We start from the raw sequence: 249288 nt of genomic DNA, 5'->3' as shown, positions 1-249288 counted from the left end.
CTCTTTTAAGACCCTGTTTCCACAGTCATATTCTGAGGTCCTGGGGGTTAGGACTTTATCATCAGTTTTCAGGGGCCACAGTCCAGCCCATAACACAGTCCACTTATGCTAAGCTCTAAAGATTTACTGAAGATTTTTAGATGAATGTTTTGTTTGGGTTAAGGACTAAAACACTGTTGAATGAGAGTCCCTATATTTTCTCCAACTTGAACATGTCTTCCCATTTATATATTTTTTCTTTTTTTTTTTAAATTGAAGTGTATTTGACATATTAGTTTTCAGGATTGTTTGTTCTATTTCTGTGAAAAATGCCTTTGGAATTTTGAGAGTGATTGCATTGAATCTGTAGATTTCGTTGGATAGTATGGACATTTTAACAATATTCTTCCAATCCATGAGCACAGGATATCTTCACGTCTGTTTGTGTATTCTTCACTTTTTTTCATCAGTGTCATAGTTTTCACTTTACAATTTTTTCACCTCCTTGGCTCAATTCATTCCTAAGCATTTTTTCTTTTCAATGCAATTGTAAATGGAAATTTTTCTTCATTTTCATTCTGATTGTTATTAGAGTATATAAATGCAATAATATTTTGTATGTTGATTTTGTATCCTGTGACTGGAATTTTGGTGGAGTTTTTGGGTTTGCTATATATAGTATGTCATCTTAAATAGTGACAGTTTTACTTCTTTCTTTCCAATTTGGGTGGCGTTTATCTGTATTTCTTGCCTACTTGCTGTGGCTAGGACTTCCAGTACTGTACTGAGTAAAAGTGGGGACAGTGGGCATCCTTGTCTTACTGCTAATCTTAGAGGAAAAGCCTTCGGCTTTCCATCATCAAGTTTAATGTTAGCTATGGGCTTGTCATATGTAATCTTTGTTATGCTGAGGTCCATTTCCTCTGTACCCATTTTGCTGAGTTTTTAAAATCATCAATGGATGGTATTCACCATCTATTTTTATCTGTCAAAATTCTACTTACTTTTGAATGCTTTGTTCATTATTACTTGTTCGTTCAAATTTCATTGCTCCAACTGAATTTTTTTTCCTTTTTTGACACACTAGAGTACTTGGATTTTTCTTGTGGTGTCTTTATTATGTTAAAAATGCCTTGTGGTAAAGGACTGTTTCTCTTATTTGAAGTGCCTAGCAGAGTGACTCACATTAGATTAACACTCAGTTGCATTATTGAATACATTGAGGTACTGGATATATATTTTAGGAATTAAGAAACTTACATATTTATTTTAAAAAGCCATTTCTCTCCAGGAATAGTTTAATTCCCCTTCCCTACCCCAATAGCAACTTGAGTGTGGGCAGTGTTCAGTGACACTTTCAGAGAATAGGCTAAGGTATAACTTTACAGAGGAAAAATCTAGCAAACACTGCCAAAGCTAGGTGACTAATGTTAACATCAGTAATAAGACATGTAGATGTATACTCTGATAAGATGTGATGAAAAGAAGATTTCACCTTTCTCTGTGTCATATTCTGTAAGGCCCTAACCCCAGTCTATCCGTGAGAAAAACATCAGACAAAGTCAAATTGATGAACATTATACATTATTACCTGATCAGTACTAAAAATTATGGTCACAAAAAACAAACATTTGTGAAACTGTCACACCAGAGGAGATGATGCACTGTGACTAAATGTAATGTGCCATCCTGTCTGAGATCCTCAAGCATGAAAAGAGCCTTAATGGAAGACTAGTGAAATATGAGTAAAGTGTGGAATTTAGTTGATGAAAAATGTGCCAGTTTTGGTGTCCTAGTTGTGACAACTGTACATGGTATTGTAAGATGTGAACAAGAGGGGAAATTGGGTGAGGGTTGTATGGGCACTTCCTGTATCATTTTTGTGATCTTTCTGTAAATCTAAAATATTTTAAATGAAAACTAAATTAAAAAGCAACCAACATTCTTGAAGAGCATTCTTCAACTACGTTACTTATCTCTATTTTCTTTTTCCTTTTGTGGTTTCAGTATAAATTCTGACAGTCATCAGAAAACAAAATTAACATAATTGCACATTTCTCAAGAATGTTAAGACGAGTGGGAGAAAATATAATCAGGAAATGGCCTGTGGGCTTGTTTGCACCTTCAAAGACTTAGGGCGCTTCAATCTGCAGTTGCTGTGTACTAGCAATGTGATGCTGCTGCTAAGAAAATTGTGGTACTAATAATACAGTGTACAGAAGAGAGGAGTGGAGAGTTCTCTATGTGTGCTGGAATAGTCTTTTCAGTTCTGAACATTTTGTTCAGTTTTAAACATTTACAAGACTCCAGCAATTGTTTATTGAGCAGATGGCCCTTGCTTTGAAACTAAAATGGAACTGAGTTACTTATAGTCAGTGATACCATGATTTTTCCAAATTATTCAAAGTTCAGAGATTAGGAATTAGCTTTGATTTCTCTATCCTCCTTTTTCAATTTTTAGTTATTTCTGTATTAGTCCATGTATTAGTTATCTATTCAAATTAGCCTAAACATAATTAATTAAAACAGTAGGCATTTATTATTACATAGTCTCTGTGGATTAGGAATTCAAGAGCAGCTTAACTATCTCTGTATCTCATGAAGTTGTTGTCAGGATGTTGACTGGTGCTTTCAGGGTCCTCTTCCAAAGCAGCTCACTAGTGAGCTTGGCAAGTTAATGCTTACTGTTGGCAGGAGGCCTCAATTCCTCAGCATGCATGTCTGTGTAGGACTGTTTCAGTGTCATGGTGTGGCAGCTGGCTTCCCCCAAAGTGACTGATCCAAGAAAAAAAGTTCCAGTGATTTTATGACTGAGAAGTTGACACATCATTGCTTGTAGAAGTGAGTTATTAATTCCATCTCACACAGATAAGGAGGGAAATTAAGCTCCATCTCTTAAAGAGGGGAATATAAAAATTTGTCAATGGAAGTTAAAACCATTAGAGTCAGAATGAGTGAGGTGGTGTTGCAGGTACAAACCATTCAAAATCTTTGTGGCTTAAAATAACACAGGTTGTTTCTTGTCATGCCCTTGTCCATTTTAGAGACTTAGGCTAGTGAGGCCTTCACTATTAGTAATACTTCTAGGAAATGAGAAGGGAGAAAGCAAGGTAGAGAATCACTTGTTCTTAAAGGTTTCAATTCTAAAGTGACCCTTGTCACATCACCTTATATTACATGGACCAAAGCAAATTGCATGGCCACACCTAACTTCAAAAGGGTGCAGAAATGGAACCCGACTATGTGCTTAGAAGGAGAATCAGAAATAGCAAAGGATAACATAATTACATATATACAGACATAGATAAACACACACACATACATTTAGTGTAAGGTCAAATAGGGTTGTCAAGTGGAAGAAGCAAGGAAAACAGGAACTGTAAGGATGAACTGGAATCCATTGAGAATGGACTGCAACCTGCTTTGATTTCTCCCTGGTTCCAAGGGTTCAACTTTGGTAGTGGAAGTGGTTTTTAGGAGGAGTCTTTCTTTGGTCACAGATTCAAGAGCTGCTGAAGTTGAAAGAGAAGATCTGAAAGGAATTGAACAGACTGCCCCAAACCTAAAGATGAGCTAGTAGTTAAGTAACAACTTGCATAAGGTACAACATCGCCTCATGCCTTGAACTGACATTCCACGTGTAAAAAGTATATGACTGCTGCTTCAATTCCATCTACCAAATCTCATGCAAAATGTCTCTTTGTGGCCCATGTTCACCTGAAACTATTCAGAGAAGTGGAAATGTAGTATTAGCTTAGGTAAACTGACAAAATATGGATCAACCACAATAAGTAAATTACTGGTATGTTAAAGTAAGTGATAAGGAGAAAAGGCAAGGAAGGGGAGGAGAAGTGTTTGAGGGTAGAATTGTCATTTTAGAGGTATTCAGAAAAGTGTCACTGAGAAGGTGCTATTAGGGGAAAGACTTGAAGAAGTTGAGGAAGTGAAATGTTCTGATAAATGGAAGGACATTCTAAGCACCCAGTGTTTCCTGAGTGACAACCACCTGGTGTGACAGACAGGGCCCCCAATGATTCTCCACCTCATGTTATTCCCTTACTTACATGATCCCCTTCCCTTGAAAGGCAAAGTGATGAGATGTCACTTCTGAGATTAGGTTATAAGAGACTGACTTGTGTCTTGCTACCATCCTTTCTCTTGCCATTTTGAGTTGCTTGCTTTGAAGCAAGCTGTTGTATTGGAGAGGCCGACATGGCAAAGAACAGTGAGTGGCCTTTGGCCCACATACAGTGAGGAACTGAGGCTGTCAGACCAGTAGCCCGTGAAGGACTGAATCCTGTCAACAACCAGATAAGTGAGCTTGGAAGTACACCTTTAACTAGTTGAACCTTGAGATGACTGTAGTCCTGACTTGATTGCAGTCTGTGCGAGACCCTGAAGCAGAGAGTCCAGCTAAGCCATACCTGGATTCCTGACCTACAGAAAGTGTGTGGGCTAAGTTTATTTTAAGTCAGTCAATTTTGAGATAATTTATTATTCAGCAATTGATAACGCACATACTTGGCATATTCAAGGAAACAAAATGAGACCAGTTTGGATGGGGTGGAGTAAGCAAGTAGGAAGTAAAGTTAGATAATAAGCTCCCTAGGGCCTTATAAGGCATTGTATAATTTTTCGGTTTTAAGTGTTTTTTTTTTTTTGGAATAAGCTTGGTAGCCATTGAAGAGTTTAGAGGAGAGAAATGATCTGATTTAGGATTTATATGTTTTCTCAAAACTCTGTTGAGAGGAGACACAGAGGAGTGGTGGGGATAGGGGGTTGGAGCAGGGGTACCAGTTACGTTAGTAGAATAATACAGGTGACAGAATGGTGTTGGCTTACTGATACTAGTGGAGAAAAATGATCCAATTCTGTGTATATTTTTATGGTGGAGCTGACAGTATATGATAACAGATTAGAAATAGGTTATAAGAGAAAGGGATAAAGGTGATGAGAAAAATAGCTTCAAGGTTTTTTGATTATTGCTGAGATGGGATGGCTGTGGCAATACTACATTTTGGGGGAGGAGTACTCGGGAGCATAGTTTTGAAAATATTGACTATGAAATACCTTTTAGACATCCAAATTGAATTGTTGAGAAGGGAGTTCAATATATGGTTATGGAGTTCTGGGGAGAGGTCTGGGCTGGAAAAACAAATATGGGAGCTGTCAAAATATGGATGGCACTTAAAGTCATGAGATTAGATGCTAATTACAAGGGACAAAGCATAGATAGAAAATACGATCAAAGACTGAGCCCTTGGGCATATCAACATTTACCAGGAAAAATAGCTGGTACCAGCAAAGGAGATTGAGAGGTGAGGTAAGGATGAAAGCCAGTGGAGTGTGGTATCCTGAAAGTCAAGAAGAAAAGTTTTTCAAATAAAAAAGATGGTCAAGTGTTCATTACACAAGTAAGATGGGAGTTGAGAAGTGACAGTTGCATTTAGCCATGTGGGGGTCATATTAATTTGAGGAGTTGTGCTATAAATGGGAAAAGAAATGGTATGGTATCTGGAGAGGGATGTGGGATCAAGAGTGGAGTATTTTTTAAGCATGGGAGAATGGCAAGCATGTTTGTATTCTAATGGAAAATATCTAGTAGAAATAGAAAAACTGACGATGCAGGAGAGAGTTGGTGAACTGCTTCATTGATGAGGGGGGATCTTGTGCACAAAGCAGAAAGTAGCCTAAGATTGAAGTTAAAGCAGTTCACCTATAGAAACAGGAGGAGAGAGAAAGAGGAATAGTTAAAAGATAGTGTGAAATACATCAACAAAAAGAAAGATAAAAACCACATGATCACCTCCATAGATGCTGAAAAAGCATTTGACAAAGTTCAACATCCATTCATGATAAAAACTCTCAGCAAAATGGGAATAGAGGGCAAGTACCTCAACATAATAAAGGCCATCTATGATAAACCCACAGCCAACATTATATTGAACAGCAAGAAGCTGAAAGCATTTCCTCTGAGATCGGGAACTAGACAGGGATGCCCACCCTCCCCACTGTTATTTAACATAGTACTGGAGGTCCTAGCCACGGCAATCAGACAAAACAAAAAAATACAAGGAATCCAGATTGGTAAAGAAGAAATTAAACTGTCACTATTTGCAGATGACATGATACTGTACATAAAAATCCCTACAGACTCCACCCCAAAACTACTAGAACTGATATCGGAATACAGCAAAGTTGCAGGATACAAAATCAACACACAGAAATCTGTGGCTTTCCTATACACTAACAATGAACCAACAGAAAGAGAAATCAGGAAAACAACTCCATTGACAATTGCATCAAAAAAAATAAAATACCTAGGAATAAACATAACCAAAGAAGTGAAAGACTTATACTCTGAAAACTACAAGTCACTCTTAAGAGAAATTAAAGGGGAAACTAACAGATGGAAACTCATCCCATGCTCGTAGCTAGGAAGAATTACTATCATCAAAATGGCCATCCTGCCCAAAGCAATATAGAGATTTGATGCAATCCCTATGAAACTACCAGCAACATTCTTCAATGAACTGGAACAAATAATTCAAAAATTCATATGGAAACACCAAAGACCCTGAATAGCCAAAGCAATCCTGAGAAAGAAGAATAAAGTAGGGGGGATCTCACTCCCCAACTTCAAGCTCTACTATAAAGCCATAGTAATCAAGACAATTTGTTACTGGCACAAGAACAGAGCCACAGACCAATGAAACAGCCTAGAGAATCCAGACATTAACCCAAACATATATAGTCAATTAATATTTGATAAAGGAGCCATGGACATACAATGGCAAAATGACAGTCTCTTCAACAGATGGTGCTGGCAAAACTGGACAGCTACATGTAGGAGAATGAAACTGGACCATTGTCTAACCCCATATACAAAAGTAAACTCAAAGTGGATCAAAGACCTGAATGTAAGCCATGAAACCATTAAACTCTTGGAAAAAAACATAGGCAAAAACTTCTTAGACATAAACATTAGTGACCTCTTCTTGAACATATCTCCCTGGGCAAGGAAAACAACAGCAAAAATGAAAAAGTGGGACTATATTAAGCTGAAAAGCTTCTGTACAGCAAAAGACACCATCAATAGAACAAAAAGGAACCCTACAGTATGGGAGAATATATTTGAAAATGACACATCCGATAAAGGCTTGACGTCCAGAATATATAAAGAGCTCACACGCCTCAACAAACAAAAAACAAATAACCCGATTAAAAAATGGGCAGAGGAACTGAACAGATGGTTCTCCAAAAAAGAAATACAGATGGCCAACAGACACATGAAAAGATGCTCCACATCGCTAATTATCAGAGAAATGCAAATTAAAACTACAATGAGGTATCACCTCACACCAGCAAGGATGACTGCCATCCAAAAGACAAACAACAACAAATGTTGGCGAGGCTGTGGAGAAAGGGGAACCCTCCTACACTGCTGGTGGGAATGTAAATTAGTTCAACCATTGTGGAAAGCAGTATGGAGGTACATCAAAATGCTCAAAACAGACATACCATTTCACCCAGGAATTGCACTTCTAGGAATTTACCCTAAGAATGCAGCAATCAAGTATGAGAAAGACCAATGCACCCCTATGTTTATCGCAGCACTATTTACAATAGCCAAGAATTGGAAGCAACCTAAATGTCCATGGATAGATGAATGTATAAGGAAGACGTGGTACATATACACAATGGAATACTACTCAGCCATAAGAAAAGGGCAAATCCTACCATTTGCAGCAACATGGGTGGAGCTGGAGGGTATTATGCTCAGTGAAACAAGCCAAGTGGAGAAAGAGAAATAGCAAATAATTTCACTCATCTGTGGAGTATAAGAACAAAGGAAAAACTGAAGGAATAAAACAGCAGCAGAATCACAGAACTCAAGAATGGACTAACAGGTACCAAAGGGAAAGGGACTGGGGAGGATGGGTGGGTAGGGGGGGATAAGGGGGAGGAAGAAGTAGGGGGGTATTAAGATTAGCATGCATGGGGGCGTGGGAGAAAGGGGAGGGCTGTACAACACAGAGAAGACAAGTAATGATTCTACAACATTTTGCTACGCTGATGGACAGTGACTGTAAAGGGGTATATAGGGGGGACCTGGTATAGGGGAGAGCCTAGTAAACAAAATATTCATCATGTAAGTGTAGATTAATGATAAAAAAAAGCAGTTCCTGTGTGGTGACCTCCAATGAGTTCTACACAATGATATAAAGGGCATATAAAAGTGTAGGCAAAGGGTCTGTTTGTGTTTATACAGAGGATCAAAGCCTAATTTGGCTACCCCGAAAATGAACTAAGATACGATATGAAAAAGAACTTCCAACATCAGCACTCTCGGGAAGACTCATGCCAGAAGATGATCAGCAAAAATTACCCCAACAAAGATCCATGCACTGCCACAGGTGAAAATGCACTCATCCCACCAATTCCTGGACTTGCCATGGGAATGAGGAAGGAGATATCTAAGCTGGCCTGTGCATACAGTAAAACAACAAATTTGACTGGATCTATACTGTTGGAACTCAACCAAGAATTAGGAGAAGTGCAAATTGTAGCACTCCAAAATCTTACAACTACAGACTATTTACTGTTAAAAGAACATATGGGATGTGAACAGTCCCCAGGAATGGGTTGTTTTAATTTATCTGAATTCTCTGAGACTGTTCAAGTTCAGTTGGACAATATCCACCATATCATAGATAAGTTTTCACAAATGCCTAAGGTGCCTAACTGGTTTTCTTGGTTTCACTGGAGAAGGCTGGTAATTACAGGTATGCTTTGGTTACATAACTGTACTCCTATTATGTTAATGTGTGTGTGCAATTTAATTAGTAGTTTAAAACCTATCCATGCTGAAGTTACTCTACAAGAAGATATGTCAAAGAAATAATCAATCTTCCCATGTTTTCTTCCGCCTGCTACTTCTATAGCTTTTCTTCTTCCTACCTAATTACAAACCTTAAATAGAATTCGTGCCACATGTCGAATTTACCGAGTATCATAATTCTTCCAAGTGGTAAAGACACCTCAAAACAAATGCTGGGCATAGAAGCCACAGGGCATAAATATGCAAAGAAGTAAAAAGCTAACCTTTTCAAACAATAAGGCTTCTCTCTCACTTACCAACAACATTTCCCTGTATGGCCCCAGAAGATGACTGGTTAGCCAGAGACGGGTAAGATTCCTCAAGGGAGGAACAACCTAAGACAGGCATAGTCGTGGGGGGCCATCTGGTGAGAAAATGGGGATCAACAGTGGTGAGGCTTAGAACCTCACCCCCCCTGTTCTGAGAGAAATCTTCTGCATACGTGGATGTTTTATTGCCCTTGTCTAGCTCGGACTAACACATAGTCTACAGGCACACAGCTGATCATCTACATTTGCTCTCTTACAACACTAAACTATGTTTTCTACCTTTATCTTGTATCTACCTACGACTTCAGCATTTTATTAAAAATAATAATAATAAAGAGAGAAATGTGGTATCCACATATAAATCAAGTATAAAAATCAAATGAGTACTCATATTTGAACTGACTGTTTATAGTTCATAATGCATGAGCAAAACCGAAAGTTTCTGTGATGACTGCCCTTGTAATGTTCACCATGTAACTTATTCACTATGTAAGAATTTGTACTCCATGTAAGAACTTGTTCATTATGCATCAGAAGATTGCAGACTGACAAAAATTAGGCTTGGGGTGGATTAATGATTGTGCATTGAGCATTGACCCCCCTATACAGAATTTTATTGTTGTTAACAACCATTTGATCAATAAATATGAGAGATGCCCTCACAAAAAAAAAATATATATATATATATACATATATATTTATATATGTATATATATATATATAAACACACTTCCAATTATAAAATAAATAAGTAACCGGGATGTAATGTATAGCATAAGGAATATAGTCAAAATATTGTAACAACTTGGCATGGTGATAGCTGGTACCTAGAATTATCATATATATAAATGTTGAATCACTGTGTTGTACAGCTGAAACTAATGTAATACTGTGTGTCAACTACCCTTCAATAAAAAATAATTATCCTGGAAAAAAAAAAAGTGTAGGCAAAGGGACTGTTTGTGTTTATACAGAGGATCAAAGCCTAATTTGGCTACCCCGAAAATGAACTGAGATACAATATGAAAAAGGACTTCCAACGTCAGCACTCTCTGGAAGACTCATGCCAGAAGATGATCATCAAAAAACCCCAACAAAGATCCACGCACTGCTGCAGGTGTAGATGCACTCATCCCACCAGCTCCTGGACTTGCCATGGGAATGAAGGAGATATCTAAGCTGGTCTGCGCATACAGTAAAACAACAAATTTGACTGTTGGAACTCAACCAAGAATTAGGAGAAGTGCAAATTGTAGCACTTCAAAATCTTACAACTATGCACTCTTTACTGTTAAAAGAACATAAGGGATGTGAGCATTCCCCAGGAATGGATTGTTTTAATTTGTCTGATTTCTCTCAGACTGTTCAAGTTCAGTTGGACAATAGCCACCATATCATAGATAAGTTTTCACAAATGCCTAAGGTGCCTAACTGGTTTTCTTGGTTTCACTGGAGATGGCTGGTAATTACAGATATGCTTTGGTTATGTAACTGTACTCCTATTATGTTAATGTGTGTGCGCAATTTAAGTAGTAGCTTAAAACCTATACATGCTGAAGTTACTGTACAAGAAGATATGTCAAAGAAATAATCAATCTTCCCATGTTTCCTTCCGCCTGCTACTTCTATAGCTTTTCTTCCTCCTTCCTAATTACAACCCTTAAATAGAATTCGTGCCTCATATCGAATTTACCGAGTATCATAATTCTTCCAAGTGGTAAAGACTCTTCAAGACAAATGCTGGTCATAGAAGCCACAGGGCATAATTTTGCAAAGAAGTAAAAAGCTAACCTTTTCAAACAGCAAGGCTTCTCTCTCACTTACCAACTTTACATTTCCCTGTATGGCCCCGGAAGATGACTGGTTAGCCAGAGACGGGTAAGATTCCTCAAGGGAGGAACAACCTAAGACAGGCACAGTCGCAGGGGGGCCATCAGGTGAGAAAATGGGGATCAACAGAGGTGCGGCTTAGAACCTCCTCCCCACTGTTCTGAGAGAAATCTTCTGCATACGTGGATGTTTTATTGCCCTTGTCTAGCTCGGACTAACACATAGTCTACAGGCACACAGCTGATCATCTACATTTGCTCTCTTACAACACTAAACTATGTTTTCTACCTTTATCTTGTATCTACCTACGACTTCAGCATTTTATTAAAAATAATAATAATAAAGAGAGAAATGTGGTATCCACATATAAATCAAGTATAAAAATCAAATGAGTACTCATATTTGAACTGACTGTTTATAGTTCATAATGCATGAGCAAAACCGAAAGCTTCTGTGATGACTGCCCTTCTAATGTTCACCATGTAACTTATTCACTATGTAAGAGCTTGTTCTCCATGTAAGAACTTGTTCGTTATGCTTCAGAAGATTGGAGACTGATGAAAATTAGGCTTGGGGTGGATTAATGATTGTGCATTGAGCATTGACCCCCCAATACAGAATTTTATTGTCGTTAACAACCATTTGATCAATAAATATGAGAGATGCCCTCACAAAAAAAAAAAAATGCACACTTCCAATTGTAAAATAAATAAGTAACCGGGATGTAATGTATAGCATAAGAAATACAGTCAAAATATTGTAACAACTTGGTATGGTGATAGCTGGTACCTAGAATTATCATGTATATAAATGTTGAATCACTGTGTTGTGCACCTGAAACTAATGTAATACTGTGCGTCAACTACCCTTCAATAAAAATAATTATCTAAAAAAAATAAAATAAAATAAGGTAGTGTGAAATAGACTAGTAAATGTAATGGAATTGCTGGGCCACATTAGCGGCCCACTTGAGTTCTTGTAATGAATTTAAATTCATTTAAATAAAAACATTTAGCATTAGATCTTTCTCCATCCACACTAAGCTCAGCTGCATAGGTGTAGGTGTAAAGTTGACAGAAATTTACTAATTTTGGGGTTTGCCAAGAGAGTAAAAATGAGGGAAGGGAAATAATGTTGCAAGGGAGTGGTTTTATTGATTTGCCTTTGATTATAAACTAGATAAAGAGGGATGATAACACATGAGAGTGAGGGACATTGAAAGTGTAAGTAGAATTAATAAATTTTGAGGTGATGGTGGGTCAAAGGAATTTTGGAACTGGGGTAGTAAAGAAGTCCATGAAATATCTATAACATATATATTTATTGGGAAGTTTAGCAAATAATATACTGAGCATTTTATGGGTTAGCATGACAAACTAGAGTTGCCCAGGTGCTCTATGGTCTTAAATTGGTCTCTAGTATCTCAAGAGAGGTTGCTTGAAGTGGCTATAGAACTGCACATATCAGTGAAATATTACACTCATATTTAATTAAATATTTAAAATCTCAAAAGCTTAGTTCTTTCTTCCCTTCTCAGATGGCTTATAACTCTGTTTACTAATGAGGTCTTCTTTTTTGGCCTGTGTCTTTATGCAAAAGAAGATTGTTCATTTAATACTTAATATAGTACCTTAAAATTGAAAATATTACTACTGTTTTAGAGTATTTATAAATTAATATCTGTAAAATATATAATGCTTTTATACTAGGCATAGTAAGATAATTTGAAAATTTGATAATCACTTACTAAGATTCTTTTTTTCTTTATTCACCCCTATAATATACTTTATAGATGTTTCAAGATGTGAAACAATTACTCTAGTACTAGGATCAAAAATTCCTTTGATGCACCATCCATAAGGCTGATAGATATCTGTATTATTGAATAGACAAGCTTATGTTTATGTAAAACTCAATGGAACGAAAATTACAAGAAGCATCCAATTTTAATGCAGCCACTAGGTGACGCTGTTACCCTGTTATTTAAGTCTGTTTAAAACCCTAGAAAGCTTTAAGTTAAATACGTTTGTAATTGTGTCTGAATGTATACATGAATGTGTAGGTGATAACATGAAAATGCCAGCATACATAATATTTCTACCAACCTACTCTCTGGACATCAGTTTTATGTAATAAATATGCACAGTGAATATTGAAAACCTTAAGCTTCTATGATAAAGTAACAACTTTCCCCAGATGTGGATTCTAAGAATACAGTAGAAATCATAGAACTTTTTAATATTTGAACTTGATGTTTAGGTTTTTAAAAAACTAAATCAAGAAATTTAATTAATTTCTTATTGTCTGAAGAATTTAAGTTGATACATATATAATGTGGAGTATATCAAAATAGACAATAATTCTGTTGGGAGAAATATGTTGCTCAATCAACCAGAGGGCAAGGATGAAAATCATATTCATTTTACCTGTTGCAGTACTTGGCACATGGTAGATGTTCAATGAATGTTAAATAAGGAAGTTGGGATGATGAAAGAGGAAAAAAAGATACTGGGGATTTATACAATGTTCACAAAGAAAAGCAAATTGCATGTTAATATACTAAAGCAAAAATGACAGGTGTTTTTTGGCCTTGGGAATATCTTACCTCTGTCTTTGCCAAAAGTTTTAAATTGAGGGTGTTTTTTTCCTCCTGTAGGGATAGATTACAAATGTTATAATGCAAATTATTTCATAGAGAAAATTTTATAATAAACTTTGGAACTGATCCCTATATTGGCATAGATCTTCACTGTCTTTAATCTCAATATTAGAGATTTATAGTCTTAATGAGACAGTAAGCACTATATTGATGAATTTCTATTTGATCCTCAAAGAACTGACAGGACAAACAACGCCCTCTGAAAAATTTTAGCTTGAGCTGAATCTAGAAAAATCTTAACATTCTTTTTTTTTAAAAGTAAAATAAAAAGATTTCAGATGATATATGAGAATACTCCAAATTACCGTATAAGATGTTTTAGTGGTTATTTAATTCATTCTAGCTAAGTAAATTTATAGAAACCAAGTTGAATTAGAACCAGAGAAATGACTCATATTTCTTAATTTAAAATCCCTTTCTTTGTATGGTAATTTATGTAAATTGCACTATGTCTTAGAAATCAGAAGAGTCCTAAAAGAAATCCCTGGAATTCATAAGTTTGATAAAAGTAATAAGAATTTTTGAACACTCAGTTATTTTTTAGGCACTGGACTGTAAAGGCTGAGAAGGTCTAAGGGGAGATTATATGAAAGGAACAGACACAAAAGTGGTTCTGAAAACAACATTTATTAGTATTACCTTGTAATAATAATAGCTAATATTTATTGAGTACTTATATGCTCATTCAATAACTCATTTTATCCTCACAACAATTGCATGTAGATATACTATGACTATATTTAACAAGTGATTAAACTGAGGCATAGAGAAATAATATAATTAGCTTAAGGTTAGATTTGGGATTTGAGTATAGTCTGACTTGTTCAGAGACCACATTCTTAACTGGTGTTGGGTTGTAAAGGAAGAATGACATTAGGCATAAGGAAAATATAAATCTGGGTTCAAATCTTAAATCTTTGACTTGGTTCTAACATTGGGAAAGTTATTTATCCTTTCCTAACCTGTATCTTCACCTATAAAAGGAAGCTAGCCATATTTCCCTTTTAGTGTTATTGTTAGGATAATTTTTAAGAATAGTCTGGTAAATAGAAAGTACTATTTAAAGATAAGGGATTTTTTTTTTTTGCCTTACACTTAAAAATTATTTTGCTAATTTTAATTCTTTATTAGGAATTCGTTGTTATTTAAAGTCCAAATTTATTTCTTGTTATTTAGAAGATAGTGTTGTCTTTGTATGATTGACAAAATATTTATCTTTGTTAATCAAATTTATTGATATGTAAAAAGTTATACTTTCTCTAACACAAATATAAGAAAATATGCAGTGTTAAAACTGTCATCCTTTGCCTTTTTTCCCCAGTTATTTATTGCTAAATTAATTCATTTAACAAATATTTTTGGAGCACCTATCATGTGTTAAAAGTACACACATAAATGTGGGGATACGTTGATGAAAGAAAACAAATATATCTGCCCTCAAGAAGTTCATTTGAGTAGAAGAGAACAGGTGTAATAAAATCAGTTATTATACAGTTAGTTATAAGATTATAGGTGCTATGGTAAAAACAATTAGATCAGGGTAATGGGAATCAGGAGTGCAGAGGGAAAGAGATGTTGGTATTGGCCTTTAAGAAAGATGACATTTGAGCAGAAACCCATAAATTACAGGAGTTATCCATGTGGGCATATAAAGGAATGTCAGCACAAAGACTTTAAGATAGTCAGCAAGGAAGTCAGTGCAACTGTTGCAGAATGCGAGAGGGGTAGGAAGAGGAACTGAGGTGTGGATGGAACTGGATGTCAGATATGTAAGGCCTTGTACTCTGACTGAAAAGGAGGCCTATTGCAGGATTTTTAATAGCAGATTCCTCTGACTTAATTTGTAAAAAGGTTACTTTGGGTGTATTGCTGACAATAGATTATAGGGGACAGAGATGGAAGCAGGGAAGATACCTAAGATAAAAATGATGTTATCTCAAAACAGAGTGGCAGCAGTGGAGTTGGCAGGAAGTGGGTTGGTTTTGGATAGAACTGAAGATGGAGCCAAGAGGATTTCTTGGCAGATTGAACGTGGAGTGTGTTAATCAAAAGAGTGACTGTACTAAAATATTTACAGATTCTTCCCACACTCAAGGCAATATTATACAAGGACATGACTCGTAGGCTATGTCCACCAAGGATGGAACAGATTACTTTGGAGAAAGATCAGAATTTGCAGTTGTGCTCCATCTGAAGATCAAGCCTATTAGATTACTGTGCCTACCTCTGGCTTTTCTTGACTGAGGCAGCCTATCAATAGTCTCAACCCTGGTTTGGTCTTTTTCCATGAGTCTCCATTGTGGCTAACTGAACCTGGGATATAATGCTTATAGAGAGGGTATGAATTCCATAACCTATAACCTGTGCAGAAATGCAGTTTTCTCTAGTTTTTAATAACTTCCTTAATAAAGATATATTTCATCACTTAAGGGAGTTTAATATCTATTTTAGGAAAACACAGTCAAATTCAAGATTCTTCTCTCCCTTTCTTCTCAAGGTGGTCGTGACAATGGCCACAAGGTGAGTGGGTGACACCTGGGCTTCAGCCATCATCTGCCCTCTGCTGGACTTGGATGAACGTCATCAGGTTCCATCTTTGGTAAGTGGCCTCTAACTTCCATGGGCTGGGCTCCTCCCGTGCCCTGAAGTCATGAGTCTGGGCACGCAGGTCATTAGGTGTCCTCGTGGGCCCAGCTGCCTGAGCCTTTGGATCTGAAGGCCTGTTCTTAGTGGTTTCTGCAGCTTCCATGGAGAAGGGGAGCTTTTACGTGTTCTCCTGTGCCACTGTGGAAGCTGTGCAGCCTTTGGCCACATATGCCTAGAACACCATGTGCTATTTTTGCTATTTTGCTCCCACACCATTAGTGGGCAGAGCACAGAGGAGGTTGCTGTTTGGCAGAGTGTTATATGGAAGTAGGAGACAGCTTTGATTAGTCTTAGATCCTCAGTCTTAAAGAAGATCTCTATCCTATCATTTACAGGACTAATCCTCATGTTTACCTCTCTTCTCACTTCCCAGTCAGGAGTAGAATGGGGAGGTGAGAGGAGGTGCAGTCTGACTCTCCATCTGTTTTCTTTCTAGTCTATTGTTAATGTGTAAGTCTTCTTGGTACTCAAACTATTTCCATGTCCTATGCCAGCAGCTCTCACACTTTTTGGTCTGAGGATCCTATTACATTAAAAAAAATTATTGAGGGCTTTGATTTATGAGAGTTATATCTGTCAATATTTACTGTATCTGAAATTTAAATTGAGGAATTAAGAAATATTAACTAATTTAAAAGTAACAGGTAAAAACCCATAAGATCACTGTTCTAATGAAAAAATGTTTTTCCAAAAAAAAAAATTAGTGAGAAGAGTGACATTATGTAACATTTTTGTAAGTCTCTTTGATGTTTGGCTTAGTAGAAGACACCTGGATTCTGGTATTTACTTTTGTATTCAGTCTATTTTGATATGTTGTTTGTTGAAGTATATGAAGAAACTCTGACCTCATAATGTGTATTTAGGAAAGGAATGTGTATATTTATAGCATTTTCAGATGATAGCGGATTTTTTTTGATAATACAGTAACACTTGACAAGTGATATTTTCTTAAAGGATACTTAAAATGTGGAATCTGAAACCAAATCAATGAGCTTTTCATTCTATGCTACATGAAAAACTGTTAGTTTATCTTGTCCTATGAATGGATCCTTTACTATTCTAATGATTGTGTCTATAGGGATTTGGTAACCTTATGCACTCAACATTTGGAAAGTATTTGTCCACTGAATTACTAAGATCTCCAACTGTTCATGTTTTTTATGTAATATTGGAAAACCATGTTTGTTAATATCACCATCATATTTCAACAGAAAAAGTATTTAAATGTTAAGCTCTTTCTACAAAATTCTAATTTTCACTTGAAAGCTCAAATTTTATTATTGGCCCCAAATACTGTCAGTTGTTTTTCTTGAAGTGACAGGCTCACTTTATTCATTTTCAAAAAAATGTCTGACAGTTACTCAGGTCTGAATAACCATAGTTCTGTACCAGTCATTCTTTCAAGTAAAAATGATGTTTGATGAGTAGCTGGCTTTTTTTTTTTGTTTAAATAAACTGAATTAAAATTTAAAAACTCAAGTTACTCATTCAATTTGCAACTGAACAATTGCCTAAGTGCTTTTCCTTGAGATATCTATCTACTTCAGTATGTAGCAGAAATACATTTACTGCTTAAATTTGGCAAACCAAGAAATAAATATAAAAGGTAATTGGAATTATGGAGGTAATCAACACAACTCAAAATGGCCCTTTTACTTCACATTTTGTCACAGAGAATACTAAAAAGACAGGTACTCCAAGGATGACATTTAATAATATTAAGATTTCTTACTGCTTTATCAAGGACATTCTTAAGTGAAACCAGCTTTTTAAAAATGAGTGTGGAGTGTGTGATGGTGAAGAACACAAGGACTGCTAGTACAGATTGATGTGACTGCCTTGATTTAAGTTAAAGCACAGAAGCTTTACCCACTATTGCTATTGCAAAATTGGTGAAAATATCAACACAATGACAAAGGAATAAATAAATTACTATCATTTTGACCTTGCAGACCCCCTGAAGGGGACTTGGGTTTGCAAGGGTCCACAGACTGCACTTTGAGAACCATGCACATAGTACTTCACTGCAGCGCTAAGTAAGGCTCTGCACCATGACAGAGGTCTTACCTGCTAGGTAATCTCCTGGGTAACATACAATATCTGATGCTACAGTCAGCTGCTACTTAGATTTCTTATGTTATCTCCTCACCAGCTTGGACACTGTTGATGCCGGGGGTTTTTGTTTGCGGAGCCGAAGAATGAGCTTCACAAACAGTCAAGGTAGGAGAGCAAGATACAAGCTTTTATTTAGAAATACAGTGAAAGGACAGAGCTCCTGGCTCACGCCAAGAGGGGACAAGAGAGTCCGTAGTGGTGCATTGTCTAGGGGGTTTTATAGGCAGCTGAGGATTTTTCGAGAACATGAAAAAAACTTAGGGTTGTGGACTTGTTAAGTGGTCTCTGAATATTTAGAATTAACTCAACACAAACAACTTCCTGCTCTGATGATTTCCCCCTGAGACACCAGCATGTTGGTCTGGGGGCATATGAAACAAGGCCACCTGCTCAGCCCCCAAGGTGGGCTGAGGCATAGTTTGCTAAAGAGTAAGTGAAGAATTTCTAACATCTTAACTTCTTGGGTATTAAAATGCAATCTTATCTTTAAGGTGGAATCCTTCCTGCCTTTTACTGTGTTGTTTATGCCTGGGCTTACTTGCTAAATTAGTTGCCCAGCTTGCAAAATCACTTCATCAGATCTGAAGGGGGAAAGACAGCACATAGGCCTGGGTCTTTTAGTATGCTAGAGTGAACCTTACACATGATTATAAATGGTTAGCATAATAAAACATGTGCTACTCTTCTTTATCTGGGGAACATTAACTGGTTTCACTGAAGAATGATTCTAGAGCTCAATGTTTTACCTAGAGTTTTAGCAGGGGGGTTTTCCTTGCATGTAGTTACATGGCTCTGACTGCAAATATCCCGCCCTGCACCCTCTGGAGGCCGTCACCCTACTCTGACTACATCCACGGTCCCTGTCTCACTGTTAGTCCTGAATATTTAGACTTATCTTTTAAAAATAATAGATTATTGCTATTGTGATAATGGTAGTACATGTGCTTGGAAATAAACATTCAAATATTTCTTCCTGGTCTCACATTTCTTGTAATTACAATCCCTGAAATTACTTGACACTAGTCACATTTATCAAAGAACTCCCTTTTACCATTTTGAGTTGTGTTGATTACCTCTATAACTCCAATTACCCTTTATCTTTATTTCTTGGTTTGCCAAATTTAAGCAGTATCTGTTGGCTTCCCACATGAAGGATGAGACATTTAGCTTATTTTTATTATTGTTCCTCATTTTCATTCTTGCTCATCTTCCTAATTTTTGAAAATACACTTATATTTTTATTTTTGTTTCTAGTTCTTTTTTTTATCATGTTTGTGGCTTTAAATAATGTACTTAAACATAGGTCCATTTCTGCTGAACTTATCACGGGCCAAAAGCAGGCCAGAGTGTTCTCCAAAGAACTAAGGAAGGAGAGGTTGAGCTACTCAGCCCAATTTCTGCTTCTAGTTTTACCATCTAGGTAATTCATGGCTCCTACCCTGTGGCAGAATGTGTGAGAGACAAAGAGAGTCAAATATTACAATTAACTGATAAAATAAAGCAAGGGGAAAAGTGGCTACCAATGATCATATTTGACTTTTGTTGACAGATGGGGAAATTGAGGCCCCAAAAGGAAAAGTGACCTACCCAGTGCTATTAGTTAAGAACAGGTATTAGACTATAGTCCACTCTATCCTCTCTGTTATTCCCATGTACTGAGAACATTCCTGTAATTACTTGGGAAGAGAAACAGTGTGGTTTTATCAAGTTGACTATAGGTGGGAATGAGCATTGTTTAATGTTATATTTTCACAACAACTTTTCTTTTTATAATTACAATATTTAACTTTTTATAAGTATGTCAATTTATTCATTTGTATAATAAATAAACTTTATTTTTTGATAGTTTATGTTTCATGGGCCTTTGAAAGTTTTGGTTGCTTTGAAGGACTTAAGTTTTGAAAAGATACACTAAAGCCCTAAAAGCATATAGAATTTTGAACTTGCATTTCTGTTTAAAGTGTTTTAGACTGAAAAAATTCAGATTCAGAATATTATTCACCAAATAGAGAAAAGAAGACCAATCTCCTCTGGTCCAACTGTTTAAATTATGAAAAATAATTTAAGAGCAAGATCTGGTTTCCATTTCAGTTATTGATTTGAAATACAGCATTTTGGCATCAGAAATGTAGACAGCAGGCATTTCCTGCACTTAATTTATTCCCTCATAACCAAGAAGCAGCTTGATGTAGACAGTTTTATATAAAACTTGTCACAGATCCTGTGCATTTTGGAAATGTTTCACATTTCAGTCAGTTTTCTGTATGGTAAAATGTGGGTAAATAAATTCTTCCTAACAATATCTTGGTGACTTTATGTTGTGAGTATTTAATTTGTAAAATTTGCTTCGACTTCCTTGAAAGGGATTGCTAAGAAAATATTTGTCCTGAATCTGGCAAGTGAATGTCTTTCTTAAGTGCTTATTGACACTAGTCATGATTCCTCTTTCTTTAAGAGATGTTCCAAAGGAGATGGTAAAAATATAGCTGGTTCCAATTTTAGTCATTTATTAATCTTTGTATTTATAACTTTTGGGAATAGACTGAGAAATGATAGAAACTCTTAATCAAAATAGATTAAGACAGTTGTAAGATTAATGAAAGAAGGTGCAGGAGAAAGTTAAAAAATACATTTCATTGTATTAATAAATGAATAAATTCTTTGTGACATTTGTTAAGAGCACTGACTATCTAGAGAACTCATAAACAACACACTGAGGGTGATAAATGGCAAGAACTAGCAGTAGCACTGGATGGGGCAAGTGTCCCTGAAATTCTGTTAAGTACCCTTTGCCACAGGTGAGAGGTTTATTCAAAGTAGATTCTAGATTTTCTTGGCAATGGAATCAGTGTCACACTGTGTCTTTAGCTTTCAGTCTCAAAGGTAAAACTCATTCTTAAACTTACAAAATTTAGTCTACTCTAGGAGGTAAATATTTCAAGTCAACACAAATAATTTTATTTTGAGGATTCTTTGCTCTTTGCATGACTGCCAACTGTTTGGGGATGGGTGTGTGCATGTGCATGTGACAGGGTGGGCAGGAAGAAGGCCGCAACTGTATTCTAGGTGGTGACCAAGCAGAGTCAGCTTTGGCAGAATAGAACTCAGCTATAGAGCATAATTTGAATTCTTACTAAAATAATCTGAACAGTGCTGGCCATTTCTTCTAGAAATTGCAGTGCTCATATCTCTGGGAAGCATAATAATGTAAGTAATTAGAAGCCACTAACATTGATAGGGTTGGTTCATTAACTAGTCATCAGCTGGTCCTGGAGGAGATAGAGTAAGAATAACATATTTAGATAGAAAATAGGGCATCAAATGCATTCCAGATTGGAGAACTTGAAAGTTTTCCATGCATGTCTCCATTTTGAATTATATTAGTGGTATCTATGTTCTATAACCACCTCCCACTCTGTTCTCAGACAAACACAAACAGCCAGAGACCTACTTATTACCTAAAACCACAAGGCCCAAACTCTTGGTTTTCTTATCACAGTTTATTGTTGTTCATTTGAGGTACCATGCTACTATCAGAATTATATCCAGGTTTTTTATTTAAAAAAAACTCAGAGAAAAAAATGTTCCCAGTAATTTTCATTCAATGTGAATGACAAGAATATTATAGCTTATAAACATTGAAATAATCATTTCATTTCTTCCTGAGGAAGTTTCATATTTTAAGTAATGAAAAAGGAATTCTACACAAAGCTAGTTTTAATCACTTTCTCACTCAGTCTTTTCTCATGTGTATTTATGTTACTTTCAGAATAGCATAATAACCTGCTGGAGTGTAAATATAAAAAGCATTCATGTCCTCTAGAAGTTGATGTTGTCTCCAAGGTACACTGAGTGGTCAAAATCCTTTCAACGGTTTGCTGCTATAGCTGGCATAATAGCTGTACTGTGAATGAGTAAATTTTGGTATCATACCCTTTCATTAGACAAAGATGCAGTATGTTTTCATCATAATCTTAAGGTCTGAGTTGTTCAGCTGACTCAGCTTACCTAGACAAAATTATGCCATTAACAGCATTGTTTAGAATTTTAAATATACATCTCATCATTAAAACATAAGTGTATCAGTTTTTCTTTGTGTTTTTTTTTTTATCAGTAATGTTGTCAAAATGAAACATGATACTGTATGTAGCTACTAGGGTCCATTCTCACTACGTTTGACCCTATATGGCAGTTTTCTTAAATTAGTGGAAAGACTATCTTCATTTTCCTAGCGTGTTGTACATGTGCTGTTTCAAAACAGGCAGCAGTAAACACTGGAGACTGAATTTGCCATGTTGTCCAAGGGACTGTTTTTTTCTCCAATTCTTTCTGCTAATAGCTGGTTTAAAAATTAGTATATCATTTGGGTATATAAAACTTATAAAAATTATAACTACAATGTCATTTTAAAACTTTATAGTAAATGGACAGATCTCAAAATTTGTTTTCTAATTACCAAATGACTGATAGAGTTAATATACTCACATTATAGTGACAATGAAAATATTTGGGCTATAGATTTTTCTTGTATATCTTTTTTTATCTAATCACAGTTTTGAAAATACTTTCTAAAGGCTTATGTAATCATAGCAGGGAATTTACTTACTACTTAAAGTTTTATGTCTACAGTACATTTAAAAATTAAGTAAATGTAAGCACAGAAAATAAGTATGGCATTCATTTTTTTAAATACTTTACTAATCATATAATCATTTAAAAATATAACTGTAAATATATTTTAAGAACCATCCCTGGCTTATCTTTGTACTCCCTTTATTTAATTAGTAGATAAGCCATAAATATAACTATGTTCTGCTGTCTTCCACGAGAGTGATGTATGAAGTATTCTAAAAAAATGGAACTTGGCCCTGCTTATTATTTTCTGCCTTGTATTAAAAATATCATTGCAAATGTAAGATTCAGAATCATATATTAATTTGTTTTTGTTGTAAATCTCTACATTACACAATTCCATTTTGAACTATCTGGTAGTTTTCTATAATTTAAAAGTAAATAACATAACATACTACCTAGAGAAACTGTCAGTTTTTATTTAATAGATTTTGTTCTGGGGAACATAAAAAAAAGTTGTTCACATTTAAAAGTCAGTCTGTTTCTGAACATGACACGTACCTCAGATTCTATGCAAGTGTGTCTGTAAAACCTGTGAGGAAGACAAGAGTAGATATGTAGCTCACAGAAAGGGGATGTAAGTTTTCAATGACGTACCTTCAGACCCTACAATTTCTCCCCTTTACAGGATTAAGTCTGTATACTTTACATTATTATTAACTGTATTTCTATACTCAGTGCCTTTCTATTTACCATCCAATGGCTTTACAACATATCTTTCCGTATAATGATTACATAATGATTACAGAAGAATTAGTAACTTTTACATAAATGCACTGAACTATGTTATGGAAAGTCACTTTTTCTGCTATAGCACTTAATTGTATTTGATGCAGAGAAAGCTCATATGTAACTTTTCCACTCTGACCTAGCACAAATTATAATTTATAATTCTTTCTAAATACTTCTGTGGATTTATATTTTGGCAAGCATTTTTCATGGGTGCTATGCCTTTGACATTTTATGCTACATTGTGATGTTTATTTTGCTTCTTGTTTTGTAGGACACTTTATAGAATAAATAAGAAAACATTGTACAGGCAAACAGTGTTCTAAAAATCTACAGAGACACAATCTTAGTTGATATATATAAAGTGTAATATTACTATGAAATGGAACAGTTCTGCATTGTGTTTGATATTTATATTGGTTGCAATTGACTTCCACATGAGTGCACAGTAGTCTACAATCCCACAGGCTCCGATGTGGGTAAGAGAAAGGCCATAGGCCTCAAGACTAGTAACAGATATTTTTCTTTTTTCATTTTTTTCCTCATCATCCACATGCCAGCACATGGAAGGAACTGTATTCTCTTTTCTCATTTGAAGAGGTATATATATATATATATTATTATTATTTTTTTTTTTTTATTGAAGGGTAGTTGACAACAGTATTGCATTACATTAGTTTCAGGTGTACAACACAGTGATTCAACATTTATATACATGATAATTCTAGGTACCAGGTATCACCATACCAAGTTGTTACAATATTTTGACTATATTCCTTATGCTATACATTACATCCCGGTTACTTATTTATTTTACAATTGGAAGTGTGTTTATATATATATATATATATATATATATATATATATATATATATATATATATATAGTGAGGGCATCTCTCATATTTATTGATCAAATAGTTGTTAACCACAATAAATTTCTGTATAGGGGGGTCAATACTCAATGCACAATCACTAATCCACCCCAAGCCTAATTTTCGTCAGTCTCCAATCTTCTGATGCATAACGAACAAATTCTTACATGGAGAACAAATTCTTACATAGTGAATAAGTTACATGGTGAACAGTGCAAGGGCAGTCATCACAGAAGCTTTCGGTTTTGTTCATGCATTATGAACTATACACAGTCAGTTCAAATATGAATATTCATTTGATTTTTAAACTTGATTTATATGTGGATACCACATTTCTCTATTATTATTATTTTTAATAAAATGCTGAAGTGGTAGGTAGATATGAGATAAAGGTAGAAAACAGAGTTTAGTGTTGTAAGAGAGCAAATGTAGATGATCAGGTGTGTGTCTGTAGACTATGTGTTAATCCGAGCTAGATGAGGGCAATAAACATCCATGTATGCAGAAGATTTTGAAGAGGTATATTTTTAAACAGCCTTTTGGTAGCTTCCAGAAGTTTTGGGAGAGGAGAGTGTTACATGGAAGATGGATACTCAAGAAGTCCTTTCTCTGTGCTATCTCACCTTCTGCAGCTCCTGTCTCAGCCAGGATGGCAGAGGCTGCCGCAGTTTGTGCAGCAGCTTTGAGAGTTCCACGTTGTGATCTCGATAGTAGCTTGATAGAAATGCTCTGCTCTGAAGTGTGAGGAGATAAAAGTACATTTTATTTTGTTTATTAAAGTACATTTCATATACTTTGATGATGTTTAAATCTGTATCAAGTATATTGTACCTGGATTAAAATTTATGTTAAGCATATGGACTATTTATTTATCACAGCATAAATACTGTGTCTCTGTTGTTCAAAATACACACTCTACATACATACATACTAGGGAAAGAACTTTCATATTAAACATGACTTACTGTGCAGAATTAAATGTTAAAATAACTAGGTTGTTTTGCTAGAAATATAGCTGTAACAACTGATTGGGTCCAATACTATGTGCTATTAAAATCACTCAAACTTTGGAGAGTTAGTTTAGTAAATTTGTAATATAAAATACTCCTGTCATCATTAATTTATATTAGATTTTGAAGGTTGAGAAATCTTTTAAGGAATATACAAAACACTCAGGGCTAAAGCAGTACTGGGTTAAGCCTTAAAAATTTAGTAGGTAAACCAGCTAAACATAACCTGATATATTTGCACTCTTTGACCCAAGGAAGGAAAAGAATACATTGTAAACTATTTTGACTTGGAGGGAGGTTGATTTCTCTTCAATAAGGTACAATACTTCAATAATTCAAACTGTTGAAAATGGAAAGGGCTGTGTTATGAGATGGCATGTAGTGGGTTTGTGTATACTTTCAATGACTATTGGTAGGAATGCTGTGAAGGGGGGATTTCTGCCTCTGTATCTATACCTCCCTGCTTTAGAGTATTCTTAGATTTTTAGTTGGGTTGAACCTTCAAAAGTCTTTAATTTCTTCTGCTATTTTTTTTTAAGTGTCATATCTGGTACTCCATTTAAAATGTTATAAAAAAGTATCTGTTATTATATTGAAAATTTCAATGTAAGCTAGTGATTTTTGCAGTAATCATAATCATTGGAGCTAGACTGGACATTTGAGCTATAGTCTACCCACGACTGTGACTGAGGGAGAACCAAACCTTTGTGTGATTCAGTTGCCAGTGGGTCTCATTTCTCTATTTTTGGTCTTCCTCAGTCATTATTTCTAAACCACCTATAGGCCCAGCTGGCATACTCAGGCCAGAAAGGGGCAGATAAATTGTATTTCTCAGATACCACATCTGGAGCCTGATCATTGTGCACTTCCATGCTGCCAGCCAGACCTGGAATCCAGTGAGGAGCCTAGGTCTGTGTGTAGAGTCTCAGTTCCTGAACTTCCCATTTTATTCTCTCTTAATGTCTCACTTCACATTGTTCCTTTATGACTGAAGCCCTGCTTGGTGTAACACAAGCCTGGGGCTGCCCAGCTCCTGTTAGCCTGCTCCTTAGGGATTTCCACAGGGTAAGTGATAGTCCAGTACCTTAATGAACTTCAGAATCGAACCTCCTGAAATCCATTTCTACTTTCTATCCTTTTGGAGCTTGTATTGAACCTTCTGATAACTGAGGATTATTTCTACCATACCTCAATTTATTGGCTTTTTGGGCATCATTTTCAAACCTGGCTGCCTGTGTCAGTTCTGCCTTTGTAGACAAACTCTTATCATGTGTCCTTTTATGTGTGTATGTGTGTCCACATAATCATTGCCCCTTAATCAAGTGCCCCTCTCCCTTATTATTCTGCTCCCTCATTATGGCAAGATAACTGATAGGAGGTTTGCAAAGTACAATATGTTGAGAGTTTAATATGTTCAGATCAAAAGTTACTAGGACAAGAACTAGGTGATACGCAGGATTTGGTGTACACATATTGTTATCTGACAATAATTCAGAAGACAATATTTTAGATGGTAAGATCACAGATATGATATTTGCTAATGTATGCCAATGTAGTCTGACTATATAAGCAAACTCATACAAAATAATGTAATGAGAGGGAATAATAATGCATACTTTTATAACATGTAATGAGAAATATATATATTTGGTTTTCATCTCTGGTTCCTGGTACATAACTCCTAAAATCCTTGTTATTTCCTGAGTGATAGGGGTGAGAGAAATGCCTTTTGTTTTTCATAATGATCTCCTTTAAACCATACCTTAGTTTATGCTGATGAAATGTCTCTTAGGGGAGCCCTGGATAACTTCACGTGGGGGCCTGGCTGCCAGAAGAACCAAACCCCAAAATATGATTAGGGGGTTGGAACTTTCAGCCCCACTCTGCCTCTGGAGAATGGAAAAAGGGATTGGAGGTTGATTCAATAATCATGGCTAATGCTTTAATGAATCATGGCTAGTAATGGAACCTCCATCAAAAGCCTAAATGGAGGGATTTGGAGAACTTCAGGGTTGGTAAGTGTATCCACATGCTGAGAAGGTGGCACATTGCAAACTCTACAGGGACAGAAGCTTCTGTGCTCAGGACCCTTGCAGACCCTGTGCTATATACCTCCTCGTCTGGTTATTCATTTCTATCCTTTCTAATAATAGGAAGTAAAGTGTTTCCCTGGTAATAATAAAGTGTTTCCCTGAGTCCTGTGAACTGCTACAAATTATAAAACCTGGGGAAGGGGTGATGGAGGGATTTGTAGCCAAGTTGGATAGAAGTGTGAGTAATCTGGAACCCACTACTTGCTATTCGAGTCTGAAGGGGATGGGGAACAGTCTTATGGGACTGAGTCCTTATCCTGTGGAGTTTGAGCTAACTCTGGGTAGCTGGCATCAGAATTGAATTAAATTGTAGGACATCTAGTTGGTGTCTGCAGAAAATTGGAGAATTGCTTGGTATGGAAACCCCACACATTAGTGTCAGAAGTATTTGAATAAAAGCAGATTTTATGACTACACAGTAACCTTGTTGAGAGATGTAGGAGTACTGATATCCTGAGGTTGTATTTTTTCTTATTTTCCTCTGCCACCAAATTTTAAGTCAGTTTGATAGGAGTAAGATAAAAAGTTAAGAAAAATGTTCTGTAGTGTCTTTTAAACATTTTAGTTTTAATAAACATAAATAACTGACATAAATGAAAAGGATATTTTTTATATTGCTTGCTTGAAACACTATGGAAATAGCTTTTAAATTTCTTTCAATGTATGAGGATTGTTTTCACAGTGCTCTGAAGGTCTATTTTAATAGCCAAAGAAAACTATGGTTTTGAGAATACAGTTTATCAAAACAACAGGAAGAACCCCCACAATGCCTTTTAGATAGAATTTAATTATGGGTTTAATGAGGATAGGCCCTGTCTCTATCAGGTTGTATTAAAAAAAAAGGTCCTCATAGTCTTGAAGTATTCAAAAAGTATTCAGGTAACTTTAGACCATCTTAGTATTCTCAGTCCTCTGTAGAACTCTTAGTTAACATGATGTGTTAAATATTGTGAGGAAAAAAAACCAAATAATATTTTAGTTTCTGAGTTAAAAATTTTTTTTTAACCAAATCAATCTACTTGCACTCATAAGTCCAAACCACACATTAACTGGATTGATTATGAAATCAAAATAATATTAATAAATTTTAATATATGTGAAAGAAACATTAAGGTAAAAGTACAAGGTCTACAAACTAATAGCACTGATTTTCATCACTATTCTGAACAAAATAAACATGAAGTGCTAGCTACAGACCACAGTTTGGGTGTTTCTCTTCTCCTAAACCTAAATTATCAGCAAGTATGTTAAATACTTAGGAAATAAATTAATTTGTCTTATTAGCATACTAATCATTTAAAGCTTAGTATAACAGTAGTCAATATTCTTATGCAGGCCATACTTAACCACTGTACAGTGACACAATGAAAAAAAATAAAAATATTTTGGTTCTATTTTCAATTTCCAGTTGTCAAAGTTTGTGTCTTGATTTCAGTTAATACTTTTGGTGCTAAAATTTCTATGAACATATTATTTTCTTGGAATGAGATTTGCCTTCTCTGTTCTCATTCCAAATGGCAACTTCTATTGTCTTCTTTTATTCTTGCATGATAGGCATTGGAAAAATCAAAACAAGCATCCTGCATGCATTGAAATTTAAATGTCACTTTCACATTTTAGAAAGGTTCAATTTTTATTTTAACCACTTTTCTAAGAAAATGGATATATTATTATTAATAATTTTGCTTATTTAGTTTGTATTTTAAATCTCTGTACTTACATCAGGATCCATTGGAGAGTATTTTCTTCCTTTGCTCCTTCCAAGGCATTTTGTTTTACTTTCTTCCAGTAACTGACACCAGAAACCTTTACGAGAATCAAACCTAAAAAAATAAAAAATACAAAACACAAAAAAAGTATTTCTCAAGGGATTTATAAGATATGATGACCAAAAACATGAATATTTTTATGTGGCTATTAATCTATAACCAGGGAAACTGGCATGTTTTTTGACTTATATCACTTTGCATAAAATGTTTGGCATACTTGTGAATTCTCAGTCCATCTGTCATATTTGTGAGTTTGCCAGATTCCTAATAGAAAAATTGTCAGCAGAAGTTCTCATACAAATAGATATTAAGACTATCTCCTTCATCTGGAAGAAAATTTTTTTATAAATTTTAAGCCCATTCTTTCCCTTTGTAGAGTTTAAAAATGACAAGTCAAGCTTCATCCATATCTATGGATTTACATAGTCCTTGTACCATATGATTACAAAGTAATAGAAGAGAAAAGGTTTTAGTGTGCCATGGAGAGATTAATTTTAGGATTCTCTAGCTATAACCCATTCAGATTTTTTTTACAGCTATGTTCTTATTTTTGGTATAATCTCTGTATTAAAGTAAAAGCAGCTATAAATGTGGATTTTCATGGCATAATTATAGTCAACATAATAGTAGCACATTAAATTTATATTTTAATTTACCAAAATATTTCATGTAAGTCTTTGTCATTTGAGCTTTCATTATAATCCTTTAAGGATATGGAGTATAGGATTCTTCCTAGTTTATGACACTTAGCATAGTGTTTGTCTCTTTGTGAACACTCACCAAATGTAAGTTGAATAAAAAATGAAAAAGAAGGAAGTGTTTTGAAGGTTTATTTATCTTGAATTATATACTTTTTCAGTATGCAGGTAATGATTCACATCTAGGCCTCCTGACTGTAGGTCAAGGGCCTTTTCTTATTCACTTTTTTCTGGGCATGTGTTCTACTATCATTCATTATGAAGAAATAGTAATTTCCACCCTTGAATATGAAAGTGAAAGTAATAGTCATGAATGACAATTTTTTCACATTGCTTTTGTTATTCAGCAATTTTATTGCTGTTTTTTCTTCTTCATTAAAAGAACGATCATTTAGTATTAGTTCCTTTTGTCTTAATCCATACTACTCAGAATACTGCTTATAATTTTTCTTAAAATCATAGTGTGAACAATGAACAAATGGAAACTGAAATAAAAATACATCTTACGCAAAAATAAACTTAAAGTGGATTAAAAGCCTAAATATAAAACCTGAAACCATAAAACGCTTAAAAGAAAACATAAGCAGTAAACTCTTGAACACTGGCAGTAGTAATTTGTTTCTGGATAAGTTTTCCCAGGAAAGAGAAACAAAAACAAATGTAAACAAGAGGGACTACATCAAACTGAAAGGCTTCTGCACAGCCTAAGAAAACGTCAACAAAATGAAACCTCACCCTACCGCATTGGAAAATATATTTGCAAATTATATATCTGATAAGGGGTTAGTAACCAAAATTTATAAAAAATCATACAGCTCGGGAGAGGATTAAAGATGGCAGCATGAGAGGTGAGACAGAAAATCTGAACAAACCAATTAGAAGTAACAAAATCACACTGGTAATCAAAATACTACCTAAGAACAAAACTCCTGGACCAGATGCCTTCACCACTGAATTTTATCAAACATTTAGTGAAGACCTAATAACCATCCTCCTTAAAGTTTTCCAAAAAGTAGAAGAGGGAATACTTCCAAACTCATTCTATGAGGCCAGCATCACTCTGATACCAAAACCATGAAAAGACACCACAAAAAGAGAAAATTACAGACCAATGTACTTGATGAACACAGATGCAAAAATACTGAACAAAATATTAGCAAAACAAATTCAAAAATACATCAAAAAGATCATCCATCATCAAGTGTGATTCATCCCAGGGATGCAAGGATGGTATGACATTCAAAAATCCATCAGTATCATCCACCACATCAACAAAAAGAAGGACAAAAACCACATGATCATCTCCATAAATGCTGAAAAAGCATTAGACAAAATTCAACATCCATTCATGATAAAAACTCTCAGCAAAATGGGTATAGAGGGCAAGTACCTCAACATAATAAGGGCCATATATGACAAACCCACAGCCAACATCATACTTAACAGAGAGAAGCTGAAAGCTTTTCCTTTAAGTTTGGGAACAAGACAAGGATGCCCACTTTCCCCACTTCTATTCAACATAGTACTGGAGGTCCTAGCCATGGCAATCAGACAACTCAAAGAAATAAAAGGAATCCAGATTGGCAAGGAAGAAGTTAAACTGTCCCTGTTTGGAGATGACATGATATTGTACATAAAAAACCCTAAAGAAGCCACTCCAAAACTACTAGATCTAATATCTGAATTCAGCAAAGTTGCAGGGTACAAAATTAATACACAGAAATCTGTTGCATTCCTATACACTAACAATGAACTATCAGAGAAATCAGGAAAACAATTCCATTCACACTTGCATCAAAAAGAATAAAATATATAGGAATAAACCTAACCAAGGAAGTGAAAGACCTATACCCTGAAAACTACAAGATACTCTTAAGAGAAATTAAAGAAGATACCAGTAAATGGGAACTCATCCCTTGCTCAGGGCTAGGAAGAACTAATATTGACAAAATGACCATCCTGCCTAAAGCAATCTATAGATTCAATGCAATTCCTATCAAAATACCAACAGCATTCTTCAATGAACTAGAGAAAATCATTCTAAAATTCATATGGAACCACAAAATACCTCAAATAGCCAAAGCAATTCTGAGAAAGAAGAGTAAAGCTGGGGGCATTATGCTCCCCAACTTCAAGCTCTGCTACAAAGCCACAGTAATCAAGACAATTTGGTTCTGGCACAAGAACAGACCCATAGACCAATAGAACAGACTAGAGAGTCCAGATATAAACCCAGCCATATATGGTCAGTTAATATACAATAAAGGAGACATGGATATACAATGGGGAAATGACAGCCTCTTCAACAGCTGGTGTTGGCAAAACTGGACAGCTACATGCAAGAGAATGAAACTGGATTATTGTTTAACCCCATACATAAAAGTAAACTGGAAAGGGATCAAAGACCTGAATGTAAGTCATGAAACCATAAAACTCTTAGAAGACACCATAGGCAAACATCTCCTGAATATAAGCATGAGCAACTTCTTCCTGAACGCATCTCCTCGAGCAAGGGAAACAAAAGCAAAAATGAACTTATGGGACTACATCAAACTAAAAAGTTTCTGTGTGGCAAAGGACACCATCAGCAGAACAAAAAGGCATCCTACAGTATGGGAGAATATATTTGTAAATGACATATCCGACAAGGGGTTAACATCCAAAATATATAAAGAACTTACATGCTTCAACACCGAAAAAGCAAATAAACTGATTAACAAATGGGCAGAGGATATGAGGACACAGTTCCCCAAAGAAGAAATTCAGATGGCCAACAGACACATGAAAAGATGCTCCACATCACTAATCATCAGGGAAATGCAAATTACAACCACAATGAGATAACACCTCACACCAGTAAGGATGGCCAGCATCAAAAAGACTAAGAACAACAAATGCTGGTGAGGATGTGGAGAAAGGGGAACCCTCCTATATTGCTGGTGGGAATGTAAGCTAGTTCAACCATTGTGGAAAGCAATGTGGAGGTTCCTCAAAAAGTAAAAATAGAAATACCATTTGACCCAGGAATCCCACTCCTTGGAATTTACCCAAAGAATACAACTTCTCAGATTCAAAAAGACATATGCATCCCTATGTTTATCGCAGCACTTTTTACAATAGCCAAGATATGGAAGCAACCTAAGTGTCCATCAGTGGATGAATGGATAAAGAAAAGGTGGTACATATACACAATGGAATACTATTTGGCCATTAGAAAGAAACACATCCTACCATTTGCAACAACACGGATGGAGCTGAAGGACATTATGCTCTGTGAAATAAGCCAGGCAGAGAAAGACAAATGCCAAATGATTTCCCTCATTTGTGGAGTGTAACAATGAAGCAAAACTTAAGGACCAAAATAGCAGCAGACTCAGAGCCTCTAAGAATGAACTAGTAGTTACCAAAGGTGAGGGATGTGGGAGGGTGGGTGGAGAGGGAGGGAGAAGGGAATTGAGGGGTATTATGTTTAGTACACATGGTGTGGGGGATCACAGGGAGAACAGTGTAGCACAGAGAAGGCACATAGTGAATCTGTGGCACCTTGCTGCACTGATGGACAGTGACTGCATTGGGGCATGTGTGGGACTTGATAATATGGGTAAATGTAGTAACCATATTGTTTTTTCATGTGAAACCCTCATAAGAGTGTATAGCAATCGTACCTTAATTACTTTAAAAAAAAAAGAATTCATACAACTCAACACCAAATAAACAAATAATCTGATTAAAAAATGGGTAGAGGACCCAAACAGACATTTCCTAAAGAAGACATTAAGATGGTCAACAGACACATGAAAAGATACTCAACATCACAAAGAATCAGGGAAATGCAAATCAAAACCTCAATGAGATAACACCTAACACCTGTCAGAGTGGCTAATATCAACACGTTAGAAAATAACAAGTGTTGATGAGAATGTGGAGGAAAGGGAACACTTGTATACTGCTGGTGCGACTGAAGATAGTGCAGTCAGTATGGAAACAGTAAGGAAGTTTCTCAAAAACCAAGAAATAGAAACACCTAATGACACAGGGATTCCACTTCTTGGAATTTACCTGAAGGAAACAAAATCACTAATTTGGAAAAGATGCATGCACTCCTATTGCAGTGTTATTTATAACAGACAAGTATGGAAGAAACCTAAATGCCCATTTGTAGATGAATAGATAAAAAAATGGAATGAATATATAATGAATATATACAAAGGAGTATTAACCATAAAAAAGAAAGAAATACTGCCACTTGTGACATCATGGGTGGACCTAGAGGGTATTATGCTAGGTGAAAGTCAGAAAAGAAAATGCCATGTGATTTCACTTATATGTGGAATCTAAAAAACAAACGAAATGAACAAACAAAAAAACCATAAATAGACTTACAGACATAAAGAATAGACTGGTGGTTGCCATAGGGCAGAGGGTCAGGAAATGGGTAAAATAAGTGAAGGGGGGAAAATTTAGTGAGGATGTTTGATATCTTGATCTGGGTGATGGTTAAGTAAGTGTCAAAATATACATGTCAAAAATTCATGGAATTGTATTTTAAGATTTATGCATTTTATTGTATGTACCTCAATTAAAAAAATAAAAGACATTTAAATTAGCATAAAAGCTAATCATTGAAATAGCTAGCGATAAATTTAAGACAAAACATGTACAAGCCTGCACACTAAAAATTATAAAACATTTTTTAAGAAAAATTATAGAAGACAAAAAATTATAGAAGACATAAATATAAAAAATGTATTCTATAAATGAAATTATAGAAGACAAAAAACAGTAAAGGTCTCTTCATGAATCAGAAGATTAAATATTTAAAAAATATTACACTCTCCAAATTTATTTATAGATTTCAGTGTGATTTTAATCAAAAGTGTAGTACTTTTTTTTAAATGAATGAAATAAAATGATTCTAAAATATATATGGAAATAAAAAGAAACTGAGCAAGCGAAAACAATTTGAAAAAGGAGAGTGAAGTTGGAAATCTTATACTATTTAATTTCAAGGTTTACAATAATGCTACAGTAATCAAAGCTGCATGATATTGGTATCCATGAAACAAAATAGAGCACAGAAAGAGGCCAACACATCTATGGTCAACTGATTTTCAAAAACAGATGCCAAAATAATTTGATGGGAAAAGACAGTCTTTTAAACAAATTGAACTGGAAAAATTGTATATGTGTATGGGAAATAGGAACATTGAGCCTTACCTCATACTGTATATAAAAATTAACTTGAAATGGATCATAGAATTAAACCTGTAAGTGCAACAAACTGTAAAATTCTGGAAGTAAACAGGAAAAAACACATAGAAAGTTTTTACAATCTTGGGTTAGGCAAAGTATCTTAGGATGACTGATAAAAGAAAAATAATGTTAATTTTGAATACATCAAAATTTAAAACTTTTGCTTTTCTAAAACACTTAAAAAATGAAAAGCCGTCACTGGTTGGGTGAAAATATTTGTAAAACATATATCTATTAAAGGACTTACTATTCAGAATATATAACTCAACTAAATAAAAAAGATGACAATACTAATAAAAATTGGGTAAAAGTTTGGAACAAATACTTCATTAAAACATTAATTAAAACAATAAAAAAAGACATTTAAATAATCTGCACATAAGCCTGGAGGGTCTAATGCAATATTTCTGGAAGTCTGTTATGATGTAACATAGTTCAATAACATTTTGTAATTAGCAATTTCCACATTTGAATTCTGACTCATTTCAGATATTTACATGATCAAAATTCAGAATTCAGACTAGCTATTATTTTTATTATTATTCACTTATACATCTAACTGTAGATACATGTCTGGAACACACATATACCTTATCATAAAATGAGCAGCCTTCTCAAAATGTTTTTTTAAGAAATACTGAACTTCACACATGTTAAAACTCAGAATCAAGAGAAAAATAGGGTTTTCTTGCATCTCTGCTAATTGATCACATCTTGCAGCAGGATGTCATGCTGGGCTTTATTGAGAAATATATGTGTGTCTGTGTGCCTGGCACCTAGTCCAGGCATCTACGCATAAGGCAGTGGTTGTAAGTGTGTTATAGTGGAAATGAAAAGGAGAGGAAAGCAGTGGGGAGATCATATTTATTTTCCAGGTGACCTGAGGTTGAAAGTGAAGGGACTGGTGTTGGTGAGGGACCTTGTGAATTTGAGGACATATGCAATGCTCTTTCAGAGCCTAAGGGAAGAATCCTGACAGCAGATGGAGTAAGATCTTGCCATATCTGTTCAGAATATTAGCAATGTCCCTCTGCAGATTGTAAGATAAATTGTAGCCGAAATAAGCAGGCAAAGATAGGCAACAAAGGGCTAGGTAATTTATTTGAATGCCCCTGGGCGAGGTTCTGTGACCCCTCCCCCAGTGCCTTCAACCTTACATTTCAGCCTTTTGGTCATAATGGTCAACGACTTGATCTGGCTAGTTTTGGCTGACAAGGGGCATCATGGTGGGGGTGGGGGGGTTCGTAGCATGTAGCTACATTGCTCTGACTGCAAACATCTCACTCTGCTTTCTCTAGAGGCTTTCACTTCACTCTGTCTAAGCTTATGGTTTTTGTCTTATTTTTTGCTTCTACAGATAGAGACTCTAGCTGCTGCCAGGGAAAAGGGGCAACGACCACTCTGGCTGCTTCATGCTGAGAAGGGGCACAGTAAAGGGTGCAGCTAGGTCTCTATCACTGGTCAGTTGAGGGGGCTTCAGAAAGTTGGCGCTTTTATTCTGGAAGGACAAATTTGATGAGATTAAGAATGCATGGCTGAGTATGAGAACTAGAAATATGAAGAGTTTAATTGAGAATTATAGCCAGGTATTATGGGGAAACTAAAATTTTGGATTGTTTACATTTTAATAACTAGTATTAGGATTTAGTATAGATAAGACTGCATTATTGAAACAATACTTTTCTCTAAAATCACTCTTATTTTTATTAGAAGTAGCTAGATTAAGAAAATAATTAACACTTGGCTTTATTATTTGCATAAGTGCAGCAAGAAGAGCAATTGATTACACAGGCTCTTTTAAATGTGCTTTGCTGGAACTTTTTGTAAGGAATTTTGAACTTTTAAAGGCCTCTCAAGGCCAGAAAGCCAAGTAAGACTTGCTTTTAGGTTGTGCCTGCAGTACCTGTACATTTGGGTGAATTCTTATCTTCTTGAGGTTCTCAAGACATTCCTGAGGTTCCTGCACTTGCTAGGAAGTGACCTTCCTTACTCACCTGGTAAGGCTGCTAGGAACTCTGTAAGCAAGGAACTAGGTCAATTCTTCTAAGGGGCTTTGTTGGCTGTATAAAGTCAATCTTAGCTCCTTAAAGCTCTCTGTTCATATCTGAGTTTACACATGTGTCTCTCAGGTATGACGTTCCAGTCAAAGCTTTGGTAATATAACTAGTGTTTTTAATTGGTCTTCTTACCAGGAAAGCAGATTCTTATTGAACTTGTGCAAATAAATATACTGCTATGAAATATAAAAATAGTTACTAAGAGTTTTTAAATTCTGGAGGGATCAGGTAGAGAGAAAGACAAAGTTTCAATTCTGCTTATAAAGGCAGTCATTTACTAAACTGTTGTCAGCTTAAGAGAAAAAGCTTAAAATACTTTATCAACAACATTTGAAACAAAAAGTCACAAAATCATTTTTTATAGTTTACTTAATTTTATGTAACTAATACTTGTTCTGCTGAAATCTAGTTTTTTACTAGTTTAGGAGTAATAAAACAGTGAGTATAGATGACAAAAGACTTACAAATGACAATGGTTAAAGATCTGATGAGAGCTTACTGTAAGACAGTTGTCATAAGGAAATTTGGATATTTCTGTAACAGAACATTCAGTAACAAAGTTTAGCATCATTCCCTGTGACAGTGCTTTCTAGGTAATTAAGCAGGTAAATAAGCAAAATTAGCCAAATATTTTCCTCAATGAGAAAAAATTCTTCTGACATGTTCTAGGGGCCCTTTGGAAAATATCAGAGTGAACTAGAGGTAAAAAGCACTTTTTTCAATTTGATTTTGGGAAGCTGTTAAAAGTTTTAAGGCACTTGCTTAAATAGGATTATAGGTTGCTATGAAGCAATATTTATCTATTTAACCAGAATGACAACAAAATACCTCAAAGGCAAATAAAGAAGGTTACATAGTTGTTAGCAAACTTTAGCTTTTAGTTCTTTTAATATTAAGATTTCATTTTCTTAAATATTCTGACAACTCATTGAGACTTTAAGCTTGAGAAACTGCTTTGATAAAACAATTAGAGAACTCATTGCAATTTTTAAATATTAAGAGCAGATTAACAGTTAAGAAAACTATCTTTTTAACTGAAAACAAAATTTTAATTTTGCTGTGTACTTGATACTGAGATTTATTTGCTACACTTATTTAGTTTACTTATTTTTAACTATGCTAGGTTATTTACAAGACCTTTACTGAATATTAGAACAAAGCCAAGCTTTTAGGCATTTATTCTTAAAAGATTTAGCAGATAACATCAACTTAAATGACATTAGGTAAACTTAGGCAGCTTATAACAAGGACATGTGTGCCTCAGCTAAATTCAAATTAGCATTAATGCTTAACATTTTTTATCAGATTTCTTGGAAGTTTTAGAATGCCTATTTTCACAAGCACTTGTTTTTAAATCAATTTTTATTAATACCATCTGGAGGTAGGAAAATATTTCTCATTTACACACCTAGACACACAAACATACAAATTGAGATACGACAACTATAGTCAGCAACACTTTTTACACAAAAACATACACAGATAGACAAACTGATATAAAGACTTGAGTTACTGATATCTAATTGCTTTGTTTTTCTTCAGCTTCTTGTTTGTGGCTTCTGGAAGTAGAGGGTGGGAGGAGTGTGTTCTGGTGGGGGAAGAGGGCAGTGAAGGTGGAAGGTGAGGGGGAGGGGTTGGTGCAGCCACTGGAAGAGGAGAGCAGGACAATGGCATTGTTGAGAATGTAGGACTTTAAGATGGCGGCGACACGTGTGAAGACTAAGGACTTAAAGATGGTGGTGGGGAGAGGGGGAGGGGATTGCGAGCTGAGGGAGGTGGGCAACTGAGGTTTTCTGGTGGATCTGAAAAGGAAGGACTGGGCAGAGTAAGAGGCTGACAATATTTAACTGGAGATCGGGCCAGGAGAACTTGAGAAAGTCTGGGCAGGAACGCAGAGTCCAAAAAGCCTGCACATATGGGATTTCACTCTATTCTCCGCTCCAGTGGCAATAATTAGTTAAGTTGGTGAGGGGGCCAAAGTCAAAAATTCTCTCAGGGTGCCAGTGAGATTGATTGTCCAAGGGATACTGAGGCCCGGCCTGAGAGCAAAGGAAGACCAGCTTCCATTTGCGAACTTCCCAGGACAAACATAGAGTAGCCAAATTAGAAATGAGACACCGCAGTGGGGTCTGAACCTCCACTTTTTTTTTTTTTTTAGATAATTATTTTTTATTGAAGGGTAGTTGACACACAGAATTACATTAGTTTCAGGTGTACAACACAGTGATTCAACATTTATATACATGATAATTCTAGGTACCAGCTATCACCATGCCAAGTTGTTACAATATTTTGACTATATTCCTTATGCTATACATTACATCCCGGTTACTTATTTATTTTACAATTGCAAGTGTGTACTTTTTTTGTGTGAGGGCATCTCTCATATTTATTGATCAAATGGTTGTTAACAACAATGAAATTCTGTGTAGGGGGGTCAATGCTCAATGCACAATCATTAATCCACCCCAAGCCTAATTTTCATCAGTCTCCAATCTTCTGAAGCATAACGAACAAGTTCTTACATGGAGAACAAATTCTTACATAGTGAATAAGTTACATGGTGAACAGTACAAGGGCAGTCATCACAGAAACTTTGAACCCCTGCTTTTGAGGGCTGGTTCCCCATGTCTGCACCACTTCTCAACTAATCCCGCTGAGAGGAGCGCCTAGTGTCTCAAGCGCACCAAGTCAGGGGAGATGGCCTGGAAGCCTGGGTGAGGGACATCTCCCCCACCACAGGGCCAGGGGCAGGCCAGATGCCTGCAGATGTCCTGGGGCCTCGGGTAGGGACGTCTCCCACACCACAGGACCAGGGGCAAGTATCCCGGATACTTGCAATGGATGGGCTGAATGCCCAGACCTGGACGTACGCACGATTTCTAACGGACCAGGTGAAACGGAGTTAGGAAGGGAAGCAGACTGGGGGAAACTGAGGGACTCACCAGAAAATAGTCCACACAGCGGAGAGCAGGCCAAGGTCCCGGGTCGGGGAAGGAGGGGGCGGGGCTGCCGGTGGCTGGTAGGGCCCCGCGCTCACGCTCCTTCCTGGGATTTCAGCACCAAATGTAAGATAAATTCTAGCCGAAATAAGCAGGCAAAGATAGGCAACAAAGGGCCAGGTAATTTATTTGAATACCCCCGGGCAAGGTTCTGCGGTCTGGTTGTCACAGGCTAGGGAAGTCATGCAAAAGTAGACAGGCAGAGAGTTTTTAAAGAAGGTAGGGGGATGCAGAGCTTAGATTTACAGCGGCGCGAGGATTGGCTAGACTAAGGCACATTTTTCAGGTTGGGAGGGGGCAGCAGCCGGGGACTTTGGCATGTCATCAGTGTCTGACGTGCTACCCCCTCCCCCCAGTGCCTTCAACCTTACACAGATTAGCCTCTGTACTGCTGATATCTGATGGAACAGTAAAAAAACAATTTTTTCATATAGGCACTGGTAGCTAGTCATTTCATGTAGGCACTAGTCATGGCTAGGACCTTCCTTTAAAGGATTTAAGGAAGTGAGCATTTGGAGGAAATTTATGTGTTGTTTTGTATCTCTCTATGGTTACTCCTTCCTGGAGGTATGCATAATTTGTTTATCATTGTGTCCCCAGAGTCATGCAAGTAATAGTCATTCAATAAAACTTTGTTGAATTAAAGACTAAAATAAGAATGGACTGGTTAAGTTTGTGTGGAATACTACCTGAGAACATCTAGAAATGAAAGGGAGATAATTGAGGGTAGGGACAATCAAGATTCTCCAATTATTCAACCTCTAACAGATAACATTTCTCCAACTACATTTCTCCAACTAGTAACATATATATACTAATGAAAATGTGAATTTAATTTTACCCTTGGGCAGATGAATCCTAGAAAATATTTGGATTACACTTAGAAATTCAACTATGTTTTAAATGCCTTTAAATTGAAATAACATTTCCATGTGAAAAACTGTGCAAGAAAGTTTCAAAACTAAAACACCATCATTTAGGTATTACTAAAATGGAACAAGCACAATGTTTTTAAATCAGTTCCTTCTCCACAACGTGGTTTTTTAACTTAATGAACCATTTTAGTGGTACACATTTTATTTTTAACAGCTTTTTTGAAATATAATTTACATATCAAACACTCACCCATTTAAAATGTATAATTAAGTGATCTGCAGCAAATTTATAGTTATACAACAATCACCACAATTCTGTTTTAGAACATTTCCACCACCCCAAAAAGTCCTTTAGAGCCCACTGCAGTCAATCCTTGCTGTCACCCCCAGCTCCAGGCAAGCTCTGAACTTTCTGCCTCAAAATTTGACTTTTCTGGACATTTCCCTTTTGTTATTGGTGTGGATATGACAAATTTTGTTAATCCCTTTATGAACTGATGCACATTTGGATTGGTTCCAGGGTTTGGCTATTATGAACATTGCTACTCTGAATAGGTCTTTGTGGACATAGGTTTTCATTTCTCTTGGCATAGATTCCTAGGAGTGGAAATGGATTGTTGGTAAGCTTCTCTTTAATTTTTGAGAGATTACAAAACTGCTTTTCCAAAATAACCATATATTATACATTACCATCAGCAATATATGAGGATTCAAATCTCTCCATTCTTGCCAACATTTGGTATTATTTTTTGGAATATAGCCATTCTAGTGGTTTTTCAATGTGGTTTTAATTTGCATATCACTATGATTACACATTTATTATTCAAAATGACAGTATTTTTGGAGACATTCATTTTATAATAAAAGTTGGACACAACTTAAAAAGCTCACTTGATCATCAGGTGAGAAATTGGGGATCAACAGAGGTGAGGCTTAGAACCTCACCCCCACTGTTCTGAGAGAAATCTTCTGCATACGTGGATGTTTTATTGCCCTTGTCTAGCTTGGATTAACACATAGTCTACAGGCACACACCTGATCATCTACATTTGCTCTCTTACAACACTAAACTATGTTTTCTACCTTTATCTTGTATCTACCCACCACTTCAGCATTTTATTAAAAATAATAATAATAAAGAGAGAAATGTGGTATCCACATATAAATCAAGTATAAAAATCAAATGAGTATTCATATTTGAACTGACTGTTTATAGTTCATAATGCATGAGCAAAACCGAAAGTTTCTGTGATGACTGCCCTTTTACTGTTCACCATGTAACTTATTCACTATGTAAGAATTTGTTCTCCATGTAAGAACTTGTTTGTTATGCTTCTGAAGATTGGAGACTGATGAAAATTAGGCTTGGGGTGGATTAATGATTGTGCATTGAGCATTGACTGCCCTACACAGAATTTTATTGTTGTTAACAACCATTTGATCAATAAATATGAGAGATGCCCTCACAAAAAACAAAAACAAACAAACAAACAAAAAATCAAAAAAAAAAAGTACACACTTCCAATTGTAAAATAAATAAGTAACCGGGATGTAATGTATAGCATAAGGAATATAGTCAAAATATTGTAACAACTTGGTATGGTGATAGCTGGTACCTAGAATTATCATGTATATAAATGTTGATTCACTGTGTTGTACACCTGAAACTAATGTAATGTAATACTGTGTGTCAACTACCCTTCAATAAAAAATAATTATCTACAAAAAAAAAAAAAAGCTCACTTGATTCTTTCAGGCTTATAAAGGAAGTACTTCCTGTTGATATACTATTCATTAGTAAAAATTCACAATATTATTTTTCTCTGGTTGTAACATCTAATGCCAATTTGAAGAGCTTAATAGATTGGCAGTGTAGGCTTCAGAGGACTGAGTTTCAATCCTGCCTTCTCAATTTACTTGCTGAATGACAGCTTAGCTTTTCTGTGCCCCAGCTTTTTTAGCTTAAAAATGGAGCTAATAGTACCCATCACAAAGTGTTGTTATGAAGCAATATACATAAATACTTAGAACATATAAATATTTATGGATTTTCAAACATTACAACCACTTTTAAAAACAAATTCATCATAAGAAATTGTCATTTTCTTCTCTTTAGCATTTCTAAGTGCTCTTTCACAGGTCATCTAGAGAACTAGCAGATTTTAGCAACTACGGCTAGTATTGTTTGCTACTAAAAAATGTTTAATGTGGCATGTTTTTACTCAAACTCCTATAAAATGGCATGGGATGTAAAGAAGTGCAAAGAGCAGCAAAAGTCAGGAAAAAGAACTAATAAAACCTAGCTAAACCCTAGAGCAAGAGCCACCCAGTTTTCGTAGAAACTGCCTGAAGCTAACACGCCTGCCCTAAGTTAGATAACCAGAGGTGGGCAGTAGCCTCGGGACATAACCCATGATAAGTCCCGTAGACACGCTTGTGTGAGCTAGAGATTATGGGAAGCGGTTAGGTAACCGGGGCGTTCTCGTTTCAACACCATTGGTTAAAATATAGAATATATAGAATATGTTTTTAAATTATTGGTTGTAGAAATGCATGGGCTTAGGTGCAACGGCTGTGAAAACCCTATATAATCCCTACCTAAAGTTGCCTAGGGATTGGCAGCTCGGACTCGGCCTGCGTGTCAGGAGAGGTGCTGTCGGCCCCAGCTAGCTGGCTGAATAAAGATTTTGCTTGGATTTACATCTCCGTGTCCATGTGGTTTGCTCTCTGGGGAAACCCCGGAGTCCTGGACCCTAACATTTTGGGGGCTCATCCAGGATCTGAACAGCTTCCCTGAGAACAAAGGACGGCTGGAGGAGGTGAGGTCTAATTGTCCGGACGGGGCAGTGTAATTCGAGGGTTGCCCCCACATGTCTGCATAAACCCATTATAAAGCGGGAGTCACCATCCCATGTATGGTCTCGGGTTAGTGACCCCAAGTGAGGAAGTCCAGGTTGGTAGTCCCGGCCCCCAGGTTAGTGACCCTGGGTGAAGTCCAGGTAACCAATCCTGGCCCTGGGGTCCGAGTGACTCGGCCTTGGGAAGGCAAGTCCGATCGGCAGGAACCTGGCGCCTGAGGAGGAAAAGATCGAGCTCGTCACCCTGCGGCAGTCCGAGTGGATGCCTTTCGGGAGAATCACGAGAGTTTTTGAGGATCCTGAAAGTGGTGACTGTGGTGCGCACCAGAGTGAGAGAAGGACTGGTCCGAGCGAGTGCGATCAGATGTGGTGTGTGTGTTTAGTGTTATTGTTGCTTGTTTTATTGTGTTTTGGTTTATATTTCTTTCTGCGCTTTTCATTTTAAGTTTCCCCTATTCTGAGGTTCTCCTGTTCTTTCTGTTCCTCCTTTCTGCCACTAAATCATTCCCCGCGGGCACGGGTCAGGCAATTAAGAGCCATTAGGGTGCCCGCCACTAGAAGACTCCCATGACAGGATAAGGGGGTCGCAGCCACGAATCCCAGATAAATTCGCGTACCCCACAGAAGAAAAAACTGTGCAACGACAGGCACCCGCTCACAAGCACATACACCAGTCATCTTGTTTTAAGTGGCATCTCTATCCTTCGCCTTTGTCTTTCTCACTATGGGCCAAACTCAGGCTACTCCTAAAGGTCTGATCCTTTCCCATTTTCTGACGGTCAAGGAACAGGCCTTAAATATGGGTCTTAGCATCAAGAAAGGTAAGCTCGACACCCTTTGCTCGGCCGAGTGGCCTTCCTTTGGAGAAAGGCTGGCCGATGCAGGGGTCTCTTTCCTTGGACCTTATTGGCAAAGTCAAAGCCATTATCTCCCGGCCAGACCCTAAGGGCCACCCCGACCAACTTCCCTATATTCTTGTCTGGGAAAATTTGGCCGAGAATCCCCCTTCCTGGCTGAGGCCCTTTTTGGTGGGGAAACCTCACACCGACCCACTAAAGATCTCTGTCCTAGTTGCCCGGGAAGATTTAAAGCCCTCTGATCACAGGGCCAGAACCCCGAGTGCACTGCCTGTTCTCCCGGACAGTTCTCCCCTCTACCCCCCTCTGCCAATTGAGCGGCCACCCCCATATGCGGCTCCGAGGGAGGAATGGGGTGAAGCCGCCGGGGGGGTAGAAAACGAGGTTGGGGAGCCCAGCAGGGACCAGGCGGCCACAGCTTCTCCAGATTCTTCAGCAAGAGAAGACAGGAGGCCAGGGAGAGTGGGAGGAATGGCTGCAGCTTTTCCAGGCTCTCCAGCAAGAGAGGGCAGGAGGCCAGGGATAGCGGGAGGAATGCAGTTAAGGCCTCGGGGGGCCAGGGAACAAGAAGGGGAGGCTCCCTCCTCCACCTCAGAAGGAGCAGTGCCGGTCCTGCCTGTGCGTGCCATCGGTGCAGGCAGTCCAGACGGAGCTCAACAATATCAGTACTGGCCTTTCTCATCAAGTGACCTCTATAATTGGATGACTCAGAACCCTCCCTTCTCGGAGGACCCCAAGTGTCTTATAGGTCTGGTGGAGTCCATTATGTTTACCCATTGTCCCACATGGGACGACTGCCAGCAATTGCTCTGCACCCTCTTCACAATGGAAGAGTGAGAGCGTATCCTCAATGAGGCCAGGAAAAATGTCCTTGGAGAAAATGGAAGACCCACTACCCTCCAGCCCATCATCGACGAGGTGTTCCCACTGTGCGCCCGAATTGGGACTTTGGGACTGCAGAAGGTAGGGAGCGTCTCCGGGTCTACCGCCAGACTCTGATGATTGGTTTCCAGGCGGCCGCCAGGCGGCCCACTAACCTGACTAAGGTAAAAACTATTGTTCAGGGGGAAATGGAAAGCCCGGCCGCATATCTGGAAAGGCTGTTTGATGCTTACAGGCAATATACCCCCATAAACCCAGAAGTAGAGGAACATAGGTCAGCTGTAGTCCTTTCATTCATCAACCAGGCAGCCTCCGATATCCGGAGGAAACTCCACAAATGGGATGACCTGGGGGAAATATCTATTAGAGAAATGCTGCAGCAAGCGGAGAAGGTCTTCAATGCTAGGGAAACTCCAGAAGACAGAGAGGAAAGGCTGAGGAAAGAGAAATGGGTAATGCAGGAGAAAAATAGGAAAGAAGACAGAGAATTTCAGAGGAGGGAGAATAAGAAGCAGAGGGAGGAGATGGCCAGGATATTCCTGGCCAGGGTGAAGGAGAGCCCTAGATCACCTCAAAGAACGGGGCCCCACCAATCCCGACTAGGAAGAGATCAATGCGCCCTGTGTAAGAGATATGGGCATTGGAAGAGGGAGTGCCCCAAAAGGAGGGAACAAGGCGGAGGGAACCCCGTTAAGACCCTACATCTAGGAGAGGAGAATTGACGGGGACGGGGCTCGGCACCCCTCCCCAAGTCCTGGGTAACCCTGTGCATGGAGGGGACTCCCATTGGGTTCATGGTAGATACTGGGGCACAGTATTCAGTTCTCAACCAAGCCCATGGTCCCCTAAACCCAGGACGCACAAGTATAGTCCAAGGAGCGACAGGGTCCAAGAGATGTGACTGGACTACTAACAGACAAGTGGACCTAGGAAGGCATCAGGTCGCTCACTCATTTCTGGTTGTACCTGAGAGCCCCGCACCATTGCTGGGCAGAGACTTACTAACCAAGGTCACGGCACGCATCCATTTTGAACCAGAGGGGATAAAGATCATGGACAAAGAAGGGCAGCCCTTACAACCATTACATGTGTTGACTCTATCCCTGGCCGATGAACATCACCTGTTTCAGGCAGATCAAGAAGAGGGGGGGCCAGGGAGAACAGGGCAAAATTGACTTTTGGTTGCAGAGTTTCCCTTCCACACGGGCCAAAACCGGAGAAATCGGTCTCGCCAAACATCTGCCCCCGGTTGTTGTTCAACTCAAAGCCGCGGCCCTACCCGCCCGGGTCCGGCAGTATCCAATACCGGAAGAGGCTAGGAAAGGGATAACAGCCCATATCCACAGGCTGTTGGAGACAGGAATCCTTAAACCCTGCCAATCCACATGGAATATGCCCCTGCTTCCAGTAAGGAAGCCTGGCAGTGGGGATTACAGACTGGTGCAGGACTTGCGAAAGGTCAATGAGAGAATAGAAGACATCCACCCTACAGTGCCCAACCCTTACACCCTACTCAGCCACCTGCCACCCTCACATGTGTGGTATACTACTCTAGACCTGAAAGATGCCTTCTTCAGTATCCCACTCTCTGAAGTTAGTCAGCCTTTGTTTGCCTTTGAGTGGCAGGAGCCAGGGGGAGGAAGAAATGGGCAACTTACCTGGACTAGACTGCCACAGGGCTTCAAGAACTCTCCCACCTTATTCAATGAAGCCCTAAGCCAGGACCTGGAGCCCTTTCGCAGGAGCCACCCCCGCATGACACTGCTGCAGTATGTGGATGACCTGTTGCTGGCCACAGAAACCCGTGAGAAGTGCGAAGAAGCCACAGGGAACTTGCTGGCTGAACTAGGTGCACTGGGATATCAAGCCAGTGCCAAGAAAGCCCACATCTGTCAGAGGTCAGTGGTCTACCTGGGGTATAAAATATCTAATGGAGCCAGGTGGCTAACGCAGGCCATGAAACAAACTATCCTGACTATCCCCATCCCTTCCTCACCCCGGGGAGTGAGGGAATTTCTTGGCTGAGCCGGGTTCTGCAGGCTCTGGATTCCAGGATACGCAGAAATATCCCAATCACTATATGAGGCGACCAAAGAAGGGCCGGGCTGGCAATGGAATCAGGAACAACAAGAGGCTTTTGACAGACTGAAAGAAGCTCTCCTCTGGGCCCCCACCCTATCTCTGCCAGACCCAGAAAAACCCTTCATCCTGTTTGTAGATGAAAAGAAGGGAGTGGCTAAAGGAGTCCTGGCTCAGCAGCTGGGCCCGTGGAAGAGACCTGTGGCCTATTTGTCCAAGCGGCTGTACCCAGTGGCCTCTGGGTGGCCACCTTGTCTGCATATCCTAGCAGCCATCGCTCTACTAGTAAAAGAGGCAGACAAGCTGACTTTTGGCCAGAACCTGAGGGTAACAACCCCACATACTGTAGAGGGGATCCTCAGGCATCTTCCAGGAAAATGGATGATGAATACAAGACTCACCCACTACCAAGGGCTCCTACTAGATTCTCCACGAATTGTCTTCTCTGACTCGGTGACCCTAAATCCTGCCACCCTTCTGCTGGACCCAGATCTGTCGACCCCCATCCATGACTGTAGAGACATCCTTTCCGAAATTATACAGGTGCGAGCAGACCTGAAAGGCACACCGTTACTGAACTATGAGCTAAATTGGTACACAGATGGGAGCAGCTTTGTGCAGGAAGGGGTCAGGAGACCAGGGGCAGCGGTAGTGACTCTCGAAGGGGAAGTTGTCTGGAGCGCAGCTCTGCCCCCTGGCACCTCAGCACAGAAGGCGGAACTTATTGCTCTCGCTGAGGCCCTGGAAAGAGCCGAAGGCAAGCGGGCCAACATCTACACAGATAGCAGGTATGCTTTTGGCACTGTCCACGTCCACAGTGCCATCTACCAAGAAAGAGGATTCCGTTCCATGGAAGGAAAGGAACTGAGGAATCTACAAGAAGTCCAAAGACTACTAGCCGCTATCGAAAAACCAAAGGCGGTAGCAGTTATACATGTACCGGGCCACCAACCAAAGAAGACACCTGAGGCCATCGGCAACAACCATGCTGATGCAGAAGCTAGGAGGGCGGCCCTCTCGGACTCCCTTACACTTGCAGCCCTCGAGATACCCATACCTGAACTGCCGGCCCTGCCACCCAAACCTAAGTATTCCCCTCAGGACCTCGAGTGGATTAGGGAACAAGTCTCAGGGAAAGTGTTTGGGGAAGGAAATTGGGGTAGGGACCAAGAAGGTAGATTGATTCTGCCAGAAGCATTAGGACAGTATATGCTTGCTAATCTGCATAAGTCCACCCATCTAGGCTGGAAAAAGCTGCTCAGCCTTTTCCAGTCTGCACAGTTGGTGTTTCCCCACCAGAATGAGGCAGCTTGTCAGATCACGAAAGAATGTAGTACCTGTGCGATGCTAAGACCAGCCCCAAGAGAGCTGCACCCGGCAGGTACTTGGGAAAGGGGGAGGGCTGCAGGGAGGAATTGGGAAATAGACTTCACCGAAGTAAAACCAGGGAAGTATGGATATAAGTATTTGCTGGTTGTGGTGGATACCTTCTCAGGGTGGGTGGAGGCTTTCCCAACCAAGCATGAGACCAGCCAGGTGGTAGCAAAAAAAATAATTGAAGAGATCGTCCCCAGATATGGGGTCCCTGAAGCCATAGGTTCTGATAACGGCCCGTCTTTCATTAGCAAAGTCCTGCAGGGACTAGCCCTGGCTTTGGGGGTGGATTGGAAGTTACATTGTGATTACAACCCACAAAGCTCTGGGCAGGTAGAGAGAATGAATCGGACCTTGAAGGAGACCCTTTCTAAATTGGTATTGGAGACTGGCGGGGACTGGGTGACCCTCCTTCCCTTAGCCATCTTCTGTGCTCGGAACTCCCCCTATGTACATGGTTTAACTCCATTTGAGGTAATGTATGGGGCCCCTCCACCCATAACTCAGCGAGTGCAGCTTCCCGGTGCAGAGGAACCAGCCCCTGACTATCTGAATGTGTTGCAAGCTCTTGCTAAAGTGCAGCAGGGAATCTGGCCCCTGATCAGAGCATATTACGAGGGCGGGAAAATTCCGAGACCGGAACATGGCATAGTCCCAGGGGATATGGTATGGGTCAAGAGACACCAAGTGAGGACTCTTGAGCCCAGGTGGAAGGGACCTTATGTTGTATTGTTTACCACCCACACTGCTCTCAAGGTTGATGGTATCGCTCCCTGAGTGCATCACACCCACGTTCGGAAGGTCCTGCCTCATAAAGATCCAGGGGCCCGCAAGGAAGAGTGGAAGGTGCAGCAGCATCCTGCGAATCCCCTAAAACTACACCTAAGCCGAAGATGAAGGGGATCCTGCTGATAAGCACCTTAATATGGACCTTCAAGGGAACCACGCTCGAAGGCACCAAACCCCCTCAGCCATGGGACCTGACCTGGATGCTGGTTAACGGCGCAACTGGGGAGGTCGTCAGTACCACAGAACACACTGTGCCACTCGGAACCTGGTGGCCTGACCTGTTTTTCTGCCTTCAATGGATCAACCAAGGTTACCGAACCCTTTGGGGGCAGCCCAAAGTCCCTCAAAACTTGGCTCGCTCCCATGTATTTTATGCTTGCCCAGAAGCAGGTTAAGGAGAGTCATGTGGGTGGGGGCCCTTCTGGTGTGCCAACATAGGGGACTGTGTGACCTCGAATGATGGGGATCAGAGATGGCCAGTTACAAAAAAAGATGCTGTCAAATTTTCTTATGTCAACCAGGGCATCCCTCGTCACGTGCCTATGGACAAAGCTTGTGACCGAAGGGACCAGGATTGGGTACGAATTCAATTCACCAAGAGACGGGTAAAAAGACTGAGGTATCGCGTTGGATAAAAGGACTAAAATGGGGGATAAAGTACTATAAATATGGGGGACATGGGGAACATGAAGGCTCAATCCTCACCATCAAATTAGCTGTGTCAACTCCCAGCACCGCCGTAGGTCCCAACCCGGTTATACATCCCCAGACACCTTCGATCCAGGACAAGGGCCTGGGCCAAAGGGACGAGAAAATGTCGACTGGACGTATGCCTGCACCTCACGCCCAGCTCAGCTCCCCGAGGGGCGCCCTGGCGGGCACTGACAGTCACATCCACTGGCCAACTGCCAGAACACATGCCCCAGACCCACCTGTAGTTGTAGCCGGGGCCGTAGCCGTAATAGCCTTGGGGTGAGTCATCGGAGCCACCATAGCCTGGCCCGTAACACTGCGGGTAGCTGTAGCCCTGGTTCCAGAGCCCACAAGAGGACTGGGTCTGGGTCCCTCCAGGTCAGATAACCCCATGTGGGAAATGGTGCAGGCAGTAGCAGAGACTTTTAACCACACCACTCCCTCCCTCACCGATCCCTGTTGGCTATGCTACCCAGGTTCACCCCCCTTCTATGAGGCAATCGGGATAAATGGCTCCTACACTATCAGCAACTCCCATCCCACTTACTGGGACGGGAAACTGTGGGGACTTACGATGGCTCAGGTTTCAGTCGCTGGTACTTGTGTAGGCACAGTCTCGACGGCCCAGGGCCAGGTATGCTCTTCCTACGCTTACACCACGTGGGAGCAGGAAAAGTGGATTATACCCTCCTCGGGCTGGTGGCTCTGCTCAAAGACAGGCCTCACTCTGGCCCTATCCACCTCTGTGTTCAATGCTAACAGTGAGTTTTGTGTGCTGGTGGTCATTCTACCTCGCCTAATGTATCATTCTCATGAATCACTCCTTTCTTATTGGGAAGAAAGGCCGAGCCCCCACCGGAGCAAGAGGGAGGTTGTTACCGCCCTGGCCATTGGGTCCCTCTTCTCCCTAGGGATAGCAGGGGCAGGCACTGGGTTTGCAGTCCTTGTAACTCGGGAAAAAGGGCTCACAGCCCTGAGGCTGGCAGTCGACAGGGTCCTAGAACAACTCTGACAGTCAATATCAGACCTGGAGCAATCCCTCACCTCCTTGTCAGAGGTGGTCCTACAAAACTGAAGGGGCCTGGACCTCTTGTTTTTAAAGGAAGGTGGACTGTGTGCAGCCCTAAAGGAAGAGTGCTGTTTCTATGTAGATAAGACAGGTGCAGTCAGAGATTCCTTAGCCAAACTTAAAACGGATCTAGAGAAGAGGCATAAAGAATATGAAAGTAACAAAAGCTGGTTTGAGTCTTGGTTCAAATACAAGCCTTGGTTTGCTACTCTCCTCTCGGCCATTGTGGGGCCATTAGTCATCCTGTTGTTGTTGCTTACAATTGGTCCGTGCATAATAAACAGGCTGCTTAGGTTTGTATGGGCGAGGGTTAACACCGTCCAACTTCTGGTCCTTCATCAAAAGTATCAGGCCCTAGGTGCTGCTCTGGAAGATTCCTCAGTCTGATCAAGAAAAGGGGTAATGTAAAGAAGTGCAAAGAGCAGCAAAAGTCAGGAAAAAGAACTAATAAAACCTAGCTAAACCCTAGAGCAAGAGCCACCCAGTTTTCGTAGAAACTTCCCGAAGCTAACATGCCTGCCCTAAGTTAGATAACCAGAGGTGGGCAGTAGCCTCGGGACATAACCCATGATAAGTCACGTAGACATGCTTGTGTGAGCTAGAGATTACGGGAAGCGGTTAGGTAACCGGGGCATTCTCATTTCAACTCCATTGGTTAAAATATAGAATATATAGAATATGTTTTAAAATTATTGGTTGTAGAAATGCGTGGGCTTCGGTGCAACGGCTGTGAAAACCCTATATAATCCCTACCTAAAGTTGCCTAGGGGTCGGCAGCTCGGACTCGGCCTGCGTGTCAGGGGAGGTGCTGTCAGCCCCAGCTAGCTGGCTGAATAAAGACTTTGCTTGGATTTACATCTCCGTGCCCGTGTGGTTTGCTTTCTGGGGAAATCCCAGAGTCCTCAACCCTAACATGCCTTTTCAGTCACCTATGTACTATTTCTTGCTCTATGACATTGTGTTTGAAAATTGCACTAAAGAGAAGGGAGTGAGTTCATAAGACATTGTAAGAATAGAAATGTTAGCGTAAGAGTAGCCATCTTAAGGGCGTAAAAGCCATTTCCTGAGTGTGTGTGAACTGGAACTGGGTAAGGCTGAGAAAAACAAGATAATCAATCATGAACACCGGAATAAGGCAGCGGTGACCCTTGGTCAGCTAACCTTGGTCAGTTAATCCTACATACCAAGCTTATCGTGCAGAACCTCCCTGACAATTGAAGAATAGTCTTAGCTTGCTCTTGCCTAACCCCAGGATGTATGTCTTGCAAGAATAATGTATAGCTGTGGAAAATTACTATGAGTTAAGTGCTTTGAAAATGCTATATGAACCCTTGGCTCTGAGTGCTCGGGGTCCTTGTTGAAACCCGCTGTGTTGGGCAGACACTTGGACCCCAGCTAGCTGGAATAACAATAAACCTCTTGCTTGTTGCATTGATCTGCCATGGCCTTTGTCTCCTCACTGGGGGGGAAGCACAGACCAGAATAAGGCTGTTGGGTCTTACATTTGGGGGCTCGTCCAGGATCACGTGCCCCCCACCGGAGGAACGACAAGCCAAGGATTGGAGGCTTGCCCTGGCCAGGTATTACTGTGTTTGTATCCGTGTGTGTCTTTTGTCAAACCTGTAAGAACGTTCTGTGTTTAATCAGAAAGTGCCTTGCCAGCTGGTGAGCACACTCACTGTTTTTGTTCGTGAACAAACCTGAAACCTGTATAAGCCTGTAGGAGCTCCAATCTGTTTCTGGGTCAGCATAGACTTAGGCGGACGCGCTGGCAGGTTGCTGACCAGGGGTCTTGGGAGACATCCCTTGCCCCTGTCTGGAGGACGAGTTCCTCATCTGTGAGGAAAGTCGGCTGCCGCTGCAGTCCGACAGGCCCTCAACCTGTGGAGCACCAATCTGTTTCTGGGTCAGCATTGACTTAGGCGGACGCGCTGTCAGGTTGCTGACCAGGGGTCTTGGGAGACGTTCCTTGCCCCCATCTGGAGGACGAGGTCCTCATCTGTGAGGAAAGTCAGCTGCCGCTGCAGTCCGACAGGCCCTCAACTTACTTTCAGGTTTGTCTCCACGGCCGCGGCAGATTCTTCTCTGTAGGCACCTGGTTGTTGTTTGTCGTGTTTGTTTGTCTTAGTCTTTTTGACAGAAGAAATGGGACAGACGCAGACACACCCTTGTCTCTCATGACAGACCATTTTTCTCAGATGTTAGGGAGAGAGCTCACAATTTGAGCACGGACATCAGGAAGAGAAAATTTCATGTTTTCTGCACCTCAAGTGGCCATCCTTAAACGTTGGCTGGCTGCCGGAGGGAACCTTATCATTATGTCTCAGTCTGTATGTTTGTGTGTCTAAGTATGTAAATGAAAATATCTTTCTATCTCCGGATGGTATTAATGAAATTGATTTAAAGACAAGCACTTGTGAAAATTGGGCATTCTAAAACTTCCAGAAAATCTGATAAAAAATGTTAAGCATTAATGCTAATTTAGGATTGGCTGACGCATGCATGTCCTTATAGTTATCAGCTGCCAAAGTTTACTTAAAAGTCATTTAAGTTGATGTTAGCTGTTAAACATTTCAAGAAGATGCTTGGAGAGGGGCGGAAGATGGCGGCGTGAGTAGAGAAGCGGAAATCTCCTCCCTAAACAACATATATTTATGAAAATATAACAAAGACAACCCTTCCTAGAATAAAGACCAGAGGACACAGGACAATATTCAGACCACATCCGCACCTGAGAGAACCCAGCGCCTCGCGAAGGGGGTAAGATACAAGCCCCGGCCTGGCGGGAGCCGAGCGCCCCTCCCCCCAGCTCCCGGCAGGAGAAGAATAGGCAGAGTGGGAGGAAGACGGAGCACAGGGCTGATGAACACCCAGCCCCAGCCATCCGGGCCAGAGTGCAGGGCCCTCGATACTAGGAAAACAGGGCAGCAAGAACAGTGAGCGGGCAGTGGTGGCCTGGCGCAGGAGGACACCAGAAAAGTGAGAGCCCTTTTTTTTTTTTTTTTGGCAAGCGCATTTTGGTAGTCTTAAAGGGATAGGGACCCCAATACTAGGGAAACAGGGCAGCAAGACCGGTGAGCAGAGGCCTGAGGCTGGCACCGGAGAATAAAGAAAAACGAGCGACCACTTTATTTTTTAAATTAAAATTTATTTTATTTTATTTTTTTTGGTGGTCCTTGTTTTGTTTTGGCGGGTGCTTTTTGGAAGTCTTAAAGGGGCAGGGCGGGACACTTAATCCAGAGGTAGGGAATCCAGGGATCTCTGGGCACCCTAAACCCTGGGCTGCAGGGAGCAGGGAGGCCCCTTATGGAGATAAATAGCCTATCAGCTGCTCCTGCTCCAACGCGACTCCACCACTTTGGAGTAGCTGCCCGAGCCAGGCCACGCCCACAGCAACAGTGGAGATTAACTCCATAGCAGCCGGGCAGGAAGCAGAAACCCTGCCTGCACGCAGCTGCGCAGCACAAGCTACTAGAGGTCGCTGTTCTCCCAGGAGAGGAGGGCCACAAACCAACAAGAAAGGAAGTCCTTCCAGCCGTCACTCGTCCCAGCTCTGCAAACTATTCCTATCGACATGAAAACGCAAAGCTACAGGCAGACAAAGATCACAGAGACAACACCAGAGAAGGAGACAGACCTAACCAGTCTTCCTGAAAAAGAATTCAAAATAAGAATAATAAACATGCTGACAGAGATGCAGAGAAATACGCAAGAGAAAAGGGATGAAGTCCGGAGGGAGATCACAGATGCCAGAAAGGAGATCGCAGAAATGAAACAAACTCTGGAAGGGTTTATAAGCAGAATGGATAGAATGCAAGAGGCCATTGATGGAACTGAAATCAGAGAACAGGAATGCATAGAAGCTGACATAGAGAGAGAAAAAAGGATCTTCAGGAATGAAACAATATTAAGAGAACTGTGTGACCAATCCAAAAGGAACAATATCCGTATTATAGGGGTCCCAGAAGAAGAAGAGAGAGGAAAAGAGATGGAAAGTATCTTAGAAGAAATAATTGGTGAAAACTTCCCCAAACTGGGGGAGGAAATAATCAAACAGACCACGGAAATACACAGAACCCCCAACAGAAAGGATCCAAGAAGGACAACACCAAGACACATAATAATTAAAATGGCAAAGATCAAGGACAAGGAAAGAGTGATAAAGGCAGCTAGAGAGAAAAAGGTCACCTATAAAGGGAAACCCATCAGGCTAACATCAGATTTCTCAACAGAAACCCTACAGGCCAGAAGAGAATGGCATGATATATTTAATACAATGAAACAGAAGGGCCTTGAACCCAGGATACTGTATCCAGCACGACTATCATTCAAATATGATGGTGGGATTAAACAATTCCCAGACAAACAAAAGCTGAGGGAATTTGCTTTCCACAAACCACCTCTACAGAACATCTTACAGGGACTGCTCTAGATGGGAGCACTCCTAGAAAGAGCACAGCACAAAACACACAACATATGAAGAATAGAGGAGAAGGAACAAGAAGGGAGAGAAGAAAAGAATCTCCAGACAGTGTATATAACAGCTCAATAAGTGAGCTAAGTTAGGCAGTAATATAAAAAGAGGCTAACCTTGAAACTTTCGTAACCACGAATTTAAAGCCTGCAATGGCAATAAGTACATATCTTTCAATAGTCACCCTAAATGTTAATGGGTTGAATGCATCAATCAAAAGACACAGAGTAACAGAATGGATAAAAAAGCAAGACCCATCTATATGCTGCTTACAAGAAACTCACCTCAAACCCAAAGACATGTACAGACTAAAAGTCAAGGGATGGAAAAACATATTGCAAGCAAACAACAGTGAGAAGAAAGCAGGGGTTGCAGTACTAATATCAGACAAAATAGACTTCAAAACAAAGAAAGTAACAAGAGATAAAGAAGGACACTACATAATGATAAAGGACTCAGTCAAACAAGAGGATATAACCATTCTAAATATATATGCACCCAACACAGGAGCCCCAGCATATGTGAAACAAATACTAACAGAACTAAAGGGAGATATAGACTGCAAGGCATTCATTCTAGGAGACTTCAACACACCACTTACCCCAAAGGATAGATCCACTGGGCAGAAAATAAGTAAGGACACGGAAGCACTGAACAGCACAGTAGAGCAGATGGACCAAATAGACATCTATAGAAATCTACATCCAAAAGCAACAGGATATACATTCTTCTCAAGTGCACATGGAACATTCTCCAGAATAGACCACATACTAGGCCACAAAAAGAGCCTCAGAAAATTCCAAAAGATTGAAATCCTACCAACCAACTTTTCAGACCACAAAGGCATAAAACTAGAAATAAACTGTACAAAGAAAGCAAAGAGACTCACAAACACATGGAGGCTTAACAACACGCTCCTAAATAATCAATGGATCAATGACCAAATCAAAATGGAGATCCAGCAATATATGGAAACAAATGACAACAACAACACTAAGCCCCAAATTCTGTGGGACACAGCAAAAGTAGTCTTAAGAGGAAAGTATATAGCAATCCAAGCATATTTATAAAAGGAAGAGCAATCCCAAATGAATGGTCTAATGTCACAATTAACGAAATTGGAAAAAGAAAAACAGATGAGGCCTAAAGTCAGCAGAAGGAGGGACATAATAAAGATCAGAGAAGAAATAAATAAAATTAAGAAGAATAAAACAATAGCAAAAATCAATGAAACCAAGAGCTGGTTCTTTGAGAAAATAAACAAAATAGATAAGACTCTAGCCAGACTTATTAAGAAGAAAAGAGAATCAACACAAATCAACAGTATCAGAAACGAGAAAGGAAAAATCACAACGGACCCCACAGAAATACAAAGAATTATTAGAGAATACTATGAAAACCTATATGCTAACAAGCTGGGAAACCTAGGAGAAATGGACAACTTCCTAGAAAAATACAACCTTCCAAGATTGACCCAGAAGAAACAGAAAATCTAAACAGACCAATTACCAGCAACGAAATTGAAGCAGTAATCAAAAAACTACCAAAGAACAAAACCCCCGGGCCAGATGGATTTACCTCGGAATTTTATCAGACATACAGGGAAGACATAATACCCATTCTCCTTACAGTTTTCCAAAAAATAGAGGAGGACGGGATACTCCCAAACTCATTCTATGAAGCTAACATCACCCTAATACGAAAACAAGGTAAAGACCCCACCAAAAAAGAAAACTACAGACCAATATCCCTGATGAACGTAGATGCAAAAATACTCAACAAAATATTAGCAAACCGAATTCAAAAATACATCAAAAGGATCATACACCATGACCAAGTGGGATTCATCCCAGGGATGCAAGGATGGTACAACATTCGAAAGTCCATCAACATCATCCACCACATCAACAAAAAGAAGGACAAAAACCACATGATCATCTCTATAGATGCTGAAAAAGCATTTGACAAAGTTCAACATCCATTCATGATAAAAACTCTCAGCAAAATGGGAATAGAGGGCAAGTACCTTGACATAATAAAGGCCATTTATGATAAACCCACAGCCAACATTATATTGAACAGCGAGAAGCTGAAAGCATTTCCGCTGAGATCGGGAACTAGACAGGGATGCCCACTCTCTCCACTGTTATTTAACGTAGTACTGGAGGTCCTAGCCACGGCAATCAGACAAAACAAAGAAATACAAGGAATCCAGATTGGTAAAGAAGAAGTTAAACTGTCACTATTTGCAGATGGCATGATGCTGTACATAAAAAACCCTAAAGACTCCACCCCAAAACTACTAGAACTGATATCGGAACACAGCAAAGTTGCAGGATACAAAATCAACACACAGAAATCTGTGGCTTTCCTATATACTAACAATGAACCAACAGAAAGAGAAATCAGGAAAACAACTCCATTCACAATTGCATCAAAAAAAATAAAATACCTAGGAATAAACCTAACCAAAGAAGTGAAAGACTTATACTCTGAAAACTACAAGTCACTCTTAAGAGAAATTAAAGGGGACACTAACAGATGGAAACTCATCCCATGCTCGTGGCTAGGAAGAATTAATATCGTCAAAATGGCCATCCTGCCCAAAGCAATATAGAGATTTGATGCAATCCCTATGAAACTACCAGCAACATTCTTCAATGAACTGGAACAAATAATTCAAAAATTCATATGGAAACATCAAAGACCCCGAATAGCCAAAGCAATCCTGAGAAAGAAGAATAAAGTAAGGGGGATCTCACTCCCCAACTTTAAGCTCTACTATAAAGCCTTAGTAATCAAGACAATTTGCTACTGGCCCAAGAGCAGAGCCACAGACCAATGGAACAGACTAGAGAATCCGGACATTAACCCAGACATATTTGGTCAATTAATATTTGATAAAGGAGCCATGGACATACAATGGCGAAATGACAGTCTCTTCAACAGGTGGTCCTGGCAAAACTGGACAGCTACATGTAGGAGAATGAAACTGGACCATTGTCTAACCCCATATACAAAAGTAAACTCAAAATGGATCAAAGACCTGAATGTAAGTCATGAAACCATTAAACTCTTGGAAGATAACATAGGCAAAAACCTCTTAGACATAAACATGAGTGACCTCTTCTTGAACATATCTCCCTGGGCAAGGAAAACAACAGCAAAAATGAACAAGTGGGACTATATTAAGCTGAGAAGCTTCTGTACAGCAAAAGACACCATCAGTAAAACAAAAAGGATCACTACAGTATGGGAGAATATATTTGAAAATGACACATCTGATAAAGGCTTGACGTCCATAATATATAAAGAGCTCACACACCTCAACAAACAAATACCAAATAACCCAATTAAAAAATGGGCAGAGGAACTGAACAGACAGTTCTCCAAAAAAGAAATACAGATGGCCAACACACACATGAAAAGATGCTCTACATAGCTAATTATCAGAGAAATGCAGATTAAAACTACAATGAAGTACCACCTCACACCAGTAAGGATGGCTGCCATCCAAAAGACAAACAACAACAAATGTTGGCGAGGCTGTGGAGAAAGGGGAACCCTCCTACACTGCTGGTGGGAATGTAAGTTAGTTCAACCATTGTGGAAAGCAGTATGGAGGTACATCGAAAAGCTCAAATCAGACTTACCATTTCACCCAGCAATTGCACTCCTAGGAATTTACCCTAAGAATGCAGCAATCAAGTATGAGAAAGATCAGTGCACCCCTATGTTTATCACAGCACTATTTACAATAGCCAAGAATTGGAAGCAACCTAAATGTCCATCGATAGATGAATGGATAAAGAAGATGTGGTATTTATACACAATGGAATACTACTCAGCCATAAGAAAAGGGCAAATCCAATCATTTGCAGCAACATGAATGGAGCTGGAGGGTATTATGCTCAGTGAAACAAGCCAAGCGGAAAAAGAGAAATATCAAATAATTTCACTTATCTGTGGAATATAAGAACAAAGGAAAAACTGAAGGCACAAAACAGCACCTGAATAACAGAACTCAAGAATGGACTAACAGGTACCAAAGGGAAAGGGACTGGGGAGGATGGGTGGGTAGGGAGGGATAAGGGGGTGGAGAAGTAGGGGAGTATTAAGATTAACATGCATGAGGGGGTAGGAGAAAAGGGAGCGCTGTACAACACAGAGAAGTCAAGTAGTGATTCTACAACATTTTGCTATGCTGATGGTCAGTAACTGTAAAGGGGTTTATAGGGGAGACCTGGTATTGGGGAGAGCCTAGTAAACATAATATTAGTCATGTAAGTGTAGATTACTGATATCAAAAACAAAACAATACAAAACAAAATAAAACAAAAAGGACAGTTCCTGTGTGGTAACCTCCAATGAGTTCTACACAAGGGTATAAAGGGCATATAAAAGTGTAGGCAAAGGGTCTGTTTGTGTTTATACAGAAGATCAAAGCCTAATTGGGCTACCCCGAAAATGAACTAAGATACGATATGAAAGAGAACTTCCAACATCAGCACCCTCTGGAAGACTCATGCCAGAAGATGATCATCAAAAAACCCCAACAAAGATCCACGCACTGCTGCAGCTGTAGATGCACTCATCCCACCAGCTCCTGGACTTGCCATGGGAATGAAGGAGATATCTAAGCTGGTCTGCGCATACAGTAAAACAACAAATTTGACTGTTGGAACTCAACCAAGAATTAGGAGAAGTGCAAATTGTAGCACTTCAAAATCTTACAACTATGCACTCTTTACTGTTAAAAGAACATAAGGGATGTGAGCATTCCCCAGGAATGGATTGTTTTAATTTGTCTGATTTCTCTCAGACTGTTCAAGTTCAGTTGGACAATATCCACCATATCATAGATAAGTTTTCACAAATGCCTAAGGTGCCTAACTGGTTTTCTTGGTTTCACTGGAGATGGCTGGTAATTACAGATATGCTTTGGTTATGTAACTATACTCCTATTATGTTAATGTGTGTGCGCAATTTAAGTAGTAGCTTAAAACCTATACATGCTGAAGTTACTGTACAAGAAGATATGTCAAAGAAATAATCAATCTTCCCATGTTTTCTTCCGCCTGCTACTTCTATAGCTTTTCTTCCTCCTTTTTAATTACAACCCTTAAATAGAATTCGTGCCACATATCAAATTTACCGAGTATCATAATTCTTCCAAGTGGTAAAGATACCTCAAGACAAATGCTGGGCATAGAAGCTACAGGGCATAAATATGCAAAGAAATAAAAAGCTAACCATTTCAAACAATAAGGCTTCTCTCTCACTTACCAACTTTACATTTCCCTGTATGGCCCCGGAAGATGACTGGTTACCAGAGACGGGTAGATTCCTCAAGGGAGGAACAACCTAAGACAGGCACAGTCACAGAGGGGTCATCAGGTGAGAAATTGGGGATCAACAGAGGTGAGGCTTAGAACCTCACCCCCCCTGTTCTGAGAGAAATCTTCTGCATACATGGATGTTTTATTGCCCTTGTCTAGCTTGGATTAACACATAGTCTACAGGCACACACCTGATCATCTACATTTGCTCTCTTACAATACTAAACTATGTTTTCTACCTTTATCTTGTATCTACCTACCACTTCAGCATTTTATTAAAAATAATAATAATAAAGAGAGAAATGTGATATCCACATATAAATCAAGTATAAAACCCAAATGTGTATTCATATTTGAACTGACTGTTTATAGTCCGTAATGCATGAGCAAAACAGAAAGTTTCTGTGTTGACTGCCCTTGTACTGTTAACTATGTAACTTATTCATTATGTAAGAATTTTTTCTCTATGTAAGAACTTGTTTGTTATGCCTCAGAAGATTGGAGACTGACGAAAATTAGGCTTGGGGTGGATTAATGATTGTGCATTGAGCATTGACTCCCCTATACAGAATTTTATTGTCGTTAACAACCATTTGATCAATAAATATGAGAGATGCCCTCACAAAAAAAAAAAAAAAAAAAGACAGACTTCCAATGGTAAAATAAATAAGTAACCGGGATGTAATGTATAGCATAAGGAATATAGTCAAGATATTGTAACAGCTTGGTAGGGTGATAGCTGGAACCTAGAATTATGTATATAAATGTTTTATCACTGTGTTGTACACTTGAAACTAATGTAATGTAATACTGTGCATCAACTACCCTTCAATAAAAAATAATTATCTAAAAAAAAAAAGAAGATGCTTGAAGAAAAGCTTGCCTTTGTCTAATGTTTAGTAAAAGTTTTCTAAGTAATCTGGCATGGTTGCTAAAAATAAGTAAACAAGTGTAGCAAATAAAGATCTTAATAATAATACTGTATTAATGTATAATAGTATATATATATCTGCAAACAGCCTGAGAATTTTTGTGGTAACCAAAAATTTTCAAGTTTGCTAAGTTATATAGACATATTTTGTGCCTAATGAGAAATTGTGTTGTAAAACTCATTTCCAAAAATGATAATATATGTTCATAGATGAAGAATGCTAGTGTAACAGTTTACGGTGGCCTGTTTTTCAGTGTTCACTGAAAGTTAAAGTATCAAATAATTTTAAGTTCTAATGAAAACTGCTTAAATAAAGAAAACATTTCTCTATGCTAAAAGATGTATGTTTTAATAAGAGAAAGTATAAAGAATGAAAGCTCGTCTGCATGCTAAAGAATGTGTTTTTTGATAAAAGAAAGTGGCTTTGTTCTAAAGTGCAGCTGTTTGTTTAGAGAGAGACAGAGAGACAGAGACAAAGAGAGAGAGCAGTGTGGTGCAGCAGCGTGGTTTCTTTTCTTGTAGCGGATTTGCTCAGCCTGTTGCTTTGGGGGAGTGTCAGGATGTTTAGAGATAAGGCGAGATAAACCCAGTCAAGCCCCAGGCAAGCCCAGGCATAATTCTCACCCATTTATGTGCTTGAGACCATGGGGCAAATGAAGAATAAATTACTATATTCTTACAGATATAGTCGTGCTATGTGAAATTAAAGCAAGTGAGTCTTGATATCAAGTGCACAGCAAAATTAGAATTTTGTTTCCAGTTAAAAGAACAGTTTTCTTTAACTGTTAGTCTGCTCTTAATGTCGAAAGATTGCAAAAGGTTCTCTAATTGTTTTATCAAAGCAGTTTCTCATGCTTAAAGTCTCAGTGAGTTGCCAGAATATTTTTTAAAAAATGAAATCTTAATATTAAAAAGACTAAAAGCTAAAGTTTGTTAACAACTGTGTAACCTTTATTTGCCTTTGAAATATTTTGTTATTGAAAATGATTGCATGGCATGAGAAATTGAATTTATTCCTTATATTTTTATCAGTAAAAAAATCTCTCTAACCAAGAAATGATTAAAGTTGTTACTGATTATTTGTTTTCTTAATTTAACCTCCTAAGCAGAATGGTAACAAAGCTTTTTTTTAGCTGATTAAATGCACTTAGTGAACAAACCAAAATTTATTCTTAAAAATTAAACTGTGTAGAATCTGGACAAGATTATGTTTATCCCAGAAAAACAGGTTTCACTATAAAAGGTTTAGATGGACAAACGTGTGACCACTTTTGAGAAAGGTTGTAATCGATTTTTTTTTAGAACCACCAGGTCTTCTTGTTTAATTTATATGCTGTGGATATGTTTGTATGTTTTAAAAAAACATGGAGGACTCTCCATATTTTTTAATGCAAATGATCTTATAAGCTGCTATGCAAATTCTGTTAAAAGCTCTATCTACTATTAAAGAGTAAAACATTCTTGAAGCTTTCAGGGAAGACCTGTAGACTTAAGTACTTTCTCTGCTTTTTTGTATCTGGTCTTGGACACTTATGCTGAGTTATGTTCTTATTATTTTCACTGTTTGTAAGCTATTGATTGTATATAATATTTAAACCATCCAAATATCCAGCATACATTTCCATGTCACCACAACCCACTATTGACGCCATGAATGAAATAGCTGGTTAGAAAGCCAAAGGTCATCATTTCTCAATCCTTAAATGAAGAAGTAAAATGCCTGATCTCTTTCATCTCAAAGCATATTTCTGGTCAGATCTGAATATCTGTGTAAAGGAAAGAGACATTTAAATTTGAGATTCTGCTTAAACTTCTAAGTTGAATTTGACTATAGCCATATTCATTCTTTGTATGTATCTCTAACAGGTCTTTTGTATGCCTGGTGATATTATACTCTGCCTTGAGTTTGGACAGTTCTTTCAGCTAAATGTGAATTCTTATTGTAGCTTTTTTTCCTCTCCTGAAGATAAAAGCAGAAGAATCTACCATCTGCTACCATTCTCTCAAGAATGCTTGGTAACCTAGAATTATTTTGACTTTCTATATATTGTATTTAAAAACTGACAGCAGCAATCTCCCCTGCTGCCCCACCTTTTAAAGATACCTCGTTTACTGTGCTGGGTATATAGACAATAAATGTGTAATGATAGACAGTTCTAAAAGAATTAAATGCAAAAAAAGTGCTTTTACCTCTAGTTAACTCTGATATTTTCCAGAGGGCCCCTGGAACATGTCAGAGGAATTTTTTCTCATTAGAGAAAGTACTTGACTAATTTGGCTTATTTATCTGATATATATATATATATTTACCAGGAAGGCACTGTCAAAGAGAATGATGCTAAACTTTATTACTGACTGTTTTGTGTTACAGAAATATCAGAATTTCCTTATGTCAACTGTCTTACAGTAACCATTGTCATTTGTAAGTCTTTTGTCATTTATAGTCACTGTTTTATTATTCCTAAACTAGTAAAGAACTGGATTTCAGCAGAACAGGTATTAGTTACATAAGATTACATAAACTAAAGAAAATGATTTTGTGTCTTTTTGTTTCAAATGTTGCTGATAAAGTGTTTTAAGCTTGTTCTCTTAAGCTGACAACAGTTTGGTAAATGACTATCTTTATAAGCAGAATTGAAACATCCTTCTCTCTACCTGATCCCTACAGAGTTTAAAAACTTTCAGTGACTATTTTTGTATTCCATGGCAATATGTTTATTTGCACGAGTTCAATAAGAATCTGCTTTCCTTGTGAGAAGACTAATTAAGAGCACTGGTTATACTGCCAGGGTTTTGACTGGAATGTCATACCTGAGAGACATGTGCATGGACTCAGATGTGAACAACTTTAAGGAACTAAGACTGACTTTATAAAGCCAACAAAGCCCCTTGGAAGAACTGGCCTGGTACCTTGCTTACAGAGTTCCCAGCAGCCTTACCAGGTGAATAAGGAAGGTCACTTCCTGGCAGGTGCAGAGACCTCAAGAAGAGAGGAATTCATCCAAATCTACAGGTATTGCAGGCAAAGCCTGATGGCAAGTCTGGCTTGGCTGTCTGGCCTCAAGAGGCCTTTAAAAGTTCAATCTGAAATTCCTTACAAAAAGTTCCAGCAAAGCATATTTAAAAGAGCCTGTGTAATCAATTGCTCTTCTTGCTGCACTTGTGCAAATAATCAAGCCAGCTGTTAATTATTTTCTTAACTTGGTTACTTCTAATAAAAATGACGGTGATTTTAGAGAAAAGTATTGTTTCAATAACGCAGCCTCCTTCCAGAATAGAAAACCCAACTCCAGATGTTGCTACATAACCTAATAACACAATTTGTTTTATCTTGCCTAGAAGCCACAAAACTGCAAATAGTAATAGAAACGAAACCCAGAATAGAAGCGCCAGCCTTCTGAGGCCCTCTCAACTGACCAGTGATGGAGACCTAGCTGCACCCTTTACTGCGCCCCCTTCTCAGCACGAGGCAGCCAGAGCGGTCATCACCCCCTTTCCCTAGCAGCAGCTAGAGTCTCTATCTGTAGAGAGAATGAAATAGGGACCATAAGCTTAGACAGAATAAAGCGAGAGCCTCTGAAGAAAGCAAGGCAAGATATTTGCAATCAGAGCAATGTAACTACATGCTAGAAACCTCCCTCCTACTAAAACTATGTTGAACATTAAACTCTAGAATCATTCTTCAGTGAGATCAGTTAATGTTCCCCAGATAAAGAAGAGTAGCGCATGCTTTATTATGCTAATCATTTGTAATTGTGTATAAGATTCACTTTAGCATACTAAAAGCCCAGGCTTATGTGCTGTCTTTCTTCCTGACCTAAATAATTTTGCAAGCTGAGAAACTGACTTAGCATGCAGACCCAGCTGTAGATAGCATAGTAAAAGGCAGGATTCTTTAGCAAATATACAATATCTCAGCCCACCTTAGAGGCTGGGCACGCAGTCTTTTAATGTGCGCCTGGACCAAAGCGCCAGTGTCCCAGAGAGAAATCAAGGCAGGAGATTATCTTTAATCAAGGACCCCTTGCCATCCATCCCGAGCTAACTCGCTCCTGCTGGTTATGCTATGATGTTGCTCCCCCTTACTACGAAGGTATAGCATTTGTTAATGCTCTCAACCAGTCATCTGACCCCTCCCACTGTAGGTGGCAGCAGAAAAGACCAAGACTCACTTTATCCTCTGTAAGTGGGCAAGGAACCTGCATTGGGAAAGTTGCTAAAACTTACACCTCCCTCTGCAACAGGACAGAAGTAATAAACACACCCCAGCTTATTATATTCCCCCATCTAATGGGTAGTGGGCCTGCCAAACCGGAGTCACTCCATGTGTTCATTCCCAGAAGTTAAGTAGTCCTACAAAATAGAAGAAGTTTAGACATGTTATTCCTCCAACAAGGCAGACCATGCGCTGCCCTTAAAGAAGAATGTTCCTTCTATGTAGATCATTGAGGAGTAGTAAAAGACTCCATGGCCAAAGTTAGAGAAAAGTTAGCTAAAAGAAAAAGAAAAAGAGAACAAAACCAAGGGTGGTTTGAGTCCTGGTTCAACTCCTCGCCATGGTTCACTACCCTCATCTTTACTCTAGTAGGGCCTCTAATGATCTTAATATTAATTCTAACCTTTGGCCCCTGCATCCTAAACTGCCTAGTTACCTTTATCAAAGAACGCATTAGCACCGTGCAAATCATGGTGTTGAGACAGAACTATCAGAGTGTTGACCAAACGGATGACCCCTAGTTTCATGATTGAAATAGATACAAGAAGAAGAGGGGAATGTAAGAATAGAAATAAGTTAGCATAAGAGTAGCCATCTTAAGGGCGTAAAAGCCATTTCCTGAGTGTGTGTGAACTGGAACTGGGTAAGGCTGAGAAAAACAAGATAATCAATCATGAACACCGGAATAAGGCAGCGGTGACCCTTGGACAGCTAACCTTGGTCAGTTAATCCTACATACCAAGCTTATCGTGCAGAACCTCCCTGACAATTGAAGAATAGTCTTAGCTTGCTCTTGCCTAACCCCAGGATGTATGTCTTGCAAGAATAATGTGTAGCTGTGGAAAATTACTATGAGTTAAGTGCTTTGAAAATGCTATATAAACCCTTGGCTCTGAGTGCTCGGGGTCCTTGTTGAAACCCGCTGTGTTGGGCAGACACTTGGACCCCAGCTAGCTGGAATAACAATAAACCTCTTGCTTGTTGCATCGATCTGCCTTGGCCTTTGTCTCCTCACTGGGGGGGAAGCACAGACCAGAATAAGGCCGTTGGGTCTTACAACATCTAGTTAATTACCTGTTTATGCTTCCAAGAGGTCCCAATATTGCCTGTTAAATAGGCTCACTGCTTACCAACTTATTTTATGTAATGTCTTTTAAGGTTAGTTGCTGGTTTTAAGATTTGCAGCTGTTTTGTTTCTCTACTTTTTTTCTAGAGGAAATCTTTCATATCTAGAAATCAACAGAGGATTTAGGATATTTCTTTGCCACTGCTGAAACGTTCTTTCCCAAGTGGCTAATGTCAAACTGGAAAATTATCAGTATATAAGGAACAGCTAACTCAGCAATTGCAACATCAGAGTAGAATTTCTTTGAAACCTGTACTCTGATGAAAGTTCAATAAATTAATTAGAGTATAAACTTACGTTAAAGCTTCTGAGTAATTTTAATGGGAAGAGACTCCTAGAAACTTCTGTACTTCATCCATCACTCTAGCAGGATCAGTTCTTAGCGGTTGCCCATCGATAATTAGCAACTAAATTACCAAAGAAATAAATAAGACAGTGCATATTGAAAAAAGACATGTATTGTATAACAAAAAATTTCTGCACTATGAATTTATTCAATAAGAGACACTCTACTGAGAGGATTTGCATGTGATGTTGTTAGACTTAACCAGGCCATTCTTATTAATGACCTCCAACAAGAATAAATCACACTAATTAAATGCACTCATGTTTTGTAACCTGCAAAGTCCTGCAAACACCAGGTAAACAAAAAGGCCAAGAGAGCCTAAGAATGTAATTATGAAATCACAAATGGAAACCAAGTTTAAAAATAGGCATAACAACGATTCCCTCATTCAAGCTGGGAAAGAGCAGTGTAGAAAAGAAGAAAGATTACAATAAGACTAGGTGTAAAGAGACAGAGGGCTGTCATTCTCCACAAATCTGTTCTAAAGAGTAGCACTGCAAAGTTTTAAGAAATACATTGAAAATCCACTTGAAGGAAAAGGTACAACTCCCAGAGAACCTGAGTGTGGACGGAAGTTCCTTAATAAAGGGGAAGAATTTGCTTGTTACTCTAGTGGGGGTGGGGGAGAGCACGAACCCAGAAAGATGAAATGGCAGGGTCCATGATAGAGAGCCACAGAACAATGCAACTCTTGCTCACACGTCTTCTTTAAAATATGTGTTTAGTCTAGACCAGCATTGTTCAATAGAACTTTCTCTGCTGTTGGACATGTTCTACAGCTCTGGTATCTAAAAGGTGGCTACTAATTATTTGAAATGTGACTAATGTGATTGAGGAACTGAATTTTTAATTTTATATACTTTTAATACAAATTTAAGTAGCTATATATAGTAGTGGGTATCATATTGGACAGCATAGTTCTAAGCATCCAAACATGTATTATGTCTGATATGACTGGACTGCTTTATGCCATTCAATGTAGGAGCTGATTAGTAATCTAGGTTGATGCTAGGCAAAAGAGAGAAGGAAGGAAGCCAAGAAAAGCATAGAATTTATTGAAAATTCAGTAATGTGGCTTAAAGCAAAATAATGGCACTTAATTAAGCAAAGCAATATTTGCCTTGTTTAGTTAAGAGTTTCTCAAGCTTTATTCTCAGAATAAGAATCAGGGATATGAAGCCTTCAAGGCTCTTTATAATCGGGAAAAGTATGCAGTAGAAAATAGAGCAGGGAGTATTATCCTGACATACTTTTAGAAAGAAAATTAAACAACTTCTATCTCTGCCTATCTATTACTCTGCTATAGTCTCATTATTTACATTACAAAGCTAGTAATGTTCTAATGAGTAAAATTTCCTCTATCCTAAAGGCAAAGACATTAATTTAATAAGATTGTAACATGATGTATATTTTTATTGCTCAATACCTGAAATGGGGGGAGATAAACAAGCCATCTTTCAATGTGGCTGGCATACCACCCTGGGATCAAACATCTCTTCTGTAAGGCTCTAAGCTCAGAGGGTGCATAGGGTCCCGCTGTGATCACTTCCTAGAAGTTAAGCTTCAGAGCGGCGGGGTCTCTATGTGATCGCTGATGCTATGACGAAAAGGTGGATAATTAAACTAACTTGTAACATAGGCATAAATAATTAAAACCAATCTCTGTGATAAGTCTCAAAGCTAAAGGAAGAAATGCCTTCCTTCTGGAGAGTTATATGTTTTGCAATTAATAAAGGATGAAAATGTTTGCTTGGAGCACCAGGACTTAAAGTTATGACACTGATGAAAGTGTATTTTTGAGAACATATTTGGTAGTGGCTGAACTCTTATTGACAGGATTCCTTAACCAACTTTACTGGTTGTTTTTTTAGTGTATATATTTTATTCTGAAAGCAAACTTTTGAAAGTTGCTTTAATGACCTCTTTTCAGCCCATAAGCAAACCATTTATCATATCCAGTGAATAATGCACAAGCACTCTACTAGTTCTGCTACATAGTTTTACTCCCTCCATTTAGTAATGCAGTTTTAGCTTAGAAAAGTCCTATTGGTTATTTTAAATGGGAAAATTACTGAAAATCTGACATGTACATTCAGCCTTTTTAATACACTACCTAGCATCTAAAAGCTGAGATTATTTTAGGTAATGGTAACCTTTGTAATAAATCAGAATCACTTATTGTACAAAAATTCAGAAAGCAGCAATCCAGATAGGAAAGCATTTCATAATGGCTCATACTCAGGCCCATGGGTTTGAGGAAATCACCTTTTCACTAAATTGACTAATAAATATTCAGGTTTCTGGATGTTTACCACATCTAGCTGAGTAGCAAGTTTGCTGCAATCGAGATTCAAATTACTACACTACAATCTATTGACTTTGTCAAGGCCTTCATTTTTCCACTCTGGAGTGATTTATGTGTAATATTTAGGACATTTTGCTAGTTTTCAGCATTGAAATCTCCTTTTTTAGTAAATTCTCAATTTTTCAGGAACTAAGTGGTTGCCAAACTTCAGTTTTCTTCTTTCTTTGAGTCAATTAAGGCTTGTTTCTTTTCTTTCCAGATACCTGGCGAAAAAGGTAAGAGGCACAATGGCTCTAGGAGTTTGGCATGAATGATTAACGTGCAATTGTGGATTTCAGTTTTCCAGGATGTTCATTCTCTATTAGCCGATTGTTATCAATATGCCTATTTAAGTTCCCACCTGCTTTATATAAACTTTTCCCACTCTGTCCCAGTCACAAAACCTTTCCTGATAATTGAAAAAACTGTTTCTGTTAAATAAAAAGACCCAGTGCTAAGAAATTTTGTTCTCTAATTTCATAGATTGTCAGGAATTTAAGACTTTGAAATCCTGTCAATGAGAATGCAACATTCTTGCCTGGAGAATTGAAGTTATGTGGACACTTTAATACAGAGAAGCAGACTTATTTTCAACCCAGGTGCAGAGTTTCAGATAAGGGATTTTTGGACCAAAATTCCACATTTATCTTAACTTTATAGTTTCCAAGGAAATTGGACCCTTAGTCTACTTTTCAACCCTGTCCTGCTAATAACCCCCTTACACATAGCCCTGCTTTGCACCTATCAAAATAGTCCATTTTAATTTTACCTACATTGCTGCCCTTATAAATCCTTCCCTTTAGGGGAATGCCTAATAGTTTCTCTGGTGTTCAGGCTCCTCTGCTGCAGCCAATTATACCTAACTTGTTGTTCCCTGTAGTGTTTATCAGATGGACTTTACCACTCTGTAGGAGTCTGTCATTTTACACTTTCTGATTTATACACTGGTTATTTATACATATTTTTCTGATTAGATTGAAATCATTCTTGAGTGTAGCATCCATATTTATTAATTTGTCTTCAAATCGCACTTAAAATAATACTTTACATATGATAGTCATTAAAATTATTTAATGAATGGATGAACACATGAACATTAGGAAAGTGTTCTTTAAGTTTTTAAATTTAAGGATCCTAGAGACTAAAGATGCTGAATCTTTATTTTGTATGTTATATTTAATTTGTACTGCTTTTTTTATTAAAGAATCATGGATATACAATCTTATGATGGTTTCACATACACAACACTATGGATTCAACATTCACCCATATTATCAAGTCCTCACCCCACATCATAGTCACTGTCCATCAGCAAGTAAGATGCTGTAGCATCATTACTTGTCTTATCCATGCTGTCACCTGTACTTCTTAAAAAAAAAAATTTAAGGTGCACAGCATGTTACTTTGATGCATGTGTATAGTAATATATGACTGCTATTGAAGCAATATTTCTCACATCATATCATTTCGGTATAGTATTATTGATTGTATTCATTATATTTTGCATTAGATGTCTATGGCTTATTTACTACTTGTTACATTTGTACCCTTACATGCCACCAATGATTTTTTAAAATTTAGGCATCATTGATATACAATCTTATGGAGGTTTCACATGAGCAACATTGTGGTTACTACATTCACCAATATTATCAAGTTCTCCCCACTACCCAGTGCAGTCACTGTCCATCAGCATAGCAAGATGGTACAGAGTCACTACTTGTCTTGTCTGTGCTACACTGTCTTTCCCTTGACTCTCCCTACACCATGTGTGACAGTCATAAAGCCCCACAATTCTCTTCTCCCTCCCTCCACACCCACCCTCCCCCACTCCTCCCCTTTGGTAACTGCTAGTCCCTTCATGGAGTCTGTGAGTCTACTGCTGTTTTGTTCCTTCATATTTGCTTTGTTGTTATACTCCAGAGGTGAGGGAAATCATTTGGTACCTGTCTTTCTCTGCCTGGCTGATTTAACTGAGCATGACACCCCCCAGCTCCATCCATGTTGTTGCAAATGGTAGGATTTGTTTTCTTCTTATGGCTGAATAATATTCCTTGTGTATATGTACCACCTCTTTATCCATTCATCTACTGATGGATACTTAGGTTGCTTCCATATCTTGGCTATTGTAAGTAGTACTGTGATAAACATAGGAATACATATGTCTTTTTGAATCTGGGATCTTGTTTTCTTTGGGTAAATTCCTAGGAGTGGAATTCCTGGGTCAAATGGTTGTTATATTTTTAGTTTTTTGAGGAACCTCCATACTGCTTTCCACATTGGTTGAATTAGTTTACATTCTCACCAGCAATGTAGGAGGGTTCCCCTTTCTCCACATCCTCACTAACATTTGTTGTTGTTCATCTGTTGGATGGTGTCCATACTAACTGGTGTGAGGTGATATCTCATTGTGGTTTTAATTTGCATTTCCCTGATAATTAGCGATGTGGAGCATCTTTTCATGTGCCTGTTGGCCATCTGAATTTCTTTGGAGAAGTGTCTGCTCATATACTCTGCCCATTTTTTATTTATTTATTTTATATTTTGTTATCAGTAATCTATAATTACATGAAGAACAGTATGTTTACTAGGTTCGCCTCTTCACCAAGTCTCCCCACAAACCCCATTAAAGTCACTGTCCATCAGTGTAGTAAGATGCTGTAGAAACACTACTTGTCTTTGTGTTATACAGCCCTCCCCATGCCCCCCCATATTATACATGCTAATCAAAATGCCCTCTTTCTTTTTCTCCACCCTTATCCCTCTCTTCCCACCCATCCTCCCCAGTCCCTTTCCCTTTGGTAACTGTTAGTCCATTCTTGGGTTCTGTGATTCTGCTGCTGTTTTGTTCCTTCAGTTTTTCTTTGTTCTTATACTCCACATATGAGTTAAATCATTTGGTACTTGTCTTTCTCCACCTGGCTTATTTCACTGAGCATAATACCCTCTAGCTCCATCCATGTTGTTGCAGATGGTAGGATTTGTTTTCTTCTTATGGCTGAATAATATTCCATTGTGTATTTGTACCATGTGTTCTTTATCCATTCATCTACTGATGGACACTTAGGTTGCTTCCATTTATTGGCTATTGTAAATAGTGCTGCAATAAACATAGGGATGCATCTGTCTTTTTCAAACTGGGCTGCTGCATTCTTAGGGTAAATTCCTAGGAGTAGAATTCCTGGGTCAAATGGTATTTCTATTTTGAGCTTTCTGAGGAACTTCCATACTCCTTTCCACAATGGTTAAACTAATTTACATTCCCACTGTCCATTTTTTAACTGGATTATTTGCTTTTTGGGTGTTGAGGAGTGTGAGTTATTTACATATTTTAGATGTTAAACCCTTATCACATATGTCATTTATGAATATGTTCTCCCATGCTGTAGGATGCCTTTTGTTTCTACTGATGGTGTCCTTTGCTCTACAGAAGCTTTTTTTTCAATGTAGTCCCATTTATTCATTTTTGCTTTTGTTTCCCTTGCCTGAGGAGATGTGATCAGAAAAAAGTTGCTCATGTTTATATTCAAGAGATTTTTGCCTATGTTTTCTTCTAAGAGTTTTATGGTTTCACGACTTACATTCAGGTCTTTGATCAATTTCGAGTTTACTTTTGTGTATGGAGTTAGACAATAATCCAGTTTCATTCTCTTACATGTAGCTGTCCAGTTTTGCCAAAACCAGTGTTGAAGAGGCTGTCATTTCCCTATTGTATATCCATAGCTCCTTTAACATATATTAATTGACCATATATGCTTCAGTTTATTTCTGGGTTCTCTATTCTTTTCCACTGACCTGTAGGTCTGTTCTTGAAGCAGTACCAAATTGTCTTAATTACTGTGGCTTTGTAGTCGAGCTTGAAGTTGAGGCACGTAATTCCCCCAGGTTTATTCTTCTTTCTCAGGATTGTTTTGGCTATTCAGGGTCTTTTGTGGTTCCATATGAATTTTAGAACTATTCTAGTTCATTCAAGAATGCTGTTAGTATTTTAATAGGGATTGCATTGAATCTGTAGATTGCTTTAGGCAGGATGGCCATTTTGACAACATTAGTTCTTCCTACCCATGAGCACAGGATGTATTTCCATTTATTGGTGTCTTCTCTAATTTATCTCATTAGTGTCTTGTAGTTTTCAGGGTATAGGTCTTTCTCTTCCTTGGTTAGGTTTATTCCTAGTTATTTTTTTCTTTCTGGTGCAATTGTGAATGGAATTGTTTTCCTGATTTCTCTTTCTGCTAGTTCATCATCTTCTGCTAGTATATAGGAATGCAACAGATTTCTGTATATTTATTTTGTGTCCTGCAATGTTGCTGAATTCAGTTATTAGTTCTAGTAGTTTTGGGGTGGATTCTTTAGGGTTTTTTATGTACAATATCATGTCATCTGCAAACAGTGGCAATTTAACTTCTTCTTACTAATCTGGATGCCTTTTATTTCTTTGTGATGTCTGATTGCCATGGCTAGGATCTCCAGTACTATGTTGAACAAAAGTGGGGAGAGTGGGCTTGTCTTGTTCCTGAACTTAAAGGAAAAGCTTTCAGCTTCTCCCTGTTACGTATGATATTGGCTGTGGGTTTGTCATATATGGCCTTTATTATGTTAAGGTACTTGCCCTCTATACCTATTTTGTTGAGAGTTTTTGTCATGAATGGGAGTTGAATTTTGCTGAAAGCTTTTTCAGCATCTATGGAGATGATCAAGTGATTTTTGTTCTTTCTTTTGTTGATGTGGTGGATGATGTTGATGGGTTTTGATATTGTACCATCCTTGCATCCCTGGAATAATTCTTACTTGATCATGTTGGATGATCTTTTTGATGTATTTTTGAATTTGGTTTGCTATTATTTTGTTGAGTATTTTTGTATGTGTGTTCATCAGGGATATCAGCCTGTACTTTCCCTTTTTTTATGGTGTCTTTGCCTGGTTTTGGTATTAGGGTGATGCTGGCCTCATAGAATGAGTTTGGAAGTAGTCCCTCTTCTACTCTTTGGAAAACTTTAAGGAGGATGGGTATTAGGTCTTCACTAAATGTTTGATAAAATGCAGTGGTGAAGCCATCTGGCCCAGGTGTTTTGTTCTTAGGTAGTTTTTAGATTACCAATTCAACTTCAATGCTAGTTTGGTCTTTTCAGATTTTCTATTTCTTGCTGGGTCAGTCTTGGAAGGCTTTATTTTTCTAGAAAGGTGTCCATTTTGTTCTAGGTTATCCAATTTGTTAGCATATACTTTTTCATCATTGTATTCTCTAATAATTCTTTGTATTTTCATGGTGTCCTTAGTGATTTTTCCTTTCGCATTTCTGATTCTGTTTATGTGTGTAGACTCTCTTTTTTTCTTGGTAAGTCTGGCTAAGGCTTTATTTATTTTGTTTGTTTTCTCAAAGAACCAGCTCCTGGTTTCATTGATTCTTTCTATTGTTTTATTCTTCTTGATTTTATTTATTTCTGCTCTGATCTTTTTTATGTCCCTCCTTCTACTGACTTTGGGGCTTTTATTCTTCTTGATTTTATTTATTTATGCTCTAATCTTTTTTATGTTGCTCCTTCTACTGACTTTAGGCCTCACTTCTTCTTTGTGACTTTAGGCAGTTCATTTGGAATTGTTCTTCTTTCTTGAGGTAGGTCTGTATTGCAATATACTTCCCTGTTAGCATGGCCTTTGCTGTGTCCCACAGAGTTGTTGTTGTCATTTGTTTCCATATATTGCTTGATCTCTGTTTTTATTTGGTCACCAATCCATTGATTATTTAGGTTCATGTTGTTAAACCTCCAGGCATTTATGGTAATTTTGTTTTCTTTGCATAATTTATTTCTAGTTTCATCCCTTTGTGGTCTGGGAAGCTGGTTGGTACAATTTCAGTCCTTCTGAATTTACTGAGACTCTTTTTGTGGCCTAGTATATGATCTCTTCTTGAAAATGTTCCGTGTGCACTTGAGAAGAATGTGTATCCTGCTGCTTTTGGGTGATGTGTTCTGTAGATGTCTGTTAGTTCTATCTGTTGTAATGTGTTGTTATGTGCCTCTGTCTCATTATTTTCTGTCTGGTTGTTCTGCCTTTGTTGTGTGTGGTGTGTTGAAGTCTCCTAAAATGAATGCATTGCATTCTATTTCTCCCTTTAATTCTGTTAGTATTTGTTTCACATATGTAGGTGATCCTGTGTTGAGTGCATAGATATTTATAATGGTAATTCCTCTTGTTGGACTGACCCCTTTATCATTATGTAATGTCCTTCTTTGTCTCTTGTTACTTTCTTTGTTTTAAAGTCTATTTTGTCTGATAGAAGTACTGAAACTCCTGCTTTTTTTCTCTCTATTATCTGCATGAAATATCTTTTTCCACCTATTCACTTTTAGTCTGTATATGTCTTTGGGTTTGAAATGAGTCTCTTTTAGGCAGTATATAGATGGATCTTGCTTTTTTATCCATTCTATATCTTTTGATTGGTGCATTTAGTCCATTTACATTTAGAGTGATTATTGATAGATATTTACTTATTGCCATTCCATGTTTTAGATTTGTGGTCCCAAAATATTCAAGGGCAGGTTGTTTACTCTCTAACAATCTAACTGAACTCAGTTAGTGCGTTATTTCTAACACAATATAAGGTTCTTTTTTTTTTCTTCCTCCTCTACTCTTTATGTATAAGGTGTCATATTGTGTACACTTTTGTATCCCTTGACTGAATTTGTGGGTATAAGATTTAATTTTTCATTTATCTAGTAATTAATTGGTCTACTTTCTTTACTGCGGTTTTATTTTCTCTGGTGACAGGTATTTAGCCTTAGGAGTATTTCCATCCATAGCAGTCCCTCCAAAATATACTGTAGAGATGGTTTGTGGGAGGTAAATTTCTTCAACTTTTGTTTATCTGGAAATTGTTTAATCTCCCCTTCAAATTTAAATAATAATCTTACTGGTTATAGTATTTTTGGTTCTAGGCCCTTCTGTTTCATTGCATTGAAGATATCATGCCACTCCTTTCTGGCCTGTAAGGTTTCTGTTGAGATGTCTGTTGACAGCTTGAGGGTTTTCCTTTGTATGTGATCTTTTTCTCTCCCTCTGGCTGCTTTTAATTCTCTGTTATTGTCTTTGATTTTTGCCATTTAAATTATTATATGTGTTGGTGTTGTCTTCCTTGTGTCCCTTGTGTTGGGAGATCTGTGCACTTCCATGGCCTCAGAGACCATCTCCTTCCCCAGATTGGGGAAGTTTTCAGCAATTATTTCCTCAAGGACACTTTCTATCCACTTTTCTTTCTCTTCTTCTTCTGGTACCCCTATAATGCAAATATTGCTCCGTTTGGAGTGTTCACAGAGTTGTCTTATTATCCTTTCATTCCTAGAGACCCTTTTTTTCTCTGTGCCTCAGCTTCTTTGTATTCCTGTTCTTTAATTTCTATTTCATTTACCATCTCCTCTACCTTATCTAAGGTGCTTTTACATCCCTCCATTTTGTGTTTCATTTCAGATAATGTATTTTTCAAAGTTACTATCTCTTTCTGAAGTCCTCCCTGAAGTCTTGAATACTTTTCTTTATTTTGGTGAGAATGTTTATGATTTTTATTTTGAAATCCTTATCAGAAAGATTAGTGATTTTAGTTTCACTTAGTCCTCTTTCTTTTGTTTGTGGGATTTTGGTTCATATTAGATTCTCTTGCTGTTTCATATCTGTAATGATTACTATGGAATAATAAGTTTGTGTTGGTGGCACCCTCTAGTGCCCAGAAGCTGTACTCTCTGGAGCTGCCCAGCACCTTTAGAGATGGCAGGGGCTGCAGGTGAGCGGCACCAGGGCCTGCTGGGAGGAAAGAGCTCTTTCCTGCTTCCTGGCTATAGTGCTTGCCTCTGCTCCCTGGGACTGTGGGATGTGTGTGCAAGGAGGAGCCTCTGTGTTATGCTCCTGTAGCTGCTGTAGTCGGGGCCGCCATCTGGCTGGCCTGGCACAATGGAGGGGGCAGCAGGTTTGTGAACCGATGCCAGCTGGGAAGGAGTGGTGGGTGTATATTGCAGTGGAGCATCTCAGTGTGTGTTGCCAGCTAGGGGCATGGAGCACCTGAAGCCTTTGAAATTTCCCAACCTGCTGGGTTGAGTGTGATTTTGTCCACCTGTCCTTTCCCCTTTAGCAGCCCTCCCACTGTTGGGAAGTCTTTCAAAGTTGCCTGCCTTTCTTTTGTCCCAGAATGGCCAGTTGTGGTACCTGGTCTCCACAAGTGGCTGGAATCTGTCTCTCCAAGTAGTCTGCCTGTCTTTACTTTTAAACCCCACTAATCTCCAAAGCACCATGTAATGTAGGTTCATGGTCCTGGAGCACATATCTAGGTCTGGGTGTCCAGCAGTCCTAGGCCTCCACCCCCTTCCCGCTATATTTCTCTTCCTCCCGCCTATGAGCTTGGGTGGGGAAAGGGCTTGGGTCCCGATGGATGGCGGTTTTGTTACTTTACCCTTTTCTGCAAGGTCTTCTCTTTTCCCCAGATGTAGGCAGCCTGTCATAGTCTTTTTTTCAGTCTCTCTTTCGGGATTACTTGTATTTGCTGTACTTTTGTATTATATGTGGTTTTGGAGGAGGTTTCTGTCTCACTTCTCACACCGACATCTTTAAGCCTCTCTTGTACTGCTTTTCATTAACCTTTTTCCATTTGGTGATTAAAATACCACTGGGACAAGGTTTCTTTTTTCCCATTATATACTTTAGATTTATTAAAGTAATGTCTTAGATGTGTATTATTACAGTCTGTTAAATTATTTCAAAGTGATCAGTTCTGTGCTAGGTCCAACGAACATTGAATATACGGCAGTGAGTTATGTGAGAAAGAGGCTTAGAACTGGTTTTAGATGAACTGGGCTCTCCAGGGTGAAGAATTCTTACATTTAGTTTTGCTATTAAGTTATTTCTTCAATAGAAGCAGTTATTTAAGCTCTTTTATTGTCAAGGTCATCAAGCTATAGCCCACGGGCTGACTTCGGCTTGCGTCTTGTTTTGAAAATAAAGCTTTACTGGAACACAGCTAAGCTCATAAAGTTACTTGTTGTCTATATCTGCTTTCACAGTACAGAGGTAGAGTTGCAACCCAGACCAACAATATGGCCTATAAGGCCTGAAATATTTGCTGTTTGCCCCATTACAGATAAAACCTGTGACTTCTGTTTTGGGGAATCAATTATATTCCTCACCTGTAAAATTGAGATAATAATAGTACTATACATGTATTAGATGAAAAATAATGACTTTAAGCTATTATAACATTTTACTTTTAAAATGCAGATGTATAGAAGTACATACATACATACAAGAACATATTTTAATTTCATTGTGTTTCTACATTTTACTTAATAAATTAATTAAATGTGTACAAAATCAATACAATTTTAAAATAAAGTTTCTCCAAGTAAACAAAGAAAAGTTTTTCTACTTTTCTATAGATATAAAAGTACTAAATCTCTTTTGTTAAAACATGAGGTGGTGGCTATTGCTGAAAACCATCCTCTATTCTCCATACTCCTTTTCTACCTGCTGGATTCTGTCTGTACTTTTCTTACCTAGTACCAAGAATATGCTTGGTCTGATGGGTCAATGAGAATGCTGATGATCTTGGCTTTGGGGAGCAGGGAAGCCACTCTTCTAGGAGCTTCCTCTGAGTGGAAGTAATTGGTACTCTTCTCAAACAGAAAGTCAGTGGTGACATTAGATGGGACTGGGAAGAAATCCATATATCTAGAAAAGGAATATTTCTCAAAATAAGTTTCTGGTTTATACTTATACTCTGGTGACTGAAGATGTTTAAAGGTGACTCAGAAATTTGTTTCCTAAACAAAAGCCTTTTTCTGTAGGACATCTGTCCCACACAGTGAGCAAGGCCAAATGTGCAACATAGTAACAATGTATTTTGAAAATGCTTTTCTAAATATGTTTTATTTTGCTTAATATCAGAAACAAAGGTCTCAGTGATACAAAAGTGTAGACACAGAGTGATCAAATGTAACAATAATCAACTTAATTATATAAGCTGTATCTAAATGCAGAAATATTTTACAGAGAAAAATGTGAGTGTTCAACCAAAAAAAAAATTTGATGAAAACAGATTTTATGTTTGGATCAAAGCCATTTTACAAGGGCTTAGAAAACATTTTTTACTTCATTACAAATAAAATTATTTCATTACCCCCAATGTGTTTGTGCTGCTGTTACGCTTAACTATCAAGTGTCAAAGTGCAGAACAGATCTTGTGTAAATATTGCCTATTTGCTTAATTTTTTCCCACACAGAGCCATTTATATTCTTTAGCATAATTGCAAAAGTTTTTAAAAAGTATGTACATATTTCCAAATCTTAAATTTCCTAAGGTCAGGTCCTATATTCTTAAGTGATGTGAGAATTCAAATTCCTAGCAGAGTGAACACAGGAATACCCAGCGCCTCAAGCACAGAACTGTAAGACATAATGGATTTTGCATGATGTTCCTTCTATACAGAAGTTGGTAAATATAAACTAAGTGTATGATAATAGATATATCTGAAGCGCTAAGGGATGCCTTTTAGAGGAAAAAGAACCTTTTTTAGAGAGAATATGTAAGTTTACCTTCTAATGTTTCTTACATTTGATAATAATGGCCTTCTCTTCCCTGACCCTCTTTAATTTACAAGCCATCAAGCATTTGGGCTACCAAGACAAAGTAGCTGAATAATTACCAAACAGGGGAGTCATTAACATATTTGTGATGACTTCTTTTTGTAGTGTGTTGCTCTCTTTTACTCATCTCACATGACAAAGTTTCTGGCAGGATTCCAGTTAACATACTGCAGAGTTCGGCTGGTGCCTCCCCTGGTGATGTCTTAGGACTCTAGGCAGTAAGTAAAGAAATCCTTCTGTGTTCTCTGGAAATCACCTTGTTGGTAATGTGTCATTCTGGCACCCTTTTAGGATGAGGAGATATACAAACTTTTCCGGGAAGTTTGATGTGCTGTCTGTTCTGGCATATATTTTATTTACAGAAAGCACCAGATTTCAGGATATTTCTTAATTTAGATGGTCACACTGGTTCCCAGGGTGCTAAGGTTATGCCAAGTATCTAGTTGTATCTTTTGTAGTCCAAGCTTGTCTCAAGCTTGCTTATTCTGAGAAAGGCTCCAAAAATCACAAAAGAAGGACAGAAGGTACTGAATTCAGACAGCTTCTAAAAACTGTCCCATCTTCCCAGCAGTCATGTATACCTGGAACAGTTTAGGCCTAGGAAACCTCCTCAAGCAGTTCCAGATCTTGGACCTATAATGTGTTGATTCTGCCTGGTGTCAGAGGCTGATAGAGAACAGAAGGTCTAGTTTTTGTTTGCCTATATGCCCACATTGTTTAGTGTAGTGGCTGAAATTGTTTGATGAGTAAACAAGTAAGTAAAAAGAACTCAGCTTCATATTTCCAGGGCAGAAATAGGTCCACATTTGGAGAATGTGAATACTGGTTTATATCCAAGGAATTGGTGAGCAAATTAGAGTGGCTTAACAATTTGAGGGTTAAAAATGAATGCCTACTTCATTTAACCTTTGCTGCTTCCATGACACCTCAGCAATTTTTTTAAACTGAAGGACGTAATTTTTTTAAGAATCCACATTTATTTGTTACTTGGGTTCACCCTGAGTATTTCTAAGAGATTCTTCTCAAAGCCACATTAAGATATTTAGAGATTCTAAATGCCAACAGGATTTTATGGCTCTCTATGTAACACTCCAAACCTCCATTGCATCCCCATGCAATTATAAAAAATAATACCAAGCCATAAAATATAAAACTTGACTGTATACATAAACCAAACATTTTTCTTAGATGTTTTAATTGCAAATCTTGGCTTATATCAGACATGGAGTTTTCTCATTTTCATCTGCCCTGCTTTGCTTGTGCCCTAAGCCTGTGTTTGGGCTGCCTGTCAGTTAAGGCAGCCCTGGTGCTACTCAGTTCTTCAAGAAAAGCAGACCCAAACATCCAGATTAATTAACTAAGCCTTGCTTAATTCTGTAAGTGACTTTGCATTCTGAGATACGTGATCTCCAGCCTTGTGGCTTTGTGGTCCCAAAGGGATTGTTGAGGTGCTGATGCTTCGAGTGGCAAGGCCAGCTTTAGGACTATAACTATATTTGATGTCGTTGAGAGCAAAGCTATAGTTGTGCAAATAGATTGACATCTGCAGTTACTATTTATTATTTATGTTAGTTGTCCTTTATAAATATATAATTTTTCATAGAAAACATATAAACATATAATTGAAAGTCTTTACAATTGGAATGTTTTTAGTGAATTATAATTAAAATCTCTAATTGCTCTTCAGCTTTCTACTTTTTTTTGCCATTTCTCTGTAAACTGCTTAGGGGATTTTTTGTTTGTGTTACAGTGGCTATATACATTACTGGCTTATGAACAGCTTTAAAAAAAAAACCATTATTCTCACAGGTATTTTTGAGTCCCAAGGTATCCAAATATTTCATTCCTTTCCACTTCTAAATGAATTTTTAATCACTCCCTTCAGTCCTAATGTTAATATCGTTTCATTCTACTCTACACAGGTATATATTTTTGAGTCAGTGGTCAAATAACAGTTAGAGTAGTTGATGGTTTCTTGATTCTCACAGATGTTATTTAACACTATACAATTAATACAAATACTGCACTGAAGAATTGGCAGTGAAATATATAACAATTAGAATATATGTAAACCCCACTATGTGTTCAAATTATACTCAATCCATATCTTTAACTTTCCATTCAGGACTGCCCATAAGCAACTCTTGAGGGAGTTGATACTTCTAAAATTGAGATCATGTAATTTGACATAGCAGTTAATATAAAACAGTCCTTATGCTAAAATGTACGCACAGTGTATATGTTCTTACTCTAGAATTATTGTAAGAAGTTCACTCTTTTATACCACTTTCTGTCCAGAATTTGTACTTTAACAAGACTTCTAGGTATATTCCATGATTAACATGTTCATTTGTAACATCTATGCCTACTATATTCCTATATTTTATGTACAGTTGACATTTTAAATTTTTATTTAGCCATTTTTCACAGAGGGTTGATATAATTTCAATTCAAGATTAAATTTTGTATATTGTTGATAGCTTTTTTATAGCTTTTATTACATATGAAATATGTATTACATGTACATTTCTAGTTCTATTTATTTATTTAACTTTTGTGCCCAAGCAAAATAGAAAATTATATATGTGTATTATAGCATCACTTCAAAGCAACATTCACAAGAAGAGAAAGCTATGAAAGTGTTTTCTTGAGAATAGAGAGCAATGAAATTCCTGAGTATTACAGTACATCATCAAAGATAATGCAAATTGAAATTATACGTGGGCCCTTGAGGTGACAAGTCCTTTCGCAAACTCAGAAAGGTTTGTTATGAATAATTCCTGTGCTTCTTCATGTTACTCAGTCAGTTTCTAAGGCACAGAGGATAACTTTTATTTGTGGCTACAAACATATGTTTATAAATATTACTGCTACTTTTATACTGTGCACAGTACGTATACTTTCAGATTTATACTAATAATCCATCTTACCAATCAATCCCCCTGTGGTAGTTATTTCTATTAAAGAACTGTACCTCCTCAAAGTTTTTGGGCTGGGAGAGTTACTAAGGATGGAAGGATGCATAACCAGGAACAAATACAAAGCAGTGGTTCCTGAAAAGACAATAGAGGTTTAGAGATTAATTAAATAAAAACAGCTTCCTACTATCACATTTCAAACTCATTAATAAACCAGCTATTACAATGATACAAACAGATACATATAACTACTACTTGAGTTAAATTAGATAGCCAGTATTTTAAAAGAAGCAAATTTTAAAACATGGAGGCAATGGGATGTGAGGTTCATGAAGTGGCTTGTTGCGGGGATTGGGAGAACTGGTTTGGACCTCAGCTCACTCACTGATTTGGTCTGTGACTTAGACTTTTAGCTTTTTGTCTTGGCTTTATTAGAGGAAAATCACCAGCTTTGCTTATTTCATAGGCTTTTTCTCTAAGGATGAAAAGACATTGTACCTGAAGATATTTTGATATTAATAATGTACTATATAAATGAAAAATATCACTATTTAATACATTACATTACCAAATCTATGCTTGGGTTTTCCTATGAAGTTCTCCCTATGCCCATAGATGCTTATTAAATCTGAGACAGAACTTATTTTCAACAAGTTTAACTTTGTATGTACTTACATACTTAGGAGAAGTAGTGTCACATATTATTTAAATTGCTAAATTTGAAAAAAATGGCACCCTTTCTTAGTGACATTATAAAATTGTTATTTTTTTTGGAAAGGGCATGCATATCATAGGTATCCATATTGATTTGTGACTATTGGGAATCAAGGGTGCTATTCTTTTTTTTAAAGTGAGCCATGTCCTAAACTATAAAATTAGTGTTTTAGAGCCTAAATTATGAGCCAAAGTATATATCTTAGACTGCTTCAAGAGAAAAGGCAATCTGAGTTCAGTATGCCTAAGATTTAACTAGGTGCTTGCAACTGTAACTATGTTTATAAGATCATAATATAAAAAATATAACTGGTCTATGTATTCAGTATTCTTAAGAGAGAAATATACTTGTCTCTACTTCTCTACTGTAATGTGACTTACGTTATTATACAATCTGATGGAACAGGACCTGTCAACTGTATTTGAAGTAAATAGCTAGCAATGGTAATCAGATATGCCTTACAATATTTCTTTCACTTGGAGAAATTACTATTCTAGTTTTGCTTAATATTAATGTCATGTTGCTATCTGTATCAACTTTTGAGTTTTCTTATCTCTCTAGCATATTTCCCTTAATATCATACTTAAATCTACGATGTCAATACAACAAAATAATTGTTAAAATAACTCTGTCAACAGCAATATCTAAAACAATGAATTGAAAGAGGCCATATTCCTAGATTATACCTGAGCCAAACAATGAACATTTTATCTACATCACAGATAACCTTAGGGAATGAACCATAGTAATCTATGACATACAAAGTAAAAATGTTCTTCACAAGCTTTATTTAGAACAGTGATTCGCAGACTTCAGCATGCATCAGATTCACGTGACAGGCTTGTTAAAACCGGAGAGTTGGGCCGGATCCCATAGTTCCTGATTCAGCACACTCTGGGAAAAACCACTTTAGAAGAAATGTGTAACAAAACCCTAAAACTCCCTAGAAAAACAATGTTCCATTACTTGAAATCCATAGTAGAGTAAAGCTTTATAGAGGATACTCTTTAGAGTCAGGTAGATTCTAGGATCAGTTTTGTTTCTAACACTTACTAGCTGTGTGAACTTGAACAAAAGATATCTAACCTAAGTTTCAGTTTTCTTATTTGCATGGTGGGGAAGAAGTACTTTGCTATCAGGGTTTTATGGGAGTCAAGTAAGATAACCTGTGTGAAAGTACCTAAATAGCTCCATATCTGAATATTAGTAAGGTATTTGAAAAAATAACTATTGTGATAAAATTCAGTAACACATTTTTTTAAATTGAAAAGAACAAAATCTTTGTGATGGAGTATGGCTATTACAATGTGAAAAAAAATTAATTCCTTTCTTAGATCAACTGAAAACATTCTTTCTTGAATTTTGTTTTTAAGAATTGTATTAAATTATGTTATTTGATTTTAACAGCATGACCAACAGTAATAAGACAAACAAGAAATGATATGGTCTAATTGTATCAACAGTAAACACATAATATAATTTATCAGTGGTCAAAAATGTTAAGTTGTGGTTTCTGAATTCTATCTTACACATATTCTTGGGTCTGAATAAATTGTCATGTGTGTGTCTGGGTATAAAAACAACATTATCATAGACACATACCCTCAACCATCCATCCATAAAGCTTCAGTTTATATATACTTTTGTCAGTTTCAACACTAAAAATATTTGAATATTCACATAACTATACATCTATGCAAAATTATTCAGAAATATGCTTTGATAGAACTAAAGTTAATAATAAAGCTATATTAATTTTTATGGAACTAATAGCATTTATTTTTTTGTCCATTGAAAAAATTGATTTGACAAAATTGCCATATACACAACATGGATGAATCTGAGAATTATTAATTGAAGTGAAAGAAGTGAAAGACAAAAGATTACATACTTTATGCTTCCATTTATGTAAAATTCCAGAAAAGGCAAACCTATAGTGGCAGAAAGTGGTTGCCTGTGGCTGAGGATGGGGGAGGGGGAATTGACTGCAAAATGATGTGGGGGAGAAAAGTGTTCTACATCTTGAATGGTTTGGTAGTTACACAATTGTGTACAATTTCCAAAATTCATCAAACTCTGCACTTAAAATGGGTGAAATTTATTGCATGTACGTTATACCTCAACAATGCTGGGGAAAATTCAATTTTTATAAAAAGGAGATAAATTCCCATTCAAAGGAAGTGTCATATACAACTTATAACATAAACGTTTGGAAACCCAGTTGAGTTTAAGATGACAAGTAATAATTCTGCCATCAAACCATGATATTGAATGTCTGCAGATCTAACACAAAACAAGAGGAAGCATATCCTGCAGCGCTTTCTGAAGCAAACTTGATATGCCAAGCTTCAGAGAGAAGATGTGATCAGTAATGACAAAGCTATGTGGTGACACTGGGAGTTCGCTGAAGAGACTTTAGTTTAAACATTTTTCTAGTTGCCTCTTGACTTTTAAATAGATAAAGACAAATAAAATAAATAAGGGCTAGAAGTTTTTATCATATTTATTATTTTCAGATTGATATTTGCAAGTGGGACTACAAGAAAATGAATAGGCTAAACTTTCTGTGTACATTACATAGAATTCTCTCTAGTTATTACTAGAGAAATGAGGAGAGGGAATGTATTCCCTTAGGAAGGGATATGGTTGAAATGGCTGTTTCCTTTGAAGGCAGAATCCAAGGTTCCCAAATAATTTATCATGCAGTATAGAACATGAATGTCTGGCATTTTAAAGCTCCCACTGGGCTTCATCTGAATACAGATTCTCACAGAACAAGCAGCTTATGGAAAAAAAATTGCATGCCAATTACAGAAAAGGTGCAAAAGATTTCTCCTCGGATGAATAAAGCCTTTCTTAATAAAAAGTTTATTTTTTTTGTCTTGGAATTCTGGTTGTCAAACATCCTTTAGACTTTTAAAAAATAGTCATCTTTGCAAGAAATAGTTTAGAAATATACGATATAAGGAAGATGGCAGGAAGGGGCTCTTTTTCAGGAAAGAATTTATTATAAAGAGTTATAAGTACTTCTATGCATCCATCTCAACTTTTGATGAAATTCTGTCAGTCACTCTTTAAGCACATCATTTTTTTTTTCTTTTTTTTTTTTCACATCATTTTGATTTAAGAAATGTTAAGCAACACTTTTTAATTAAGATCTTTGGAAAATTTGACATTTGCCATCAAATTGCTGGATATTCAAACTGTATCACAACTATTTTTATCCTTTTCTTTTTAAAAAACACTTTGACAAGCATTTAAAGACCTTATTGAATTAAACAAAGATTATGTCAGAGAATAAAATGTACTACTCATTCATCAGTATTTAAAGGAAGTTTGAGAACTTATTGTGACAAGAACTCGTTGTCTAGTCATGAGCATTTTTCTACTGACTGGTTAATCATAACATTGAAAGTTCTCACCAGTTTTCTGGGGTCCTATTACCAAAAATTTTGGTAAGCAATCATAGGTTTTTTCTTTAGACCAAATGTCTCTGTGGCATTTGTCATCACAAGGATTCTAAATAGGAGAAAGAATATAGAGATATATTTTTTGTTATTGTCCATTGTATACTAGGGTTTTCCAACTTCTGTACTTAAAAAGTTATCCAGGAAACAGCTATGTGGCTCCTTCTTTTAAATTAAAGCCTTGAAGTGTCATTATGGAAGCTTTCAAATAATTCCTTTCCATCCTAAAAACAAAAATATATCTCTATATTCTTTCTCCTATTTAGTTGAATGTCTACTGAACAGGTGTGGGAGGGGAGACATTTCTGTTTCCATGGGTAAGCAGCCTCATAGTACTGGGGGTTTACTATTTTTTTGCTATTGGCAGTTCTACATCGTGTGTGTTTGTGTGTTAAAACAATGAGCTAGATGGGCAGAGAATGTGCTTCTTGCTAGCCTGAAAGAAGATACATTCTCAGCATCCAATAAGTAACTGAAATACAAAGTGTCAGATTTTTATTATAAGTAACTTTGAGTTTTCTTTCTGTGTTTCAAAGGGATGTGGGTCTGGCCCTAATGTTACTGTTTAAGGAGACAGCAGATTTCTTTCAGCTGACATTAGAGGTTGGTAAATTTATATCTAAAACTACAACTTAGACTATGATGCTAAAAAGCACTAAATTTCAGCAAAAGGGTGAAATGAGTGTGAGTTACTACCTTAGGAATCTGCTTTTGGTCTATAGCACTTAAAACAAACCCACTGTGCAAGATGTATCTAGAATATTCTTAATTTTAACGGCAAAGTGCATATTATGTGAAGAATTAACAATATCCTTTAATACTATTTCAGAAATGGGCAAACAGGACAACACTCTATTTCTATTCAAGTAATAGTGTACATACTTGTAGTTAAACAAACCTTCTGCTTATTTATAATCAGCAGATATTAAGACTAAGAGAGGGTATTCTTTCTGGCTGCTGTTTTGGAAAAAAACTGGCTTCAAACCTGTCACCTGAAATAATATTTCAGTTTAAAATTAAAGTGTTAAATTAGCAGGAAAATTGCATATCTTTGAGTGGCTAACATTTGGTGGTGTTTTGCAGATGTTAAGATAAAAAAAGATGCTATTTGCAGTGTTATTAATAGTAGACTGTTTTTAATATAAAAATGTCATGACTAAAAAAAAAGAGAGAGATGTGTGTTATGGCAACTGCAAAATAATATGCAGTGAAAATTCCACAACCACCAATTTCTACCTACGAAAATATGTAGTTCTGCCTCTTCTTGGGTTTATCTGTGATCAGGAGATAATCAGCTCAAGTTCAAAGCTGACTGATTGACTATAGAAGTCAGAGCTTACTGATTATAGAGTTCAGAGCTTCTGAAGATCTTCATTATTGTACCATCACCTTTATCAGTAATTGTGTAGTAGCTCAGTAACTCACATTTAGAACAGTGATTGAGAGTACAGCTTCTGGAGCAAAATGGCCTGGGACTGATTTCCACCCTGCCACACACTAGCTATCTTACCTTGTTTAATTAAGTGTCTCAGCTTCTTCATCTGTAAAATGGGGATAATAATTGTACGTACCACAGAGGGCAGTTGTAAGGATTAAATGAGTTAACATATTTAAAGAACCCAGTCTGACACAGAGTAAGCACTATGTGATTATTTGCTAAGATTATTACCTTCCTCAGATCATGGAGTAGGCAATGCAAGTTCAAAATATGTTTCTGGAATTCCAGGACAAAGGAGAGGGTGTACTTTGAAATCTGGGTGACACCTAGAACAGTTTGAATATGCCACATTTTTGTGATATTTTTCTCTTAGGAAGCTCAATAATTTTGCCACTTAACACTTTTCCCATGTCCAAAGTAATTCCCGACTAATACTTTTGAAAGCTCCCATGTTCTGCAGCTGCTGAACCCCATAGTTCAGAAGTTATATGTCAGTTTTGAACTCTTTTAACCTATTCCTCTTATGTCATTTAGTCAAGATATGGGCAAGTGCCAAGGTTTACCAGCTGGATACCTGCCTAACACACCCATGTACCATCTTCCACTCTTTTAGCCTATTCCAAATCAGTCCCCCATTCCTGACTGAAAACATTACATTCACTGAACCACTCAGTGAGCTTTCAGGATTCCATAATTTCTAATGAGCATGGGAAGAAGAATTTGGCTCACTATTAAGCAATAATATAAGAATACAACTCAGAAAGAAGTAGGTCCTTAAATCTAACATTACCAAAATGTAGCTTTTTTCACCCCAATGCCTACACTTTTCAGATCTGGATTATCTTAAGGCACTCCAACATATGTTGTGGGGTTAATTAATTATACCAATTATTGAACCAATCTTACCTGCCAGAGAGGGTCTTTTTGATCAGGGAAGAGCTCAAAATACTTATAAGCCAGCTGCATTGGAGGCAGAGTCTAAAGTCGCAAATTGGTCCAGCTCTGCATGAAGCTGGCCAGGTTAACAAATGTGTATAATCCCAGTTGGTCATTCCCATAGTTGGACAAATGGGTCATGAGAATGCTGATCTGGAAAAGGCAAATGAATTCCATTATTTCAGTTATAAACACAAGTTACTTTAACCTTAGGGGACAGTGAAATCAGTGCCAGTTTTTTCTTAAGTAGTTTAAGCACAGGGTTTCAATTCATGATATGTTTTGAATTTTACACATATTCCAAATACTTTCATTATATTAATGCATACTGGATGGTATTTTTTAGCAAGTCCTAATGAGCATTTTTTTCTGAGATTTTAATATATTTCATAACAAAAATGAGTCCAACTGTCTTATAGTTTTTGCAGTTAGATTGATGCTAAATAACTTATCCTAGATCTTTATACATAATAGACTCATGATATGTGAACTATTTCTAATTTGAGGCAATAGAATCCCAGGAGTTTGGGGTTTTGTAATTCAATCTGCTTAATTTGGCTTGTAAGGTGACACTTCAAGTTAAGGGGTATAAGTAATCAATGAATTAATCATTATTAGCATTAACTGAATATCTTCTGGTTGGTTAGAGGTCATAATGACAGAAGACTAGTGACTGAATTTTTAATAAAATAACTCTAACTATTCTCCATCAATAACATTCTGAACCCCTTTCCCATAGTCATTAGGTCTACTATTCCCACTATCAAATACCTCCCTTAAGAAAAGTTTTCAATACTTGGCTAGATAAAATGAACTCTTCCTATGGAAGCAGCTAAGCTGAATCCATGCATTGAAAAAAAAAATTTGAATTCTGTTGATTTGATTAAATTGGTCTAAAATGTAGAATAGGCATTTTCAAGCTACTGTTTAAGTGAATATACATAAAGCTTTTGTTGATTATTCTTGACAAATGGAAATAATGCTGCATGACTTTTTCAGTGGCAAAGAAAACCATTGTGGCATTTATGTTGCTGTAGAAAAGATCATAAAAATAATTCATGTGATACTTTCCTAAAATATATAATGTCATGTGAATGAATAGTAATAATGGGTATTATAATCATAATAATGAATAAAATAGTTTTATTCATTAAGAGACTGAAAGAAATATTCAAGAAAATATATTGAAGTAAAGTGGCAGAGATGAAAGGTTATATTAAGATTTGATATAATGAATCAGAAAAAAATGTAGTTACAACTATGAAGAAGAGGAAACAGTGATATTCTTTATTCTAAAGAACAAATCCTGCTGGCCTTCACACTAAAAGCTTCAACTGTGATCAGGCATATTTAACTGTGTTTCTATTCACCTTGTCTGAACATATATTAAATCTTAGTACTTTCACAAATATAATACTTTGAGGGTGATTTCAAAAGCTGCCATCAGATTGACGCAGTCATGGACTGATAAGAATTTTATCATGTTGGGTATTTCTGAAAAATGAGCCTTAAATTTTTCTTTTTCTTTTTATCCTCCAAAACTTACTACAACAGTAGTATTGAGAGACTTCAGAAAATCATACTTAAATTTGAAAGTTCTTTTCTAACATCTGTTAGAGGCAGTCTTTCATCATTTGTTTTATATGACACATTGTTTAGTGTAGCTCAGCAACAGTATCAAAATGTTATTTCAAGTTGCCTTTTTATTAAGAGAAAATCTTAGTACAATCTAAAAAAGATATTAACCCAGTTACCCAGTAGCCACTCCTTAGAATTTCTTATATTTATGAAAGACATCAATAAACATATGTGTCTGTATTTCACTTGAATAACATCTGCATTGGACAGAAAATGGGAAAGTTAGAGATACTATGTGACTGTGATACTGGAATATTTGACTTCCTTTTGAATTTACTTTTCAACCTCAGAGAACAGTTTATGCTGTGACAGTTAAAGTAGAGTGTCACTTTTTTATTTGCATGAGTATACAAAGTAAAAAATGCTCCTTTAGTAAAGATAGAGGCAACCCATAGTGAGTTAGGAACTAATTAATGACATTGCTTTTTCTGAAACTTAAGCTGATTGGCAAGAATTAAGGTAATACTTAGCAGGTATGGAACTTAACCCTGTAAAAGAAAAGCTACTTAGCCTCCAGCCATGGAATCTTTCCCAGGTTTTCAATTCTATTTTTGTGTATCTACTTTAATATAATGCAAAGTGTACCATAAGCAAAAGTACGGTTTCAGAGTGATGGTTTTGTAACACAGGTTACCTCATGACATTTTTTAGACTTTGGACTCAAGTCTGGGATTTGTTTTGTGCTTCTAAAGAAATATAATATAATTGATCAGGACATAAAATATTTCAATTTCTTTTTAAACTTTGTCTTTTTTTTGCTGAATCATGATATTCTCTCTACATATGGAATTTTGTATATATTTTGCTGAATATGTAACCTCTTCAAGTTTTCTTTATTACTTTTTAGTTAGGAGAGTTTGCACAACAGGCAACAGGACTGGTGAGAAGAGATATATGAAATTGGTCAAAAATCAGCTTGCTTTACAGACAGTATTTCTTCTTTACTCTTGTTATGACCTGACAACTATAGTGTCACGTTACTTCTTGGCAATTCCTCACCTGACAACAATTTCTGCATGGAATAGGAAGAAACAAAGAAGCTTGAAAAGGTTACCAGTTCAGGGAAATAGACAGATTGACCTTTGAATGATGCAGGGGTTATGCAAGGGTTAGGAGTGCCATTCCCTGCACAGTCAAAAGTCTGCATACAACTTATCCCCAAAACATAACCTAATAGCTTACTGTTGATTTTATGATAATAAATGATAAAACAGGCTAGTATGTACATATATTTTATGCATCCCTGACATACCTTTTCCTTAAATTTCTTTGGTTTTTCTAGGCTACATAGTTCATTTGCAAATTTTTTCAAATTGTCTCCAATATCCAAAAAATTTCCCAATGTTGTTACTGAAAAAAATATGCTTGTAAGTAGACCCATGCAGCTTGAATCCATATTGTTAAGGGGTCACCTGTATTAGTCTTTCCCTAAAGATGATACCTTATAATTTTAAGAGTAGCACAAAACTGCAGGTTTTTTTAAATAGAGAATGGAATGTATCAAAATGAATTCTCTTTATTATATATGCAGAATCCAATGAGAAGGAAAATGTCAAAAGAAGTTACAATTCCATTTTTCCTATATGTACACTATGAATAATTAGTTGTTACTAAGTGATGCTTAAAACTCAAATACTGGAGATTGCGCCAAAGGCATGGTTTATCTAACAAGTGAGAAAAAAAGTCTTTCAAGCTTGATCCACATAGATATGTATAATAACAAGATACTTTTCTATGATTTTTTTTGGTAAAATGTCTTTTTTGTAAAAAAAGATTATATTTTGTAAAAAATATAATACTAATCATTATATTCACTGGTATTTATGAGTCAGTAAATGAGATATCATTCATAAAAGAGCGGCTGAGAGAAGAATATGGAATCTTTACATTTTCAGCCTCAGCGTTGTGAATCTAGTCCATTCCATGTATTGGAGATACATGAATCACTACCAAGAAGAATAAGGAGTAAATCATGGGTCCTATTGCAAAAGCAGTTGACAATACAGTAATTATTCTGTTTCTTTTGAGAAGGCCAGGAGCAGGGGAGAGGAAATGGGGTATAAAAAAGTGTATTACTTATAATATTCTTTACATTCTATGCCATTTTTGACAATGCTGTTCAGTTCAAAACCACAAACGTTTTTTTTCAGCCTATCTGCTATTTTCTCTACCTGGTTCTGGGGGTGCATATATGAAAATGATGCTCATTCTTTTAATTTTGCTTGTGAAAAAATTCAGAATTCAAAAGGCATAAAAGAGTTTACAGTTAATAAAAAGTCTCCCTCCCACCTCTATCCTTCAGTCAATCAGTTTGTTTTGTTTTGGTATCCTTCCAGGAGACCAAAGATTCAAAAGCTTCGACATATATACAAACCACCTAGGAAATTTTAAAAGTTCATGTCACTAGACCTTATACTCAGAGATTCTGATTTTCTGCATCTGGAGGGTGCCCTGGTACATATTTTAGGGAATCATCCCTAGTTGTCCTGATGCAGGTACTATTGAAATACAATTTGAGGAAAACTGGCCAGACCCATTGTTTGTGCCCACAGAAAAGATTCTATTTACCAAAAGCAGTTAGCTTTTCTTCAGTGGTTCTCTGAATTTATTTTAAATTCATAAATAGACTCTGATGTTCTAGACTTAGCCTATCTCTAGCACAAAGAACAATTTGGTAAGTACCTTTGGCCATGGCTTTTGAAGGCTTCTGTACTCCTGTCACATGTATGAGGACATACAGAAATTGCTAAAAAAAGAACTTTACCACATAGACATGTGCAATTGATTTCTAATTCCCCTTCAACCTAATTTTTTTTTACCAAAGCAAAATTCTTCTCAATTTCCACATGTACATCTCAAGTCCATATTACTTTATGACTTCTCTATTTGAAAGTCTACTTTTTGTGTTCATTTTTACTTTATTTCATAGCATTTAAAAGGTTGTGTAGCAGAGGACAAGCATACTGTAATTAATTTCTTTTGGGGGAAAAATAAAGAAAACAGTTACTTTTATGGGGTAGTGATCAAACTGAAAGTTTTCTTTTTATTATCATGAATAGTATATAAGTCCAACTGCTGTCAGGATTGTACTCCATTACATCAGCATGTCTACTGGAAAATAAAAAATTTTGAGCAGAAGGCTATTCTAACGATGTTCTCAGTCTGAACCTCCTATTATTTCTCAGTTCAAAACCACTTTTAGTTCTCTAATAGTTCCTCATTGCCTTCTGAATTAAATAAAATTCAGGATGTCATCCTAAATTACAACATGGTCCCAGGTTACCTTTCCAATCTTACCTTCTACACCCATCCTCTGCTCAGGGGACCATTCAGTTTACGTTGCTTACTGCTCCCTGATGTTCCCTGGGCTCCCCGACCTGCATGGTTTTGCTTATGCAGTTTCTTCTCTCTAGAATACACTGTCTCACTCTTTATCTCAATACTATGTATCCGGTGTTAAGTCTACCTTTCACATTTCTCTAGGCAAATGCAATATTTTAAAATGTGAGCCCCAGAGCACTGTAATTTATTCTTTCTAACATTTTCTTACTCTGGATTGCATTATGCTTTTTAAAAATACTTGTTTTATTTTTATTTAGACTGTGAGTTACTTGGGGATTGGCATGGGCCTTTCAGCTTTATTTTCTGAACTGCCTCTGGCATACGGAATGTGCCTTCAGGCAGCACCAGTAATCTTATCTGTAAAGTTGGGAAATCTAGGGTCAGTTATTTTTCAGTGTCATTCTTTCTGGTCAGCCCTTAGCACCATTCAAATTATGGGCCCCCTCGATGATTTAGTCTTGTCTCCTTTAACTTTATCCCCATTTGTTCTACACAGCTCTCTTTGAACTCTGACTCTCAAATCTCCATTTATTTTTTTTTATTGTCCATCTCCTACTGTTTATTGTGAAACTTCCTTCCTTTGAAAGTAAACTTTATCTTTAGGTCTTTCACGTTCAGCTATACAGTAGTTAAGAAAGTGGGTTCTGCCATCTACTGGCTCTTTGATCTGAGCAAGTTATTTAAATTCTCAATACTTTAATATAGTTATCTAAAAGGAAAAAAAAGAGGTGTAATGGTATTAACTACCTCACAGGATTGTTGTGATGGTTAAACGTAATAAAACAAAACATTAAAGCACTCCTTGGCACATAGTAATGCTTAATAAATAATAGCTATTTATTGTTGCTGTTGATATATTATTATTTTGGAGGAATATGTTTTCTCATTTAAATCTTCCTTCCAGAAGCTTATCAACCTTATCTATACTTCTAGTCTCTTAATCCTCTCAGTTTTTCTGCATCTGTCAATGTTCATCTGATAATTTCCTCTACCAGGCAAAATTCTGTGGTCTACAATTTGAACTTCTCTCCCACTATTATCCTCAGATTCCCAAGTCATTTTCTGGTTTTGATTGTCTGCAAATCTGAGACTTTGGATTAATATTCCATTCAGTTTCTTTATTCCTACCTATGGACTGTTTATCACACTAGACAAAAAACATACAGTGGGAGCCATTCATGTCACATAAGCACATGTTCCCCAATTTCAATTGAATCCTCTAATCTACAGGATATTTATATTCATTCCTAATCACCTCACTTTTCAGTTCCCTTCAGTTCCACTATTTCAAATTTCATCCTTTTCTTAAGGCCTTCTGCTCAGTCTCCATTCTCCCTAATCTCCCTAGCTAATCATCCCAGAATTGACAGTGAATAATGATCATCAGACAGGGACTCTTCTTATCCTTCTCCATATACATTTGACTTTTTTTCCCCCTTTTACTGAGAAATAATTAACATACGTCACTGTATAAGGTTAAGGCATATAGCATGATGGTTTGATTTATATATATTGTGAAATGATTAGCGCAGCAGGTTCAACTAACATCCATCTCCTCATATGGATACAATGAAAAGAAAAAGAAAAGGAGGGAAAAATTTTTTTCTCCTTTTGATGAGAACTCTTAGGATTTACTTTCTTAACAACTTTCCTATGCATCATACCGCAGTGTTAGCTATAGTCTTCATGTTGAACATTACATCCCTAATGCTTATTTATCTAATAACTAGAAGTTTGTATCTGTTGACAACCTTCTTCCAATTCCTCATCCTCCAACCCCCAGCCTCTGGCAACCACAAGGCTGATCTCTTTTTCTTTGAGTTTGGGTTTTTTTTCCTTATAATTCCACATATAAGTAAGATCACACAGTCTTTGTTTTTCTCTAATTTATTTCACTTAGGATAATGCTGTCAAGGTCCGTCCATGTTGTTGCAAATGATAGGATTTCCGTGTTCATGGATGAATAATATTCCATTGTATATATTGTGGTATATATATACACACCACATCTTCTTTATCCATTCTTCCATCAAAGGACACTTAGCTTGTTTCCATGTTTTGGCTATTGTAAATAATGCTGCTATGAACATGAGGTGCAGATACCTTTTTGAGTTAGTGTTTTTGCTTCCTTTGGATGTATTCCCAGAGGTGGAATTGCTGGATCATGTGATAGTTCTAGTTTTAATACTTTGATGATATTCCATACTGTTTTCCATAGGCTACACCAGTACAGTCCTACCAAGACTGCACAAGGGTTCCCTTTTCTCCACATCTATGCCAGCATTTGTTATCTTATGCCTTTTTGTTGATGGCCATTCTAACAGGCATGAGGTGAGATCTCATTGTGGTTTTAATTTGCATTTCCCTAATGACTAGTAATGTTGAGCATGTTTTCATGTATCTATTGGCTTTTTGTATATCTTCTTTGGGGAAATGACTAATCAGAACCTTTGTCCATTTTTAATTGGATTGTTTTTCTGCTGTTGAGTTGTATGAGTTCTTTATATGTTTTGTATATCAACCCCTTTTTAGATATGGTTTACAAATATTTTTTACCATTTTGTAGGTTGTCTTTTCACATAGTTTATGTTTCGCTGTACAGAATGTAGTCTAACTGGTTTAGTTTTTATTTTGCTTTTTGTGCTTTAGGTGTCAGATTTAAAAAGTCATTACCGAGACCCACGTCAAGGAGCTTTGTTCTCATATTTTCTTCTAGGAGTTTCATGGTTTCAGTCCAATTTGAGTTAATTTTTGTGAGTGGTGTGAGATAGTTCAGTTTCATTCTTTTACATGTGAATATCCAATTATGCTAGCACCATTTATTGAAAAGACTGTCTTTTCTCTATTGAATATTCTTGTTTACCTTGTCAAATATTAATTGCCTGTATATGCTTGGCTTTATTTCTGGGCTATTTTGTTCCATTGGTCTACTTGTCTGTTTTATGCCATCACCATACTCTTTTGATGACTATGGCTTTATAGTGCAGCTTGCAATCAGGAAGCGTAATACCTCCTGCTTTATTCTGCTTTCTTGGGATTTCTTTAGGTATTCAGGGTCTTTTGTGGTTCCATATAAATTTTAGGTGTTTTTTCAACTTTTGTAAAAAGTGCCACTGGGAACTGATAGGGATTGTATTGAATCTATAGATGGTATTTGGTAGCATTGGCATTTTTAACAATATTAATTCTTCCAATCTATGAACATGCATACCTTTCCATTCATTTGTATCTTTTTTGCTATCTCTCAACAGTGTCTTGTAGTTTTCAGAATAGTGATCTTACACTTCTTTAGTAAAATTTATTTCTAAGTATTTTATTGTTTTTGATGCTCTTGTAAATGGGATCAATCCCTTTATTTCTTTCCTCAGAAATTTTTTGTTAGTGTATAGAAATGCTAATGATTTTTATGTGTTCATTTGTATCCTGCAACTCTAATTCATTGATTAGATCCAACATTTTGGTTGAGTCTTGGATTTTCAATATATAAAAATCATGTTGTCTGCAAATAGAGACAATTTTATTTATTCTTTTCCAATTCTAGTATCTTTTATTTAATTATCTTGCATGATTGCTTTAGCTAGAACTTCCAGTACTATATTGAATAGCAGTGGTGAGAGTGGGCACCTGTGCCTGGTTCTTAATCTTAAAGAAAAAGCTTTCATGCTTTTGCCATTGAGTATGATCTTAGCTGTAGGCCTGAAATTTATGGCTTTTATGTTGAGACATGTTCTTTCTATGTCTAATTGGTGAAGGATTTTTATAAAAAATGGATGTTGAATTTTTTTCTGCATCTATTTAGATGATCATTTGATTCTTTTATTTCATTCTATTAATGTCATGCATTGATTGATTGATGTATGTTGATCATCAGGGATAAATCCCACTTAATCATGGTGAATGACCCCTTTAATGTGCTACTGAATTGGTTTGATAGTATTGTACTGAGAAGTTTTGCATCTATACTAATCAGGTATATTGGCCTGTCATTTTCTTTTCTAGTAGTATCCTTTTCTGCTTTTAGTATCAGGATACTGCTGGCCTTACAAAGTAGGTTTTGTAGTCCTCTTAGACTTTTTAAAGGGATTTCAGAAGGTTTGGTGTTTATTTTTCTTAAATATTTGGTAAAATTCTCCAGTGAAGTCATCTGTTCTTTGACATTTCTTTTTTGGGAAATTTTTGATCACTGACTCATTCTCCTTACTAGTAATTGGTCTATTCAGGTTTTCTATTTCTTCCTTATTCAGTCTGTAAGTTGTTGTACAAAGAATTTTTTTCTATTTTTTCTAGATTATCTAATTTGTTGGTATATAGTTTTCATAGGAGCCTCTTATAATCCTTTGAATTCAGTGGTATCAGTTGTAATGTCTCATTTTTCATTTATGATTTTGTTCATTTGGGTCCTTTCTCTTTTTTCCTTGTTCAGTCTAGCTAAGGGTTTGTCAATTTTGTTTATCTTTTCAAAGAACCAACAAGAGAATTAGTTATTCTTTTCTATTGTTTTCCTGTTCCCTATTTATCTCTGCTCTAATCCTTATTATTTCTTTCCTTCTACTAACTTTGGGCTCAGTTTTTACTTTTCTAGATCCTTAAGGCATAGAGTTAGGTTGTTTTATCTTCTTAATGTAGGCATTTATTATGAACTTCCTGCCTAGAACTGCTTTTGCTACATCCCGTAAGTTCTTATATGTTGTGTTTCCATTTCACTTGTTTCAAGAAACTTTTTATTTCCTCTTTAATTTCTTCTTTGATACATTGGTTGTTCAGGAGAATACTGTTTAATTTCTATGTGATCATGAATTTTATAGTTTCATGACACTGTGGTCAGAGAATTGCTATTTGCTAAGACTTGTTTCGTGGGCTAATATATGACCTATCCTAGACATGTTCCATGTCTGCTTGAGAAGAATGTATATTTTGCTGTTATTGGATATAGTGTTCTGTATATGTCTGTTAGGTTTTTTGGTCTGTAGTGTTGTTCAAATCTGCTGTTCCCTTATTGATTGTCTGGAATGATCTATGTTGAAATATTTAAGTCCTCAGCTATTATTGGAAAACTATTCATTTTGTCTTTTAGATCTGGTAGTTTTTGCTTTACGTATTTAGGTGCTTTGATGTTGGATGCAAAAATATCACAATTATTATAACTGCCTGATGTGTTGACTGCTTTATCATTTATGTGACCTTCTTTGCCTCTTTTTACCATTTTTATTTTAAACTCAGTTTAATGTAAGTATAGCTATTCATTTTTTTGGTTGCCATTTGCTTGAAATGTCTTTTCTTATCCCTTCACCATCAGGCTATGAGTGTCTTTAAAACTAAAGTGAGTCTCTTGAAGGGAGCATAATGTTGGATCTTCTTAATTGTCTTCTGGTTGTTTTGTAGATTCATTTTTTTTTTCATATGCTGCTGGCTTCTATTGGTGTGTTTTACTGTCCTTTGATATCAGCATGCTTTGATTTGCTTTTTTTTAAATTACTTTTATTTAAGGTATCATTGATATACAATCTTATGAAGGTTTCACATGAGCAACATTGTGGTTTCAACATTCACCCATATTATCAAGTCCCACCCACCCCATTGCAACCACTGTCTATCAGCGTATTAAGATGCTATAGTGAAACACAGTCTTTGTACAATTATTACAATAATTTCCCTTGTAGTTGCCATGAAGCTTACATACAATATCTTAAACTTGTAACACACTATTTTAAATGGATAGCAACTTGATATCAATAACATTCATATACATATATATATTACTTTAACTTCTCCCTCATATTTTCAGTTATTGCTGTTATATCTTACACGTTTCTTATATTGTGCAACTAATAACAGATTATTGTATTTAAGGTTATTTTTCCTACATTCATTTTTTTAAACTTTTAAAATAAAGTTGTGAGTTATGTACCACTATTGCCATTTTGCAGAATTGAATTATATATATTACCATTACCAGTGGGATTTGTGCTTTTTTTTATGGCTATGATGTTTGTTAGAGTTCTTTTACTTCCACTCAAATAACTCCCTGTAGCATTTGTTGTTAGGGATGTCTGGTGGTAATGATCTCCCTTGGGTTTTATTTGTTCAAGAAAGTCTTTATCCCTCCTTTGTTTTTGAAGGACAGCTTCACTGGGTATAAAATTCTTGGTTGACAGTTATTTTCTTCCAATTTTTGAATATGTCATCTGTTCTTACCTGGCCTGAAATGTTTCTCTTGAGAAATATGCAAGTTTTCTTACATCCATTGGTTTTAACTTCTCTGTTTTCTCTGGCTGCTCTTAAAATTCTTTCTTTGTTTTTGACATTTGACACAATTATAATGTGTCTTGGTATAGCCCTATTCAGATTCAACCTATTTGGGGTCCTTTGGACCTCATGGGTCTGGATATTTTTCCAGGTTTTGGACATTTTTCAGCCATTATTGCTTTAAATATACTTTTGAACCTTTCCCTTTCCCTTTGTCTGGAATTCCCAAAATGTGAATATTATTTTCTTTCATTGGGTCCCATAACTCCTATCAGCCTCCTTCACACTTTTTCATTCTTTTTTTCTTTTTTCTTTTTGGGCATTTCCAATGTCCTATCTTAGAGTTTACCGATTCTTTCTTCTGCATGACTGAGTCTACTTTTGAAATTCTCTACTGAATTTTTCAGTTCAGTTATTGTATTCTCAATTCTAGGATTTGGGGTTTTTAAAAAATAATTAATTAATTAATTTTTATATTTTTGAATAACATTATGTTTACTAGGCTCTCCCCTACTCCAAGTCCCACCCACAAACCCCATTACAGTCACTGTCCATCAGCATAGTAAGATGTTGTAGAATCACTACTTGTCTTCTCTGTGTTGCAAAGCCCTCCCCTTTCCCCCACCCCCCGCATTATACATGCTAATCAAAATACCTTCTTTCTTCTTCCCCACCCTTATCCCTCACTACCCTCCCATTCTCCCCAGTCTCATTCCCTTTGGTAACTGTTAGTCCATTCTTGGGTTCTGTGATTCTGCTGCTGTTTTGTTCCTTCAGTTTTTCTTTTGTTCTTATACTCCACAGATGAGTGAAATCATTGGATATTTGTTTTTCTCCGCTTGGCTTATTTCACTCAGCATAATACCCTCTAGCTCCATCCATGTTGTTGCAAATGGTAGGATTTGTTTTCTGCTTAAGGCTGAATAATATTTCATTGTGTATATGTACCACATCTTCTTTATCCATTCATCTACTGATGGACACTTAGGTTGCTTCCATTTCTTGGCTATTATAAATAGTGCTGCGATAAACATAGGAGTGCATCTGTCTTTTTCAAACTGGAGTGCTGCATCCTTAGGGTAAATTCCTAGAAGTGGAATTCCTGGGTCAAATGGTAAGTCTATTTTGAGCATTTTGAGGAACCTCCATACTGCTTTCCACAATGGTTGAACTAATTTACATTCCCACCAACAGTGTAGGAGGGTTTCCGTTTCTCCACAACCTCACCAACATTTGTTGTTGTTTGTCTTTTGGATGGTGGCCATCCTTATTGGTGTGAGGTGATATCTCATTGTGGTTTTAATTTGCATTTCTCTGATAACTAGCGATGTGGAGCATCTTATCATGTTTCTGTTGGCCATCTGAATTTCTTTGCAGAACTGCCTGTTCAGCTCCTCTGCCCATTTTTTAATTGGATTATTTGCTTTTTGATGGTTGAGGAGCGTCCTCTTTATATATTTTGGATGTCAAGCCTTTATTGGATCTGTCATTTACAAAAATATTCTCCCATACTGTAGGCCACCTTTTTGTTCTGTTGATGGTGTTCTTTGCTGTACAGAAGCTTTTCACCTTGATATAGTCCCATTTGTTCATTTTTGCTTTTGTTATCCTTGCCTGGGGAGATATATTCATGAAGAAGTCGCTAATGTTCACATCCAAGAAATTTTTGCCTACGTTCTTTTCTAAAAGTTTTATGGTTTCATGACTTACATTCAGGTCTTTGATCCATTTTGAATTTACTTTTGTGTATGGAGTTAGACAGTGATCCAGTTTCATTCTCTTACATGTAGCTGTCCAGTTCTGCCAGCACCATCTGTTGAAGAGATGGTCATTTCCCCATTGTATGTCCATGGCTCCTTTATTGAATATTAATTGACCATATATGTTTGGGTTAATGTCTGGAGTCTCTAATCTGTTCCACTAGTCTGTGGCTCTGTTCTTGTGCCAGTACCAAATTGTCTTGATTACTATGGCTTTGTAGTAGAGCTTGAAGTTGGGGAGTGAGATCCCCACCACTTTATTCTTCTTTCTCAGGATTGCTTTGGCTCTTCGGGGTCTTTGGTGTTTCCATATGAATTTTTGAACTATTTGTTCCAGTTCATTGAAGAATGTTGCTGGTAATTTGAAAGGGATTACATCAAATCTTTATATTGCTTTGGGCAGGATGGCCATTTTGACGATATTAATTCTTCCTAACCAAGAGCATAGGATGAGTTTCCATTTGTTAGTGTCCTCTTAAACTTCTCTTAAGAGTGTCTTATAGTTTTCAGGATATAGGTCTTTCACTTCTTTGGTTAGGTTTATTCCTAGGTATTTTATTCTTTTTGATGCAGTTGTGAATGGAATTGTTTTCCTGATTTCTCTTTCTATTGGTTCATTGTCAGTGTATAGGAAAGCTACAGATTTCTGTGTGTTAATTTTGTATCCTGCAACTTTGCTGTATTCTGATATCAGTTCTAGTAGTTTTGGAGTGGAGTCTTTAGGGTTTTTTATGTACAATATCATGTCATCTACAAATAGTGACAGTTTAACTTCTTTACCAATCTTGATTCCTTGTAATTCTTTGTTTTGTCTAATTGCTGTGGCTAGGACCTCCAGTACTATGTTAAATAACAGTAGAGAGAGTGGGCTTCCCTGTCTCATTCCCAATCTCAGAGGAAAAGCTTTCAGCTTCTTGCTGTTCAGTATGATGTTGGCTGTGGGTTTATCATATATGGCCTTTATTATGTTGAGGTACTTGCCCTCTATAACCATTTTGCTGAGAGTTTTTATCATGAATGGATGTTGAATTTTGTCGAATGCTTTTTCAGCATCTATGGAGATGATCATGTGGTTTTTGTCCTTCTTTTTGTTGATGTGGTGGATGATGTTGATGGATTTTCGAATGTTGTACCATCCTTGCATCCCTGGGATGAATCCCACTTGGTCATGGTGTATGATCCTTTTCATGTATTTTTGAATTCGGTTTGCTAATATTTTGTTGAGTATTTTTGCATCTACGTTCATCAGGGATATTGGTCTGTAATTTTCTTTTTTTATGGGGTCTTTGCCTGAGTTTGGTATTAGGGTGATGTTGGCTTCATAGAATGAGTTTGGGAGTATTCCCTCCTCTTCTATTTTTTGGAAAACTTTAAGGAGAATGGGTATTATATCTTCTCTGTATGTCTGATAAAATTCCGAGGTAAATACATCTGGCCCAGGGGTTTTGTTCTTGGGTAGATTTTTGATTACCGCTTCAATTTCTTTGCTGGTAATTGTTTTGTTTAGATTTTGTGTTTCTTCCTTGGTCAGTCTTGGAAGGTTGTATTTTTCTAGGAAGTTGTCCATTTCTTCTAGGTTTTCCAGCTTGTTAGCATATAGGTTTTCATAGTAGTCTCTAATAATTCTTTGTATTTCTGTTGGGTCCATCCTGATGTTTCCTTTCTCATTTCTGATTCTGTTGATGTGTGTTGATTCTCTTTTTCTCTTAATAAGTCTCGATAGAGGCCTATCTATTTTGTTTATTTTCTCAAAGAATCAGCTCTTGGTTTCATTGATTTTTTTCTATTGTCTTATTCTTCTCAATTTTGTTTATTTCTTCTCTGATCTTTATTATGTCCCTCCTTCTGCTGAATTTGGCCTCATTTATTCTTTTTCCAATTTTGATAACTGTGATGTTAGACTATTCATTTGGGTTTGTTCTTCCTTCTTTAAATATGCCTGGATTGCTATATACTTTCCTCTTAAGACTGCTTTCTCTGTGTCCCACAGAAGTTGGGGCTTTGTGTTGTTGTTGTTATTTATTTCCATATATTGCTGGATCTTCATTTTAATTTGGTCATTGATCCATTGACTATTTAGAAGCATGTTGTTAAGCCTCCATGTGTTTGTGAGCCTTTTTGCTTTCTTGGTACAATTTATTTCTAGTTTTATACCTTTGTGGTCTGAAAAGTTAGTTGGTAGGATTTCAATCTTTTTGAATTTACTGAGGCTTTTTGTGGCCTAGTATGTGGTCTATTCTGGAGAAAGTTCCATGTGCACTTGAGAAGAATGTGTATCCTGTTGCTTTTGGATGTATAGTTCAATAGATGTCTATTAGGTCCATCTGTTCTAGCATGTTGTTCAGTGCCTCTGTGTCCTTACTTATTTTCTGTCTGGTGGATCTGTCCTTTGGAGTGAATGGTGTGTTGAAGTCTCCTAAAATGAATGCATTGCAGTCTATTTCCTCCTTTAGTTCTGTTAGTATTTGTTTCACATATGCTGCTGCTCCTGTGTTGGGTGCATATATATTTATAATGGTTATATACTCTTGTTGGACTGAGCCCTTTATCATTATGTAATGTCCTTTATCTCTTGTTACTTTCTTCATTTTGAAGTCTATTTTGTCTGATACATGTACTGCAACTCCTGCTTTTTTCTCCCTATTGTTTGCACGAAATATGTTTTTCCATCCCTTGACTTTTAGTCTGTACATGTCTTTGGGTTTGAGGTGAGTCTCTTGTAAGCAGCATATAAATGGGTCTTGTTTTTTTATCCATTCATTGACTCTAAGTCTTTTGATTGGTGCATTCAGTCCATTTACATTTAGGGTGATTATTGATAGGTATGTACTTATTGCCATTTCAGGCTTTAGATTCATGGTTACCAAAGGTTCTGGGTTAGTTTCCTTACTATCTAAGAGTCTAACTTAACTCACTTAGTATGCTGTTACAAACACAATCTAAAGGTTCTTTTCTATTTCTTCTCCTTTTTCTTCCTCCTTCATTCTTTATATATTAGTATCAGATTCTATACATTTCCTCTATCCCTTGATTGGCTTTGGGGATAGTCAATTTAATTTTGCATTTGCCTTGCAACCAGCTGCTCCACCCTCCGTACCATGATTTTACTTCCTCTGGTGACAGCTAAACCAACCCTCAGAACACTTCCATCTATAGCAGTCCCTCCAAAATAGACTGCAGAGATGGTTTGTGGGAGGTAAGCTCTGTCAGCTTTTGCTTATCTGGAAATTATTTAATCCCTCCTTCAAATTTAGATTATAATCTCACCAGATAAAATAATCTTGGTTCCAGGCCCTTCTGCTTCATGGCATTAAGTACATAATCCCACTCCCTTCTGGCCTGTAAGGTTTCTGCTGAGAAGTCTGTTGTTAGTCTGATGGGCTTTCCTTTGTATGTGATCTTATTTCTGCCTCTGGCTGCTTTTAACAGTCTGTTCTTATCCTTGATCTTTCCCATTTTAATTACTATGTGTCTTGCTGTTGTCTTCCCTTGTGTAGGGACATCTGTGGATCTCCATGGCCTGAGAGACTATCTCCTTCGCCAGATTGGGGAAGTTTTCAGCGACTACCTCCTCAAAGACACTTTCTATCCCTTTGTCTCTCTCTTCTTCTTCTGGTATCCCTATAATGTGAATATTGTTCCTCTTGGATTGGTCACACAGTTCTCTCAATATTCTTTCATTTTTAGAGATCCTTTTTTCTCTCTGTGCCTCAGCTTCTTTGTATTCCTCTTCTCTAGTTTCTATTTCATTTATTGTCTCCTCCACCATATCCAACCTGCTTTTAATACTGTCCATCGTGTTCTTTAATGATTGGATCTCTGACCTAAATTCATTCCTGAGTTCTTGGATGTCTTTTCGTACATCCATTAGAATGTTAATTATTTTTATTTTGAACTCCCTTTCAGGAAGAGTCATGAGGTCCATATCATTTAAATCTTTCTCGGGAGTTGTATTAACAATTTTACTCTGGACAAGGTTCCTTTGGCGTTTCATGTTTGTATATGGTGCCATCTAGTGTCCAGAAGCTCTATTCTGGAGCTGCTGAGCCCCTGAAGCAATGTCGGGGGTCACAGGGGAGCAATACTCGGGGTAGGAAAGAGCTGTTCCCTGCCTCCTGGCTCCTGTGCCTGTCTCCATTGCCTGAGTTAGTGGGCTGGGCACACAGGTATAACTTTTTGTCCCAGAGCAGCCGGATGTGGATCCATGCTTTCCACAAGCAGCCGGAATCCCAGTCTCCCCAGGAACTCTGCCTGTATTAACTTTCCAACCCTGTAGTCATGCGAGTCTCACAAAAGCACCATGAAATGTAGGTTTGTGCTCGTAGCCCAGATTTCCGGAGCTAGGTATTCAGCAGTCCCAAGCCTTCCACTCCCTCCCTGCTCCATTTCTCTTCCTCCCGCCAGTGAGCTGGGGTGGGGGAGGGTCTCGGGTCCTGCAGAGCCACAGCTCTGGTACGTTACCCCTTTTGCTGAAGTCTGCTCTTTTCTCCAGGTGTGTGCAGTCTGACGCGTCCTCTTTCCTGTTGCTCTCTCAGGATTAGTTGTGCCAATTAAATTTTCTAATTGTATCCAGTTTTATGAGGAACCCTCTGTCTCTCCTCTCACGCCACCATCTTTTTCAGGATTTGGTTTTTATTTCATTTTATTTTTCATGAGTTGCTATTTCCTTGTCAAACTTCTCTTTTTCATTCATTATTTTCCTAATTTCATTTAATTGTCTGTGTTTGCTTGCAATTCACTAAGCTTCCTTAAGATAATTATTTGAATTCTTTGTCATTTCTTTAAGGTCAGTTATTGGAGCTTTACTAGTTTCCTTTGGTGGTGTCATGTTTAACTGAAATTTTGTGATACTTGATTCCTTACATTTCTAGCCACTATCCATCCCAGCCATGTTCTTTAAAGGACCAGTCTATTGGTGCTGTCTTTACTCCTCACTTTATTTACTATTTAAGCCTTTGTAATCTGGCTTTTGTTCCCACCACTCCACTGAAAATTCATTTCAAAGGTGATCAATTGCCTCCAAGTTACCTAATCCTATTGACACTTGGTAGTTTATCAATTGGCTCCATTTGACACTGCTCCATTTGACCAAATTTAAGATTTTGTTCTTCCCTGGCCTTTTCAAAACTAGTTACCCCTATATCCTTCCCTGTTTCCTCTTTCTCCATGTTCCCCCTTAAATATCTAGTATTTTTTAGGGTGTTACTTAGTTTCCTAGGTAGTATCACATCATGATTCCCAAATCTCTAACTACTATCCATATCTTTCTCCTAAATGTCTGAGTGTCTAGTTAACACTTCTACTTGAATATCCCACAACTACCTCACTTTAGGCATGGCTAGACTGAACTTGTTATATATTCACAGTAAAGGGTAAGTAGGCTGTAGGAAAGCAGGGAGAGTATTCATACACTTAACAGCTCCTCATTTGTTATTCAGCTGATCCAGTATTGTCAATATATTCTCTTTTATAAATATGTCTCTTCCTCTCTATCTGTATTTGTATTTGCCTAGTTCAACCTCTCTTTGCATCTTTTCTGGATTCTTTAAAAGCTTTTTAACTGGTTTTTCTCCTTCCAGTGTTGTGCTTTTGTAATCTGCCCTCTACAGCAGTGCTAATAGGTATATAATGAGAACCACAAATATAATTAGAAATTTTTTGTAGTCATATTGCAAAAAATAAAACAAGTGAAGTTCATTTTAATAATATATTTCATTTAATCCAGTATATGAAAATATTATCATTTCAGCTATATTTCAAAATATATAATTCTAATATAAAAATGATGAATAAGATAACTTGCATTTTTTTAATACTAAGTCTTCAAAATCTGGTGTGGTATTCTATTCTTAAAATCCTTCTCATTTTAGAATAGTCACATTTTAAGTGTAGATTTGTCACATGTTGCTAGTGGATACCATACTGTATTGTGCAGCTCTATAGTCCATCTTGATATAGCCTTCTTCTTTTTCCACTTGTCTTCTTTTATTTTTCATTCCAACAAATGCCTCCAAGCATTTTTAGATGTTGTTTCTTCTACCTAGAATAACTTCCTGTCTTTTTCCAAAGAATGACTCTCGCAGTCTTAGGTGACCACTCCCTCTTTTGTATCTCTACTGTATCTTATGCCGTCTTGTAACAACCATTGAGGTAAGTTGCCTCGATTTGTTTATATTTCTCTTACTGAGCTCAAGAGCAGGGACCACATTATAATCGTTGTGTCTATAGTTATGTGTAGAGTTCATTAAAGAACTGTTTACTGAACTTAATTTAATTGCATAATTGTCTACCAATAAGCATTTGTTGAATTGAATTGAAATATACTGCATTATGGGTAGTCTTTCTGCTTTTAGTTCAATGTAAAAAACTTGGAAATTAAAACACACACACACATACATACACAAAAAGGAAAAAGCTAAAATTGCCCCAAGTTCCATTACCTACCCAGAGGGCATTCTTTCTATGAGTATGTGTGTATGTGTCTATGTATATATGAGATTTTCTTCTCATACACACACACACACACACACACATATCTGTAAAAGTTTGCTTGTACATTTAAAAATATAACTTGATACACATTATTTCCACTTTTATATACTTAGCAATATATCTTTAGCATTTTAGGACATCATTAAAAATGCTTCTAAAACAATGTTATTTTAATGGCTACATAGCAATCTGTTTTATTAATCATCACTATTTAATCAACTTTCTGATATTGGCCTTTTAGGTTTTTTATAACTTTTTACTGCTGTAAATAGCCCGGTATTGGCTATAATTATTGATACATCTTGCTTTGTATCCTTGACTATGTTACCAAGATTTTTGGCGTGGGTAGAATTACTGAATCAAACACAATATTATTTTAAAGGCTGGTTTCTTATGTGTTGCCTGGCTTTGATTCAGAACTGTGGTCCAATTCCCCGGCTTCTCTTCACCAGGGACATGAATAAGGAGAAACATGAAAGAAGCAGTAGTTTAGAGGAGTTCATGAATGGTGACACTTTATGATTGAGCTCTGAGGGATACTGCTCTCTTTAGTTCAAATCACTGCTTTTCATTCTGCATGATTTTCAGTTCCTGGAAAGTACTATTTACATGTTGAATTAGCTCTTACTATCTAGCTTTAAATAGATAATGTGTTTCAGGTGAAAGAGAAACTGATTGTGAATGAGGAGTAACAAGGGATGTGGAAAAATGGTCTTTCATCAGATTATAGAGGGTAGAAATAATAGTTTTAATAGCTCCAGATGAAGTACTTGTGAGGATTCAATGAGATAATACATATAAAGTGCTCAGTATGGTGTTTGATAACATTGTAGGCACCCCAAAATACATGTTACTTGAAAAAACATTCAGAAAATAATTCATTGGGTAAAATAAAATATTTAGATCTGTCTTCAAATTCTTGTCCCCAAGACAAAATTTATTATTATTAGATCTATTTCGAAGAAGGAATGTGAATATACTTTGGAGTTCTTTTGGTTCTTGCCTCCTTGTATAGGAAAAAATAAGTCAGTCACTCAGAACACACTTAAATTTTTTCAAAAAATCGATGTGGACTTTGAAGCTGTAGGATTGTTCTGCTATAAATGGTCATTGTCTACTCTAAATGCTATATATTATCAAATATTGTATTGGATGTAAAAATTTCTTTTATCTTCTTTTAATCTCAGAGTCTAATTGCCTCCATCTGCTCTATTCATAAAAAGCAATTAATACAATTCACCTTATGGCACATTTCTTCATCTGTTCATCCCTCAAACTCCAAATATAATATCTGAATTCTTAAAAACCATTGTTTAACTCATACTTTAAACATGTAGGATTCATAGGATATAAACACTAAAGTAACCTTATTACTTTTTGCACTGTCCCTTTAAAATTTATTCAGTGTGGGTGGTTGTCACCTTATCTTTGGATAAAGCCTAGGGAAGACAGTATGGCCTCCCTAGTCTCTTAGATAACAGTTCTCATGTAGCCTTCAGTTGCAAACAAAGTCTTGATTTAGTATTTTAAGTCTCCTGGTCCAGAAAATAAAAACGAAACTCCAAATTTGTTGCAATATTAAATAGTTTCCTCTCTCCCAGTTGTGACCTGGTGCAGAAGAGAATCTGCAAAAGAGACTGGGAAGAGAGTTTGATTGATTCTTCCCCAGTGGGTGACTTTATTCATCTTCTTGTGTATGGAGGCTTCTGATCCCTTAGTGTTTGGGACATGGAGATGAAGGAGGGAATTATAACTTGACTGATGTTGTCATAAGATGGCATATATTTAAAGCCATCTGAGACCTTTGGAGACATTCCTTCTAGGCCCACTAATGCAATTTCCTTTTCTAGGTGAGTATATCCCCCAGGCTTTTGTCAGGAGTCCTTTTGAGCAGGATCCTATTCAAAGGAGTTACAGGATAACATCCTACTAATTTTCCATATCTGGCCTCTTTGACTTAGGGGTCTTTGGCCTCACTTTGGAAAAGAGGGCGCATCCTTCCCAGATAACCATTTTAACCAATCTCTCTCATGTTTTAGTTTTGCCAGTCATGAGGCAGGCCCTTGCCTAACATGTCCCTCTTCTGCACAGAACACATACTGAGCCCTCTGATGGTTCCACCCTCACACCACAGTGGAGCTGGGCAGCAAGGCAGTCATTCAGCCCTCTGTTCTTCCATGGGTAGACGGTGGTGGAGATCATGCTCACTATACAACATAACTCCTTCCAAAAATCTTCCTCATAAAATTTCCAAGGAAGTTGACTGTTTTATTCTGGATGTGGGTGAGACATTTGAAATTTTTGCATTGTGGTTACACTCACACCTCACTTTGGTGCCTCATATCTTTCATATTTTTGTGCTATTACAACTGTTTTCTGCTTAAAATTACTTTTATTTTATGACCTTTTCCAATGGGAGAAAAAAGATGTCACTTTCATTTCTAAGGCTTATGTTCATTGAGTACAGTTCTCCCTGGCTTATGCTTTAGTCATCATTTAAGAATCTCAAAGGAAAGCTCAACTGCAAAATAATTTGGCAAAGGTCTTTTAGCCTTTTGAATTTTGGATTTGATAGGCTTTAAAGGAAAGCTGGAAGGGTAAATCAATTGCTCTCAATTAGGGACAGGTTTCAAAGGTACAGTGGTGAGGTCAATGCAATTTAAAACAATTTAGCTTGGAGCATTTGTCTTTTTTATAACATTTATTCCTCTCATTTAATTTTTTCTGGCTATACAATCAGAACTTCAAGTTCAGCCCTTTTATCACAAGCTAATGGCTGATGATCAAGTAATATTTCTGTTAGGTGCCGGGAAAAGGAATTCTCTTGGTGTGATGTGTTGTCATTACTTCAGCTGCTGGCCAAATATTTACATGCCACAAGAGTGTCTCCAACTCTCACACCACCAATTTTTGATTAATTTTGCATTGTGTACCTTGGGCATGCTGTTCAGATATTGTTTCTAAATTCTAAAAGACCCTGTTGCAGTTATTTAGAGACCAGACAACAGCTGTTCCTGTTCTATTAGACAAAAAGTGACAGGCTAATGAATACAGTTGCAGTTCATGACAGATTTAAAATTGACTAATTGAGATAAATCCTTATTTAAGTAGCATGTAGCACAGAGGTTATATTCAATTTTGCGATGAAAACATATTGTTTGTCTAGCAGAAAACATTTTGCTTCTAAGTTTTAAAACACTGCCTCCAGTGCACAAAGAAGACATAGGAAATGAAACTAAACCTCCCTAATGGTGCTTAATTTAACTGAGAAAACTTGAGAGACTTAAAAAAACCTTCAAGTAAATGGACTCACATGAAAATCTGATTTTAGCTTATATGTGAATGAATTAAATTAGGTAATCACAGAGATCAGTTTCATCATCAAGAGGTTTCAGTTAATTGTATTTGCTCATAAAGCTGAATTCACCCTGGTAGGGGGAAAAATCAGTATACCAAACAAGTGTATTTATTTTGTGAAAAAATAAAAGCTAGGTTTTGAAAAGCTAGTGACTAATTTTTTTCAAGTTTCTATAATTCACAACCATTTAAAATTTTATTTAAGGTAGCCCTTCTAAAAAGTGACTTTTAAATTATTAAAAGATGTTGGAAGATCAATTTTGTACACAATTTCATTTAGGGAGTTTCTTTATGTAGAGAGTAAAGACTCAAAGGACAAGAAGGAACAATACTAAAGAACAAACACTCACTAGATGTTCACAAAGTCACTCAGGTATATACATTCAAATAGAGGAAAAATATGAGGGCTTGAATGTACCTGCACAAGGCACATCTTACTGTTTTGATTGAAAAAAGACATTTTAAGAAATAAAGTTTGGCACAAGATAACGTACGTGAAGTATTTCAGGACTTTGAAGGGACAAGGAGAAGACTAACTCAGATGTAAGAGTCAGCTAAGGTACTGTACAAAACATCATGAAAGGCAAAAAACCTCGAAGGGCATTTCTGAAGAGATGGGGAAATATCAGAAATATAAGAATTCCAAACCTATATGAGTCAGCACAGCTAGAGGCCACCTACTGGCAAAGCTGCAGATGGAGGGGCGATTTCAGCTGGAGTGAGAAGGATACCATGACGGAGGTTTTTAACTCTAAGGATACAAGGGGATCAGGTCACAATGATTGTAACCAAACCAGACAACTCATCTATTTAAGAAAACATGTAGTAGAAGACCGCATCTGGCCTGTAATTTATTTTTCTTGCTTTAAGTTGTAAGTCCTTTAATATAACATTTATAATCCAGTCTATAAGTAATATCATTGTGTAATGAGGAGCTACACTTTCTAAAAGTGAGTTATCGTAGGAACTAGGTACGCCAGCTTGTTAAAAGAATCAGTTTATAAATGTTTCCTTTCTAAGACTGTCAGCCCTTTCATACAGTGGCAACTACCCACAACTGCACACAACAGGTACTAGGAGACTTCATGAGGTTATGAAATCTGAAGTGCAGATTCAGTCTTCTACTGAAGGTCAACATTTTCTTAGTGAATTAAAGGGAAATTCTAAAAGAGATTTGTTTGGATATTATTATTATGAATATTTTCACAATCAGGGTTTTTATAAATGGTTTCATTAAACACCAGTGTCTAGGGAATACTGCCAGTTGAATAAGTAAATTCACCCTATTAGGGAGGGTACATGGGTAACTGGGTAGGGGGGAAGAGGTTAGGATTCTCCTGTCCCATCCAGATGTGAAGACAATTTTCTATACTTTTCTAAATATCTTTTCCATTTGAAGGTGTACATAGAACTCTTTACCAAGACACTCACTTTACTTTGGGTGAAGCAATAAGCCTCCAGGTGTTTTGGGGCCTTATATGTAAAGGTGGCATGATAATTATATTACCCACAGGCTCAGGCCATAACACACAGTTTCTTAAATTCTCTTTCTGCTTAAAGCACACAGACCTATGGTCTTCTTCACACTATGTTTTAACATGGTGCAGCACGTTTCACTAGTAGGCTTTCCACAAATTTCTGTTCCTGAATGTCTAAACTCTTTCTTTATATGAGTTTGTCCTTCACTACCAACTTCTGATAAGTTATCTTTCCAACCCTATAGCTACCACTCTAACTCTAGGCCTCACTGCTTTTAAAACTTACTTTGGATAGGTAATATATTGCATCACAGAAAATTCTCAGGGTGCAAGGATGTATACAGTAAAAAATGTTCTTCTTATTCTTGTCCTTCAGACAGTCAGTTCTTTTACCAAGAAGTGACAGATATCATTGGCATGTGTGCATGTTTTTCCAGAAATATTCTGTGTATACAAAAGCAGGTATATATGTATTACTTTTTCATTTTTAAAACAAAATGGAAACAAACCATGCACACATTTTATGCCTGATTTTTTAAAAAACTTAAATATTGGAAGTTGTTCAATTTAGTACATAAAGGACTTCCTCATTCTTTATGTATACATGTATATAATTATGTTATGTGAATTACTGTAATTTATCTAATGGCTCCTTGTAATTCTATCCTATTATGAATGACCTTGTGTATGTATCATCTCACTCATTTGCAAGTATCTAAGGATAAATTCTTGGAAGTGAGGAAGATGATATGTCCATTTGTACTGTTGATAGATATTGCCAAGTTGTCTTTCATGGAGTTGTACTAATTTACACTTAATACTAGCAACGCCTAAGAGTTTAGGCCTTGTTACTTTTTGCCTGAACCAAATCCCTAAATGATCTCCTCACTTTAATTTCTCCCAACTCTATTATATTCCAAATGCTACCACCAGAGAAATCCTCTTAAAGACTCCATTGCTTAGAAAACTACCTGTAACTCCTTATATTTCATTAAATTAAGTTCTTTAACCTGGTACCCGGAATCCTTGACAAAACAGATCCACATTCATTCTTGAGTTCTATATTTTACCAAATACACTCTCTAAGGAGTAAGTTGAACTATTCTTTATTCCTCAAATGCTCCTCATGCGCTACGCCTGATATCCATTTCCTCTGTAATGAATGCTTCTTTATCTCTGTCTTTTAGGCTAAATTCTATCCATCTTTAAAGGATTATCTCAAATATCACCTACTCAAAGGTCAAAACAGATCATCTCTTAGACTTCTGTTCTTTACTCTGCTAATAGTGTACATTTAGAATAAATAAATACTCTCTGCTGTAATCACTGATTTTTGGTTTAGATGGAATTCAAACCTTTTTGATTGCATAGTTCCCTAGTTCACAGATGACAGGAAGGAAGAGGGCAGAAGAAGCAGGATGGGTACAAGTTTTCTAGTGTGTTGTAGAGTGTAGTGGCAAGGAACACAGATATGTTGAAGCCCACATGGAGCAGTATTATATATTTGTATTCTTATCACTCATAAGAAGAACCTTATGGATGTGGACATTATGATCCCCATTTTACAGTCAGACAATAGCTAGCAAACAGCTGAGTTAGGATCTGAGCTTATTGCACTATACTGACGTATCTGGCAGAGAACAGCAGCAGGATATGGCTAATATCTTGAGCTGTATCTCCAAAGATGGAGAAAGAAAACTCTACAAACTGCTGATGTAAGAACATCAGCATCACTGACTGGAGCCATCTAATATAGAGGCAGGTGCCCTACACTCTGTGGATATCAGTGTATTACAGCACAATGAGATAAGCAAATCATGTGCAGAGTAGTCTAATTTAGAAGGCAGGGAAAGGTTTACTATATCTAGCAAGACCTCTATTCTATTTTTTAAATGACATGTAAATTCATTAACTCCATCCAGAAAGAACTCACTTATGTTGTCTGTCATGTAAACAGAGGATAAAATAGGTAGGTGTATTTGTCTTTCTCTTTGAGTTCTGTTCGCAGATGTCTGTCTGCATAAATGAAAACTTTCCTATTTATAAATGCACTGATATCACTATAAAGTGGGATGTAAGGCCTGCTCAACTCTTGAGAAATGTTAAGCACATAGAAAATAGGTGCAATGATGCATTTACAGTATTATTATTAAATTAAAAAGAAACTGAACAAAATAAGAAAACATTTCCAGAGTTAACAGTTTTTGGGAGTTAACACAGTGAACCTAAAAGGTATATTAATATAATAAGCAAGTCAATTAATTGTACACAGCTATAAAATGAGTGAATACTCAAAAACCATTAAGTTTTTGTTAACTCTAATTTCAGATTAAATGTAACATAAATAGCTGTAGTCATGTAAGAGTTAGTTCTGCTAATTTTTCCTGCCTTTCAAACGTATGATACCCATTGCTCTTAGGCTCTAAATGTTATGCAAAAACCACTTACAAGAAGGGACAATATCTTGGAAGGTTTTTGTACATATCTATACATATATGTACATTTATACACATGCATAACCACATATATATGCACATTATAAAATTATTATAATAAACATATAATAAAATTATTTACCATTTTAATTTTGTATTTATTGGCTTTAATTAACAGGGATTTAACATTTTTTAATAGTTAATTTGATGTTTTGATTATTTAAAGCAAGTGTTTATGGGTCTCATTTGAATTTTTTATTTCCCTCTGCTGCCCACATCAGGCAGGTCTCCCTCCTTACTGGATCTGTCATCTGACTCGCTTATTATCATCTGTATGGCTTCCATCTTCCCTGTCTTGAATCCCCTCCTTACTTTCTCACCATTCAGGGACTTCATTGTCTATTCAACTTTTTCATTTTTCATGTTCAACTTAAACACACCTTTTCTGGAAGACTTCCAAACTGTTCACAATGTAATGTTCACTCCATTAAAGTTCACAATGATTTTTTTCCCTTTCCAAACTGCAAGTTGATAGTAATTCACTCCCAAATTACATATTATTTTGATTAGTTTCCATTTTTTCAGGTGTTTATTTCATATCTTCTAAGGTAAAATGTAAATTTTTTAAGGGAAGGGTCATGGCTTTATAAAGCTTTATAGTTCTATGTAGTTCTTCCTAGTGGGTATCTCATACTAGAGACTTAATAAATGTTTCTTAAGGCGGCTTTTCTCAACCAGTTTCTTGGGAGACTTCACCCTAGAGAAAATTATTTGACTGCCAATTTTATTAATTCTCAAAAGAAGGGTACATGGCTAGTACCAAACTAGATGTATTAGAGAGAAGTGAGCTCATCACATGCCATGGATTCCTTAGGGTATTAGAGCTTAATAATCCCAGGATGAGAAGCATGGTTTGATGAATTGACCATCATGAACACCAAAATGAAAAGTTAGATAATAAGTGACCTTTGCCATGATCATGATCTTACAATAATATGCAGTTCTCTGTACATAGTGCTATTAGTGCTTCATATAAGGAATTATGCAAAGTAATTTAAGAAGAAATACAATAATTTAAAACGTTAATATATGAGCAGAGAATGACAAAGTATGTACGGACTAGGTTTGCTCACAGGTTTTTTTCTTTTCAAAACTTAAATTCAACAATAATATTAGAATAATTAAATAAAAGCGGCAATATTTCAGAGGTACATCACAAAAGATTGTCAAAAGCTAAACCTTTTATGTGACAAAATTTTACCAGAGGTGATAAGACAACATACACTTGCAATTTCTGCCTCACATTGAGGGTAAAAATTTGCAATATGTTGGCTAAACGGGAGTTGAGGAAAGCACAAGACAACTAATCAGACTGACCACCTGAGAGCCACAGAAGAAAAGACTCGCAGAAACTTGTAAACATGGAATAACAGTTTCACACTGACAATATACATTCATACGAGTCCTTCCCGAGAGGCTTTCTAACTCACTGGAAATGCTGATTTAACAGCTGTCAAGCTCCCTTCCCCCACAGGTCCAGGCTGAGAGAGAAGGTTAGTATGTGCATACATCTTCAGGAACAGGCAGAGGGCAAATCCACAATTCAGGTTGTTATCAGTTGCCATAGCAACTGATAGTTGTTGTTAGCTTCCCCCTTTATGAAGCAGGGCCCTCAGCTTATGCCTCCCAGTGTGCAGGGTAAGAGGGGCTAGGTACAATTTTATTTAGGAGAACCATTTTGATAAGATAGAGGGATTAAAGGTATTACCACAAAGCTTTGTCTAGTAAGGAAAAGAACAAAGAAGAGACAGCAACTTTTAAACCAGAGAAAGTAATAAATAAAGGCAATATTTGGTAATGGAGAGGTAATAATTATTAATATGCGATATTAATATGATATTGGAAAAAATAATGGAAGTAAATGGAATTGTGAGCAAGAGGAGCCTTATGTTACTACAAGAATGAACAATGACTGAAAACTAGGCAAGATAAGAAGGAAAAAGAAAATATTGGAAGGAAAAATTCATGGTTTCATGGTTAAAGGGACTTCAGTTGGTAATGCTGGTATGCATAGGCTATTAGATATTTTTTAAAAGGCAGACTCTGGTAGGAGGGTTTGTGAGGACTCTGTGAAGCAAGAAAACAAAGAAATTAAGGCTAAATGTTGGAGCACTGAATTGATGAAATAATGCAAAGAGTTTATAGTCAAGTCTGAGAGAGGGCTGCTGGTAAAATATGGGATATTTTAAAGGTAGCATGAAGTCCACTGTAGCCTCTGATGAATGATCAAGGTTCTGGTCATGGATTTTACCTGTTAATCTTATGACAGACATAGAACTAACTGTGTGAAAGGAAGAGATGGCTTTTATCATAGCAAACTGGTTCAGAGGAAAAGAAATGATAAATTTGCAGGTGACAATGGGGAGGCAGGATGGAAGGAAGTCACAGAAAAGGATTCTTAAAAAGGCTACTGAAGATGAACTCAAGGGTAGTTGCACTTGGTTGGCTGACTCTGGAGAGAAATTTTCTGAGGCTGAGGGAATCAAGGAGGAGTGAAACATTAGAATGAAAATTGTGCCGAACATTTTGTGAATGCCATTGAGTGTTCCTGAGCTGGAAACAGTGGTGGGAGCATGTAAACACAAAAATTACATCTGATAGAATTATTTAAGTTAGCAGCACGCTGTCAAAATATTCCGTCTCCTTTCACTTGAAAACAGAAATGCTTAGGAGCTTGCTGGGCAGCACTGTTGAGAGCTCTGTACAGTGATGGTTAGCTCACAGTCCAATCAGCCATTATGAATACATGTTTTTAAAACTTTCAACAAAATGGTGCGTTACTTCTTATATGGTTCATCAGATCTGATTTCTCTTGTAAATATAAGTAGGGATCATTTACAAAATAACAGAGTAGAATTTCCTGTGCAGACAGATGCTTTTTATATTTATAAAGTTTGAGTTCCTTTTTTTCTTTTTAATGCTCTGAGAAACTGGAAGCTGATAAGATTTTTTCATATCAAGTTTAGTTTAACATATGGCAAAGAGCTCGTTGAGACCGTCTCCAAACTTTACAGTTAACAGTTTCCAGCCTACACAGGAAATGAAGATGTGCTTCTGACGCATTCCCATTATATGGGAAGACCGCAGAGAACAGCCTAAAGTTAAACCACAGAAATTGTGTTTATACAAAACGCAGCATTCAGTTTAAACCACAGTAGCACAGAAAGCTTCAGTTGGTGCTTCAGTTCCATTTTTAAGTTGAAAATATTTCAAGACTTATCAATAACCACGTAGCTAGCTGTTAAGTCTACTTCTTCAGCTTGCAATTAGCTGGATAAGCAGTGAACAAGTTCTGAATCTGGATATTGCCTATGCTGAGGGAATCCGGTTAAGTAATCACCTTGTATCTGTAAGTCTTCTATTAGATTCTGAAGTATAACAAAAATAAATCCTTCACCTATCCAGAACCTTTGGAGGAGAGAGCTAGGATGACCTTTGTGCTAAATAATTTTCAGGTGTGATATTTCTGCAGAATGTAGGGTATCTGGAATAAAATATTGAATACAATAATTAACTCAGCATTGCAAAATGTTGTGTGCCTTGTCACAGAATAGTTCCATACCACCACACAGTTATGCTTTTTGAGTTCTTGGGCGCTTTGCTTTTTCTGTTGGGGGGCGGAGGTCTACTCTTTTGCCAGCTTTCAGTTCCCATTGCTATTAACATTCTGCTCTCCTTCCTTTCATGTTCTAATGTTTGTGTATAACATATCCTTAGGATGAGAAACTGGACTAGATTTGTGGCATAATCCTGTTTAAAAATGAACCTATTCAAGGGCATGACTATGGACCACAGATATTCTATCAATAAAGCACAATGACAGTGCAAAGAATGCGGACATTTCTCTATTTGTTTCCCTTTGGTCAAATTATGGAATCTCTCCTTGAATGCCATTTTCCTCATCTATAAAATGTTTCCTGGAATCACTGTTTAGGTCAAATAAGAAAATATATACAAAGCCTCCCAGAGTTGTTGCTAGAATTAAATAAGGTCACATATAAAAAGCACGGTAGCACATCGCTTAGGACAAACTGGGTTCCCTTAGCCTCCTTCCCTCCCTTCTCAAGGAGCCTTTCTTGTTGTGTCCTTGTCCTTGCTGCGGTCCACACGGTTGTTAAAGGGGAAAACTGGAATTACAGATAATTGGAATGTCATTATTAGTGTTCTACCTCTTATCCTATGGAATTTTAGAAGGTATTAATTTGACATTTGAAAGAAAAGATACTTTAGGTTCTCACAAAGTATTGCTAAGCTGAATCTCTTAATACTTCATCTTAAAACAATTTGTATAGATATTAATTAACAATTAGACTGGTTTGATCATTCTTTGCTCTTGTGCTAACATTTAAAAAATCATTGTTTACCCTTCTTGTCAAAACAAATAATGGCAATTCATTTTTAAAAATTATAAAATACAGAAAAGCAGAAAGAAAAAAATACCCAATTCTGAACATCCAAAGATGCATTTTTTTCAGTAGTTTTACATATAGTTTTCCTTTTTTCTTTTTTTTTTTTTTTGGTGAGGGCATCTCTAATATTTGTTGATCAAATGGTTGTTAACAACAATAAAATTCTGTATAGGGGAGTCAATGCTCAATGCACAATCATTAATCCACCCCAAGCCTAATTTTAGTCAGTCTCCAATCTTATGAAGCATAACGAACAAGTTCTTACATGGAGAACAAATTCTTACATAGTGAATAAGTTACATGGTGAACAATACAAGGGCAGTCATCACAGAAACTTTCACTTTGCTCATGCACTATGAACTATAAACAGTTCAAATATGAATACTCATTTGATTTTTATACTTGATTTATATGTGGATACCACATTTCTCTCTTTATAATTATTATTTTTAATAAAATGCTGAAGTGGTAGGTAGATACAAGATATAGGTAGAAAACATAGTTTAGTGTTGTAAGAGAGCAAATGTAGATGATCAGGTGTGTGCCTGTAGACTATGTGTTAATCCAAGCTAGACAAGGGCAATAAAACATCCACATATGCAGAAGATTTCTCTCAGAACGGGGGGTTGAGGTTCTAAGCCTCACCTCTGTTGATCCCCAATTTCTCACCTGAAGGCCCCACTGCGACTGTGCTTGCCTAAGGTTGTTCCTCCTTTGAGGAATCTTACCCGTCTCTGGCTAACCAGTCATCTTCTGGAGCCATACAGGGAAATGTAAAGTTGGTAAGTGAGAGAGAAGCCTTATTGTTTGAAAAGGTTAGCTTTTTACTTCTTTGCATATTTATGCCCTGTGGCTTCTATGCCCAGCATTTGTCTTGAGGTATCTTTACCACTTGGAAGAATTATGATACTCGGTAAATTTGATATGAGGCACGAATTCTATTTAAGGGTTGTAATTAGGAAGGAAGAAGAAAAGCTATAGAAGTAGCAGACGGAAGAAAGCATGGGAAGATTGATTATTTCTTTGACTTATCTTCTTGTAGAGTAACTTCAGCATGTATAGGTTTTAAACTACTAATTAAATTGCGCACACACATTAACATAATAGGAGTACAGTTATGTAACCAAAGCATACCTGTAATTACCAGCCATCTCCAGTGAAACCAAGAAAACCAGTTAGGCACCTTAGGCATTTGTGAAAACTTATCTATGATATGGTGGATATTGTCCAACTGAACTTGAACAGTCTGAGAGAAATCAGACAAATTAAAACAACCCATTCCTGGGGACTGTTCACATCCCTTATGTTCTTTTAACAGTAAATAGTCTGTAGTTGTAAGATTTTGGAGCGCTACAATTTGCACTTCTCCTAATTCTTGGTTGAGTTCCAACAGTATAGATCCAGTCAAATTTGTTGTTTTACTGTATGCACAGGCCAGCTTAGATATCTCCTTCTTCATTCCCATGGCAAGTCCAGGAACTGGTGGGATGAGTGCATCTACAGCTATAGCAGTGCGTGGATCTTTGTTGGGGTTTTTTTTTTTTTTTTTTTTTTTTATTTAATAATTATTTTTTATTGAAGGGTAGTTGACACACAGTATTACATTACATGAGTTTCAAGTGTACAACACAGTGGTAGAACATTTACATACATAATTCTAGGTTCCAGCTATCACCCTACCAGGCTGTTACAATATCTTGACTATATTCCTTATGCTATACCTTACATCCCGGTTACTAATTTATTTTACCATTGGAAGTCTGTCCTTTTTTTTTTTTTTTTTTTTTTTTTTTTGTGAGGGCATCTCTCATATTTATTGATCAAATGGTTGTTAACGACAATAAAATTCTGTATAGGGGAGTCAATGCTCAATGCACAATCATTATTCCACCCCAAGCCTAATTTTTGTCAGTCTCCAATCTTCTGAGGCATAACAAACAAGTTTTTACATGTAGAACAAATTCTTACATAATGAATAAGTTACATAGTGAACAGTACAAGGGCAGTCATCACAGAAACTTTCGGTTTTGCTCATGCATTATGAACTATAAACAGTCAGTTCAAATATGAATACTCATTTGGTTTTTATACTTGATTTATATGTGGATACCACATTTCTCTCTTTATTATTATTATTTTTAATAAAATGCTGAAGTGGTAGGTAGATACAAGATAAAGGTAGAAAACATAGTTTAGTGTTGTAAGAGAGCACATGTAGATGATCAGGTGTGTGCCTGTAGACTATGTGTTAATCCAAGCTAGACAAGGGCAATAAAACATCCACGTATGCAGAAGATTTCTCTCAGAACGGGGGGGTGAGGTTCTAAGCCTCACCTCTGTTGATCCCCAATTTCTCACCTGATGGCCCCCCTGCGACTGTGCCTGTCTTAGGTTGTTCCTCCCTTGAGGAATCTTACCCGTCTCTGGCTAACCAGTCATCTTCCGGGGCCATACAGGGAAATGTGAAGTTGGTAAGTGAGAGAGAAGCCTTATTGTTTGAAAAAGTTAGCTTTTTACTTCTTTGCATATTTATGCCCTGTGGCTTCTATGCCCAGCATTTGTCTTGAGGTATCTTTACCACTTGGAAGAATTATGATACTCGGTAAATTTGATATGAGGCACGAATTCTATTTAAGGGTTGTAATTAGGAAGGAAGAAGAAAAGCTATAGAAGTAGCAGGCGGAAGAAAACATGGGAAGATTGATTATTTCTTTGATATATCTTCTTGTAGAGTAACTTCAGCATGTATAGGTTTTAAGCTACTACTTAAATTGCACACACACATTAACATAATAGGAGTATAGTTACATAACCAAAGCATATCTGTAATTACCAGCCATCTGCAGTGAAACCAAGAAAACCAGTTAGGCACCTTAGGCATTTGTGAAAACTTATCTATGATATGGTGGATATTGTCCAAATGAACTTGAACAGTCTGAGAGAAATCAGACAAATTAAAACAACCCATTCCTGGGGACTGTTCACATGCCATATGTTCTTTTAACAATAAATAGTTTGTAGTTGTAAGACTTTGGAGCGCTACAATTTGCACTTCTCCAAATTCTTGGTTGAGTTCCAACAGTATAGATCCAGCCCAATTTTGTTGTTTTACTGTATGCACAGGCCAGCTTAGATATCTCCTTCCTCATTCCCATGGCAGGTCCAAGAACTGGTGGGATGAGTGCATCTACAGCTGTAGCAGTGCGTGGATCTTTGTTGGGGTTTTTTGATGATCATCTTCTGGCATGAGTCTTAAAGAGGGTGCAGATGTTGGAAGTTCTTTTTCATATCGTATCTTAGTTCATTTTCGGGGTAGCCAAATTAGGCTTTGATCCTCTGTATAAACACAAACAGAGCCTTTGCCTACACTTTTATATGCCCTTTATACCCTTGTGTAGAATTCATTGGAGGTCACCACACAGGAACTGCCTTTTTTTTTTATATCATTAATCTACACTTACATGATGAATATTATGTTTACTAGGCTCTTCCCTATACCAGGTCCCCCCTATAAACGACTTTACAGTCACTGTCCATCAGCATAGCAAAATGTTGTAGAATCACTACTTGCCTTCTCTGTGTTGTACAGCCCTCCCCTTTCTCCCACACCTCCAATGCATGCTAATCTTAATACCCCACTTCTTCTTCCACCCCTTATCCCTCCCTAACCACCCATCCTCCCCAGTCCCTTTCCCTTTGGTACCTGTTAGTCCGTTCTTGAGTTCTGTGATTCTGCTGCTGTTTTGTTCCTTCAGTTTTTCCTTTGTTCTTATATTCCACAGATGATTGAAATCATTTGGTATTTCTCTTTCTCCGCTTGGCTTGTTTCACTGAGCATAATACCCTCCAGCTTCATCCGTGTTGCTGCAAATGGTAGGATTTGCCCTTTTCTTATGGCTGAGTAGTATTCCATTGTGTATATGTACCACATCTTCTTTATCCATTCATCTCTCGATGGACATTTAGGTTGCTTCCAATTCTTGGCTATTGTAAATAGTGCTGCGATAAACATAGGGGTGCACCTGTCTTTCTCAAACTTGATTGCTGCATCCTTAGGGTAAATTCCCAGGAGTGGAATTCCTGGGTCAAATGGTAAGTCTGTTTTGAGCATTTTGATGTACCTCCATACTGCTTTCCACAATGGTTGAACTAATTTACATTCCCACCAGCAGTGTAGGACGTTTCCCCTTTCTCCACAGTCTCACCAACATTTGTTGTTGTTTGTCTTTTGGATGGCAGCCATCCTTATTGGTGTGAGGTGATACCTCATTGTAGTTTTAATTTGCATTTCTCTGATAATTAGCGATGTGGAGCATCTTTTCATGTGTCTGTTGGTCATCTGTATTTCTGTTTTGGAGAACTGTCTGTTCAGTTCCTCTGCCCATTTTTTAATTGGGTTATTTGTTTTTTGTTTATTGAGGTGTGTGAGCTCTTTATATATTCTGGACGTCAAGCCTTTATCGGATGTGTCATTTTCAAAGATATTCTCCCATACTGTAGGGTTCCTTTTTGTTCTATTGATGGTGTCTTTTGCTGTACAGAAGCTTTTCAGCTTAATATAGTCCCACTTGTTCATTTTTGCTGTTGTGTTCCTTGCCCACGGAGATATGTTCAAGAAGAGGTCACTCATGTTTATGTCTAAGAGGTTTTTGCCTATGTTTTCTTCCAAGAGTTTAATGATTTCATGACTTACATTCAGGTCTTTGATCCACTTTGAGTTTACTTTTGTATATGGGGTTAGACAATGGTCCAGTTTCATTCTCCTACATGTAGCTGTCCAGTTTTGCCTGCATTATCTGTTGAAGGGACTGTCATTTCGCCATGGTATGTCCACGGATCCTTTATCAAATATTAATTGACCATATATGTCTGGGTTAATGTACAGATCCTCTAGTCTGTTCCATTGGTCTGTGGCTCTGTTCTTGTGCCAGTACCAAATTGTGCTGATTACTATGGCTTTATAGTACAGCTTGAAGTCGGGGAGTGAGATCCCCCCTACTTTATTCTTCTTTCTCAGGATTGCTTTGTCTATTCGGGGTCTTTGGTGTTTCCATATGAATTTTTGAATTATTTGTTCCAGTTCATTGAAGAATGTTGCTGGTAGTTTCATAGGGATTGCATCAAATCTCTATATTGCTTTGGGCCAGATGGTCCTTTTGACGATATTAATTCTTCCTAGCCACGAGCATGGGATGAGTTTCCATCTGTTAGTGTCCCCTTTAATTTCTCTTAAGAGTGACTTGTAGTTTTCAGAGTATAAGTCTTTCACTTCTTTGGTTTGGTTTATTCCTAAGTATTTTATTTTTTTTGATGCAATTGTGAATGGAGTTGTTTTCCTGATTTCTCTTTCTGTTGGTTTATTGTTAGTATATAGGAAAGTCACAGATTTCTGTGTGTTGATTTTGTGTCCTGCAACTTTGCTGTATTCCAATATCAGTTCTAGTAGTTTTGGGGTGGAGTCTTTAGGGTTTTTTATGTACAGTATCATGTCATCTGCAAATAGTGACAGTTTCACTTCTTCTTTACCAATCTGGATTCCTTGTATTTCTTTGTTTTGTCTGATTGCCGTGGCTAGGGCCTCCAGTACTATGTTAAATAACAGTGGAGAGAGTGGGCATCCCAGTCTAGTTCCCGATCTCAGAGGAAATGCTTTCAGCTTCTCGCTGTTCAATATAATGTTGGCTGTGGGTTTATCATAGATGGCCTTTATTATGTTGAGGTACTTGCCCTCTATTCCCATTTTGCTGAGAGTTTTTATCATGAATGGATGTTGAATTTTGTCGAATGCTTTTTCAGCATCTATGGAGATGATCATGTGGTTTTTGTCTTTCTTTTTGTTGATGTGGTGGATGATGTTGATGGACTTTCGAATGTTGTACCATCCTTGCATCCCTGGGATGAATCCCACTTGGTCATGGTGTATGATCCTTTTGATGTATTTTTGAATTTGGTTTGCTAATATTTTGTTGAGTATTTTTGCATCTACGTTCATCAGGGATATTGGTTTGTAGTTTTCTTTTTTGGTGGGGTCTTTGCCTGGTTTTGTTATTAGGGTGATGTTAGCTTCATAGAATGAGTTTGGGAGTATCCACTCCTCCTCTACTTTTTGGAAAATTGTAAGGAGAATGGGTATTATGTCTTCCCTGTATGTCTGATAAAATTCCAAGGTAAATCCATCTGGCTCGGGGGTTTTGTTCTTTGGTAGTTGTTTGATTACTGCTTCAATTTCGTTGCTGGTAATTGGTCTGTTTAGATTTTCTGTTTCTTTCTGGGTCAATCTTGGAAGGTTGTATTTTTCTAGGAAGTTGTCCATTTCTTCTAGGTTTTCCAGCTTGTTAGCATATAGGTTTTCATAGTAGGCTCTAATAATTCTTTGTATTTCTGTTGGGTCCATCCTGATGTTTCCTTTCTCATTTCTGATTCTGTTGATGTGTGTTGACTCTCTTTTCCTCTTAATAAGTCTGGCTAGAGGCTTATCTATTTTGTTTATTTTCTCGAAGAAGCAACTCTTGGTTTCATTGATTATTGCTATTGTTTTATTCTTCTCAATTTTATTTATTTCTTCTCTGATCTTTATTATGTCCCTCCTTCTGCTGACCCTAGGCCTCATGTGTTCTTCTTTTTCCAATTTTGATAATTGTGACATTAGACCATTCATTTGGGATTTTTCTTCCTTTTTAAAATATGCTTGGATTACTATATACTTTCCTCTTAAGACTGCTTTTGCTGTGTCCCACAGAAGTTGGGGCTTAGTGTTGTTGTTGTCATTTGTTTCCATATATTGCTGGATCTCCATTTTGATTTGGTCATTGATCCATTGATTATTTAGGAGCGTGTTGTTAAGCCTCCATGTGTTTGTGAGCCTTTTTGCTTTCTTTGTACAGTTTATTTCTAGTTTTATGCCTTTGTGGTCTGAAAAGTTGGTTGGTAGGATTTCAATCTTTTGGAATTTACGGAGGCTCTTTTTGTGGCCTAGTATGTGGTCTATTCTGGAGAATGTTCCATGTGCACTTGAGAAGAATGTGTATCCTGTTGCTTTTGGATGTAGAGTTCTGTAGATGTCTATTAGGTCCATCTGCTCTACTGTGTTGTTCAGTGCTTTTGTGTCCTTACTTATTTTCTGCCTGATGGATCTATCCTTTGTGGTGAATGGTGTGTTGAAGTCTCCTAGAATGAATGCACTGCAGTCTATTTCCCCCTTTAGTTCTATTAGTATTTGTTTCACATATGCTGGTGCTCCTGTGTTGGGTGCATATATATTTAGAATGGTTATATCCTCTTGTTTGACTGAGCCCTTTATCATTATGTAGTGTCCTTCTGTATCTCTTGTTACTTTCTTTGTTTTGAAGTCTATTTTGTCTGATATTAGTACTGCAACCCCTGCTTTCTTCTCGCTGTTGTTTGCATGAAATATGTTTCTCCATCCCTTGACTTTTAGTCTGTACATGTCTTTGAGTTTGAGGTGAGTTTCTTGTAAGCAGCATATAGATAGGTCTTGCTTTTTTATCAATTCTATTACTCTGTGTCTTTTGATTGGTGAATTTAGTCCATTAACATTTAGGGTGACTATTGAAAGATATGTACTTATTGCCATTGCAGGCTTTAAATTCGTGGTTACCAAAGTTTCAAGGTTAGCCTCTTTAGTATCTTACTCCCTAACTTAGCTCACTTACTGAGCTGTTATATACACTGTCTGGAGATTCTTTTCTTCTCTCCCTTCTTATTCCTCCTCCTCCATTCTTCATATGTTGGGTGTTTTGTTCTGTGCTCTTTCTAGGAGTGCTCCCATCTAGAGCAGTCCCTGTAAGATGTCCTGTAGAGGTGGTTTGTGGGAAGCAAATTCCCTCAGCTTTTGTTTGTCTGAGAATTGTTTAATCCCACCATCATATTTAAACGATAGTCGTGCTGGATACAGTATCCTTGGTTCAAGGCCCTTCTGTTTCATTGTATTAAATATATCATGCCATTCTCTTCTGGCCTGTAGGGTTTCTGTTGAGAAATCTGATGTTAGCCTGATGGGTTTCCCTTTATAGGTGACCTTTTTCTCTCTAGCTGCCTTTATCACTCTTTCCTTGTCCTTGATCTTTGCCATTTTAATTATTATGTGTCTTGGTGTTGTCCTTCTTGGATCCTTTCTGTTGGGGGTTCTGTGTATTTCCATGGTTGGTTCGATTATTTCCTCCCCCAGTTTGGGGAAGTTTTCACCAATTATTTCTTCCAAGATACTTTCCATCCCTTTTCCTCTCTCTTCTTCTTCTGATACCCCTATAATATGGATATTGTTCCTTTTTAATTGGTCACACAGTTCTCTTAATATTGTTTCATTCCTGTAAATCCTTTTATCTCTATGTCAGCTTCTATGCATTCCTGTTCTCTTCTTTCAATTCCATCAATGGTCTCTTGCATCCTATCCATTCTGCTTATAAACCCTTCCAGAGTTTGTTTCATTTCTGTAATCTCCTTTCTGGCATCTGTGATCTCCCTCTGGACTTCATCCCATATCTCTTGCGTATTTCTCTGCATCTCTGTCAGCATGTTCATGATTCTTATTTTGAATTCTTTGTTAAGAAGACCGGTTAGGTCTGTCTCCTTCACTGGTGTTGTCTCTGTGATCTTTGTCTGCCTGTAGCTTTGCCTTTTCATGGTGATAGGAATAGTTTGCAGAGCTGGTGCGAGTGACGGCTGGAAGAACTTCCCTTCTTGTTGGTTTGTGTCCTTCCTCTCCTGGGAGAACAGCGACCTCTAGTGGCTTGTTCTGGGTAGCTGTCCACAGACAGGGCTTCTGCTTCCTGCCCGGCTGCTATGGAGTTTACCTCTGCTGTTGCTGTGGGCGTGGCCTGGCTCGGGCTGCCGCTCCAAAGTGGTGGAGTCGTATTGGAGAGGGAGTGGCTGGGAGGCTATTTATCTCCTTAAGGGGCCTCCCTGCTCCCTGCAGCCCAGGGGATTAGGGTGCCCAGAGATCCCCGGATTCCCTACCTCTGGATTAAGTGTCCCACCCTGCCCCTTTAAGACTTCCAAAAATAAATAAATAAATAAATAAATAATGGTCTCTCATTTTTCTTTATTCTCCGGCACCAGCCTCAGGTATCTGCTCACCGTTCTTGCTGCCCTGTTTCCCTAGTATCCAGGGCCGCGCGCACACACTGTGTCTGCGCTCTGGTCCGGATGGCTGGGGCCGGGTGTTCAGCAGTCCTGGGCTCCCTCTCCCTCCGCTCTACCTACTCTTCTCCCCCCAGGAGATGGGGGGGGCGCTCGGGTCCTGCCGGGCCGGGGCTTGTATCTTACCCCCTTTACGAGGCACTGGGTTCTCGCAGGTGTGGATGTGGTCTGGAGGTTGTCCTGTGTCCTCTGGTCTTTATTCTAGGAAGGGTTGTCTTTGTTATATTTTCATAGATATATGTGGTTTTGGGAGGAGATTTCCGCTGCTCTACTCATGCCGCCATCTTGGCTCCACCTCTACATATAGTTTTCTTTAACAAAATTCTGCTATCTTATTTATAATTTTGTATCTTATTTATACACATATATCTTTTCCTTATGTTATTGCCAATTTATTCATAGGCATAAAATTTTGAATCTACATAACAATCTAAATGGACATAATTTATTTAAACATTTCCCTTCAGTTGGACATCATTTTTTCCATTCTCTTTCCCCATTAATACTTTTTCTGTATTTAGTACTCTTTCCTTAGGGTAGATTCCTAGAAGTAGAATACAGTATTAAAGGCTATAAGGATTTTTTAAGGCTTTGCTAAGTGGGAAAATGGCAATCTCAGAATCATGATTTTACTGCGGAGGACACCTAGCCAATCCTCCCCAGCATTTAACTGTCTTGTTTCCTCCAAATAAATGTGTCAGCTTCCTTTTTCACTATGCATAGAGAATCTCACTTGGGAGTTGCTCACTTTACTGATGCCGATGCAACAAACATGCAGATGGCCAGAAGATACTTTTTGAACCTTGATTTATGTCTATTAAGTATTTAATATCTAATAAGAGGGACCTGTGTTATTTTTATTATTATAACCAGTATTACTGACATTTTACAGAAGAGCACATGCAAGCAAGAGTGAATTTTGTGGGAGAACCAAGCTGAGCATATCCTTCGTTTTTTGTCCCAGAACCTACATTGCTCATTGGCTCCATATCTGGTTGTGAGCTCCTGATACACCAAATTTACCAACAAGTCCTACTTAACACAAGCTTCCCTGGTTTGGAAGGAAAGACATCACAAACCCATTCATCTTGGAAACCAGAAGACCCAGTTATCTCTGTGACTAATGCCTCTCTTGAAGGCAGTATCACATGACCTTTACAAAACCACAACTCTGCTGAGACTCAAGACCAGAAGATCAGGAGAAAATATATCCAAATGGAAATATGGCTTCTGTGAGGGCCTCCATCCAAGACAGGAAGTTTCTAATGTCTGGGATAGGGAGCACCACTCTGTAGGGCTACATGCAAGTGAGGTCCTACAGAACACCTGAGCATTAGTCAAAGGCAGCCAGGCAAGGAAGCCAGGGGATTAAATCCTGCAAAACAAAATCTTGTTAAGAACCTACTAGGTATCACAGGCCATGCTTAGGCAATCTAAACCTCAAATATAATACAATATGCTGGAGGTCAGATTGAAACTGAGTATCAAGTATCCTGAGGGGAATACCAAAGTGGTAAAATTCAAATTTGAATAACACCTTCTTAAATTTTCCTTGCTGGCCCTGATGTCCCTTTTCTAAACTATTCTTAGGACTCTGGGGTTAGTGAGAAATCATCTGGTTTTGAATGAGTCCTTCTAGGGCTGTAGTTCCTCAAGGAACTGAGGTTTCACATCAAATCAGATGTGAAGGGTACGCAATGATTTACGCATAAGATGTTTAGAGGCATCCATTAACACAGAATGCTGTAAACTAACTTGCTGTTTCTAAAACATGCCAAGTACACTCATGTGGGCTTTTGTATTTGCTGTTCCCTCTGCCTGGATATGAAATCAGGGAGATAAGAGTCAGGGATCACATGGTGTTTTGTCAGTCACATTAAGAAGTCTAGCTTCTACTCTCAAGAGGGAGGTTTGGAGGATGTGAGCAGAGCAATAATGTAATATATTTTATTTTTCCCTCAGTTATTTGAGAAACATATTGTAAATCTATAGCAAAGCAAAAAACCGGGACATTGAACATCTGTTTATCCACCTCTTCTCCAATTGCTTACATTTCATTACATTTGCTTCATATTTTTTCTCTCTTTGTATCTTTTATTTTGCTAAATCATTTGAAATAAGTTGCAGATATCAAGACATTACCATTAAATCCTTCAACATGTATCATCTAAGAACACATACATTTTGCTATTAAGTCAAATATCATTATCACACCTAGGAAAATATTATTAATAACATCTATTGTATAGTCGATATTTAAATTTCCCCAATTGTCCCATAAATGTCTGTGTCAAATGATATTTTCCAACAATGGCCACCATAGGTTCTTTCTCTTCTAGAGCTTGTCATTCCCCTATAAAGAAGTGGAATCTAATTCTTCTCCCTTTGAATGTTGTCAGGCTTTTGTGAAGCAGAAAAGATGTTGTGACTTTTAAATTGAAGGCATTTCTGCTTCTGCCTTGCCTGATGTGACATTTAGTGGGGACCCAAAGCTGTATGATTGTCCTGATGCTATCCTGCTAGGAGGAAGCCTCTAGAAGCCCATGGGGAGAAAGCATATGAAAAAGCCCTGGGACCGTATGTGGGGATGCCTTGCCAGCTTGCAGCTGTTCCAGCTGCCTTGTTTTCCAGCTTTAGTCACTGTCTGCCTGCCGCCTCAGGAGGCCCTCAGGGCCAGAGCCACCTAGTCCAGCCCTCGCCAAATTCTGACTTACAGAATCCATAAGAGATAATAAAATGATTAACTTAAGCCATTGTGTTTTGGGGTATTTTGTTACTCAGCAATATTAACTAGAAAAATGACTTATATATATATATTTTTTTTTTAATTCAGGATCCAATAAAGGCTTAAGATTTAAAAATTGCATTAGATTATTATGTCATTTAGTTTCTTTTAAATGGAAATAATCCCCTCCCTTTTTAAACAAAATACATGATACTGTCTTTTGGAAAAGTCCATGACATTTGTTTTACAGTCTGTACCAATGCTTGGATTTGTGAGACTGTTTCTTCATGATTAGATTAATGTTAAAAATGTACTGTGTCGAGCAAACAGAAAGTTATTTTCTAAGTTCTATCCATCTTTTCTTTTTACTGTGGTAAAGACATATAACATGAAATCTACCCTCTTAGTACATTTTTAAGTATACAGTACACTATTGTTAACTATATACACAGTGTTGTAGAGCAGATCTCTACAACTTTTTCATCTTGTGTGACTGGAACTTGGAGGAGCAACTCCCCGTTTCCCCCTCCCCCTAGCCTCTGGCACTCACCATTATAATTTGTCACTAAATTTGATTACTTTAGTTATCTCAAACAAGTTGAATTATGCATTATTTATCTTTTTGTGATTGGCTTATTTCTCTTAGCATAATGTTCTCAAACTTCATCCATGTTGTAGTATGTGTCAGAATTTCTTTCTCTTTTCAGGATGCATAAATATTGCATTGTACGTATATGACACATTTTCTTTTTCCATCTCATCTATTGATGGACATTTAAGTTGTTTCTACCTCTTAGCTATTGTGAATAATGCTGCAGTGAACATAGGACAGCTATATCTCTTTGAGATCCTGTTTTCAATTATTTTGGAGAAATATCCAGAAGTAGGACGGCTTTATCATATGGTAGTAGTTTTCTTTTTAATTTTTGAGGACATGCCATACAGTTTTCCCTAGCAGCTGCACCATTTTATCTTCTCTCATTAGGGGTTGCAACACTTTGCATATCCACTAGGATGTAGGAGAATACCTGTTTCTCCATAGCCTTGTTAGTAGAATATTTTATCAATCTTCTGAATTTTTGTCAATATGCTAAGAAATGGTATCTTAGTATACTTAACCTTGCATTTCTCTTCCTGTGAGTGAAACTGAGCATCTTTTCATAAATTTAATGACTGTCAAAAGGATCTCTCTGGATGCCATGTTGGGAGAAAATGGAAGCTCAGTATTGCATATTGTATACCCTCCGAATTAAGTGAATTCTGTGAGTCAGTACTTCCAAAGCAACCAGATTTTCCATCAGATTCAAAGCTCTGTACTTAGGCATAATAATATAGCATGCCATCATATATTGGGGATCTACCAGGTGCTCCAAATTTTGCAATATATTGTGATTATAAAATAGAATAAGACATGAAGCTTTCTATCAAGGAATGCACAACCTACTGGATGAGAAAGACAGCTGATCATAGCACCATGTGCAAGTTAGGTTAGGGTTATGCCTGGGTGCTGAGAACATAGAGGAACAACTGGAGAGTTGGACGAAGTCTTCTATAAAAAGATGATGAATGAGCTCAGATTTGCTGGAAGGCATTCCAGCCTGAGGCACAGAATGAGATAATAGATCCTGGTTAGGGAACTACAAATTTTTCTATATGGGTGGAGTGAAAGGTGCATGTATGAGATTAGTGAAAGATGAGATCATAAAAGTAGGTAGAAGCCACATTTAATTTTTTTCTAAGTGAAGGAATTTTGTTTTATCCTTAAAGCATATGGGAAACTATCAAAAGATGAAACAAGAAATAAAATAATATTAATTTATTTAACTTTATTTTCTTAATGTTCATTCCAAAGACTTGAGAGTTTATCATACTCCTATTTTTCTTAACTGGGGAGATCAAAAAGACTTAATTGTGCTTAATTGTGGTATATACAATATATATTGTTTTAGATTTATATGTAGAGATAGATATATATACAATATATATTTATAATTCAACATCTGCATACAGCACAAACTGATGATCACCACAGGTCTAGTTACCATCCATCACTATACAGTTGACCCCCTTCATTAATTTTCCACCTTCCCCTCTCCATTTGACTTATTTTGCTTAGCATAATCCCCTCAAGGTCTGTCCATATTGTTGCAAATGGCAGGTTTATTCATTTCATTCATTTTTATGGTTGACTAGTATTCTATTGTATAAATGTAATTTATAACACATTTTTTGTACTACTATTGTCTATTGATGGACTCTTAGATTGTTTCAATATCTTGGCTATTCTAAATAATGCTGCAGTGGACATAGGAGTGCATATGTCTTTTCAAGTTAGTGTTTTGTTTTCTTCAGATAAATACTCAGAAGGGGAATAGCTGGGTCATATGCTAATTTTATTCTTAATTTTTTGAGGAATCTCCATACTGTTTTCCATAGTGGCTGCAGCAATTTTTAATCCCACCAATAGTGTATGACGGTTCCTTTTTCTTCACATCCACTCTAACACTTGTTACTTCTTATCTTTTTTATAATAGCCATTCTAACAGGTGTTAGGTGATGTATCATTGTGGTTTTGATGCATTTCTCTAGTTATGTTGAGCATCTTTCTGTCTGTCTGTTGGTCATAGAAATGTCTATTGAGATCCTCTACTCATTTTTTTTTTTTGTTGGGTGATTTGTTTTTTTGTTGTTGAGTTGTATGGATTCTTTATACATTTTGGGTATTCAACTTAATGAATATATGCTTTGCAAATATCTTCTCCCATTCAGTAGGTGGTGCTTTCATTCTGATGATTTCCTTTGCTGTGCAGAAGCTTTGTGATTTGATATAGTCCCATTTGATTTTTTTGTTTTTTGCTTTTGTTTCCTTTGACTTTGGAGTCACATCCACAAAGACATCATTAAGACTGATGTCCAAGAGTTTACCACCTATGTTTTCTTCCAGGAATTTTATGGTTTCAGGTCCCACACTGAAGTCTTTAATCCTTTTTGAATTAACTTTTGTATGTGGTGTAAGATAGTGGTCTAGTTTCATTCTTTTACACGTGGCTCTCCATTTTCCCCAGTACCATTTATTGAGGAGACTGTTCTTCATTGTATGTTCTTGTCTCCTTTGTCATATATTAATTGTCCAGTAGGTGTGGGTTTATTTCTGGGCTCTCTATTATGTTCCATTGATCTGAGTGCCTGAATCTATACCAATAGCATACTTTACAAAAGCTACAATTACAGCTTTGTAGTATAGTTTGAAATCTGGTAATATGATACCTCCAGCTTTGTTCTCCTTTCACAAGATTGCTTTGACTACTCAGGATCTTTTGTGGTTCAATGCAAATTTTGGAACTATTTGCTTTAGTTCCATGAAGTATGACATTGGAATTTTGATAGGTATTGCTTTGAATCTGTAGGTTACTTCAGGTAATAGGGACATTTTAACAGTAGTGGTCTTTCAGTCCACAAGTATGGGATATCTTTCCATTTATTTGCATGTCCTTCCATTTCTTTCATCACTGTTTTACAGTTTTCAATGTACAGGTTTTTCACCTTCTAAGTTAAATTTATTCCTAGATATTTTGCTTTTGATGTAATTATAAATGGTATTTTTTCCTTAATTTCTCCTCTGCGAGTGTCACCTGAAAATAGTAATGCTTCTTCCTCTCCAGTTTGGATGGGCTTTCTCTTTTTTTTTTATTTTTGCATAATAGCCATGGCTAGGACTTCCAATACCATGTTGAGTAAAAGTGTTGAGAGTGGGTATCCTCATCTTGTTCCTGATCTTAGTGGAAAAGCTTTTCATTTTTCACCATTAAATATGATGTTTGCTTCAAGACTGCCATTTTTGGCCTTTATTCTGTCGAAGAATGTTCTCTCTGTACCCACCTTGGGAGTTTTCATAATTAGATGTTGAATTTTGTCAATTTTTTTGTATCTATTGTGATGGTTATATGATTTCCATCTTTTACTTTTTAATAATGTATCATAATGCTTGAGTTGTGCATTCCTGGAATAAATCCCACTTGATCATGGTGTACGATCCTTTTAATGTGTTTTTAGATTCAGTTTACTACTGTTCTGTTGAGGACTTTTGTATGTTGATACAGCAGGGATATTGGTCTTTCTTTTTTTATGGTATCTTTGTGTGGTTTTGGTATCAGAATAATTAGTGCTGTCCTCATAAAATGTGTTTGGAAGCTTTTCCTCCTCAATTTTTTTTGGAGGACTTTGACAAGGATAGGTATTACATCTTTGAAATGTGGTAGAATTAACCATTGAAGTGATCTGGACTTTTGTTTGTTTGGAGGTTTTTATTACTGTTTCAATCTTCTTACTAGTAATAAATCTATTCAATTTTCTATTTCTCTAAGATTCAGTCTTGGAAGGTTTTATGTTTCCAGGAATTTATTTCTATGGTATTAGCTATAACTTCTATTTCATTTATGATTTTGTATATATGAGTCCCTTTTTTTTCTTGGTTAGTCTGGCCCTGTTGATTTCATTTGTCTTTTGAAAAAAATCAGCTTTTACTTTTGTTGATCCTTACTATAATCTTTTTAGTCTCAATTTTTTTTTTTCCCCCTCGGATCTTTATTTCCTTCAAAGTTGGGGCTTATTTATTTTGTCTCTAGATGTTTTTTGAGTTCTCCTTTGATTTCTTCAAAGACCATTGGTTCTTCAGTAGCAGGTTGTTTAATCCATGTTTTTGTGGTTTTCCTCACTTTAATCTTATAATTAATTTCTAATTCATACTATTGTGGTCAAAAACAATTCTTGATATGATTTTGATTTTCTTGATTTTATTAAGACTTTTCTTTGGCGCAACATATGATTTATCCTGGAGAATGTTCCATGTGTATTCTGCTGCTTTTAGATGAAAGGGCTGAATATATCTATTATTAAGTCCATCTGGCCTAATGTGTTGTTTAAGGATGATGTTTCATTATTTCCTGGATGATCTAGCCTTGTTGAAAGTGGGATATTAAGGTATCCTACTATTAATGTATTGCTTTCAACTTATCTCTTTAGGTCTCTTAATATTTGCTTTGTATATTTTGGTGCTCCTATGCTGTATGAATATATACTTATAAATGTTATATCTTCTTCTTATCTTGACCCCAATATCATTATGTAATGTCATCCTTTGGTTTTCATTACTGTCTTTGTCTTAAAGTCTATTTTGTTTGATATGAGTATGGTTACTCTAGTTTTCTATCTTTTTCCATTCCTTCACTTTGGTCTGTGTATGGTCTGTGTATGTTCTTACTTCTGAAGTGAGTTTCTTTTAAGCAGCATATAGATGAATCTTGATTTTTTTATCCATTCAGCCACTCTATATCTCTTGATTGGTGAATTCAGTCACTTACACTTAAATTATTAATAAGTATATACTTTTTGCCATTTTGTTAATTGTTTTCTGTTTTTTTTGTAGTCCTTCTCTGTTCCTTTCTTCTTCTCTTGTGGTTTACTTACTTTCCTTAGGGTCATGTTTAGATTCCTTTTGTGTCTTCTTTGTATTTACTGTGAGTTTTTCCTTGTGTTTACCATTAGGTTCACAAAATTTCCTATGTATATAGCAGTCTTTTTTAAGTTGATAACAACTTAATTTTTAACACATTCCAATGCTTTATATCTTTTTACTCCCCCCCACATTTTATATTTTTGATGACATTTTATATCTTTTGATTTTATGCTAATAATTGAAATTTTAGTTATTTTATTACTTATATCTTTTAACCTTCATGCTTGCTTTATAAATGATTAATCCACTACCTCTGTTACACATTTTCCGTTTTCCACTTTATTTCGAATTATTTTAAAGCATTTTCATCTTATTAATTAGTGCATCTTTTGGTTTGTTTTGGCTTAAAGAGGTTCCTTTAACATTTCTTCTAGGGCTGGTTTAGTGATGAGCAACTTTAGCTTTTGCTTATATAGGAAGCTTTTAATCTCTCCTTCAATTTGGATGATAACATTGGTGGATAGAGAATTCATGATTCTTTTTCCTTTCAGCACTTTGAGTATGTCGTGCCACTCCCTTTTGGCCTATAACATTGCTGCTGCAAACTCTGCTGATATCTTATGGGGTTTTCCCTGTATATAACAAGTTGTTCATCTCTCATTGCTTTCAGGATGCTCTCTTTATCTTTTACCATTATAATTATAATGTGTCTTGGTGTGGATCCTCATAGGTTCATCTTATTTGGAACTCCCTGGGTTTCCTGGTTTTGGATGTCTGATTGCTTCCCTGCATTAGGGAAGTTTTCAGACATTATTTCTTCAAATAATTTTTCTGGCCCTTTCTCTCTCTCTTTCTCCTCCCTCCGGGATCCCTATAATGTGAATGCTGTCCCACTTGATTTTTCCTATAGGTCTCACAAGATACCTGCATCTCTCTCAATTCTTTTATCATTTTGTTGCTCTGAGTTCCATTGCTTTGCCTTCCAGCTTGCTAATTCTTTCTTCTACTTCATCCATTCTGCTGTTGAACCCCTCTAGTATATTTCAGTTCAGTTATAACTTTGGTTTGGTATTTTCTTTTATTTTCTATCCCTTTGTTGACATTCTCATTGTGTTCATCCATTTTTTTTCTGAGTTTAGTGAGTATCTTTGATCATTACTTTGAACTCCTTATCAGGTAGATTGCTTATCTCCATTTCATTTAGTTATTTTTCCTAGGTTTTATCTTGTGCTTTCATTTTGAACATATTCTATCTCCTCATTTTGCCTAACTCTCTGTGATTGTTCTATGTAGAAGGCAAGTCAGCTACCTGTCAGTGTTGAAGGGGTGGCCTTATGTAGGAGGGATCCTGTGGGTCCCAGAAGCACAGTCTCCTCTGGCTCATCAGATCCAGCCACTGAAGGGGTGCTCCCTGTGTGGGCTGTGTGCACACTCATATTGTGGTAAGGCAGTAGATGTGGCATGTTGGTGGTGGGGCTCTCAGTGGTTGCACCCATTGGTGCTAACAAGTCCGAAGGAGAATTCTAAAATGGAGCCTGCCAGCACCAATATCAGTAAGGTAGACTGAGACTTGAAAAATTGCTCCTGCCAGTGTCTCACTCATTGGGGAGAGTCCTTGATGTTTCTTACCTCTAAGGCAGAAGATTTAAGGTTTGTAAATGGGTTTCCTTTACCTATGTGATTTTCAAATTGGTGTTTTTGTGCTAGTTTCTGGGTCAAGTGAGTCTGCACCTGAACCCTTTAAGAGTAGATTTTCCATTCCCCACAGTTTTATAGTTGTACTGAATGTAATCCCAATTGATTTTCAAAGACCAGTGTTTTGCGGTTTGTCTCTCCTGTGCATAATCTAAGGGTTATGGTGCCTGATGTGGAGCTCAAATCCCTTATGCCTCAGGGAAAGTTCCATACCTTTGATATCCCATCTTGTTGTGATTCACTGCAGCTGGGGTGTGGCTTTCCCCCTGCCAATCCATGTCTCTGTTTCTCTTTCCCATCTGGATGCTGTCCGTTTATTTGTTCAAGATGCTCTGCTCATCAATTTTCAGGTCCTTTTCAGAGAGAACTATTTCATATATTGTTGAAGAATTCTCATGTCCGTGGGAAAAGGTGAATTCATGCTCTTGCTATGCTGCCATCATGAACTCAACTCCCAAAGCACTTACTTTTTGTTTTTACTCAGCATGGAGATCAATGGCTATTTCCTAGGTAATGGCCAGAAATTTTAAACCATTCATGTATTTGCCAAGTACTGGGTAACTGAGTCACATTAAGAGGTAATGTGATTCACATTAAGACAATGTAACCAGGAGTGCAGAAGCAGCATGTTATAGTGGAAGAAGCACTGAAGTGAGTTAAGAAGGCTGGGATTCTGGACAGAATTCTACAGGAATGACCTTGTTCTTAGAATTAGGAGATTAAGCAGGTGAACTTTGTGGTTCTTTCAGCTTTAACTGTCCATTGTTCCATGTCAGGCTACTTCATCCCTTATGAAAACCTGCCAAACATTTAGGGCCACTTAAAAATTTCTTGCATCCAGTTTCACTTATTTGCAAGCAGAGAATCTGCCAGCATATAGTTTTATTAAAACAAGGTTTATTATTATGCACATTTGGATATAAGTGTGATGCTGTAAGTCAAGTGATGCCTCGAAACATAACTATGCATTTAGTCAATCAATTTAAAAACATTTTGTGACCTCTTATTAGACTCTAGACACAATGGGAAACACAAAAATGAAACACACAGATCACTTGTGCAAAAAATGCCCCCTCTTACAGAAAAAAGGACATATAAAAAATAACCATGCAGTGAAGTAGGTGATAGGCTACTTATAAGACTTACATACAGGGAACAGCTGGAACTGAATAAATATTAATTTTACTTCTGATCTATCATTAACATAAATAATTCCATCTTGCATCCTTCATAATAATTATTTATTATTATATTAATGTGGAATTTAGTGTTTATGTGTGTTTGTATGTGTGTCTTCTGGTTGTAATAGATGTTCAAAGTAGACATTTTATAAAAATCAGATGAACAAAAGAACACAATGACAATATTCAATCCTGTAATCTAGCATTACCGTTGCTAACATTCTGATGAATTCCTTCTAGCTTATTTCCATGCTCACCTAATTTTCTTATAACTTACTCTCTTTTCACTGAGCATACCATGAATTTTCCCATGTCATTAAAATAATTATACAATGTGTTTTTAAATGGCTGACTGTATTCCACTATATGGGGAATACAATTTGCTTGGTCAGTACCCCACTCCACTTTTTTGGACATTTCATTTCATTCATTCACTTATGAATTATTTTTCACTACCTGCTACATTGAAGGAACTGTTCTTAGTCTTAGGAAATAGAGAAAACAAAACATAAGATGTACTTGCTGTCTTGGAACTTGCATTTTAGAAGCAAGATAATAATATCATAAATGAAATTAATTGGTTCTACCTAAGAAAGTCACTTATTTACACTTTACAAGCTGAAGTATTAATCTTTAGGCCCTCTCCAAAGAGGTTCAGATAATGCCCAAATCTTCTAGAATTGATTGGAGACCATGACTATTCCCACAGGGTTCAGATTCAGGCTAGATGGTACCCACAGTGCTCACACCTTGCAAGCCTTTGCTGAAAGGAGAGCTTTCAGGCAGGCATTGCCCAGTCATAGTTTTGAATGGAGGTTGGCAGCAACTGGTAGGGTAGGGCCCACATGAACCAAGAGTAGCTGTTTCACAGTAGGCCAGTACTGACATTAGCTTACTTTAAAAAGTGATTAGACCCAATAGATTCCCTTGCTTGGGAATTTGACCTGAGCTACTGAAGAGTATGAAGCAGTCAGAAAGTTAGAATTGAAGATGACTCTTACATGGAAAATGCTTGATGCAGTTGCAATGGACCATTGTAAGATTAATTAGTGAGGGTGCAAAAGCCTTAAATAAGCAGCACATTTGAATCAGAGAAGAAAACATATCATCAATAGTGGAAAAAAAGAAACAGACACATGAAAAGCATCTGTTGTGTTCATATAAATGTACTAAGATCAAAATCAGGAATTCTCATTTCTTATGGACCCCAGAACAGTCTTGGACTCAGAAGAGCCCTCTAAGTCCAAAAGACCCTGATTTCTCAGTTTTCTGGAGTCTCTTACATCCATTACTGAGGTAACTCTCTAGTCCTTACGACCAAAGGAACTCAACAAAAAGAAGTCTTTATACAGAAGGAACAACATATATATAAAGAACAATACACAATAACACATAATTCAGTCCCATCCAACTCATAAAACAAACTTTACTGATGTTTTTGATTTGGGAACTGTTTTATATAGACCCAAATTTCCTTTCTTTTACATTTTTTTTTTGGAGTAGGTCATTAGAAAAGTCAGTTTCTTTTCCTTAATATATGTTATACAAAAACTAGGTACAAGGCATTATGTTTAGGCACTGGGATGGTTTTAGAGATGAAAGACACATTCTTTACCACAAGAAGCAAACATCCTAATAGCAAACCTGACTCTACAATGCAGGGTAATAAGTCCTTTGATTTGCAGAGGATGCTAAGGGGAACACAAGGAGGGGCACCTAAACCCAAGTAGAGAAGGTTTCCTGAGGAAGATGACTCTTAAGCTAAGCTTTAAAGGATGAACAGGAGTTAGCCTGTTTCAAACTGCAGTTCAAGCTAGAGTTCTCTGATCACTAAGAAAAACATTTATTCTCATTGTGTTTTTAAAAAACTACTGAAGATTTGTGCTCATTTTCAGTTCTGACACCTTGACTGTAGGTATGCAGTATCTGTAACAGTTTTTGGGTAATCTTTAGTTACCAAAATTATCTCTCCATATTCTTTCTCTACAGTACCTCCCAAATTTGCTGGATTATGAGGATCACCTAAAGCTCCTAATTATGCATGTACCCCAAAACTGTTCCGTGGAGATTCTAATGCATTAATTCTGGATTTTTTTTCAAGTATCCAGCTAGTACTCATTATTAGGCATGTTCAGGAATTATGTTTCTGCTAATTTTTCAATAAGGGGTTTTCTGTTATCACAATGTTTTCCAGGATTAGTAAATAAGAAAAGAAACATAAAATTTCATGTTAAGCCAAAAACTTTCCTTTTAGTTGAATTTTATAGGTAAACACCCCCCCACACACATGTATATTATTGTCTTAAAAATTTTCAATGAGTGAATTTCTATTTATTCAGGCCATCATCTTGTGTGAATTTCATTGTAATCTACTCATGGATTACTCCTAGTTCAAGATATTCATTCTATTCACATCCATGTTTATGATTTTTCTTTAGAGAAATACAGCTTAGATTTAGCTTTCAGGAGTTTGGGTAGGATGGTATGAAGAGTATAGTGGATGGCTGCTATATCAAATTGAGAAACAGATATGAAAAATATTTAATAAAATATGGGCATAAAGGGGTTAGTTACTGTTTGGAAGGGATGTTCGGTGAAGGAAGTATGATGCTGCTATGCTGTCAGGGATTTGCTCCACTTGATTCCAAGAAGTGTTGCAAGAGCATGAATCTCATGACAATCTACAACTCTTCTGGATTAATAAGTAAAGCAAGCACTGACTTTATTATCAAGTTGGAGGGAGGCAAATCATTCCACAAATATCAATTGTTATTGACTCAAAGTCTGAAGTCTGTTTACTGAACAATAGCATAAGCAAAGACTCAGAATAATTTATCAATGTAACAGAAAGGTGGTCTTTTTTCAGAGGAATAGGAGATAATATGACTCCCACGAAAGGAACAATCATATATAATCTAGAACTATTCCATTTGCCACACTAGTTAAGTATTAGAACATCTTCCTAAGATAGGTGGAACTGGAAACTCGTTAAAAGGGACAGTGTGTACTTACTAGTGCCTTTGTGTAATTATATGTTACAAATTTATAGGATCTGTTTGAGGGCAGGTGCAGCCATTGTCAATGCATCTTTGTCGTCTTCATAAGTTTCAGTTCTTAGTACCTCTCTATGTATAATTTTATATAAGTATGTGAAGTAAGTAGACTATTTCTCACTCTTTTAAAAGGTGTATATGAGAGTACTTGTAGCCCTATGAACTGATCAAGAATATTTGTGTTTGGGTGTTATTACATGTTTGTATAGAAATTCTGTGCTTGTGTGCCTGCAGCTGGCAGTAACTCTGGGATAATCCAGTGGCACTCTCCCCCTGGAATATCCATAAGTAACTCTTACTACCCTGAGGTAATCAACAAACACATCAGGGTCTGAAAGATTCCAGCCTGATTCAGTACACTGACAGAGAGCATACATTTCTCAGAGGCAGAATCAAATTAACAAAGACTATGAGACTGATAAATAAAAACAGAATGCCATCTACTAGTTTAAAATGGGGAATTATAAATCATAGAGGAATGGAAGTATTAGACTTTGTACCACCAGAGGATCCTCTCCTGGTAGTCAGGTTATATGGAATGTATTTACCAATTGAAAGATTCATAAAATTGCTTTTCAAATTACTGTCCCAGAAAGCATAAGTGCTTATGATCAACATATTATTTTCCTATAGTAGTTCTGTATAGAAAAATGAACTATAAACAGGGAGTTGCTGGCTGAGTTTAGAATCAGAAAAAAAAATAGAAGAATTAAATTCTTAATGGTCCGGCTCTGACTGACTGATGGCCCACCTCCCAGCTGCACCTGAACCTTAAAGTCTGTTAATCAAAATCTTAGCATCCAACTCACGTCAGAGGTGTGTAAGCCTGTAACATTAGAAATACGCATTTGGAGAAGACCAAGGTTTCCTCTTTCTAGATAGTGATAACATTTATCATTGTAACTCTTTATTTGTATTAAATTTACTTGGTTGATTCTTTCTTTCAACAGCAATGAAAAATACTTTGGTAAGAGCAAAACATTTTAGGCCAGAAATCTAGTTATCTTTGTTGTGATCTATTCTGGTTTAACTCTGAGAGGCACTTTGTTATAGCCACCTCTCATCCCAGTGACCTACTGCTAGAACTTATTGTAGCATCTTTATATCATATTGACAGATGGAAAAAAAAACCACTTTAATTAAAGTCCTGCTCGTATTTTCATTTTCAACTCAAACGTGTATTTTGCTATACTTAAGAGCCACATGTATGTTTCCAAGATACATCTACTTTTTTTGTAGTAAATAACAAATCATTAAGCCTTTCCAGAAAATGGCACTTCTTATTGAGGCCTGGGTATTACTTTGGATATCAATGGCTACCTTTCAAATCCACTATAATTAAAAGTCCTATCTTTCCTGAATCAAATATCTACTTTGATTCCATCAAGGTTTTCTCATTCTCATTCTGAGCTAAAAAGAGTGTCACTTGCTAAATTACTAGCATGCCTTGCAGTATATCCATACTGAATATTCTGTGTTATCCTGTAGCATGGCCATCTCCTCTGGATCTGAGAAGCCTGTCCATCTGGGAATACACCACCATATACCATGCCTTGCTATATCTTGACCTGCCTTAATTTTAACACAGACTTTATCCAAATATTTAATTTGGGGATGGAGATTTCATGGGAAACACGCTACCACTCCACACCCAGTTCTGCAACTTAAATATCATCCACTAATGACAGGATTCTCCCCTCGGGCAAAACTTGGCCTGAGTCTGGAATTGGGTTTCTCAACCATAAACCTCCAGGGAATGACTGCTTCTAGAAATCAGGGTTGGCATGCTAGAAGTTAATTTGGATTTTTTGCCTGTTTTATAGTGTCTGATAAGATCTGTCATTTATTTTGAATCTCAGCATTTATCTGAAAGCAATTATCTAACAAAGTTTTCTGAATCCACCAAAGAACAAGTTTTGAGAAGATGCTTTCTTCATTTTATTCCCTTTGGGTCTCCTTATCAAGACAAACAAAACTGCCAAGTGTTATTGACAAAGGCCTGAAAAGTAGTAAGGTTTCCTAAACATTTACGGAGTTTTCTTAGATAGTTTAGTCCAAATTAGTACCCAAGAGTAATAAAAGCTTTACTACAAGATTTATTTTTAATTAAGAAAATAATTTGGGTTTTAATTAGTGAAAAATATTTCTTATAAATCTGTTGTACATGAATAATCTATTTTGAATTTATTCCAAGTTATATGAAGCTAATTTGGTCTAGAAAGTTCTGAAATTACAATACCACAAGGAATTTCTTATGCACCAAAGCAACTATTGGTTAAAAGAATCAATGGATAATTAGATGCTCATAGTCCTACTGCTCTATGATGAAAAAAAGTGCAAAACGTTAGAGTTTTATAGATTACAGATGAAAGCATTCTTAAAATTATTGATAAAAATGTTAGCATATTAAGAACATTTTAATCAAGACTTCAGTTCATAATCAGGCATTGGTTTAACTTTTTTGCCTGTGTATTACTGGCTGAATTGAGAAAAAAAGAGAAGAAGAAAGTCATATGAGATGATTGCAAAGATGTTTTCATTTGTAAAGAATAGATAGGTCAGAGGACTCAGATTATTCCTGATGTATAAATCAGAATTATTTATATTTTGGGGTATGAAAGTTGATAATGCCACACTACTTCAAACTATCCTGATTTTCAGATACACATGCTGATTGTGCCCAAAGATGAGCTATTCTTATTTCCAGCTCATATTCTAGGAGCTGAGAAATAGAGTTCTTGAATATAAGAAGATGATGAAAAATACCTGAAATTTTATTTGTACAACTTGTAAAATTATGGTCAAGACAAGGGCCTTTAACACTTTATTCTCTTCACCCCTATCTTATCTGACTTTTATGTGGATAAAATTTTTTTCACATTTGAAAAATTACATTTTTTTCTATCTTGAATATTGCTAGTGTCATGAGAAATCCATACATCTCCTGATAAGTAGAACTAGCTTTACTTTTTATGTTAGTGATTTTCAGAAGGGAAATAAAATCCCTTCTTTTCCTTATACACCTTACTTCAATTAGTTCTCCAACTTTATAATGCCTGCCTCAAGTAGAAATATGTGCAAATGGTTCCCTGTTGAGCTGGCACACGAATTTTAAGAAGTGAAAGAAGAAGAAGTAGCTCCTTAAACAGGCTGCTCTGCCCCCAACCTGAGACCCAGTGGGACGAGATCTCCCAAGAATGTACCAAAATGGCTATATTTGCTTATTTAATTCCTCTCTCATTTTGCTTACACTTTTACTCCAAATAGGAAAAACGAATAACAGAGGTAATGACCTAAATGAGAAACTGGTCTGCAGAGGGAATAAGAGAGTTTTATAGGTGAAATTCTAATTCGCTATAAAAGCAACAATCTCTGAATTCTGATTGCTTTCCAATGCAGAGGAGGGTCTCCTGAATCACTTTCCTGGCTCTTCCATAAGTTCCTCATGTTATTTCTACTTGTAGAATGGGTTTGCCACCATTTCTAGATGTGGTTCCATTTAGTTCTTACTGATGCCGGGGTTCTTGTTTGCGGAGCCGAAGAATGAGCTTCACAAGCAGTCAAGGTAGGAGAGCAAGGTACAGGCTTTTATTTAGAAATAAAGTGAAAGGACAGAGCTTCTGGAACAAGAGAGTCGGTAGTGGTGCGTTGTCTAGGGGGTTTTATAGGCAGTTGAGGATTTCTCGAGAACATGAAGAAACTTATGGGTGGGGACTTGTTAAGTGGTCTCTGAATATTAAAAATTAACTTAACTGTAAGGAATTTCCTGCCTTGATTTCTCTCTGGGACACCAGAGCCTTGTTCTGGGAGCATATCAAAAGGCTGCCTACCCAGCTCCCAAGGTGGGCTGAGGTATTGTCTACTTGCTAAAGAATCCTGCCTCTTGAATTTCCTGGGTGTTACAATGCAATCTTATCTTCAAGATGGAATTCTTCCTGCCTTTAACTATGCTGTTTACAGCTGGGTCTGCATGCTAAGTTAGTTGCTCAGTTTGCAGAATTATCATGTCAGATCTGAAGGAGGAAAGGCAGACATAGGCCTGGGCCTTTTAGCGTGCTAAAGTGAATCTTACACATGGCTACAAATGATTAGCATAATAAAACATGTGCTACCCTTCTTTATCTAGGAAACATTAACTGATCTCACTGAAGAATGATTCTAGAGCTCAATGTTTACCATAGAGTTTTAGCAGGGGGGGTTTCGTTGCATATAGTCACATTGTTCTGACTGCAAATATCCCGCTCTGCCCCCTCCGGAGGCTCTCACCCTACTCTGACTACATCCATGGTCCCTGTCTCATTCCCCCCTCTACAGATAGAGACCCTAGCTGCTGCTAGGGAAATGGGGCGATGACCGCTCTGGCTGCTTCATGCTGAGAGGGGGCGCAGTAAGGGGTGCAGCTAGGTCTCCATCAGTGGACAGCTGAGAGGGCCTTGGAAGATGGGCACCTCTATTCCAGGTTCCATTTCTATTACTATTTGCAGTTTTGTGGCTTCTTGGCAAGATAGAACAAATCATGTTATTAAGTTAAGTAGCAATATCTGGAGTTGGATTTTCCATTCTGAAAGGACAAACTTGATGAGATTAAGAATGCATGGCTGAATATGAGTACTAGAAATAGTAAAACTTTAATTGAAATGATAGGAGAAAACTAAAACCTCTGGGAAATCATAGCCAGATATTTTGAAGAAGCTAGAATTCTGGATCTAGTTTATGTCTCAATGACTAGTACGAGGGTTTAGTATGGACAAGGCTGCATTATGGAAACAATACTTTTCTCCAAAATCACCCTCATTTTTATTAGAAGTAGCCAGATTAAGAAAATAATCAACACTTGGCTTTATTATTTGCATAAGTGCAGCAAGAAGAGCAATTGATTACATAGGCTCTTTTAAATGTGCTTTGCTGGAACTTTTTGTAAGGAATTTCAGATTGAACTTTTAAAGGCCTCGAGGCCAGAAAGCCAAGTAAGACTTGCCATCAGGTTGTGCCTGCAGTACCTGTACATTTGGGTGAATTCTTCTCTTCTTGAGGTTCCCAAGACATCCTGGGGTTCCTGCACCTGCCAGGAAGTGACCTTCCTTACTCACCTGGTAAGGCTGCTGGGAACTCTGTAAGCAAGGTACCAGGCCAGTTCTTCCAAGGGGCATTGTTGGCTTTATGAAGTCAACCCTAGTTCCTTAAAGCTGTTCATATCTGAGTTTTATGCATGTGTCTCTCAGGCATGACATTCCAGTCAAAGCCTTGGTAGTGTAATCTGTGTTTTTAATTGGTCCTCTTCCAAGGAAAGCAGGTTCTTATTGAACTTATGCAAATAAACATACTGTGAAATATAAAAATAGTCAATGAAAGTTTTTAAATTCTGGAGGAATCAGGTAGAGAGAAAGATAAAGTTTCAATTCTGCTTATAAAGATAGTCATTTACTAAACTGTTGTCAGTTTAAGAGAAAAAGCTTAAAACACTTTATCAGCAACATTTGAAACAAAAAGCCACAAAATCATCTTCCTTAGTTTACTTAATCTTATGTAACCAATACCTGTTCTCCTGAAATCTAGTTCTTTACTAGTTTAGGAGTAATAAAACAGTGACTATAAAATGACAAAAGACTTACAAATGATAATGGTTAAAGATCTAATGAGAGCTTACTGTAAGACAGTTGACATAAGGAAATTCGGATATTTCTGTAACACAAAACATTAAGTTACAAAGTTTAGCATTATTCCCTTTGACAGTGCTTTCCAGGAAATTAAGCAGGTAATTATATATCAAATAAATAAGCCAAATTAGCCAAATACTTTCTCCAATGAGAAAAAATTCCTCTGATATGTTCCAGTGGCCCTCTGGAAAATATCAGAGTTAACTATTAGAACTTAAAACTATTAGGTACTTTAATGTTTAGTAAACACTGAGAAGCAGGCTACTGTAAACTGTTACACTAGCATTCTTTAGATTGACAAATTTATGAGCATTTTATAATTTCTGTAACCATGAGCTTTACAACACAATTTCTCACTAAGCACAAAGTATATCTTCTTAACTTAGCAAAACTTTAAGGTTTTAGGTTACCACAAAAATTCTCAGGCTGTAGGTAGGTATACACACTGTAACACACAATTATTAAGGTGTTCACTTGTCACACTTATTTAGTTCACTCATTTCTAACTATGCTAGATTACTTACAAGACCTTTACTGAATATTAGACAAAGTCAAGCTTTTAAGCATTTTATTCTTGAAAGATTTAGCAGATAACATCAACTTAAATGACTTTAGGTAAATTTAGGCAGCTGATAACCATAAGGACATGTCCATTTCAGTTCAACTTAAATTAGCATTAATGCTTAATATTTTCCATTAGAATTTTCTGGAAGTTTTAGAATGCCCAATTTTTACAAGCGCTTGTCTTTAAATCAATTTCATTAATACCATCCAGAGGTAGAAATATCTTTTATCTACATGCTTAGGCACACAAAGATACAGACTGAGACATAATGACTACACTTAGCAACACTCTTCATAAAAAGAACATATACACAGACAGATAAACTGACACAGAGACTTGAGTTACTGATATCCAATTGCCTTTCCTTTTAGCTTATTTGACTAAAAGTATCTCAGTTTTCAAGAATACACTCTACCGGTGAGCAGTTTATATAACTGGGTTAAGGTCTAGATGGCCCCAGACTAACAGGGCTGATGAAGACTTTGAACTGATAGGGACTGTGTGTGTCCTGGGGGTTGGAAATGAAATGCAAGGACAATTCTAGCTCCAGTCATTTAAAGCCAGGCTGTATTACAGAAGATGTATTTCTTCTGTTTCAGGGAGTCTAGTTTAAAAACCTCTCAATTTTTGAAGATAATGAACCCAATAAGCAGAATAGATTTCTACCAAAATAATTTACAAAACTAGTTCCACATTATAGTCTACGGGACTTTTGACTATTTTCTTTCCTTGCATTAAAATAAATTTAGCTTAATAACTTTATTATATTGTATACTTCTCTCAGGGGCCAAGCCTCTCCATCAGAGAGTTTGTATTGAGGCCAGGCTTGTGTGCAGAAGATAAAGCACTTTTTCCTTTTCAGAGTCTGGGGATCAAAATTGCTCACAGTTCCTCAGAATGCATGCCAGAGGCGTGTCTGGCTTTAAACTTGAAGAGGAAGCTCCCACCTGGAAGAGAGAAAGATAGGTGTGCGACACTGCAACACTTGGTCGGCCTTTCTCTGTGAGGGCGTCCCCTCTCCTTGGAGCCTGGGTGACAGTGGTCAATCACCTCCTCTGCCAGGCTTACTGGATTTAACCACTCCTAACCAGCGTGGCCTGCACCTTGCCTTGATTCCCCTCTTGCCTTCCCACTAAGCAAGAGTCGCCTTGGAGCTCTGGATTTAGTGGGACCTTACCAGTGTGCTCCTACTCAGGCCTTTTGGGAGTTTCCCTAGTTTTCTCTGCATGAGCTTTCCTTGAGAGCCCCCTGCCTGTCTGATAAGTGCAGGGACTGTGTGACTTCTTGTTGCCAGAGCCCTGATCTAAGTCACAAGCTTGTTTTGCTTTCCCGGGGCTGCAGAAAAGGAAATGCCTAACCTCCGGACGACTGCCTCTAAGAAAAGGAGATCAACAGAATAGAGCCATTTACATGTTGGTCTCAGGTTTCAGCTTGATTACTTTACAGACTTCATTTACATTACACAGGAGAAAGTGGCGCAGGCCTAAGAGGACTGCTTTGAATGGGGAGCAAGGGAATTTTTTGCTAAGGCCAGAAATAAAATTCAAGGGCTGCCATGGACATTTATGGGAGGGGGGGGCCTATACTCTCAAACACCAGTTTCTGCTACTGCCTGGAAATTATCTTGCCAGTCACCCACTATAACAAATCTGATCACTGAGACAAGAGGTCAAGGGTCATCTGCAACTCTCGCATAGGCAGCAGCCTAGCTGGAGGTTCACTTAGCGCCCGTCAGATCAATCAGCCAGAGCCGAGATCCAAGGACCACTGTCTACTAGTCCGGTCGGCCCTCGGAGTCTGCGGATTAGGATAGGAAAGTAGGAAATCGGCTCAGCCACTCCCCGACAGTCCCGTCTGTCCAGAGCCGGGGGATCAAGGAGCGGCAGACACCGGGAAACCTTTCACCCAAGACTTAAGACTGGTAGCCGACGCTAATCATCTTTTAAGTGGCTAATGGGTGCCTAGACACATTTTTATGAGAAAAAGTACAGCATTTAGTTAGGAATAAGAGTGAAGCGTGGATCTCCTACCTTGCGGTGGTGAGCATCGGGTTCCATGAAATTGATGAAGTTAGAAGGGAGTTAGGAACACCTCCTGCCTCACTGAGGCCAGGGCGGCCTGAAGAAGCAGGTTGGAAGTCAGAGGCAGAGACAGAGAGTCACTCCTCACAGACACCCAGTTGGGCTGTTGGGGTCTGATTCCAGACACGCGGGACTTTGAGAAGCCGCTGAAGTGTAGTCTCAGCCTAGACTCTTGCAGTTGCCCATGGCTTTCCTCAGTCCTTCGTATCCGAGGAGATGCCTCTGAAAGGGAATACTGGCCTCCACTCAGCTGACATTCCCGGCTCCCAATGGAGACGGAGGATCCACTGAGGGAGATGCAGGGGAACCAGTCGCTTGAGACTTTTGAGATCGGCAGCCAGGCGAGTCCCATTTAAGTGGCTGACAAGCGCCCGATTTTGTGTGCCACAGACGGCTTCCTTCTAAAAGGACAGCAAAAGAAAAGGCAGGCTTGGATGCTGGTACTCACCTCCGAAGTTATCCTGGACGAGCCCCCAAAAATGATGCCGGGGGTTTTTGTGTGCGGAGCCACAGAATGAGCTTCACAAACAGTCAAGGTAGGAGAGTGCAGGAGAGACTTTTATTTAGAGATAAAGTGAAAGGACAGAGCTCCCAGCTCACACCAGGAGGGGACAAGAGAGTCGGTAGTGGTGTGTTGTCTAGGGGGTTTTATAGGCAGTTGAGGATTTCTTGAGAACATGAAGAAACTTATGGGTGGGGACTTGTTAAGTGGTTCCTGAATATTAAAAATTAACTTAACTGTAAGGAATTTTCTGCCTTGATTTCTCTCTGGGACACCAGAGCCTTGGTCTGGGAGCATATCAAAAGGCTGCCTGCAAAGCCCCCAAGGTGGGCTGAGGTATTGTCTACTTGCTAAAGAATCCTGCCTCTTGAACTTCCTGGGTGTTAAAATGCAATCTTATCTTCAAGATGGAATTCTTCCTGCCTTTTACTATGCTGTTTACAGCTGGGTCTGCATGCTAAGTTAGTTGCTCAGTTTGCAAAATCACCTAGTCAGATCTGAAGGAGGAAAGACAGCACATAGGCCTGGGCCTTTTAGCATGCTAAAGTGAATCTTACACATGGCTACAAATGATTAGCATAATAAAACATGTGCTACTCTTCTTTATCTGGGGAACATTAACTGATCTCACTGAAGAATGATTCTAGAGCTTAATGTTTAACATAGAGTTTTAGTAGGGGGGTTTCCTTGTATGTGTTACATTGCTCTGACTGCAAATATCCTGCCCTGCCCCTTCCGGAGGCTCTCGCCCTACTCTGACTACATCCATGGTCCCTGTCTTATTACTACTGTTTTAGAACTAGAACTGTGTATTGATTCGGCTGATAACTACCCAAACCCTGGCCTCTTTGTCAGGGTAATTTTCATTCACACTGTCATTTTTTATTATTTATTTGAAGAGTAACTCAAAGTACTTACTGGGTTGAGGACTACAGTGAAGAAAAGTTCACCTCCTTGAATACTCTTGACCAGCTCTTTAGGACCTCCTGTATATTCTTTCTAGAAGATTGTGTGGGTGAAAAGCCCACAGGTTTGTCTTGGAAGAATCTGAAAAAAGAATGAACAAGTAAGGAAAAAGTTTCTTTCAACCAATTAATTTCTTGAAACTTACATTTTTTTCTTCATGAAAAATGATGCACAAGTTGATGTCATTATTCAACTCTTAACTAAGGTCCAGAAAGTGAGGATGATGTCAGTACAGAAGGAATACTGAAGAAAGCTAAAGAAACCTTCTAAAACTAGGATAGACCCTGGATTATTTTAGCTACTTATCTATTTTAAATCTTCAAGTCAGTACTTCTGTTATGAAGCCTAGTATGTTCTAGCATCTTAAAAATAAAACAGAAAAGAAGTAAAAGGAAACTTTAAAAAATTTTTAATATTGGAATTGTTCATGCTACATTGTAAATCTAGCAGGCAGAAATTTTAAGGATAACACTTCCTGCCAGATTCTACACATAAATTAGAAAATGAAGTCAATTATTAATGTGATTTTTAGGAAATGACATTTTAAATTAGAGAAAGAATTTGGGACACAAATCATAGTATCTGCTCTAGTCTGAAAGGATGACTGCAGGTTATAGTAGGCTCCAAATTCTAAGTCTGAAGCTTGACAGTTCCAAAAAAAAAAAGAGATTATGTGTTTTGTTAGTAATTTTTATCAAGTGTTACAAACAAAATCATAAAAGATCTCTTAGTATAGTCTTTTCAGCTTTTGTATATAAGAGGCATTATTTGCTTCAATTATATACATTTGTGATAAAGACAAGTGTTTCTCAAATTCTTACAGCTTTTCTGGTAAAATATCAGTGCAATTATAAAAGAAAGTGTGAGTTAAAGCCCTATAAAATAGCACAATCTTTTGCTAAATTTTATATAATGACTTCTTCATGACCTGTGTCTATCACACTACATGTAAAGTAGAAAATTAATGAATATACTTTGGAGAGCTACAGTATACAGAATCACAAACAGATCTTCTGCTTATAGTCCTCAGCAAATTGATCTTTACATTTTCTGTTTTTATTCTTAAAGCACATTTGAGTCAGTAAGTGCTTTTAAAATAATACCTGTAAAGGATATCCCATGCTTTACAACTCTCTACAAATATACTAGCTCTTTTTCTTTAGTTTGAATGTGTGTTATAATACATTTCAATCTAGCACTTGGAAAGTTTTTCTTAGAAAATATAATTCTCAGCTCAATCAGCACATCATATATTACTGTATAAATAAAAACTTTGTTACTTATTTTGATAAATTAGTGAAAGTTATATCTTTAAAAGCTATTTTATCTTAATGAAATAGTTAATAGAACTTCAGTTTACTGCTGAGTATTAGCTCTAGTGGTGTCTATGTTTAAAAACATACATTCTCGTAATGTTATATACAAAATCAAAGATAGGATTCTTCCCTGGGAGAGGGAAGAAAATAAAAAAATTATTAAAGGAATTATTGATGAAATGTAGACACTGATTGGAAGTTGAGGGTGGTGACGTGATATTCAAATTACAGAACTGAATTAGGGACAGCAGGATCAATAGCTGGCTCAAAGGGAAAATTGTGAGTTTCATTTAAGGCCTTTTAATTTTGATTTATGAATGGATCAACTTTAATGACAATAAAGTTTCCTCTCATTTCATACAAGAAAATATGTTTGATCTAAGTAAGGTCTACCCCTCCCTTCCCTGATCTTTTCTCTGTAGTCTCTGCCCAACAGGACATGTTGGCTCTTGTATTCTAACTGGCAGCTCTATTCGGGTGACTCCAGGCCCTGTCCTCTCTCTCTTAACTCCATAAACAGCTGCCTGCCAAACAATTCCCATTTGTACATTCTCATCCAAGAGCCTACAAAGCAATTCTATAGGGTTTCCATGGATTGCTGCAAAAGTGGAAGGAACCACGGGACAGTTTCGTCAGAACAGGAAATCTGTTAGAGCCTTTATCACCTGCAAGATTCATGCATTTCTGATACAGGTAAAATATGTTTTCATGAGAAATGAAAATGAGTGTATCTCATGTGACATATCCAAGCAGGTTTGGATAACAGAAACAAGAGAGAATAACATTGAATAAAGTCCTTAGAGACTTACATTCACTATTCTACTAAGACTGCATATGATTTAAAAATGACAGGAGGTATTGAATGCTTTTAAATTATAATATAATCCAAGCTTTCTAAACTCTCTGGTCAGAAGGCTGGCAGCTTGAGGCACAGTGAGTTCATTTTCAATAAAGAGGAAGGGCAGTTTGGGATAAAATATGGCCATTATGGCCCCATCTAGCATTTATAACCGTTTTTATTGAGGGAAAAGTCAAGATGGGAGTTAATCCAAGTTAAATGTCATTACCCATTCTGTAATTTTTGCAGACATTGGAAAACTGAAAAGCAATCAGTTACACATAATTCTGGAGGGTAGACATCTGTTCAAACATGGTTTGACAGACAGTTACAGTGCCAGTGTTCTTCATACTTGGTGTTCCTTCCCAGTGTTTGTCTAAAGCGGGAGACCCATTCCTAACTTCAATAGTACTCTTTGGATTTTCTGATTTGGTAAAAAATTAGAATTTAATTACTTACTTTGGGAGGTCCCACAAAGTACTAGGTAATAACATATCCTGATAATATGTATTTGTCACCAGCGTAAAAAGACAAAACAAAACAAAATAGAGAAGCTTTGGAGAGAATTTGACAGTGGATAATTAAATGATTTAATTAACATATCTCTAATTTGTACTCTTATTATGACCTGTTAATGATTATGCAGGACTTCACATGAAGCTTCACGCTGTAAATAGTTGAAATTTTTTTTTAGTCTGACATGGTAAAGAGAACAGAGTTTGGCTTGTAAAAGAGCAGTATGGTTAATATATTAAACTAAAAAAGTTAGTTTTACACACTAACTTTTTGAAGAAATAGTGGCTTCTCTAAATTATCTGCAGTTTAGGTTTAATGTTTCCTTAGTATTTTAATGTCATGCCTGCTTAATAGCGGTAGTGTCAGTAAAAATCATTTTAAAGTTCTATTCGAAGAACTGAGAAGAAGTAACTTTTATTAAGACATCATTGGCTTAGATATGACAAATATGTTTCCTGCAACATGGAGCTTTTCCTACAGTTAAGCTTTTAACATTTCTGCTCTTCTCTCTCATTCTTCTAATGAGGAATGTAAATCTGGCAGAATTAGTTGTACCCTATGCATACCGGAGGCAGCTCACCATGATGTTTTTGTGGCTGAAGCCCTTCCTGTATCTAGCTGGTTTCAGATGTGGATATTCTTCAGTGCTGGTGATTCTAATATTCCAAACCTTCTTCCAGGCCTCATAAAGCTGAACATGTACAGGGTAGACGCCCGAGTGGTGAGGGGCTACAGCGTAGCCCATGCCGGTAGGAATGCCATGCTCCTAAGATCAAGCAAATGTTAATTAGCATGTGGGAAGTTGTATCATCATCCTATTTTTATGCCAGGATTTTTCAAATGTAATGTAAATACATTTGCTTAAATCCATCTTTACTTAATTGTGTTGTAAAATTAAAGTGATAAATAATATATCTAGACTTCAGGAAGCCTGGTAGCCATTCCACCAGTCTTGATGTTGACACATTGTGTTTAAGTGTTGGTGGGACAGGACTAGTGATTTTAATGAATACTTTGAAAGAGTCTGCATTCAGTGCTCTGTCATAGCCACCTGTCCTGTTTCACAGTTTCAGTAAGTTAAATGACAAACACTTGCTATAAACAACATTCAGCATTTCCCACCAAATAAAACCAACATTTATTAGAGGGAAAGAACATATTCTGAGTTCACTAGACCTGTTAACAGGATTTTGTTTTGCCTGCTGCCCAGTTTCCACAAAGTTTGCACATTTTTGTTGGTACCTTGGCATGTGGTCCAGTAACAGATCATGTCCCCTGCCTTGGTAGAAGCACACACTTTCAATTAGAAAATGTGGCAAAATTTTATAGAGCAATTTTCTTTAAAGTTGGAGGTTGTATGCATAAAATGTATACATTTGAAGTTAAGCTTGTATACATAAAATGAGTCCAGTTCAAAAATTATAATTTTAAAATTACACACAACACACACACACACACACACACACACACACACACACACACTCACACACACCACACACTACTTTCTTCTCTTCAGTTGATCCTGACCAGGTCTGTAAATTCTAAAAATAAATCTATGTGACATCTGGATTATTTTGGACAGGTCTTGGGATAACCTTGGTATAATTGTGATTGTTCTTCATTTGAGCTGGTCCATTAATCCTGATACAGTCTCTCTGGCATAGCGAAAAATTTAACAGACATAAAAGATGACACGTGTCTTTTATAAAAAGAACTCCTATGGCTTCAGTAGTAGATGTGTATTTTTCTCCTGAATGATATTTTACTTTTCTATCTGTATTTTTTTTTTTAAGAAATAAAAGGGCTTCTTAACTTTATTTATCCCTTTGACTGATTTTGGTATTAGAGGTATTTTTATTTATTTATTTGTTTATTTTTGAGAGGGCACCTCTCATTTATTGATCAAATGGTTGTTTACAACAATAAAATTCTGTATAAAAAATATGAAACGCTTCATGAATTTGCATGTCATCCTTGTGCAGGCACCATGCTAATCTTCTCTGTATCGTTCCAATTTTAGTATATGTGCTGCCGAAGCGAGCACTCTATCTGTATTTTTAAATTGCTTTATAGTCTTCAAAAACTTCTACCCAAATAAGCTTCCTTTGAACTAATGGCTTTTCTTCATGTTAGAGATCAGTTTCACATACAGAGAACCATTTCATCAGATTACTAAGTGCATTGAATTGTAGAAATATGCTATGAATGAATTTTAAAAAAGGGGCAGGTATGGATATAGCTTTGTTTTTAAACCTAAATAATACAGGAGGTGAAGGAAGCATATGAAGCACCTGAACACAGGGAAAATGGATGGCCAGTGGGTTGTCATTACCTAACTATCTGTCAGACTCCTTCACATAAGGCTTAAAAGGCTCTCAAAATTTGGTCCCAGTCTACCTACACAGCTTCAAATCCTATCAGCATTCATTCTCCCCTCGAGCCTGATTTCTGATGATTCCCTTCATATCTCTGCTGTACACTGTACACATTGTCCACCCCAATTGGAACGCCTCCTTCCTCTCATCAACTCCATTCATCATTTAAAACTCAGTTTAGTCAGCAGTAGTGGAGGACGAAAGTGCTACCACATCACTGCTGTGAGTAAGAGAATTTATTTAAATTATTTCTTTAATTAAGAATTGTACTTTACTTAAAGAATTTTCTTGATTTTAATCTTTCTAAATAGAAGAAACTTTTACATTTCCATTAATCACTAGATTTGTTATCTATTTTATGCTTCTCAGATTAACAAGTATACAAACTGATATTATTAGAAAAATCCCACAATGATTCGAAATCAGACATTCTGCTCTCTACCATGAAAAAACGAAAATTTTATTACAACTTCACTTGAAAAAACTTAAGCTTTTCTGCAGTTTATTTTCCTTAGAATGTCTCACTTTACCAGTATATAGATAGAAGTTCTTGCTTTGGTTAACTATCTCACAATATTGAGAATTTATGTTTATAATTTAAATGGGTTTGTGATAAAATTTCCTTATGTTGGCATTTGGTGGTACGTGAAGTTGCTTCTAGAAAAAATCCCTTTGCTTTGCTTTTTAAAGTGTCTTCTTTAATAGCTATGTCTATTTAAGAGATTATTTCACAAAGAAAAGAAAATGTTTTCCCAGATGATAGGAGCATGTTTGGAAAATGGAATTGGAACTTTTTAATATAAAGGACGTGAGTGTGTGTATTCATGCACACACACCACACATACCATATATATATATATTATTCATATATATATATGAGTAGAAAAAGTTATAAAACTATTCCTTCGAATAAAATGAGCATTTTAAAGCTTTTAAAGACAAACCATTTTCCTATGGTGACACTAATGGGCCACCCACAAAATTTAGCTGATGAGAACCCATGGGGCCTCTGACAGTTGAAGGCGTCCTGTAGTAGCAGTGATTGGAGGAAGTAAGAAATGGCAGTGATGGTGGCCCAATATATGTAAAGTTACTTTTCAAAAGGAGCTGAATTCCTTCTTTACCTAGAACAAAACCAGCCAAATCAGAATTATCTCTAGGTTAGAGAATTAAGGTTTGGTACTGAATGCTAATTTTGCAAATATTAGAATGTTCCTGGATAAATTATGGCATCTAGTATGATTTGAAATAAAAGAACTGGAAAGAAATAATTACCTTAGTATAGGAATCTTATTTTTCATTTCTTTCATTGTGAAATAAAGGGGTTGTACAACTAGACACAAAGGTTCAGATTTAAAATTCTATGTTTCTTTAACATAATCTCTGTGGTTTTAGAAATGATCTTATATTCAGATGCTAAGTGTAAATGTACTAGTTTAAATCCATGATCTAATCTTAAACTAACATGTGTAATTTTCCTCCTGTACATTTAAGGAAGTCACCTCCTAAAATGTGACTGGAATATTTATATAAAGTTGGTTAATGTTTATAGATTTGTCCACTAGATTTCTTTCTAATATTTTTATGTGATTTTTAATGTATCATATAAATTTCTGTAAACTGTAAATCCTTAGAACTTCTAGAATGATAGAAATGTCTTTATTATTTATGGTGGGCTCTAAGGACCATATCTGAGTTTATGCAAACAAGGTAACTCAGGATAGGGTTTCGCCATGCCAGAAAGACCAACTCTGTAATTAGAGAGTGGGGGCTCTGAGCCTGGTGATATCAGCCTGACCTCAGGTAGGGGAGGAGAGCTGGAGATTGAGTTCAATCACATGGCCAGTGATTCAATCTTGCCTATGAAATGAAACCCCAATAAAAACTCTGGGCACCAAGGCTTAGGTGAGCTTCCCAGGTTGGTGTCATACATATGAGTCCAGAACTCCCGGGAATGTGATTTTGTTTGTCTCACAGTTTGGATCCGAAGGAAGCATGCTTACAGTAATGAAAGTAACAAGTCTTTGGATAAAGGTCTTAAAGGTGTTTATAATGAGATCTTGTGAAACAGAATGGCATTATAGTAACTCATAAAATAAAAGTCTGACTTTATCACTCCAAAATTACTCAGCTCTGGAAAAGAATATAGTGTTTCACTAACTATATAGTGAAAAAAGAATCTCATTTTTCCCATATCTAAAGATTGCCAAATCCACCACAATGAAGTGATCAGTGTCTACAGGGGAATCTTGAGGGGAGAGAGCAGCATAGTCTCAAGGAGAAAGCACAGATTTAGGAGCCCTGAGCTAAATGTCATTGCTGGTCCTAATGAGTTGGAAAACCTCTAGCAATTTCACCAAGCCTCAATTCTGTTGATTACCAATTAGGGGTAATAAAATAAATTATCTCACAGAATTGTAAAGAATTAAAGATATAAGTAACATTATTGGTCAGATGCCATTTAACTTCCTTTCATTTTGTTAACATTATTCTCTTTCCTTTTGAAACAACAAACAAAAAGAGGAAACAAAGGTAAACTAAGAATCCTTCCACATCACTTCTGCTCTCCAAAAAAATTCAGAATTCTTATTTAAGAGCAAAAATTAATAAAAGAAGATTATTATCAATCTTATCTAAAAAGTTTTACCAACAGTATATACTCTTTTCTGAAAAAAAAGTAAAAGATATATTGTATAAAATGCAAGGTTAAAATACTCCTGATGAGCTGTAAATATGATAAGGCTATAATAATGACATCAGTGAAAATCCTTCCTTGACACCACACATTCCTCTTCAAGTACTAACCCAAGTGAACCTGAAATAGTTGAAGAACTTAAATGAAATTTAGTAAGCCAAATGCATTAAGAAATTCCAGAAACAAAAGTTAAGCTAATAATTCAGTACCAATACTAAAAAGAATTACAAAAGGTGTGCATACTCAGCTTTAAACTTCATTTTCACTGGTAACCTCTAAGAAATAATTATTTGGGATAGAGTGACATATTTTCTTCTAGTCTTACCTAATAATGATGTAATTTATTTCAGGTAAGTTTCCATTTAACAGAGCACATGCTACTTTCCTCTCTTACTGTTTCCTTCCAAATTATTAAAGTATAGTCATAACATTGTTGAGTGTTTCACCATAAGTAAACACACCATTAAAAGATGCACTTTATAAGAATATTCAAAAGAATGATGCAAATACTTGTACTTTTTTTTTTTTTTAATAATTATTTTTTATTGAAGGGTAGTTGACGCACAGTATTACATTACATTAGTTTCAAGTGTACAACACAGTTGTAGAACATTTATATACATAATTCTAGGTTCCAGCTATCACCCTACCAAGCTGTTACAATATCTTGACTATATTCCTTATGCTATACATTACATCCCGGTTACTTATTTATTTTACCATTGGAAGTCTGTCCTTTTTTTTTTTTTTTTTTTTTTTGTGAGGGCATCTCTCATATTTATTGATCAAATGGTTGTTAACGACAATAAAATTCTGTATAGGGGAGTCAGTGCTCAATGCACAATCATTAATCCACCCCAAGCCTAATTTTCGTCAGTCTCCAATCTTCTGAGGCATAACAAACAAGTTCTTACATGTAGAACAAATTCTTACATAATGAATAAGTTACATGGTGAACATTAGAAGGGCAGTCATCACAGAAGCTTTCGGTTTTGCTCATGCATTATGAACTCTAAACAGTCAGTTCAAATATGAATACTCATTTGGTTTTTATACTTGATTTATATGTGGATACCACATTTCTCTCTTTATTATTATTATTTTTAATAAAATGCTGAAGTGGTAGGTAGATACAAGATAAAGGTAGAAAACATAGTTTAGTGTTGTAAGAGAGAAATACTTGTACTTTTTACAGGCAAGGCTGATTTTTTTTGAATCGCTAAAATTTCTTTAAGTAAATACATGAAGACAATAGAAATATTAAAAATGTTGTTTTTTATATTTTTGTATTTTTATATTTCAGTTATTTTTAAATTCTGTAGCATAATAACTGAAAGTAAAATTATCTGGAGGGACCATTGAGGAACTGGAGTGTTTAGTTTAATCCTGCTTTCTCAGAGTTTGAAATGATGAATTTGATGTGAATCTTCAGGGTCCTTAAGTGGTCATAAAGCTATAAACAATTCAGGGACAGGCTAAAATTCCCAAAGTACTTGCAACCACATTTAATCTTTCTTTATATCCACAGGGTTGGGATTAACTGTGCATACTACTAATTTTAATTATAGCTGAATAAATTCAATTATTCCTGAAAGATAGAAAAGTTGATATTTGTTACAACTACTGTGTTCTCTATTATAGCCTATGGTATTTATAATAGACACCAGGACAGTTAAGGCATAATGCTGTTGCCAAACACAAGAAGCTACATAAATCATATAAACAGATATTTAAAAGAAAAAATTATAAAAATCCAGATTTTAATATTCTTCATGGAAGTAATAAAAAGTTGATTATAAGGTTTTGTTAATAGCAATCAATAACAGAATCAATGGCATGGCAATTTTCAATTATACAAGCCTTGCTGATTACATGGGCATTAGAGATTGATAGACTTGGGTTCAAGTCCTTTCTCCAGCTTTCACTGGCTGTGTGATATTAGGGAAATTATATAAGCTCTCTAGGGCCTCACTTTATGCATTTTCAATATGAGAATTACCAGCCTCACAGGTGATTGTGAAGATTAATTGAGAATGCATGGAAGGTACTAAGCACAATGTCTGGTAAGTATTTTGAGCTCAAAAATTTCTTTTCCAAGAAGAACATCACTGGGGGTATTGCTTCCTGACTTCCAGCTATGCTTCAAAGCCAAGGTAATCAAAACAATACGGTACTGGCACAAGAACAGACCCGTAGATCAATGGAACAGAATAGAGAGCCAAGAAATAAACCCACACATATATGGTCAATTAATATATAACAAAGGAGAAAAGAATATACAATGGAGAAAGACAGTCTCTTAAACAAACAGTGTGGGGAAACTAGACAACTACACGCAAGAGAATGAAACTGGATTACTGTCTAACACCATACTTAAAAGTAAACTTGAACTGGATTAAAGAACTGAATATAAGACATGAAACTATAAAACTCTTAGAAGAAACATAGGCAAAAATCTCTTGGACAAACACATGTGCAATGTTTTCCTAGACACATCTCCGATGGCAATAAAAATGAACAAGTGGGGCTACCTCAAACTAAAATGCCTCCATATAAAAAAGGACACCATTAACAAAACAAAAAGTCATCCAACAGTATGAGAGAATATGTCCATAAAGTAGTTATCTTATAAGGGCTTAACATCCAAAATATGTAAAGGTCTCATATGTCTCAACACCAAAAACCAAACAACCTGATTAAAAAAATAGGTGGAGGGCCTAATAGACATTTCTCTAAAGAAGATGGCAACAGGCACATGAAGAGATGCTCCAAATTGCTAATCAGCAGGGCAATGCAAATCCAAACAACAATGAGATATCACCTCACACCAGTTAGAATGACCCTTATCCAAAAGACAAGAAATAACAGGCATTGCCAAGGATGTGGAGAAAAGGGAATCTTCCTATACTGTTGGTGGGAATGTAAATTGGTACAACTGCTATGGAAACCAGTATGGAGATTCTGAAAAAAACTGAAAAAGAAATACCATCTGACCCAGTAAGTCTACTTCTAGGAATTTACCCAAAGAAAACAAAATCCCTGATAAAAAAATATTTTCACACCTATGTTTATTCCTGCATTACTTACAATAGCCAAGATATGAAAGCAAGATGTGGTACCTATAGATGATCAAGTATTATTCAGCCATAAAAGGAAAGAAATCCTATCATTTGCAACAACATGGATGGACCTGGAGGGATTATGCTAATGAAATAAACCAGAGAAAGACAAATACCATATGATTTCATGTATTTGTGGAATCTAGAAACAAACAAAACAAAACAAAATGAATAAAAGCAGTAGACCCATAGACACCGAGAAGTGACTGGTAGTTACCTTGAAGGAGGGGTTGTGGTGGATGGTGAGGAGGGTGAGGGAGATAAATGGGCATAAAATATCAATCATAATATAAGTTGGTCATGGAGATGGAAATGCGGCAGGGAGACCAAGGTCAATGATTCAGTAACAACTTTATGTTGACAGATAGTAACTGTACTAATTGGGGTAAGGATTTTACAATGTGTGTAACTGCTGAACTACTGTGTTTTATGTTTATTTTTTATTTTTTGAACCATAAAGTGTTTTATACTTGAAACCAGTTACTATTGTGTATCAACCGTACTTCAATTAAAAAAAAAACAGAGGTGGTATATATATATATACAATGGAATATTATTCAGCCATAAAAAAGAAAGAAATCTTGCCATTTACAACAACATGGATGGACCTGGAGGGTATTATGCTAAGTGTAATAAGCCAAGCAGAGAAAGACAAATACCATATGATTTCACTTATATGTAGAATATAATAACAAAGGAAAACAAAATGAACAAAATTGCAATAGACTCAGAGACACAGAGAAGAGACTGGTGTGGAGGAGGGGTTGCGGTGGACAGGTGAAACAGGTGAAGGGGATAAATGGCACAAAATCTCAATGATAATATAAATTAGACATGGGAATGAAAGTACAGCAAATAGAATATAGTCAATAGTTCTGTAACAAATTTCTGTGTTGACAGATAGTAACTACACTAGTTGGAGCGAACATGTAATAATGTAGATTAACTGTCAAATTACAATGCTGTGTACTTGAAACCAATATAATGTATATCAACTACACTTAAAAATAAATAAATAAATAATTTAAACTATAAAAAGAAATTTCTCTTCCATTTCCTGTGGAGAGTCAAGAATCTTTCTAACTGAAATGCAAGGTTCTGTTTTTTTTTTTTTCATTTGATTTTTATACTTGATTTATATGTGAATCCCACATTTCTCCCTTATTTTTGATTTTTTTAAATAAAATGCTGAAGTGGTAGGTAGATGCAAGATAAAGATAGAAAGTATAAGTTAGTGCTGTAAGAAGGCAAGTGTAGATGATCAGGTCTGTGCCTATAGACTAAGTATTAATCCAAGCTAGACAAGAGCAACAAAACATCCACAGATAAAAAAGATTTCTCTCAAAACAGGGGGGTTAAGGTTCTAAGCCTCACCTCTGTTGACCCCCAATTTCTCACCTGATGGCCCCCCTGCGACTGTGCCTGTCTTAGGTTGTTCCTTCCTTGAGGAATCTTACCCATCTCTGGCTAACCAGTCATCTTCCGGGGCCATACAGGGAAATGTAAATTTGGTAAGTGAGAGAGAAGCAATATTCTTTGAAAAGGTTAGCTTTTTACTTTTTTGCAGATTTATGCTCTGTGGCTTCTATGCCCAGCACTTGTCTTGAGGTATCTTTACCGCTTGGAAGAATTATGATACTCAGTTCTGTTTTATGTAGGGGAACAGAAAAATAGAATTTCAAGTTTCACAGCATTCCCTGATCTGAGTGTAAAGTAATGGAAAGGAATGGTGAGCTGGGAAGACTAATTAGATGCTGCTACAATTATCCAGGTTTGGGATGAAAAATTTGGAAGTGGAAAGGGGACAGAAAGTTTTGAAATGGAGCAGTATATGGTAAAAAGAGAAGAATTAACAGAAATTCTTGAATTACTGGGAACATGGGGTGAAAATGCCAATGAGGTGCAAGGTTAGCATTCATGTGGTCTTATTCTCATTTCTTCCCTGTCATCACTTCCAACTCTTCCATGTTTTTAACTTCCTCTCTGAAAACAAGTGCCACCTCCATTTTGACTAAATGTATAAGGCTGTCAAAAAGCAAGTAGTGATCAAAATTCAGGAGCAGCATGCATGGATCTGGAAATAGACCTCCTCCCAACTCCTTCTCTACATCCGACTCAAGCCCACCACTAATAGTTTCTCGGAGAATTTGCAAAGGCTTTTAGTTCATGTATGTCCAAGTAAATCTGGGAAGCAAGGAACTGTTTTCATGTAGGACATGAACTAAATTTATCTTTCTCTTTACAAAAACAGTTTGAATCACCCTATATATGCTAGAGATACCATGGAGAATTTTTGTTAGAAGTAAAAAGGAAAGGAATGGAGAATACTTTTCTTCTATACTCTCTAGCTTGTCACAGATCATGAAGTCTTCCTATAGAATGGAAATGAAAAAGTAATCTGGAAAGGAATTTACAAAGGAAAGGATTCTAAGTCCTTGAGGTAATCAAAACCACTTTCAAAATTTAATGATACATCTAATTGAGAAAAATTTCTGCACTACTATAGATGTGGGTAACAACAGGTATCCTCATGTTGGTAAAGCACAGAGCTTCTAAAGAAAAAGCAGTTCATACTTGCATAACTTTAAATAAGTATACACAGATAGAAAATTGGGAGGCTCAAATCTTGATGTTATTGCTGACCTGTTATTACCTTTTGCTTCCTCATCACCCAGCCAATTAAAAGCCCTATTGATTTTATTTCAGAAATAGTTTTCACATCTCTCTCCTCTGTAATCTCACTTCCACAGGTTTAGTTAAAGCTGGACTTCATTTTCTCTCCCTTGATTACTTCAGTAGTGATCTGATTTGTCAACTAACCTCCAGTCTCTCCCTGCTTTTCTCCACCCTCAACACTCCCACTCTACTGTTCTTTGATTCCAGTCTATGTGGGAATAATAGATCTCTCAGAAGGGGATAACAGTGTATCTTGGAATTCAAGATACTTAAAATATGTAATTCTGAAAAATAATTAGATATGAAATTTCAATTTAGCAAAGCAGATTTAAAAACATTTTCATTTTTAAAAAAAGGTTGTGAAACAACTGCTAGGAATACACCAAGGTGGTGTAGCTAAAGAAGGATAAGGTACTCAAAAAAAGTAATTATTTGTGAAGAATTATAATAATTCAAAACAAGAAAATATCTGTTTAACATAGTGGTTAAGTGTGAGAAAGCTCTGAATTTGAGTATCAGATCTATTGCTTAGCTGTGCTTTGGGGCAATTACTAAACCCCTCCAATATCAGCTTTGTCATATATATAATAGAGATGACATCAGGAGGGTTGTGATGAGAATTAAAAAGATAAATAAAATAATTAAATGGTCATCAAATAATGAGTTCCAGCCACCTAGTGAAGGGTCAATACTATTAGCTATTATCTAAATAAATTGACTACTTACTGGGCTCTCTCTCCTATACACCAGGGTTTAAAACATGTACAAGAGATGAAAGTAAGTGCATATAATCGAGGACAAAAACCAATTAGCAAAACAAAAAAGGTAAAAAGTAATGTGAGGAAGGCTAAAGTTCAGAATGAGATTATTTTCCATAAATTGCTAATTGAAAGCAACTCTAATCAGCAATATTAATCCTGATAATATATTTCCTAGTCTCCTCTCCTATCTCTTGCCCTCTGCAAGTCCCTGGAGCCATTCTGTTTATGGAGTAAATTATAGACTTTACCATATTGGTCATCATCCTCTGAATAATGGCTAGTGTCTTTCTTTGTTTTTTCTTTTTTCTTTTGACTAGTGTCTTTTTAAAACTGTGCTGCTTGAATTACTCCAGAAGTAGTGGTCTACTAGCTCGAAGTAGACTTTTTGCATCCTGATTTTACTCTATTCCTATTAGGACCACTAGAATTATACTTTTTTTCAGTATCAATAAAATGAAAATCTAATGTGCCTTTTTATAAAGTGCTTCACAGAGGTAAAAATGATAGAATTCATTCCTTCTCTAGCTGGCAAGCAAACTAATTAGAAGATGATCATATACTCCTTAAGCTAGCAAGTCTTTCAATATATTTTAAATTATATTTTGATACTATAATCTTCATTTCCATATTAGAAAAGTTAATGTGTGCACTAATCTAAAAAGTTGCATACTTGGTAATAGATATTAATAATAAATTAGCAGTTTCTGCTGAAGTGGGAAAAGATGGGGGAAGGGCACTATTTGAAAGAATAATGACAATGCAATCAAAAAGTACAGTCCTCAGCAAGATTTGTTTTCAGGATCAGAAACATTGTTCTACTACTACTAATTTTAGTAGTATTGTCTATAGCATTGTTAATTATCTTCTGATATTGGCAATGAGTTCTATGATAAAAATTTCTACTAATTATTTTATCATTAGAAATTAAATTAACATAATTCACCAAAATTTAGATCCAATTCTTCAATTAAGAGTATATTTATTGATGACTTTTAAAGCTTAAATGCAATAAGTTATTTTACTTTTCTAATGCAATTTTCCAACTTTTAAAGATATATAATAGATATTTTAAACTGTGTTGTAATCAGTAATTAATTTACAGTTAATCTTTGCTTCAGAAATGTTGCTTTTCAAAAAAAACCCTTGTTAAAATTTCATTTTAATATCTGAATTAGCTCCTATTTGTTAACTAAAAATATTTTCTAATTAACCTCTAAACTGCATTTCCTGATGGCTGTAATCATCAAATGCACACTTGCTGACAGGATTTATCTGACCTTCCTTAATAAGCTATTGGACAGAGCTTTCAAAGCTAAATTAAAATGGACATCAAATTCCCTATGAGACAGAAGTGTCCACATTGTGCAAAGGTTTAATAGATCACATGTGTTTGCTAAAACTCAATGAAAATAACAGGTGTTTGTTGGTAGATGGTGACAGAGAAGTCTGAAATAAAAGAGTTTTACACCATACTCTCAGATTCTCTAAGCTGAAAAGGTACTTTAAATGTCTTCAAACTTTATCACTTATTTGATATTGAATTTTATCCCTAACCTCCAATCTTGTTTGAACACCCAGTTGCTCACAAGACAGCCCATTGCTTCTTTGTATGTTTTCTCAGTCCCTTCACTGGGAAACATTTTTGCCCATTTTTGAATTCAGAGCCTCCAAACTGGCAGAGAAAAGCAGGATGTAACCCGATTTAGAAATGCAATATTAGCACTGGTTAAGCTTTTGCTTATTCTGTCTAGTGAGCTCACAGTTGAGGCAGAATTTTCTTCAGAAAAGTTTCCACTGAATTGAAGTAGCCTCTATGTTTCTACATGATAAATGATATTCATTCAGGTGGAAAGTTCCTTGGATTCAGTTGTTTGTCTCCTCTCCAAGTATTTTAGAAACTGCCTATCTTAGGGAACCTTTGGGAACCTCAGGGAAAAGTTGCCCTATGGGTGCCATCTCTAGTTCTCAATTACCCTTATGTTACCAGGATTGCCAGATATTCCTTTGGATTAACAGGCAGAAGAGAAATCTAAATTTATACCTGCTAATTAGGTTGGGATGCTACTGAGGAAGCCTGGGGTGGGGGTTGGGGAGTCACAATTTATGCAGTTTTAGAAGACCTGGATTTCTGGTCTTAAGTCTTCTGCTTGTGAGTTTTATAATCCTAGGCAAGTCACCCACTTTATTCCACTGATTTTCAGTTTCTTTATCTATAAAGGAAAAATAAATATACCTACAATTTAGGGTTGTTCTAAGAATTAAAGGAATAATACAGAATATATAAAAAATGAAATGTACAATCTTTCCTCATTACATCTTTAAATTCAGTAGCAAAGCAGCTTTTAATCCTAATGCCTTAATGGAAAGAAAGTAAAAGAGCTAACACATATTTAGAAAATGTGGAGTACTCCCATTCACCAAATGTTATCCCAATACAAAATAAGCTTTTAAATTTGGCTGTTTTTTTGTCCCTCTTACTTGTTGCTCTAAACACCTCAGGAACCTAGGCAAGAATTGAAGATAGCAGTTTTCTGATAGTGAATACAATGGTAATAAAACAAGTCACCATCTCCTGAGTGTTTATTATGTGCTAGTCACTATTCCCAAATACTTTACGTATCTATTTTCTTTCATGTTGATATGGCTAGGGAGGGACTGGTCACGGATTCATTTTTTTTTCTTGTCTGTCCTTTCTTGACAAAAAGTCAGGAAATTTGATTGAAGATTAAAGAATACATTTGGTCTTATTTCTGAAGACCCTTCATGACTATTTTTATTGCCTCTAGGACCATAACTTTGGCTCTCAACCTATAGTTAGGAAGGGCACTTCTAAGAAAGGTTCTTTTGTTGGCACTTGAATGAGGAGGTTAAGAGTGACCAAATTTCAGTTTTGAATTATTCTTTCAATTGATGATGCTTTCTTTTCAGTTGATAACTGTAAAAAATGTGCATTTCTGTTCTTGCTGTATATACTTTCAAGTATGTGGACATAAGTATAAATATAATATTGGCACTGATTCATTCATCCAAGTAAAAATAGAATACCTCATATCCTAGATACCAATCTAGTTGCAGGGGAATGTAACAGTGTATGTCAAGTGTTCCATCAAATCTGCATCAGGAAATGATTGCTTTAAAGGTTACCAAAACAATAACAAAAAACAAAAACTTCTCTCCTCATTTCTCAGTTTCTCATCTTTAACAGGTGCATCCTTTTACTCCATTTACATATTTTCTTCTTTCACAAATTCCTTTTTCTCTTTCTCCACAGATTTAAGAAGAATTTTTGAGAAGTAATTTTCTTTTCCACATCCCCTCTTGTTGATTAATGTTGCTAGCAACAGTCTTAGACTTCTGAAAATGACAGAATTAATGTTTGCTACATTGCGAGAGGATTTTTAGTGCTCTCCATTACAAATTGTGGCAATGTTTACACACTTTTACATGCTGTTTACTATTCCTTATTATTCTGGGGGAAAAAAGGTGGCTCGCCATCTCAGGAATTTGCAAATCCTGTCAGGTCATTTTCACAAGATCAGCATGGAGGGCACTATTCTTTTCTTGACAAAATATTAATGCATGTCACACTTGCATTTAAAGCTGTGTATCTATTTTGGGAAGTTGACTGATATTCAAGGACAGTTACGTGCTCCTGATGCTACCGTTAAAGTTTTTGTTTTTCTACATCCTAAAGAAAACAAAACATTTTATAAATTCTAACTTAATAAGTTTCAGTAAGGTACCATGCCGATCAACAGCCCAAATACCTTGGCTCTAACAGTTTTTGTAGAATAGCAGTCCATGATAGGTGGACATTAGTACTCTTTGATATTCTGATTTACCATTAAGCTAATAGTTACACAGCCAGGTAGCCAGTCAAGGGAGATGTAACATTTGCTCTGATTTCTGCAGATTGACAACTATAATCTCATTATTGTCATTTAGAGTGACAATATGTTAAGGGTAGACATGTGAGGAACTGGTACATTTTCAGGGTTTGAAAATTTTAATATTGCGAAAGGCAAATGGGTGTGGGGGAAACCTCAAAATTGAGCAGATTATACTTCAAATCATTTCTAGTAATGGAGTTAGGACTTTAAATCTCTGGTGAATCATTTTCTGTTTGTCAAGGAGTAATTATAGTTCAGAATTTTTCAAAATAATACTCAAATTAACTAGTGGAGTATATTTTAATTTACATTCCACACTGGGCAATCTACAATTAGTAGGATTTTCATAGAAACATGATGTGATGGTCTTAGATTTATTCACAACACAAAAAAATCTATGAACATTATAATATCAGTTTTGGGGGTTACAAATGAGAAAAAATGCTATAATAATAAATAAAGACATAGTACATTTCAAATCCTTTTTGCGTGGTAATTTCTGCTGCCTTGAGGATTTGTGCTACAAATATTTGTTAAGTACCTTCATGAGCTAGGAACTGCAATACCATGATGGACAGAATACAGTTCTTGCCACCAAGGCACGTCCTGCCCAGCAAGGGAGGATGCTGGATAAGTAAACAACTGCCTGTGTGGACTTCCTCTGTGTTTTGTGTGCCTATTAGTATAATTCATGGAAATAATATACGATACTTTCTCCCTTCCAACACAAGCCCTGTTGTCTTATTAATCACTATATACCATCCCTGCTGATCACAAACACATTTTCTCACATACTATACAAAAACAGACCCATAGATCATTGGAACAGAATAGAGGGCCCAGAAATAAATCCAACCTTATAGTCAATTTGGACAAATCAGGCTAGAATATACAATGATTTTAAAGACATTCTCTTCAATAAGTGGTGTTGGAAAAACTGGATAGCTACATGCAAGAGAATGAAATTGGACCACTTTCTTACACCACACACAAAAATAAACTGAAAATGGATCAAAGAACTAAATGTAAGACCTGAAGCCATAAAACTCCTAAAACACAGTCAATAAACACTTGGATATCAGACTTAGCAATTTTTTTCTGGATACGTCTCCCCTGGTAAGGGAAACAGAAACAAAAATAAGTGTGATTTTTTTCAAATAAGTAACAAAGGGAAATATGTTATTTGGGGAACAACCAGAGACTGTGACAAACTAAAAAGCTTTTGAACAGTGAAGGAAACCATCAATAAAATGAAAAGGCAATCTATTGAATGGGAGAAGATATTTGCAAATGATATATCCAATAAGAGTTTAATATCCAAAATACATAAAGAACTCATACATCTCAACATCCTCCCCCAAAACCCCAAATAATCCAATTAAAAATGGGGAGAAGACGTGAATAGTCATTTTCCAAAGAACACATTCAGATGGACAACAAACACATGCAAAGATAATTACCATCACTAGTCATAAGGGAGATGCAAATCAAAACCACTGAGATATCACCTCATACCTGTCAGAATGGCTATTATCAAAACAAGAAATAAGAAATATTGGTGATGATGTGGAGAAAAGTGAACCCTTGTACACTTTTGGTGGGAATGTAAATTGTTGCAGCCACTATGGAAAACAGTATGAAGATTCCTCACAAAATTAAAACTAGAACCATCATCCAGTTCAGCAATTTCACTTCCGGATGTTTATCTGAAGAAAATGAAAACACTATTACTCAGTCCTTGAAAAGAATGAAATCTTGGCCTTTGCAACAACATGGATGGGCAAGAGGGTATTATGCTAAATGAAATAAGTCAAACAGAGAAAGACAGTTATCATTTGATTTCACTTATTTGTGGAATCTGAAAAACAAAACAAATAAGCAAAGAAACAAACAAAAAATTGGAACAGACCATAAATACAGAGAACAAACCAGTGGTCACCAGAAGGGAGGGGACTGGGGGCTAAGTGAAATAGGTGAAGGGGATTAAGGGGTATAAACTCCCAGTTATAAAATAAGTCACAGGTAAAAAGTTCAGCACAAGGAATATAGTCAATAATACTGTAATCACTTTGCATTGCGGCAGATGCTAACTATACTTACTATGGTGAACTTTTTATAATGTATATAACTGTTTAATTACTATGTACATACACCTGACACTAATGTAATATTATATGTCAAATATACTTCAATTAAAAAAAAATTTTACTGCAAATTTCCCTGCCCTGAAACTATTCAGTGTAATACAGTTTATCTTCCTTCAGTCAAGAGAATGTTCCATCCTTATAACATGTACATTTGCAATGTGTTTAATGTATTTCTTCCCATTTCCATTGCATTCCTGGCTTGTCTTCATTACCTAGTCCCACATTATGGTCTCCTACATAGTGTTTTCTGTCAGCTTGATTTCACTCCAACTCTTCCTGACACCTAAATCTTATCCTTATTTCAAGGTGTACCTAAAATCCTATTTCCAAAAGAACATTTCCCTAGCCACTCCCAGTGACACTTCTCTGGACTGTGTGTTTTCGCACTTGGCCATGAAGTATCTCATTTTGTTGGAAAAGAGTTTTATGTGCATACTTTGCCCTCCTCAGGCAGCAGGAAGCTCCTGGACAGGAACTGTCTTAAAAGCTCTGATCAAAATGTCCTATAGCTGAGTTTTGTGAGTGTGTTGTGCAGTTACTCCTGAAATAGACCCATCCAAGCACTAAGCATAGAACTGAACATCCAATACATACTCAAATTGACATACTGAAAGGCTGCAATACCAAGTTGTTCTAATGTCAGTGTACACGAGTTCAGTGTAATACTCAAAGGAGTTACTTACTAAGGCAAATTTTTTGTTGAGAATCATCTGCTCCACCAAAGATGACTCATTATGGAAAAGGTGGGGCTGCATGTGGCTCCACATGTGAGGAAACCACCAGAACTCATCCACAGACCCCAAAAGATGGTCATCCCCTTCATCTTCCTCCTTAGTTCCTTCAGGGGGAAGAAAGAGGTATTCAGTTAATTCCAGTTACACTGACTATCTATCAATTATCTATTTATCTTCTACCTCATTATATATTCCTATATATATATATAATGTATATATATATAATGTATATAAAGTATATATATTCCTATATACTTGGAAGACACTATAAGACTATCTTAGATATACATAAGGCTTTGAACATGAAAAGTAGCAAAGGGAAATATTTTACTTGGGGAACAGCCAGAGACTGTGACAAAACTAGATCTTAAACATGAGACACAGGCATAAAATCTTTGCAACATGGAAATGCACAACTATTCCCAATGTCATAAGAACTCTTAACTTTTAGCAGCTTTGTATAATAATTTGTAATTTGGAGAGAATGGGGGGTAAGTAGGAAATGTGGGAAAACAGTCCAGACTTCTCCTTGGTGGTACTCATGTTCCTTATCCTTGTCCCTTCTCTCAAGCTCTCCAGCAAAAAACTCCGGTTTTCTTGAAGGTCAGCCCTGTTGCTTTTCCAATGATTTTTTCATATTTGTGCTTGTTTTATTTTCTTCATTTTCCCTGACATGCAGTTTAGTTGAGGTGGGGGAAATTCTAAATTTTTCTTGGCTTGATGGGGGTAGAAGTCTCTCTGTTTCCTCATTAAAGCATGAAATGAGAGCAGTGTAAGAGGCCTCACTACTGTTATGTCATATCACAAGATGATATTAATTACCACAAACTTATGCAGCCACACTTAAATTTCGGCCCCAATACTGAATCCAGCAAGATCCTACAGCAGTAGGTTCTTCAAACCTTGCATGGAGAAAAGATCCTCTCATATTTCCAACAGCAGCTCTAAAGTGACTGTTTCCCACAGGGCCAACAGGATAAAGAGGGAGGATGGGCCCTGGCCCCGGCCCAGCGCCTGTTACCACTGTCCTTACATTCGGTTTCCCAGGAGAAGGAAGGCAGAGTCCACTGGCAGGAAAAAACATCAGATTGTGTGATTTAGTGGACAGTGAAGGTGATTTACCAAAGATAAAGATATAGTATGAGGCTGCATGGTTATTCTAATTTACACAGGAAGAACAGCATGAGTGATGTAGGGTGAGTACACCACCGTAATTCTTCAAGGAGGACAGTCTTCAGTTTCACGTATAGATGCTTAAGTACTCTGCTGAGCTGAACTCTTATCTCCCTCTATAAATGCCACCTTTAGTCTGCTTTATTTCACCTATCTTTTCCTTTCCATCATACATTCATGTTATCGTACTATAGTGGACAAGTATAGTCTTTGGAGTCAGAAATTTTTTATTTATTTGTAGGTTCTAACACATCTGAGGTGTGATTGTGGGCAAGTCACATAGCACCTTTAATGTCTGTACTTATGCAGGTAAAAAGATGGATAGAAATACCTATTTTATTTCTTTTTGGGAAGAAGTGTCTATATAGTCCTGGCACATATTGGTGATCTAAAATACCCTTTTCCTTTCCTTCTATGTTTCCTTCTCCTGTTCTCCTGTGTCTCTTGATTTCCTTGAGCTTGTTGTTCACTAGACTATGGCATGGGGCTCATGGTGAGGTCTCACCTGTGTGTTAGATGGCAGAGGCGACATTGTGTTCAAAGGTGACCTCAGCCATTATACTAAAAGACTGGTCTGATTAATACACCACTGAGCATTCTTAGAGCTTCTGAGTGATTTTCTTACAGTTCAGGGAAGCCTTCTAGAAAGGAATGCAAAGGAAGAGGAATATGGAGTCAGGGATTTCAAATCTCTGGTGACCCCAATCACGGTAGGATCTGGGGTTCTGCTACCTTTTAGGTAATAAATAAGGTGGCCCTGGTAAGGAAGCATTTGGTATGTGTAACTGGTGGTGCTTGAATACATGTTTTTTTGGACATAACATGATCTTATTTGGTTTAAACATCTGTACTTATATACAAGATACTCTCCTCTTGTTCAACATTTTAAAAAACATTTATTTATTTTTTATTGATATACAATCTTTTGTTAGTTTCAAGTATACAACACAGTGGTTCAACAGTTACCCATATTATCAAATCCCCTCCCCAACTCGTGCAGTTACTATCTTTCAACATAGGAAGATGTTACAGGAACATTGACTGTGTTCTCCAGGCTGTCTTGTTCAACCTTTTGTATGTTCTCAGGACTTCATAATTAGTTACTTACGCAGTTTTACTTTCCCACAACGAAAAGAGGGAGAAATCTTGGGGTTTCCCACTGATGAGTTCATTCCTGACTTCCACTTCCCCTGGGCAAAGTGAGTGCGGGTAAAAGTGAGATGAGATTTCCTAATTTATGAAAAGTCACCCCTCCCTCTTACTGCTTTTAAGCATCTCTATTTCCTCTCCCCTATAACTCTTGTATTTCCCTTTACCTTTTTTCTCATCTCTCTTTTACTCACTTTTCTAGTTGGCCTTTACCCAGAGTTTATTTATCAGGGCAGTACAACAGATCTCAGGGTTCTTTGGAAAGATGGCTCAGGCATTTGTTGTCCTTTCCTGACTGTAATGGTGAAACCTACTATTTAAATACACATTTGAACGATGCAGGAGTTAGACAAATGATGTCCGCTCTCTGACAGATTTATGTAAATTCACAGTAGGTGTAATTATATGCCTTTTCTTTTTGTAATTCTTTCTTGTCTGGTTTCTTTTAATCCTTCTTTATGGATATTTTACCTCAGAATTAATTATATTGAGAAGAAATGTCTATTGCTTATTACTTTAAACATTATGGTAACAACCAGTCTAAACATAGCTGTTTGTGGTTGAACAGTCCTGGACCCTTGCCATCCATTTTGCCCGACTTTGTCAGAATTGGAGGAAGAAAGAACTACAAGTCAAATTCTCAATTTTAAGTGTCATTTCCTAAATGTCACAAAACTGTGCTGAAATCTTTGAGGTTATTGTAAATTATTATTTATTTTATTATGTATCTATTTAAATAACATGTCTTTTCAGTACTTTATCTGCAGTATTTCCTATATCCTGATATATTAAAAACCATTGCAATTGAGACTTTACTTTTTGTCAAGCATTATGTTAAGTGTTTCATCAGCATTGTCTTGTTTAATTCTCAATACAGCCTTATAAGGAAGGGCCACTGCTATCTCCATTTTACAGATAAGGAATTTGATATTTGGAGAGGTGAACCAATTTGTCCCAAGTCACCGGGAAGGCTGGGACAGAACCTGAATTCTAATCTAGATTTAGTAACTCAAAATTCAAGGTCCATAACTATCATTTAATGATCAAATGTGGAATTTAGAAATAAGGTCAGCATATATTAACCCAATATTATATTGCTCTTCACATTGTATTAATTTTATGACATAATGAGAATTTACAAATTATATTGGTTCTCAGTGCTTTGGGGAAATATACAAACCTAAACAACCTAGAGAAAAGGGGAAGGAACCTTTTGCCATTCAGCTTCCTTAGTAAGGATTGCCAATTAAACAATAAGAATCCAATTTTTTAATCCATAAGAATTGGGCTCTGACTGACCTAAAGTTAAGACTATTTTTTGATACATAACTAGCTATATAAGGTAACATTAACTCTTAGGATTCAATGAAAGGGTACATGAACAGAGCTTAGCCATATACCTTGAATATGGTGTTGCTCACTAAAAGGGACATGTGATTTTCATTTCCTTCATCTCTTTATTTCTCAAGCAATGCACAAACCCTTCAAAAACTAAAATAAATCAAAGATGAAACCTTTTCCTGAAATAAGATCTTACTATTATGTCAGTGCTGTTTTCCTCCTTTCCTTCAAGACTGAATGAAATAGTATTTTTAATAGAAAAATGAATTACTCATTTAGGAAGAAAGGGAATGTAATTCAGTTAAATTTCACAATGTCTAATTTTTGAAAGATACAAATTTTATATCTGTATAAATAAATATACTGCTGAAAAATAATTTTACTGATTTTAGACAACCCTAGCTAAGTTAAGCTTTCATGTTGTATATAGGTAACAAGACCCCTTCAAGCCCTAGCCTCCTCCTGTGTTGTAGTTACCTTGCTTAGAGAGAAGATATTCTTACTGTGAGCTATGGAATTAACCAAGCAAGGAAAAAGGATAAATCCTTCAGAAATAAAAAGGAAGGAGAGCAACTGGTTAGAGTCATTCTTTAACACTCAGCGTTGGGCAAAAAAGGGAGTTGCCAGGAGTGTTTTCATGTATTTCTGTTGTGTTTGGGAAAGAAAGTCTTTAATTCTTAATATTTAGAGTGATTTTCTTTCACAACACAACACGGTCAAATTTTATTCTCTGACCTTGTTCCATATAAATACTAATAGTTAAAGTAAAGGTGGTTTTATTTTTACTCAATCATTTGTCCATTAATTCATTTTTCAATGAGCACTATTCTAGTTGCTGATGTTACAGCAGTAAAGCCTTCATGGAGTATCGTTTTAGTTAAGGAAAAGAGATAACAGATAAACAGTTTTAAAACAAAGTGCATTTAACTCCTATATATGATAAAACCCTCAGTAATCTAGGAATAAAAGAGAGCTTCCTCAAGCTAATATAAAGTGTATACCAAATGGTATATGAAAGGATTCCCTTTGCGAACAGGTACCAATCTACTGAAAGATTTCCCTCAATGTCAGGTACAAGACATGAGTGTCACCATGACCACTTTAATAATGTCCTGGAGATTCAAGGTAGTGCAATAGGCAAGGAAAAGAAACAAAATTCTTAAGACTTAGCAAGGAAGAAGTAAAAATTTTACTATTCAAAAATTACATGATTGAACAGGTAGAAAAATCCAAAACAATCTACAAACTATTGAATTAATAACAATACAGCAAGGTTACTGGATACAAAATCAGAGCACCAAACCAACTGTATTTTTACATACTACCAACAAAGAAATGGAAAATGAAATAAAAAACAAGATGCCCTTTACTGTTGCATCAAAACACCCCACCAAAGAATAAATCTAAAAACAACAGTTTTATCAAGTGTGATTAAAGAGGACCTAAATATGTTCAAGGCTTTGAAGACTCAATATTTAGGATGACAATCCTCCCTCAGTTAATTAACAGATTTAATGTAATCTCAATAAAAATTTGAGCAAGTTTCTCTGTAGATATTGGTAAGATGAATCTAATATTTATATGAAATGACAAAGGGCCAAGAATTACCAAGACAATCTTGAAGAACAACAAACTTGGACCTCTTACACTAAGAGATAGTAATATTAATTATAAAATTATAGTAAATAAGATAGTATGACAGAGACAAATCAATCCAGTGAACAGTGGAGTCTGGAAACAGAGCACACACACATATATATGTGTTAGGTTGGAGAAAGGAAAAACAAGGACATGCAAACAGAACAGAGAGATGCCATAGGGGGAGAACAGACCAGACCCCAAAGTCCGTGCCGTATATGGAAAGGGGACAGCTCTCCCTGAATTCCATCCTGATGTGCCAAGACCCGGATGTCAGCCTTCTCCCTCTTGGAAGGAAAAAAGTTTCTAGTTGACTATTATGTCACCTTTAGCCAATCATACCTCTCAACACCCCTTAGGATAGCTTGCCCACTCCTCCCCCTCCTAATCCCTTATAAGCGCCCCACCTCCCTAACTGGGCGTGACTCCTCCGGCTTGTAGTACACAGGCCGAGAACATCACCCGGGGGTATTTAAATAAAGTACCTGGCCCTTTGTTGCCTCTCTTTGCCTGCTTATTCCGGCTAGAATTTATCTTACAATATGGTCATCTAATTTATGACAATGATGACACTGTGGTGCAGTGGGAAAAGGATGGTCATTTCAACACTTGATACTAATTATATTCCTTTATGGAAAAAAGAAGGTATCTTGACCCCCCTTCTTACATATACACAAAAATCAATTCCAAATTGATCTCAGATTTATACATTTTAAGAATATAAGAACATATTTTCATGATCTTGTGGTATGCAAAGATATCTTTTAAAAATCACAGAAGTTTGACCATAAAGGAAAAAAAAAAAGATACCTGGGCTACATTGAAACTAAATATTTTTGTTAATCAAAAAACATCATTAGGGGTATGAAAGGACAACCCCACAGACAAAGGGCATTAAGAATATATAAAGAATTTCTACAAATCAATAAAGTAAAGCAGACAACCCAAAAGAAAAATTAAAAAGTGTTTCACAAAAGAGGATATACAAATGGCCAATCTATATACGAAAGAAGCTCAATTTCACTGCTCATCAGAGAAATGTACATTAAACCCATAATATATCTCTATATGCCCACAAGATAGGCTAATATTAAAGACAAGCAATATCAAATATCAGTGAGAATGCAGAGTAACAGGAACATTCACATACTGTTGGGAATGTAAATTGGTATAACCACTTTGAAAACTGGCTTTTTCTACTAACTATGATCATAAGTGTGCGACATAATTGGCAATTCTATTTCTGGCTAATAACCAACAGAAAAGAATAGTGTATTTTCTGAAAGACAGATACAAAAATGTTCTAAACATTAATATTCTAAAAAGGCAATGACTGGAAGCAACCCAACCACCTGCATTGGAAAGGACTGGAATAAAGATATTTTGGTATATTTAAGTAATAGAATACTATAAAACAATGAAATTGAAATAATTATAACTATACCCAATAATACCTGAGAAACCAAAATAATATTGAACAAAACAAGCTGGCTATAGAAAAGTCCATTCTATATGATTCCTTTTACATACATCTCAAAACCAGGCAAATTAATTATGATATTAGAAGTGAAGATAGTGGTTTTCTTTGAAGAAAGTTAGTGACTTAAGAAATACAAGGTTGGGGGAGAGATTCTGGTAGCATTCTCTCTCTTTATCTGCATGCTGGTCACAATGCTGTGTACGCTTTGTCAAAATTCATCGAGCATTACACTTATTACTAATGTATTTTCATGTATGTGAATTATAGTTTAATAGAAAAGGAAGGCTATTAGATAATAATATGGTGAATAAACTTTCAAACCATTAACATTTTGTAAAGTTAAAAAATAATACGTTAAATGGAATTGAATAATATGAAGAAAATAAAGTAAGGGAGAGACACAGGGAATGTAGGAAGGTGTGAAGAGGAGGGGTCACAATTTTAAACAGAGCAGTTGAAGAGGCCTTAATGAATACAGTTCATCTCCTTTTGCTTACCTGTATGGTAAAATTTCCCTGAAAATCCCAGGTTGAATGTAAAATTTGTGATTTGTGCACTCAAAAGATTCTAAGTATCGAGTAGTGCCTGAAATATATAATTTAAAAAAATGTATCAGGTAGAGAAGGCATTGAGAAGTTTTAGAAGACATCTCCCTTTTACATTCAAATGACAAAACTACTCCTTTATACACGAGAGAATTAAATGGAAAGTAGGTTCTTTACCACTTTACAGCTGGAGAGATGCTTTCAAGATTGTATGAACACATACATATATTTATTCTTTAGCTTGCAATAAATCAGCAAAACATGTCAGTTAGAAAAAGCGAGTTAAATGAGAAGTTTATTCTGCAGGTATCAAAGGAACTAGCATCCACATAAAATATGTCTCTTTTTACCCCTCAGAACATAGATCACCACTTGAGTGATCAAAAGAAGTCCTTCAAAGAAGGACACTCTCTTTAAGTGAACCTATGGAAGAACATATATTGAAAGAAACATTGTTAATTTCTGGTATGTCTTTGGTATTCAAAAGGTAAGAATTTTCAATTTTTAAGTCTTAGATTCCCAAAAGATAGTGATTATTCTTCAAAAGGGTAAATCTCTAATTTGGCCTTCTGTTAAAAACCAGACAAACAAAACCTCTACTTCTGACACAAAGCTATTTTGAATCAGTTTTAATTGTTATACCTATAAAGTATTTACCATGCTGTGATTATTTAATAGACTTCTTTTCCTTCACGTTCTTATTTGAATTCCTATTCTTATACCCCTTCTCCCACTCCCGCGACACAGACTATTGTAGTTGAGGACCAACCTCAACTAGGCAGAAAGTAATACTAAATGGTAGATTTGCAAAGGACCTTAGTTCACACTTCTTTGACACATGAGGAACTGAGGAGAAATGACGTGCTCATTTTCACAGAAACATCAGTGTTAGATCCTAGATGAAGACTATAGATCCAAATTAGGTGCTCTTTTTACTCAAGCACACCAAAATTCATTCTACTCCTTCCCACAGTATGGCTGGACCCACAACAAAATCTTCATTCCTTAAGAGTATAGATGACACCTGCAAGCCCCATCCCATCCTGTTCATGGTCTCCAAATCTTTCTCAGGGGATAAACAGATATACATTTTACTCAGAGACTATCCATGATTGTATGTGTGCCTTATCTGCGGAGCAAGTGACCCTCCCTGTTGTGTAAAAGGAGAGGAAGAGAACTTCTGAATCTCAAATTTCAATTCATCTGACCAACAGTAAGTTTTTGAAAATTAGGCATCTAAGTCTTTCTGTCACTGCTCTGATTACATGAACAACTTCCTTTGACTGTGCAACGGAACCATGTGGCATATGGGTATTGAGGGCTCTCAAAGATGGAAGACAGGCTTGTTTGTGGATTTCCACACCTAACTGTAGAAGCAAAAGGGTTAACTAATGGCATGTCATTGAGGACAGTTAGATTCTGTCCCCACATGGGCTTGGGCAGAGGAAGGAGAATTTGGTCAGTCCAGCAGTGATAAAGAGATGAGTGGGATACAGGTTCCTGGTGTGTGGCAGTGTGAGGAGGGGTGCTACTGACATGGAAGGTGTGAACCCTTCTCTTTCTGTCCTCATGAAAGGCACTGGAAGGTAGGGAACTGGAAGTATTGTTTGACATGTCAGCTCTGGGACTTGCAGTGTAGTCACTACAAGTGACTTGGAAGATGGTCTCAGCTGGAATTCTGAATCTGCCCCTATTCAGCACTGGGCATGTTATTAAGCTTTCCAAGCTTCAGACTGTTTGTAAAGTAAGGGAAATAATTACCTCAAAGCACTGTTGTGAGGAAGAGATAACTCATTTATGCTCTTGGTATAGTAACTGACACAAAGTATGTTCCCAACAATTACTAGGTATTGTATACTCCTTTATTTTTGCTGCTGATACTATTGCTACTACTACTGTTATTGCTATTGTTAGTGATGTCAGACAACTCACAGAATCTCTCTCAGCTTTTCCCTTCATTTGTTAAATTGGAGACAATTATCTAACTCATAGAATTTTTATAAGGATTATAAAAGAGATAATATGTAGGAGTGCTTGATAAACTTTCAAAAAATGGCATAAAATATTAGGTGCTATTTTAATCATCAGCAACATATACAATTATATATACATACATGTATTATTGCTGATAATCATATACATATTTATATCTATATAATTTATTCCTTAAGGTTTTTGCTTTCTCATTTTATCTATCTTCACTCTCCTCCAACACTTCCATCTCCTTTTATTTTTAATTGAAGTATAGTTGATATATAAACTTATATTAGTTGCAAGTATACAACACAGTGGTTCAACAGTTACACACATTATTAAATCCTTACCCAAACTAGTGGTGATATCTGTCAACATAGAAAGATGTTACAGAATCATTGGCTATATTCTTCATGCTGTGCTACCATCCCTGTGACCAACTTATACTATAATTAAGAATTTTTGTGTCCTTTTATCTCCTTCCCTCTCTCTACCTAGCGACCCCAAACCCTCCCTCATGGTAATCACTAGTCAATTCTCAGTGTCTATGAGTCTACCACTCTTTCATTCATTTTGTTTTGTTTTTAGATTCCACATAAGTGAAATCATATATTTGTCTTTCTCCACCTGGCTTATTTCACTTAACATAATACCCTCAAGGTCCATCCATATTGTTGCAAATGGCAGGATTTCTTTTTTTTTAATGACTGATAATATTCCCTTGTGTATAGGATGGATAATCCTATCCTTGGATGGTACCCCTTTAACGGAATGGATATCTTCTTTATCCATTCATCTATTGACAGATATTTTGGTTTATCCATATCTTGGCTAGTGTAAATAAATAATGTGACAAGAAACACAGGGGAGCATATATCTTTTTGATCAGATATTTTGTTTTCTTTGGGTAAATTCCTAGAAGTCAAATTCCTGGTTATGGTATTTCTATTTTTAGTTTTTTGAAGAACCACCATACTGCTTTACACAGTGACTACACCAATTTACATTTCCACCAACAGTGTAGGAGGGTTCCCTTTTCTCCACATCCTTGCCAACACTTTTTATTTCTTGTTATTTCTAGTGGTCATTCTAACTGGTGTGAGGTGGTGCCTCACTGAGGTTTTGATTTGCATTTCCCTGATGATTAGCAATCTGGAGCATCTTTTCATGTGTATTTCTTCTTTGGAGAAATGTCTTTTCAGGTTCCCTGCCAATTTTTAATTGGGTTATTTGTTTCTTGGTGTGGAAGCATATGAGTTGTTTATATACTTTGGGTGTTAATCCTTATCAGAGAAATAATTTATAAATATACTTTCCCATTCTGTAAGGTGCCTTTTTGTTCTGCTGATGGTGTCCTTTGCTGTACAGAAGCTTTTTAGTTTGATGTAGTTCCACTTGTTCATTTTTTGTATTCTTTTCCTTGCCCAGGGAGACGTGTCCAGGAGAAAACTGCTAATGCTTATGTTCACAGATCCCTGCCTATGTTTTCTTTTAAGGTTTTTATAGATTCCTGTCTTACATTCAGGTCTTTGATCCATTTTGAGTTTACTTTTGTGTAAGGGGTAAGACAGTAATCCAGTTTCATTTCCTTGCATGTAGCTGTTCAGTTTTTCCACCAGTTACTGAAGAGACTGTCTTTTCCCCATTGTATATTCATGCATCCTTTATCACATATTAATTGAACATATATGAATGGTCATATATGCATAGGTTTGTATCTGGGCACTCTATTCTGTTCTATTGATCTATGGGTCTGTTCTTGTGCCAGTACCATACTGTTTTGGTTATCATAGCTTTGTAGTATAGCTTAAAGCCAGGGAGCCTAATTCCCCCAGCTTTGTTCTTCCTTCTCAGGATTCTTTTGGCTGTTCAGAGTCTTTTGTGGTTCCATATGTATTTTAAAACTATTTGTTCTAGTTCCTGAAGAATGCTGTTGATAAGGGTTGCATTGAATCTGTAGATGGCTTTAGGCAGGATGGCCATTTTGACAATATTAATTCTTCATATTCATGAACATGGGTTCCATTTGGTGTCTTCTTTAATTTCTCTCATGAGTGTCTTGTAGTTTTCAGGGTAAAGGTCTTTCCCCTCGATTAGGTTCATTCTTATATATTTTATTCTTTTTGATGCAGTTGTAAATTTGATGGAATTGTTTGTCTGATTTCCCCTTTTGTTAGTTCATTGTAAATATATAGGAATGCAATAAAATCTGTGTATTAAATTTTGTATCTTGCAACTTTGCAGAAACCAGTTATTAGTTCTAGTTTTTTGGTGGAGTATTTAGGGTTTTCTACATATAACATCATGTCATTTGCAAATAGTGACAGTTTAACTTCTTCCTTACCATTTGGATGCCTTTTATCTTTTCATCTTGTCTAAGTGATGTGCTTAGAACCCCCAGTACTATTTTGAATAAAAGTGGTGAGAGGAGAAGGGAGTAGCCAAGATGGTGGTGTGAGCAGGCCAGTGGAAATCTCCTTCCAAAATCATACATATTTTTGAAAATACAACAAATACTAGTCCTAAAAGAAAGGCCAGAAGATACAGTACAACAGCCAGGCTACATCCACATCTGTGAGAACTCAGCACCTCATGAAGTGGATAAGATACAAGCCACAGCCCGGCGGGACCTGAGCATGCCCCCAACACCAGCTCCCTGGCAGGAGGAGAGTAGTAGGAGCAGGGAGGGAGTGGAAGCCCAGGACTGCTAAATACCCAGCCCTAGTCATCCACACCAAGAGTGCAGACACATATTGCATGGTGTGCAGGACATTAGGGAAATGGAACAGTAAAACCTGTGAACAGGTCCCTGCAGCCGGCACCCTTGGGAAAAAAGAAAAGCGAGCACTTTTTGAAAGTCTTAAAGGGACAGGGGTCTCACAGTTAGATTGAATCATCCTGGCACACTCAGCCCAGCAGCTGGGAATCCAGGGAAAATTCAGATGTTCCAGCCCCCTGGGAGGCAGGGCAGCTCTGAGGCTCCTCACAGCAATAAACAGCTTCCCATCCATTCCACCTCTGGCACAGCCCCGCCATAGCAGGGGAGCAGCCTGAGAGTGGCCACACCCACAGTAATAGCACAGAGCCACCACCACAGCTGCCCAGGTGAGACTCAGAGGCCCCGTTGGAGTGCAGGTGTCCAGCACAAGCTGCAAGTGGTCGATGTTCTCACAGGAGAGGAAGGTGACCAACAAGCAAGTAGGGACTTTGTTCTCCCAGCTGTCACACATGCCAACTGCCCCACAACTACCTCTATTGCCATGAAAAGGCAGAAGAATTTCATATAGTCCAAAATACTCCAGACAACCCCTGAGAAGGAATCTGGGAAGATAGATTTAACCAATATTCCAGAATAAGAATTCAAAATAAAGGTTATACCCATGCTAATAGAGCTGCAGAGAAATATGCAAGAGCTAACAGATAAAGTTGGGAGGGAGAATACAGAAATAAAACAATCTCTGGAAGGACTTAAGAGCAGACTGGATGAGGTGCAAGAGGCCGTTAATGGAATAGACATCAGAGAACAGGAACGCAGAGAAGCTGATGCATACAGAGATGAAAGGATCTCCAGGAATGAAAGAATGTTAGGAGAACTGTGTGACCAATCCAAATGTAACAATATTCGCATTATAGGGGTACTAGAAGAAGAAGAAGAGAGAAAAGGGATAGAAAGTGTCTGAACAAATATTTGCTGAAAACTTCCCCAAACTGTGGGAGGAAACAGTCTCTCGGACCACAGAAGCACACAGAACTCCCAACAGAAGGAACGCAAGGAAGACAACACAAAGACACATAATAATTAAAATGGCAAAGAACAAAGACAAGGACAGAGTATTAAAGGCAGCCAGAGAGAGAAAAAAGGCCACCTACAAAGGAAAACCCATCAGGCGATCATCAGACTTCTCAACAGAAACTTACTGGCCAGAAGAGGATGGCATGATATATTTAATGCAATGAAACAGAAGGGCCATGAGCCAAGGACACTATATCCAGCATGATTATCATTTAAGTATGAAGGAGGGATTAAACAATTCCCAGACAAGCAAAAGTTGAGGGAATTTGCCTTGCACAAACCACCTCTACAGGGTATTTTAGAGGGACTGCTTTAGATGGAAGGTCTCCTAAGGCTAAATAGATGTCACCAGAGAAAATAAAATCACAGCAAAGAAAGCAGACCAACCAAATACTAACTAAAGGTAAAAAATAAAATCAACTACTCACGAAAGCAGTCAAAGGAAACACAGAAGAGCACAATACAATACAAAATGCCTAACATATAAAGAATGGAGGAGGAGGAATAAGGAGGGAGAGAAATAAAGAATCATCAGACTGTGTTTATAATAGCTCAATAAGTGAATTAAGTTAGACAGTAAGATAGTAAAGAAGCTAACTTTGAACCTTTGGTAACCACAAACCTAAAGCCTGCAATGGCAATAAGTACATACTTTCAATAATCACCCTAAATGTAAATGCACCAATCAAAAGACACAGAGTAATAGAATGGATAAAAAAGCAAGACCCATCTACATACCGCCTACAAGAGACTCACCTCAAACACAAAGACATGCACAGACTAAAAGTCAAAGGATGGAAAAAGATATTTCATGCAAACAGGGAGAAAAAAGCAGGTGTTGCAGTACTAGTATCAGACAAAATAGACTTCAAAACAAAGAAAGTAAAAAGAGGTAAAGAAGGACATTACATAATGATAAAGGGGTCATTCCAACAAGAAGACATAACCATTATAAATATATATGCAACCAATACAGGAACACCAACATGTGTGAAACAAATACTAACAGAATTAAAGGATGAAATAGAACACAATGCATTCATTTGGGGACTTCAACAAATCAATCACTCAAAAGGACAGATCCACCAGACAGAAAATAAGTAAGGACACACAGGCACTGAACAACACACTAGAACTGATGGACCTAATAGATATCTACAGAACTCTACACCCAAAAGCAGCAGGATACACATTCTTCTCAAGTGCACATGGAACATTTTCCAGAAAATACCACATACCAGGCCACAAAAAGAGCCTCAGTAAATTCAAAAAGATTGAAATTCTACCAGCCAACTTCTCAGACCACAAAGATATAAAACTAGAGTTAGATTGAACAAGGAAAGCAAAATGGCTCACAAACACATGGAGGCTTAACAACATGCTTCTAAATAATCAATGGATAAATGATCAAATTAAAATAGACATCAAGCAATATATGGAAACAAATGAAAACAACAACAACACAAAGCCCCAACTTCTATGAGACACAGTGAAAGCAGTTCTAAGACGAAAGTATATAGCAATCTAGGCATATCTAAAGAAAGAAGAACAATCCCAAATGAATACTCTAAAGACACAATTATTGAAGTTGGAAAAAGAAGAACAAATGAGGCCTAAAGTCAGCAGAAGGAGGGACATAATAATGATCAGAGAAGAAATAAATAAAATTGAGAAGAATAAAATAATAGAAAAAATCAATGAAACCAAGAGCTGGTTCTTTGAGAAAATAAACAAAATACATAAGCCTCTAGCCAGACTTATTGAGAGAAAAAGAGAATCAAGACACATCAACAGAATCAGAAACAAGAAAAGAAAAATCACGATGGACCCCATGGAAATACAAAGAATTATCATAGAATACTATGAAAACCTACATGCTAACAAGCTGAAAAACTTAGAAGAAACGGACAACTTCCTAAAAAACACAACCTTCCCAGACTGACCAAGGAAGAAACAGAAAATCTAAACAGACCAATTACCAGCAACGCAATTGAAGCAGTAATCAAAAAACTACCCAAGAGCAAAACCCCCAGGCCAGATGGATTTACTGCAGAATTTTATCAGACATACAGCGAAGACATGATACCCATTCTCCTTAAAGTTTTAGAAAAAATAGAAGAGGAGGGAATACCCCCAAACTCATTCTATGAAGCCAGCATCACTCTAATACTAAAACCAGGCAAAGACCCCACCAAAAAAGGAAATTACAGACCAATATCCCTGAAGAACAAAGATGCATAAATACTCAACAAAATATTAGCAAACCAAATTCAAAAATACATCAAGAGGATCATACATCATGACCAAGTGGGATTCATCTCAGGGATGCAAGGAAGCTACAACATTTGAAAGTCCATCAATATCATCCACCACATAAACAAAAAGAAGGACAAAAATCACATGATCATTTCCATAGATGCTGAAAAAGCATTCTATAAAATTCAACATCTGTTCATAATAAAAACTCTCAAAAAAAAGGGTATAGAGTGCAAGTTCCTCAACATAATAAAGGCCATATATGATAAACCCACAGCCAACATCATACTTAACAGCAAGAAGCTGAAAGTTTTTCCTCTAAGATATGGAAAAAGACAGGGATGCCCACTTTCCCCACTGTTATTTAATGTAGTACTGGAGGTCCTAGCCATGGCAATTAGACAAAACAAAGAAATAAAAGGAATTCAGATAGATAAAGAAGAAGTCAAACTGTCACTATTTGCAGATGACATGATATCGTACATAAAAAACCCTAAAGACTCCACTCCAAAACTACTACAACTAATATTGGAATTCAGCAAAGTTGCAGGATACAAAATTAACACACAGAAGTCTGTGGCTTTCCTATACACTAACAATGAACTAACAGAAAAAGAAATCAGGAAAATAACTCCATTCACAATAGCATCAAAAAGAATAAAATACCTAGGAATAAACCTAACCAAGGAAGTGAATGACTTATACCCTGAAAACTACAAGACACTCTTGAGAAATTAAAGAGGACACTAACAAATGGAAACTCATCCCATGCTCTTGGCTAGGAAGAATTAATAAAGTCAAAATGGCCATCCTGCCCAAAGCAATATACAGATTCAATGCAATCCCTACCAATTTACCTAGAGCATTCTTCAACAAACTGGAAGAAATAGTTCTAAAATTCATATGGAACCAACAAAGACACCAAATAGCTAAAGCAATCCTGAGAAGGAAGAATAAAGTGGGGGGGGATCTCACTCTCCAAGTTCAAGCTCTACTACAAAGCCACAGTAATCAAGACAATTTGGTACTGGCACAAGAACAGAGCCACAGACCAGTGGAACAGATTAGAGACTCCAGACATTAACCCAAACATATATGGTCAATTAATATACGATAAAGGAGCCATGGACATACAAAAGGGAAATGACAGCCCCTTCAACAGCTGGTGTTGGCAAAACTGGACAGCTACATGTAAGAGAATGAAACTGGATCATTGTCTAACCCCATACACAAAATTCAATTCAAAATGGATTAAAGACAAGAATGTAAGTCATGAAACCATAAAACTCTTACAAAAAAATAGGCAAAAATCTCTTAGACATAAACATGAGCGACTTCTTCATGAACGTATCTCCCAGTGCAAGGGAAATAAAAGCAAAAATGAACAAGTGGGACTATATCAAGCTGAAAAGCTTCTGTACAACAAAGGACACCAACAGAACAAAAAGGCATCCTACAGTATGGGAGAATATATTCAAATGACAGATCTGATAAAGGCTTGACATCCAAAATATATAAAGAGCTCATGCACCTCAACAAACAAAAAGCAAATAATCCAATTAAAAAATGGGCAGAGGAGCTGAACAGACAGTTCTCCAAAGAAGGAATTCAGATGGCCAACAGGCACATGAAAAGATGCTCCACATCGCTAATCATCAGAGAAATGCAAATTAAAACCACAATGAGATATCACCTCACACCAGTAAGGATGGCTACCATCCAAAAGACAAACAACAACAAATGTTGGCACGGTTGTGGAGAAAGGGATCCCTCCTACACTGCTGGTGGGAATGTAAATTAGTTCAACCTTTGTGGAAAGCAGTATGGAGGTTCCTCAAAAAAATCAAAATAGAAGTACTATTTGACCCAGGAATTCCACTTCTAGGAATTTACCCTAAGAATGCAGCAGCCCAGTTTGAAAAAGATGTATGCACCCCTTTGTTCATTGCAGCACTGTGTACAATAGCCAAGAAATGGAAGCAACTTAAGTGTCCATCAGTAGATGAATGACTAAAGAAGATGTGGTACATATGCACAATGGAATATTATTTAGCCATAAGAAGAAAACAAATCCTACCATTTGCAACAACATGGATGTAGCTAGAAGGTATTATGCTCAGTGAAATAAGCCAAGTGGAGAAAGTCAAATACCAAATAATTTCACTCATATGTGGAGTATAAGAACAAAGAAAAAACTGAAGGAACAAAACAGCGGCAGAATCACAGAACCCAAGAATGGACTAACAGTTACCAAAGGGAAAGGGACTGGGGAGGATGGGTGGGAAGGAAGGGATAAGGGGGGAGTAAAAGAAAGGGGGCATTACAATTAGCATGTGTAATGTGTGTGTGGGGCACGGGGAGGGCTGTGCAACACAGGGAAGACAAGTAGTGATTCTACAGCATCTTACTCTGTTGATGGATAGTGACTGAAATGGGATTTGTGGGGGGGACTTGGTGAAGAGGGAATTCTAGTAAACATAATGTTCCTCATGTAATTGTAGATTAATGATAACAAAATAAAAAGAAATTTAAAAATCAGAATGTAGGACAGCGAGTATTATCAGAGATAAAAAAGAGGATTTCTAATAATAAAATAACAGATTCATTCATAACAATCCCAAACATGTATAAACCTAAGATGTAGTTTTGAAATGTGAGGCAAAAATTTAAATATGCAGAAATATGCAAATTTACAAATAGAAATGGAAATATTAATGTACTTCTTTCAGTAATTGATAGCATAAAGAAAAAAATCAAGATCTTGAAATTTGAAAAACAAAACTAACCAGTTTGAACCTAAATGCTATTTATAGACCTCTATAACTAGCAACTGCAGACTTCACATTCTTTTCAAGTGCACATGAAACTTGCTAAAATAGACCATATCTGAGCTGTTTGGCAAATGTCAATTAACTTCAAAGAACTGATATCAAAATGTAAGTTTTATGATCATAGTGCAATCATACTACTAATAAATATGGCAGCTTACAAAGCTTCTTGACATTCAGAAATAAGTACACTTCTGAATAACTCATGACTCAAAGCGATCACCATGGAATGTAGAAATGTTTTGGACTGAATGGTAGTAAAGTATCAAATCACAGCAGCTAAGCAGCATTGAAGGGCAAGTTCTAACTACATGAATTGGAAAAGAAGAAAGTGTTTAAGTCAGTGACCTAAATTTCCATGTTCAGAAGCTAGGAAATAATAAGAAAATTAACCTAAAAAAAGAAAAACAAAATAAATAATAAAGAAGAGAATGGAAAAAATGGATGACTGAATGGATCCAAGTGAATAATGAATACGGCCCTCCTCTCCAAGAGAGCTCAGCTCAAAACCAGACTCACATCGGGAGGCGGCAGGATGGGGCTTCTTTCTGGTCTGCTGGTGATGGCTTATTTCTTGACCTCTGTGCTAACACCACAGGTGTGATCACTTTATGATATTTAATTTAGCTGTACATTTATTTTATGTGCACTTTTCTATATGTGACTATTATACTTCAGTAAAATGTTTTTTTTAAACAGATGTTATTATTCACAATAGTCAAGATATGAAAACAAACTGAATGTCTAAGTGTTCATCAGAGGATGAATGGATAAATAAGACTTCACACACATATATACACCATAGAATATTATTCAGCCATGAGAAAGAAGGAAATCCTACCATTTGAAACAACTTGGATGAATCTTGAGGGCATTATGCTAAATGAAATGTCAACAAAGAAAGAAAAATACTGCATACTATCACTTACATGTAGAATCTTAAAAAGCCAAACTCAGAGAAACAGAGCAGACTGGTGGTTACTGGGGGGGATGAAATGGGGAAAATAGGGAGACATTGGTCAAAGGGTACAAACTTTCAGTTATAAGATTAATAAGTTCTGGGGGCCTAATATACAGCCTGGTGATTATAGCTAATAATACTGCATGATATGCATGAAAGTTATGAAGAGATCTTCGATGTTCCACCCTCAGCCTCACCCTGAACCTTTCTGCACAGGTCCTGGAAATGCAAGGAAACACCAAACAGCACGTCACAGAACTCCTCGTCTCCCTTGCCACTCCCTCCCATCCTTCATTTCCCTCGTTCTCCACGTGGGGTGTACTCTTGACCAAAGGGCAATCCACAGGAACCTAACTCTATAAATGTGATAATCATTATTAAGGACGGAATAAAGATATTTTCTTTGCAGTCTTGAAAAGCAGATAGAAAAGGCAGCATTATGCATGCACACTATTGACTCACTGACACTGAGAAAACCATCTGCAGAAAACAGAGAAAGACATCAAGGAAGGAAGCTACAGGGCATGCTTTGGATTAATTTATTACCTGAATCGTTAAAATCAATGTCACCGAGCTACCTGAAGCCTCATTTCACGTGTAGTGTCAGAGATAAGCAGGCATGCACTTGAGCTGGTAAAGAATTTTACTATTTGTCAACTCACATTTCTTCCGAGGAGAGACTAAAACAATAATTGACACACACAGTAGGAGAATTCTCTACAAAACTAATAAACACATTAAGAGTCAAATCCAGAAAAAAAGATCTTATCGTATCCCAAAGTGACAATATTGGCAAAATGAATTTTATTTGAAGCAAAAGATTAGTATCTTTATTATCCTAAAACTGGAGGATGAGGAATAAAACAGTTATCTTCGTAGCTTTTAAGAAATAAACTTTGCATAGTTTGAGGGCTTGGCACTTGGTTTTTCTTCATTCTTTTTTCTCTGATTAGCTTCTTGCTCACTGCAGAATAAAAAAGCATAGGGTATATTTTTCTAGGGTTACGATTGAATTTGTTTAACCAAGTATTTCTTCAATGCTAAACATTAGCAAATCTAACACAGTTTTCTCATATCCAAAAATTACCTAAAATGCTCTTTATACTAATGAGTACTGACTGTTGGAATTTTCATAATACTTTTCTGGCAATGCTATCAACTTTCATAAATTCAGTCACTATACTGTCATCCAAAATTATATGCTATAAAACCGATTGCTTTTTTCCTTGATCAAACTTATGGCTCTCATATAGAGAGTTGCTTCATTTCTTTTTATTTTTCCTATTAAATTATAACTAAACTCTCCAGTATTGATTGTTTTGTATATAGTTATAGGACGTGAATGCTTGGAAACATTTTAAAAAATGCTATCTCCTTGCATCCCTACAAAAACTGTCCTATATAGCTATCATGTCCTTTATATATACAGGAGGAGCTGAGACACTGTGAAGTGAACTGGCCTGTCCCATGCTACTTAGTTCATAAGCTTCCCCTTTGAAAGTCCTGATTCTATCACTGTACAATAGCTTGTGATCTCTTTCCCAGATGCTCCAACCATCATTATGTTTTTCATCATCAAAATAAAAATTTCTTTTGAAAGTGCTTTGGAAAGTGACTGCCAACTTGTAAAGTGAAGAGCAATTATTCTATTTTTAATGTGTGATGCCAAGTGCCTAAGTTTTCAATTAAGAGAAACTGCTTTTTTTGCAAACAGGCACAACATATCAAACTAAGCCATAAACCTCTTCATGTAAAACATGCTCTGACACATGGCACACTTGTTGGGGTGCATCTTGCCATATGGACCTTGGACAGGATCATAGTCTGCAGTGCACACCAGCTTTCAGTTTCTCACCATGTCCCGGAATTCATGGAACTGATTCTGCAGGTAGGAGTAAAAAAAAAATGTTACTATGATAATCTGATCTTTACAACTAAATATAAAATTGCTTGGTTAGATACAAACTCATACACTTGAGGGGAAAATAAAAACCTAGGGAAAATTACATCTTAGAGATTGAATACATTTTAAAGGCACCGTAATTCAATATCTGCTTAGGAAGTGAGAATCCTCTGCATAGCATCGAAGGCAAATAATTGTCTTGTCCCCATAGAATTTTACTTCCATCTAAGGCAGTCTGCACAATTATTAGAAAATTTTCACTAAGCTGAGCCCCAAATCTGTCTCCCTACAATTCCTATCATTGCTCCATACATAAAAAGCTCTGAAATCAGACCAGAGCGCAGACACAGTGCATGCGTGGGATCCTGGATACTAGGGAAACAGGACAGCAAGACCTGTGTGCAGGTCCCTGAGGCCGGCGCTCAGGGATAAAAAAAAGCGAGCGGCTTTTTAAAAAATTAATTAATTAATTAATTATTTTTTTTGCGAGTGCTATTTTGAAGTCTTAAAGGGACAGGGACCCCAAAACCGGATGGAAACGTCCTGGGACACTTAGTACAGCAGCAGGGAATCTGGGGATCCCTGGGCACTCTAACCCCCTGGGCAGCAGGGAGCACCGAGGCCCCTTACAGAGATAAATAGCATCCCGGCCGTTTCCCCTCCAACGCGGCTCCACCATTTCGGAGCAGCAGCCTGAGGCAGGCCACGCCCACAGCAACAGCGGAGATAAACTCCATAGCAGCCGGGCAGGAAGCAGAAGCCCTGTCTGCGCGCAGCTGCGCAGCACAAGCCACTAGAGGTCGCTGTTCTCCCAGGAAAGGAAAGCCACAAACCAACAGGAAGGGAATTTCTTCCAGCCGTCACTCGTGCCAGCTCTGCAAACTATCTCTACCACCATGAAAAGGCAAAATTACAGGCAGACAAAGATCACAGAGACAACACCAGAGAAGGAGACAGACCTAACCAGTCTCCCTGAAAAAGAATTCAAAATAAAAATCATAAACATGCTGATGGAGATGAAGAGAAATATACAAGAGCTAAGGGATGAAGTCCGGAGGGACATTACAGATGCCCAGAAAGAGATTACAGAAATGAAACAAAATCTGGAAGGATTTATGAGCAGAATGGATAAGACACAAGAGGCATTGATGGAATAGAAACCAGAGAACAGGAATGCATAGAAGCTGACATAGAGAGAGATAAAAGTATCTCCAGGAATGAAACAATATTAAGAGAACTGTGTGACCAATCTAAAAGGAACAATATCCATATTATAGGGGGACCAGAAGAAGAAGAGAGAGAAAAAGGGATAGAAAGTGTCTTTGAAGAAATAATTGCTGAAAACTTCCCCAAACTGGGGGAGAAAATAATTGAACAGACCAGGGAAATACACAGAACTCCCAACAGAAAGGACCCAAGGAGGACAACACCAAGACACATAATAATTAAAATGGCAAAGATCAAGGACAAGGAAAGAGTTTTAAAGGCAGCTAGAGAGAAAAAGGACACCTATAAAGGAAAACCCATCAGGCTATCATCAGACTTCTTGACAAAAACCTTACAGGCCAGAAGATAATGGCATGATATATTTAATGCAATGAAACAGAAGGGCCTTGAACCAAGGATACTGTATCCAGCACGATTATCATTTAAATATGATGGAAGGATTAAACAGTTCCCAGACAAGCAAAAGTTGAGGGAATTTGCCTCCCACAAACCACCTCTACAGGGTATTTTAGAGGGACTATTCTAGACGGGAGCACTCCTAAAACTAAACAGATGTCACCAGAGAAAATAAAATCACAGCAAAGAAAGCAGACCAACCAAATACTAACTAAAGGCAAAAAAATAAAAAGCAGCTAAAGGAAACACAAAAGAGCACAGAATAAAACAACCAATGTATAAAGAATGGAGGAGGAGGAATAAGAAGGGAGAGAAGAGAAGAATCTCCAGACAGTGTATATAACAGCTCAATAAGGAAGATAAGTTAGGCAGTAAGATAATAAAGAGACTAACCTTGAACCTTTGGTAACCATGAATCTAAAGCCTGCAATGGCAAAAAGTACATATCTTTCAATAGTCCCCCTAAATGTAAATGGACTGAATGCACCAATCAAAAGACACAGAGTAATAGAATGAATAAAAAAGCAAGACCCATATATATGCTGCTTACAAGAAACTCACCTCAAACCCAAAGACATGCACAGACTAAAAGTCAAGGGATGGAAAAACATATTTCAGGCAAACAACAGAGAGAAGAAAGCAGGGGTTGCAGAACTAATATCAGACAAAATAGACTTCAAAACAAAGAAAGTAACAACAGATAAAGAAGGACATTACCTAATGATAAAGGGCTCAGTCCAACAAGAGGATATAACCATTCTAAATATATATGCACCCAACACAGGAGCACCAGCATATGTGAAACAAATACTAACAGAACTAAAGGGGGAAATAGACTGCAATGCATTCATTTTAGGAGACTCCAAAACGCCACACACCCCAAAGGATAGATCCACCGGGCAGAAAATAAGTAAGGACACAGAGGCACTGAACAACATGCTAGAACAGATGGACCTAATAGACATCTATAGAACTCTACATCCAAAAGCAACAGGATATACATTCTTCTCAAGTGCACATGGAACATTCTCCAGAATAGACCACATACTAGCTCACAAAAAGAGCCTCAGTAAATTCTAAAATATTGAAATTCTACCAACCAACTTTTAAGACCACAAAGGTATAAAACTAGAAAGAAATTCTACAAAGAAAACAAAAAGGCTCACAAACACCTGGAGGCTTAACAACATGCTCCTAAATAATCAATGGAGCAACAAACAAATTAAAATAGAGATCAAGGAATATATGGAAACAAATGACAACAACAACAAAAAGGCCCAAATTCCGTGGGACGCAGCGAAAGCAGTCTTAAGAGGAAAGTATATAGCGATCCAGGCACACTTGAAGAAGGAAAAACAATCCCAAATGAAGATTCTAACATCACAATTATCGAAACTGGAAAAAAGAAGAACAAATGAGGCCTAAAGTCAGCAGAAGGAGGCATATTATAAAGATCAGAGAAGAAATAAACAAAATTGAGAAGAATAAAACCATAGCAAAAATCAATGAAACCAAGAGCTGGTTCTTTGAGAAAATAAACAAAATAGATAAACCTCTAGCCAAACTTATTAAGACAAAAAGAGAATCAACACAAATCAACAGAATCAGAAATGAGAATGGAAAAATCACGACAGACTCCACAGAAATACAAAGAATTATTAAAGACTACTATGAAATCCTATATGCAAACAAGCTGGAAAACCTAGAAGAAATGGACAACTTCCTAGAAAAATAAACCTTCCAAGACTGACCAAGGAAGAAACACAAAAGTTAAACAAACCAATTACGAGCAAAGAAACTGAAACGGTAATCAAAAAACTACCCAAGAACAAAACCCCCAGGCTGGACGGATTTACCTCGGAATTTTATCAGACACACAGAGAAGACATAATACCCATTCTCTTTAAAGTTTTCCAAAAAATAGAAGAGGAGGGAATACTCCCAAACTCATTCTATGAAGCCAGCATCACCCTAATACCAAAACCAGGCAAAGACCCCACCAAAAAAGAAAAATTACAGACCAATATCCCTGATGAACGTAGATGCAAAAATACTCAATAAAATATTAGCAAACTGAATTCAAAAATATATCAAAAGGATCATACACCATGACCAAGTGGGATTTATCCCAGGGATGCAAGGATGGTACAACATTCGAAAGTCCATCAACAGCATCCACCACATCAACAAAAAGAAAGATAAAAACCACATGATCATCTCCATAGATGCCAAAAAAGCATTCTACAAAATTCAACATCCATTCATAATAAAAACTCTCAGCAAAATGGGTATAGAGGGCAAATACTTCAACATAATAAAGGCCATATATGATAAACCCACAGCCAACATTATACTGAAAAGCGAGAAGCTGAAAGCTTTTCCTCTGAGATCAGGAACAAGACAGGGATGCCCAGTCTCCCCACTGTTATTTAACTTAGTACTGGAGGTCCTAGCCATGGCAATCAGACAAAACAAAGAAATACAAGGAATCCAGATTGGTAAAGAAGAAGTTAAACTGTCACTATTTGCAGATGACATGATATTGTACATAAAAAACCCTAAAGACTCCACTCCAAAACTACTAGAACTGATATCAAAATACAGCAAAGTTGCAGGATACAAAATTAACACACAGGAATCTGTGGCTTTCCTATACACTAACAATGAACCAATAGAAAGAGAAATCAGGAAAACAACTCCATTCACAATTGCATCAAAAAGAATAAAATATCTAGGAATAAACCTAACCAAAGAAGTGAAAGACCTATACCTTGAAAACTGCAAGTCACTCTTAAGAGAAATTAAAGGGGACAATAACAAATGGAAACTCATCCCATGCTCTTGGCTAGGAAGAATTAATATCGTCAAAATGGTCATCCTGCCCAAAGCAATATACATATTTGATGCAATCACTATCAAATTACCAGCAACATTCTTCAACGAACTGGAACAAATAGTTCAAAAATTCATATGGAAACACCAAAGACCCCAAATAGACAAAGCAATCCTGAGAAAGAAGAATAAAGTAGGGGGGATCTCACTCCCCAACTTCAAGCTCTACTACAAAGCCATAGTAATCAAGACAATTTGGTACTGGCACAAGAACAGAGCCACCGACTGGTGGAACAGATTAAAGACTCCAGACATTAATCCAAACATATATGGTCAATTAATATTTGATAAAGGAGCCATGGACATACAATGGGGAAATGACGGTCTCTTCAGCAGATGGTGCTGGCAAAACTGGACAGCTACATGTAGGAGAAATAAACTGGACCATTGTCTAACCCCATACACAAAAGTAAATTCAAAATGGATCAAAGACCTGAATTTAAGTCACAAAACCATAAAACTCTTAGAAAAAAACATAGGCAAAAACCTCTTAGACATAAACATGAGTGACCTCTTCTTGAACATATCTCCCTGGGAAAGGAAAACAACAGGACAAATGAACAAGTGGGACTATATTAAGCTGAAAATCTTCTGTACAGCAAAAGACACCATCAATAGAACAAAAAGGAACCCTAGAGTATGGGAGAATATATTTGTAAATGACAAATCCGATAAAGGCTTTACGTCCAAAATATATAAAGAGCTCACCCACCTCAACAAACAAAAAACAAATAATCCAATTAAAAAATGGGCAGAGGAACTGAACAGACAGTTTTCCAAAAAAGAAATACAGATGGCCAACAGACATATGAAAAGATGCCAAGCGGAGAAAGAGAAATACCAAATGATTTCACTCATCTGTGGAGTATAAGAACAAAGGAAAAACTGAAGGAACAAAACAGCAGCAGAATCACAGAGCCCAAGATTGGACTAACAGGTACCAAAGGGAAAGGGACTGGGGAGGATGGGTGGGTAGGGTGGGTAGAGAGGGATAAGGGGGGGAAGAAGAAAGGAGGTATTATGATTAGCATGCATAATGGGGGGGTGGGAGAAAGGGGAGGGCAGTACAACACAGAGAAGACAAGTAGTGATTCTACCACATTTTGCTATGCTGATGGACAGTGACTGTAAGGGGGGTTGTGGGGGGGGGACCTGGTATAGGGGATAGCGTAGTAAACATAATGCTCTTCAAATAATTGTAGATTAATGATAAAAAAAAAAAGAAAGAAAAGGGGGATTACTCCCTGTAAGATAAAACTAACTGCAAATCACCGATTAATGCATGCTTTAAATATCCTTAATTTTGATCATTTAAAGGGTGTCAGATGATCAGCTGTAGAAGTACATTTTTCTGATAATATTCCTTTCTCTTAAAAAAAAAAAGCTGTTCCTGTGTGGTGATCTCCAATAAGTTCTTCACAATGGTATAAAGGGCATATCAAAGTGTGGGCAAAAGATTTGTTTCTGTTTATACAGAGGATCAAAGCCTAATTTGGCTACCCAGAAAATGAATTAAGATACAATATGAAGAAGAACTTCCAACATCAACATTCTCTGGAAGAGTCATTCCAGAAGATGATCATCAAAAAACTTCAACAAAGATCCTGGTGCTGTTGCAGTTGTAGCTGCATTCATGCCACCGGTTCCTAGACTTGCCATTGGAATGAAGAAGGAGATATCTAAGCTGGCCTGTGCATACAGTAAAACAACAAATTTGACTGGATCTATACTGTCGGAACTCAACCAAGAATTAGGAGAAGTGCAAGTTGCAGTGCTCCAAAATCGTGCGACTATAGACTATCTACAGTTAAAAGAACATATGGGATGTGAACAGTTCCCAGGAATGTGTTGTTTTAATTTGTCTGATTTTTCTCAAAATATTCAAATTCAGTTAGATAATATCCATCATATCATTGATAATTTTTCACAAATTCCTAGGGTGCCTAACTGGTTTTCTTGATTTCACTGGATATGGCTGGTAATTGTGGGTCTGCTTTGGTTATGTAGCTGTATTCCTATTATGTTAATGTGTGTACGCAATTTAATTAGTAATTTAAAACCTATACACGCTTATGTTACACTACAAGAAGATATGTCAAAGTAATAATCAATCTTCCCATGTCTTCTTCCGTCTGCTACTTCTATAGCTTCTCTTCTTCCTTCAAAATTACAACCCCTAAGTAGAATTCGTGCCTCATATCGAAATTACCGAGTACCATAATTCTTCCAAGTGGTAAAGATACCTCAGGACAAATGCTGGGCATAGAAGCCACAGGGCATAAATCTGCAAAAAAGAAAAAAGCTAACCTTTTCAAACAATATTGCTTCTCTCTCACTTACCAAATTTACATTTCCCTGTATGGCCCCGGAAGATGACTGGTTAGCCAGAGACGGGTAAGATTCCTCAAGGGAGGAACAACCTAAGACAGGCACAGTCACAGGGGGGCCATCAGGTGAGAAATTGGGGGTCAACAGAGGTGAGGCTTAGAACCTCACCCCCCCTGTTTTGAGAGAAATCTTCTGCATGCGTGGATGCTTTGTTGCCCTTTTCTAGCTTGGATTAATACTTAGTCTATAGGCACACACCCGATCATCCACATTTGCTCTCTTACAGCACTAAACTATGTTTTCTACCTTTATCTTTCATCTACCTACCACTTCAACATTTTATTTTAAAAAAAAAATAATAATAATAATAAGGGAGAAATGTGGGATTCACATATAAATCAAGTATAAAAATGAAACGAATAATCATAATTGACCTGATTGTTTACAGTTCATGATGCATGATCAAAACCGAAAGTTTCTGTGATGACTGCCCTTGCACTGTTCACCGTGTAAGAACTTATTCACTCTGTAAGAACTTGTTCACCTTGTAAAAACTAGTTCGTTATGCTTCAAAAGATTGGAGACTGTTGAGAATTAGGCTTGGGGTTGATTAATGATTGTGCATTGAGTCCCCTATACAGAATTTTATTGTTGTTAACAACCATATGATCAATAAATATGAGAGATGCCCTCTGAATAAAAAAAAAAAGCTCTGGAATGTACTAAAAGATGCTCTTTTGGCAAGACACAAACATGTCAACCCACTTTTAGCTTTGTTCCTCAAGAATAAAAATTTAAAAATTTTTTTATCAAGTCTGTCTTTTCACAATCACTGTGTTGTGTCTTTAATGGATTTACTTTGGTTGTTACTAAAAAAACCTCTAAGATAAACACTCATTATCCCCTTTTGCAAATGAGAAAAAAGTCTCAGAGAGATTAAGCAATTAACATCAATGCTGGATTGTGATCAGAAATCTGCTACCAGGCTATCCCCTTGTCTTCTTTGCTTTTACCTGGCAGAGAATAAAATTCCTATACATTTGAAAGAAGATAGAGCTGCCTTTTTGTTCCCTGAAAAATAAGAAAACTTTAAAAAGAAGACAGTATAACTGGAGTCCACAGGTTCTGGCCTCTGTTAAAATTTTAGGACGTCTATAGAAATTTGTTTTAAACTTCCTTTAATCTCAAAGAGTCAAAGTAGAAATACAGAAAGATTGCCTTAAAAAATACTGCTAGTAACTTAGATGGTAGTTACCCTTCTTTCTTTAAATTGTGATACCCATGTACAACTCCAGACCTACTTTTACATGCAGCAGTTAAAGAAATTCTCAGAAATTGAATACCTAACCAACATACAAAATCTCTGTCATCATTTTTAGAGGTTATGAAAATTAGTTCCTTTTCCAGATACCCCAAATGCCACATACATATATGTCTATGAGAGCATCCACCTGCCTGTATTGCAACCTCTTCTTTTTTCTTTATGGGTACAATCCCTGGCTTTTCTCTTTACTACATATGTGTAATTAACCTCTCTGAGGTTTTCTTAACTGTAGTATTGGAATGATACTGCCTACTGCATCGGTTTTGGCCAGGTTTTATTTATGTTTTATTGAGGTATAACTGACATACAATATTATATTAGTTTCAAGGGTACAATGTGGTGATTTGACATTTGTATGCATTGTGAAATGGTCACTACAATAACTCTAGTTACCATCTGTCACCAAAGTTAATACAATGTTATTGGCTATGTTTCCCATACTGTGTGTATATCCCCATGGCTTATTTATTTTATAACTGGAAGTTTTTACAGGGCAAATGTAAATATGAAGATATATATGCTGTAAGAATTTTTACATTGTATGTGTAGGTAAAGCTCTCTTTTTGCCACAGATGCACGCACACGCACATATACACAATAGCTGGCTGGATATTTTCTACTTACATATAGAGAGAGTATTTTTTTTTGTTTGAAATTTCTAAAAACAGATTTTTTTAAGTGAAAAACCATGATCCAGATTAGCCTGGAGAGATAATTTAGAGTTGTACAATAAAGTCTTTTCTCAAAACTGTTCACCTACCAAAGTGCTTACCGGATTCATTTTTTAAAATTATAATAATTATTAATTTTTCATCTATTCTGGTCAGTACGGACTTAATGAAAAGGTGGCTTATTATGGGAAGACCTTTCTGGGAAAATTTCTCTAATTCACTTTTTTAATTGGAGTCCAGGGATGGATTAGAAAAGATTATGCTGCATCATATTCTATCTATCAGTGTTCTAAAGCATTGGACATTATATTTAAAGCCCTAACAAGGTGGCAATGGAATACCAAGTCAAGAATTTATCATCTAGATAAGTTTCTGATACTTTCTTTTTCTTAATTTTGGTATCTAATTGCTTGATGATATGTTTTAACACTTCAGAAGAGAAATTCACTTGATAACAACGACGATTTGACCGTCATTATGGGGCCCACAGATATGTGGTGACTGTAGGAGAGTCCCTTTCAGGACGCTGAAGAGCGCGCTGCCTCTGCAAAATCAGGCCGGGCCATTCTTGTTTACCGCTGTGTCCACAGTGACTGGGACAGACCAACGTTCCATAAGTATCTGTTGAATGAATTAACTTTATGACCAGCCGTCCAGATCGAAGTATTAGCCTGTCAAACACGCACCATCACCTGCTTTTCATTGTTCTTCTCTCCTGTGCTTCCCATGTTCTCCTTGTCTTTCTTTTTTTCTTTTGGCTGCTTCTCTTCCCCTTGAAGAAAAAAGTGTAAAGAAACAATGCTCCCAAAGGGAACAGACACCACGTCAGTTACTAGATCTGCTTTAAAAATGTGTTGTTTTCTCAAACTGATGAGAAATGATTATTACTAGTTTAAGACTCACAATTAAAGGGCCAGTTTTGAAAACTACTCACAGCTGTTCCTTACACATAGCGCACTTATTGTCATGTGTCCTGCCGTCTGGACCATGGACAGAGTCACTTTCTTGGGAGCAGATAAGTTGTCCATTTTTCATTTGGCCTCTGAACTCATCACACATATCCTGAAAAGAAGGCAAGGTTATATTGGAAACAGCTGTTTTCACATAGTTGCTTTATTTGGCTTAAACATCTGAAGATTTTGACTCAAGTGAGGCAACCACTTAACCTTGCTATGGAGGCAGTTTAATGACCCACAAAGACGTCCACATTCAAATTCCTGGAAACTGTACATATGTTGCCTTATATGGAAAGGAGGAATTGAGGTTGAAGATGGAATTAAGATTGCTAATCAGCTGACTCTAAAAGTGAGAGATTGTCCTAAATCATCTGGGGAGACCCAAAGTAATTACAATGGTTCTTATGAGTGAAAGAGGGAGGCAGGAAAATAAGTGTCAGAACGATGCAGCATAAAAACGATTCCATCTCCCCAAGCTGATTTTAAAGACAGCCACAAGCCAAGGATTACAGGCAGCATCTAGCAGTTAGAAAAGGCCAGAAGATCCTCCTCCAGAGCATCCACCAAAGAATAAGGAGGAGGAGGAGGGGAGGGGGAAGAGGAGAAGGGGAGGAGCTGGGGGAGGGGTATGAGAAGGGACAGGGGGAAAGAGAGGATGGGGAGGAGGTGGAGGAGGACAGCGAGGGGGAGGGGGAGGAAGGGGATGAGGATGGGGATGGGGAGGGAAGGAGGATGAGAAGGAGGGGGATGGGGAGGGGTGGGATGGGGGAAGAGGACGAGGGGAACTAGGAGGAGAGGGGGAGGGGAGGAGGGGCAGGAGGGGGACGAAGATGGGGAGGGAAGGGGAAGAAGAAGAAGAAGGCAGAGGCGGAGCAGGAGGCAGAGGAGGAGCAAGTGGAGGACAAGGGGGAGAAGGAGGAGGCGGCAGCAGAGGAGAAGGAGGCAGAGGAGGTGGAGGTGGAGGAGTAGAAGGGGTGGAAGAGGAGGCAGAGAAGGAGGAGGAGGAGGCAGCGCAGGAGTAGTAGGAGAAGGAAGAGGAGGAGGAGGAGGAGGAGAACAAGGAGGAGAAGAAGAAGAAGGAAAAGAAGAAGGAGAAGGAGAAGGAGGAGGAGGAGGAGAACAAGAAGAAGAAGAAGAGGAAGGCGGAGGCAGAAGAGGACACAGAGGAAGAAGAAGCAGAGAAGGAGGAGGCTGAGGTGGAGGAAGTGGAAGAGGAGGAGAAGAAGAAGAAGAAGGAAGAGGCGGAGGCGGAGGAGGAGAAGAAGGAAGAGGAGAAGGAGAAGAAGAAGAAGGCAGAGGTGGAGGAGGCGAAGGAGCAGGAGGAGGTGGAGGAGGAGGAGGAGAAGAAGGCGAGATGGAGGAGGAGGAGGACGAGGAAGCAGAGACAGAGGAGGAGGAAGAGAAGAAGAAGAAGGCTGAGGTGGAGTAGGAGGTGGAGGAGGATGAGGCAGAGGAGGAGTGGAGAAGGAGGAGGAGGTGTAGGAGGAGAAGGAAGAGGAAATGGAGAAGAAGGTGGAGGAGGAGAGGAAGGAGGAGGAGAGGAGTAGCCATAGGAGGAAGAGGAGGAAGAGGAGGAGGTGCAGTAGAAGGAGGAGGACGAGGACTAGGAGGAGGAGGAGGAGGAGTAGAAGGAAGAGGAAATGGAGAAGGAGAAGGAGGAGAGGAAGGAGGAAGAGAAGGAGAATAAGGAGGAGAAGGAGAAGAATAAGAAGAATGCACTTCCTATTTCAGAGAAGAACACTTGTTAAGTTTTATAAGAATATACTAATACTGGGAAGACAGCTATTAAGCCATTTGTTTTCCTTTTGTTTTGCAAGGAAATGTACGCCTCTGAGCTTGTTTGATTTGGATGTGTTTTCCTAAAGTAAATATTACAATTGATGGCTTCCTGTTTAATGTCAAGCTAGTCAAGTGACCCTAGAAATCTTCCAGTTGTGCTAAAGTGTCCTTTTGATGGATTCCAATGTAATTGCTTTCGTATTATTTGCTATGTGAATACCAACTACCTTCTATATTTAAACTTTTATGGCATTTTAGTCTTACTCTTACTAAGAAACTTTCATAAATTATAAAAATAATAGTATTTTTTAAAGTAATCACACCATGTCCAATTAGGCTAATATTTAACAAGTCATATTAATTTTTAGACAAATTAAATTATCCTGGCTTCCTGGTTTTGGGAAAGTTATTTATTACTCTTATTTTTTCTTATCTACAAAATTAAATTCCACCAAATCTATTAGGCTTCCTCCACCTGCCGCACATCCTCCACTTTTCCTGCAAGTGTATAGCTCCTACCCCTCTGCTTGGGTAGCAGGCCCTGTTCCTCCTGAACCCCTATAGACTCTGCTGCTTCCTTTTCTTAGTTCCTGATTGCTTACTTCCTGATTACCATTCAGCCATCATCCCCTTTTTCTATTCATATTTATTTCTTTGGCAAACTCATCTCTGAGCTGACAGCTTCCCGAATGACATGCCCAGTTGGTGTAAAACTTTTGTTCTTCATTGTGACATACAGCTAGAAAAGAAGACTCGGTGGCATCTCTCTTTCTAGATTCCAGTTACCCCGCATCCTACCTGCTTTCATGGGGATCAAATATGATGTTCATTTGTCCGTTCATTTGACGAATACTTATTGAGCATATGTGCCAGGCTCTAGGCTATTTTATCCATAATCTAGGCTTCTAATAGTTTTTGGCCTTTGCCCTCTTTTCTTTCTTCTATCAGTTCTTCTTACTCAATCTTGCCCATTCCCATTACTTCAGGTATGTACTAATGACCCCTCAAATACGTGTCTCCAGCCCAGACTTCCTCCAGGAAGCTGCAAACAAAATTCTAGACTAGATTTCAACATTTACAATATAAATGTAATTTTGTTGGAAATGCAAACAACACAAACCTTGATGCTCTTTCTGCCTGAGTCAGAGATGAGTCATTGTTAATTCCTCCACTTCCCTCAGCTCACAGTGCTTTTCTAAGTATCTCTGTAACTAGTCACTTTATCTCTATTCCTACTAACAATGCATCATCACTTACTTGCCTCAACCATTTTTCTCTAAGGATCTCCTGACTTTCAGTTTTGTATTCCTCCAATCCTTGCCCACTTGCTGCCAACATGATCTACCTAATGGAAATGTATTTCACTTTCCTGAATAATATCTTTTATGGCTCTCCATCGAAATGAAGCTCACATTTTTAATCCTCATAAGAATAAAACCTTTTGCACCTCATCAACTCTTCTGCAAAAACTCGTAAGTTCTGGCCTGACAGATTGGCCTGCAGATCTATGAAGCTGACATGCTCTTTCATATCTCTGTGCATGTGTTTCTACACACTTTGTGCCTGGAGAATCTGTACTCTTCTATCAAGACTCAATTTATACTATCTGTAATCAATTTATACTATCTGTAAAGCTCCTTAAGTCCTGTTGCCACTGGGAATTAGACCTTCTCTCCTCTCTGTTATAATGCTTTGTGTAGATCTCTTTATTTTTTTCATGTATTTCATGTAGTGTAACTGTTTGTATGTCTTCTTACTCCACTGTACAAGGAAATCCATGTAGGCAGAGACCCTGTATTATCGATCTTCTAATTTCAGTCTTATTTTTATTTCATTTTTTTTTGTAAAGAGCAGGGAACAGTTGATGTGCACTATCTTTTAGCAAATATTTTTAAACTGTAGAAGTGTAGATTATAAGACAAAACTTTTTTTTCCTGAAACATAATAGCTATTTTACTAATGCTAGTTACTCACTTATACAGGTTTATCAAAAAATTGAAATATAACCCACACAATGTAAAATTTACTCTTTTAAAGTGTAAGATTCAGTGGTTTTCAATATATTCATAAAGTTGTGAACCATCACCACTCTTCAATTCCAGAACACTTCTAATACCAGAAATTGTTTGTATCCTCAAAAGAAACTCTGACTCCATTAGCAGCACTTCCCATCAACACCCAGTCTCCAGACCAACTTATCTACTTTCTGCCTCAATAGGTTTGCCTATTCTGTACATTTAATATACATGGAATTATATAATACATGGCCTCTTATGTCTGGCTTATTTCACATAACATTTTCAAGGTTCATCCGAGTTGTAGTATCGTTTCATTCCATTTGATGACTGAATAATATTCTGCTATACGGATATACCGGCTTTCATTTATCCATTTTTCAATTGATGGATATTTGGGTTTTCCACTTTCTGGCTATTACGATTAATGCTCCTATGAGCATTCATGCACAAGATTTTGTGTGGACACATGTCTTCAATTCTCTTAAGTATATGTTAAGAGTGGAATTACTGGGTCATCTGATAATTCTATGTTTAACTTTTTGAGGGACTGCCAAACTGTGCTCCAAAGTGACTGCACAATTTTACATTTTCACGAGCTCCAGTTTGTTTACATCCTCGTCAAGTCTTGTAATTGTTCACCTTTTTTATTATAGCCCTCTTAGTGGATGTGAAGTGGTATCTCATTGTGGTTATTCAGGGCTTAATATCACCTTCCCATAAAAGGGTTAAAAGAGTTCCCTGCTATCTAAAGTCGGTAAATGAACATTTCATTTTATACTACTCTGAAATAAATGGGAGGCAAACCTCTCAGAAGACAAAATTATTCTTTTTTGTAATCTAAACATCTTTGATGTTTCATAGGATTTTGCATATTTTAAGTTATATCTTATTATTCCTAAGATTCTTCCAAGAATATCTCCTCTTACCCAGTTTTTTGACAATATGAGAACCCCAAATATAAAGTTCTTATTTAAGACTTGACCCATATTTATTTTGAGGGAGAAATACTTCCTAGCTCCCATATTCCTATCTATCCTACATGTAAGTATTACAAAAATATTAGGGCTTAAGGGCAGGGATAACATGTCAGTCTGTCAGCTCTTACGACTATTGAGCCTTTTCTTCTTATTTGCTCTTTACCAACCTTTCCTGGTAACTAGCAACTACCTTGACTTTGTCTGCACTTCACTAACCCAACTTAGTGTTGTTTGAACTTTAATAAACATACTATAATTTCCTTTCTGCTGCCCAAACAACACTGCAACTTGGATGAACATGGCCTTCAGCAGAGATGGTGGGTTTCAGCAGCTGGAAGACTTATCTGAACATGTGGGAGGGTGGAGAGACATTTGTTATAGTGGCTGTTTGTGCCCTTACACACACATTCCTTTGGCTGAGTCACACCAATGAGGTGACTGTGCCTGTGGCCAGCGCTCAGGCTCCAGCTGAGGAGAGGAGTATTTTAGTTCATACAAAAAATGATGACAATGATTTTCCCAGATGGATTTGCCCAACTGATAAGATATGGCCCCACGTTGCAGGCCATTTTCTGCACTGTTTGGGATTTTGAGGGACTTCTGTTGATAAGTCCAAATATATTCTGATGGTTGCTCTGTTTTTCTGTGCTTATGTAAATATTCATACAATGACCTTATGTTCATACAGTTTAAACATTTCTCAGGTTTGTCTGGAGGCCTTTAGCTTAGCCACTGACTAAATACTTCATTCATTCATTCACAGTTCATTCACCCCAGACTTGTAGTTGTGTGCCTGTGAATTGTATTACTATTATTATTATTAAAATATTATCTTCTGAAAGACTTTTCTTCAAAATACTGTTTTTATATAGGTGTTTATAACCTAATTGACCTATTCTATCCAACCCTATCTTAAATATCCTAGTTTGATATGCACAACCAAACATTAATCACCATGTAATAATCATCTTTCAATTATCCACAATTATTTTATTTTTTCCTAGAAGTCAACAGTAATAAGCATTCATATTTTTGCCTCTTAGTACACAGTGATGAAAAAAGGAAGTAAAGCAAGTTATACATGGAGAAGAATAATTTGCATAACATGATAAACATGACAGATGGTCAGGCCTCATTTTTACCCACTAATGCATTTTTATGACAAAACACTTTATTTGTGTCTTGCAATTTCTTTGTTACACCAGCTTTTCTTAAGAAGAGGGTTAACATTTTCGGTTGAGTCTCGAGTTAGAACTGATATTGGCAAGCAAGGTACTTCCCAGATCAAGTGTCTCTTTCTTACCAGTAAAATTTCTTGGTGTTTTTTTTTCATTTCTAACAAAATTGCATTTAATTTGTGTCACTGGGAGCCATGATAATGGGCCATTAAAAATTGTTCTTCTCTCTCCATCCTCAAGGATATGATGATCATCTACCTAAAACCTTGAGGCAGGATATTTCCCCTCAAAATAGATGAAGAGCAGGAGTAGGCAAAGCTATGTGTTTTAGCAACTGGAATTAAAAGGTGAAGCCCCGAACTTAATCCCATTTATCATGCAGTTTATCACACAAGAGAATTTGTCCCTGCTGTCACTAAGCATGTGCACCTCTAAAGTCCGAGTTTTCCGGGTTTGTTTGCAAATGGAAGGGGGTGTCCAGAGTTCCCACACGTACCACGTCATGGTTTCAATTGGGGTGTGAAATCAGTCACATGCTCACAGCCCATAAGCTGGAGCAGAGTGCAGCGCTGGGCTGGGCTGACATGGTTTTATGGTTCCCGATGTTCTCTAATCTTCCAGATTTACTTTGTACTAAATGATCCACTGACTATCATAGTTTTAGAAATATTTTTCTTTCAGTGCCAGCTGCATTCACTTTCTCTAAGTAAGAAGAGGCATCTTGACCCCCAAATAATAACTCCCAAATAATAAATTCTTATTGACAAATTTCTATATCATATCCTGTTCTGTATCATATCATCAGCTCACATTCAACAACTTTAGAAGTCAAGGATTTCAAGTTTCCTTACCCATCTTGTTGACTTCATTAGTCAAAGTCTTATTATTGGAATAATTTTAGAATTCTGATTTTAGTAACAATACTCTGGTGGACCAAGACTGGATGTTGCAAACTGGATGTCTTTCTGTGATTTTGGTTAAGCTACAGAGCCATGTAAAGCCTCAGCTTTCCTGTATTTTAAATAGGTAATGAGAAAATAAGAGAGCCTCCTTTATCTGAACAGCATTCATTCAAGGAGAGAAACTTACTTAAAATGAATATACTTCAAATACCAAATTAAAGCAAATTATAAGATGTTTGCAAATTCATCTTTAAAAATTCATGTAAACTATACGAAAATGAATTCATTTTAATCCATAGTTAACATTGCAAGTTATGCTATTTTTAATATCAATAAAGATTGAATCAGGTATTAATTTTTGGCATAATTTTTCGGATGAAATTATATGGTAGCATGATAGACAATCTTCACTTTGGAATTGGCTTTTAAAGCAGGGTCCTTTTGTATTTATAACCTTTTCATATTTAAATCATTCTTCTTTTTAAAAGCATAGTCTCTCAACAGTTTGCTAATTTTCTCTTTTTGTTGTTAGCTACTCTAAATGCTGCCAGATCCTCATGTGTTAATGTCTTTGCCTCTCATTTGAATGGTATCCCAACATATTTTCTTATCAACTTAATGAAATCTGCATCTTTTCCAAAATGCGCAGTCATATTTTATTGTTGGTTTTCACTGTGTTGCTGGATGTTTGATGCAATTAACAAGAATCTGAGGAACAAAAACTTTGACTCTCGTACTGGGATGCTGACATTGAATGGAAATGATAGTTATATGAGTGGTAATTCATTCCGTAAGTGGCCAACTTATTAGTGAATATGTTGTGTTACAGTGACTTTTACTTTGCTCTTAACAACAGGGACTCAGTAAATGAAAAATGGTACAAGGGTTCCCTAAGTCATGCAAATATATTATAAGGAAACAAAATGTGGCAATATATCCAAGCATTTGGCACAGTGTCTGGCATATGTTAATCAAACCATACATATTAGTGATTGTTACTATTAACATTATTTTACAAACATTCTCTAAAGATAGTTAACCATAAGCAGTAAGTCTTTGGGGGTACCCACTTAACAGAAAAGGCTTAACAACACTGCAATTCACTAACATTTAGTTTCATAGATCACTTGTGATCTGGGCCACTGTTTCACTTATTTAACTCACAAGAGTTTACTTACATAAACTAATAGACAAAAAGCACTTTTTTAGAGACTGTAGCCCAATCCATTCATGCTGATTTTTCTCTTCAAAGGGAAGACATAGAAGGTATACATAGCGAATTTAGGACTCTAATTTATTCTAATTAGAGTGTAAGTAACTAATAATGACAGTGTAGGACCAATGGATATGCAGTATTAAGCTCCGCTAAGTGACATATGCTGTTCTTAGCTCTGGAGACACAAGGGTGAACAAAACCTATATGGTACGTAATTGTCTCCTCCCTTTGACCCAGTGAGATGGCTATGATTTTAATTGTGCAGAGGTCACATAGTGAGCTAAATAATTGCAGCAGTAACAACTGGTGACTGGCAGAACTGAGATAGAAACTCAGTCGTTTTTGACTCTAAAACCCTCACTAAGGCTCCTGAACTCATTCTGAAGGGAAAGCTGTCAACCACCTTGTCTTAGTAAGTAAGCAGGGATTTTGTATTCTCTGGTGTCCAAGAAAAGTCACTCTATTTTCCTTTCTAAACTTTACAGAGTAAAGTTGCTGACTCTATAGTGGTAACAGTCAATGTATTTTGTAAATAAGGATCCCATCTTCAAGCCCAAGTAGTCCAAACATACGTAATAATTTAAGACCGATAGATAATTAAATTGTTTTTCTCATTGTAGTGGTTTCATAATCGACTAGAATGATACTTCTCGAAAAAGACAAAGGGAACTCCTGTCATACATGGAAACAATTAGAAGTGATGTTGAGATCTGAAACAATAAATGTTACAGAGATGACCCAGGAGAGGATCTTCATGAACTTGGAGTAGGCAAAGATTTCTTAAGCAGGATACAGAAAACATTGATCATGAAAGAAAATATTGATAAATCACACTATATTAAAACTTGTTGGTAAAATATAATATTAAGAAAGTGAAAAGGCAAGCCACAAAATAGGAGCAGATATTTGCAATACATAAACCAACAGAGGACTAAGAGTCAGAATACATACACAACAAAATTCCAACAAATAATTTAAAAAAAATATTAGAAAACATTGCAAAAGACTTACATGGGCACTTCCCAGAAGAGCATATCCAAACTGTCACCAACATATGAAAATATTCTCAATTTCATTTGTCACTAGGGAAATACAAATTAAAACCACAATAAGGTACCACTCCACACCCTCTAGAAATCTAAAATTTAAAAAAATTGCCAATACCAATATGCCAATACCAAACTCAAGGAATACTTGGAATAACTGCAACTCTTCATACACTGTTAGTGGGAATGTAAATTGATACAACAACTTTGGAGAACCTTTTGGCAATAAACATTTAAACTGAACAAATGCACAGCCAGTGATTCAGAATTCTGCTCTTAGGTATATATGTAACAGATATTTGGACAACAGAAAGTCATATACATGAATACTCATTTTCTTAAGCATCCATAATAGTCAAAACTGGAAACATCCAAATATCTATAAACTTAGAATGCATAAATTAATTGTATTTTATTCACTCAATGACGTACATTCAGCAATGAAAGTAAACAATGTGGGTGAAGTCTGATAAACATAGCAGCCAGACAAAAGATTCAGACACAAAGAAGATACAGTGTATGATTCTGTTTATGTGAAGATCAAAAACAAGCAAAACGAATGTGTGGTGTCAGAAGTCGGGATAGAAACTTTTGAGGGGAGAGGGAAGCAACTGGCAGGGGTGGGAGGAGGGCTCCTGGAGCCTTGGAGATGCACTGTTTCTTGACCAGGTGGTGATTATTGAGATCACTTTATGAAAATTCACTGAGCTGTATACCTATGTGTATGTAGGTTAAGGAATATACTTTCTTATTTATATGTTATTTTTTTCAATGAAAGGTAAAATATATGAAGGAGTACAATTATTTAGTCTTTGCATTTTTAATGTCATCTGTTACTAATTTTTCTCCCTCTGTAGCAAAGAAGCCAGAATATTCTTCGTTTCATTTCTTTGCTTGCATAACTGAAATCTGGTTTTTAATCAAGTATTTATAACACTTGTCAAACACATTTCTTTTTTTGTTTTTGTTTTGTTTAGTCCCCAGGTTTTGCCTTTTCTACATCAAATCCTTTCTGTATGGGATTTTTTTTTTGAGTTCTGACCCAACCCTGGTTTTGTCACCTTTCCATTTGCCTTTTATGTTTCAGTAGAGTTCTGGTAATAAGTCCATTTGACCTTAAGACAAATGAATTATCACACATTAGACAAAGACCAATCGCAGTGGGTCTGATGTGTAACTTCACTCCATCTAACATTTAAGGAAACAACAGTCCTCCAAGAATGATGCGACACTAGCTTCCCGAGGATGTGAGGCTTATAACCAGCTTGATGCTCTTTGAGAAAGAGCAGCAGAAGATGAGACTTTAAAGGGAGCTTGTCCTGCCAGGAGTGAAAAACCACCCGATCATCACAGTGTGCTAAGGATAGCTTCTCACACTTTCCGCTGGCTCAGCCCAGTGTCTCCCATGGCAGCGCATGGTGGGAATTGTTTGGAAAGACTTGGTTCGGGGTCATCAGATGGGGATTGAAACTACAGATTTTACTAGCAGTGTGTTCTTGAGCATGTGTCCGATATCTCTGAACTTCAGGTGACTTCTCTATAAATATGGCAATGTGAGAACATCTGTATCGCCATTGCAAGGGTTTCATTTACATAGATAAGTGAGTGTCTCCAGCATAATATGAAACACATCTAGATGTTCAAAAGATGAACTTCTTTTCTCCTTTGTGCCCTTCTCCTTTTCAGAAAGGATGTTGTCACAGTAATTTAAAATTGTACATGAATTTTTGATTTACAGAAATCTGGCTTTGGAGATGATAGGCTATGGGAGTTTTATTTTATGAATACAAGTTGCATCAGTATATATTTTCATGCAGGCTTTCTTTTGCCTTTTGAATTTTCCAGATGAATTTTCACTGGCATAAGAAAATAAAAATGTTTATAAGATTACTTTAATGGGAAAGAAAATATTTATTAAATATTTGATCAACTATCTTAAAGGAATAGACATAAATAGTATTGATGATAATTTATTTTGCAAATGAAATAGCTGGAGGGGGCTTTAGTATTGAACAGTCTCCTCATTTTATATCTGAAAAATTTAGGGGGGCAAAGCAACTTGCCTAAGGTGGCCATTGAAAGTGAAGAGTCAATGAATCACCTATTCTTTTCTCTTTGTTCTAAGTGACAGAAAGTAGACAGAAATGCTGAAAAAAAAAAAAGATCAAAGAGTCAGTGTATTCATAGCTAGTAAAGTTGGATTACAAATGCAGCTCGAACCCAAGATTAAAATGGCAGTGCTCTGTCGCTGCGCCTCAAAATTGAGACCTTGGAGCCTCTCCACAGGTGGAGGTGGCTCTGCGAGGCTGATGCGGGGCACACCTGCCCTGCGGGCCCCGCAGAGACCAGGCCTGCCTGGCAAACTCAGACCCTGCAGAATGCCGGTTAAGAGAGGAGGGTGAGCTTCGTGACTTCTCACAACGCCCGTCCTCAGGCTCCACCCGCCCCCCAAGGCAGCCTGCGCTGTGGGTCAGCAGCGGCTTTGCAAATGCCAGAGAATATTATTTTACATGCTATTTGCTCTGAAATCTTACCTAAAGTGTAAATTTGTTTAGCCTGCCTCTTTGAACTGTTTATGTCCTATCAGGGAAAATATTAACCTAGAATCTGTCCAAATTATCATAATCCCAGATAATTACTTTTTTTGTTTTTCACTTTTCTTATTACTTGGTAGATTTCCCATTAGCATCAAATAACTTAGTACAATACCTCACAAATGAAAATCCTTGGAGGAATGTACAGAATGTTGTCCCTTTTGCTTATTCAAATTTATACAGGGTTAGATCTCCAAAATCTCAGAGAGCTTGTTTATAGTTTCAAATTGTAAAACTGCTCCATGGAACTGCAAAGCCTGATGAGAAAGAAAGAAAAAAATAAGCCACTCAGGACTACTTAGCACATGACAGTCAAGATAAAATTAGGTGAAAGAGCTTCTGGGCACAAATAGTGGTTTAGTCCCTAAGGTGAAGAACTTCATAGTGAAATATAAGTAGGGACTGAAGTGTACCTGCGCCTCCATTAGGTCAGCCTCATTCACAAATCAGTTTGATTTCAGTGCAAGAATAAACATGGGCCTTTGAGGACATCTAATACAAATTTATTTCTTTACATCCCCATCAGGTCACAAAAGATTTGAAACATGTAAGTCATTACTGAGAAAAAGAGAAGGAATTTCGCACCTAACACAACTGCATCTAGAGTGTGGGTTGAATGAAATACATAAGGAGTCCAGTGATTAATTCACATATGTGGTCTTTGTAAACTGCTAAACCCTTTGTGCATCTGGAAATCTCCAGGAAGTAAAATAATTGGTTGGGAGGGTTGACATCAAAAGGCACTGCATCCTCTGTTTCCATGTGGAATCAACAACACTCGGCGAAAATACACGTAAATTTTAATTTGTTACTTGGTAATACTTCACTCAGCCTCTTTCATTTAATCTCTCTTACTCAAAATTGAGACCTTGGAGCCTGTCCATAGGTGCAGGTGGCTTTTGCTCTCTCGTCTTCAAATAAAATCTTGTTGAGTACTGAGCAATTTAACTCAGTCAATCAACTTTCAATTTCTGTGATCTACTGCAAATTAAAGTGGTGAAGATATTTTTGCATTGTTTTGGTTATAAAACATAGGTTTTAAAAGGACATCGTTTTTCATGTAGTAAAAACAGTATGCACCTGCACTTGTGGATCGGGTGGCTTTCTTACAAAGACATTTCTTTCCATTTCTGTTAATACAAAGTGTAACCTGCACATTCTGCAAAAGGGGTACTTCTCAGTTTGCCATCATTACTGCTGGGCTTACACTTCTGTGTTCTCTTCAATACAGATCCTAACTGCCCACTGCTGCAAATGTGGTGTCTGTCACTGACAGAACAATGGTAGCGAGAGGCCTGTCTGTGGCTTGGGTTCTCTGGGTCATGACTGTTCTCATAACTGTTTTATCATATAACACTGAGTTCATTTAATCATTCCTGTATTCCAAAATTTTGAAGAGCTTGCTCAAAATATAGAATACTCTTCAAAGTCCTCGCTGCTCTGTAGTTTGTGAACCGAAATGGGTTCATCTGTCTCAGTAATTCTTAACCCAGAGTGTAAGAACAGAATCTCCTAGAGGCTTTTAGAAAATACACGTACAAGATGATTTCCAAGTGGGGCCCAGACTTCAGGATGTTTTTAACCTCCGTTCTCTGCTTCCCAAGATGATGCTGTTGAGCCTTCAGGACTGAGTCAGTACTCACACAACTCTCTTCTGCTGCCTGGAGCAATAATGCTGCCTAATGGCATAATAGATCCTGTACTATACTGCCTGACTTTAAATCCTGGCTGCCACTTTTTACCAGTGTGACTTTAGGTGGGGTACTTAGCCACTATGACCCTAAGTTTCCGCATTAAAAAAAATGGAGGTCGTGGTAATAATAGAACACATATTGCACATGTAAAACAACCAGAACAGTGCCTGGCACAAAGTATTAAAGTGAGTATAAAAGTGTATTAACAAATATTTAATTCTCACTTCCAGCATTTTTTTCATTAAACATTTCTCCCAAATGTTAAGGACAGCCTTATTTATTTGTATGTGATTTATGCATTTTAAGTGATTATTAGTTGGTGCTCCTAAGCAATGTCCCAGGATTGCCTGCTGTTCTCTTGTTTCATCATCTCCGTAATCACCCAGCATATGCTCAAGAAAATTCAACTAAAGTTTACACTATTTCATTGAAACTTGATTATTCATATCCTGGCTTTATTCCGAAAGGGTTTGGGGCAGGTATCTTACAAAAATATATATAATATAGCAAGTAAAAGAGCTAAATAACAAAATTAGAGCAAAGGTTAGACAAGGGTAGGAAGATAAATTAGTCTTTAAGTTTGGCTCCCAAGAAGGCTCCCTGTAAGGCCCTGTGGTCTTTTAAACCAGGCCTGCATCACTCCTTCTGAGCTAAAATCATACCAAAGTGATATTTTACATTATTTGTGCAGTAGCTTTCTTGTGAACACAAGAAGTGGGAAGACAAATATAATTATTGCTCTTTTTGTCAGCAGGAAAATTTAGTCTCTAAAAATGAAGCAAATTTTCCAGACAATTTTTTAAGTCAGTGACAATGAAATAGCAAAATTCAGATGCTATTTGTTTTACCTAAAAATGGGTTAACTTATATAACATTAGGAGATAAAATATAAATCCTTTAAAAATACCTGTTAGACATTACAAACCCCAAAAAGACAACTATTTACATTCAGTTGTCCAAAGAAACAGGCCTAAAATGTGTGCCAGATACAGCATTTATTTCCATCTCTATGATCCACATTTACCAGAGCAGGCAACTGCTTGTGGTTAGCTCTCAAGTCTGTAAAAGGAGACGAGTGGGAAGTTGAGAAGTTTGGCCTGGCATTCACCCACAATCTCCTATGGACATGCTTCCCCTGTGTTGTCAAACAACTGTCACAGTACAGCCTGCCCCCTGGCCAGCAGGGCATGTGCCCTGGACAGCCGCCCGCAGGCAGACAGGCTGTGTGTGTTCCCTCGGCAGCCAGAGAATGTGCGGTGTGCTTGGGGACTTATCCGGCAGCACAGGAGAGAGACAGCATCACTGGCGAGTTCAGGTTTGTTGGAAAGCCACTTAGTGTGCCAACCCTGGAGCCGCACTTCATTCTCTGCAGAGGAGGCAGCTTCGAGATGGCGCACCTTAGTCACTGAGGAGGTGCAGCTCTTTCGGATTGTTTTGCTTAGTGAATCTATTCCTTAACTAAACATGTCTAAGGATCTTAAGAGTTTCAGTGCCTTCTGGGGCTTCCCAGGAGAACTCACATATATTAGTGTGTACCTTTGATTCCCCCTCCCAGATAGCTGACGCTTATCCTCATCTCACTGAAAATGATTGGTTGGCAGGAAAAGTGAGACTATGAGGTGAATGTCTTCCCATTATTCTACTTTAAGTTCTGGTCTTACATTTGGTACTGCCTTTTATTTCAGAGTGATAGTTTTTAATTCTCATATTCTTAACAATTCACTCTGAAGTATGATGGGTTAGAATTTTAGAAACTCCCTTTGTGGTTTTTCCAGCACACAGATAATTATGGCTTTTAATTTCTTTCTTTGGCTTAAGGGGAAATGGTGGGTTGTACCTAAAAATATAGTTATACTTCTTTTAAGCCAATTAATGCCTTCTAGGAAAACTGTTATCACCAGAAGTGCTTCTCATTCAGTCATTGGCTCCTGACTGAGTGTTTATTAGACAAGGTCCTGGGGTAGGTACTGGAGAACGTAAGGAACAACAACAACCAAAAACCTAGGTGGCAGTGAGGAAAACATGGATTTTTGTGACTGATCTGAATTATCAGCTCCATCATTAATTTGCAGTGAAAATTCTCCGTTCTTTTCATTTAATCTGTATGCCTGCCCTCATGCTTGTTTCACACTGTCTTAATTATTGTAGTGTTGAGATATTGAAATTAGGAAGTATGCATTTTCTAGCTTTATTTTTTTCAAGTATGTTTTTGATATTATGGGACCTTGAATCTCTGAACAAATTTTAGCATCTGCTTGTCAATTTCTGAAAAAAAAAATTCAACTGGTATGTTGGTAGGGATAGTGTTGAATCTATAGACCAGTTTGGAGAGGATTGCCACCTTAACAACAGTGAATCTTGCCATCCATGCATGTCTTTCCATTTATTGAGAACTCCATGGATATTCTTTTATTTTTATTTTTTATTATGACATTGCTAATGTACAATTACTTGAACAATATTATGGTTACTAGACTCCCTCAGTTATCAAGTCCCCCGCACATAGCCCATTACAGTCACTGTCCATCAGCATAGTAAGATACAAAAGGATGATTACTTGTTTTCTCTGTACATACACCTTTCCCATGTCCCCCCCAACTACATTATGTGTGCTAATTGTAAGGCCCCCTTTCCCCCCCTTGTCCCTCCCTTCCTACCCATCCTCCTCAGTCCCTTTTCATTTGGTAACTGTGAGTCCATTCTTGGGTTCTATAAATCTGCTGCTGTTTTGTTACTTCAGTTTTCTCTTTGTTCTTATACTCTACAGATAAGTGAAATCATTTGATACTTGTCTTTCTCTGTCTGGCTTATTTCACTGAGCATAATACCCTCTAGCTCCATCCATGTTGTTGTAAATGGTAGGATTTGTTTTCTTCTTATGGCTGAAAAATATTCCACTGTGTATATGTACCACATCTTCTTTATCCATTCATCTACTGATGGACACTTCGGTTGCATCCATTTCTTGGCTATTGTAAATAGTGCTGCAATAAACATAGGGGTTCATATGTATTTTTCAAACTAGGCTCCTGCATTCTTAGGGTAAATTCCTAGGAGTGGAATTCCTGTGTCAAGTCGTATTTCAATTTTGAGCTGTTTGAGGAACCTCCGTACTGCTTTCCACAATGGTTGAACTAGTTTACATTCCCACCAGCAGTGTAGGAGGGTTCCCCTTTCTTCACATCCTCATCAACATTCGCTGTTGTTTCTCTTTTGGATGTTGGCCATCCTTACTGATGTGAGGTGATATCTCATTGTGGTTTTAATTTGCATTTCTCTGATGATTAGCGATGTGGAGCATCTTTTCATGTGCCTGTTGGCCATCTGAATTTATTCTTTGGAAAAGTATCTGTTCAGCTCCTCTGCCCATTTTTTAATTGGCTTATTTGCTTTTTGTTTGTTGAGGTGCATGAGCTCTTTATATAATTTGGATGTCAACCCTTTATCGGATATGTCTTTTATAAATATATTCTCCCATACTGTAGGATGTCTTTTTGCTCTACTGATAGTGTCTTATGCTGTACAGAAGATTTTTAGTTTGATATAGTCCCACTTGTTCATTTTTGCTTTTGTTTCCCTTGCCCAGGGAGATATGTTCATGAAGTTGCTCATGTTTATATTCAAGAGATTTTTTGCCTATATTTTTTTCTAGGAGTTTTATGGTTTCATGACTTACATTCAGGTCTTTGATCCATTTTGAGTTTACTTTTGTGTTTGGGGTTAGACAATAATCCAGTTTAATTCTCTTACATGTAGCTGTCCAGTTTTGCCAACACCTGCTGTTGAAGAGGCTGTCATTTCCCCATTGTATATCCATGACTCCTTTATCATATATTAATTCACCATATATGCTTGGGTTTATATCTGGGCTCTCCATTCTTTTCCACTGGTCTATGGGTCTGTTTATGAGGCAGTACCAAATTGTCTTGATTACTATGGCTTTGTAGTAAAGCTTGAAGTCAGGGAGCATAGTTACCCCTACTTTATTCTTCCTTCTCAGGATTGTGTTGGCTATTCAGGGTCTTTTGTTGTTCCATATGAATTTTAGAACTATTTGCTCTAGTTCATTGAAGAATGATGCAGGTATTTTGATAGGGATTACAAGGTACCTGTAGATTGCTTTAGGCAGGATGGCCATTTTGACAATATTAATTCTTCTAGCCAAAACCATGGGTTGAATTTCCATTTATTAGTGTCCTCTTTAATTTCTTTTATGAGTGTCTTGTAGTTTTCAGGGTATAGTTCTTTCACTTCCTTGGTAAGGTTTATTCCTAGGTATTTTATTCTTTTTGATTCAATTGTGAATGGAATTGTTTTCCCGATTTCTCTTTCTGCTAGCTCATCATTAGTATATAGGAATGCAACAGATTTCTGTGTATTTGTATTGTATCCTGCAACTTTGCTGAATTCAGATATTAGTTCTAGTAGTTTTGGAGAGGATTCTAGAGTGTTTTTTATGTACAATATCATGTCATCTTCAAACATGGACAGTTTGACTTCTTCCTTGCCAACGTGGATGCCTTTCATTTCTTTGTGTTGTCTGATTGTGGTGGCTACGATCTCCAGAACTATGTTAAATAAAAGTGGGGAGAGTGGGCATCCTTCTCTTGTTCCTGATCTTAAAGGAAAAGCTTTCAGCTTATGCTGTTAAGTATAATGTTGGCTGTGGGTTTGTCCTATATGACCTTTATTATGTTGAGGTACGTGCCCTCTCTACCCATTTTGTTGAGAGTTTTTATTATGAATGGATGTTGAATTTTGTTGGATGCTTTTTCAGCATCTATTGAGATGATCATGTGGTTTTTGTCCTTCTTTTTGTTGATATAATGGATGATGTTGATGGATTTTCGAATGTTGTACCATCCTTGCATCCCTGGGATGAATCGCACTTGATCATGATGGATGATCTTTTTGATGTATTTTTGAATTCGGTTTGCTAATAGTTTGTGGAGTATTTTTGCATCTATTTTCAGGGATATTGGTCTGTAATTTATTTTTTGTGGTGTCTTTGCTTGGTTTTGGTATTAGAGTGATGTTAGCCTCAGAGAATGAGTTTGTGAGTATTCCCTCCTCTTCTACTTTTTGGAAACCTTTAAGGAGGATGGGTATTAAGTCTTCACTAAATGTTTGATAAAATTCAGCAGTGAGGAGCCAACATGGCGGCGTGAGTAGGACAGTGGGAATCTCCTCCCAAAAACATATATATTTTTGAAAATACAACAAATACAACTAATCCTAAAAGAGAGACCAGAAGACACAGGACAACAGCCAGACTACATCCACATGTGTGAGAGCCCAGTGCCTGGTGAAAGGGGTAAGATACAACACCTGGCCCGGCGGGACACGAGCACGCTTCCCCCCAGCTCCCAGCGGGAGGGAGAGGGAGCCCAAGACTGCTAAACACACAGCCCCAGCCACCCGCACCAGAGCACAGACACAGTGCATGCGTGGAGGGCTGGAAACTAGGGAAACAGGGCAGCAAGACCTCTGAGTGGGTTCCAAAGCTGATGCCCCTGTGACAAAGAAAAGCGAGTGCTTTTTGAAAGTCTTAAAGGGACAGGGACATAACAGCTGGATGGAAATAACACAGGTCACAGCACAGTGGCTGGAAATTACAGGGAAAACCGGGTGAACTAACCCCCTGGGCAACAGCTCTGAGATCCCTCATGGAGGTAAACAGCTGAACAGCCCCCCTGTCCATTATCCCTCCAGATGCTGCGAAAGCAGAGAAGCAGCCTAAGGCAGACCACACCCACAGAAAGGGAAATTCCTCCATTCCGGCAGGGCAAAACACAAAGACCCAGTCTACACGCAATTAACCAACACAAGCCACTAAGGGTCGCAGTTGCCCCAGTAAAGAAAGGCCAGTAGCAAGTGAAAAGTTTGGCCCTCCCAGCTGACAGTCAATAGCACCTGTCAACATGAAAAGGCAAAAAAATATGATCCAGACAAGACTAACCCAGACAGCTTCGGCATCTGCTACATCTTCCCCAGAGAAGGAACCTGGGGAGATAGATTTAACCAGTCTTCCTGAAAAAGAATTCAAAACAAAAGTCAAAACCATGCTGATGGACTTGCAAGAAATATGCAAGAACTAAGGAAGGAGAATACAGAAATAAAACAAGCTCTGGAAGGACTTCAAAACAGAATGGACGAGATGCAAGAGAACAATAATGGACTAGAAAACTGAGAACACGAACACAGAGAAGCTGATGCAGAGAGAGATAAAAGGATCTCCAGGAATGAAAGAATTCTAAGAGAGCTGAGTGACCAATCGAAATGGAACAATATCTGCATTATAAGGGTACCAGAAGAAGAAGAGAGAGAAAAAGGGATAGAAAGTGTCTTTAAAGAAATAATTACCAAAAACTTCCCCAAACTAGGGGAAGAAATGGCCTCTCAGACCACAGAGGTACACAGAACTCCCATGACAAGGGATCCAAGGAGGGCAACACCAAGACACATAATAATAAAAATGGCAAAGATCAAAGACAAGGACAAAGTATTAATGGAAGCCAGAGAGAAAAAAAAGTTTACCTACAAAAGAAAACCCATCAGGCTATCATCAGACTTCTCAACAGAAACCCTACATGCCAGAAGAGAATGGCATGATATACTTAATGCAATGAAACAGAAGGGCCTCGAACCAAGACTACTGTATCCAGCACGAATATCATTTAAATATGAAGGAGGGATTAAACAATTCCCAGACAAGCAAAAGTTGAGGGAATTTGCCTCCCACAAACCACCTCTACAGGGCATCCTACAGGGACTGCTCTAGATGGGAGCACTCCTAAAAAGAGCACAGAACAAAACACCCAACATATGAAGAAGGGAGGAGGAGGAGGAATCAGAAGGGAGAGAAATAAAGAATCATCAGACCGCATTTATAATAGCTCAACAAGCGAGATAAGTTAGACAGTAAGATAGTAAAGAAGCTAACCCTGAACCTTTGGTAACCACAAACTTAAAGCCTGCAATGGCAATAAGTACATATCTTTCAATAATCACCCTAAATGTAAATGGACTGAATGCACCAATCAAAAGACACAGAGTAATAGAATGGATAAAAAAGCAAGATCCATCCATATGCTGTTTACAAGAAACTCACCTCAAACCCAAAGACATGCACAGACTTAAAGTCAAGGGATGGAAAAAAGATATTTCATGCAAACAACAGAGAGAAGAAAACAGGAGTTGCAATTCTGGTATCAGACAAAGCAGAATTCAAAATAAAGAAAGTAACAAAAGAAAAAGAAGGACATGACATGATGATAAAGGGCTCTGTCCAACAAGAGGATATAACCATTATAAATATATATGCACCCAATACAGGAGCACCAACATACCTGAAACAAATACTAACAGAACTAAAGGAGGAAATAGAATGCAACGCATTCATTCTTTCAACACACCACTCACTCCAAAGGACAGATCCACCAGACAGAAAATAAGTAAGGACACAGAGGCACTGAACAACACACTAGAACAGATGGACCTAGTAGACATATACAGAACTCTACATCCATAAGCAACAGGATACACATTCTTCTCAAGTGCACATTGGAACATTCTCCAGAATAGACCACATACCAGGCCACAAAAAGAGCATCAGTAAATTCCAAAAGATTGAAATCCTACCAACCAACTTTTCAGACCACAAAGGCATAAAACTAGAAATAAACTGTACAAAGAAAGCAAAAAGGCTCACAAACACATGGAGGCTTAACAACACGCTCCTAAATAATCAGTGGATCAATGACCAAATCAAAATGGAGATCCAGCAATATACAGAAACAAACGACAACAGCAACACAAAGCCCCAACTACTGTGGGAGACAGCAAAAGCAGTCTTAAGAGAAAAGTATATAGCAATCCAGACATATTTAAAAAAGGAAGAACAATCCCAAATGAATGGTCTAATGTCACAATTATCAAAATTGGAAAAAGAAGAACAAATGAGGCCTAAGGTCAGCAGACGGAGGGACATAATGAAGATCAGAGAAGAAATAAATAAAACTGAGAAGAATAAAACAATAGAAAAAATCAATGAAACCAAGAGCTGGTTCTTCAAGAAAATAAACAAAATAGATAAGCCTCTAGCCAGACTTATTAAGAGGAAAAGAGAGTCAACACAAATCAACAGTATCAGAAACAAGAAAGGAAAAATCACGACGGACCCCATAGAAATACAAAGAATTATTAGAGAATACTATGAAAACCTATATGCTAACAAGCTGGGAAACTAGGAGAAAAGGACAACTTCCTAGAAAAATACAACCTTCCAAGACTGACCCAGAAAGAAACAGTAAATCTAAACAGACCAATTACCAGCAATGAAATTGAAGAGGTAATCAAAAAACTACCAAAGAACAAAACCCCCGGGCCAGATGGATTCACCTAGGAATTTTATCAGACATACAGGGAAGACATAGTACCCATTCTCCTTAAAGTTTTCCAAAAAATAGAAGAGGAGGGGATACTCCGAAACTCATTCTATGAAGCTAACATCACCCTAATACCAAAACCAGGCAAAGACCCCACCAAAAAAGAAAACTACAGACCAATATCCCTGATGAACATAGATGCAAAAATACTCAACAAAATATTAGCAAACCGAATTCAAAAATACATCAAAAGGATCGTGCACCATGACCAAGTGGGATTCATCCCAGGGATGCAAGGATGGTACAACATTTGAAAGTCCATTAACATCATCCACCACATCAACAAAAAGAAAGACAAAAACCACATGATCATCTCCATAGATGCTGAAAAAGCATTTGACAAAGTTCAACATCCATTCATGATAAAAACTCTCAGCAAAATGGGAATAGAGGGCAAGTACCTCAACATAATAAAGGCCATTTATGATAAACCCACAGCCAACATTATATTGAACAGCGAGAAGCTGAAAGCTTTCCCTCTGAGATCGGGAACAAGACAGGGATGCCCACTCTCTCCACTGTTATTTAACATAGTACTGGAGGTCCTAGCCATGCCAATCAGACAAAACAAAAAAATATAAGGAATCCAGATTGGTAAAGAAGAACTTAAAATGTCACTGTTTGCAGATGACATGATACTGTACATAAAAAACCCTAAAGACTCCACCCCAAAGCTACTAGAACTGATATCGGAATACAGCAAAGTTGCAGGATACAAAATTAACACACAGAAATCTGTGGCTTTCCTATATGCTAACAATGAACCAACAGAAAGAGAAATCAGGAAAACAACTCCATTCACAATTGCATCAAAAAAAATAAAATACCTAGGAATAAACCTAACCAAGGAAGTGAAAGACTTATACTCTGAAAACTACAAGTCACTCTTAAGAGAAATTAAAGGGGACACTAACAGAAGGGAACTCATCCCATGCTCGTGGCTAGGAAGAATTAATATCGTCAAAATGGCCATCCTGCCCAAAGCAATATAGAGATTTGATGAAATCCCTATGAAACTACCAGCAACATTCTTCAATGAACTGGAACAAATAATTCAAAAATTCATATGGAAACACCAAAGACCCCGAATAGCCAAAGCAATCCTGAGAAAGAAGAATAAAGTAGGGGGGATCTCACTCCCCAACTTCAAGCTCCACTGTAATGCCATAGTAATCAAGACAATTTGGTACTGGCACAAGAACAGAGCCACAGACCAATGGAACAGACTAGAGAATCCAGACATTAACCCAGACATATATGGTCAATTAATATTTGATAAAGGAGCCATGGACATACAATGGCGAAATGACAGTCTCTTCAACTGATGGCGCTGGCAAAACTGGACAGCTACATGTAGGAGAATGAAACTGGACCATTGTCTAACCCCATATACAAAAGTAAACTCAAAATGGATCAAAGACCTGAATGTAAGTCATGAAACCATTAAACTCCTGGAAAAAAACATAGGCAAAAACCTCTTAGACAGAAACATGAGTGACCTCTTCTTGAACATATCTCCCCGGGCAAGGAAAACAACAGCAAAAATGAACAAGTGGAACTATATTAAGCTTAAAAGCTTCCATACATCAAACTCACCATCAATAGAACAAAAAGGAACACTACAGTATGGGAGAATATATTTGAAAATGACACATCCGATAAAGGCTTGACGTCCAGAATATATAAAGAGCTCACATGCCTCAACAAACAAAAAACAAATAACCCAATTAAAGAATGGGCAGAGGAACTGAACAGACAGTTCTCCAAAACAGAAATACAGATGGCCAACAGACACATGAAAATATGCTCCTCATCGCTAATTATCAGAGAAATGCAAATTAAAACTACAATGAGTTATCACCTCACACTAGTAAGGATGGCTGCCATCCAAAAGACAAACAACAACAAATGTTGGCGAGGCTGTGGAGAAAGGGGAACCCTCCTACACTGCTGGTGGGAATGTAAATTAGTTCAACCATTGTGGAAAGCAGTATGGAGGTACATCAAAATGCTCAAAACAGACATACCATTTGACCCTGGAATTCCACTCCTAGGAATTTACCCTAAGGATGCAGCAATCAAGTTTGAGAAAGACAGATGCACCCCTATGTTTATCGCAACACTATTTACAATAGCCAAGAATTGGAAGCAACCTAAATGTCCATCGATAGATGAATGGATAAAGAAGACGTGGTACATATACACAATGGAATACTACTCAGCCGTAAGAAAAGGGCAAATCCTACCATTTGCAGCAACATGGATGGAGCTGGAGGGTATTATGCTCAGTGAAATAAGCCAAGCGGAGAAAGAGAAATACCAAATGATTTCACTCATCTGTGGAGTATAAGAACAAAGGAAAAACTGAAGGAACAAAACAGCAGCAGAATCACAGAACTCAAGAATGGACTAACAGGTACCAAAGGGAAAGGGTCTGGGGAGGATGGGTGGGTAGGGAGGGATAAGGGGGTGGGAGAAGTAGGGGGGTATTTAGATTAACACGCATGGGGGGTGGGAGAAAGGGGAGGGCTGTACAACACAAAGAAGACAAGTCGTGATTCTACAGCATTTTGCTATGCTGATGGACAGTGACTGTAAAGGGGGTTATAGGGGGGACCTGGCCTAGGGGAGAGCCTAGTAAACATAATATTCATCATGTAGGTGTAGGTTAATGATACCAAACAAACAAACAAAAAAGCAGTTCCTGTGTGGAGACCTCCAATGAGTTCTACACAATGGTATAAAGGGCATATAAAAGTGTAGTCAAAGGGTTTGTTTGTGTTTATACAGAGGATCAAAGCCTAATTTGGCTACCCCAAAAATGAACTAAGATACGATATGAAAAAGAACTTCCAACATCAGCACTCTCTGGAAGACTCATGCCAGAAGATGATCATCAAAAAACCCCAACAAAGATGCACGCACTGCTACAGCTGAAGATGCACTCATCCCACCAGCTCCTGGACTTGCCATGGGAATGAAGAAGGAGATATCTAAGCTGGCCTGTGCATACAGTAAAACAACAAATTTGCCTGGATCTATACTGTTGGAACTCAATCAAGAATTAGGAGAAGTGCAAATTGTAGCACTCCAAAATCTTACAACTGCAGACTATCTACTGTTAAAAGAACATATGGGATGTGAACAGTCCCCAGGAATGGGTTGTTTTAATTTATCTGATTTCTCTCAGACTGTTCAGCTCAGTTGGACTTTATCCACCATATCATAGATAAGTTTTCACAAATGCCTAAGGTGCCTAACTGGTTTTCTTGGTTTCACTGGAGATGGCTGGTAATTATAGGTCTGCTTTGGTTATGTAACTGTACTCCTATTATGTTAATGTGTGTGCGCAATTTAATTAGTAGTTTAAAACCTATACATGCTGAAGTTACTGTACAAGAAGATATGTCAAAGAAATAATCAATCTTCCCACGTTTTCTTCCACCTGCTACTTGTATAGCTTTTCTTCTTCCTTCCTAATTACAACCCTTAAATAGAATTTACTGAGTATCATAATTCTTCCAAGTATTAAAGATACATCAAGACAAATGCTGGGCATAGAAGCCACAGGGCATAAATATGCAAAGAAGTAAAAAGCTAACCTTTCCAAACAGTAAGGCTTCTCTCTCACTTACCAACTTTACATTTCCCTGTATGGCCCCGGAAGATGACTGGTTAGCCAGAGACGGGTAAGACTCCTTAAGTGAGGAACAACCTAAGACAGGCACAGTCGCAGGGGGGCCATCAGGTGAGAAATTGGGGATCAACAGAGGTGAGGCTTAGAACCTCACCCCCCCTGTGGTGAGAGAAATCTTTTGCATCCGTGGATGTTTTATTGCCCTTGTCTAGCTTGGATTAACACATAGTCTACAGACACACACCTGATCATCTACATTTGCTCTCTTACAACACTAAACTATGTTTTCTACCTTTATCTTGTATCTGCCTACCACTTCAGCTTTAAATTAAGAAAAATAATAATAGAGAAATGTGATATCCACATATAAATCAAGTATAAAAATCAAACGAATATTCATATTTGAACTGATTGTTTATAATTCATAATGCATGAGCAAAACCGAAAGTTTCTGTGATGACTGCCCTTGTACTGTTCACCATGTAACTTATTTACTATGTATGAATTTTTTCTCCATGTAAGAACTTGTTCGTTATGCTTCAGAAGATTGGGACTGATGAAAATTAGGCTTGGGGTGAATTAATGATTGTGCATTGAGCATTGACTCCCTTATACAGAATTTTATTGTTGTTATCAACCATTTGATCAATAAATATGAGAGATGCCCTCTCAAAAAACAGGAAAAAGTACTCACTTCCAATTGTAAAATAAATAAGTAACCGGGATATAATATATAGCATAAGGAATATAGTTAAAATATTGTAACAACTTTGTATGGTGATAGCTGGTAGCTAGAATTATCATGTATATAAATGTTGAATCACTGTGTTGTACACCTGAAACTAATGTAATACTGTGTGTCAACTACCCTTCAATGAAAAATAATTATCTACAAAAAAAAAAAGGAATTCAGCAGTGAAACCATCTGTGCCAAGGTTTTTTTCTTAGGTAGTTTTTTGTTTACCAATTCAATTTCTTTGCTGGTAATTGGTCTATTCAATTTTCTGTTTCTTCCTGCATCAGCCTTGGAATGTTGTATTTTTCTATAAAGTTGTCAATTTCTTCTAGGTTATCCAGTTTGTTACCATATAATATTTCATAGCATTCTCTCATAATTCCTTGTATTTCTGTGGTGTCTGTAGTGATTTTTCCTTTCTCCTTTCTGATTTTTTTATGTGTGTAGACTCACTTTTTTTCTTGATAAGTCTGGCTAGGGGGTTATCTATTTTGTTTATTTTCTCGAAGAATCAGCTCCTGCTTTCATTGAATCTTTCTATTGTTTTATTCTTCTCAATTTTATTTATTTCTGCTTTAATCGTTATTATGTCCCTCCTTCTACTGACTTGGGCCTCATTTGTTCTTCCTTTTCTAGTTTCATTAATTCTGAGTTTAGACTGTTCATTAGGGAATGTTCTTCTTTCCTAATGTAGGCTTGTATTGCAATATATTTCCCTCTTAGCACAGCCTTCGCTGCTGTGTTCCACAGATTTTGTGTTGTTGAATTATTGTTGTCATTTGTCTCCATTATTTATTTAGGAGCATGTTATTAGGCTTCCATGTGTTTGTGGGCTTTTTCATTTTCTTTGTGTAATTTATTTCTAGTTTCATCCCTTTCTGATCTGAGAAGCTGGTTGGTACAATTTCAATCTTTTTGAATTTTCTGAGGCTCTTTTTGTGGCCTAGTATATGATCTATTCTTGAAAATGTTCCATGTGCACTTGAGAAGAATGCGTATCCTGTTGTTTTTAGATGGAGTTTTCTGCAGATGTCCATCACGTGCATCTGTTCTAATATGTTGTTTAGTGCCTTGTCTCTTTACTTATTTTCTGTCTGGTTGATCTCTCCTTTGGAGTGAGTGGTGTGTTGAAGTCTTCTAAAATGAATGCATTGCATTCTATTTTCCCCTTTAATTCTGCTAGTATTTGTTTCACATATGTAGGTGCTCCTCTGTTGGGTGCGTAGATATTTATAATAGTTATATCCTCTTGTTGGACTGACACTTTTATCATTATGTAATGTCCTTCTTTGCCGCTTGTTACTTTCTTTGTTTTGAAGTCCATTTTGTCTGATACCTGTACTGCAGCACCTGCTTTCTTCTCACTATTAGTTGCATGAAATATCTCTTTCCATCCCTTTACTTGCAGTCTGTGTATGTCTTTGGGTTTGAAGTGTGTCTCTTGTTGGCAGCATATAGATGGGTCTTGTTTTTTTATCCACTCAGTAACTCTATGTCTTTTGATTGGTGCATTCAGACCATTTACATTTAGGGGGTTTATAGATAGGTATGTACTTATTGCCATTGTAGGCTTTAGATTCATGGTTACCAAAGGTTGAAAGGTAATTCCCTTACTATCTAACAGTCTAATTTAACTCACTTTGTTTGCTATTACAAACACAACCTAAAGGTTCTTTTTTCCCCCTCCTTTTTCTTCCTCCTCCATTCTTTCTTTGTTATGAACTTTATTCTGTACTCTTTGTCTGTCCCTTGGGTGACATCTATTTAGCCTTAGGAATACTTACATCTATAAGAGTCCCTCCAAAATGCACTGTAGAGGTGGTTTGTGGTAGGTAAATTCTCAGCTTTTGCTTATCTGGAAATTGCTTAATCCCTCCTTCAAGTTTAAATGATGACCTTGCCGGGTAGAGTATTCTTGGTTCAAGGGCCTTCTGCATCATTGCATTAAATACATCTTGCCACTCCCTTTTGGCCTATAAGGTTTCTGTTGAGAAGTCTGATGATACCCTGATGGATTTTCCTTTGTATGTGATCTTTTTTCTCTCTCTAGCTGTTTTTAAAAGTCTGTTTTTATCCTTGATCTTTGCCATTTTAATTATTATATGTCTTGATGTTATGTTGTCTTCCTTGGGTCCCCTGTGTTGGGAGATCTGTGCACCTCCATGGCTTGAGATACTATATCCTTCCCCAGATTGGGGAAGTTTTCAGCAATTACCTTCTTAATGACACTTTCTATCCTTTTTTCTCTCTTTTTCTTCTGGTATCCCTATGTGAATATTGTTCTGTTTGGATTGGTCACACAGTTCTCTCAATATTCTTTCATTCTTAGAGATTCTTTTTTCTCTCTGTGCCTCAGCTTCTTTGTATTCCTCTTCTCTAATTTCTATTCCATTTACCGTCTCTTCTACTTCATCGGGTCTGCTTTTAAATCCCTCCATTGTATGTTTCATTCAGATACGGAATTTCTTAATGATTTAATATCTGACTTAAATTTGTTCCTGAGTTCTTGAATATTTTTCTGTACCTCCATAAGCATGTTTATAATTTTTATTTTGAACTCTCTTTCAGGAAGATTGGTGAGTTCAGTTTTATTTCGCCCTTTTTCTGGGGTTTGTGAGATTTTGTTCTGAACCATGTTCTTTTGACATTTCATATTTCTGTGTGGTGCCCACTAGTGCCCAGAAGCTCCAGTCTCTGGAGATGCTCAGCCATGCAGTGAGGTTGGGGGTCATAGGGAAGTGGAGCTGGTGTCTGGGGGGAGGAGAGATCCGATTCCTGATTCCCGTCTGCGATGCCTCTTTCCAGTGTCATAGCCAGTGGGCCAAGCACACAGGTGTAAGCCTCTGTGCTTTACGTGCCTAGCTGTTGTAGGCAGGGCCTTACTATGGCTGGCCTGTCACCAGCACAGTGACTGCCAGTTTGCAAACCAGTACCGGCAGGCTAGGAAGAAGGTGCAGCATGCTGCATGTCACAGTGTGGGGCCTCGGACCTGAGTCGTCAGCCAGGGGAATGCAGTACCTGAAGCTCCTCAAAGTTCCCAACCAGCTGGGCTGATAGCTCTCCCTTGTCCAGCTCTCCCCTACCCCATGCAGCAAGCTCCGTGCAAACCCTGCCCCTTTAGCAGCCCTCTCACTGCTAGGAAGTCTCTCAGACTGCCTGCCTTTCCTCTGACACAGAGTGGCTGGCTGTGGATCCCTGCCTCCTCAAACAGCTGAAATCTCAGTTTCTCAAGCACTCCACCTGTCCAAGCCCCCCAACATCCGGAGCACCACACAGTGTAGATTTCTGCTCACAAAGCAGATCTCCAGGGCTAGGTGTTCAGCAGTCCCAGATTCCACCCTCTCCCTGCTCCGTTTCTCTTCCTCCCAATGGTGAGCTGGGGTGGGGGAAGGGCCTGGGTCCTGCCAGATCAAAGCTTTCATACGTTACCCTGTTTCATGAGGACTGCTTTGTTCGTGAGGTTTGTATGCAGTCTGGTTCAGCCTTCTTTCCTGTGCTGTTTTAGGGTTAGTTGTATTAATTAACTATATTTTTTAACTATTTGTGGTTTGGGGAGGATTTCTCCATCTTACCTCTCACACCGCCATCTTCAATCTCTCCTTCATGGATACTTTTTAATGATGATTTGTAATACTCAGTTTACTTACATTATACTTTTTTGTTAGATTTATTCCTAAGTACCTTCTTTTACATGCTATTTTCAATGGAATTGAGGTTATTTCCAGTTTGTTCATTGCCAGTGTATAGTAATCCAACTGATTTTTGTTATTGGCTTTGTATCCAGCAACCATGGTGAACTCATTTATTAGCTCTACTTGTGTATGCATGGGTGTGTGTTTGACACAAAAATCATGCAACCCGAAAATAAAGTTGATTTTACTTCTTCCTTTCCAAGCAGATGCTCCTGTTCCTTTTCTTGTCTACTGCTCTGGATAGTATGTCCACTTTAATGTTGTGTAGATGTGGTGAAAATGAAGATTCTTTTCTTATTCCTGGTCATACAGGGAAAGCTCTGTGTTTCACCACTGAATCTGAAGCAAGCTGTGGTTTTGTTTGATTTCTTTGTTTTTTTGGTAGATGTCCTTTAGCAGGTTGAGGAAGTTCCTTTCTATTCCTCATGTGTTGAATGTTTTTATCATGAAAGGATATTGGATTTTTTCAATTGCTTTGTCTGTATCTACTGAGATGATCATGTGGCTTTTATCTTTTATCTAGCTGATATACTATATTACAATGAAAACATGTCATTCATATGTTGAGTTAACCTTGCAGTTCTGGGTTAAATTTATTTGGATATTATTATTTTTAAATGATTGCTCTAGAGCAATGTCTCCTCAGAGCAATAATTCCATGGGATACCAATAGTTGCTTGAGAAAAAGAGGTATATTAAGTAAATTTGGGAAACACCAGATTAGAGATAAACAGGTTTCTTTACAGCAGACTATCTCAGAGAACGTAATACTTTGCAAATCTCCAAGTAGGAGTTATGGAATGCCATGTATTATGAACTTACCTGTTAAAGGGTATTTTGTGAGATTACTTTAACATAAATAAGTATTTATACAGTGTCTCTTATATGCAAGAAATTCAGCCAGGTATGGAAAAACAGCAAAGGGAAAAAAGCATAAAAGAAATCTCTGCTCTTATGGAGCTTACTTTATGGAAGAGAGGTAAATGATAAACATAAAGCCAATGCATATTATAAAGCATGTTAGAGGACATTGTATATTATATAAAAGATAAACATCAGGTAAGCTCTTTGACATCAGTCTCCATGATGACTTTTTGGATTTGATACACTAAACTTTTGCACAGCAAAGTCTGAAACCACCAATAAAATGAAAAGGCCACTTATTGAATGGGAGAAAATATTTGCAAATCATGTATCTGATAAGGGGTTAATATCCAAAATATACAGAGAACTCATACAACTCAATAGCAAAACAAAAAAAAACTTTCAATGGTCAAGCCTCCAAACAGACATTTTTTCAAAGAAGACATAAGATGACTAGGAGATATATGAGAGGGTCTTCCACATCACAAATCATCAGGGAAAAGAAAACCAAAGCCACAATAAGATAGCATCTTATACCTAACAATTATCACATAGACAAGAAATAACAAGCATTGGTGAGGATGTAGAGAAAAGAAAACACTTGTGCACTCTTGGTGGGAGTGTAAATTAGTGCATCTACTATGGAAAACAGTGTGGAGGTTCCTCAAAAACTTAAAAATAGAACTACCATATGATCCAGCCATATTGCTTCTGGGTATTTATGTGAAGAATATGAAAATACTAATTTGAAATGATATATGCCCCACCCCACCTCATGCTCATTGCAGCACTAATTATAATAGCCAAGACATGAAAACAACAGCCTAGCTGTTCCTTGATGTGGATAAAGACATGAGTGGATGAAGAATATGTGGCAGATGGATACAATGAAAAAGAATGAAATCTTACCGTGTGCACCAACATGGGTGAGCCTTGAGGGCATTGCGCTCAGTGAAATGAGTCAGACAAAGACAAATACTCTATGATCTCACTTACATGTGGAATCTTAAATTTAAAAAAACCTGATCTCACAAATACAGATGAGAGAGTGGGAGTGGGCAAAATGCATGAAGGTGAAGCAGTGAAAGGGTACAAATTTCCTTTTATAAAATAGGTAAGTCATGGAGATATAATGTACAGCATGGTGACTCTGGTTAATACTGTATTGCTTATTTGACTGTTGCCAAGAAAGTGGATCTTGAAAGTGCTCATCACAGGGAACAAAATATTTTGGTAACCATTGTGATAACAGATGTTAACTAGATTTATTGCAGTGATCATTTTGCAATGTATACAAATACAGAATTATTTTGTTGGACACCTGAAACTAATATAATGTTGTATGTCAAATACACTACAATTAAAAAGAAGAAAAAGAAAAATCAGTTTTAGATGTTTTGAAAATTCTGGGTAGGAGTATGGGAATTGCATTGCGATATTTAATAGGACACTCAGGATATACCTTGCTGAGAAGGTGACTGTAGGGAGGCAGGTGATAGAACACCTAGTCTGTTCAAAAGCAGAGATGAAGCCATTATGGCTGAAGCCAACTGAGGGAGAGGGAGAGCAGGGAGAGCAGGGAGAGCAGGGAGAGCCTCATTAGTGCCTACTGGGATCGCTCAAGTAGCCTCCTGACTAATTTCCCTGCTTCCACTTTGCCTTTCTCTTTCTCCGACTCCACGGGTTGAGAGTAGACTGTATGTGGGGGCGGGGGAGGGATGGAAGTGGTTGTGGGGTGGGTGGTTGGCAAAAATAGAAGCAGAGAAATTAGTTTGGGGTCTGTTTCAGTAATCAGGGCAAAAGAGGATGGGGGGCTCCCGCCAGCTGTGAAGATGGGGAGAAATGTTCATGTTTTGGGTGTTTTGAATATCAAGTCAATAGGATTTCTGGAAGCTTAGATAAGAGGTGTGAGAGAAGAAGAGTCAAGAATGACTCCAAAATTTTAGTCATGTGCAAATGTTGGACAGAGTTGCACCAGCAGAAAAGAGAAAGGATATGGAGCAGCTTTGTGGAGAAAGGCAAGATTTCAGTTCTGGACCATGTTGTCCTTAGACCTGTTATTTATTCTAACAGCATAGGAATTAAGACACGTAGTCTCTGTTGTTGATGTGATAAGGTACATCTTTCACCTCATACCAGTAGAGACACCAACCTGCCACTAATTTACACTGTGAATAGCTGAAGAGACGAGGGGAAGAAAAGCAGAATTGAATAGATGCTATTATAATATATTTTCTTTAATTTGCATCCTCCACATCATTTTCTAGGAAATCGACTGCTGCTCTAGAACTTTCCTTATTTGTAGACTAAGGAGCTCTCTCTTAAGGTATTTTTTAATCTTGTTCTACCAAAGCCCCCACAAAACAACAACAAAAAACAAAACGGAAAAACACAAAACTCGTCCTTTTGTGTTTTGATGGCGGTTTCCGCTTTTAAATTGCATACCCAGGACTGACACATAAATGGGAATTAATTAATGCGACTACTTTCTTCCAGCAATTCTAGGGGATACAGAGGCAGGAGGGAGCGCGCTGGTGACCGAGGGGAGGAAACCCCAGGCTGAGGGCTGCAGGCCATCAGGAAGCGTGTGGCGCTGCTGCCTGTCTTCCCAAGCTCATCTCAGGCTGCGTTTCCCAGCTTCCTGGCCCAGGAAGCCTTTCCACGTGATGCCGTTTATTCCTTTTCCTTTTGATTGGTTGGAGATTAGCATGGCCATATTGGAAATGACATGTTGAAAATAAGGGAGTCAAAACTGGAAGAAGCCTGCGTCTCTGAATTTCTGCTCAAAGGAGATCATCTGTCAAACAAAAACTCCTATTCTGCACTTAACATGAGTGGGAGGTAAATGTCTACTGTATTTGAGGTATCATACACTCGTAAGTTTGTTTGTTATAGCAGCTAATGGTTCCAAAACCAAATAAAAACAGAATTAGGGTTTAAAAGCACATTTGACTTAATGTGCACATTTCCCTATTTAGCTCTCCAGTTTGGAGTCAATCATTTCCTTCAAATCTCTTAGAAGCATGTAATTGAGGAGCAGAATCACAAGTGCAGACCTTCCAATGCAGGGTTTGAACCAAGCTCATGGAACATTCTGTATACTATAATATTAACTTACGCATGAATTCAAAGATGTATATCTTTGAGGCTTGAGAAACTGGCAACATTACTGTGATGTTCAGTTTTCCTAATTTGATTTGCCTTGCCAGCTAAATCTGTTTACTGCGTGCATGGTGGCATAGAGATCTAGTTCAGTGCTGTACTTGAAAATTTCTGATCATGCTTTTGGATTGGAGCCTTTCTCAAATATTACACCCTTCCTAGGGCAGTGTTTATTATAGAAATATTTCCTTAGAAGTTCTTTCCATTTTTAATATATCCATTCGCTGACTTTATATGCATATAGGGTAAAGCCCTTATTGGTGAGTTTCATATGCACAGGTCCTACAGAGAAAATTAATTTTGTTTTCAATATGGGGGACTTCCTCTGCAGTGACTCCATGTCAAACATTGTTCAAAATAAAGTACAGAAATTGCAAAAAGTATGGATTTTCCAATCTTGTACCAAGAAGAAAATAAGTAAATTAACATTCTGTAAGGAAATTAAAATACTGGAAGCTTTTATCTACAAATTTAGATACCAAGAGTAAAAGTCTTCCAGTATTTAAACTCTGGTTAGTTTTCTGCAAAGACAGATACTGCCTGGTATAGTATAATAATCATGAACACCGGCAACCTCCCCCTCCTCAAATATCTCCTCTAAGTAGGTGACACAGGGTCCCAAATATATTTAGTTTGCCTTGAAATATTCCCAACAGTAATAATAAAATTTTATTAAGCACTTGTCATATGTCAGGGACTAGGTAAAGTACTTTTCATAAATCTTTTTTATGAAATTTTCACAATGGCACTATGAAGAGGCAAATATTATTTTCTACTGTCCCAGTGAGGAAATTGAAGCATGAATAAGTTTAATGACTTGTTCAAGATTATACCTGGAATGTAGGAGAGCTAGGAATTGAGCAGTCTGGCTCCATAGCTCATGTTCAATATTCCTGGAAAGCCTAACATATTAAATCCCTTTCATTATGTGCAAATCAATTCATCATTTTTGTTAATCATAGTACATATTAGGTGTTAAATAAGTAATGTAAGAAATTAAAAGAAGGAACCATCAGCACTTATGCTTACAGTTATTCTTAAGGTTATGTAAGTGTAGTTAAACCTATAGTATTTATGAAGAATATAGTACTTATATTAGTTCAGTAGTAATTGATATATGTGTGTGTATATATATGATATATATCACATATATACATATCATATCATATATATATACATATATAACTAAATCATGGTTTAAGAGTTTTATTGCAAAGTTTTAAGCTTATTGTAATCTAAAATTATAGCGAAACCTTAAATATTTGATATACAGAGAGTACAGTTAAATAAACTATTCAACATTTCATTATTTTGTACTCATCTGGGAAAAATTCAGTATTTATGTGAAAGGTAAGAAATTTGAAATACATCAGATAATGTGCTGGTGACATCTTTAAAAACAAAAATGAGCTTTTTTTGGACATTAAATGGTTTAATGCCCTTGCATACATTCCAGGTGGTAAATATGTTAATGTATATATTAATATTAAACTTCAATAAGCAAAATACATATTTAATCCCAGAACAAAAATTAGCTTCTTCAAGGCAAGTCTTTTTAAAAATCTCCAGCAGTGCTCCAGTGTCTGGCATATCGTTTGAATAAATTAATGAATATATATCTAACTATAAAGGAGTTAAACTAAGCAGGGTTCTCCAGAAAGCAGAACCAGTAGGGTATATGTGTGATGAGATTTATTGCAGGAATTGGCTCATGTGGTTCTGGAGACCAAGTCCCATGACCTGCCATGTGCAGCCTGGGCAGAAAAGCTGCTCTGAGTCTGAAGGCCTGAGAATATGGGGAGCTGATGATGAAGGTCCCAGAATTACAAGGTCCCCAAACCAGGAGCTCTAATATCCAAGGGGAGAAGAAGAAGGATGTTCCAGCTCAAGGAGAGAGAGCAAGAATTTGCCCTCCCTTGTCTTTTAGTTCAGTCTGGGCCTGCAGCTGGTCAGGTGACGTCCACCCACGTTGATGAGGGCAGATCTCTTTACTCAGCCCACTAATTCAGGTGCTAACTGCTTCCAGAAACACCCTCACAGACACAGAAATCATGTATCTTACCCCCTTCGTGTGATGCTGAGTTCTCGCAGATGTAGATATATCCCGGCTGTTGTACTGCATCCACTGGTGTCTCTTTTAGGAATAGTTGTATTTATTGTATTTTCATAAATATATATGTTTTGGGGAGGAGATTTCGTCTGAACTACTCATGCTGCCATCTTCCCGTGATAGATGGTTAGTTGTGGGTATTTTAACTTTATTTTACGAATCCATATGCTTCTCTCTGAATAAGCTGTTATTTCAACTATTTAGTTTAAGACCCACAGTGGTGACAAACTGCAGTCAAGTACAACTTTTGATTTTTTACGTCCTTAGTATTCTTGAAATTCCCCTTGAAACTGTAGCATATTTCTGTTTTTTTAGCATGCTTTTTAGTTTCTTTTATTACCACTAGTTAAAAGAGGTTGATTTTTTGCATCAGACAAATTCACTTTGAATCCTTACAGGTAAGTATTTTGAAAACTTACCTTTGAGCTGTTCTTCTACCATAGTATTTTTCTTGCATCAGCCAACATTCTCTAATGCAAAGTTATTTCCATTAACTTGAGAAGACACAGAAATGTCTCAGGACATTTTTCAGAGTGATTCATGTATTACAACTTGAAACTGACCTGATAAGTTCCTATATGTATAATTAAAATCAGTACTCAGAACCATGTTAATGGCTTTGCTGGAATTATATAGTCTTATGTGAGTGAAAAGGAGAATAAAAAAATTTTAATGAGTCACAGTAATATTTTTTTACTTCCTAATAGTGCCATGATAAGACTATTAAACGAGTCACTCCAAATTGCAACAAATCTGAAATAGCTCATGCTCAAGTAACAAGTAATTTTCACTATCATACATCAGTCAAAGTTCTAGGCCCAGTGTTTTTAGAAAACACTCTTCTTATTTACCAGGATAAAGGATTTAAACTTTATCCTCTTCAAAATGACATATAAGTAATGTTATTTGGAATTTAGTAGATAATCATTCTAATTACTTATAAATGTTAATTACAGAACCTGATTTCTTAAACTTTAGTTGGGCTAATATTTCAAGTCAATGTGGGGAAATCAGCAATTACCTGGATAATAATGCATTCTGGGTAAGAAAATAAATCTCCATGTACAACTGAATGTTAATAACTACTACCATAACCAGGTATGCATTTAAAACTAAAAACACTTGATCTATTTTGTTTTCTGTCCTTCCTAAAATACACCTTTAAGTGAAGTCCACCCCTGTACCTCGGTATCAGCTGACCCATGAGGTCGTGCACAGGTCATGCATGGACCTAAATTCCTCACCCAGCAGTACCCCGACTTCCCATGTATCCCATCCCCCTCCAGTCGTCCCTTGGATACGCCTTTCACGGTCAGCCCTGCTCAGGGCTGTGGTTCTGTTATTCATACTTGGTTTCCCCGACTATGACTCTGTACTTCTTAAGAACAATAGGTCATACCCTCCACTTCCTTTCTGGGCTTTCTGTCCTTATGGAATTTCTAACCTAGCTTACATGTATCAGACTTTAGTCCCCAAATGATGTGTGGCCAGTGCCTCAGTTGAACTCATTCAAGCTCTAATGCAGTTATATATCTAAGAGTGAACAAAATAACAGTGATAGTAGTCTTGCCATAGCATATGCATTTTTATGTTTAATTGAAAAACTACTTTTCTGACATTTGTTCAAAACCTATACTTATTTTCTGGTAAAATGCTCTACTTCCTTATCAATGAAATGCTAAAGTTATTTGGAATATGAATTAGCTTTTTTCTGCATTTTGACCAATCCAAAGGATTTATTCAAGTTTATAATTATTTGTGATTAAACAATAAATGATAATGTTTGTAAAAGCATTTTAAATAGTGTAGTGTTCTATAGACGCTTATGGTTATCATTATACACAGCTGGTTGTCTCAAGCAGAATCAATAAAACATTAAGCCTCAAAATCTCCAGGTGAGTCAGATTTATTCAGGAAGTAGCTTCTTGACTATATGATGTTTCATATATTAATATCTCATTTAGGAAATAATTGTATAAAGGTTCTACAAGGAATAGTATCAAATTGAATTAAAAGAATGAAAACTGCTTTCAAATATGCTCACCTTGTTTTTCAGTTATGCTAGTGTGCTAAAAAGATCTGATTAAATACTTAAGATTGGAATGAAGATTTCTGTACATTTAGAACACCTTTCCCTATACCTCGTATAAAAATAATTTCTTTCTGCATAGTATTGTATCTTGGTGAGAACACAAGGTTAGTCAGCTAAAGCTGTCACATGACAGTTGTATTGAAGAATAATATCTAGCTTAGCAAAAGGAACCTCATTTGCATACACCTTAAAATACAGAAAAATTATGTGAATTAGGGTTTATGTGTGATTCATATTATTCCATGGGGAGAAATTTGATGGCTCTTCAAAATATGGATCAACTGAGCTCACTAAAATATTTTGAAAATTATGAGACTTCCTCACTTGCTTAGTATGTCAGGATCATGTCACTACCTACACATTTAATTATAACCCATATGGGAATATGTTCGGTAAGTTTAGTCTTTGTTCTAAATAGCATGTGCTTAAATGAAATTCACTCTCACTGGAAAAAAATTGTTTATAGTTATGTATTTTCTAAATGTGAGTAGACAAACATGCTGAAATCAAAGTGACATCAGAAATACTGACCCAAAGTAATTTGCTGGAGGGAAGTTCATGCATACTCAGAACTCATGGAATCCTACTTTGGCTGAAGGTTTGTAAATAAATCTTGTACAGCATAGTGGGCTGGAGGTTAGAGGCTATTTAGTATAAATAAGCAAAAACAGGGCTTGTATTTGACATACCCTGTTACGGAAGACTTTCCCCCTAGCTTTTCAAGTATTAGAATTCATAATAGAAAGGCAAATATGTCCTTGGAAGTCTAATGGGTTTCATCAATTGTAGGACATTTTAAAACATGTTTACTAGGACAATTAGAAAAATCCATATGCTCATTCTGGGGATATGCCTGAAATATTAATGTCCAAATTTGGGTCATCCTTGAGTTTCCATTAAAGGAAAAGATAACTGCTGACTCTGTGTCAAGCATAATATATAGTTTTTCGTTCATAACTTTCAGTTTCTTATAACAACCAACAAGGTAGGCATTCTACCTGTAATTTACAGAAGAAGACTCTGAGATTCACACTGTAAGAGCCAACTTTGTGGAGAGTTTTCAAACTGCAGTCATGCATGTATTTATTTATCTTATATAACTCATGTTTCATTCATGGAGAATGATATATTTATTTATTACAGATTGAAAAGGAAATGGTGTGATTCCCATGTCTGCAGACACTCCAGAGATGACTGAGCATGTAATGGGTCATTGATCCAGGAGGTTCCTTTCAAGAATGGGATGATGGAGCAGGAGTTTAGAATCTGAAAGGATCAGGGAAAGAATAAAACATAGACTTACACACGTGGAAGAAGATACAGACGTATGTTTCACACAAGGTGCTAAAGGACACTATTTTCCTCATATATTCTGTATTCTTTGTTCTTCTCCCTTTCCCAGCAGTCACACTTAGGAGCCAGCCCAGTAACCAGCTACCGGGTCCTGTTTTTCATGGGCCCACAAGACATGAAACAGCTCAAGTAAACAGAAGAAATACTAGCAACTTCTCATTACCCAGTGTCTTGACCCTCAGATTCCCATGGAGGAGAACTCAGGAGGTTTCAAGTAAAAAGCATTATCTTTCTCAAAAGGGACCCTCTGATATGCCTCTCTGATTGTCCCTTTCTCCCTTCTTCACGGTTAACTTGAAAAAACAGGACCCATTGCTTCCTCCTTTGGAAACTCTCCCCCCCGACCCCTGTTTGGGGTGAAGATGAGGTGAGTGGTGCTTATATTAAATCCCTTATTTCAGTTTGTTTTAAGGGTTGGCTTATTTGAAGCACTGACTCTGCTTTTGACTCCCTAGCCTAAGCAATCCATCAGCAAGGTATGACCCAGTTATAAAAAAGGTGACAGAGCCGGGGCTGGTCAAGGGCACTATGAAGACAGTAGTGACTTTCATCACCACTGACAGTCTAATGTGAGTCATATCTGTGTCCAGTGTGATTCAACATTTTATTACCAATAGGAAACCTAAAGAGTATGGCAACAAGTTTAAAAGTTAGGTGCACCCCAGCCTCTTTTAGTGACATATAGTCATAGGAGTTAAGAACTAGAATGGACTTCTGTTTCTCCATTTGGTCCAAGCCCCTCTGTTATCTGAGAGAGAAGAAAATAGGAACAGTAACTTCTGACGCATGCCAAATAAAGTATTAGATAAAGCTCTATATGTAAGATTCTCCTTGTATATATTCATATTCTCTCAAATTCTTCTAACTATTAGTGTAGAAATCATGATACTCAATTTATACTTGAAGACCTTCACCTTCAGAGGATCCAGGAATATTTTAAAATTTTTAAAAGAGGGAAAGCAAATATTTAAAAAAACTACTCTGATTGTACCACAGAAAAAAAATTGCAGGTACAAAAGTGGATTTGAGGAAATCAGTGGGGCCTTTTGCATTAGTCTCTGCAAGTCATGATGTCATCTGCACTGGGGCCCACAGGGATGCAGAGAAGGTGAGAGCGGTATCAGTAGAAATTTGTAGAACCCATGGGCCATCGTGATAGATTTGCTCTGGGAGGTGAGAGGAAAGAGAAAGAAGAGCCAAAATTGGCAACTAACTTTTGGCTAAAGGAACAGCCTGAATGGCAGAGACACTTGCAAAGATGAAAAGCTCTGATGAGAAGATTTGGGAAGTGGGCTGAGACAGGGAGCAAGCAGATCAGGAAGCCTGGACAGGATACAGGCGACTTCATGTGGTTTTTAGGGTTGGGATCTGAGAATACATTTCCTACCAAATGCCCTCTTACCTTTCCCTCCTCTTATCCACGTGGCAGTCAAAATGGCGCTTGGGCCTTGGGTTTGAAAATGCAGGTGTTACCAGCATTTTCTCGGTGACTATAGAGGTTGGCATTTAGCAACTCACTTGATCTAAGACCTTGAGATTCCCTTAGACTTAGCGAGAGTTTAGGTAACTTGGAAGAAATGGTATTGTCGTAGAAGAATTACTAGCATATGAGGAATCTCATCTCAACCTAAACTGGGATTGGAATTTTGGTGTGTGTTTGACAGAAATGTGCAGCTCAAAGAGGCTATTTGGATGAAGTAGTTTACATAATAGGAAATGTCTCCAAAGCGGAGGTTGTCTGGAGACAGAGATGGCAAGGGATATGAGTGGATAAGATGCGGTCTTTTTTTATTAACCATGGAGTTAGTCTAAATGCTGATGGAGACAGTGTCTTCAGGAAAATCTTAGGGATCTGTTTTCAGACCCATCATGGGTCTCGGGGGCCAAGGTGATAAAACAGGATACAGGATAGGGGAAAGCAATCATTTTCTCTCAACACATTAAATATTCTGCTCCACTCTCCTCTTGTTTGATTGGTTTCTGAGAAGTTGGATATAATTCTTATCTTTGTTCCTCTTCAGGTAAAGTGTTTTTTCCCTCTGGCTTCTTTCAGGATTTTTTCCTTTATTTCTGATTTTCCATAATTTGAAAAGGATATTGCCAAAATATAGATTCCTTGCCATGTGTCATGCTGGGCACCCTCTGAACTTCCTGGATCTGTGGTTTGGCACCTGACATGAATTTAGGGGCATTCTCAGTTACTGTTGTTTCAAATATTTTTTCTGTTTCCATCTCTGTTCTCCTCCTGGGTTTTCCATTGCATGCATGTTACACCTTCTGTACTTGTTCCACAGTCATTGGATAGTCTGTTTGGTTTCATTGAGAGCTTGTCCTCTTTGTTTTTCAGGCTTTGAGGATTCTGTTGATACAACCTCAGCCTCACAGATTCTTTCCTCAGATTGTCCGCCCCACCAACAAGCCATCAGAGGCATTCTTCATTCCTGTTATAGTGTTTTTTATCTCCAGCATCTTTTTTTTTTCTTTCTTCGAGTTTCCATCTCCTTGCTTTTATTGTCCATCTGTTCTTGCATGCTTTCTACTTTGTGCATTAAAGTCTTTATCGTAGTAATCAGAGTTGTTTTAAATTCCCTGTCCCATATCCCTGCCATGTCTGCTTCTAATGGTTGCTCTATCTCTTCAAATTGTGTTTTCTTCTTTATGGTATGCTTGCAATTTTTTCTGATAGCCAGAAATTATGTACCTTGTAAGAGGAATTGCTATAAATAAACTTTAGTAAAGTGGTTGTGAGGTGTGGAGGGAAGGAAAAGCATTCTACAGATCCACA

The 249288-nt window shown here is 37.2% G+C and overlaps 1 long non-coding RNA gene, 1 other non-coding gene and 1 pseudogene across 2 annotated transcripts; 1 reads left to right on the top strand and 2 right to left on the bottom strand.

The window, feature by feature from the left end:
* Window positions 1-25228: 25228 nt before the first annotated feature.
* Window positions 25229-176275, bottom strand: LOC118908931 (bifunctional heparan sulfate N-deacetylase/N-sulfotransferase 3-like; annotated as a pseudogene).
* Window positions 44210-66238, top strand: LOC130683840 (uncharacterized). The gene is made up of 3 exons (XR_008997847.1): window positions 44210-44537; window positions 65506-65658; window positions 66056-66238. It is a non-coding gene; the product is annotated as an uncharacterized LOC130683840 (long non-coding RNA).
* On the bottom strand, window positions 159712-159818 carry LOC130684011 (U6 spliceosomal RNA). The gene has a single exon (XR_008998095.1). It is a non-coding gene; the product is annotated as a U6 spliceosomal RNA (small nuclear RNA).
* Window positions 176276-249288: the final 73013 nt, after the last annotated feature.

Source organism: Manis pentadactyla, chromosome 5 (genome assembly GCF_030020395.1).
Source record: "Manis pentadactyla isolate mManPen7 chromosome 5, mManPen7.hap1, whole genome shotgun sequence".
Taxonomy (NCBI): domain Eukaryota; kingdom Metazoa; phylum Chordata; class Mammalia; order Pholidota; family Manidae; genus Manis; species Manis pentadactyla.
This window is presented reverse-complemented; position numbering and strand designations above follow the sequence as displayed.